Source organism: Dromiciops gliroides, chromosome 3 (genome assembly GCF_019393635.1).
Source record: "Dromiciops gliroides isolate mDroGli1 chromosome 3, mDroGli1.pri, whole genome shotgun sequence".
NCBI classification, from domain to species: Eukaryota; Metazoa; Chordata; class Mammalia; order Microbiotheria; family Microbiotheriidae; genus Dromiciops; species Dromiciops gliroides.
In genome coordinates this window covers 177612915-177873633 of record NC_057863.1, presented here as the reverse complement: position 1 = coordinate 177873633, position 260719 = coordinate 177612915, and the positions used below count along the sequence as shown (strand labels likewise).

General features: G+C 37.9%; 4 protein-coding genes and 1 non-coding gene across 13 annotated transcripts; 1 reads left to right on the top strand and 4 right to left on the bottom strand.

Moving 5' to 3' along the window:
* Nucleotides 1–5819: 5819 nt before the first annotated feature.
* On the bottom strand, nt 5820–32384 carry LAMP1 (lysosomal associated membrane protein 1). Its single transcript, XM_043994656.1, has 9 exons — nt 32001–32384; nt 22555–22673; nt 21226–21448; nt 20972–21127; nt 10257–10462; nt 9007–9129; nt 7753–7819; nt 7476–7646; nt 5820–6874 (listed from the first exon to the last, which is right to left on the bottom strand). Exons 1-9 carry the CDS (start codon nt 32053–32055, stop codon nt 6735–6737), a joined length of 1260 nt encoding a protein of 419 aa, XP_043850591.1. The 5' UTR covers nt 32056–32384; the 3' UTR covers nt 5820–6734.
* Nucleotides 32385–79466: 47082 nt separating this feature from the next.
* On the bottom strand, nt 79467–155386 carry CUL4A (cullin 4A). Of its 2 annotated transcripts, none has more exons than XM_043991762.1 (20): nt 154499–155386; nt 152507–152622; nt 135325–135428; nt 133024–133093; nt 131383–131456; nt 120264–120426; nt 113400–113489; nt 111266–111348; nt 109427–109494; nt 104370–104488; nt 100775–100967; nt 95868–95972; nt 95450–95560; nt 95255–95340; nt 95033–95140; nt 92615–92728; nt 91211–91316; nt 87562–87734; nt 83952–84104; nt 79467–80021 (listed from the first exon to the last, which is right to left on the bottom strand). In XM_043991762.1, exons 1-20 carry the CDS (start codon nt 154662–154664, stop codon nt 79926–79928), a joined length of 2298 nt encoding a protein of 765 aa, XP_043847697.1. In that variant the 5' UTR covers nt 154665–155386; the 3' UTR covers nt 79467–79925. The 2 variants fall into 2 exon arrangements, with proteins under 2 accessions (XP_043847697.1, XP_043847698.1); XM_043991763.1 differs by lacking the exon at nt 154499–155386 and adding an exon at nt 153769–153802.
* Nucleotides 155387–156417: 1031 nt separating this feature from the next.
* Nucleotides 156418–200938, top strand: PCID2 (PCI domain containing 2). 5 transcript variants are annotated; one of them, XM_043991764.1, is made up of 15 exons: nt 156418–156553; nt 167125–167214; nt 177513–177586; nt 178613–178678; nt 179844–179885; nt 181482–181536; nt 183078–183181; nt 190545–190620; nt 190864–191005; nt 195096–195140; nt 196810–196910; nt 197502–197575; nt 197726–197851; nt 199293–199416; nt 199596–200938. In XM_043991764.1, exons 1-15 carry the CDS (start codon nt 156518–156520, stop codon nt 199683–199685), a joined length of 1245 nt encoding a protein of 414 aa, XP_043847699.1. In that variant the 5' UTR covers nt 156418–156517; the 3' UTR covers nt 199686–200938. The 5 variants fall into 5 exon arrangements, with proteins under 5 accessions (XP_043847699.1, XP_043847700.1, XP_043847701.1 ...); XM_043991767.1 differs by lacking the exon at nt 156418–156553 and adding an exon at nt 161814–161830; XM_043991765.1 differs by lacking the exon at nt 195096–195140.
* Nucleotides 180850–180956, bottom strand: LOC122752075. Its single transcript, XR_006355877.1, has one exon. It is a non-coding gene; the product is annotated as a U6 spliceosomal RNA (small nuclear RNA).
* A 12291-nt stretch (nt 200939–213229) lies between the features above and the next one.
* On the bottom strand, nt 213230–241574 carry PROZ (protein Z, vitamin K dependent plasma glycoprotein). Of its 4 annotated transcripts, XM_043991770.1 has the most exons (9): nt 241482–241574; nt 239780–239869; nt 238894–238918; nt 233526–233550; nt 231680–231793; nt 223610–223741; nt 222789–222874; nt 216611–216728; nt 213230–213792 (listed from the first exon to the last, which is right to left on the bottom strand). In XM_043991770.1, the coding sequence occupies exons 3-9, from the start codon at nt 238897–238899 to the stop codon at nt 213278–213280; spliced, it is 996 nt and encodes a 331-aa protein (XP_043847705.1). In that variant the 5' UTR covers nt 238900–238918; nt 239780–239869; nt 241482–241574; the 3' UTR covers nt 213230–213277. The 4 variants fall into 4 exon arrangements, with proteins under 4 accessions (XP_043847705.1, XP_043847707.1, XP_043847706.1 ...); XM_043991772.1 differs by lacking the exon at nt 238894–238918 and having other exon boundaries at nt 241482–241567; XM_043991771.1 differs by lacking the exons at nt 238894–238918; nt 239780–239869 and having other exon boundaries at nt 241482–241561.
* Nucleotides 241575–260719: the final 19145 nt, after the last annotated feature.

Below are 260719 nucleotides of genomic sequence, written 5' to 3'. Positions count from 1 at the left end.
GTCTTGCTCAATGTTCCCTGTCATCCTTATTGATGGTAAAGAGATATAGTGAAAACACCTGAGGAACAAACCATGAACTGCAGATATAGGTGAACAGTTTGGTTAGTGGCTCAGATCTCCTACTTCACCCTAGTGTTCAAAAGATAAAAGTAGAGGGGCAGCTGGATGGCGCAGTGGATAAAGCACTGGCCTTGGATTCAGGAGGACACGAGTTCAAATCCGGCCTCAGACACTTGACACTTACTAGCTGTGTGACCCTGGGCAAGTCACTTAACCCTCATTGTCCTGCAAAAAAAAAGATAAAAGTAAGCTCTAGTAGGATGGGATGGCCCAAGCCCTCTTGCCCCTCCAAGGGCCCAAGGGTGCTGGTTCTGAGAAGAGAAGCATTCCTGATCACCTCCAAGACCAGCTACCTTACTCATACCCAATGTAAAGGGGTGTATGGGTGTTCAAGGAGGACTGGCACCGACAGCTCATCTACCTTTGGTGTCCCACTGGTCACCCAGCTCTTACATGCTCAGCAGCCACACCCCAGTAAATGTTTTGGCAGATGGCCTAAGCCAGGTTGAGGGCAACTGATAGACCACCAACACAGAGGTACATTAGGAGGGTGTCTGCCCCAAGCATGTGAAGACATTCCCCTGGAATGGGAGGATGAGAACAATTTGTTCCAAGGGCCTCAAAGGCAGCTGAAGCAGGCACTGTGGAGTGCTTAGAGCTTGGGCAGACACTGAAGATGCCAAGGTTATCTAGTGAATCCCCGGTCATCACCAGTCGTCCTCACTTTTCTTGCCACTGGACTTGGATAACTCTGGAAGAGATAATGCAACTCTGTCTCACTTAAATCCAATTCATACATGACATGATTGTTATTGGTCGGCTTCAAAAACGAAAGGGCAGCAACAATAGTTTAATTATATACTGCTCTCAACCTTTCATATGCCTTGTCCTGTTGTACTATTCACACCCACCAATCCTCAAACATGGATCAACCCTCCCACCTGCCCTCTTGGAACCCTACTAAGCTGCTTAGGAAAAGGCACCCAAAAGAGGTGACTAAATCCATTACAAATTCAGGGGACCTTATTTATATGGACCCTCACTTTGTGTGTGTGTGTCGGGGGGCAATGAGGGTTAAGTGACTTGCCCAGGGTCACACAGCTAGTGAGTGTCAAGTGTCTGAGGCCACATTTGAACTCAGGTACTCCTGAATCCAGGGCCAGTGCTTTATCCACTGCACCACCCAGCTGCCCCCAGATGCTCACTTTTGCATAGTTTTTCCCCTTCATGATTGACTGTCATAAGCAGTTGCTACAAACTTTTCAAGCCCTCAGTGCCACATTTCTGTCCCTCCACAGATTACAACACCTCCTACTTTACCAATAAAATAATGAGCTCATACAATCTCCTATTTCACACCTCACACTCTGTCTTATACCAGATTTCTCCTTAAAATTCAACATAATTATCAAGCACTTGCTACATTCTTTACCCCAGGCTTTAAGGAAGAGGTGACCAAGACTAACCGCTATAGTTATGTCTATGATTCTGTCCCATTTCCTTCAGGATCTTGCCACACTGACCACTTCCTTTTCTTCAGTCTGTGTCATATGGTTTCATTCCCAGTAGAATCTTAAGTTTCCCAAGGTCAGAGACTGATTTTTTTTCTTTATCTCTCCAGTACTTAGCACCATGCTTGTCATCTAATAAATGATTGCTGAACTGTCTACAAATATGCTAACACATATTTAGAAAAAACTCCAACTTTCACTTGACCCTGCCATACCTTCATGCCGTCTTTTATCTCTTTCCTTTCACTGCTAAATTCTTACTCCTTTTTTGGCTTCCATTTCTTCACCACTCACTTGTTTGTCTAATTAATGTCATGTGATTTTTGATTCTACCACTTTCTGGAAACTTTTCACATTATCAGTGCCTTGTCAGCTGCTAAATCTGATGACCTATTCCCAATCCTTAAGCTTTTGACTTCTGAAGTATTTAACACTGTTGACCATCCTTGTCCAGTATGCTTTCCTCCATTGGCTTCTGTGACACTGGCCCTTCCACAGTGTCCTTGTTATTCAGTAGTGTGACTACTACTGAATTTGGGTCTTCTTGGCAGATACTGGTGTGGTTTGCCATTTCCTTCTCTATTTAGTAGGCCCTTAGTATTTACTGGTTGAGCCATTCCTGTCTACCTGCTTCCTTCTCAAATTCTTTCCCAGATTCATCATCTATCATCTATCCCTCAATACCAAGTGGACATCAGTAAGATGTCCTATCAGCATCTCAAACAAGTCTAAAATGGAACTCACCTTCCTTAAATACCTCACTCCTCCCTCATGCCTACTTTTTCTGTTGATAGCACTACCATCTTCCTGATTTATAAACTGAAAATTCTAAACTCTCCTGTCCTTCACCTTCCCATATCCAATCAGTCCTCTTGCATATATCTTCATAGCATCTCTGCATAAATCACCATTAATTCAATTTAATAAACATTTATTAGGTTATTTACAATGTTTAAAGCTAGGGCTGGGGATACAAAGACCAAAAAAAAAAGCCTTCAAAGGACTTGTCTTCTACTGGGGGCATATAGCTAATTGGAAACAGATAAAGAAATACTATGTAAATCAGTGAAGGCTTTAACCAGGATAAGACACCTGTTTTGAAGGAAAATAAGGTTTTTGAGAGGCAGAGGTGGAAAATAAGTGCATCCCAAGCAAAAGACGCAACAAAGCATAAAGGCTGAAGATAGAATGTAGTCAAAAAAGGGGGAAGGGGGATGGGGAGGGGAAGGAGCAATATGAAAACCAGGGTAGAAAACTAAACTGGGAAGGGCTTTAAATTCCAGCCTGGTATGCCATTTATCACAAAAGCACTGGATTGAAAGAACTTCAGAGGCCATTCTATTCCAACCCAAGTGTGGAAAAAGGACCTGATCTGGGGCAGCTAGATGGCGCAGTGGATAAAGCACCAGCCTTGGATTCAGGAGGACCTGAGTTCAAATCTGACCTCAGACACTTGACACCTACTAGCTGTGTGACCCTGGGCAAGTCACTTAACCCTAATTGCCCCACAAAAAAAAAAAAAAAAAGGACCTCATCTACATCATGCCTAAAAAGGGGTCACAAAACTTAGACTTGAATGTCACCGAACAAGAGGAAGCTATTTTCCTTCAAGGCGCGAAGTCCTGCTCTTGAATAACTTTTTTTGTTTTGTTTTGGTTTTGCAGGGCAATGAGGGTTAAGTGACTTGCCCAGGGTCACACAGCTAGTTAAGTGTTAAGTGTCTTGAGGTCGGATTTGAACTCAGGTACTCCTGACTCCAGGGCCAGTGCTCTATCCACTGCGCCACCTAGCTGCCCCCTTGAATAACTCTTAATTGTCCATTTCCCCCCAAGATAACAAAGGAACTAAATATGCTTTTTCCAAAGAGGCAAACTTGAAGATAGCTGGCGTGTCCAGTTTAAATATCCCTAGTTCCTTTAACCGATCTTTATATGGTATGAGAGGCCTTTCATCTACCTCCTTATCCTTCTCTGAACACTTTCCAGCTATCCAATGGCTCTCCTAAAATAAGAACTAAACATAATACTCCATATGGAGTCTGATCAAGGCAGAATATACTTTCTCCCTTTTCAAATTACCTTGTATTTTGGACCTTGTGGTCGTAACAGCTTTCTTGGCTATATTAAGGACTTTGAAAAGCACTGGACTTAGTAAATCCTACTCTGAAGAAACTCAGGCTCTACTAAGGGATACATTTAAGCAGCTAAATCATTCCAACCTTGAGGCACAGCCTGTACAAAACCAGAGGTAAAACATGGAATGTTGGGTTTGGGGTACAGCAAGTGAGTTTGACTGGAGTGTCAAGTCTGTGGAGTTCTGAAAGGTAGATTGAACCATATTATGAAAAACTTTAAATGCCAAACTGAGCAGTTTATCTTTAGTCATTTTTCAGTGGTATCTGACTGTGACCCCTTTTGGGGTCCTTGTCAGAGATACTGGAGTGGTTCGCTATTTACTTCTCCAGCTCATCTTACAGATGAGGAAACGGAAACAGGGTTAAGTGACTTGCCATGGGTCACATAGCTAGTGTTTGGGGCCAGGTGTGAACTCAGGAAGAGGAGTTTCCATTTTATCCTAAAGGCAACTGGGAACTACTCCTTGGAATAAGGGAGTAGCTTGGTCAAAACTGGGCTTTAGGAAGATTATTTTGATAATTGGAGAAAAGAGATAGAAGAGACTAGAAATAGGGAAATGGCTTTTGCTTTAGTTTAGGTGATAGGAGATAAGATTGTCTAAACAAGGGAGGCGACCAAGTGGGATGATATGGATGTGAGTTAAAGATAGATACCCAAAGGGCCTTATCAGGAAAAAGGGTGTGATTTGGAGGAAAGGTAAAGTTCTTTTGGATAAGCTGAAAGACACCTATGGGACAGCCAGATAGAGCTGTCTTGAAGATTTGATCATGAGGTGAGGCTAGATATAATTTGGGAGACACATATGGAAAAGTAATTAGATCCATGGAAACTGATGAAAGAGGTCTAATGGGTGTAGAGACAAGGTCCAAGACAGGGCCTGAAGTACAGTTAGGGTATAAGGCACATATGACTGGCTACCAAAGGAGACAGGAGAGCAAACTAGCAGAAACAGCTGAAAACTGAAGCATGCTGGGGAAGCCATCAACAGCCAACAGCAACAGTTTATAAAGCTTAAGAAAAAAGACCATCAGATTTAGCCCTTGGAGAGGTTTAGTGGTGAGAAAGCCAGATTGCAAAGGAATAAATGGTAACAAAGAGACAGAGCTAACAGTAGGTCTAAGGGATGACAACCAATCTGGAAGATATGTTTCTAGGAAACTAAGGAACCTTGATAAGGATCCAGAAGGAAGGGATGGGATTGAGGATGAGTAGACTGGGTGATCACTAAAACCCCATTAGACACTAAAAACGCAATTAACTTTGAATTTGTATTTATTTGTGAAAATGAATCTTTGAACTCATGCGTTCGCTACTTTTTATCCCTGACAGTTTTTGGATTGAGTTATCCTTAGCTTTGAGGCAAAGAGCTTCTGAAGGTAGGAGCCTGAACATTGTGCTTCTCTTTCTTCAGGCCTAAGCTCAACTGTCTCCTCCTCCATGAAGCTCTCTCCTTGATCCTTCCCCAGCGCTGACAAACTTCCCTTTCCCCCAATTATTAGGTGTATTCTACTTCTCGAGTGATCCGTGTGTGATCCGTGTGCGAGCGCGTGCAGCACCTACAACTGGGTCTTCCAAGGGCTTAATATTCCAATAGAATTCTAAGGCTTCTTTTAATGACTGGCTTGACTGATACTTCCATCAGAGCCATTTTCATCAGGTCCTTTTTTCTCCTTTGCCTTTAGTCTATCCTCTGTAGGTTTAATTCCCCTCTCAGTTGTAAGCAAGTTGAGGACAAAGTCTGCAGTTTGTCAAGGTCAAAACTATTTTCATAACTATTTTCATTTTAATACTAAGACACTTGAATTTCCTATATGGTAAATGCATACATAAACAAAAGCTCTTTAGAGGAGAAGCTTCTGAAACCAAAAATTTTAAGAACTGCTGGCATAGACTAAGTACTAAGATGTAGCTTTGAAACTAGCTTGTTTCCACCCCACAGTACACATATACCCTCTATCACCCAGTCTTGGCTATAATCCACTTAAATTTCAGAGACCCACCCCCCCCTCCAACACTGTGCCAAATTAATTAGCCTTAATTAAAAAACCCACATAAACACATTATCCCACTGACATACCTAAATGTCAGGTGATAAGAGCACAAGGTCCAGACAAACAAAGAAAAAGAATTTTTTATTAGCATTGTTACAGGCAATGCATACATATGAACTGATCCTTAAAGTGTACAACCCCAACAACCAAGCTTTAAGCAGATAAATCAGCAGAGTGAAATCTATATTGTACACATGTGCAGAAACAGGATCACCCTGGAACTTCAAACAGAAGAATGAAATTCACTTTACAAAAAATGTAAATAAAAATAACACCCATTTTATTTTAAAAAAGTACCATCTCTTTAAGTGGCAGAGCATTAAAAATACCAAAGAAATATTTTGTCCAATTGAATTCCTATAAGGTCTGAATATTGCATTGTTCACCCTCTGCACATGCCAGGCATTTTCTGGTTTTTAAAGCTTAATTTACAGAGTTTCAGAGCCCTGCCTTCTGTAGTACTTTAAAATGTTTAGTTTTTGATTTCTCAGTTGTTATTTGAATTTCTTAAGTGTATCAGCATAACAATTTGCTAACTTACATCACAGGGCAGTTATAAGTAGTAAGACTGAAGTTTTTCCCTTTATGAGGCTTAAATCTGAAGTAAAGAATGAAATAAATGAACACCAGTCTTAAAAAGTTAAATGATAATGAAGTCAATGCCAATTTAGAAAAGCATTCTTAACCTTAGCTTACAAGTCTACTTTGGTAAATATTAATCTTTAACCAGTTAGCAAAATATTTAACCAAGTTAGCAAAATTAACACCATCATTTCAGAAGATACTCTTTTGTGCATAGTAAATGTTGCAAGATGGACTTCACATTTGATAAAGCAGACTCTGGGGGGGAGGGAAGGGGACAGCAGTTTGCAAGAAAGTGTGCCTCCCTTTCAATACCAATTTAAGCTCAGGGAAATGAACCATAGGCTTCTTGCAACTACTGTTGATCTATAGTGGTGGATAAATAAGTGCAATCATTAAATTGTCTGATATCCAGCATGACTTCTCTTTCTTCCAATAAGATAAGCAATCAAGACAATGAGGACTAGTCCAGCAAGGGCTCCACCGACAGCTATGGGGATCAGCATGTTGTTTTCATCCAGAAGACATTCCTCCACTAAAACAAAAAGGAGGCATCAAGTGATTAAATTAGAATTTTTTTCCTCCAAAATTAAGCTTTTCTTTAAAAGGGCCTTTGTAGCTTCTTATACCTGCTGCCTGACATAAATAAAGACCATGGGTTGGGGGCTCTAGCTCATACAGGACTAAATCCATTTCTTCCGTCACCAAAGAGCCATATTTCTTAAAGTAATTACATTATCCCTAAATATTTTTGGGGGGTGGGGCAATAAGGCTTAAGTGACTTGCCCAGGGTCACACAGCTAGTAAGTGTCAAGTGTCTGAGGCAGGATTTGAACTCAGGTCCTTGTGAATCCAAGGCTGGTGCTTTATCCACTGTGCCATCTAGCTGCCCCTGTCCCTAAATATTTAATACAACTTAAGAGTTACCCAAAACTCTTCAGTTAAGCAAGTTATCCCAGAAAGAGTAATTCTCCCCCAATTATAGATTTGGAAAAGGAAGACACCATTACAGAAGAGACTAAAAGAAGGAATCCGTGATTTTACTAATCCACAGAGTACCATCCTGGCAAGATTATTTCAAAGCTTTCTAGGAGACTACTGAAGACCTGTAAATATTTTAAATCGGTTTTACTTACCTGATCCAAATTTGTCACCTTCAACCTTGAAAGCCTGGACCCGAACTCTGAATATGTTGACTGAAAATGACTCTGTGACCTTAACATTTTCTTCTGCATTACACTTGTAAGAATTTCCTACAGTGGCTTGTAGCTCCTTCAGTGAATTATTGGAAGCTTCAAAAATGGGTTCTGTATAAGATACATAGTTTTTTAAAAAGTCAATTATAATCCTGCAGAATACTAAGAAAAATCTAAGTTTCTCGTGATCAAATGAAAATAAGAGTAAAACTCTTACCTTTAGCATCAGGCAAAGTTGTTTTTAAGAGGATTTCTTGCAGGAAAAATTTGCTGGTAGTTGCATTCTTTAAAAAAAGGAAATCAAATGTTATACACATTTGAAAATAAGACTAAACAACTACAACCCCATCTTTGGAACTAAGGAAAAGAATTTGGAACCAGAATGAACCCACACTTGTTTAGAGAAATCACAGCAACTATTACAATGGAGATAAACTTCCTCAGCAAGCTTTTCACAGCATAAGAATTAAGTACTAACTTATATTTTCCTAAAGCAATATAGTCTAATGGTACCTTTCAAACAGAAAAGAAATATGAACAGGGAATGAAAAAGACTCATTACCTTGGTTTTTCCCCCCATTTTTTTTAAAGACTTGTGGCTTTACTGACATTAAGGACTAGCCTCCCACCTCAAGAAACACCCTTCCTACAACGTGTAGTTAAGTGACTGGTTTAAGGTTACAAAGTGTGAGAATGTTGGCTGTGTGATTAAAGAAATGGGAGATGACTCTCATGCCAGCTCTTATCAAACTGTTCTCAGGACGTTTTTGAGGGGGGCAGCTAGGTGGTGCAGTGAATAAAGCGCTGGCCCTGGATTCAGAAGGACCCGAGTTCAAATCCAGCCTCAGACACTTGATACTAGCTGTATGACCCTGACCAAGTCACTTAACCCTCATTGCCCAGCAAAAACAAAAGAATTACTGAGGACCCCAAAGAGCTTGTGTTTATGGCAATTATATCCACCAATTTATGTTGGAAATGACATCTTTTGTATCATAATGAAGAATTTTGACCTTGCAGACCCCCCCAGGAAACCTTGGCCCATACTTTGAGAACTGCTGCTCTAGAATAAGATTCTTAAGAATTTTCAATCACTTTGCTATTCTGCCAGTATCTACAAAAAATATTTAAACTAGAGTATGCAGCCCCCAGGGATCCTTACATATAGTTTTAGTTCCCTGTTTCTGAGTTTGACACTGCTGCCTTAGAGTAACAGATCCATGAACTTCAGGGGTCAAGGTCCTCACTTAATTCCAATGTAACTATGACTGATTTGCTCCTCCTAAAATGTACCTTTTGAAGGCAAGGCCAAACCTGTCAAGCTGTTCTCTTGTGACACTTCATATGCAGTCACCCATCAAAGTGTAAAACCCATAAAGATTGACTAAACTGAAGCAAATATAGTATCCCAAAGTTCCCCATCTCCTCCCTTTCCCCCTCCCCCTCCTCTCCCTCTAATGAAAATTATTACCATTCCAAAACGGAAAACAAGAGTGGAATTTTCTGTGATCAGCTCCAAGACTGCTGCTTGAGGGCTACAGCTTCCATTTACAGTGGTCTTGTTTGGGTTGATGTTAAATATTCTTCTAACAGTCTAATGGGGAAAAAAGTTAACTATTATACCATTGATCATTTTATAGAAAAAAACGTTCACTACAGTTGATCTCAAACTGTTTCCAAATGAACTTTTTTCTTCTTGCTATGCTGTATTATGGCAAGTGCAGCCAATGGTATAGAAATTATTTTCCAAATTAATGAGAAGCCTGAGTAAAGACTAACAGGTTAAGAAATAGCATGAAGTTAAAAAAGATATTTATAGGTATTAGTTAATTTGGTTGAAGGGGGACAGCTCTGAAAACCATCATCTATACTCTGATCTAAACTGACACAGAGAGAAAAATTAGCTAAAAGATCAAATAACGCATCATCCACTTAGTTTTTCCCGAGTTTTGGCTGTGCTTCTAGTGTTCAAGTGCTCCTGTACGCTGGCCCTCCTGTGGCAGTAAGAATTTAACAAGCATCAACTGCATACGTGCATTACAATATGTATAATTGATACGGTAATACTACACACACACACACACACACACAGAGTAAATAGCAGAAACCTTAACTATGTCCTCTCCCATTCTTTCCTCCTGACAGACTGTGTGCCTCTCAATTAATTTCCTTCTTCATTTTTTACCTTTCCTTCTATATTGATACTTTTTCATTAATTCTTTAAAAACAATAAAAAACAATCCTATGCTATCATATCTTATCAAAAACAAGCAGAAAGAACGTATTAGAAAATGAACACATTACAAATGTTAAACATCTAAGAGTCTGCAAATCTCTGCTGCTGCTAGTTATTCCTAGTGGAAAAGAATGAAGCAGCCAGAGGTCTAACAAAAGAATGTCACAGCTCACATCTCTGAAACCTTGGTCACCTCTAGACCATCATAACCCAGAATTTACACAATTTACTTGACTAAGGAAGCAAAAGGATGAGTCATTTAAATGAGTTCTGGATAACTAAAGTCAATTTTTCATTTGAAGTATTCATTCAACACAGGACTGATATTGAACTAAGACAAAGCTTATGGCCCAGAAAAGAATCCAGAAAATACCTCTCACTTTTTTGCACAGGTAGGAGGAAGGGTTGGGGAGATTTTATAAAACTTTAAACTTCTATCTGTAGAAAAATATCACATTAAAGATTTCAAATGCAACAAAACATACCGTATTGTCTTTCTTCTCATAGCTGATGTTCAGTTGTAAACCCATGCTGGCAAGAAGACAGGTTCCATTTGTGCCACTCACATTATAGTTAGAAACAGAAGGAGTTTCTGGTGTAGGAGGCCTAGTAGGTGTTGGTACAGGTGCAGGTGTTGGATGTGTAGTAGGCCCTGGTGCTGGGGAAGGTGTATCTTGACTGCATTGAGTTTCTGGAGGAAAGAAGGAGAGGTCTGAATGTGGCTGAAAGAAGAAATGGAAAGTTCCTGTTTCTTCTAACCATTAGCTTCCGCAAAATCTAGTCCCTTTAAATAGGGCTAAACTTTAATCAGTTTTGTTAGATTCACAGGACTGGAAGAAACCACAAGAGATCAAGGAAAGAACATATCTAAAACCATCTTCAGACAGAATTTTAAAGAGCTCTTGGAAAGGGAATACCACAGCCTTCCTTGTTAACCAATGTTCAATATTAAATACCACTGTCTAAAAGTGTTTTCATGCAAGTGTCTTTTGCTATAGTATAAACCCATGTCCTCTTAAATCTGTTTTAGTAGAACTACATTCTCCTATGTATAAAAACTCTTGTCTAAACCTGGAGAAAATTTCTGTTTTTCTGCTTAACCAACATGCCATTAATAATGGTACCATTTGTCCCTAAAGATCTGAATAGTTCACAAAGGTGGCTTTGTCTCTTAAACTAAGGTAGTAACTTGAACCAAAACCCCCAAAGATAATTAAAACCCCAGCCAAAGAAGAACCAGAATGGTAGATACTTGGCTTTTCTGGACAGAATATTACTATTTTAAGTATTTCAAACTAGCTAAAATAAAACACATTCAACTTATAAGGTACTTATATCAACTTCATATGATCATAATGTTCTTTTTTATAACTTAATAACATTTCAGGATTGTTCAAAGAAAACACCAATGTATTACTGCTTCAAACTGTCCAATCTATTACTGAGTTGCAAATAGCATCTATTATCCAAATATCTTTTTTGCTTTATTCTCTCAATTTTTTCCTCAATTAGGCAGCAAGAATCTAGCCCACTCTAAGTAGGAAGAAGCCTGTCAGTAGCTCTGTTTCATCTCACACCTAGCAAATTGGTAAAGATGATTAACAATGGAAAATCAATGTTGAAAGGGTTACAGGAAGACATTATTAAACTTTGCATGCCCTTTCATGTAGCCATACTACTACTACTAGGTCAATACTCTAAGAGATTCAAGAAAGAAAAGGATCCATATGTACAAAAAATATAGCAGCTCTTTTATAGTGACAAAGAATTGGAAACTATGGGGATATTTTCATTTTTCTAATGAAATCTTAGGCCTCTTTTAAAAGTTGTATGTATACTATCACCATGTCATTTCAGGGAATGGGTCTTTTTCAGCCGAACTTAAGTGTTAAACACACTAAAGACAACCTCAATTCTAAATTTGTACTTGTAAGACAGTGCCAGATAGATAGATGGATGGATGGATAGATAGAGACAGACACTATTGGGTTTGGTAACAACATTAAAGATTTGTGCTTGTTAAAAAGCACTGCAAAGGCCGAGTCCTCAACTTTTCCTGGAACAAAAAAATGCACCTTCATCTCATGTGGCTCCCTTTCCAAAGAAATATTAAATGGAGTGAATGGAAAAAGGAGAAAGAAGATGCAAAGAAAGTTTTGGGAACTTTGTTCTCTATAACTATTAAGTTAGTTATTCTGGATGTGAGATCAGCAACCTGGGATCACCGAACTGACATACTATTGAAAGAGCTAAACAACTTCAATATTGGTATTTTGTGATAAATGAAACTAGAAGAAAAAAAAAGTTGCTACTAAATGGAAGTATGGCTTCATGGGCTCTCTTTGCCAAGGAAAACAAAGGAGCTGTCAGAACTAGTTTCGTGGGACACTCGGTCATATCATTTTTTTCCTCTGCCCTTGTTTAAACATAAACCAAAGATGAAGGAAAACAGAAATGATGGTTCAGGTTTGAAATTATACTTCAATGGTTTAAAGAGCACTTGGAAGCTTTATGTCAATGTGTCATGAATATTTTCTTCTAGAAAAAAGAAGGTAGGAAGACATGGTGTACACAAAACATTCATTAAAATGAATGAAACTATTTCCTGAGAGGAAACAACTGGTTAGTTACTGATGTGGGAGTCATACTGGATTTAGCTATTTGTGTACCATCAGATCACTGACTAGTTACAAAAAAGGTCAAAATCAACATCAAATTAAAAGACAATAACATGGGGCAGCTAGGTGGAGCAGTGGATAGAGCACTGGCCCTGGATTCAGGAGGACCTGAGATCAAATCCAGCCTCAGACACTTGACACTAGCTGAGTGACCCTGGGCAAGTCACTTAACCCTCGTTGCCCTACCCCCCCAACCCCCCAAAAAAGGGAGCCAGAAGACTTTACTGAGAGGATGGAAGGTGATATGGAAAGGGTGGGTCCCAAGAAGGAAACATAGTCAGACCTCAATCCTAGGAAATGCTTTTTGGTAGATGAGTGGAGGATCAGGGTGAAGAGAGACAAGGCAGACAGGCCCACCTGTATAATGAAGGTACAGAGGACTAGACGACTTCTAAGGTCCCTTCCAAACCTAAATCTAGGGTCCTCTGACCTTGCTCTCCCTTCTGTCTTAGCCTCAAGCCAACAGGGTATCTGTAGATTCAAAAGTAGGAGATAAAGAGAAAAAGTAGGAATGGTTTGAGACTCATAGAACACAACAACAGGCAAGTATGGAATGACTGGGACTTAATCCTCTTGTTAAAAATATTTCCACCAATGGCTTGATATGTGGTTCACTTCACTTCCCACCCCACCCCCCACCCCCGGGGCAATAAGCAATAAGTGACTTGCCCAGGGTCACACAGCTAGTAAGTGTCAAGTATCTGAAGTCAGATTTGAACTCAGGTCCTCCTGAATCCAAGGCCGGTGCTTTATCCACTGTGCCACCTGGCTACCCCGTTCACTTCACTTCCACTGAACCTTAGGTTTAAACAAAATTTAAGTCTTTAAAAATACAAATACTAAGGAGGCTATAAGGTATTAGTGTTACTGAGATTTAGCTTATGCTGTTTTCCATTTTCCTTTTTACATCAATTTTTCCTTACAGCAACCATAGTAATCCATCAGATGACAGAATTTAGTTATCTGGATTCTAGCTTTTGTCATCCACAAACAGCTCAGTTGGAATTCAGAATGGAAAGTCAGGAAAGCATGAAGCTTTGGGGGAATTAGGAAAGGGATAGGAGAAGCCTAAAATGAAAGTTGTAAAAAAAAAGGGCTTAGACAGATTTGGGCTCGGTTGCTCCTGACTCCAGGGCTGGTGCTCTGTCCACTGCACCACCTAGCTGCCCCCTCATTATTTTTTTAATGACTACATAAGCAAAAACATTTAAAAAAAAAAATAAAACTTTTAAAAAGGAAAAAAAAAGGGCTTAGAAGTCAAAGGACACAGGCTCGAATTTTACTTAGTTCTGCCACTTACTAGCTGTTTCATCTCCTATAAGTCCCTTCTTTTCTGGGTCTTAGAGATCTCATAGGTAAAACGAAGGGGGCTAGACTATGTAATCTTTAAGTTCCCTTCCAGTTCTATGAATCATAAGACTCGGGTTCTGGTAACAAAGTTTATCCATTTCCAAATTTCTATGTATGATTCTCATTTCCCCAAAAGAGAAGTCTTATTAATGTCTCATGATCCTTTGTTCCCAGGACTCAAAATTCAGATTAGTATGATGGTTAAGGCTAACAATATTTTTTGTAAACTGGTCAGCCTGTCAAAAAAGACAATGACTATTCCTCACTAAAGTTTCCAGACTCCTTATCTTAGTAGCTTTTCTCTGCATTCACAGAACTGACCACAATATTCCAGATGTGGGTCTCACCAGCACAGAATATATGTAAATGACTACCTCACTTTTTCTGGACATTATATATTTATGAATGAAGCTTGATATTACAATGGTTTTCTTGGCAGTCATGGACTCACATTTACTAAAAATCCAAGGAATTTCCCACTAATGATGCCTCTTCTCTTATAGTTGTTTTTGAAGACTTTACATTTATGCTTATTTTATTTCAATATGTTGGTTTCAGTATACCATTCAATTCTAGTCCACTAAGATCTCTGTGAATCTTCATTAATAACTTAGTTATATTCTATCTTCCTCATAGAAATCTTATGAGGCATATAATTGATTCATCAGATGAGAGAATTTAGTGACCTTGATTTCAGCTTATGCAATCAAAAAAAAAAAAATTGAGAAGTATGGCTTTTGTTACTTTGTCCAAATCAACAAAAACATTAAACAAAACTGGATCACAGTACTGCTGCAAAATACCAGAGACCACTCTCCAGGTTGACTGCTCCATTAATCCACATTTTTTTGGATTGTCAACCAGTTACAAATATACCACCATCACTCAGCCAAGAAATTAATATTTGGTGCCTGTGATACTCCTTTGATATGAAGCAATTTTATCAAAAAAGTAGTTTACCAAAACTGTTGTCTATGGGGAAATATATCCAAAAGCGAACTTATAAAAAAGGAAGTCTTTTAATCCTAATAGATCAGGGGCTGACTTCTGTTACACAAGCTACCAAAAGTATATTTTACAGAGCTATATGAAATAATAAAAAGGGAAATGCTAGGAAAAGATAGGAATGAGGGGCAGCTAGGTGGTGCAGTGGATAAAGGACTGGCCCTGGATTCAGGAGGACTTGAGTTCAAATACAGCCTCAGACACTTGACACTTACTAGCAGTGTGACCCTGGGCAAGTCATTTAACCCTTATTACTCCCCCCCCCCAAAAGATAGGAATGAAAGGTACCAAAATAGTATTTCCAGAACATAAATTACATTATATATAAAGGAGTAATCACCAGAACCATTTTATACCAGTTAAGAAAATGGAAAAAAAAAGGTCAATAAAACAGACTAGAAAGACATAGAAGATTCAGAATTAATTTGAACTCAACCCAATATGTGATAAACCTCAAAATATATATTATCTAGGAAAAAGCTCCTTAGTAACAAGAACTTCTGGGAAAACTAGAAAGTAGGCTGCCAGAAATTAGGTTGAGACCAATATCCAAAAGATGGAAGCAAAGGAAGGGTAACACTAAGAACAGAAAAGCATGGTACAATTTTGTATGAACAGCGTCGGGACAAGAACAGCAAATGCTGGAAAGGCTGTGGTAAGATAGGCACGTTTGGGGGGTGGCTAGGTGGCGCGGTGGATAGAGCACCGGCCCTGGAGTCAGGAGTACCTGAGTTCAAATCCGGCCTCAGACACTTGACACTTACTAGCTGTGTGACCCTGGGCAAGTCACTTAACCCCAATTGCCTCACTAAAAAAAAAAAAAAAAAAAAGATAGGGACGTTAATGGACTATTGATGATGGAGCTGTCTGTTGACTACCAGGACCAGTGCTCTATCCACTGTACCATCTAGTTGCCCCTGCAAGTCTCCTTTTGGAGACTTCTAGCTGCCCCCCTAATAACTACTTTTTACAGTGGCCAAGAATTGGAAAGGAGATGCCCATCAATTGGTACTGCCCATTGTGGCAGATGAATGTAATGGGACATTATTGTACCATAAAACTGGTAAAGTGATGGAGAGCAAAGTACACAGAAGCAGAAGAATTTAAACGATGATTGAAGCTTCCTCACCTTATGGGAAGGAAGGAAGGAAGGACCAGATAAAAGATAGGATCACCCGGGAAAATGACTCCCAAAAAAGACAAGGCAAATCTGCTCATTTTTTATTTGGCCTGATTTTTCTGCCAAGGAGAATACATTTTAGACGGAAAATGACATAACAAAAATGGCTCCTAGCAAGCTGGCATCCCACATAAATAGGAAGATGGAGAAAATTTCACTGTCCTCAGTGGAGAATTAAATCACCTCACTCAGACAAACAATATATCCTGGGGTACTGAAAGAACTGCCAGCTGTGACCAAGCCATTGTTTGTGAAAGCTGAAAGCAGAACTGGAAAAGGCAAAGGCCTCAACTTTAGGAAAAATAAAAGCACAATATTGTCAAATTCTAAGTCAGGAAGTTTGACTCAATTTCTGGTTTTTTAGGGTTTTTTTCTTGCAAGGGGCAATGAGAAGTAAGTGACTTGTCCAGGGTCACAGAGCTAGTAAGTGTTAAGTGTCTGAGGTCAAATTTGAACTCGGGTCCTCCTGAATCCAGGTATTTTACCCACTGCACCACCTAGCTGCCCCATCAATTTCTAATAAAATTCTAGAATTCATTTTTAAATGACTAGTTAATAAAGATCTCAGAAAAGAAATAAAGAACTAGCATAGCATGTTTTCATGAACAACTGGTGACTGATATTATTTCCTTTTTGACAGGATTACTAATAGATAAGGGGAATGTTGCGAACCCTTTTCACCTAGATTTCACGAAAGCATTTCACTCTTTAGCACTTACTGTATACCAGGCATTGGTTCCAAGTCTTGGACCTATAAAGACAAAAAAACTGACCTTGCCTTCAATGGGAAACAGCCTGGGACAATGGAAACACATTAGATTCTAGAACAAAAGGACTTAGGTTTGTATCTGGGCTTTGTCATTTTCTACCCCAAAATAGTTTAGCCATCAGCCACCCAATTTTTCAAGAGTGAGGTTTCCATACCTACAAAATGAAACTCATTCTATAATCCTAAGATTACATTCCTTGGCATAGAAAGGACAGGAACAATACCAAAAAAGAGAAGCAAAACCAAACTATTTAGGCTGTCTGATCTCATTAAATGCATTCTGAACTGGTTGGAGAGTTAGAGTTAAAGGATTTAAAGATTTGAGTTGTCACCAGACTTACCAAATCAGTGTAATATAGCATTCAAAAAATTGTCATGTGATAATGGGCTATAATAAAGTATAGCTAACAAGAACATAGATAGGGTAATAGTCCTACTTACTGTACTATGGCCCAGTCAGACCCTATCAGGAGCTCTGTGTTCAGTTCTGTGCCTTACATTTTAGGAAGAACAGTGATAAGCTAGATGAGGGCAATCTCAAAGAACAGTCTAAGGTTCATGCCACATCAGAATCATCTGAAGGAGCTAGAAATATATTGCCTGGAAAGAAGGATGGGGAGGAGAGGGAGAGAGAGAGAGAGAGATGGTAAAAACCTAACGACTGTGGGGCAGCTAGGTGGTACAATGGATAGAGCACTAACCCTGGAGTCAGGAGGACCTGAGTTCAAATCCAGCCTCAGACACTTAACTGTGTGATCCTGGGCAAGTCACTTAACCCCAATTGCCTCACAAAAACAAAACAAAACAAAAAACTAACGACTGTCTTCCAAGTGCTTGAAAGGCTGTCAATATGGAAGATGGATTAGACTTATTCTGTTTTGCCCCTATGAGTTATGGGTAGAAATTTCAAAAAAGGCAAAATCAGGTTTGATATCAGGATAAACTAACACTTAAGTATGACCCCAAAGTGGAAAGGGCTGCCTTAAGAAATCAGTGGTCGCTTAAGGTCTTCAAATAAACTTTTTTTTCTTTCTTTTTCTGGTCTAGGCCGACACTCTAACCACTGCACCACCTAGCCAGCCTTCTCCCCCCCCCTCCCTGTTTTCAAATAAACTTACAGGAGTACTACAGTAGATTTTTTTTCCCCCAGGCCTGGGTTGGACTAGACGGCTGTTAAGGGCCCTTAGAACTCTGACATTCTGTAACTTTATAGATCATTCAGTTCCCCTCCATTGTCTAACTCTACTACTTTAAATGTGAAAACATTTTCATATATCCTTCCCAACAATACAAGTTATCTTCTCACCCCAACACATCAATTTCATCAACCTCCCCAAGCATTTAAAATAGTTCCCTTTTGCCTACAGCATTAAGTCCACACTATTGTGTCTGGCTGTCAGGACAGCTCCTGCCCGAAACCTTTCTATTCGTCCTCAAAATGAACCTTTCATACTACAGTCACATATCCACTCTGTTCCTATACATGTCTATGATCAGGCCTTAGAATCCCTCCTTGGAAGACCCTTCCTCCATCATGATACCAAAACAACAGCAATAATCACTACTTTCTAAAAGCTTTACTTGTGGTCAGCACCACAGAGTTTAGTACTGAATTCCTATAGGGCAGTACATTAATTATACTTGTTGAATTTTATTTCCCTCTATCTTATATAGAACAGGGCTTCTTAAATGTTTTCCACTCGTGACCCCTTTTTACCCAAGAAATTTTTACATGACCTCGGGTATATAAGTATATAAAATAGGTATACATAACCTTTTACTGTTGCCAAATTTTCATGACCCTGAAACCCACAGTTTAAGAAGCTTTGATATAGAGGACAGACACTGGCCTAGCTTTGGGCTAGCCACTCAGCCCAAACGCATAACTAGTTCCCATCTATAAAGATGAAGAAATTGTCACACTGAGATAGTAACATGCCCTAAAATCATATACTGAATTATTGAAAGAAAGGGAATTCAGATGTAAAAAAAAGGCAATGGGGGCAGCTAGGTGGCACAGTGGATAGAGCACCGGCCCTGGAGTCAGGAGTTCCTGAGTTCAAATCTGGCCTCAGACACTTGACACTTACTAGCTGTGTGACCTTGGGCAAGTCACTTAACCCCAATTGCCTCACTTAAAAAAAAAAAAGGCAATGGACTTGAAAGGGAGTCAGTAGATGTAATTCTAATTCCATTTCTGCTGCTAACATGACTATGGACAAAGCAAAAATCTTTCTAAGCCTCAGTTTTCTTTTAAGAACCTCTACAAATCTAGAATCCTATAAAAATGTAGCAAGCTTCCAAGATATTTTTAGACCTACTCAGGATTATGCTATTTAGCCCACTTGCTTTCATGAAATAATGGGAGCCAAGATGAAGGAGCAGTAGGGAATAAGCACAGGCAAGGTCTACTTCCTGGCTCCTCCAAAAAGATCTAGAAAACACAGTAGATTGAATTCTGGTTGGGAAATCCAAGAAAAAAAAACTACAGTTAGCCATTTTTCTGGCACAAGTGGACTTTGGACATCAGAACCATCTGCAGACATTGGGGATCAGATCTATCTAGCAGGAAAGCCATGTAGCAGGTAAGAAGAGGTCCCAAATCCAGAACAAAGAATAAATTTATGCTGGGTACGGAAAGAGTGCCAACTGACAGTTCAGTTGCACAATACCCAGTCCTGAGTCACAGATCCAGAGAAGAATGACGAAGTAACCTGTGCCCAGGGGTGGCATTCCAGGGTGAGAAGTAGTTTCATGCCCTTATGCTCCAAGCAAGGAGTTAGTTCAGAAGCAAGCAGCAGTTGTGTGGTTTTAACCCCAGGAGCAAAGTGAGGTTCCAGATTCCAGGACTGCTTGAAGCCTGAATTGGCATAACCAGGGCAGGAAAACTAAACCAAAGGGGAACCTGCAATTCTCTCACTCTGCACCAGCAGAAGTCTACTTGTAATGGAATGTACTAAATTTGATCATTGACAACGCTATGCTAAGGTTTAGTAAAAAATCCAGCAATTTAGTTAAAGAAGAAGAATCCAGCTTTCCAGACCAGAATCCAGCTTCCTCCTGATGACATCTTACCACTCTAAGAAGACAAGAGAACTGAGAAAAGACTTAATTATTTTTTTTACTGTTTCATCTAGGAACACCTGTTCCTAGAAGAAACAAAGGGGGGAATGTGATGAAATATTGGGATTTAGCAGATACTCAAAGACCCACCTGGAGATTAATCAAGACGGATTGAATCAAGTGAGAGTGATTGACTGCTGATTAAGCCTACTTCAAGTTAATTGGATTGTATCAAGTTAATTGGATTGTGATCACACCTGGCTATCCCTTAAGAAGGTATAATTCTCAGAAACTAGACTATGAACTCAACTTGAGAACACCTTCAAAGACAATGGATTTGGATGACGCCAACCAATCACCTTGAAGCAGGGTGTAAGGACCGCCTCTGTTCCAGATGTATAAAAAAGCTTCCACAAACAGCTTGAGGAGGATTGCTGATTAAAACAGGCTGGAAAAGGGTGTTCCTGATTAAAGCAGGCTCGTGGAGGAGGACTTCAGGAAGAACCCAACCAGGCTGGAACTCTAGGCTAGGTAGGACTTCTTTTTCATAACCTTCTGAACTCTTTGTAAATATCTGTATGCTCTAATAAATGTTTAATGCCCAAAGACTGGTACTGAAGCCTTTTAAATTTTGGTGACCACAATTAAGATTTTAAACATCACATACTGAAACTCTAAGGGGCGAGCTCCCCTGACTGCTGCTGCTCACAACTAACCCCAAGTCAGGAATTTGGAGAGCTCAGGCTAGATTTTAAAAAATCAAATAAGAGTGCTAAATAAAGAGAAAAACTAGAAATGTAAGAGCTATTTAAAGAACTGGAAAGGAAATCAACAGCTTGGAACAAGAGGTACAAAATGTTACCCAAGAAACAAACTTGGAATGGTCCAAACAGAAGCTAATGAGATGGCAGAAGTTCCTAGCTCTTTACTGCTTTTAATTAGCACTCACCAACCCCAATCTGAAAGTCCAATTTAGCTGAAAGAAATGGGTGGTCTGGTTGATTGCTCTCCTTAAACAGTGCAGTTAACCAACTTATTATCTGCTAATATGGATACTTATCCACAAATTATTTCCCCCAGACATAGGGCAATATGAACAGATAATGTTTAGTCATTACAAACAAGACAAATGACTGAGTAATTAAAAGCACTTACCTTCCTTGCTAAAGTTGTTATTTGAAATGTATGCCTGAATGGTGACATTACTGAAGGTAACTGTTACATTATTCATAGTTATTTGGTTCCCGTTGATACATCTATATTTTTTATCTATTTCTGCCAGAATATCAGTTTTGGATTCCACACTCACTTCTGTATAATGACAAAAAATTTTACAAATATTGCAGAATCTCATAACAGTTCCCTCCCCCAATTCTTCATAAACAGGTCAAATATACATTTCTCTTTACCTTTGGAACTTGCACTTGCATTAGGGAAAAGATTTCCATCTGACAAGTTATAAGTGAAACTTAATAGTTGAACTTGGTAATTCTTTGTAGTCCTCGAGAAATTCAAAGTCAAAGTATGTCCTTCTTCAAAACCAATCACTAGGATGGGATTAGAAGCATTCTCTTTACCACAACTGCTGCTATTCAATACCACTGCACTTTGTGGAAGTTTGAAAGTTGTACTCTACAAGACAATTACATTGAAACCTTGTTAGAATAAAGTTTATTCAGTAAATTCACAGGTATTGTCTGTACCTGTGATTTGTTGGGGAGAGCTGACTCATTCAATACACCAATACAGATCAGCACTTGTCCCACAACAGGTAATCTTAGGTAAGCTGTCTTTGAGAGGTTAAGTGATTTGACCATACACAATCGGTGTGACCGAAAGATGAGCAATGACCCCAGGATTCTCTGTTATCTGAAGTTGACTCTTTACTGGCTACATTACCTTTAAGTCAAAAACAGTCCAAATGAAATACAGTAACAAAACATGAGGTTTTAAACAGCATACCTTGATATGTTCCCAAAAAATGGCATTCCACTGAATGTAAATAAAAAAATGAAAAAAAAATCCTGGTGTTACTTGCCAATAACATTATGTATCTGCTTTCAATTACTAATACTTATGGTGAGAAAAGTATATGATTTAAAATGTGGTAGATAAGCTGCCAATTTATTTTTGACAACCTATTTTACTCACTGAAATGAGAATACCCACAAAGTGCAGAGTAGACATTCATGCAAAGCAGCCTAAAGAAGAACTACTGGGGCAGCTAGGTGGCGCAGTGGATAGAGCACCGGCCCTGAAGTCAAGAGTACCTGAGTTCAAATCTGGCCTCAGACACTTAACACTTTATTAGCTGTGTGACCTTGGGCAAGTCACTTAACCCCAATTGCCTCACTTAAAAAAAAAAAAAAGAACTACTTGGGGGGGGCGGGGAATCTCCCAATTAAAGTGCTCCCACTTTTCAAAGAAAGCCTAAGACAATTCTCCCTTTCAGCAATAGGTTAAAAATTGCTGTAAGGAGGGCAGCTAGGTGGCACAGTGGGTAGAGCATCAGCCCTGGAGTCAGGAGGACCTGAGTTCAAATCCAGCCTCAGACACTTGACACTTACTAGCTGTGTGGCCCTGGGCAAGTCACTTAACCCCAACTACCTCACCCCCCAAAAAAAAATTTGCTGTAAGAGTAAGATGACAAAGTGTCAGTATAGAAGCTGCTAAGATAGAGAAGAAAGAAATGAAAGTAAAATGTGGCTCTGGTGTTAAGATCTTGAGCCATTACTTACCACAAAACCACTTGTAGTGCTGTAGTTCACAGAAAAGGCAGCTGAGAAGTCAGCCATTATGCATGTAGATTCAGTGCCATTTTTCACCACAAATATTGAAGATGCAACATGGACGAGGCCTGTTGACAATAGGGGGAAAAAGTTAAGAACTCAAATGAAAATAACCTTTTGGAAAACAAGTTTTTTCAAAGTGAGTTTTGTTTTTGTTTTTTTTGGGGGGGTTGAGAGCTACAAGAAACTTCATAGCAGTCAATCTATCTACTAGTTCAATCCATATGTTAAGGAATATCCTCTTGAACCTCTGTTTTGTTTGTTTTGGGTGTGGGGAATGGGTGAAGAGAAGGACCCAGTACCTCAGAGGCAGCCCATTCCACTTTTGGCCAGCTCTAATTGTTAAGTTTCTCCTGACATTAAGCCTAAATTTACCTCTTTTCAACTTTTACCCATTATTCTGAAACAGGTTTTATCCTTCCCTCACTTGACAGCCCCTCAAATACTGAACACCACAATCATGCGTCCCTCCTGCATTTTCTCAAGTCCAATTCCTATCCTATCATGTCTTCTAGGCCTTCGCCATCCTAACTGCCTTCCCTTTGGACACTGAACTCCAGAAGAGGTGTGGCAAGGGTGGAATACAGTGAGACTATCACCTCCCTTTTCTAGGAAGTCTGCATTCACTTTTTTGGCTTTACTGGCTCATATTGAGGTTGCAGTTCACCAAAATCTTTATATCTTTTCAGAACTGCTGTCAACCCACGCCTCTCCCATCTTTTATTTGTGGTTTTGATTTTTTATAACTGCCTATGTACTAGATTCAGACCTATGGCTCTAGCCTGTCAAGATCCTTTTGGATCCTGATTCTGTCATGCAGCATGTTAACCATCCCTCCACCTTTTGTGTCTTCAGAAAATTTGTTAAGTAAGCATAATATCGATGTCTTTCTCCCAATCACCAATAAAACTGTTAAACTGGACTATCTTTCCAATTCCAGATACTCTACTAGATACCGCCTTGCCATGATGACACTGAACCATTATTCTAAGTCTAAAATGCCAATTAGTTTTGAATCTATATAAGGTCATGCAATTCATATCTTCTCCACAAGACCAGTGTGAAATATTCTTATGAAAAGTTTTACACTAAAATCAACAGCAATGTTATACAATGATCAACAAGTGAATGACTTAGCTATTTCTCAGCAATACAATGATATGACACAATTCTGAAGGACTTATGATGAAAAATACTTTCTACCTCCAGAGCAAGAAATGGAGTATTTTTCACTTTCCTTATTTTTCTCTTTTGTTTGGGTTTTTTCCTGGTACGTTCTTTTCTTTTGTAACACGACTAATAAGGAAATAGGTTTTGTATGACTTCACAGTGCATTAGCTTTGTCAAGGAAAGGGAAGAGTGAGAAAGGGAGGGATGAAGGGAATTTGGAACTAAAAAATGAATATTAAAAATGGTTTTTACATGTAATTGAGAAAAAAACTTAAATTAAACCATTCTTATGAGCAGAACCAGAAGAATGTTATACACAGTATCATCAACATTGTGTGTTGATCAACTGTGATAGACTAGATTCTTCTCACCAATCCAATGGTACAAGAAAGTTCCAACGGGCTCATGATGGAAAAGGCTTTCCAAATACAGAAGAAAAAAGGAACTGTGGAATATGGATGCTGATTGGACCATACTATTTCTTTTGTTTTTGGTGCTGTTGGTTTTCTGTTTTGAGGTTTTTCCTTTTTGCTCTGATTCTTCTCTTATAACATGACTAATGCAGAAATGTTTAATGTTATTATATCTATATAACCTATATCAGACTACTTGCTGTCAGGGAGGGAGAAAAATTTGAAATTTGAAACATTATATAAACAAATGTTGAAAACTAAAAATTAAACCATTCTTAATTTTTTTTTAACTAAAATCCACATGGAAGAGCTAGGTAGCACAGTAGATAGAAACCAGGCCTGGATTTAGGCAGACATCTCCCTGAATTCAAATCTGGCTTCAGTCACTTACTAGCTGTGTGACCCTGGACAAGACACTTCATCCTGTTTGCCTCAGTTTCCTTATTTGTAAAAATGAGCTGGAGGGGGCAGCTATGTGGCTTGGTGGATAAAGCACTGGCCCTGGATTCAGGAGGAGCTGAGTTCAAATCCAGCCTCAGACATGTAACACTAGCTGTGGGACCCTGGGCAAGTCACTTAACCCTCATTGCCCCACCCCCCAAAAAAGTTTAGAAAATTAAAAAAAAAAAAAAAAGATCTGGAAAAGGAAATGACAAATCAGTTCAGTATCTTTGCCAAGAAAAGCCCAAATGGGGACATGAAGGGCCGGACATGACAAACAACAGAACAACAAAAATCCCTATATAAACTACATCCACAGCATTCCCCACATCTACTATTTTGGTCATCCTATCCCCACCCCCAAAAAGAAATTGAGGTCAGTCTGGCAAATGTGACTTGTTCTTGACGAAGCCATTCTCACTTTTTATAGTCAATGCTCCCCTTTCTGACATTCACCAACCACCTTTTGAATGATTTCCCAGGAATTTAAGCCAAGCTCATTGGTCTAATTTGTAGGCTCCATATTCTTCCCTTTTTTGAAAACAGAAACAATATCTGCCTTTTCCTAGTTTAATTTGATCATTCAAAGAACACCACCTATAATAACACAATCCTATCTGCCAGTTCTTTCAAAACCCAATAATGTAGTTTTATCTATAGGCAATGCTCAGCTAGTTGCCAAAAGTAACCATTCATCAAGAGTAGCCCAGTCCTATATTACTATCTGCATAGTTTTTGGTAGTCATTTGCACCACAGAGTTCATTTCTTTTGAAGAAAGAACAGAAACAAGCAGCTTTGCTTTCTCTCTATTGTCAGTTATCATCCCATCTACCTCAAGTAAAGCTCCTATACCCTCCTTTTTGATCATCCTCCCCTCTTCTCCCAATATAACTTTAACAGCCTTAGTTCATTTTGAGGTTTAACATTACTTACACTATTTTACAGGTCTATGCACCTCTCGGTCCATCTTCTATTAACCTATCCTTCTTCCTTCATCTGTACCTTTTTAAAAAATTTAAGATGGCTGCTGAGTTTCTTCTGGATCCACAACAGTCTCTTGAAAAACAATCCCAGGGGGGCAACTAGGTGGCGAAGTGGATAAAGCACCAGCCCTGGATTCAAGAGTACCTGAGTTCAAATCCGGCCTCAGACACTTGACACTTACTAGCTGTGTGACCCTGGGCAAGTCACTTAACCCCCATTGCCCTGCAAAAACAACAACAACAACAAAAAGAAAAACAATACCATTTTTCTTCCTCACTGGATTTTTTTTTCCCCTTTGGGTCTTCAGAATTCCACTCCTGAGCATCTCTCATCCTTCCAGTCTTCTGCCCTCATCATCAACTCAATTTGCCCTACCCCCCACCCCAGCCATTAACGACAAATCTAATGGCCTTTTCTCAATACTCATTCTTATTGACTTCTCTGAAGCATCTGACACTGAAAACTTTATCCAACTACACATCCCCCTCCTCTCTAGGGATTTCATGACCCTGCTCTCTTGGTTCTACTCCTAGCTATCTAACCATTGCTTTAGCTCCTTAGCTGGACCATCATCATGCCTCTATCCTAGGCCCTCTTCCCTAAGTTCTCAGCTGATTGAAGCTGCTGCTCATACACCTGCAGTGTACTCCCTTCTTTACTCTCACCGTTTCCAATCCCTAGTTTCCCTTAAGATTCAGCTCAGAAGTCACTATCTAAATGAAATGTTTCTTGCTCACTTTCCCTCTCACCAATAAGTAACTTCCCTTCAAAATTACCTTATATCTATTTTTTTTAATTATTAATTGGGGGGAGGGGCAGGGCAGTGAGGGTTAAGTGACTTGCTCAGGCCCAACACAGCTAGTAAGTGTCAAGTGTCTGAGACTGCATTTGAACTCAGGTCCTCCTGAATCCAGAGCCAGTGTTTTATCTACTGCACCACCTAGCTGTCCCTAAAATGACCTTATATCTAGTTTGAAAACACCTATGTTTATGCAAGCCCCCCTGAATGTGGTAGACAGGATGTGGTAACCAAGTCAAACACCACCACATCCCCTCTTCAGACCATCCACATTCCGCCCCCCCCCCCCTTAGGAATAGGACTGTCTTAGAAATCATATCACCTCCACTTCAGGCCGTACCCACAGCTATCACTGAAGGAAGCAACCACTGTGGAGAAGGGGCCTACTTTTCTCACCATCAGCTGCACCCCTGTACCACCCCTGGCTTCACCCAGCCTCAAGCACAGGTGCTGCCAGTAACAGTTACTGAAGACCCAGAAAAGTCTCATCAAAGTCCTTGGCACTGCCAAATGGTTCAACATCAGAAATGCAGAGTTTATGATTGGTAATGACATTAAAGATATATTGTCATCTGCTGTGCACTTAATTCTTAAGAATTATCAGTTTCCATCTGACTTGCACTGAAACTTTCTGTGTGTAGTCTCCCCCATTATGTGAAATCCTTGGGAACAGAAGTGGTTACTGCTTTTCTCTTTGTATCCCAACTGCTTAGTAAGCACTTAACAAATTTATTCATTTACCCATTCACTGATTCATGTTGTTACCCTCATATAGACTATGAGGTCTTTGATAGCAATAACTTTTTCACTCTTGACTTTGAATCACCAGCAACTAGTAGAGTGACACACAGGTGATTAATAAATTTGATGGCCTATGGCCAAGAGTCCAAAAGCATGAGAAATCTCTAGCTAGTCACTCTACCTTTTAATCAGTCAAAACAGTCAAATTTCAGGCTTTAAAAAAGGGAGTGGAGCTGGAACTTGAATATATACTATATCCCATGGGTCCCTGCCTTGTGAACATGGTACTGAATTTCTTTGTGTTATAATGAGATGGTCTTTGAGCTATATATATGCTCCAAAAGTAGTTCTTAAATAGTGTTCAAGGGTGTAGAGGGGTTGTCTGTGATTGCACTACATGATCCCTGAACATTAAGCTTGAGCACTTGTGTACCTGATTTTCTAGAACCATACCTCTGATAAGCCATGAGCTGGAAAACAAGATTATCTCTAGAATTTGGAGGCAGCTGTTGGAGTGGTGAATTCAAATCCAGCCTAAAATGCTTACTACTTGTGTGACCCCCGGACAGGTCACTTAACCTGTTCACCTCAGTTTCCTACACTGTAAAGTGGGGATAATAATAATAACACCTACCTCCCAGCATTGTTGTGAGGATCAAATGAGATAGCCCTTGTTAAAGGATTATAAAAGTACAAAGTACAATAGAAATGCTTAGTTTCTTTCTTCCTCCCCCTAGAACTACCACAACCAATCTTAACCAAAATTGTACCCAAATCAAAAACAGGCTCTGAGCAACAGTGGCCTGAGGGAACCTCTATAAGCAGAAACTAATCAATCAATTAAGAGTACCTACTATATGCTGCTGTACTAGTGGCAGGGGATATCAAGTCAGAGCCAGAACATTCCCTGACCTCAAGAAGCATACACAGTATTCAGGTGGGTCTTGAATTTTTTGTAGGATACGTGTTCTTTTAAAACCGGATACCTCTATCTGAATTCAAGATCGACCATATTATGTCAATTTCCCTTCCAAAAGTTCCAAATACTAAATTTTAGCTCCAGGATAAAATAACCAATGAATGAGTCACACATTCTATTTTTCATCAATTAATACAAAACTGATTTAAAACACCACAGAAGGAACCTACAAAGATCGTTCTGGAACAGCCCCAAAATGGAAGATTTCCTGTCTTGTCCTCTGCTATTGCAAAAGTCTCATTGTGCAATTATAGTTAATCCTGTTTATCTAAAGTAGGATAGGTTGTTTTTCCTATAATTTTATCAGAACCAAGAACTTCTTGCTTAGAATACAATCAGTTTGAATGCCTAAAACCAGGAGAGATGGGAAACATTACATAAAAATCTATAAAGAACAATGGAAGCAGAAGACCTGGGCTTTGGTCAAAGTTCTAAAAGCTACCTTGTAGTGTGACCTTAGATAATTCCTCATATGTAAAATGAGAGATGGGGATTAGATTAGCTCTATCACATCCCTTGCAGCTCTCAATTCCCAATCTCTGGGATATCAAAATATTATTAGAATATATATATACACACACACATTTAACTAGTTTTAATTTTAAAATAAAGCACAAAATTACTCAGCATGGAAGAGAGGTTATCACATCTACTAGCCTTGTTCATAATCTCTCTAAAGAATAAATTTACAAGTAGATCACAACAGCCTGTGTACATTTTTTGCCAATATTGCAAATACTTTGTACAAGCATTATCCTTAACTATCTACAAATACCTTTCCCACAATACAGTTTCAATTATCTTCCAAGATGTTTCAGAAAGCTTGCTAAGGCAGTCTTAAAGAAATCACTCAAGTACCAAAATAAAAGATGCTTAAGTGCTAACACTCTCCTAACAAAATCTAATAGCTTTATTAGATTTAGGAAGGTTACTTTCTTCCTTTGAACCATAATCAATCCATAATTTCTGCGTAGAGAGGCATTTCTTCCCAACTGTTCTTTCATGTTTCTTCAGGAATGCTCCCCAGAACATCTATTTAATTTGCCCTAGGCTTTTCTGTGAACTTGTTAATATTTTTTCCATGGGTTACTGGGTCTTTTCCCCTTAAGATATAATCCATCTCTCAACCACAAACTCCTTTTCCTGTTAAGTGTGCCCCTTATGATAAACTAAGAAATTGTTTAGAAACTAAAAGGCAGGAAAACTAATCTCTTTCCCAGTCTATGAATCAACAGGAAGAGAAATTTAGACACTAAGTTAACCTAGTACTTTAATTTTTAAAATGCTGATGTGGGCGAAATTGTCTACTTCATGTTTTGTGTGGCTTTCTTAAAACCAAACACTGGAAATAAGTAAAATATACAAAATTACATAATTGCATGTTTTGTGAATGTATTTGACAGAGAAAAAGTCAGAGAACATTTAATCTGTTGTTAAGGGTGGATGTTCTAACCTTCACAAAAATATTCCTTAAATAGTCTATACGTTATAAAAAACAAAATCCACACCTAAATCCTAAGATTGCACTTTTAGTAGAAAAACTGATTCAAGTCTTCCAGCTTTTTAATTTGAATAAAACTGTCCCCTAGCAAGAAGGCAAAGCCCATTTGATTTTCCTTAGGGACAAAAAGCCCCACAACAACCAATCATTTATAAGAAAATGTATAAGAAAATTATTTGAATTGGCTAAAGCCTTCCAACTGAAAATAAATGCATACATAAGTTTGTCCAGGTACCTAACCTAGTACACCCAGTGGATGCACGATAAACATTATGCACGAAAGGAAAAATGGAAAGCCTATGATAAAGCAATGAAGACACGGTGAACCAGTGGTAGATTATGCCTTCCCTTTCATTTAAGGAAGTATCAATTTCTTCTTAGTCCACTCAAAAAATGGTCTTAGAAGTGATAACTAGTCAGTGGAGGAATATAATTTTTTCCCCTTTAATGTATTCTAAATGAGCTTTGCTTTTTGCTAGGCTCCATTTCATTTAAATCAAATTAATCTGATTTCTAGAAATTAAAGTAATTTTAAACACAAGGTGTGAAAATAAGATTGTTAGCCTTCCTACTAAAAGGATAATAAAACAAATAAGAATCAACCCATATTATCAATACAGTGTCTTAGGGTCTGTATTTGGAAATATACTATCCTCCGTTTTTGGAGGGGTGAATAAAGATGTACTTGCTGATCTCTTGCCTCATCCTCGAAACCTTTTAGGAGGCTGCCTGGCTTCTAGGTATAATGCATGATCTTACATCTGAATTCAGCAAAGGAAATAAGCTAATACTATATGAACAAGAAATGGCTTTTCCTCCCATATTCACATAGGTTAGTTTTGAAAACAAGTAGGGTATGATAATGCTAAGCGTTTCTGATCAAATACAGTAGGTACTGTATTTGTGACATGACAAAATAGCTGACTTGTTCAAACAACTCCACTTGTAACTAATTACACACGATGGCAAGGTTCACTGGTCACATGTAAAGGTTTCAAGTTTACTACTGGAACAAGGTCATCAGAAGATTCAGAATTGTAATTTTACTCAACAAGTGGTAGCATTAACATGTGTGTGCTTAGTGGTGATTTTTGATACAAACAGGGTATAGTTTAAGATGTGTGGGGTGGGGTGGGGTAGGGTGTGTGTGTGTGTGTGTGTGTGTGTGTGTGTGTGTGTGTGTGTTGGGGGCAGGGATTGGAAACGGGGCTCTTACAATTTCGCTTGGAGTATGTTTTTCAAGAAAATAGGTGCGCCATTCCATCCATTCCCCTTCCCTACTTTCCATTAAGTCCTCTGACTCTTACTGAGGCTCAGGTAAGCCTGCATGTAAGTCAATAAGACAATTCATATTTATCTATATAGTGCACCCCCACCCCTCGCCCCCGCCCCGAGAGGGAGAAGGCAGTTAAAAGTACTGCCCCAGTTTTACAGAGGAAGAATCCCGGGCTCAGCGAGACAAGAGACTAACCCAAGCATCCCACGACCCACTAGTGGGAAGTGTCAGAAGATCAAACACCCGGATCTCCTGACCGCCAGGCCCTTCCGAGGAGCCGCCTCCAGCAGAGAAGCCCGGAGGACGGAGTGCCCGGCCTAAAGGACTCTTAATCTTGGTTTTTACAGCCCCTCTTTCCGTCAAGGCCAAGTCCGACGTCTCAGAAATCCCCGCACCAACCCTCATCGGGATTCCACGGAAGGTTAAGCAGCGAAGGGCGGGAGGAGTGGGGGTGGAGCTGCGAAACCCAGTACCAACTCCGGGAGGCCTGGGAATCCCTCCCCGGCCTCTTCCCCGGGGAAGCCTCAGCCTGAACCCGTCACCAGCAGCGGGGTCCGTGTCACCGAGCGCAGGGCCCACATGTTTTCGTTTTCTCTCGCCCGGCTGACCAGGCCAGCAAAGGCAACTATCTCAAAACCACAGTGACCAATCAATAGATAAAATGCCAGACGAGAGTTTAAAAAAAAAAGTTTCGCGTTAGTTTAAAGCCTCAACTCGGAACGTTCTTCGTGGGTGGCTGGCCAAGGCCAAAAGCCGAGGCTCCAGCCCGTGCCCTCTGCTCGGGCCTCCGGGGCCTGCTGCTGATAGCCACTATTGGGGGCACTCGGGGGTCACAAAACACCCGTCTACGCTGAAAGGCCCTTTCTGGGTGTCCCCCCCCCTCCCCAACCTGCTTCTGGCCAAAATCGTCGTCATCCCCCAGCAGCTCCAGCAGACCCATCCAAGGCCAACGCCGGCCTGCCGGGCCGAGGAGAGATCGAGGCCCGGCGCAGGGGCCTCCGCTTCCACATGCCATCCCCCCCATGCCGGCCTGCGCCCGTTCTCTCTCCCTCGCCAAGGCCCGGGCCCCTCCCCGCCGCCTCCATCTTACCGAGAAGCAGCAGGAGCAGCCGCTGGGGCGTCCGGGCGCCACCGGGGCCAGCCATGGGCACAGGAAGGAGGGACGGACTGACGGAAGGGCGGACCGGGGAGGGAGGCGCGCCGAGCAGACCGGGGGCACGAGACGCGCTCGGGGAAGGAGCCAGGCGGCGGTTGGCAGTGACGACGGTGGTGGCGGCGAGGGGCACCCCGACTTGCTAACCGCCGAGGAGGGGCGCGCTGGGGCGAGGGTGGAAGGGAAGTGGTGGATGGAGGAAGCAAGCTGGGGAGGGGGGAGGTTAAGGGTAGAGGGGCAAATGACGTCCCAGCCAACGAAAGAAGAAGCCCCTGACGCTCCGGCAACCGCAGCTCAAGGAGACCCCGGCGGACAGCTTTGCCGATCATGTGATCTCCGCAGCGAGACCGCCCCCCATCCCCCCCACGCTGTCACGTGAGCCCCTGCGGAGAAAGCGGGGGGGGGGAGCGGGCTGGGTGGAGAAGTCTCGCGAGATGACGTATTATGTGGAACCGGGCGAGACTGGGCTAGTTTGCGCTTTAAAGCTCGAAGCCTCTGAGCTATCGCCGTTATTCCAGCCCAAGGCTTTTCCCCTTATCTGACGTTCCAGCTCCCCTCTTGTCCTTTCCTTCCCCCGGGACGGAGGTGGGGGGGGGGCGGGAACCGGCAGGGAGCGGGAAGAGCCGGGCCGACTTCCCGGGTCGGGGAGATTATCTCGGGGCCTGCGGAGCTTTGCATTCCGGGCGCGGGGGTGACCCCATCTGGCGCAGTGGTTCCGGGAATGGGAAGTGGGCAGGGAAGGCATCTTTTCCTGCGAGCGCCGCCAGAGGACAGCCACCTGCTTGACCTTCCCCGGAGTCACGGCCTGGTCACTGGAGCCAAAGCTGGGGGGGAGGGATACGGGGGGGGGGGTAATGTGTGAGGCAGAGCAGGAAAAGGGGCAAGTGAGGAAAAAAGGAAAAGAGGAAAGGTTGAAGAAAGGGACAGTACTTCCGGGGAGAAGAGGGAAAAGGCGGCGGCGGAATGGGGAAGTGGAAACTTTGATAAAGCTGCATTGTTTTCACTAATACGCTGCTGAGGTAGAAGACTCCTTTAATAAAGGACTGCCTTCCCTCCCTGTCATCACCGGCCAGTGAGCGGGGTGCAATTACTGATGGCATCGCTGCCCTGAAGCCTCGCCGTTTTAGGGGTCCAAGAGGTCACCTGATTGCGTGCCAATAGGCACGTTAAGCCGAGGGTTTTGAGGATTGAAAAGGTGACCGCATATTTCGTTGCTTATCAGCCGATCCATAGCAGTCCCCAACCCGAGAAAAGACATAATCACGAGCTAAGATTAGCCAGGGAGGGAGGCCCTTGTGGCCAGGTGTGGAGGAGGGGGAAATGTAAAACAAACACTTATTAAGTTCCTGCAGTATAAAGTGCTGTTTTTGGCGCAGGGGAATCCTAGAAAATGTGTGTGTATGTGTTGGGGGGAATTGGGGGGGGGGGGGGGACGTGGCACCTGCCCTCCGGGAGCTCATGTACTAACGGAGGAGACATTTTGCAAAGCAACTGTACACTCAAGATAGAAACCATTGTAAAGCGGGCGGTAATCTCCGAGGGAAGGTACTAGGGAACAGAAGGTGGATTCAAGATGTTTAGAATCCAGCGGTAGCTCTCATGGAGAAAGGAAGACCAACAGAAAGGATCCAGTAGCCAGAGAGGCAATGGAGCGAGCATTGCAGGCATGAGGGACAGCCCGCAAAAAGGCTAGTGTGGCTGGATCTTAAAGAGTATGTGCCAGGGGAGTCATATAGAGGAAGAAAGGAGCAAGGCTGTAAGGGATTTTATGTGTCAAAGAGAACATATGTTAAGTGCCTGCCAGGATTCAGTGCCCGCCTTAAGTGAAATAGCCCCTTCCCTAGAGGAACTTAAAATCTGTCTAGGCGAGACTCATACCTAATATAGTTGTATATACAAAGGAGAGAAGATCATTTGTGGATGTCTGGAAAGGCACTCTGTTCATTGAGGAGCTTGGACTGAACCTTCAAGGGGGTTTCCGAGAGTCAGAGGGGATAGATATCACGCATGCAAAGGCAAAGACAGAAGATTGGGTGTCATGCATGAAGAACATTAAGGTGGCCTGTATGGCCCACCCAAAGTGTTTGAAAAAAGGGGGGGCGGCAGCTAGGTGGCACGGTGGATAAAGCACCGGCCCTGGATTCAGAAGGACCTGAGTTCAAATCGGACCTCAGACACTTGACACTAGTTGTGTGACTCTGGACAAGTTACTTAACCCTCATTACCCCTCAAAAAAAAAGGGGGGGAGTAAAGTATGACAAAGAAGGAAATGGCCTCTGGAGCTAACTTGTAAAGGTTTTTAAATGGCAAACAGGAGTTTATATTTGATCCTAGAAGGTATAAGGTACCACAGGAGTTCATTGTGTAAAGGAGTGATGGTCAGATCTGTGACTCAGGAAAATCACTTTGGTAACTAATGGTTTGAAGGTGGAAACTTGAGACAGGAAGACCAGTTAGGAGGCTATTTTCACAGCCTATACAGGAGGTGATAAGCTGCTGAAGTAGGGTAGTGATTCTTCAAGTGGGGAAAAAAAAGGGGGACAGGTTCAAGAGAAGTGAGAGAATTTAAGCTCCTGGAGGGCAAGAGCTGTTACATTTCTGTCTTTGGATCCTTAAAACTTAACCCAGTACTGATGTGGGATGGAATTGGGGGTCAAATTGATTGTGAGTCGTCCCAAAAGAATTACAAGACTGAGTGACTCAGTTTCCCAAGTTTTATTGCAATACTGTGAGTGAGGACAGGGAGAGAACCAGAATAGTGAAAAGGTATCTCTCCAATAGTGAAAGGAAAGACACATATTTATAGTATGGATAAATTGATTATCAGTCTCATTATAATAATCTCCACCTTGGGGAGGTACAGGGGAGGGCCTGTCATTATAATATTCTCCACTTAGGGGTGTTTCAGGGGAGGGCTTATCCTAATTTGGAGTTCCTAGGGTCCTAAGCCAACCCCCGAGGCGGGTACCTTTTTCAGTGGAGGTGTGTTTTGGGGGTTTACACGTCATAAGGTGAATCTGGGGACAAATTTGGCCTTTTCTATGCATGTCTCTTTCTGGTTCCCATGACTAGTTTCAAAATATCTCCATTTTTCATTAGAATTTCTATACCAGATGCTGAATGAACCATACTATTTCTTTTGTTTTTTGGTGCTGTTGTTTTTTTTCTATTTTGAGGTTTTTCATCATTGCTCTGATTTTTGCTCTTATAACATGACTAATGCAGAAATAGGAATAATGTTATTATGTGTATATGTATATATATAAAACCTATATCAGATTACCTGCTGTCTAGGGGAGAGGGGAGGGAGAAAAATCTGAAATTGGAAAGCCTGTATAAACAAAAGTTGAGAACTATCTTTACATGTAACTGGAAAAAAATTAAATACTTTATTAATTAAAAAAAAAGACAGCTTTCTCTACATACCAACTGATGCAACTTCCTCCTATGGCCTATCATTGTGGGCTAAAATAAAGTCTTTTATTGACTTATTAAAAAAAATTTCTATACCCTTGTCGTTTAGTCTAAGGACATCATGGCCTCTCTCCCTCTGTTTCCATTATGGGCACTGATTTCTGTGGGTACAAGAACCTAGCATAAGTTATCCATTAACTGGGATCTGACTCCCTTTTAGAGCTACTATCTGAATTAGAGCTTGGGTCTTGGGTTTTTCTATTAACACTTTTTTTACCTACATCAATACCTGGCACATAGTAGATACTTCTCCCCCTCTCCATTATTTTAGAGGGCATCACATCTCCTGGTCCTTCAGGTTCAAAACCTAGAAGTAAATCATCCTCACCTCACCATCTCCCAACCCCCATATATGCAAGCTGTGACTAAAGCCTGTCAATTTCACCTTGGCAACATCTCTCCAGTAGGCCACCACTATGGTGCAACCTCTTATTACCTCACGTCTGGATTATTGCAATAGCCTGCTATTGGGTCTACCTGCCTCAAGTCTCTTCCTCACTGTAATCCATCATTGAACGGATAAAATGATTTTCCTAAAGGCAGGTCAGACCATGTCACCTGACCCTTACCCCCCAATAAACTCCACTGGCTCCCTATCATGATTCTTGCTGTTGTTCAGTCATGTTCAAATCTTCGTAACTCTGTGGACAAACCATCCGTGGGGTTTTCTAGGCAAAGATACTGGAGTGGTTTGCCTTTCCTTCTCCAGCGGATAAAGACAAAAAGAAGTTAAACGACTTTTGCAGTTACTTGCACAGCTACCAAGTGAATGAGCCCGGATTTGAGCTTCTCCAGGCCTAGTACTTTAACCACTGAGTCACCTAGCTGCCTCCATCCCTTTGCTTGGTATTCAAAGATCTTTTTTTGTTTTGTTTTGTTTTGTTTTGTTGGTGAGGCAATTGGGGTTAAGTGACTTGCTTAGGGTCACACAGCTAGTAAGTGTTAAGTGTCTGAGGCCAGATTTGAACTCAGGTCCTCCTGACTCCAGGGCCAGTGCTCTATCCACTGTGCCACCTAGCTGTCCCTCAAAGATCTTTATAACCTAGCCCCCTTCTACCTTTTCAGTCTTTTTACACCTTACTCTCAGCCACATACTCTTAGTTCAGTAATACTGGCCTCTTTGTTCTTGATGACAGTGAGGTTGCAAACTTGGGTCACTAGGATTGTGGTCTTCTCAACATTATTTACTCATTGCCTACTGTGTTTAGTATTGTGCTAGGAGAGAGATGTAGGGAGAGAGAATGCAAAGATTAAATCATATTCCCTATGGAGGCAGCGTGGAGTGGTGGATAGAGAGCTGGTTTCAAAGCCAGGAAGACCTGGTTTCAAATCCCACCTCTTAGTGTGTGACCCTTGATAGGTCACTTGATCCCTCAGAGTCTCAGCAACTAAAAGCATAAATTGTCCAAAGAAGCCATGGGTCCAGTCCCAAAAATAATGAAGAATAGGACTAATGCTAAAATTAAGATAACATTAAATGATACATAAGTATATCCTATAGCACAGAAGCAAAATGCTGTTTGAGGTGCAAATAACTGAGTGAAGGGCATTTATTAAAATACAAAATACAAAAGGAAATACAAATACAAAAAGGAGACAGTCCCTGGCCTGGAGGAGCTTATATGTCCCAAATTGAATTCATCTTAAACACACACACACACACACACACACACACACACTTTTCCTAACTTCCCTATTTACCACCATCATCCCACTTACCCAGACTCAATGTCTAGATGTCACCATGCTTCACTACTCCCCTCCCCCCTTATCCAATCACCAAGGCCTATCTATTTTTACTAGATTATCAAAATAGTCTCCTGTTGTTCAAAGCCCTTCATAACCTCCTCCACCCCAACCTTTCCAGTCTTCTTATACTTCACACAGCACAGTCAAACTGATTCTGGGAGCCAGTGACACAAGGCTGTTTGATACCTCAAATAAGAGTCCATCTATCAAATACTGGCATCTTCATTGGAATGCTTTCCCTTATCTCTGCTTCTTGACATACTTGGCTTCTTTGGAGTCAAAGCTAAAATCCCAACTTCTATAGGAAGACTTTCCTGATGACCCTTATTTCCAGTGTTTTCTTTACACTGATTATCTCCAATGTAGCCTGTATATAACTTGCTTCTATTCTACATAATTGTTTGCATGTTGTCTCCCCCATCAGACTTAGCTTCCTTTGTTAACTCAGGGCTTAGCATAACTATAGTTGGCACTTAGTAAATGTTTACTGGGTCATACTAACCCCACCCACTCCATATGTCCCCCATCTTACTTATGAAGTTGATTTTTTTTTACATAAAAGGTATTTTATTTTTTCTGTTATATGTAAAGATAGTTCTCAACTCTTGTTTATACAAGCTTTACAATTTCAGATTTTTCTCCTTCCCTCCCCTCCCTCCCCCTCCCCTAGACAGCAGATAATCTGCTATAGGTTATATCTATATATCTATATACATATACATATACATATACACACACACATATATATATACACATAATAACATTAATCCTATTTCTGCATTAATCCTGTTATAAGAGAAAAAATCAGAGCAATGATGCAAAACCTTAAAATAGAAAAAAAACACAACAGCACCCAAAACAAAAGAAATAGTATGGTTCAATCAGCATCTATACTCCACAGTTCTTTTTTTTTTCTTGGATTTGGAGATCCTCTTCTATCATGAGTTCTCTGGAACTCTTCTGTACCATTGCATTGGTGAGAAGAATATAGTCCATCACAGTAGGTCAACACTCAATGTTGATGATACTGGTTCTGCTCATCTCACTCATCATCAGCTCACGCAAGACTCTCCAGGTTTCTCTGAACTCCTCTTGCTCATCATTTCTTACAGCACAATAGTATTCCATTGTATTCATATACCACAATTTGTCTAGCCATTCCCCAGTTGATGGGCACCCCCTCAGAAGTTGATTTTTTTTTAATACTTCGCCTATACAAGTGGTCTCCTTTGTGCTGTCTATTCTGTGAGAACTACAGAATTTACTGAGAACAGATTCCCCACCCAGTCTCCACTTTCCCAGACAAATGAATTGCCTGGGGTAACCAATCTTTGTCATTTGCAGACTCTTGATGGACTTATGGACCTTCCCCCAAGCAACTTATCCCCTCCCAAATTTGACACCTTACTCCCTGGACTTTATGTTATTATGCAAAAAGGGTCCACCTACATTAAGTAGTTTCTATTCAGTCTGTAGCACCTATACTTAACTTAGGAGCAGTTCTATTGTTTCTTTTGTTAAAGGTTCATTTACATTAAGTAGTTGTACTTCACTCTGGAGCAATCTTTTGGTTCCCTTTTTGTTCTGTTACTCCATAAAAACCCTGTCCTCTATTCCCATCTTTGGGTATTCCTAGCTTCTGAGCTTTGTGATACCATGAGCTATAGTTCCTCTGCTCCGATTAAAGGCCTTATTTTCTCTTATATTGATTGTTTCCTTAATTTCTAGGTTAACACCTGTTAGAATGTAAATTTCTAGAGGTCAAGCACTACCTCCCTTCACATTAATTCATTCAGTATCTTGTACTGTGTTAGGAGGTAAAGATATTGAGGCAGAGATAAGAGAGGTCCTATCCTCAAGGATCTTGCATACTTTTGGGAGGAAACAACACATACACACCTAATGTGCACATACAAAATAAATCTAGAATAATTGGGGTAAACATTAGTTCCTGGGGTAGTCAGGCTATCCAAGCATGTAGGAAGTGGTACTTGAGTTGAGCTTTGAAGGAAGCCTGGTGTAAAAGTGAGAAAGTAGTATTGTGATAGCATCAATAACTGCTAGGGTTCCTCTCCTCTCCCTGAAACATGGATTATGCTGGATTTTCCTTTAAAGGCAACAAAACCAGTGCTTGACCTGGCTCAGGGTTAGGGGGTAAGGCTTAAACTGTGCCTCTCTTGAAGCAACTTCCCAGTGTCCTCTAGTTGCGTTGATATGATATCCTGATACTAGGGATTGGAAAGTCCCACCTTGGCAGGGTTGGTGCCCTTCAGATTTGGTAGATGCCGACGACCACAGTTATCACCTGTTAACCTGGAAATTAAGGAAACAATATAGGAGAAATAAGGTCTTTAATCGGGGCAGAGGAACTATAGCTCCTGGTATCCCAAAACTCGGAAGCTAGGAATACCCAAAGAGGACAGGGACAGAGGACAGGGTTTTAATGGGGTAACAGAACAAAAAGATTGCTCCAGAGTGACATGTAGCTAATTAATGTAAATGAACCTTTGACAAAAGAAATAATAGAACAGCTCCTAATTTAAGTATAGGGGTTACTGACTCTGAATAGAAACTACTTAATGCATAATAACATAATAACATAACGTCCAGGGAGTAAGGTGGGGAACATTGGGAGGGGATAAGTTGCTTGGAGGAAGGTCCATAAGTCCATCAAGAGTCTGGAAATGACAAAGACAGTCAGCCCCAGGCAATTCACCTGCCTGGGAAAGAGGGGACTGGGTGGGGAATCAGTTCTCAGTAAATTTTGTAGTTCTCACACCAAAGCCTGCCTTGCCAAACAGACACATTTCCATGTGGACATGAGAGGAGTTAAAATATTATTGTTGCATATCCTTGCTATGTTAGGACCAAGTAAACTGTTTGCTAACTATTCAATGATCTGTGAGTGGGTCTTTTACCCGAGCATTGAATCTGAACTAATAGGATGCCATGTGTCAGATAATAAGGATGTAGTAGGTCTGGGGGGACAGCCAGTGCAAAAAGCACAAAGGAGATAGAATGTTCATGGAGGGGGCAGCTAGGTGGCACAGTGGATAAAGCACTGGCCCTGGATTCAAGAGGACCTGAGTTCAAATTCGACCTCAGACATTTGACACTTACTAGCTTTGTGACCCTGGGCAAGTCACTTAACCCTCATTGCCCCGCAAAAAAAACCCAACCCATATATATGTATATATACTGAGAACTGATTTCCCACCCAGTCCCCTCTTTCCCAGGCAAATGAATTGCCTGGGGCTGACAGTCTTTGTTATTTCCAGACTCTTGATGGACCTTCCCCCAAGCAACTTATCCCCTCCCAAAGTTCCCCACCTTACTCCGTGGACTTTATGTTATTATGTAAAAAGGGTCTACCTACATTAAATAGTTTCTATTTAGAGTCAGTAATGCCTATACTTAAATCAGGAGCTGTTCTATTATTTCTTTTGTCAAAGGTTTATTTACATTAATTAGCTATATGTCACTCTGGAGCAATCTTCTGGTTCCTTTTTTGTTCTGTTACCCCATTAAAAACCTGTCCTCTGTTCCCATCTTTGGGTATTCCTAGCTTCGGAGCTTTGTGATACCATGAGCTATAGTTCCTTATTTCTCCTATATTGATTGTTTCCTTAATTTCCAGGTTAACAATACACATATACATATACATACATATATATGGAGGGTCAGGTGGCACAGTGGATGGAGCACTGGGCTTGGAGCAAGGAAGACTTCAAGCCTCAGTTTATTCTTTTGTTTTGTTGTTGTTTTTGGTGAGGCAATTGGGGTTAAGTGACTTGCCCAAAGTCACAAAGCTAGTAAGTGTCAAATGTCTGAGGTCAGATTTGAACTCAGGTCCTCTTGAATCCAGGGCTGGTGCTTTATCCACTGTGCCACCTAACTGCCCCTCAGTTTATTCTTCTATAAAACAAAGGTATTAGATTCAATGGCTTTTAATTTCCTTCCCAGTTTTCCTATGAACAGCAAGCAAGCCAGTTCATTGTTTTAAGTTTAAAGCTGCCCTAAGACTTTTAGGACACTGTACTTTATCTTGGAGTCAATAAGGAGCTACTAGAGTATCATGAACAAGGGCCTGGCATGGTCACACTTGTGCTTTAAGAATACTAATTTGAAAGCCTTGTGGGGGATAGAGTAAAGAAGGGACATACTAGAAATGGGAGATCAATTGGAAACTATTGGCAATAGTCTATTTCTCAATATTAAATTTAGTTCTAGAGAGTCTATGTCTTTTGCAATCCTGACTGTCATTCAACTCCCAGCTTTGTGTGGTCATCCAAGCATGTCTTTCTTCCATCTGTAGGAATTTGGATCTCTCATAGTTTAGCCACTGTATACCTTTAGGGCCAGCATTCTTAACTTTGGGCTGGTGACCTTTTAAAAATTTTTTTTCATAACTTTCTTTCAATAACATTGGTTTCTTTTGGGATCCTATATATTTTATTTAATGAATTTAAAAAATATTCTGATAGTGAGTTCCTAAACTTTGTCAGACTGCCAAAGGTATCCATGACCCAAAAAATTGTTAACCTCAACTTGAGGGAGTGTATAACATATAAGTGGTTATACAAGCACCATCCCTAAGGTTTTATCAAGTATCCTTTTTCATTCTGCTACTAAAACTGTTACACCTTTGACTTCCTCTAAATAGCCAAGTACTACAGTCTTCTCTGTACTACCTGGGCTGTGGGCCAACACTAAGCAAGTTGGATCAAAGGACTCACCAAACCAGAACTATCCAATAGGTAGTAAGGGGTGGTGTGTACAAAGGAAGAAGACAATCAAAGGAAGGTTGCAACCTGCACTTACTGGAAATTATTCATGGAGAATAATTGCGATATCCTTTCCCTAGCACTAACACTTGCATTTGGCAACATAAAGTAGGCACACCCTGGACTAATAAGTGTAGTTGTGTACCTTCAGCCTCAAAAAGCTATCACAAATCTGTTACTCCTTTCCTCTTCCAAGTTAGGAGGCAGCATATTATTTTAAATCACAGCAACAAATACAAGCCCTAATGGAAACTTATTTTTCCCTAGTCACATGTGAAACTTAAGAAGTTCCTGTATCCCTGAGGCCTTGAGATAAAAGGTGAGAAAGAGCTTGTAGCACAACAGGAATGTAAGTAGTCGTGGTCAAATGAAGGTTTGGACTGGGTGGCTGGAAACTATGGTTCTCTGTCCACACTCTCTACTTTTTGCATTTATTTCTAGAAATAGCTGCTTGTCTTTCTGCTTGCTCCTGCAAGAATGTGGAGCTACCACATCTAAGCTTACTTTAGAACAAAATTGAGCAAGGTTTTTAAACAGTTTTTTTCTCAACAGGATTTAAAATCCTTACACTGTTCATTAATTCTGTCACTATTGATGGGCAATATATCCTTCTTTGTAGCTCATACCATTCACTCTATCATCCTGTCCCCATCTTTGTTGTAGTCATCCATGAATTTTCAGGTCATTCTTCCACTTCAGTGAGTTTAGTTCTGATTCTCAGTCTTCTTCTCCACCTTGCCCTCCAGGCTTCTACACTCATTTTTGGTGACTTAAGTACTAATTTTGATGACTCTTTAAATGCACTGATCTACCAGTTCATCAGGTTGATCTTAGTTTCCACCTCAGCCCTACACAGTAGGAATCACACCTTATGTCTTATCGTCATGGAAGACTTTTCCACTTCTAAGTTCTTGAACCCTGAAGTTCTCCTGTTTGATCAGTTTATTCTCCTTCAGCCTCATCTACTGTCACTCTTCTTAAACCTGCTTCCTAATTTTCATCCAACCTCTGATCCTCACATATCCTTATTCTCGTAGTCTATCACCCCTGTTTTGGCTACAATATATTTAAAGTCCAGACCTCATGGTTAAACTATTCAGCGATTCTCCAACCTCAAGACCTTTATTCCTTCAATCTTCTGTTATTTACATACTTAAATCTGAGTAATTCCCACCTTCTCAGCTCCTAACCTAGTCACAAAATCCTGTATACTTGACATACTACAAATTTATGTTGTCTGAAGTTCAACTGGTTCCTCACTGCTGCACAGCAACGTTTGTATTGATCTCTAGTTGGCTACCATACTCCCCACAGTAGTTTTCCAAAGTTTCTGAGAGCCCACGATTCTACTCTCTTACTAGTAGTAGATTGATTCTGTTATGCCCTCAGACTTTCATCCTTCATCCCTCTGTCTTCTTACTACCAAACTCTTCTGAGTCATCTACACTCATGGTCTCCATTCTATTTTATTTTCAATTCAGCAAACCTTTATTAAAGTGCCTTCTATGTCCAATATATATATAAATATATAAATATATATATGTGTATATATATATATATATATATATATATATATATATATATATATAATTTGGGGTGGGGGTGGGCAATGAGGGTTAAGTGACTTGCCCAGGGTCACACAGCTAGTAAGTGTCAAGTGTCTGAGGCTGGATTTGAACTCAGGTCCTCCTGAATCTAGGGCTGGTGCTTTATCCACTGTACCACCTAGCTGTCCCCCAAAATGCTATGTTAATGTGCTGGGGTTACAAAGATAAAATTGAAGCATTCCCAAGTTTAAGGGACATATGGTAGGGGAGGATAAAAAGGAAATTTGAGGTAGCAAAAAACAGTAGTTACAGGGGGAATAAAAGAAGTTCAGGTGGTTCCTGAGCTGAACCTTGAGGAGGCTAGGGGTTCTAAGAGGTTTAGGTAACAATTGAATACATTCTAGGGGTAGGAAACATAGGGAAGGCATAACTTAGAGACAGAACATAAACTTTAGGAAATAGCTACTACTAGGCAGTTTAGTTAGACTGGGTGTGTGTGTATGTTGAAAAGTAACATGATATTATATGTCTGGAAAAGCACTGGACATTGTGGAGAGTGTTAAATGCCAGGTTTTGGATTTAACCTTATGCAATAGGGAGTCTCTAAGGTTGCTGAAGCAAACCAGTGCCTCAGGAAGCTTATTTGGGTAGCTGTGCTGGACTTGTGTGAGAGGTGGGAAGATTACAGATGGGAGAGGAGTGGCAGAGCAAGAATCCACAAAATCTGGTAGCTGATTGGTTAAGAAGGCTATGAAAGAGGGAAAGGTCAAGGAGGACTCTGAAGTTGTGGAGAGGCAGTAGGCAGATGACATTGTGGGACTGAAGTTCACAAGAGATTAGAGCTGTATATAGAGGTTTTGTAGTTATCTTGGGGGAGATGATAATTGAACCCATGGGTGCAAATGAGATCATCAAAGTAGAGAGACAAGAACCCGAAAGAGAAGATAATGAAGGGACAGTGCCTTGGAGGATCTCCTTCCTTCCACAGCCGGATGATGGGTGATGATTCAGGAAAGGACTGAGAAGGAATCCTTTATCAAACTGGCAGGAAGAGAAGGAGAGAGTCAGGCCACAAAAGCCAAGGCAAGAAAGAGGAGACTTTGGATATCTACTGAGAGAGGTGCAATAGTCAGAGAAGAATAAAAGGATGGCTCAGCATTAGTGGAGACTCATTACCTAACACATTTGTGGTAAACTCAGCACAGCTGTATGAGTTTCTCAAGTGAGGAGGAGCAGGGGACATGAATGGTGAGAGTGACCTAGAGTTGGGGTTTGTTGAGTCAAGAGCATTGAAAGAGAAGGTTGCAAGGAATTCAGCTCTGAGTAGGCATATACTCACAGTGTATGTAGAAGAAACCATGGAGGCTACTTTTCTACCAATCACTCGATCCTCCAGGCCTTGTAATTTACCTTTGCTCATCACCATGTTACTAGAACTATTTCCTCAAAGACTAAGTGACCTTAGCTGCTAAATCTCAATTTTCCTACTTCTGTGTCAAAGTAAATAAAGTAATATTGTACTCTGCATTTTAGGCACATATCTGCCAGAAGCAATTTTTATTAATTTCACAATTTGCTAGTCGAAGCATTGTTATAGCCAAACTGACATAGTCCCCTTTTGCTCATAGGCACCTCTCTAACAAGTCCTATTGATTTATAGGGAGGAAAAGGAAGAAGCAAGCATTTATTAAGTACCTACTTTGTGCTAAGCACTTTACAGATATGATCTCATATTATCTCACAACAAGCCTGTGAGACAGGTGCCGTCAGTCATCTTCATCTTACTTCGGAAGAAACTGATGCAGACAGAGGCTAAGTGATTTGTTCAGGATCACACAACTAGTAATTTTCTGAGGCTGAATCTGAACTCAGATCTTCCTGACTTGGGATCCAGTGCTCTATCCACTGTAAAACCTAGTTAGCTTTCTGCAGCAACCTTTATAACATCTCTCTCTACATCCACTTCTCTCCTCTGACCCTGCCACCATGCTGGTGCAACCCCTCATCACCTCACTGTTGCAGTAGTCTCCTGGCTGACCACTATGCCTCCTATCTTTTCCCCTAGTCTACTACTTCTTCCACTCAGCTTTCAAAGTGATCTCCTTAAAACCCAGGTCTGAACATGTCACTCACCTAGTCATAAACTCCAATTACCCTCCAGATCAAACATAAAATCCTCTGTTGTTTAAAGACCTTCAGAATTTGGCCCTTTCCTACCTTTCCAATCTTCCAGTACCTTGCTCCCCTCTATGTGTTCTTTGATCCAGTACTGACTGACTTCTTGTTCTTCACACAAAACAATCCATCTTCCAACTTTGGGCATTTTGTCTGGCTGTCTCCCAGCTTTGGAATTCTTTACCTCCTCACCTCTACTTTTTGTCTTCCCTAGCTTCCTTCAAATTCTGCCTTCTGAAATCATCCTTTCCTGGTCTTCTTTATAATGGTAGGATCTTTCCTCTGAAATTGTCTCCAAGTTATTTCATGTATGTATGTATGTATGTATGTATGTGCCTGTGTATATGTGTGTACATGTGTATATGTGTATACCTCTAGATATCTACATCTAGGTATCTATCGATCTTGTTTGTACATAGTCGTTTTCATGTTGCCTGCCTCTTTAGATTGTGAGCTCCACATGGGCAGAGACTGAGTTTTTTTGTTTTTGTTTTTTGCATTGCTTAGTATCTTGAGTGCTTAGCACAGTACCTGGTACATAGTAAGCACTTATTTAATAATACTCGTTCACTGGATTCAACTTACATTTTCCCTATCCAATTTGTCCTTCAAACAAATGCCAAAAGAATATTCCCAATGCACAATCTAACCATGTCACTAACCTGTTCAGTAATCTTCAATGACTCCCTAGCCAAACAAACTCCTTACCCTGGTACTATTTGCTTAGGCATTCTAGGAAAGGATTTACTGGTCACACTGTAACTAATTACAGTTTATTAATTATAAAACAGAAAACTAAATTTAGAAAAGCTAAGTAGCTGTCCACGTTCATAGTGAGTGTTAGAGGGAGAAATTAAATTCAGATCTCCTGGGTCCAAATCTAGTACTTTGAACAAAGTTCATTATCTTCTTTACCTAAATCTGTTTCCCTTTATTCTTTTCATCAGTGTCATAATCATTTATCTTGGCTTTTTTTTTTTTTTTTAGTGAGGCAATTGGGGTTAAGTGACTTGCCCAGGGTCACACAGCTAGTAAGTGTCAAGTGTCTGAGGCCGGATTTGAACTCAGGTCCTCCTGAATCCAAGGCCAGTGCTTTATCCACTGCACCACCTAGCTGCCCCCCTCTCCAGCTCATTTTACAGATGAGGAAACTGAGACAAATAGGGTTAAGTGACTTGCCAGGGTCACATAACTAGTAAGTATCTGAGGTCAGATTTGAACTCAGGAAGATGAGTCTTCCTGACTCCAAGCTGAACACTATCCACTTCACGACCTAGTTGCCTGGTAACATGGTTAGTTGTTGTCCTTTGTTCTTCAAGAAGACCAAAGTGACATCACTGTGTTGGAGTCAAGGTACAGTGTGTCAGACTGTGACTGATCAGACAAACTTGGAAGGCTCTACCACCGTTGTGCAAATAGTCCTTATGAACATTTGGAGTGGAAGTGTCTCTAAATTTGCACTTCTTACATTTCTTTTGAGCTAGAACAATTCTGCTTTGCTAGGAGTGCACCTTCTCACCTTGTGCCAATGTCTCAGTTGTCTCACAATCAGTTCCAAAGTTCTTCAGAGAAACCTTGAGAGTGTCCTTGTATCAATTCTTCTGACCTCCATGTGAGTGCTCACCTTGTGTGAGTTCTCCATAAAATAGTCTTTTAGGCAAATGTATGTTTGGCATTTGAACAATGTGGCTAGCACATTGGAGTTGCACTCTCTGCAGGAGAGTTTGAATGCAAGAAAGGACCTCAGTGTCCAGTACCTTTTCCTACAAGGTGATCTTCAGAATCTTCCTAAGACAATTCAAAGTGATTCAGTTTTCTGGCATGGCACTGGTATACCTTTCCCAGTTTCACAGGCATACAACAATGAGGTCAGCACAATGGTTCTGTAGACCTTCAGTTTGGTACATAGTCTAATACCTCTTTTCTCCCACACTTTCTTTGGAGCCTCCCAAACACTGTGCTAGCTCTGGCAATAAGTGTCAACCTCACCTTCTATGTTACATCCCTGTAAAGTACACTGCCAAGGTAAATGAACTTGTTGCTGCCACCATTGGTTCTATGTAGGGATGGGGAAGTGCTAGCTGATGGAGAACCTGTTTTCTTGGTATTGTTAGGCCAAAATTAGCACAAGCAGCAGAGAGATAATCTATATTTTGTTGCATATCAGCCTCACAGGCCTGATACCTAGTGAATACTTAAGCACCATTCATTCTTTTAAAGGTACACACCAGTACAGTTCTTTTTTTTTTTTAATTTTTTGTGGAGCAATGAGGGTTAAGTGACTTGTCCAAGGTTACACAGCTAGTGTCAAGTGTCTGAGGTTGGATTTGAACTCAGGTCCTCCTGAAACCAGGGCCAGTCCTTTATCCACTGCACTACCTAGCTGCCCCCGACCAGTACAATTCTAATAAGTTTAGAATATTTCCCTTAGGATACCTTTCTTATGTTGATGGAATTATTGTAATTTATGTGATGGAATGATTGGATGAAGATGGTATTATTGAAATTTATATGAAATTTGTGTGTGTGTGTGTGTGTGTGTGTGTGTGTGTGTGTGTGTAAATTGGGGTTAAGTGACTTACCTAGGGTCACATAGCTAGTGTTAAGTGTCTGAGGTTGGATTTGAACTCAGGTCCTCTTGAATCCAGGGCCAGTGCTTTATCCACTTCACCACCTAGCTACTCCTAATTTACTTGAAATTTTTACCTAGTCTTCCGCGCTAGTCAGCACTTAACCTTAATCAGTTCTGTTGGGAGAGGTGTCAGTCTGCACTTTGATCCCATTCCTTTTAGTCTTTTGTGTAACTAGATAGTCTAGTCCACAGACCATCCACCTTATCTCTGATGGCATTTTCCTATGGTGTGGCAGTTGGGGAGGAGCTGAATCTTAATGGCCCATCCCCCCCCTTTTTTGTAGGGCAATGAGGGTTAAGTGACTTGAGGGGTGTCAAGTGTCTGAGGTCGGATTTGAACTCAGGTCCTCCTGAACTGAAATCAGGTCCTCCTGAATCCAGGGCCAGTGCTTTATTCACTGTGCCACCTAGCTGCCCCCCCCCCTTTGTCTTTAAAAGCTTTCCAGCTCTGGCCATCCCAGTGATCATCCATCCCACCAACACTTTTGTCTTGGTGTTTTAATAAACACCTTTTCTTTTCCTGAGTTTTGCCTCTTTCATCAGGGCAAAGGCCTGAACAATTTTTTTCTTTTAACACAATACAGTTCCTAAAAACTTTTCTTTCCATATTTTGTACAATTTTTCTAGTGGATGGACTTATTATCAAAGCCAAAACTAGTAGAGCATGGTTACCAAAGCATAACTGTACCTAGCTTCTTTACTCAGCTCCTAAGCTGCCACCCCCACGGGCCCCTAGCTGTCTTGTCCTCCTTCCTGCCTTGCCTTCTCACCAAGGTGGAAACCCCTCTCCCCTAACCCTCTCACCATGTGCCAGCTGGTATGGAGACCCATGCCACATGAAACACTTCAGATTAGCTCATTATCAGCTGCCAGTACTCTTCCCGACAACCCCTATCTCCTACATCCTCACCACATACAATCCTCGTTGTAAATTCAGTCCTAGCTCCCTAGTCCCTATTCTCTTCTTCACCACTGTGCTTAGGTGGCGTAGTGGATAGAGCCCTGGATTCAGGAGGACATGAGTTCAAATCTGACCCTCTTGCATTCTTTATTGTTAATAAATTGCCCTTCATCCTAGATCTCTCCCTTTCTTACATTCTTTTCATCTTCTGGCTCTAATTGAACTCCAATTTCCTAAGATAGATACCACCAAATCTTGGCATTTTTTCTAAGGCTACCTGCTCCTTTCAAAGTTCCTGGCACTCAAAGCCAGAAAGAAGAACTGGGATAATTCTTGCTTTCCATTGCTACTTTCAGATCCTCTATCTTCCTCTTTCCCTCGAAACTCACCTGTCTCCTTTGGAGCTCATAGCATCCTGTTCAAATCCATGTTGCTGTCACCCATGGGCAATTTTCCATGCTCTCTAATAAGATTTTCAGTCTTCTCTACCCTAACTGTTGTTTTTTTAAACACCTTGGCCTCTCATTTCCTCAACTTCCACTACCATGACCTCTGTTTCTAGTATTTTCTCAACGATATTAGAAATGGTCACAATTTAGCTACCCCCTGAGGTCTTTCAAACTTAATTTACTTAAGTTGTCAGAATTATTGGCTTACATCTCTACTTATGATCCATATTCTAAAAGTTGAACTGATGGTTGATTTGTGTCATGTGCTTTTTTCATATAATCTTAACCCTATTTGCCTCAGTTTCCTCATCTGTAAAATGAAATGGAGAGGAAATGGCAAACCACTACAGTATACTTCGCCAAGAAATCCCCAAATGGGGTCAGGAAGTTGGATACAACTGAAAAAAGACTGAATAATAATAACAACAATGGAATACAGCCCGTCCAGAAAAGTTGTTCTTTAGTTGTGTGCTGGGTACAGCTTTGGTGGGTTGCTCATGGCAGCTAAAGAGTACCTTGTACAGCACAGCAGGGATTGGTGTATTCAACCTAAGCATAATAGAAGTAATTGAATCAAGTTTTGTAAATGCAGTCTATTGAAAATCGGGTTTTCATTCATAATCTGATCAAATTTATAAGCTTTTAAAATTACTTACAGTCCATCCAGTCTCTCAGTAAACACTTTTCATCAGTTGTTATGGCCAAAAATAAGTCAATTGGTGACAAGAATTTTGGTGGGGAGATTCTCTGAATTTAGATTCATCTTGTGCTCCAAAGTCACAGCTTTGGAGGACCCAGTTTGATCTGCTCTTCCTATTTTTCCCATCTCTTTATTTGCTTTCCTGTCAGTATATTTGTCTCTGGTATCCCTCTAGACCCTTCTAATTTGCTACTTCTGATCTTGGTAAATAGACTAATTGAGGGCTTAAGACACTTGACTCCAGTATCAGTAAAATACACAAGCTTGGCTGCACTGAGGCATCGAGGCCAGGGGAAGGGTCAGTGATAATGTTTGTCCCAGGGTGTGCTGGCCCAACTGGTTCCCTGCTCTGTACATGCTTACTATGGAGGTTTTTCTTTTCTTTTCTTTTTTATTATTTTCTGGTTCTTTGTGGTATTCTAGATAGAGGAAGTTATTAGTAAGCCTAGTTTCTGATACACATCAATCTATAAGCATTTATTAAGTACCCACCATGTGCCTGACATGGGTTGGGGTGTTTACAAAAAATGAAATGAAAACAGTCCCTGTCCTCAGGTACGGTGAGACAACACACACACACACACACACACACACACACACACACACACTCACTAATAAATGCAAAGTAATAGGGTTAAGGGAGTCATTAATACTTAAGGGTAAAAATCTGGAAATTCATGAATCGGGGTTCTGTTTATACATTTGTGAAGTATAATCATTTATTAGAGTAAGAGGAAACCTAATTAAAAAAAATGAATGATGATAAAGTGCTTTTTAAATTTTTATTTTGGTGGGGCAATGAGGGTTAACTGACTTGCCCAGGGTCACACAGCTAGTGTCAAGTATCTGAGGCTGGATTTGAACTCAGGTCCTCCTGAATCCAGGGCCAGTGTTTTATCCACTGCATCACCTAGCTGCCTCTTGATAAAGCATTTATTAACAGCTTGTTATATAATCAGGCATGGATTGCATGCGTGCAGGAGGAATAAAAATATAAGCAAGAAAATCCCTGCCTTCAAGGAGCCAAGAAGTCTAAAAAAATTTCAAGGAGTCTAAAAAAATTTTTATATCTTTAGTTTTCATATTTTATAATAGATTTTAAATTTCTACCATATACTTCCCTTCCGCTTCCCAGAGAGCTATCCCTTATCAAACAATTAAAAAAAAAAAGAGAGAGATAAAAGAGGGTAAAAATCAGCAAAACATATGAATACATTGAAAAAAATCTGACAATATATAATATAGTGTTCCACCTTGGCAAAGGTATGGGGAGAAATGTTCTCTTGTTTGTTTTGTTTTGTTTTTGGGGGGGGCAATGAGGGTTAAGTGACTTGCCCAGAGTCACACAGCTAGTAAGTGTCAAGTGTTTGAGGCTGGATTTGAACTTAGGTCCTCCTGAATCCAGGGCCGGTGCTTTATCCACTGAAGCCTACCTTGTTCTTTCTAATTTTGAAACATTCATTTTTTATTATTATTTTTTTAATGGGTTTAGGTCCCTTCTGTGAAATGAAGACTCATGAACTTCAGTCCTACCTAGGAAATCCAAATGCATTGTCATTTACTCCTGAATACTTAGTCAAAACAAATTATTAACCTTGATAATGGAAATATAAAAAAGACTTTACTGAATTTGCTCATTTTTCTTCTCTGCTAAATATTGCAAAGAAACAATGGAACCGTATTTTAAAACTATTCTGTTTGTTCAAATTTGTGTTTTAAAAATATTCATAAAGATTGCAGCCCATCTGTAGAGAAAGAACTGATAGTATCTGAAAACAGATGGAAACACATTTAAAAAAAAATTTTTTTCTTTTCCTCTTTGACAGCTCCTTAATCTGAAGTTTTGGGGGTTTTTTTTGACTATTTTCTCTCACAACTAGCTAATATGGGAATTTTTCCATGACTACTCATGTATAACTTATTTTGAATTGCTTGATTTCTTGTGGGTAGGGGGTGGGAATGGAGGGAGGAAGAGAAGTTGGAACACAAAGTTTTAAAAAATTGATGTTAAAATTTGTTTTTACATATATTTTGAAAATACAATTCTATTCAAAGCAAAAAAACAAACAAAAATATTCATAAGAAAAGAGATCTGACCCCTTCGAAGATTTAAAAGCAATGTTGACTAGGCAGAAAGGCATGTTATAAAATTGGGAGGGAAAATACAACATTAAGAAGATATTTAATGTTAATTTGGCAGTTACAGAGAGAAAGTAAAAGAAAAGTCCAAAAGCAACTAATTGCCTTTTTTTTTTTTAAGGGGAGGAGGGAAATAGACATGGAAAACATAAATCAAGTATGTAACACAATGGTCTTTGAATTCCTTTTAAAGCAAAGCCAAATGAATAATATATTAAATGATGCTTGGAAAAACCAACACCAGCAACAACCTTTGAAACTGAGTGCCATGTGTAAGGGAAAAAAAGGGAGGCCCTATGTTTGTAGAGACATGTAGATGATGTCACTGTCCTTATGTGACTTAAAGGGAAGCAGAACAGACATTCCTAGCCTCTTCTCTCTCCACCTTCTCTAAGTAGGAGGTTGGAGTTAGAGGCTACCTTTGCTCTCCTCAGAGAGAGGGGTTATCACTCCAGAAGTGTATTTATCTGCTTCCTGAAATATTGTCCATCTAGGGGATATGATTAGGTTCCATGTAACTTCTGATTGCTTTGTCATCTGGAAGGAGAAGAAGGACCTCAAACTCTGTATCCAAGGCTCAGCCCCTTTCCCATCTAATACCAGCTGCACAATGAACCCATATAGCAAATAGCAAAGTAACCCATTTATCCAAATCATAGAAAAACAGTAATCAGAGAATACAGAGTGGAAGAGCTCTCTCCTTGGGAGTGAGAGAACTCAGCTCAACCAAGAAAGAGTGACCTGGATCTCACCGAAGGGGAAACTCCCTGAAGTCTCTAGAGGAGCAAGCTGGGAATAGGTACATGATGGAGACTACCAGTTTTTCTTATGTTTTCCCAATCTTTTCCTTCAGCAACCCGAAGTAGCATTGGCCTCATCCATCTTCTCTCTTGAAATTAGAGGCCAGAAGCACCCAAAACAACTTGATTAAAAGCTTGATGAATCGGGGCAGCTAGATGGCGCAGTGGTAAAGTACTGGCCCTGGATTCAGGAGTACCTGAGTTCAAATCCGGCCTCAGACACTTAACACTTACTAGCTGTGTGACCCTGGGCAAGTTACTTAACCCCAATTGCCTCACCCCCCCCAAAAAAAAATTTAAAAATTAAAATTAAAAATTAAAACATAGGCAAATGAACGTAAGAGCAAAATAAAACACATATACTCAAATATGTGGTAATTTACATGTAAATAATCCTGAGAGATCCCAGATAGGGCTCCCTCCACTCTCTGGTACTATTTGGTAAACAGGCAAGTTGCCTAGTCTCTCAATTATTTTGTATGGGTTAGCTTTCCATTGGTCAGCTAACTTGTGAGTCCCTTGAATGATAAAAACAGTCTCGTCTCATCCTCATCCAGAGATAAGGATCTGGTAGTATCTACTACACAAATCCAAGACTGAAAACTAGTGGTTGCCCAGCAGACAATTCAGGGCATCTTGTACTGTTCCACGTAAGTCTTTTTGTTCAAAGTTCAACAATGAACACATCTGTATCTTTTCATTCCTCTTGGGCACCACTACTATGGATGATGCATAAAAGCTGATGGATTTTGCCATGATGCTATTAGCCAGTATTTCTTTGAGATGGTTTCTCAGGTCTTCTGTCATAGATGGAGGAATCCTCCTAGATCTTTCTCTGAATGGTCTGGAATCAGTGAGCTTGATTCTATGGGTTGTACCTTGACAGAACCCTGAACCTATAGTTTGGACATAATCTGGATGGGATTCCAGCAAAGGAGACTGAGGAGTGGTCTGAAAGGAGAAACAGGAGAGAACGGTGTCCCAAAACCTAAAGAAGAGAGTATCAAGAAGAGGGTGATCAACAGTGTCAAAGGTTGAAGAGAATGAAGACTGAAAAAAGGCCATTGGTTTTGGTATTTAGAGATTATTGGTTTGAGAAGAGTAGTTTATGTTGGAAGACAGATTGTAAGGGGGTAAAAAGAGTGTGGGAGGAAGGCTCCTATCGTAGATAGCCCTGTCAAGGGTGCCACCCAAGGCAGAAGAAAGGATCAAGGGAGAGTTTTTTGATGTAGACATATTTGTAGGAAGGAGGGAAGGAGCCATTGAACAGAGGAAGATTGCAAATAAGTGATAGAGTGGGGATGATAGCAGGAGGATGAAGGCAATCTGTTGATGGTGAAGGGATGGAATGGAATCACTTGTGCAGGCAGAAGGATTAGCTTTGGTAAAAAATAAGGCCACCTTGTCAAGTGAGTGAGAGTGGCAGAAGGCCACCCCACTCTCAGCTGGGGAAGGGAGGCAGAGCCATTGTTGGTTTGAGGAGGGATGAAAAGGTTTACAGAGAGTGGGAACATGTGCTGATAAAGGAAGTAGAGTAGGATAGTGGGATGGCACATAGGAGACATAATAAATGCTTGTTAATACTAATGTAACATACATTAGCTGGTTTCTAGCCTTCAGTTGTTACTTATGTACCTAATTATTTGTAATGTGTAACATTTAGTGATCATGTTCAATTTAACTATAGGTCATGTCCAATTAAAATAAGTACTATTTTTAAAGCCCCCAACAGAATATATAATGAAAAAATTCTATGACCTACTTATTTTGAGAAATATTTGACCCAAATAAAATTCCAGTACATTATCTTTTACTGAAAGATGGACTAAGTGCTTTGCCTCTCCCTTCTTTTTTTCTTTCTTTTTTTTACTATTTTTGTTTTCCTGCATTTGGATGTGAGATTTTTTTTTCAGGGCAATTAGGGTTAAGTGACTTTCCCAGGGTCACACAGCTAGTAAGTGTCAAGTGTCTGAGGCTGGATTTGAACTCAGGTCCTCCTGGATCTAGGGCCAGTGCTTTATCCACTGTACCACCTAGCTGCCCCTCTCCCTTCTTTCTAACCTGCTTTCAGGGGCAGCTAGGTGGTGCAGTGGATAGAGCACTGGCCCTGAAGTTGGGAGGATCTGAGTTCAAATATGACCTCAGATACTTACCAGCTGCGTGGCCCTGGGCAAGTCACTTAACCCCAATTGCCTTTAACATCCAGGGCCATCTCCACTTGTCCTGATGTATATCTTGCCACTGGACCCAGAGAGCTCTGGAGGAAAGAGTGAGGTTGGTTACTCCACATAGTCCTCCTTCACTTAAATCCAATTCGCTGAAAGTCATGGTCCTCTTTGAGAACTAAGGAGCTTCTACCTCCTCCACCCATTTGTCCTGGGCTAACACCACCACCTAGAGGTTGATTATGGGAAACTCTGATAATCTTTTCATAGCTACACCTTTTCTTCTCTTGGAAGGCCCTGTTCCTTCCTTTTCCTCCTTTACCACTTATAAATTAATTAGCATTTTCTTACACATACATACATTTTAAACTTCTTTCTTCTTTTTTCTTCCTACTCTACTTCTTTTTCATCATTCTAGGTATGAATCAAAGAAATCATGGGTGATAAGCTGTAGTAGATTTTCTGCAGTTTCCTCTTATTTCTTATGGCACACTATTATTCCATTACATTCATATATTACAATTTATTCAGTTATTCTCCAAGTAATGAGCATCCTCTCCATTAGATAATTTTTCTAAAATTTTTTAAAATTTTATTTTCAGGCAGGTTCCTTTCCTCCCCTTAGATTTTATTTCTTTGTTTTGCTTTTTTTCTCCCTATAAGTGCCCCATTCAGGATTAAGAAATTTGTTTTCCAGGCAGTTTTCAGACAAAGAAATCAAAGCTATCTATAATCATATGAAAAAATGCTCTACATCACTATTAATCATAGAAATGCAAATTAAAACAACCCTGAGGTATTACCACATACCTATCAGAGTGGCAAATATAACAAAAAAGGAAAGTGTTGGATGTTGGAAGGGATGTGGGAAAACTGGGATGCCAAATCCACTGTTGATGGAGTTGTGAACTGATCCAACCATTCTGGAGAACAATTTGCAACTATACCCAAAGGGCTATCAAACTGTGCATACCTTTTGATCCAGCAATACCACTGCTAGGTTTATATCCCAAAGACATCCCCAAAAAGAGAAAAAGACCTCTTTGCACAAAAATATTTCTTGTAGCTCTTTTTGTAGTGGCTAAGAATTGGAAATCAAAGGAATGCCCATCAACTAGGGAATGGCTAAACAAGCTTATGGTATATAATGATGATGGAATATTATTGTGTTATAAGAAATTGACAAGCAGGATGATTTCAGAAAGGCCTGGAAAGACTTGTATGAACTGATGTATAGTGAAGTAAGCAGAACCAGGAGAACATTGTGCATTGAGACAGAAATTTTTTTTTTTTTTGGTGAGACAATTGGGGTCAAATGACTTGCCCAGGGTCACACAGCTAGTAAGTGTCAAGTGTCTAAAGCCGGATTTGAACTCAGGTACTCATGACTCCAGGGCCGGTGCTCTATTCACTGTACCACCTAGCTGCCCCGAGACAGCAATATTTTTTGATGAAGAACTGTTAATGACAACTATTCTCAGCAATACAATGATCCAAAAACAATTCCAAAGGACTTGTGATGAAGCAAACTATCCACCTCCAAAGAAAACACTGATATTTCTTGAACACAGACTATTTTTCACTTTCTTTTTTTCTTTTATTCAAATTTTCTTATACAAAATGACTAATATGGTAATACTTTATTCACATAATTGCACATGTGTAACCTATATCTGATTGCTTACCACCTCAGGGAGGGGGGAGGGCAGGGAGGAAGGGAAAGAGAGAATTTGGAACTCAAAACGTTAAATAAAAATGTTTATTGTCAATTAAAAAAGCCAAAAAAAAGTATGGTATTTGACATACTCAGTGACACACGAAAAATTACTAATATGATAGAATTTGGAACTCAAAACTCTAAATAAAATAAATGACATTTATTAATTGCTTACAAAAAATTGTTTCTGTGTTAGGTTTTATGTATTTCCACAACAAACTGTTTGTATATGTGTGTGCATTTCCTTTAACCATTTCTGATCAGAGTAAGGTTCATCCACTCCCTCTACCTCATCCTCCATGTTTGTATACTCTTCTTCTCATGCTTCCTAGTTATGGGATATCCCCTTCTTCCTTTCTAAAATCCTCAGAACAGAACCAATCTGCCTCTCGGGTCCTCTGTTTTTCTTATTTACCTACCTCAATATTCTTTGGAGATATCGAAGTTCCCAAAGGGACACTTATTTCTTGCCTACCCACCCCCATTAGAATGTTAGCACTACAAAGTCATTCAGCCTATTGATACCTTTTTTTTGTGGGGAGACAGTGTGTAGTATTTATTGTATAAGTTTTCTTGAAATGAAAATTTATTGTTTTATATTCCTCTTTTTAATTTTTTAAAGTAATAAACATTTTTATTTATAGTTTTGAGTTCCAACTTTTATCCCTCCTTCCCTTTCTCCCCTCCCCCTTTCCTGAGGCACTAAGCAATCAGATATAGGTTATACATGTATGATTGTGCAAAACATTACCAAACTAGTCATTTTATACAAGAAAACTTGAATTAAAAAATGAAAGAAAGTGGAAAATAGTATGCTTCAGTCTGTTCCATCAATATCTGTTCTTTCTTTGGAGGTGGATAGTATTTTTCATCAATAGTCCTTTGGGATCATCTTGGATCACTGTATTGTTGAGAATAGTTAAGTCATTCACAGTTCTTCAGTAAACAATATTGCTGTCTCTGTGCACAGTGTTCTCTTGGTTTTGCTCACTTCACTAAACATCAGTTCACAGAAGTCTTTTCAGGCCTCTCCGAAATCATCCTGCTTGTCATTTCTTATAGCACAATAATATTCTCTTGACTCTTAAGTTTGCATTTCAAAGTTCCTTCCAGCTGTGGTCTTTTCATCAGAAATACTTGAAAATCCTCATTTAAATTAAAGAGGTCACCCTCTTTTTCTTTTTTGGCTTTTGTAGGATTATATTCAGGCTTGTAGGGTAAATAATTCTTTAGAAGAGTATAAGCTGCCAGGTCTTGTGTGATACTGATTGTGATTCCTTGCTACTTGAATTGTTTATTTCTGAATGCTTCCTATATTTTTTCCTTGGTGTGATTGATGACTTTCCTAGGCCTTTCCATTTGGGGGTTTCTTTCATAGGGTGACCAGTGTATTCTTTCTGTCTTCACTTTTTCCTTGATCTGCGTATATATTTTTTGAAATGTAGAATCTAGGGTGGGCTAATGTTTTGTGTTTTGTTTACTTGGTTATGCATTTCAGGGAGTGTAATGATTCTTAAATTATCTCTCTTTGACTTACATTTTTCCTATTTTTTTAATCTTTTGGTTTTGTTCTAATTATTTCTTGTTACCTCATAGAGACACTGATTTGTTCGGTATATTCTGATTTTCTCTGATAAGCTGCTCTCCTAGGTCTATCATCAGTTTTTATTTTTTATCTTTTGCTTCTTTTGGGTATCCATTTAGTCCTCATAGTTATGGAATTACTAGCTCCCTCGTTTGAGGGATCTATAGATTTTCTTTCTTTTTTTTTTTTTTTTTTTTTTTGGTGAAGCAATTGGGGTTAAGTGACTTGCCCAGGGTCACACAGCTACTAAGTGTTAAGTGTCTGAGGCCAGATTTGAACTCAGGTCCTTCTGACTCCAGGGCTGGTGCTCTATCCACTGTGCCACCTACCTGCCCCTTATAGATTTTCTAGGCTCTTATTTTGGTCCTGGTTTTCAGGTAGTCCAATGATTTTTAAATGATCTCTCCTGGATTTATTTTCCAGGTCAGCTGTTTTTCCCTGGAGATATTTCACATTGCCTTCTATTTTTTCATTCCATTGGATTTGGTTTACTGTGTCTTGATTTCTCATAAGGTCACTAGCTTCCATTTGTTCAATCCTAATTCTTAGGCAATTATTTTCTTCAGACAGCTTTTTTATCTCCTTTTCCATTTGAATTTTCAAGCTGTTGACTTTTTTCTCATGACTTTCCTTCATTGCTCTTATTTCTCTTTCCATTCTTTCTTCCCTTTCTCTAAATCTTCCTTCTATCTCTCCTACTTTCTCTTCAAAGTCCCTTTTGAGAGCTTCCATGGCCTGAGACCAGTTCATATTTTTCTTGGAAACTTTGGATGTAGGGGCCCTGAGGTTGTTATCTTCTTCTGAGGGTGCACCTTGATCTTCCTTGTTGCTGAAGAAACTTTCTATAGTTCTAAACTTTCTTTGCTTGATCATCTCGCCCTCTTTTACTTGACTTTTAACTCCCCACTGGGGGGCCCTGCTTCTAGGCTACACTACTGTCCCCAGCTTCAGAGGGTCCCAGGTGTTTTGGTTTGAGAGAGGGCAGGTTTTTCTCTTGTCTGGCCTGTTCTCTGGTCTGAAGATAACCTCAAGCTTACTTACTAAACAACCAACCAGTAAAACTTTCTATGGTGTGGTTCTTAGCTTGGATGAGCCTGCACCCCTCCCCCACCTGGGCCTCCTACTGCTCTGGATTTCTTCCTGGTTCCCCGCTGGGGAGGGACAGCTGAATTCCTCCCTAGGTCCCGATGACACCCCTGCACTTTCCCCCCTGGCCAGCCGTTCAGCCCTCTCACCTGACCACAGGCTCAGTTCCAGAAGATGCTGGTGCTGCATCTGATTTGGAGGCTCAAGGGTTAAGTTCCTCTGGTGAGGCATGCCTGGGGTCTCTGTTGGCACAATCGCGGGGTTGGAATTTACTTGCACCCCAGCATGGCCCCCTTTAATCTGTCTATGGCTGGAAAATAATCTCAGCTTGTATTTTTGTGGGGTTTTCTGCTCCAGGGGTTCTTTTATTGCTGTTTTTGGGGTAATTGTGTCAGGAGCTTTGCACATTTAATGTCTTTCCTCTGCCAACTTGGCGGATCTATACATTTTCAACAGTTTTTGATACTGGTTGGGGTTTTTGGTTTACTTCTTTCTTTCATGAGCTGCCCTTTTGGATGGGTTGACCTTTCTCTGAGTTCCCTGGGTTCTTGGAATGACTGCTACCTCTCAGGGTATGTCTCTCTGTATGTCTGAAATTGAGAGCACTGGATCTTCAGTGCCCTCTGTGGCATCTCAGGGTAGGATGCATGGAACCTCTGATGCTGAGGCTCAGTTATGACATAACAACTTTTAAAGTAGATCTCTTATGCCCCTGCTGCCTCAGGACAAAGCTCTGCAGGCTACAATTATCTGGTCTTGCTGGGAAGGTAGAGCTTTGCTTCTGCTGGTGCTGGCTTTACTAGTGTCTCTTTTCCTATTGCCTGTGGGCTGTTAGCTGATTTTTGAGCTGTTCTGGAGTGGATGAAGTCACTTACTATAGTTAACTCATTAGATTTCTTGGTCATTATTCAGTCTGTTGTGAATTTTAGGTTTTTGCTGGAGTAAGAGTGGAGGAACTAGACAATGTCCAAGCAACCACCTTGACTAGTTCCCCAAATTTCCACCTACCTCTTCATTCTTCTTCGATTCAAGGACCATTCCTATTTGAGTAAAAAGTCAAATTTACAAATTTCTTTCTTTTTTCCTTTTTGGATTTTTGTTTTACGTAGTGAGTGACTGTGACCATCTCTTGTTAGTGCTGTGATATCTGCCCATTTTTCTTGGCCAATATATCAGCCACATCATGGGTTAGATAGGTGACCCTGTTCCCTAACCATAATCAATAACATTATTTTAATGGGAAAATACATTTCTCTTTCCAAACATCTCCATTTGGAACACAGTCTGTTTATAGATTGGGAGCTTCCTGAAAAGATGAAAGAATTTGAACACATGGAATTCATTATAATAGGAACTGACCTCTGTATTTGAAACTTAGACCTACTACTTATGCAAGATCCAACTGAATGGTTTTATCAGTGTCACCTGAGTGCCATACTTATTGTCAAGCAACACTTGACTGGATGCCAGATAATGTCTATATGATTTTTTCGATCATTCAATACATTTGTGAATGCAAAGCCAGTCCTGTAGAGATTAATAATTCTCTCCTAGCAATTGATGATGATTGAAATTTTGGTAGTTGACACCAAGTAAATAGCAAGGACTATGATAGACCCAAATTCCTGCTGAAAGAGCAATATAGCACATAATTTAGTTTCTTGTGATTTTTTTGTCTATAAGATTTAATTACTCACGAAAACAACACCAACCACAATGTCCTATTGAACACTTAGTCTGATAGGTATATGTAACCTTTGTTATGTATATGTAACTTTGGCTGTCTTCTCCCTCATGGTTTTCAAATACCTAAAGGTTTGACGTTGTCTATTTTTGATTCGTTGCTATCAACCTTTCCCCCAACCACTATTCTCCCTATTTTAGGGCCAAAGACCCCTGCTTGCTCTTCAGGGCATAGATGTGCTGGCTGTAAAAGCCAGCCAGGATTCTGTTTTCTCCTAATTGGAGACTCCACTCCCTGTACCTAGAATTGAGGGTTGTTTTTTTTTTTTTGGGGGGGGGGTTGGGCAGTGAGGGGTAAGTAACTTGCCCAAGGTCACACAGCTAGTAAGTGTCAAGTGTCTGAGGCTGGATTTGAACTCAGGTACTCCTGAATCCAGGGTCAGTGCTCTATCTACTGTGCCACCTAGCTGCCCCCTGTACCTAGAATTGAGAAGAACAAACAAGAAGACCAAGGAGAGGTGGAATGGCCGCTGAGGGTGAAAGAAGGCTCCATGGCCCTTCCCCTTATGACATAGTACACAATCTCTGACTGGACACTGTCACATTGTCAGAGCATAGCTGGGGACAGTGCGGTAAAGAAGCAGGCAAGATAGTCACAGGAAGCATGTGGACAGTTCTGGTAACAAAGATCCTGAGAAAGGTTCCTTCACTAATCCACTTTTGGTGTTGTGAATTGATCCAACCATGCCCAACTATGCCCAAAGGGTTATCAAACTGTGTATACCCTTTGTACCCTTTGATGTAGGAATACCACTGTTAGGTTTATATCCCAAAGAGATCCCCAAAAAGAGAAAAAAGATTTGTACAAAAATATTTCTAGCAGCTCTTTCTGTGGTGGTTAAGAATTGGAAATCAAAGGGATATCCATTTATTGAACACAGACTGAAGCATGCTATTTTTTACTTTCTTTTTTTATTCAAGTTTTCTTGTACAAAATGACTAATATGGTAATGTTTTACATAATTGCTCATGTATAACGTATAACTAATCATTTACTGCTTCAGTGATGGGAAAGGAGAGGAGGTAAAGAGGGATAGAATTTGGAACTCAAAACTTTAAATAAAAATTATTATTATCCAAAAAGAAAGAAAGAGAGAGAGAAATAAAAGAAAGGAAGAAAGGAAGAAAAAGACTTCTTTCAAAATGTATCCAGCCAGCTAGAACCAGCTACAATATATCCACATATCTGCCAGGCTCTCCAAGGCACTTTTCTTTTTTTTAATTTATTTTTGTTTTAAATAAAAGTATTTTATTATTTTCCAGTTACACGTAGACATAGTTTTCATGATTTTTGTTTTTTGGTTTTTTTTTGCGGGGCAATGGGGGTTAAGTGACTTGCCCAGGGTCACACAGCTAGTAAGTGTCAAGTATTTGAGGCTGGATTTGAACTCAGGTCCTCCTGTAACCAGGGCCAGTACTTTATCCACTGTGCCACCTAGCTGCCCCATGATTTTTTTATATAAGATTTCCAATTTCAAATTTTTCTCCCTCCCTTCCCTCCCTCCCCCCTCCCCTAGACAGCAGGCAATCTGATATAGGTTATATATACATAATAACATTAAACATATTTCTGCATTAGTCATGTTATATGAGAAGGATCAGAGCACAAAGGAAAAACCTGAAATCAGAAAACCAACAGCATCAAAAACAAAAGAAATAGTATGGTCCAATCAGCATCCATATTCCACAGTTCCTTTTTTTTTTTTTTTTCCTGTATTTGGAGAGCCTTTTTCATCATGAGTCCTTTGGAACATTCTTGTTCTGTTGGATTGGTGAGAAGAATCTAATCTATCACAGTTGATCAACACATAATGTTGATGATACTGTGTATAATGTTCTTCTGGTTCTTCTCATCTCACTGATCATCAGTTCATGCAAGTCCTTCCAGGTTTCTCTAAACTCCACCTGCTCATCATTTCTTACAGCACAATAGAATTCCATTACATTCATATACCACAACTTGTTCAGCCATTCCCCAATTGATGGACATCCCCTCAATTTCCAATTCCTTGCTACCACAAAAAGAGCAGCTATAAATATTTTTGTACATGTGGGTCTTTTTCCTTTTTTTATGATCTCTTTGGGAAAAAGACCTAAGAGTGGTATTGCTGGGTCAAAGGGCATACCCTTCATAGCCCTTTGGGCATAATTTCAAATTGTTCTCCAGAATGGTTGGATCAGTTCACAGCTCCACCAACAATGCATTAGTGTTCCAATTTTCCCACAGCTTCTCTAACATTTATTATGTTCCTTTTTCAAGGCACTTTTCTTACCTGTCATCACCATTCTCTTAGACACAGCTCCCTAGCCTCTGGTAGAGAGATACCATCTGAGCAACCTTGGTGAGTATGCCCATGTCTATTGTATGTGTATAATGCTAATAAAGCTGTTCTTGCAACATCTTTGTTCTTATCAGGCTGGACTTTCTCAGAAAATTAATGTTGACTTGAATTCTTCAGTTATATAATAAGCTGTAATGGAGAAACTACCCAAAGCGCCGTAAGTACCAGAAGTTACTAAAATAGTGTTAGGTAGTGTAGCCACTTATAGCTCTGGAACAAATCAACCAATACAGAAGAGTTTGAGAGGCAACATGGGATGATAGAGAGAGAGCTGGCTTGGGTTCAGGACCAGCTCCTGCCACACATTGGTTGTATGACTCTGGGCCAGCTGCTTTTGCTGCTCCAGGCAACTCTAAAACTTAGGAGAAGATGCTGATTTGCATTGGAGGAAGTTCCCTGCTGAGGACTCCCTCTACTTAGGAAATCACAGTTCAGGTTAAACACACATGGAGAGGTCTGAGGATTTCTTAGCTACAATTGGCCAAAAGCCAGTGAAGTTAGGTATATTTGCATATAATTTTAAAAAGCAAGGCATTGTTTAACAAAATACCTCAGTCTTCATTTACAATGTTGGGCGGAGAGCTACTGGTAAGTAGTATAAATCATACTTGATGAATAATTGCTGAGAAATATGCAGTAATTATATGTTTGCTTTCACAGAATCCCAGAATTTGAGAGTTGGAAGGGACCTTACTTAGGCCATATAGTCTACTCAGTCAAATCCCCACTATATCATACCCAATGAGTGGTCATTGAAGACCTCTAAAGAGAGGGAATCCAGCAGTTCTCAAGGTAGGCTGTTAGAATTTTGGACAGTTTTAAGTTTTTCCCGACATTGAGCCTAAATTTGCTCTTTTGCAACTTTCATACATTAGTCCTGATTCCGCTTTCTGGGGCCAGAACTAATCACTAAACTAATCACTCTTCTGAACCGGAGACCTTCAAGTATTTGGAAACAGCTATGATGTCCCCTGAGTCTTTTGTTTCCAAGAAAAATATCTCTTTATTTAAAGCGAAGTTTAATTATAAAAATTTCTATATGTAATATTCTCCCAATCTTTTTTTTTGGTGAGGCAACTGGGGTTAAGTGACTTGCCCAGGGTCACACAGCTAGTAAGTGTCAAGTGTCTGAGGCCAAATTTGAACTCAGGTCCTCCTGAATCCAGGGCTGGTGCTCTATCCACTGGGCCACCTAGCTGCCCCTCCCAATCTTTTTTGAATTCAAATTCTCACTACTGTGAATTCTCTGTAGCATTATATAACTTCTTTTTTCATTGTATTTCTTCAATTTTTTCAGTTGCCAAGTATTTATTTTTTCTCCCTTCCACCTTCCCCCAGTTTAAAAGGAAAAAAAATTAAAACCTTATAACGAATATGTATAATCAAGCAAAACAAATAACAACACTTTCCACATCCAGAAAGCCACATTTCATTCTGAATCTTCTTATACAACTTCTTCATCTATGAAAGTTTAAATAAGATACTTCTCCTTCCTTGAAGCATTCAGACCACTAGACAATCCTAAAAAGGAAGATTTTAAAGAAAAAGGGGAACTAAAACCACTAGTTGGTTTTCATAACCTTCGAAGATATCAAACTTTCTCAAATGACTTCAAAGACAAGTTTGTAGATTGAAAAACTATGTTCTCTCTCAAAGTACACATACAATGTGGTCTGGTAATTTAATATTTTGAGGTTTTACTTAAAGGATTTGAATGAAAGGAGAGGTCATGGGAGTTCAAGTTTGAGGAACTTGGAGGACAGGGTGTTTCAAAGGGAACAGGGGCTGGGCTGAAGAACTAGGACAGGTTCCTGTTTATCCTTGATCAGTCAGGAGAGAAAAAGTGATTGATTGGCTACAGAGGCCCATTCATTTCTAACTCTTGATATAAGTGAAGAGAATAGTTTGATAAGGAAGTGCCGAAGTCCTTTTCTGTAGTTCACAAAACAAGACTAGGTAGTAATATACCAAAGTCATACTCAAGAAACACAGAAATTAGTGGGCAAAGCAATTTAAAAATGAGACAAAATGATAACACAAAATAGGAATTCTCCTTATGAAGTTAGTATTTTAGATATACTATTGCTAGTATTGTTATATATGTTACTATTATTATATATGGTTTATACATGTGTAATTTTATATGTGTAAGTTATACTAACATGTATACTAAGTTATACTAACATGCACTAAATCCATTCTGTTATCAGTTTGTCTGCTGATACTATTGCCTTGTTCAGATACTTGTTGAAGCCATCTGCTGACTCACAAGTCTCTCTCCTTCCTCAGTGAACTCAGCACTTAGTTAGTTGTCATTTCTCAACTCTGACCTCTGCTATCATCCTTTGTGATTTCAATATGAATTTTTGAATGTCGGGGGCCATCGTGGGTTTTTTTAAATTATAAAAGTATTTTATTTTCCAGTTACATGTAGAGATAGTTTTCAACATTTGTATTTATAAGATTTCTAGTTTCAAATTTTTCTCCCTCCTTCCCCTCCCTCCCTCCTCCCCAAGACAGCAAGTAGTCTGATATAGATTATATATGCACAATCACATTAAACAAATTTCTGCATTAGTCTTGCTATGAAAGAAGAATCAAAGCAAAAAGGAAAAACCTCAAAAAAGAAAAACAACAGCACCAAAAACAAAAGAAATAGTATGGTTCAATCTGCATCCATATTCCACAGTTCTTTTTTTTCTGGATTTGGAGAGTATTTTCCATGATGAGTCTTTTGGAACTATATTGTACTGTTGTATTGCTGAGAGGAATCAAGTCTATCACAACTGATCAACACATAATGTTGATGATACTGTGTACAATGTTCTCCTGGTTCTGCTCATCTCACTCATCATCAGTTCATGCAAGTCCTTCCAGATTTCTCTGAAATCTGCCTGTTCATGGTTTCTTACAGCACAATAGTATTCCATTACATTCATATACCACAACTTGTTCAGCCATTCCCCAATTGATAGGGAGCCCCTCAATTTTCAATTCCTTGCCACCACAAAAAAAGCAGCTATAAGTATTTTTGCACATGTGGGTCCTTTTCCCTTTGGGGGGCCATCTTTTTTTTGTTTGTTTGTTTTTTGCAGGGCAATGGGAAGTAAGTGATTTGCCCAGGGTCACACAGCTAGTAAGTGTCAAGTGTCTGATGCCGGATTTGAACTCAGGTACTCCTGAATCCAGGGCCAGTGCTTTATCCACTGTGCCACCTAGCTGCCCCCTGGGGGGGGCATCATTTTTAACTCCCATTACCTCTCTTTCCACTCTACCTCAGGAGTGGTCATACCTGAAATTTCAACATCTATTCTATCTCTAAAATCTTGTCCAATCACAATCTCCTGTCCTTTGATCTCTTCCACCTGCTTCACTTCTGATCTTGTTCTTCAGTCTCACAACAGCTTCCACGTTCCTTCATCCCTCCTTTTCCTCCCAGTTCATCACTCCTATTTTGGATTCACAGAATCACAGGATTTCGGAGTTGGAAAGAACTTCAGAGGCTATCTGGTCAGATTGCTAACTGAGCACCCCCTAAAACATATCTAACAAGTGTGATTGTTAAGATACTGCCTGATCCTGGGGAAGGCAGGGGAGGGGCGTGAAGGAGACCCACAATTTTCCAAGCAAGTTTGTTTCATTTTGGATGGCACTAATTATCACGCTTTTTTGTGATATCAAGCCTAATTTTTTTTCTTTGCAACTTCTACTCATTGTTCCAAGTTTTGTCTTCTGGGGTGAAACAGAACTAGTTAGTCAACAAGCATTTTTTTTTCATAAAAGTATTTTATTATTTTCCAGTTACATGTAGAGATGGTTTTCCACATTTGTTTTTTATAAGATTTCTAGTTTCAAATTTTTCTCCCTCACTCCTCTCCCTCCCCCTTCCCAAAGACAGCAATCGGATATAGGTTATATATGTACAACTACATTAAACATATTTCTGCATTAGTCATGCTGTGAAAGAAGAATCAGAGCAAAAGGGAAAAACCTCAAAAAAAGAAAAACAAACAAAAAAAGAAATAGCATGGTTCAATCTGCATCTAGATTTCACAGTTCTTTTTTTCTGGATTTGGAGAGCATTTTCCATCATGAATCCTTTGGAACTATCTTGGACCATTGTATTGCTGAGAAGAGTCAAGTCTATCATAGTTAATCAACACACAATGTTTCAACACGCATTTATTAAGCACTTACTATATACCACACACAGTTCTAAGTGTTGGCTGGGGATATGAAGAAAGGCAAAAACAGGATCGCTGATCTCAAGATGATCCCATTCAAATGAGGGAGACAAAAAGAAAATCACTATGTTCATACAAAATATTTAAGATATATACATTGTAAATGGAAGACAACCTCAGAGGGAAAAGACTAGGAGTGGGGGAATGGGAAAGGCCCCTAGAAAGTGGGCTTTAAGCTGCATGTTGAAGGAAGCCAGGGTAAGGGTAAGAAGACCGGTGAGGATGGAAGATGCCAGTTTGTGAAGGGCTTTAAATACTGAACAGAGGATCTCATATTTGACTGTGGAAGTAATTAGGTAATTGATTGAGCAGGGGACTGACAGGGCCAGAAGAGCTTGAGTTTGACATTGGAGTGGGGAGAGAACTGGCCAACAATTAGAAGGCTATTGTAGTACTTGAGAGAGAAGACATGAGGACTTGTATAAAGGTGGTGGCTATGGGGTTACTTAGATGAAATATTATTAAGATAAAAATGAGATTTGATTTTAAAAATTGGACATACAGAGTGAAGCCTCATCCTCTTTCACATTCAATTCTTGAAAACAGCTCCTTTTTCAGATTAAGTCTCCCCATTTCCTTCAAGGAATTCTCATATGATGAAGACTTGTCACAGACTCCTTCCTCTCCGGGGTACCCTTGGAATTCCTCTGCCATGCTCAGCTCTTCTGAAGCCTCACTTCAACCTGAGAATTCACACAGTGGAATCCACTTCTATGGCTCTTCTCTCTGATTAGATGGCTCCTCCCAGAATCTCCATGGATGGAGGGCGTCTAGGGCAGCCGTGTCTCGTTCCTTTTCAGGATTCACTCTGAACTTCTACAGTGCCCCCAGATATGGTATCTTCCCTCCTTTCAACTGCCTTTTATGTGTGTTCCCCTATTTAGAATGTAAACTCTTTGAGGGTGGGACTTCTTGGATTTGTATTCCCAGCATTTAGCCCAGGGTCTGCCACAAAATGTTGTGTTGTTTGTCCTTAGTTTTGAAAAGGACCAATTGCATGAATTGGATTTAAGTGAGGCAGAGGTCCACGAGGTCATCAGCCTCACTCTCTTCCAGAGTCATCAAAGCCCGGCGGCAAGACAAAAGTCAGGATGACTGGCAATGGCCTGGGATGCATTGGATGACCTTCATCGTCTTGCAAAGCTTTAAGTTCTCCATAGCACCTGCTTTAGACACCTTCATGGCCCTTTGAACAAATTGTTCTCATCTGTCCCTTATACCAGGGGAAGCCTTCACATGCTTGGGGTGGACCCTCCTAACTCACTGATGGGTTAGAGGCCTGGTTAAACCCATCTGCTGAGATGGTTTTATTAGGGTGTGGCTTTTGTGCATGCTACAGCTTCTTGGAGGCAGACACCAAAGGTGGATGATCAGCCCTGACAAGGGCTCAGGGAACCCTCACACTAGAGGTACTAGTCCTTCCCAAATACCCCATACCCCCGTCTGCCGCAAAATAACCACTTAAATGCTTGTTGACTGTTGACTGACTGGAGATTCTTCACTATTCTGATCATCCTTCTCTGGATATACTCCAGTTTATAATTTTTCCTCCTGAACTGTAATATCCAGAACTGAACACAATTACTTTAGATAGGGTTTGACTATGTACAGTACAGTACAGTACCGTGGGACTACGAAACTATGCCTCTCAATTCAGCCCAAGATCAAAATAGGGTGTTTTGGCTCCCATAGTCATATTGTTGACTCACACTGAACTTATAAATACACTAAAACCCTCAAGGTTTTTTTGTTTCCAACAGACTACTATCTAACCATGTCTCCCCATCTTCTTGGTAAAATCAATTTCTTGAACTCAAGCATAAGATTTTAGTTATGTTTACCTTATTTAATTTCATCTCATTAGATCTGACAGATGTTCTAGTCTGTCAATATCTTTTTGGATTTTAATCCTGTCGTCTAGTATGTTAGCTATCACTCCCAGGTTTGTGTCATTTGCAAATTTTATCAGTATATCACCTATACTTTTGCTATACTCATCCATCTAAGGGAAGCAAGGTAGTGCAGTTGATAGAGCACTGGCCCTGAAGTTGGGAGGACCTGAGTTCAAAAGTGACCTCAGGGGGCAGCTGGGTGGTTCAGTAGATAAAGCACCGGCTCTGGATTCAGGAAGACCTGAGTTCAAATCCGGCATCAGACACTTGACACTAGTTATGTGACCTTGGGCAAGTCACTTAACCCCAATTGCCTTAAACATCCGGGGCCATCTCTAGTCACCCTTATCCATGCCACTGGACCCAGATGGCTCTGGAGGACAGAGTGAGGTTAATGACTCTGCACAGCCCTCCTTCACTTAAATCCAATCCACTGCAAGTCATGACATCACCCTGATGTCATGGTCCTCTTCCAGAATGAAGGACAAACAACAATAACAACAACAACAACAATACTCATCTACCTCTCACAAAATCACTGACCAAAAAAAGTGTTGAAGAAAGAGCACAGGGGCAAGCATATTCCTGGATCTACCATAGACTGTCTTCTAGCCCATGCCTTGGTAGACTCCTCAGCCAAAGCTTCAGCCTCTTCATACCTTCTGGCTTTACAATGGTCATTTTCTTATTCCTTTCCAATCTCTCTTAGTCTTGCCTGTCCAGCAGATCAGCCCTCCAAACCTGAAGAAGTAGCCTGGAGGCTGGCAGTGCATCCTGATTGTTCCCACTGATGTCAGTGTGAGTCCAGGGTGATCCTTCCTCTACTTGCTTGCATGCTCCATGGAATCTCAAAGAAGAATCCTTGAGTGGCAAGCTCTGAACCTGAGTATTGCAATGTCTGCCCCATATGCCAGATCCATAATGATGAGAAACTAATAAAAATAAGAGCAGTACCCCTTCATCCCCCCCTTTTTTTTTGGTAAGGCAATTGGGGTTAAGTGACTTGCCCAGGGTCACACAACTAGTAATTGTTAAGTGTCTGAGGCCAGATTTGAACTCAAGTCCTCCTGAATCCAGGGCCAGTGCTTTATCCACTGCGCCACCTAGCTGCCCTGTTTCCCTTCTCTTAATGTTCAAGTTGATTTTATTGGAATAGTTAAATGTTTTAATTATAAATACATTTTTATTATCATATTATGTTTTTATGATGGACTGAACCATACCTTACTGCCAAAGCAGACTCACTTAACGGTTACCAAAACAAACAAAACAAAACACAACCAACTATTGGAGACTTTATATCAAAGTGCTATATGTAAGTCATTATATGTAGCCTAAAGCAAAGCTTCTTAAACTCTGGGGTCCCGTAACTGAATGTGGGAGCTACCAAAAATTTGGCAGTAAATATTTGATTTGTATACCTATTTTATATACCTACATACCCAAGGTCATGTAAAAATTTCTCTGGCCAAAAGGGGTCACAAGTGGAGAAAGTTTAAGAAGCCCTGGACTAAAGGATGACAAAAGATACAAAATGAGATCTTAGAATTAACATAGATTGTGCTTGAGATCAGTTGCTTACACCTGCGTGTGTGGGGCACACACAAACACAGACACACACACACATCCTTCTTTTTTGGGAGGCAGTCAGGGTTAAGTGACTTGCCCAGGGTCACACAGCTAGTAAGTGCCTGAGGCCAAATTTGAGCTCAGGTCTTCCTGACTGCAGGGTCAGTACTCTACTGCACCACTCAGCTGCCCTGACAGTCTTCTCTTGAAGAGGATGTCATTTTTCTTCCAGGTACAATTCTGCCTCTTCAGACATCATCACCATGCCTCCAGCTGCTTTCACATTCACTTTTCTTTTATTTAATCATAAAATATTTTATTATTTTCCAGTTACATGTAAAGATAGTTTTCAACATTTGTTTTTATAAGATTTCTAGTTCCAAATTTTTCTCCCTCCCCCAGCAAGCAATCTGATATAGGTTATATATGTACAATCATATTAAACATTTCTGCATTAGTCACGTGGTGAAAGAAGAATCAGAACAAAAGGGAAAAACCTAAAAAAAAAAAAGTAGAAACAGTATGGTTCAATTTTACATCCCGATTCCAGTTCTTTTTTTTTTTTCCCCCTGGATGTGGAGACTATTTTCCATCATGAGTCCTTTGGAATTATCTTGGACCATTGTATTGCTGAGAAGAGCCAAGTCTATCACACAATGTCATTGATACTGTGTCCAATGGAGAGCTCATTATCTTTCCCCTAAAACCCATTCCCCTTCCAAACTTCCTTATTTTTGTAAAAGTACCAAAATTCTTCCAATGTCCCAGATTCATAATCTCATTATTATTTTCAAGCTTCTCTCTTCTTCTTCTTCTTCTTCTTTTTTTGGGTAGGGCAATGAGGGTTAAGGGACTTGCCCGGGTCACACAGCTAGTAAGTGTCAAGTGTCTGAGGTCATATTTGAACTCAGGTCCTCCTGAATCCAGGGCTGGTGCTCTATCCACTGCGCCACCTAGCTTCCCCCAAGCTTCTCACTTGGGAATGTTTTCCATGACTACTCATGTATAACATTTTGAATTGCTAAAATGTGTTTTTACATATATTTTGGAAAATATAATTCTATTTAAAAGATTTTTTAAAAGTTTCTCATTCACTTTTGCCCTCCTGTGGCCCATTTTCTTCATTGGTGTGTTCCTCCTGGAACCTCCATTTTGAGGAAGTTCCCAGATCAGCTCCCTCTTTATTCCTCTCCCAGCTCTGCTTCTGCCTCTTCGAATTTTGTTGCCATGATGCCTTCTTGACGTGGACACTTTTTCTTGCCTCCTTCTCAACCCTGTCTTGTTTTATGCCTTTTTCCCCCCATTAGAATATAAATTATTCAAAGGCAAGGACTTTTTTTTTTTTGGCTGGTATTTATGCATCCCAGCCCTTAGCATAGTTCCTGGCAAATATTAAGTGCTTAACTGATGTGTGTTTACTGTTTCAGGAAATATCTTAATTCTCTGAAAGACAGAACCCGTAGCTTGGTTATAGGATCTTAGAGTGGGAACATGTTAGAGGCTATCAAGTGCAACCTCCTCATTTTACAAATGAAGAAACTGAGGCAGTAAAAGTTAAAAATATTTTACCCAGAGTCACAAAGGTAGCAAGTTCAGTGCCCTCTTCACAACACCATGTTCCCTTTCTTTCTTTCTTTTAGTGAGGCAATTGGGGTTAAGTGACTTGCCCAGGGTCACACAGCTAGTAAGTGTTAAGTATCTGAGGCCGGATTTGAACTCAGGTCCTCCTGACTCCAGGGCCAGTGCTCTATCCACTGCGCCATCTAGCTGCCCCACTATGTTCCCTTTCAATAGAATGAGATCAGTAGAGGGATTGATGAAAAACTAAAATTGGAAATGTCTTGTTTACCTTTAGTTTGAAGAAAACCTCTTCAAAGTGTATGCAAACATTAATATTGACCTCTTGCTTAATAATTCTAAAAACTAATTGAAACTATGTATTTTTATTTTATTCTGTGGAATTTCTTTTGTTTTCACAATTACTTTGAAATGTGAGTGGGAAACTGCTTAGGGCAGGAGGTCTTTCCTGGACTTGCTGGAGGAAAGTTGCAGGTTAGAAACCTCTCCATTCATTAACAGAAATGTAGCTGACAGATTTGGCTGAAATTTGATTGGATTATTTTTCTTCCACATCTACAGCTCTCCATCATTTTCTCAAGAAATTTCAATACTATTTCAACTTGTTTTCATCAGCTCCCATGGATTCAATTATCGCTGTGATCATGATTCTCAGAACTACTCCAGCTCTAATCCAGCTTTTGACCTGTCTTCCCATCTCCAATTGCATCCAGCCTTTCCTGACTTCTTCAAGTCCCACCTTCTATAAGAAGGCTTTCCTGATCTCTCTTAATATTCATTTGCACCTTCTTTTAATTACCCATAATTTATCCTCTGCTTCTGATTCATACATCATTCTTTGCACGTTGTCTTACCCATTAGACCGAGCAGGGACTGCCTTTTGCTTTTCTTTGTATAGTCAAGTGATTACCATGGTACTTGGCACATAGCAAGAGCTTTAATACATGCTTGATTAACTATTGGATATCTTGAACTGTCCTGTTCCCAAACTGAATTTATTAGCGTTCCCAAGCCCTCTCTTCTTCATAACTTCCCTATCACTGTCAAGGGCACTACCATCCTTCCAGCTACCCAGGTTTCATCTTCAACTCATCACTCTCTTACCACCAACCCCATATCCAATCAGTTGCCAAGTCCTATGGATTCTACCTTCTCATACACACCCACTTTTCTCTTTTGAACTGTCAGCCCCCTGGTGCAGGCCCTTATCACTTCCTGCCTGGACCACTGCAATTGACTGCTGGTGGGTCTGCCTGCCTCAAGTCTCTCCTCACTGTAGTACATCCTCTACTAACTAGGTCATCAAATTGATCTGAAGTGCTCCCTTTTAGCTCCAGGATCCAAATTCCTCTCTGGCTTTTTAAGCCCTTCATGACATGGTCCTTCCTACTTCTCCAGTCTTCTTACACCTTACTCCCATCCATGCACTCTGTGATCCAGTGACTGTGGCCTCCTTTTTATTCCTTGAACTATGATAATCCATCTCCTGACTCTAGGCATTTTCACTGGCTGTCCTCCATGCCTACAATTCTTTACCTCTTTCATGGCTTCCCTGACTTCCTCCAATCTCGGCTAAAATTCCTTCTACAAGAAGCCTTTTCTGATCCCCTCTGCTAGTGCCTTCCTTCTGTGAATTATCTCCAATTTATCCTGTAGGTAGATTGTTTATATATTATTGTACGCCTATGGATGAGCACAGTGTCTGGAACATAGTCTGACTTTCCTAAAAATCTAAACTATACCATACAGCATTTTCTTGATCAACTAATCCTGTTATTATTTTTTTGTTGTTGTTTTTTAGTGAGGCAATTGGGGTTAAGTGACTTGCCCAGGGTCACACAGCTAGTAAGTGTTAAGTGTCTGAGGCCGGATTTGAATTCAGGTACTCCTGAATCCAGGGCCAGTGCTCTATCCACTGTGCCACCTAGCTGTCCCATAACTAATCCTGTTATAAAGGGTTAGTCTGGCACCACTTCTTAATGAAACCAAGGAGCCTTGTGAGGGGTTTCCCTTTAAGAGTTGTTTACTAACCATTTCTTTAATGTTCTAGAATCTGCCCAATATAAATTTCATTAGCCTATCGTTTGCATAATCTTCCCTTTTCGGGCATAAGTGCCCTTCAGGTCTCTTGGAACTCTGCTGTTTCTCATGGTCTTTCAGAAATTCATCTGGTCCAGGTAGAATGAATCGTCTATCTCTTACTATTTCCTTATTTATACCAAGTTTTAACTCTCCCCTTCCAGCCCCTAGACCAGTGATTTTATTGACACAGGGGAAGTCCCGATGGGAAAGTTCCCTCGACCAAAGACAGCAAATTTGCACCGGCTTTGTAATTTATAGTCCCAAGTGAGCTTGCTGGGCTACTGAGGGGCCAGGTGACGTGACCGTGATCATATAGCCACTGTTTGCAAGATGGGACTGATGTCAAGGTTTTCCAGATACTGTAGCTGACTCTGTCCACTATCACAGCTACCATTTTTGTTCTGTCCTTGGGAAAATAAAAGGAAAATACAAATCACATTGCTCTGCCTTCTGTAGGCAGTTATCCATGCCCCTTCTCCTCACAGCAGTGGTCTGATCCTTTTTGTATTTTTTTTTTTTTTAATCCTGGGGAACTTAGCTTTCCTGGCTAGCTCTAGCTCTTTCTTAGATTTGAAACGAACAGTTTTTACAGGATTATCTTAACCTTTTGTGTCCACAGTGTTGGAGTACCCCAGTGAAGCCCCAGCTGCATCCCTTTGTTTTCGAACACTTTAAAGTGTTAGACTGAGACACGCTGGACTGTGGAGGAAGAGAATTTCCTTTCCTTCCTCCTTCTAACATTATTTTTACCAATTCATTCACTTTACTTACATTTTCTTACTTTTCTTTATGAATTACCTACCCCACAAGTCTTTCCTCATTTCTTTTTCTCCTTCCACTTTTCTTCAAGTTTTCTCATATTTAATCTGTCAGTTGGTGGGCCAAAAAACCATTAACAACTTGACCATTTGTGCAGAGCTTCATTTTTTCCTAAAAGCTTTTATCTTCACCTTCTTTTAACTGAAGTCTTACAGCTGTAGTGGCTTTTCCTGGGACCTCATTCTTATCAATTGTCCCTCTTTCCCAATCAATTTCTTCCTCTCTACTTGTACCTTCCTCACTGCCTATAAACATGCTCACACAGTACCAGGCAAATAGTAAATACTGACAAGGCTTAGGATTCCCTTTCCTCTCCAAAACCACCTTTCAATAATGTTGTCATCGAATCTACTTGCTTCTGACCTATATCCCTTCTCTTTCAAAGCTTAAGCTCTACACAAGAGTAGCTTATGCTTATCCACTACAAGATCTCTTGTGATTTCATTTCTGACCTCACCAGTTCCCTGACATGGCTCTCAGAGGCCACCAATGACCTTTTGTTTGTTTTTGGGAGGGCAATGAGGGTTAAGTGACTTTTTGCCCAGGGTCACACAGCTAATAAGTGTGAAGAGTCTGAGGTTGAATTTGAACTCAGGTCCTCCTGAATCCAGGGCTGGTGCTTTATCCACTGCGCCACCTAGCTGCCTCCCACCCATGACCTTTTAATCAATATGATTGCTTTTTTGGAGCACTACCACAAACATTCTGCAGTACTTTAGACTACTGACAAATCTATCCATGGATAGTCCCTTTTCCTGACTATGTGACAGTAGCCTCTTATGAGTCTCATGATGCCTGATTTCTCCTTTCTTCTTTCCTGGTTCATTCTCTTCTTGTTCCTTAAGTGTAGAGCAATTGCTCAAATGTCTATGATTACACAAAATGATTTTAGACATATTTCATTTATCAATGCTGCCTTGTAAGATAATGCCTGTATTATGCCCATTTTACAGATGAGAAGACTTCCAAAGTCCCTTCCAAGACGTATTCTCTCTGAAGCTATCAACTCACTCTTCATATTAGGTTGCTCTCAATAAAAAGATGCTCTCAATTTCTGTAATATTTTCTGAGTGCCACTGGTGATAGCATAGAAATGCTTGCTTAAGATGATGACATGATAGCATATGATACTAAAATTATTTTAAAAAATCAGCTTAATGAAGTTATAAAACAAACTACAAGACTTTTGCAGAAATTTACCTTCCTGGCATAATTATATAGAAAAAGAAAGTGACTTTTATATACAGAGCTATTTGAATTATCTTTATTATGTGACTTTTCCCTTCAAAAATGCAGATATTTATATTTAGTGTTAATCTAATTTTATTGGTGCTACATCTTGCTAAATGGACTTGACAAAAATATTAAGCAAAATTGATAAAAACAGAAATGGGGGAGTGGGGAAAGGATATATAATTTAAAGTTGAGATTGTTTTCCAGAACTTTAAGGAAATTAGCTACTCCTTTACACAATAAATGGCATTTTTTAGTATGAAATGCAACAATGTACCTCTCACTCTATATAGAATAACTTTTAAAACATTGAGGATGGTACATGTACAATGAAATTTTTTACTCTAGTATAAAATAGTGCTTCTCACAAGAATTAAACTTTGTGGATTCCACTGTCACAATTAGGTTACCTGTTGATTAATCGTATAGACAAGTTTAAAAAAATTGGGGGACAGGATTTTTAAATGACACAAACAACCTTAGAAAAAAAATAGAAGTGGAAGTGAAACTAATGCTTATAGTTCAAAAGATGGGGATTTACCAGTCATAACAGAAAATGAGGGTCATGTCTGAACACAGTAGGAATGAAAATGCCAAAATAGCAGTATTAAAAAGCTCAGGTATTTGAGGTCACAGGGGAAAATTTCAGCAACATTGCCATCATTTCCCTTCCCTCAAGGCAGCATATGGTAAGACATGATTAGGGAAGAATGGATTATTCTCTATAGTCACTGATGCTGTCTTTTTTGGAGAGGGATATTCTAAATCTATGTGGAGCTATGCAGCTTAGCCAAAAATTTTGTTTGCCTGGTGCTTGCAGCAAGCATGTAGATATGATGGCTAAAAAGTTTATGAGAAATTTGTATTTCACATATCACAAAATTTTATTTCTGTAATCTTTAGGCAAATTAGACTAATTTTATTCAAAATATAAGTCTACATTAAATTACAATATTAACAATCTCTAGACATAGTTCTTGAACTTAATATATATGCAGTAGAAATCTATTTGGCTTCTATATACTATATCCTGTAGAACCAAGAAAAGAAATAAAAGCAATGGAAATGATGATGCCTGAAGAAAGAATGAGGACTTTAATACGAAAATCCATAAGATGTCACATTTTAAACAATGCATGTTTTAAAAGGGGGATTTAATTGTGCACAAAATCAAATTACATAAATTTAGTATTTTCTGGAAAGTATTGCTTAAACACTTATGTCATGATCAAAACTCCTTTGGTAGCTTTTAATCAAAATGAAACATGCTATTATGCAAATCCTGTAAAATATACAGAGGTACTTGTAAATGTTATCACAAAAAGTATCTTGCTCATAGTTACCATACTATATAGCTACATAACTTTCATTCTTTAATTCAAACCCACTTACATATATACAATATGAAACAAGATACCAACAAAATTCTTTTAGCCTCTCTAGACAAAATAACCTCTGCTTTCACAACATCAAGACCTTAAAAAGCCTTTGATAAACTTTTTTTTTACAGTGGTAGAGAGCACATAGTATGATTACTATCCTTGTGCATGACTGTAAAAAGAGAACCAAGATTTACTGTAGCAATACTATAGTTACAGTAAATAAAATCAAATAGCAGTGACCCTAAAGCAAAAAACTGGGTCCGCTAGACTCAATCTGAAAATGTCAAACAAAAAAGAACAAACCAAAAAACACAAATCCCAAACATGAAATTCACAAATGAATACCGTAGCTAAAATAAAGAATCTGATGGTTCACTGTATTTAAACATAAGCATCCTCTTGGCACTTCAGAGATCTTACTTAGAAACCTGATTTATAAAAAACCAGTCTGCAAAGTTTAAAACTACCTGAAAATAAATCAAACAGAAAAAGATACTGGTATTCATGGTGCATAATTCAAAAGAGTCAGTGTATTTCAACACTGAATGTTTCTGCCTAAGTTTTCATCAATTAAGGTTTCTTGTTTTCGTAGATACCTAAGTAATCTTTGTAGCTAGAGAATGCAGCATTTAGGGTCTTTTTTTTGTTTTTGTTTTTTTTTTTAATGATGTGCATTCATGATCACACACAAATCCAAACCAAACTTTCGGTGTTTTGTCACAAAAAAAAGTCCACAAGAGGAAATGTCTTTTAATTGGTATCTTCCTGTCCAACTTCAAAATTACTTTGTACAGAGCAGTAGAAACAATCTTAATGGTCTAAGAGAATAAGAGGAAAATGGGGGTTGGGGGGAGAGGAGGAGACATATGCCATTTAAAAATCACTAAGCCTTGTAAAGGATGATCCAAGAAACATTTCCTTTGCTTTTCATCCACAGCAGTGCATGCAGCTGATTGAACCATTTGCATCAACCTGAAAATCTGCTGAAAGTAGGTCTGGAAACAGCATCGGTATGTTTCAGTGTCCTGAAGATACATTCTAGTGTTTTATGAAAAACAGTCTGTTGTCGTCTTCATTATGCAACATAGTGGTACTGATTAGGGTTGTCTTTGTCTCTTTCCATATAGTCTCTGTCTATTAGAGATTCAATTCTCTTTTTCAAATCTCCAGGCTATAAGAAAATATTATAGTGGTGTTAGATTTCCTAATATAGGAGATAAAGAGGAGCAATGTACTAATATCCACCTTTATATTTGCTCTTGGAAGTTGGAGAAAACAATTTGTGAATTTATGAATTTTCCTGTTTATGTATCATTAACTCCAAAATTCATAAGCTAAATGTTAGCTTAAGTCATATTATAATCAACTACTATTTCCCTTGATTAGAAGTTTTTCCATATAAAAATGATGGTTGATAATTACCTGATGTAAAATATAGAAATTGCTTATGCATAAACTGTTAGGCAAATGTTTTTTAAAAGGCAAATTTGTTAATTTTCAAGTATGTTACAGTCAACAAATGTAAATATTTCCTTCAACTATTATCCAATGTAAGTATGTGTGGTGTAACAGAAATATGACTGTATCAAGGATATTTGTGAACAGCACTAAAGAGAAGCCATGAATTCTTTTTCTTTTTTGGGGGGTGGGGCAATCGGGGTTAAGTGACTTGCCCAGGGTCACACAGCTAGGAGGTGTCAAGTGTATCAGGCCAAATTTGAACTCAGGTCCTCCTGAATCCAGGGCTGGTGCTTTATCCACTGCACCACCTAGCTGCCCCTAGTCATGAATTCTTAAGAGCTGACTCTTAATGACATGGTTCATTAAGAACTTCTGTGCCTTTTTTGACAGGGTTATCATTATATTGGTAGGACTGAAATGCTAGAGTATGTTGAAAAATCCAAGTTCAAGAGTTCAATTACTTGGATGAATATGCAGATGAAATGCTTATCAAATTTGTAGATCAAATGAATCTGGAAGGAAGCGCAAATATATCCTGGAAAACATAAGGATCACTAAAGGGCTTTTTGCCAAGTAAAAAATAAGGATAAAATTTAAGATGAAATGTAACAGTATTACACGTGGGCTGCAAATATAAAACTGATTATTAACATAAGTTATAGTATCTAGAATAAGAGAAGATAGTCCTATGAAAATACCTACTTGAATTTACAAGTATTTGAAAATAAACCAAGGCATGTGGTGTTTCTATGAGTCCAAGAAGCTATTTTATTATGTCATATTAAAAATAAAATATTTGTATTTAATTGTAATATTTAGTCTATGATAGATTCTCTTAATACTTCATATGTGGGATGATAGTGAGTCCTTCAAGTCTATGAAATCAGAGTAGGAGTCCTGATAGGTTCTACTAAACTAAAAAGTTTTCAAATTAAGAGACTGGCTAAGTTTGGTGAGACTGATTTTTTTTTTGGTCATAGCAACTCATAAAAACACCTATAAAGGTAAAAAGGGCTTGAAACATGTTTTAGAGGAAGCAACATTCGTATGTTCGAATAATGGGTTCTTGAAAATGTTACAGATGTACAAGATATCTGACTGATTAATATGACATATATACAATATTTATGATACAGAAGTTAATATAAACAGATATAGCAGAAAACAATATATTATATTTAGTTATCAGAAAACTACCTCTGGTTCTACACTATATCCTAACCCTTATCGATAGCATGTTATCAGAGAGATGCAGTAATGGAAAGTTCATACTTAAAAACAGGGATCAGAAGTTGGTAAACATAACAATGGGATATCCCCAACTCTTTAAAAAAGTTGATATCTGGCAAATGAACTGCTTAATCAAGCAATTTATTGTTGAAAATTCTTCCACTATGCATAGAAATATCATTTTAGTACAGTAATCTATTGTATGTGATACAAGAATATTGTATAGAGCCAGTATTTCCACATTTTAGGAGGGAATGTGTAAAACTTGAGAAAAGATCCAGAGAAAGGAAATAAAAGAAATGTATACACAATATGAGGAAATTTGATGAGAATTGGGGAAACTGACTAGTAACACTAAGTAACAAAACTGAAGTAAATTATGTACCCTATTTATAAGACAGAAAAGGGATAAGGAGTGGGTGGGACTGAGAACTGTTTGTTAAAAAGATTCCTCTAAGGGGCAGCTAGGTGGCAGTGGATAAAGCACTGGCCCTGGATTCAGGAGTACCTGAGTTCAAATCCAGCCTCAGGCACTTGACAACTAGCTGTGTGATCCTGGGCAAGTCACTTAGCCCTCACTGCCCTGCAAAAAACAAAACAAAAGATTCCTCTATCTGCCCTTATGCCTAGTTTTAAAATTTTTGTGTAATATAATCACGCCCCCCCCCCCCCCCATACCACCTCTTTGACTCCTAAAGTCTGGGCTCTGAGGGGACTTCGCCATCACCTTGGGATGTGGGAGAAACCTCCTACTAGCTAAGGTCCAAGGCTGAGTGTATAGGGCTATTGTATTCTAGTGAGGTATTCCCAGTACAGCTTAGAGGAAGTGCTCCCTAACATCTATCCCTGATGTCCATTTTCATGAGTCCTTGAAACAAGGCCCTAGGTTCCTCTGACTACCCCCCATCCCAATTTTCCACCCTGTGTGTCATGTCTCAGTGTTTTTATCATGCATAAGAAAAATATACTTAAGTAATCAAATATTAGAAGAGACTCCTGAAGGTAGTCATGGAATTCCCACCTCTAGAGATCAAATAAATAGAATGATTCCCAACCTGAGAGCCTTGGAACCCAGGGAGGACTGAAGAGTTACTGAAACGGACCCTTTGCAACAGATAGCTCAATAAAATAAACAATATCTTCTTTAGACCAAAAACTGTTTCATACACACACACAGAGGATTATTTTTGCTGCTGTGATAATTCAGATGAAAAATCATAAATTAATTCATAATAGCTTGGCCAACTGTTTTTCTCAAACAAAAGATAAAAATAACCTATTTATCATTAAGGTGAAGCATATATACAATTTATCCACGTTAAAAAAGACTATTCATATTCATAAGATTTGAATCATTAGGGATAGACAACTGTTATCCAGTTAAAGGATTCCGATTCTATACAATACTTCTTCCACTGGAAAGTGAGATATGAAAGAAGTGAAATGGATGGAAAGAAGAGAACATAGAAAGGTAGGGAGACAGAGGAGAATAGAGGTACTAGAAAAAGATAAGGGAGTCTGAGTAAGAAAATATTTTCAGAAGAATGCTACATTTCCTCTCAGTTTAATTGGCACTTCATTGAACATTTTTTTGTCATCAAGTATGGGTGCTTAAAAAAGGTTACCTATTAAGTAACCCAGCTTTTTTCCATCTGCAATGAGTTAGATACATCATCATTAATTACTTGCTATATAATTATGGATTAATTATTAGCTCCTTGCTGAAATCAGATCAGCCAAATATTTTATTCAATGGATGCCAGAACTTAGGTCTACTAATGTTGTGAAATAGTTAACTATAATTATATATATAACTGGTTTTGGTTTTTTTTGGGGGGGAGGGGGCAATGAAGGTTAAGTGACTTGCCCAGGGTCACATAGCTAGTAAGTGTCAAGTGTCTGAAGCCGGATTTGAACTCAGGCACTCCTGAATCCAGGGCCGGTGCTTTATCCACTGCGCCACCTAGCTGCCCTATATATATTATTACATGTATTATAATTATAAGGCTGATAAATACATTTAGAGTTTACTTGTGATGCTTTCTTGACTGTGCAGCAAAGAAAGTAAACAAAATCTGGGAGTACAGTACAAACAGAATTAATCAAAAGCCAGTCCCAAAAAATTCAGGCTAGGAGCTTGGAAACAGGATTGAGCAAAAAGAGACTTTTGTTGTACCATTTTATCTTCCTCACCTCTAATCATTTCTCATATCCTTTGAATCCTTTCCTGATGTAAAATGGAAAAATTATCAATAATAAATTGTGAAAATTCTTCCCATCCATGTGACTTTTGTTAATTTTTGACTTATGTGAAAGATTATGAACTCCTTGATAGTTAAATTAACAATTGATAAAGCATAATTTAATACCGTATTACAAGTGTAATTCAATTATAAGATGTTATATTTACCTTTACTGGAAATTTCAGCTGATTATACAATTCAGAAACTAGAAGATTATGACCAAGGGTCTTCCTCATCTTCATTATTCGTACAATAGCGGCATCGATCTGATATTGTCTATCCTGAAACACTCGTTCTGTGGTGCTAACTTGTTCTTCAACCTAAAGTTTAATAATATAGGAAACTCTTCAAAATTAATTCCTCAACAACCCTGAATTTTAGAGAAAAAAATTCTACATGGCAAGCCAAATCACAAATCAGACATAGATTATTTTATTCAGCATTTTAAGGTTTAATGAAACCAATTTTTTAATTCGTTTAACAATAATAGTAACTAGCACTTGTAAAAAACCTACTATATTCCAGACACTTTACAAATATTATCTTATTTGACCCTCACAACCCTGGGAGGTATGGTGCTATTATCCCCTCCATTTTAAAGCTGAGAAAATGGATTCAGACAGAGGTTAAATGATTTACCCAGGGTCATAAAGCTAGTAAGTGTTTGAGACTGGATTAAAACTCAGGTCTTTCTGATTCCAGGGCCAGCACTCTGAAGGCTAAGTGATGTGACCAAAAGTCTTCCTGATTAAATCTAGCACTCTGAGTTGTTGACTCTCTCACTGAGTAGATGACAGCTATCAATCTGAACATATCCCAACAAAACATTTCATAGATAAAAACTTGGGGGGCAGCTAGTTGGCACAGTGGATAGAGCACTGGCCCTGGATTCAGGAGGACCTGAGTTCAAATCCGGCCTCAGACTCTTGACACTTACTAGCTGTGTGACCCTGAGCAAGTCACTTAACCCCAAATTGCCTCACCAAACAAACGAACAAACAAACAACACCTTGGGGATTTTAAATGTATTTCTGAGGGAGTGTGGCACACTGGGAAAGAGTACAGGATTTAGAGTCACAGCATTTACCACTCCCAGTATGGTGTTGGTTAAGTCATTTCCCCCTCATCTGTGTTTCCTCATGAAAAGAGGGGGTTGAACCAGATGAGGTTGAAGGTTCCTTCTAGTTTTTAATCCATAACCCTATGTCTATGGAATTCATGTAAGAAAGTAAGAAATCATAAGATTTCTAATTAGGTGAGGTGACTTTACAATTTTTTTCTTTCAGAAAGACTTTATTACGCAAATATGTCACACAATGATGAGCCCAAGTAAATATATTTGGGGGAATTATTTTCAATTCCAAGATTGGATTAAAATAATAATAAAAAAATAAAGCCTTTAAAAAACTCATTCTTTTTTTGATTTAAAAACAAAATAAATGATATAATAAAGACCAAATTCTATTAAAAACAGACTAGAGATGCCCAAATCATTTCATTTTGGTTTTTCTTCGCATTGAGTATAATTCATTACATCTTAGAATCAATTTATATACTATATTCAATAGAAACTATCTTGCTTTACTATAATTTTCACAGGTTTGTAGACTTAGATCTGGTAAGGACTACAGAACTTAATCTAGCTTTCTTTTTCTAGATGAGGAAAACAGGTTTGAAAAAGTTATTTGCCAGATGTCACACAGGCAATAAATTACATAAAGAGTTAGGATTTGGATATAAGTCCTTATAATCCAAATCCTGTGCTTTTTAGATTGTAATTTTAATATTTACAATTATTTCATCTATCTGCCTCCCTGAATGGACACATAGTCCACATATATTTAAAAAAAATTATCAACAGTGAGCTATTCATTTCTCTATTCTATCATGTTAATATATAAAAAGTTTGCTTAGCCCCTACTTTTCATAATTTTTTTCTCATATTTATGTTTGTTATGGAAGTTATGAGAATGAAGCCTCAGGCTGAGCCTGGAAACCCACACCTAGGAAGTGGCCTGGACCCTACTTCCTTAAGAGTCCCCACCTTGGGAATGACCTTGGCCTGTGCCTGGGGCTATTCAGATCACCACAGGAGTAAGAGCAAAACCCTCTAATCAGAATAGGCAAAAATGTCCCAATTGGTCTGGGTGTCTGAACCAAGGAGGCTCTGGGGAGGAAACTAGAGTTAGAGGACACTGACAGGGCTAAGCTCAGAAACAGGAAATCCTACAACTGAGATAGAGTCACAGTCTCTAAGGTCCTAAGGAATGGAGGAGACTTTGAGGCCTCAAATTTTGGACCGTGTGTGTGTGTGTGTGTGTGTGTGTGTGTGTGTGTGTGTGTGTGTGTGTGTGTGTGTGTGTGTGGTATGTGTGTGTGTGTATGTATGTGTGTGTTTGAACAGTTAGTTGCTAAAGGAGTGAGGAGTAAACCAATTTCTGTCTGTTTATTCTGGCTTAGGGGCCAAAGGGGAAAGCCTCAGAGCCCTCAGTTCCAGGCTTAAAATGTAGGAGATTGGGGGCAGCTAGGTGGTACAGTGGATAGAGCACCGGCCCTGGAGTCAGGAGTACCTGAGTTCAAATCCAGCCTCAGACACTTAACACTTACTAGCTGTGTGACCTTGGGCAAGTCACTTAACCCCAATTGCCTCACTAAAAAAAAAAAAAAATGTAGGAGATTGGGGTCTTTATCATGGAGCTGTCATTAAGCTTGTGGTAGGATATCAACATAGCAGAAGAACATGGACCTGTTCATCATCTGCTTAGAATCTTCAGAGCTTAGAGAATGAATAAAGTTTATAAAGGAGCAACCTACAGCAAACCAGCTAGACCAATTCAATTTGAACAAAGGCTGCCACACTGAGTATCATTTCCAGCAGGTACTCTAGCATCCTGCTAGGCCCCTGGAGGTTAAGTGGGGTGGTAGTGGACACGTGAACATGGCTGAGCTGTGAGAAAGATGGGGGTCTAGCTCATACTTTTCAGTGGTGCAGTATATATATTGTTTCCAATTTATTCCTAATATAAACAGTAATGTTAGGAACATCTTAGCAAACATATTAAAATCTCCCTTTGTGGTTTATTTCCTTGGGTTTTATTCCCCAAACTAGAATTATAAGGTTAGTCAGTATGGACAAACTTTGCACTTTTTTTTTTTGGTGAGGCAGTTGGGGTTAAGTGACTTGCCCAGAGTCACACAGCTAGTAAGTGTTAATTAAGTGTCTGAGGTCAGATTTGAACTCAGGTCCTCCTGAATCCAAGGCTGGTGCCTTATCCACTGCGCCACCTAGCTGCCCCCAGCTTTGTACTTTTTACACATTGCTACCCTGACTTCTACAAAGCCGTACTAATTTATAGTGGCAACAGACATACAAATGTTCACTTACTTTTGCCACATCTCTTGCTGTTAGCAGGCTTCATCCAAACAGAGTTTTCATTAATAGTTACATAATGGTGACAAAATTATTAGTGGGGCTGTATATATTTGTATTTGATAATGTACTACTGATTATCTCCTTATGTATGAGCTGTTCATCTTCAACAATGTGAATTCCACTATTGATTATGTTTCTATCAGTTTCTTAGAAATTTTGGATAGTAAGATTCTATCAGTTATAATGAACATGAAAAAAATTGAATGCAGTCATAATATAGTATACTTTGGCAAATACTTTTTACCTGTACTAAGACAAGGAAATCTGATCATAAAATAAATGAACTGATTCCTTAATAAGTACATGATAAGGACATAAAGATAAATACAGAATTTAATACATACAGTTTCTTTCATCTGGATTTGATTTATCTTTATTCTAAACAATTTGTGCTTGAAATCTCCATTAAAGATGAATTTGTCTCCATCATCTACATCCTTGCCTTTTGGACTTTTAATCAGTACTCGTGCTTTACCACAAGCCAAAGACTGTAAGGTTCTTCGCAATTCACTATCCTCTGTATACAGGAAAAAAGGTAGTTAAAATGTGACATTTAATTGAATAATGCGTTTAAACTACTTAATGTTGTCATTCTGATAATACTGTTTAAAAAATCATCATTTGATATTTAAGAGCAGAGCAGGGACCCATTTTACATATCAATCAATCAACAAGTTTTACTACATACCTCCTACTATATGCCAAGCACTATAAGGTGTTGTGTGAACAGTGTTAGAGAGAGGGACCCATAAAGAGGAGGGGAGGAGGAGGAGTTACATTCTAGGCATGGGAGGCAGACACTGAAAAGGTATGGGAGCAGGAGATGGAGTGTGCCATGTGTAAGGAACAAAGAGAGAGAAGGACAGTTTGGCTAGATCACAGAGTACAGGAAGGGACATAGGTATAATGAAGTTAGAAAAAGGGTGGGGCCAAGTTATTAATGGTTTTCATGTCTTTTATTTTATTTGTTTTGTTTGTTTATTTTTTAGTGAGGCAATTGGGGTTAAGTGACTTGCCCAGGGTCACACAGCTAGTAAGTATTAAGTGTCTGAGGCTGGATTTGAACTCAGGTACTTCTGACTCCAGGGCTGGTGCTCTATTCACTGCGCCACCTAGCTGCCCCTATTAATGGTTTTAAAAGTCATACAGAGGAATTTTTCTTCTATCTAGAGGAAAAAGGGTGTCACTGGAGTTTACTGAGTAGGGGAGGGATAGTCAGATACATGTTGCAGGAAAACCAGTTCAGCAGCTGTAAAACTTGAAGCAGGGCTACTTATTAGAAGCCCCATACAATGCTCTAAATGAGAGTGAATACAAGCCTATACCAGGTTGGTAGCTGTGTGAAAAGAGGGTGTTTCAGCCACCCACATGTCATGTGAAAGAATAGATAGGGATAAATGCCCTGATTTGGAAACCGAATCATTATGTGGGGTGAGGGAGGAGTAGGGAGTAACTTGAAGGTCATTAACCTGCAAGACTGAGGATGTGGGTGGCAAAGAGTAACTGTACTTTGGACATGTAAGTTTGAGATATCTTCAGGACAGTCAGTTTGAAATGTCAATTAGGCAGCTGGTCATGTGGAACTGAAGCTCCCGGGAAGACCAGGGCTACACATATAAATCTGTGATTCTTCTTTAACAGAGATTGAAATAATCATACCCATTTTAAAGATGAGGAAAATGATGCTGAGGGAGATTAAGTGACTTGCCCAGGGTCACATAGCTAGAGTCTTGGGGAACATTCAGTTAAAGAGTTCTGTTAGAAATGATGGTCTGCTAAGGGAGACTGAGAAGGTAGTAAGACTGGTAGGAGGTGAACTAGGAGTAATGAAACCCTCTATTACTACATCCGGGAGGAGAGAGTAGTCAATAATGTCACATGCAGGAGAGGTCAAGGATGAGAAGTAAGAAAAGACCATCAGATTTGGCAATTAAGAAACTTTAAGAGCAGTTTCAACTGAGGGATTAGAGAAGCCAGGGTACAAAGAAATGAAGAGCAAGTGAAAGGAAGTAGAAGCTGGGTTGACACAGGTTTTTCTGGAGAGGGAGAGGTTCAAAGACTGAGAAAATTCTAGGGTCTAGTGAAAGTTTTTACCCCCATGACAACACAGCACTAAGATGCCCACACACAGACATTTAATATGGCAACTCAACACTGTTCTTGCCGGTGTGCCCTTCTCAAGTTTCTTCTGCTCTTTTCTGTGTGTTTACCTTTTCTTGGCTTCACTATCCCTACTTTTCCACTTTCCCCAACAAACTGCATCAACAAATAAAAAATTGTAACAATTATACTCAAACAAATTTTTGTTGAACTGCTTATCTGAAATTCTCCATTTTATTCTGCATCTACAGTCTATTACTTTTCCACCAAGCAGTAGAAAGCACATTTCATCACTGAACTTCTGGAATCATGTCTGGTCACTATACCAATCATCAGAGTTCTTAAGTCTATCAATATTTGTATCCCTTACACTTCCTCTGCCATCTTCTTTTCCTTTTGCCTTCAATCTTTCCCAACATCAAGGTCTTTTCCAATGAGTCCTGTCTTCTCATAATGTAGCCAAAGAATTTAAACCTTAGTACTTGACCTTCCAGTGAACAGTCTGAATTAATCTCTTCAAGTATTGACTGATTTGATCACCTTTTTGTCTAAAGGACTCTTTTTTTTTTGGGGGGGGGGGGCAATGGGGGTTACGCGACTTAGCCCAGGGTCACACAGCTATTAAGTGTCAAGTGTCTGAGGCTGGATTTGAACTCAGGTCCTCCTGAATCCAGGGCCAGTGCTTTATCCACTGTGCCACCTAGCTGCCCCTAAGGGACTCCAGTACTACAATTTGAATTAAAATGTATTAAACGTGTTGATTCTGTAATGTTCAGCTTTCCTTATAGTACAATTCTCACAGCCATACATTGCAACTAGAAAAGCCATAGCTTTGACCTTTGTTGGCAAGGTGATGACTCTGCTTTTTAATATGCTGTCTAGATCTGCCACAGCTTTTTTTCCAAAGACCAAACCTCTTAATTGTTCTCTTGGTTTTACTCAATTAACTATTATGTCTGGGGGAGATTTTTTTAATAGTGAAGGAGACTTAGACTTGTCTGAATGGTGATAACCAAGTTTAAAGATTACAAAGAGAGAGAAGGGATGAATGAAGGAAGAAATCTGCTAGAGAAGATAGAGAATCAAGGATACAGCTAGAAAGGTTAGCTCTGGCAAGAAGGAGGGCCACCTCATTATCAGAAACAGGGAAAGGAGAGAGTGGGGGATGATGTTTAGGTTTTGAGACTAAGATGGAGAGCTCATTTCAAAAAATCTTAATAAAAGAGCTTGGAACAGCTTTGGTAGAAAGCAAAAAAAATATACTAACTAGGGTTATGAAACTATTGTCTCCTGGTACAGAAGTTAAATAACAATTCATTGTGTACCTAATAAGCTTCATTCTGATGCATTTGAATAGGAGTAAAGAAAAAGAGATGATGGAAGCAATCCAGGTTGACATTTAGCAAGAGTTAAGCAACAATAGGACAAGTGAGTATAGAAGAGTACAGAACAGTATGATGGTGAATTGGTTAACTATATGGTCAAGATTAGGAAGGGAGGAAATAGAAGTCACAGAAAAGCAGTACTGATTCAGAAGGTGGAGGGATAGGGAAGAGATGGAATATCAGGAGGTTATATATTGTCAGAGAGAAGATTCTGATCAAAAAAGTGGGTAATGATAAGAGCTAGGGTGTGACTATTCCTGAGCAGCTGACATAGAATGTAATGGTACTTGAGGAAATGGAAGAGTTGGGAGGTTAGAGAGTTTGAGGTAGTATCACCATGAAAGATCAAGACAGGAGTTTGGGGAGGAGAGACAGTGAAATAGGTACTAAATTCCTCAAGAAAGTAGGGTAGAATGATACACCATCTAGAACAGCATCATCAGAAGCAAATAAGTGCTTTGAAGATATTATCAGGATACTGTGAATATACAAAAGTTGTTTTCCCTACCTACACCAGTAGCCATTTTTATTTCTTCAAAACTGAATTCATCTCCTTCATTAAACATGAGGAGCACTAATGTCTGGAAGAGTGACACCTGAAACTCCTTCTTTCCCTAAGGGAAAAAAAATTAATTAATATTTGTTTCAGAAACAATACACACACACACTCCCATGCTAATTCCCAGTCCTTGTCCTACTGAGTTCCTTTTAAAGTCAATGGGCATTTTCTTTGAAAGATAACCAATATAAGAGGAATAAAAGACAAAATGAATGACAGAAAAGAGGAGGGGGGGGCTTAGTGGCTAGATAGTTCAGAGTTAAGACCTGGGTTTAAGTAACCTAACTCCACAGTGTCTAAAAATCCCTAGACCCTTTAATATTTCTAAAACCCTGCTATAAATTAGAGGCTGTCTGCAGTGGTAAGAAGAAATTTCTTACTAGGAGCTCCAACGAAATCCCAGGTTTCATTTAAAAAAAAAAAAGGTGGGGGTGGGGTAGGGAGAGAAGGAAGAACCAAAATTACAAAGGAAGAAAAAGAATGACCTGCATTTTTGTTAAATATTCTCATTTAGGCTACAAATTAGCTGGCTGCCATCTGTATAGGTGGAAGGAATTCCCACATCAATGGAACCAAAGGTCCTTGATTACTAACTTCTTTAATATTTTTGCAAAGGCTGCTACTGAATGGTATGAGACTCTTTAAGCCCAGGTTCCCTGTATAAGTTCGATGTACACCACCAAATAAAAGCTCAGTTTGGCTCCATTCATTTGCTTCAACTTTTTTTTTCTACTAAGAAAAAAATCTCTCTCAGAGATTAGTCAATTTTGGGGGGGAGATGGTTCTTTACCAAATAAAACAGGTAAGATCATCTGAGACAGTTTTGATTCAAAATTACTTCATCATGCCTATTTACAGAGGAAATGAATTTGTCAAAAACAATGTACCAGAAGCATACTGCAAAACAGAAAATAAAGAAATTACAGGGCACATGCACACAAAAGCATCTCTTTAAAAATCCTGAGGAACATTCTAGTTATATAATACCTTAGAAACACAACATAAGTTTAAATTTTAATTGCAAGTATTATATTACAGCACCAAGTTTTAATTTATTAGAAACCAATTTATTTTTAAAGACAAGGTATTTGTATTGTTTATTCCTTTTTTGGTTACTTCCTTAATTGATAAAGTTACCTAAGGTAAAGAACATAGCCTACTGTATAGAACTAAGTGTTACTACCAATGATTTCCTTTTCTTAAGTTCCAGAGTAAAATCACTACCTTTTTTCATACTGTTATTTTCATTATGGGAGTTGGGGGGAGAGGGAGGGCAGGGAAAGAACCGTATTTGTTTAAAGTGTTTTAAAAATCCTGATAAAATGATTATGCTTATGAAACAAATTAACATACTTCTTTGAATTCTGCTTTCAAAACAGCATGTCCCAAAGTAGTTTGCCATTGAAGTTTTCGACCACTGTGTTTCCCAAGATAAAATGTCTTAAATACTTCTTGAAGTTTAACCATCTGTTAATATAAAGGGGAAAAGTTTCCTTATGCAAAATTCTATTTACCTAAAAACCAGAATACTGTATTAGACAAAAATCTATTAAATTCTTCATAGTCTAGATTTAAATGAAAAAACCAAATGCCTCAGAGTTACTTAAAAAAGAATAATTCAGAGTAGTAGTAGTAGTCCTCTTCACATAGCTTTTATGAAAATTATTTTTTAAGTTAGATGAAAGAAAATTTTTTCTTTCCTGTTTGATGGTGTTGTTGTTAGAAGTGTTATTGGCTATTTATGCGACCATTTCTGAAAATTACAATGCATGGTTCACATTTTCTTTTTAAGTCATAAAAGTATCTTATTATTTTCCAATTACATGTAAAGGTAGTTTTCAACATTTGTTTTCATAAGATTTTTAGTTCCAAATTTTTCTCCCTCTCTCTCTTCCCTCCCCCCTCTGCAAGACAGAAAGCAATCTGATATAGGTTATATATGTACAATCACATTGAACATATTTCTGCATTAGTTGTGAAAGAATCAGAACAAAAGGGAAAAACCTTAAAAAACAAAAACAAAAGTAGAAATGGTATGGTTCAATCTGCATTCAGAATCCACAGTTCTTTTTTTTGGATGTGGAGAACATTTTCCATCATGAGTTCTTTGAAACTGTCTTGGATCATCACACAGTGTTGCTGTTACTGTGTACAATGTTCTCCTGGTTCTGCTCACTTCACTCAGCATCAGTCCACTTAAGTCTTCTCAGGTTTTTCTGAAACCTGCCTGCTCATCATTTCTTACAGCATAATAGTATTCCATTCACAGTCATTTTCTAAATGGAAAATTATATGCTACAAAAAATAGATAACCAAGGGATGAATCTATTTAAACTTATTTAAACAAACTTTTGCTAGAATCCTTGCTATGTGGTAAATGATGCAAAAATCAAGAGGTTCTGTTACCCTAAATAATAGCTAATACCCCTCAGTAAATGTACAAAAGATATTCTAAGAGTCTATTCAAAGTGAACTTAGAAACAGCTCGATGCTTTAGAATACTTATAACTTCCCAACATCCTCTGGATTTAAGTTTAAATGTTTAATAATAATGATCATCAATTACCCTGAATTATCCATATCTGACCCCCATCATGATTAAAGATGAAGTGTCCAATTAATAATTATTTCTGCTGGTCTTTGACCCTAATTTGTTTAAATAAGGTATACAGACTGCCTGGTTTGGTCAGGAAGACTCATCATCTTGAGTTGAAATCTAGCCTCAGACACTTCCTACCTGTGTGACCCTGAGCAAATCACCTTCTGCCTGTTTGCCTCAGTTTCCTCATCTGTAAAATGAGCTGTAGAAGGAAATGGCAAACCGCTCCAGTATCTTTGCCAAGAAAACCCCAAATGGAGTCACAGAGTCAGACATGACTGAAATGACTGAACAACAAAACCATTTGTTCAGTATTTATTCAGTTTGTAGGTTTTGACTATAAATGTCTTAAATTAAAGCTCTCAGAAATAGCAGTAGTCATACTTGTTTAAGGCAACTTTGTATAGTGGCCAGATTTACATGCAGATTATTGTGTACATAAATTTCTAAAATAATAAAAAACAATAGTTAGCATTTATATGGTATATTAAGATTTGAAAAGTACTTTCTAAATACTATCTTATTTTATCTTCACAACAACTTTGGGAACAACTATTATCATTTTAAAGATACGGAATTTGATGAGGCAATTAGGTGGCGCGGTGGATAAAACACTGGCCCTGGATTCAGGAGGACCCGAGTTCAAATTCGGCCTCAGACACTTGACACTAGCTGCGTGACCCTGGGCAAGTCACTTAACCCTCATTGCACTGCAAACACAAAAACTTATCTGTTTTTTTTTTTTTTAATCTGGCACAGAAGGTGCCAGGTGCCCAGGATCATGTAGATAGTGTCTGAGGCAAGATCTGAATTTATATCTTCTAGACTCCTAGTTCAACATTCTATTCACTGCATTATCTACGATGATGACAACCTTCAGGTTAAGAGAAAGCCACATAGTGATAAACCATGAAGAAAAGGAAATTGGTGGAAAGAGAAAGCAATTATTTCCAAATTGCCCAAGATAATTTTTGGACAATATTACAACTAAAAGCTTGTTTGTATAGGCACATAATATATTGTGAATGAATTATCAATACAATAGTATTGATATAACAGTGTAAGTCTGGATAGAGGATTTTATGTTGAGGTGGTAGCTCTTTGACATACTGGGCTTCCAAGAAACTATCAACAGATGTCCTATAAATAATACTTATTTTTAGAGCACTTACCTCTGGAGTTAAATGCACTTCCATGGGTGTGTATGTTGGCCAGTATCCCATAGTAAGTATATTTACTGTCAGGTCTATATTACCTGGGTCACTTTGATTCTGCATGTACTAAAAACGAATACAGATGTTCAATATTTAAAAAATAATGATTTTCCCATAACTCAAACATGGACAATACATTTTAAAAATCATTTGCCCATCTACTTAGTCAACATAATGTACCTGTTTAAACTGAATCATAATGTCTTTGGAGAGTTCCATGTCCTTGAACATCCCCTCCAACTTGCTGGTGAAAGCAGCACCACATTCTGTCCCACAAGGAAAAGGATTGTAAGAATAAGAAAAGAAGTAAAATTAGTCACTGTGAAGAATCTCTAAGAATAAGAGAAAGAATATCTCATTTTTGCAATTGCTCACCATGTTTTAGTTTTGACAACATAGACTTTTCAGCATCAACAGAAGCACTTTTTCCAACAAGGAGTCTTTTTGCCAAATCTTTCTTATAAAATGCCTCAAAAACATCTTTACCTATTTATAGGTCAAAATAAGGATAAAATTACAGCATGAGTTATAAAGAGAAATTAATATTCAAAGCTATTTTTCGATCAGAAGATCCCTATATTTATTTAGGAATAAACCCAACTTTTTATTTACTATGAGTCTCAAAATCAAAGACTATGTTTCCTTCCCCAATTTCTGACTTTCACATGGTTGACCTTGTTAGCTCAATAATATAATATAAATAAAGATCAGGCCCAAATATAGAGATTTTAATCTATACAATACTAGTAACATTTCTGAAGATACGACTTTGTCCAATGTAATTATTTCTTACCATGAATAAATCTGAATATTATCATGATTTTGTCAAGAATTCGTTCTAGTTCTTCGTCCGTTGCTTCTTTATTACCAGCTCTTAGCTTGGAATCAACATGTTTTGCTAAAAGATAAGGATAATTGACAACTATTTTTACATATGCATTTAAAATATAGAATTTAAAATCAGAAAAACATAATTAGATCAAGGATCATTCTGAAACAGTTTTGTGGTTTAGATCTGTGATTTCATTGGTATGGGGAACTCCCTGTACCAATGAACCCAACTCTCCAGCAACTAAGAGTTTGAGATAAGATTTAAACTATGTTTTCCTGAGTCCAAGATCAGCTCTCTATATATTACATTGACCAAGCAATATTAATGTACTATGAAATGGAAAGTATTTTCATATTTTCTAACACTTTTTTACTTGGTGGTTATTAGTAAATATTTTCAAAGAGAAGTTTGAATAATGTGGGCTACATAAGTAATCATGCACTGGTATGGCACGATATATTGGGGTTTTTTTGGTGAGGCAATTGGGGTTAAGTGACTTGCCCAGGGTCACACAGCTAGTAAGTGTTAAGTGTCTGAGGCCAGATTTGAACTCAGGTACTCTGGACTCCAGGGCTGGTGCTCTATCCACTGCACCACCTAGCTGCCCCGATATATTGTTAATGACACTGAAATGTTGAATTTTCAAATTATATTTTCTCTAATTTATGACTTCTTCTCCCTACCAGGAAAAAGGGTTTTCTTTGGGTCTTGGGCTAGGGAAATTAAATAGAAACTGCTTGATTTCCTCCATGTGCATGTAAAGACATTACACATAAAAGATCTTTATTCTCAGGATAATGCAAGCTAACTATGGAGACCACTCCTTCATAGAGAGGGACAGAAAGTATAAAACCCAGGGGAATCCTTAGTTACTGAAATTAATGATGGTGGAGTACAAAATAAGTCAAATAATTTTCCTGAGTGATACATAAATTTAAGAAAATACTTTTATGAGCTCTTTGAATGCCCCCTAAATAATGAAACTTCTAGGTAACTCTGAATTATTCATTCTGACATCAGTGGCTAATTCTTTTATAAGCAGTGATTCTAAATTCACTTTATATTTTAAATTATTCTTCCCAACTCAACAAATATTTATTAAATACTTCCAAAGTTTAAGGTATTGTGCTCTCAAAAGTGTGTGATTTTTGGTAATTCTCAAAACAATATGGTCCTGGCTAAGAAATAGAGAGGTGAATCAGTGGACTAGAATAGGTACAAATTATGCTATAGTAATCTAGTATATGACAAACTCAAAGATCCAAGTTTTTGGAACAAAAACTCATTATTTGACAAAAAAAATTGCTGGGAAAACTGAAAAACAGTATGGCAGAAACTAGATATAGACCAACATCTCACCCCAAATATTAAAATAAGGTCAAAATGGGTACATGATTTACACATAAAGGGCGATAGCATAAGCAAACTAGGAGAACAAGGAATAGATTTATGGACAAGGAGGGGGCAGCTAGGTGGCACAGTGGATAAAGCACTGGCCCTGGATTCAGGAGGACCTGAGTTCAAATCTGGCCTCAGATACTTGACACTAGCTGTGTGACCCTGGGCAAGTCACTTAACCCTCACTGCCCTGCAAAAAACAAAAAAAACCAAAACCAAAAAAAAACCCCCAACCAAAACAAACAACAACAAAAAACAAACAAAAAAAGATTTACGCACAGGGAAAGAATTTAGAACCAAGACAGATAATTTTGATTATATAAAATTAAAATGCTTTTGCACAAGCAAAACCAACACAAACAATATAATAAAACAGAAAATTGGGAAATAATTTTTTTTAAAGTATCTCTGATAAAATATACAGAGAACTGAGTCAAATTTATAAAAATACAAGTCATTTACACAATTGATAAAAGGTCAAAGGATACGAACAGGCAATTTTCAGGCAAAGAAACCAAAGCTATCTATAATCCTATGAAAAAATGTTCTAAATCACTCTTTTTTTTTTTTTAGTGAGGCAATTGGGGTTAAGTGACTTGCCCAGGGTCACACAGCTAGTAAGTGTTAAGTGTCTGAGGCCGGATTTGAATTCAGGTACTCCTGACTCCAGGGCCGGTGCTCTATCCGCTGCGCCACCTAGCTGCCCCCTAAATCACTCTTGATCAGAGAAATGCAAATTAAAACAACTCTGAGGTACCACCTGACACCTATCTGATTGGCTAAAATTACAAAAAAGGAAAATAATAAATGTTGGAGAAGCTGTGGAAAAACTGGAACACTAATGCATTGTTGGTGGAGCTGTGAACTGATCCAACCATTCTGGAGAGCAATTTGGAATTATGCCCAAAGGGCTATAAAGCGGTGCATACCCTTTGACCCAGCAATACCACTTTTGGGTCTTTTTCCCAAAGCGATCATGGATAGGGGAGAGGGATCCACATGTACAAAAATATTTATAGCTGCTCTTTATGTGGTGGCAAGGAATTGGAAGTTATGGGGATGCCCATCAGTTGGGGAATGGCTGGACAAGTTGTGGTATATGAATACAATGGAATATTATTGTGCTGTAAGAAACAATGAGCAGGAGGAGTTCAGAGAAACCTGGAGGGTCTTGCGTGGGCTGATGATGAGTGAGATGAGCAGAACCAGAAGAACATTGTACACAGTATCATCAACACTGAGTGTTGATCTACTGTGATGGACTATATTCTTCTCACCAATGCAACGGTACAGAAGAGTTCCAGGGAACTCATGATAGAAGAGGATCTCCAAATCCAGGAAAAAAAAAAAAAAGAACTGTGGAGTATAGATGCTGAATGAACCATACTATTTCTTTTGTCTTTGGTGCTGTTGTTTTTCTGTTCTGAGGTTTTTTGTCATTGTTCTGATTTTTCTCTTATAACATGACTAATGCAGAAATGTGTTTAATGTTATGTATGTGTGTGTGTATGTATATATGTATATATATATATATATATATATATATATATATATATATATATATATATATAAATAAAACCTCTATCAGATTACCTGCTGTCTAGGGGAGGAGGGAGGGAGGGAGAAAAATCTGAAATTGGAAAGCTTGTATAAACAAAAGTTGAGAACTATCTTTACATGTAACAGGAAAAAAAAATACTTTATTACAAATTTTAAAAAAATGTTCTAAATCACTCCTGATCAGAGAAATGCAAATTAAAACAGCTCTGAGGTACCACCTCATACCTATCAGAATGGCTAATATAACAACAAAAAAAAAAGAAAATGTTGGATGTTGGAGGGGATGTGGGAAAACTGGGATGCTAATCCATTATTGGTGGAGTATGAACTGATCCAACCATTCTGGAGAGCAATTCAGAAATATACCCAAAGGGCTACAGAACTGTGCATACCCTTTGATTCAGCAATACTACTGCTAGGTTTATATCCTAAAGACATCCCAAAAAAGAGAAAAAGACCTATATGTACAAAAATATTTCTAGCAGCTCATATTGGGGTGGCCAAGAACTGGAAATCAAAGGGATGCCCATCAATTGGGGAATGGATAAACAAACTATGGTATATGATTGTAATGGAGTATTATTGTGTTATAAGAAATGACAAGCAGGATGATTTCAGAAAGGCCTGGAAAGACTTATATGAACTGATGTATAGGGAAGAGAGCAGAACCAGGAGAATATTATGCACAGAGACAGCAATATTGTTAGATGAACTTTGAATGACTTATTCTCAACAATACAATGATCCAAGATAATCCAAAAGGACTAATGGCGAAGCATACTAATCCCTTTCAAAGAAAGCACTGATATTGATTGGACACAGACTGAAGCATGCTATTTTTCACTTTCATTGTTTTATTTTTCTAATATAAAATGACTAATATGGTAATGTTTTATGTAACTGCACATGCATAATTTATATTTGATTGCTCACTTGCCTCTGGGAGGGGAAAAGGGAGTGAGAGATGGAATTTGGAACACAAAATTTAAAATAAAAATGTTTATTTTTAAAAAATAGTATGTGCTTTTTTTTTATTTAGTAAGAGTGTGATTCTCTTTAATAAGTAGAGCTGTACTAGTTTTAAAAAAATGTTAGCTCTCCTTCCTTCTGGTATAAGAGGCCAAGGGTACATTTAATAGCATCTAGTGGATAATCTTGTTAGCTTGTGCAATCTCATCTAATTTAAGCCCTCTGCAGACTGTATGATACAGAAATGGTAAAGAGAATGTGTCCCTTAAAACAGAGATGGTATATGACATTATACACTGACTCTCACAGTTGTACTCATATCTAAAGTCTAGGTAATGACATATAGCATGCCATCTCAAATTACCTAATAAAAGTTTCCTCCAAGGGGCAGCTAGGTGGCGCAGTGGATAGAGCACTGGCCCTGGAGTCAGGAGTACCTGAGTTCAAATCCGGCCTCAGACACTTAACACTTACTAGCTGTGTGACCCTGGGCAAGTCACTTAACCCCAACTGCCTCACTAAAAACAAAAAAACAGGTTTCCTCCAGTTGGTTAGGATTATATACATTCTGGCACATTCAGTCTTCATAAACGGCGGCTCTGAAGTTATTACAACTTATACAAATTAAGAAATATTTTGTGTCCAAGTTAGTCTTAAATGGGCAATAGTCATTCATCAATCCATTGAAAAGTTCTACTTTTGGAAGCCAAACTCACATTTCTTAGTGGAATATCTTTTCTCATATGATTAGTGAGTTACTTCACTACTTCACAATGGCTTTCTTTGAAAACCCAAGTCTTAATGAAAGACAATTTTATTTCTAGAATAAATCTCATACACATTTTATATTCATGTTTCAACTAATTTTTCTTTTGCCTGAGTATTCCTTTATTTTTTCTAAAATATTTAAAAGATGCTTTATAGAAATGCGTTTTTCTTACCTATTAGTTCTGCTGGCTTATTTGGTCTCTTGTTGATAAATGTTTCAAAGGATTCTTTCATCAAGTTAATGAATTTTTCATTTTTCTGAAAGCATATTTCTATGATGTGGTCCACTTTATCCTTAAAGTCTAATAGTTCTTGCACCATATCTTTGTCCTTTTCAGGATTAACTACGATTGTTGTTCCAAAAGTCTGTGAAAACAAATGAATACCAAATCACATATCTCAAATTATTTTCTTATGCTTTTATCAAATATACAATTTAAGACAGAGAAGGCTTAGAAATTAATTTTTAGTAACATTAAGTTAATTTTGTATTAAAATGCTGAAAAATTCTATAATCTGTTAACATTCATTAAAATAAATTTAAACAAAAAAGAAAAAAGACATACCAAACTAAACCATTCTTATATAGTCATGAAAATAAGGCCAAGTTTATGGTTCAATTTCTTGGGAAACTTTCACATTATTAAAGTTAACTATCTTGACAAATGTTTCTGAACAGGTTTCTTCTTTTGATAATTATTAGTCAGCTGGGGGTGGTAACAACATTATGCTGTCTTGGCTGGGGAAATTGAGACTGGAAGCTCTTAGTCACAACAAAGACTGGGTGTCTACACTGAGCCCAGACACAATATGTTGAGCCCCTGGGAGAGGATACTACTAGGATGCCAAATGAATAAACTGGACCAGGTTGGAAACAGGTCAAAACTGAGAATGGGCCTGTGATTGGTCACTATTTCCAGACTAGAAGAGGGAGGCAGAGAAAACTATTCTTATTTTTTAACTGTCTGGCAATTGAGGAAAGGCTTTTAATCTTACTATGTGTTAATTCACTGGAATTTTGTATATAAGACCTCTTTCATAGTTATTTACTGCAAAGATCACCCCCTCCCCTAATATCTAGTCTTTCTTTTGATTCTAGCTGCATTATTATACACTGGTCTTTTTGAAGAAAGGCATAAGAAGACTTTAAGTTTTAGAAGTGGAATTACAAAGTTATATGTCTTAAAAAACAAAATCAGTTTAAAACCACAAAGAATAGTCTTTATATACGACATGAGCATAACCCCTAGTTTTTTTTAAATCATTTTACCTATACAATTACTAATAATTTGCAATGTCATCTTAAGATATAACAGCAATATATGTAAGAAAAGTAAGACTTCAAATCCATCACAAGTGTACATTCATTAACATCAACACTGAAGATTAAGACACGGAACAAAAACTACTGAAAGAGAAGCAAGTTCAGAAGCAAGCATGAATATAGTGTGGTCTCATTTTCAGCTTTTAGTTAGATCTTTAGTCTGCAGAGGAAAAACCAGGGCAGGAATTTCAGACCAAAGAGGAGCCTGCAGTTCTGTCCCTTTGAATCAGCAGAGCTTCCAGTTGGCAGGTCATGACTAAGTCTAACAGCAGTCCACTGCTGCCCAGACTGAAACCTAGGTCAGGAGCTTGCAGGGCCCAGATGTGGAAGGAAGCCATCAGACTTTGCCCTAGATTATACACTTTGGGATTAATGAAAGTTTGCAGGTCTTCAGCCTGAGCTGTCCCTGAGATCCTGGATAGATACAACACTTAACAACCCCTTCAAGAAGCTGCAAGACAAGTCCAGCCCTTGAATCTAGAAGTATGCAGAGCCCAGGCCTAACATCAAGTCCAAAGTCAGAAAGTCAGCTGGATGAATGAGCACACAACAAAAGAACCCCACCATAAAAGTTGTTATGGTGAAAAATAAAATAGCTAAAAGGAAAGTCTCAAAGAAAAACACAGATTGGGCAAAAATTCAACTAGAATTATTGTAGATATAAACCTTGTCCAGGCAACAAACTCCCTGAAAATTAGAATGGATTCTTATGAGAAAACAAGAAATATGAAAACAGTCAAAAGACTGAAAACTCAGAAAACGTAAGGTGTCTCATAGCAAAAACAATATTTAAAAAAATAGATCAAGGAGAAAAACATTTAAAATCACTGGACTACTTACAAGTTTAGATATCCTATTTCAAGAAATTTTAAAAGTAAGCTATGGAGATTTCTTAGAACAAGAGGGCTAAGTAGAAAAAGTAAAGAAAGAACTCACTGGTCACCTCCTGAAAGAAATCCTCAAAAGAAAACTCCCAGGATCATCATAGACAAAATCCAGAGCTACCAGAACACAGGAAAATACTGCAAGTAGTTAGAAAGATCTAAGTCCAGAGGAGCCACAGTCAAGATTTTAGCAGCCACTACTATGGCAAAGGATATAGAGTTATAATCAAGAATACTTACCTGGCAAAACTGAGTTATCCTACTACAGAAAGGAAAAAAAATTTTTTTTTTAAAGTGAGGCAATTGGGGTTAAGTGACTTGCCCAGGGTCACACAGCTAGTAAGTGTTAAGTGTCTGAGGCCAGACTTGAACTCAGGTACTCCTGACTCCAGACCCGGTGCCCTATCCACTGTACCACCTAGCTGCCCCAGGAAAAAACTTTTAATGAAATAGAGAATGATCGAAAATTTATGATGAAAAGATTAGAGCTAAAGAGAAATTTTAAAGTTCAAACACAGGAGTTAAGAGAAACATAAAAAACCAAACACAAATAAACAATCATAAAGGACCAAACAAGGATAAACTGTTACATTCAAATATGGGGAGATGATACACATATCCCTTCTGAACCCTATCATCATCAGGTGTCATAAAAGGAGTCCAGGAAGAAAGTCTAAGAATGGTTCTGTTATATCTTGATGATCTTAAAGATTTGCATAAAGAAATATTTCATTCAACAGGAAAATAGGAGGGAAAGGTGAAAAGGAAGGAGAGGATAGATTAGGGATTCGTTCTAAGCAAAAGGAACTCTAAGGAGGTACAAAAGTGACAAAGAATGGGAACCTAGGGATGTCCATCAACTGCTGATTAAATTATGGAATATAAAAAAAATGATGAAGAAGATGGTTTCAGAGAAACCTGGGAAGACTTGTATGGACTGATGCAGAGTGAAGTGAAAAGAACCAGAAAATTTATACAATGACAACAATTGCAAAGACAAACAACCATGAAAAGCTGAGAGACTCTCCAACACCAAGTCCAACTCCAGAAACCTAAATAATAAACATGCTAGCTAGGAGCAGCTAGGTGGTGCAGGGGATAAAGCACTGGCCCTGGATTCAGGAGGACCCGAGTTAAAAATCTGGCCTCAGACACTTGGCGCTTACTAGCTGTGTGACCCTGGGCAAGTCACTTAACCCTTACTGCCCCGCGAAAAAAGAAAAATGCTAACCACCACCTATCAAAGACTCAGTAAAGAATGAGGCAAATGTGTGTGTGTGTGTGTGTGTGTGTACTTCCTGCCCCACATTTATGCATACGTGTGAATTATGTATACATGTCTTTTGGACACGGTTACTGTAGAAATTTGTTTTGCTTAACTAAATGTTTGTAATAAGGGTTTTGTTTTTCTCAACTGGCTAGGGTGGGGATGCTGATGGGGATGAGGAGAGAAGATACATTATTGATGACTGAAAAATGTATATAATTATAAAAAAAAAAAGTCCTAAATTTCAGTTTAGAATAGTGCCAAGCATTTTCCACAACATTAATCTGAAATACCTTGATGTATTCACTCCAGTGCTGCAGTAGTATCTGTTGCCCTCCTTTTACTCGACTGAACAATTGGTACATCTGTGTGAGATCAGGCACTCTGTTTTCATCAAGCAAGTTATCAAGTCCTAAAATGAAATTAAAAAATAAAATGTAATTTATGGGTATACAAAGTCACACCTGTAAGTCCTGATGCTGGGGAAGCTGAAGTTGGAAGATCTCTTCAGCTCAGAAGTTCTACACTCCATTGGGCTAAATCAATGCAGTAGCCACACTAAATTCAACCCCAATACAGTGAGCTCTCAGGAAAAGACAAACTGTTTGCCTAAGGAAGGGCAAACCTCCTCAGGTTGGAAACAAAGCAGGTCAAAGCTCTAGGGTGACCAGCAGTGGAATCAACCCTGAGTAGCTGTTGGATTTCCAGCCTGGATAAGATGTGAAAACCCAGTTTCCAAAAACAAAATGCATTATTACATATAGTAAGTCTATTTTTAAAAAATTTCTCATTTCTTTTTTTTGGGTGAGGCAATTGGGGTTAAGTGACTTGCCCAGGGTCACACAGTTAGTAAGTGTCAAGTGTCTGAGGCTGGATTTGACCTCAGGTCCTCCTGAATCCAGGGCCGGTGCTCTATCCACTACACCACCTAGCTGCCCCTTTCATTTTTTAAAAAGTGTCTATTTTAATAAAACTGAAATAATATAACATGTTATAGAAAAATGAATTAATTTAAAATATTGAAAATGTATACAATATTTCAACTATTCCCTATGTTATTATGCCAACTAATGCTCAGTTTTCATGTTTGCTCTGGCTGAAAGACAGTTGGTATCTTTGTGATGATGAAAGATAAAATACTACATGTCAATGGGATATCCATTACTTAATCAAGTAAGTAGTATTCCAGAGGTCTGAAGTTTCATAAGGTCTTCCAGTCCTATTCTTTCTTTAATAGATTAGAAAACAGGTGCAGAGACGCTGTGACCTATCCAAGATCATAGACAGCAAGTGGCAAAGCTGGGATTTAACACCTGGGGCCCTTGGGTTGCAAATCAAGTATTGCATTTAACCACCAGATGTTCTTCCTGGTCAAGTCACCAGAAGTATTATTACTATCCTTTGGAAAATATAAACATAACTTTTCTTTATTAAAAAATACAAAAGGAAAAAAATAATAGGGCATAAAAGCAACCAAGGTCAAGGACTGAGAATAGTCTGATAGATTACTAAAATGTCTTCCATGTTCCAAGTGAAAGTAGTGGGATTAACCCTTAGTCCATTTTACTGAATGACACTACTGTGCATTTAAAAGTTAAAAATTAGTTGTCATTCAACAATATAAACTAACCAATAAGGGACCTAGGGAAAAATCTGTTATCAGTATGATAATACTTAGCTTGGAGCTTTTAATACTATCAGCTATAACAAAACTCAGTATAAAAAGGTTCCAACTTCAACCCAGTCCAACTATATTCATTTAAATATCAAACATAATTTATTCCCTTGAAAAGCTGTGGCAGAACTTAAAAAAAGAATTTTATAACTTAGCTGCCAATTATTTGTCTCTTTATAATATGAATTTTTAGAAAAATAAACCAAATGTTTACAATTCTAGAAAATTAAAATTTCACAGATAATTTTAGACCCATTGCTGAGTGCTTCAGACAATTAACTGTAAATATTAAGGAACCTTTCACTTATACCACAATCTCCTCAGCCCCACCAAAAGACTTTGTTGCCTTGGTAATAAAACACATCTCATACTACCAAAAGTTATTCTCAGGCTCTCTGGTATTTTTGGCAATTTAAATACTTTTAAACCAGAAGTTACAGCTCCTGCCTCAACTGCAACTAAATTTATTTTTTTAAATTAATAAAGTATTTTATTTTTTTCCCATTACATGTAAAGATAGTTCTCAACTTTTGTTTATACAAGCTTTCCAATTTCAGATTTTTCTCCCTCCCTCCCCCCTCCCCTAGACAGCAGGCAATCTGACATAGGTTTTATGTATATACACACACACACACACACACACATACACACACACGCAGAGTAACATTAATCATATTTCTGCATTAGTCATATTATAAGAGAAAAATCAGAGCAATGATGAAAAACCTCAAAATAGAAAAAACAACAGCACCAAAAACAAAAGAAATAATATGGTTCATTCAGCATCTATACTTCACAGTTGCTTTTTTTCCTGGATTTGGAGACCCTCTTCTATCATGAGTTCCCTGGAACTCTTCTGTACCATTGCATTGGTGAGAAGAATATAGTCCATCACAGTAGATCAACACTCAATGTTGATGATACTGTGTACAATGTTCTTCTGGTTCTGCTCATCTCACTCATCATCAGCCCACACAAGACCCTCCAGGTTTCTCTGAACTCCTCTTGCTCATCGTTTCTTACAGCACAATAGTATTCCATTACATTCATATACCACAACTTGTCCAGCCATTCCCCAACTGATGGGCATCCCTATAACTTCCAATTCCTTGTCACCACATAAAGAGCAGCTATAAATATTTTTGTACATGTGGGTCCCTTTCCCCTTTTCCATGATTTCTTTGGGAAAAAGACCCAAAAGTGGTATTGCTGGGTCAAAGGGTATGCACCGCTTTATAGCCCTTTGGGCATAATTCCAAATTGCTCTCCAGAATGGCTGGATCAGTTCACAGTTCCACCAACAATGCATTAGTGTTCCAATTTTTCCACAGCTTCTCCAACATTTATTATTTTCCTTTTTTGTAATTTTAGCCAATCAGATAGGTGTCAGGTGGTACCTCAGAGTTGTTTTAATTTGCATCTCTCTAATCATTAGAGATTTAGAGCATTTTTTCATATGGGAATAGATAGCTTTGGTTTCTTCATCAGAAAACTGCCTGTTCATATCCTTTGACCATTTCTCAATTGGGGAATGACTTGGATTCTTATAAATTTGATTGAGTTCCCTATATATTTTAGAGATGAGGCCTTTATCAGAAGTACTGGCCACAAAAATTGTTTCCCAGCTTTCTGCTTCCCTTCTAATTTTGGATGCACTGCTTCTGTTTGTACAAAAAATTTTTAATTTAATGTAATCAAAATCATCCATTTTGCATTTTATAATATACTCTATCTCTTGTTTGGTCATAAACTGTTTTCCTTTCCAAAGATCTGATAGGTAGACTATTCCTCTCTCTCCTAATTTACCTATGGTATCATCTCTTATGTCTAAATTGTGTATCCATTTTGACCTTATTTTAGTATAAGGTATAAGATGTTGGTCTATGCCTAATTTCTGCCATACTATCTTCCAGTTTTCCCAGCAGTTTTTGTCAAATACTGAGTTCCTATCCCAGAAATTGGAGTCTTTGGGTTTATCAAACACGACATTACTAGTGTCATTTACTACCGCATTTCCCGTGCCTAGCCTATTCCATTGATCTACCACTCTATTTCTTAGCCAGTACCAGATAGTTTTGATGACTGCCACTTTATAGTAAAGCTCCAGGTTTGGTACCGCTAACCCACCTTCCTGTGAATTTTTTTTTATTATTTCCCTGGATATTCTTGATTTTTTGTTTTTCCAGATGAATTTTGTTGCTATTTTTTCTAGCTCTATAAAATAATTTTTAGGTAGTTTGATTGGTATGGCATAAATTCATTTTTAATCTAGGCTTTTAAAAAGGATTACATTATTTAGATTAGATATAAAACTTATAATGACATAATTTCCCCTATTAATTCTTTCTTTCAAACATGAGCATCTTGTAAGAAATTTTTTCATTTTTTGTCAATTAATAGTAATTCCATTAAAATTTTTTTTTTGTGAGGTAACTGGGGTTAAGTGACTTGCCCAGGGTCACACAGCTAGTAAGTGTTAAGTGTCTGAGGCCGGATTTGAACTCAGGTCCTCCTGAATACAGGGACGGTACTCTATCCACTGCACCACCTAGCCGCCCGTTTTTAAATGTTTTAAAAGCAAAATTAGTCTTCAGAGACTAGCAGCCATAAAAATACTTACTAAAAAACCCATCAATTAAGTACTTACCTGGGCTGATTTATTTCATTCTTCATATCCAAAATAATTATACAACTTGTAGTTTATGACATGGATAACAAATCCCAATAATCTCTACTTTTTAGTCATTTTATTTCTCTTTGATGGCTCTACTAACTTTTAATTTCTAGTTTTTTCTACACCTTAATTTTGATATAGGTATTATTAGATTCATATCTTTCCATCTTATTTCTATGAAGTAATTAGATTATGGGGCAGCTAGGTGGCACAGTGGATAGAGCACCAGCCCTGGATTCAGGAGGACCTGAGTTCAAATCCAGCCTCAGACCCTTGACACTCACTAACTGTGTGACCCTGGGCAAGTCGCTTAACCCCAATTGCCTCACCAAAAAAAAAGAAAGAAAGAAAGAAGTAATTAGATTACAGTACCAATAACTCTTTATATTCTTTTGCCTGTTAGTCACATTTCAAAGGGGTGATAAAGGCCTTTGAGACTTTTTAGTGTAGAAATTATCTGGTATAAGCTTTAGCAGTAAGTTGTATCATAGCTGTCTTCATTTTCTCCTCAAATTTTAATATCTGAAGTTCTTTTTTGCTCGGGACTTACAATTTTTACCATCTATGATGGAACCACCACCATATTCTAAATTTCAGTGTTTATAAAAAAAAAACAAACATTATGCCTACCTATGTTAATTACAGTGATCTCTTGGATAAAATATAAGCTCCCTGAAAGCAAGAACTGGGTTTTTGTTTGTTTTTGTCTTTGAATGCCAGCACCCATCACGGTGCCTGGCACAAAGGAGGAGGTGAATGAACGCTCAGATTGATTCACAGAACATCAGGATTGGAAGGGACCCAAAGATTTTGTCTTTCATATTACAGTCAAGAAGGTCCTAAGTTTTGTAGTAGTGAGTAGCAGAGCTGAAATCAGAATTAGGATCATGATTTCGCAGATCAGGGTTTCACTTCATTAAGCTGCCTCACTCATGAATGAAATATGCAGAGAATGAAGGATATAACCTAAATAAATTATATTATTATATTGAAAACTTCACCTTTTTGTAGAATTGCTGTTAAATGTTCACCTAAAAGCTGCTTCTCCACACAAGCAATTAGTGGTTTCCTATATAAAGAAAAAAAAAGATACTAAAATTATTACAAGGCTTAAAAGAATTGATACACTTGGCTGTTCCATGTGACAAGTGGAACTTTCTATCTCTGAAGCAGATACAGTAAATGTCTGTTAATTTAAAACCCCCAAAATAAGAAAACTCAAATAACCAGAAAATTTTCAACATATAATGTTGAAAATTGCTTGTTCATAAAGGTTGAAGCACTGGAAGACACTAAAGCCTCCTTTTAATCATTAAAAAAAATTAAAATGCAAAAATATAAAATGTTTTTATAAAAATTCTGTTTTAGTTCTCTGAAATGTAAGTGATCCACATATGGTATAGATAAAAACACTGTTAATCAGCACACACAGCAGAATGGATAGATCTACAAAGGCAGTAACATAAAAATGGGAAAGAAGAGGGAACTCCAGTTTGATTCCTCTGAAGTTTTACCCTCATAATGCTTACAGAAAGAAGAAATTAAAAATCTATGAATAGACTGAGGGTTAAAAGAGGGTGAGAAATAAAAAAATAAAAGAGAAATGAATAGTTTAAGTAAAATAAGAAAACTTGAGCACGTCTGTGGATTAAATAATGCAATAAAATTAAAGAATGGTACACTGGATCAAAAAGACAAAACTAAAGTCCCATGAGAATGAAAGATAAACTGAATTACTGTAGGTAACGCAGTCACATTTGTTGACTGACTAATGAAGTTCTCCTCACTGATGTGAGCTAAGACATTGACAGACAGAAGTTTACATTAATTCTATTTTCTACCTATGCACCAATATATTTAAAGGTAAAAACATTAGGTTTAAAAGAGGCAAAATCAGGCATGGGGGTGCCTACCTGTAATCTCTGCTACCTGGGTGGTTGGGGCTAGCAGAACTCTTGGGCTAGAGAGATCTAAGCTACACTGGGTTATGTTGTTGAAGGGCCCAAACTACATTCAGCATCAAGGTGGAGAGTCCCTGAAAGCAGGGAACCACCAGGTTGCCTAACAAGGGATGAACTAGCTTAGGTCAGAAAATGGAACAAAATTCCAGTGTTGGGCAGTAGTGGGATTAAGCTCATGAGTTAGCTACTGTGTTTCCAACCTGGGTGAAATGGGGAGACCAGTTTTTTTCTTTTCTAAAAGGAATGGGGAAATTATGAGTAAATATGGAACTGAAGAGTCACAATATTTGAGGTATACCTAATTAAACTCAAATATCCAACATCTGGTAAATTCCAACTGAGTCTTATCAATAATAACTTGGTCTCTTTTTATCTAGTCATTTTAAATAGCTCAGCTTGAATTAATTTCCTTGAAAACATAGAACTGTTACCATTAGGCAGAGTAGGTAGTTATCCCAAGTATATAAATTCAAAGGTGATGATGTTAAAGCCCTGTGGCTCCCCTTCATGTCACTACCACCCAATTTGCTGATTCTTTGAAAATAAATTTCACCTAGTTAGGACAGCATTTAGTGAAGATCTGTCTTGTGGATGCTTCACAAATGTGACATATAGATTTCACTACTACCACCAGCACTACTCAGAATCAATATACCAAAAAGAAAAAAGTTTTAACTATGGTAAAATTAGAGAAAGTATTGGGGGCGGCTAGGTGGCGCAGTGGATAAAGCACCGGCCCTGGATTCAGGAGTACTTGAGTTCAAATCCGGCCTCAGACACTTGACACTTATTAGCTGTGTGACCCTGGGCAAGTCACTTAATCCCCAGTGCCCCACAAAAAAAAAAAAAAGAAAAAGAGAGAAAGTATATGATACTCACTGTGTGCTGTGATCTAAATATGTTATTACTCTGTCTCCTTCTTCTTCTAAACGTTTGTTGACATGGTTAAGGTATTCTGGGACCTTTCAAACAAAAAATGCCAAGAGATCAATAATATCACAGAAATAACACTAAAAATCACCACTGATTTCTATAATCACTTTCTTCTGGGAAGTTAAAAAATCTGACAAAAATTATCATTTTCCTCAAAATTTATTTAGAGATTAGGCTAGGATCAAAATACCAGGATTTTTAAATTGTAACTTTAGAGCTGTAAGAGGCCTAGTACAACTCGATTATTTTATAGATTAAGGTGAGGCCCAGAGATGTGGAGTGTCTTGCCCAAAGTTATACAGAGTACTAAGTTATAAGTTATGATTTGAACTCAGTTTCTCTGACTCCAAATCCAACACTTTTTTTCCACTTTTATTTTTCAATTAACAAGGACTTCTTTTCTCTTCCTTTCACACAGTTCCCTTCCAACCTCCTCCTTTCCTCCCTAAACACAGTTTTTACTGCCAATACCATTTCCTTTGTTCTTGGCTTAAGCACCAAAATGCATTTTGAGGAAAAGTTTCCATTATGATGCCATGAAATAGCATGGTTTGGTTTTGTTTAGGTTTTTTGCACTGTCCTCAGCCAAACAATGGCTGAGGTGGATCAGGTACTGGGCTGGATGTTGAGAGCTGAATTTACTTGGCACTATGAGTTACATTGTTTTTTAGTGAGGTTCCATGTCTGAATAAAGAAACTCATTTGTTTATGTGCCGGTGAACAATTTACTGAATTAGAAGGCATAAGACCGTAATGTTATTATGCTTCTCATCCCATTCAACATCTGCTTTGCTGCAGAGATGATAAAAAACAGGCTCTGTAAAGCAGGATGAGGCATTTTCTCTATTCCGAAGCTTCTTACAGGGAAACCAGCTCGAGTGTCACTCTTTAAGGACACTACCTTTGTTTCCCAGCAACTAAAGAAACGGCAAAGCTCTGATCTAGAATGTCCTTGGCCAAATGAAGAGAAAGTCACATAGCCAGGGTCCATGGCAACTACATGAGTGACATTTTGGAGAAAAGTTCAAGGAACTTGCCTAAGTCATAGGCAAAGAAACACTGTCAGGGCACTAGCAGAGTCAAAGTAACAGACTGGCCAGAATTCAGAAGACCAAATTTCCAGGGCCAGCTCTGCCACGAATTAGCAAGTTGACCATGAGTAATTCACATCATTTTTCTGGGCCTCTTTCACCACCTATAAAACAGGAGGTGCTGAACGTACTTTTCAACATAAATATTCTATTATTCTAAGACTATTTTATGGGAAAATTGTTAACTTTTAGTTTGTGTTCTAATGTTTTTTAATTTCAATTCATAAGAGTATAATGGAAAGAGCACTGGCTCTGAGATCACAGGACCTGGTTTCAAATCTTACCTCTCCTATTTACTATACGCATGATGCCAACATTTTGATGCAAGTCACCTGTAAGGCGTCATTTACGAGGAGGGGGTCATGGGCTTGGAGGCCTCTACTATCCACATCTATGATCCTATGACTCTTTTCCTTCTATATCTGCAGAGGCATCTTTAAAATATTTTTATCATTGCTTAGTTCTTTCATTTGTGCCCAACCTTCCATGCCCCCATATGGGGTTTTCTTGGCAAAGATACTGGAGTGGTCTGCCATTTTCTTCTTCAGCTCATTTTATAGGTGAGGAACAGAGGCAAAGGGGATTAAGTGACTTGCCCAGGGTCACACAGCTAGGAAGTATCTGAGGCCACATTTGAACTCAGGTCTTCTTATCTCCAGGTCTAGCACTCTATTCACCTAGTTGCCCAAAGCATTTAAAAATATTTTTGCATTATTTCCTGTTTGTGTTATCTTACTGAATTTCTGTTTTGGGGAATATTAGAAAAGTTTTCAATAGATGTAGAAAATGTAGTTTATATTAATGGCAGGGATTATTAAATCTATTAGGATATTTTTGTTTTTAGCTAACGACCAAAATCCTATTCTGGCTAGATCATAGCTGTAAGAAAAGTTTCAAAAGTGTGTGTTGGCAAATGTACATATATTAAAATTAAAAGCCTAAGGACCGAAATGAAACAAAAATATTAGGGTTATATTTAATATTTTTACCTCTCTTTCTTGCATAAGTCTTTGGCCTTCTGCAGCATATAAACAGTTAGTCTCTTCCAAAAATTTCTGCTCAAACGAATCTTTATAGACCTAAGAAACAAATATTATTATTTAGTGACAAGAAATTACAGGTCTTTGTTTCTGTTTTAAATTTGAGGTTAAGAAATTTTAACATGTAATTGGCACCAAGCTTTTGGGAAAAACAATTAGTTAAAAGATAAAAGTGACTAAGAAATCAACTATGTTTACACATCTAAACTCTTTTATGTACCCCTGTAGCCCTGGCAGGTGCCACCACGTAGGTTTTGGGGTGTGTGTGTGTGTGTGTGTGTGTGTGTGTGTGTGTGTGTGTTTTGGTGTGGCAATGAGGGTTAAGTGACTTGCCCAAGGTCCCACAGCTAGTAAGTGTCAAGTGTCTGAGACCACATTTAAACTCAGGTCCATCCACTGTGCCACCCAGCTGCCCCATGTAGTTTTTAACTATCCCTGAAATGGCTACCACTTTCCAAGAATGTGCTAGACTGGATCTCTTGGTGCCACTCAAACTCCTGGAGGCACACTGGACCAACTCAGATTCCTGAGAGAGAGATAAGTATATGCCTAAATGTTGGCTTCCAAATGTCAAAACTTCTCAGCATGGGATGTTAGGCTGAATGACAAGTACATATAATCTAAGATTATTGTATCAAATAAGGTTGTGTTTTTATAGAAGCCGCTACAGAGGGCAGTTCCTCATCAATAATGCTAGAAAATTTGGTACTTGTTTCTGAGTAGCCAAAACTTGAGACAATAAAATTCTTAAAAAACCAGTCTTTACAGAGATAGGCCTGAGACTATATAAAAAACATGGGCTAGGAATCTTGATAAGGTGTTTGGATCAAGATAAAGCTAAAAAACAAATAATTACTAGCTGTGTGACCCTGGGCAAGTCACTTAACCCTCACTGCCCCGGGGGGGGGGGTAGACAAATAAAAGTTTTGTAATATTTTAGAAGAGAGAAAGGAGAAAGTGCTAATTTTCCTCCTCAAGAATTCCTTAGCTTCTAATTTAATATTTTTCTAGAGATGACAATTATTGGCTAAATTTCAACACTATTTTCTTTTTTTTTTGGTGGGGCAATGGGGTTAAGTGATTGCCCAGGCTCACACAGCTAGTATCAAGTGGCTGAGGCTGGATTTGAACTCATGTCCGCCTGACTCCAGGGCCAGTGCTCTATCCACTGCGCCACCTAGCTGCCCCATAACACTATTTTCTAATGAATGGCTATTCTATTGCTAAATAAGGAATAATCCTCTACAGAAGAATAATGGAAAAGTATGGAATTCAAAGACAAGAACTAGAAAGGGAAAGATAAGAAATGAAGCTTGGGTATTAAGAAGCCAATTTCCTCAAAACTCCCTTCTTATCAAAAGAAGTAGAACAACCAAGGAGCCAATGATCTACCCTGGCAGAAGTTGAGTTCAAAACTGAAAATCCACTCAGAATGTGGTTATTGGTTCTCTTCTTTGTTTTCAGAAGCAGATTTGATGCCTTCCTAATAATGCTAAGTGCAAGCTCCTTATCAATGAATTATTTCTATGAATTCTTAACATTACTCTGTAATATTTAAAAATTTAAGTGTAGAAAAAAACCCTCAAATTGTACTCTATCACTAAAATGCACTGCTTGGAAGGAGGGGTGGAAGACAGAAACGAAGGACAAATCTTGAATTCATGGTGAAATATGGTCATAATGTATTAAGATTACTGTAAAATTATTTGGCTGAGTAACTTTATGTGTGCATATTCCTGTGTTAACATTTTGGAGAATTAGTTCAGGTAATTAGAGAAAGGTTCAGAAGCTCAGGTTGTAGTTTTCCTCTCCTGTATGGCTTAAAAAGATTCTAATCAAACAATTCACACTGAAAAGTAACAGTGGTTGGTTTTGGAGAAAAACAAATCTCTTAAATCCTTTTTGATAAGGGATGTAATATAGAATGTTATCAATTCTGGTTAATTAGCACTTTTAATTAAATCTATTTATGTTTCTGGTTGCAAAAACTGTGTCTAGTAGGAATGCTATTGGAAGCCCACAAAATAGGTATTTACACATAAAAAAAGCACACCTTTTGAGATTTTAAAATAGAATTAGCAATACTTACTTTCCAAAGTGTTATGTTAGGATTCTGCCCCCTCCCCTGAGTTAAACTGTGGGGAAGAAGGGATTTTGATCATACTTGTTCTTAAAATCTCAAAGGAGAATTTAAACCCCACAATCCATTAACTCCACAAGGAACTTTTGTTTTGCACCGAATAATCTTCCATAGATATAAATCAGATTTCAAAGGTAGTGGATTAATTACTTATATAAGGTCTTTCCAGGTAATACTTAATCACCCAAGAATGATTGGTTCAGTACAGTTCAGAGAACTGTTGCATAGTCTTGTGTACACTATCATGTACTAATTCTTTAAAAATAGCTAATCTGTGTATGACAATTGACATCTCTATTCTTAGAAGGCTGCCTGAGGGGAAGCTAGGTGGCACAGTGGATAGAGCACTGGCCCTGGATTCAGGAGGACCTGAGTTCAAATCTGGCCTCAGACCCTTGACACTTACTAGCTGTGTGACCCTGGGCAAGTCACTTAACCCCAATTGCCTCACCAAAAAAATTAAAATAAAAAAAGAGAAGGCTGCCTGAAAGGAGGGAAGTTACCCACTTCCACATTCCTATTCCAGTAAAAAGCTAAACCTTGATGAAATGATGATCAAGATACCAATAACAAGTAACTTCTTCCAAACCAGAATTAGAGTAATAGTTAGCTGGAAGCTCCTGGGCCAGAGGAAAGAGGACCTCCAGCAACGCTTCAGAGAGAAGTATGGATAAGCAAGAGAACCCTGAAAGTAATGTGAAATTTATTATATACTTTTTAAAGAAGCAAGCAGTACAAAATGAAGACCTACCCTCCTTTTGTGTTTTGCTGTGTATACGGAAATGCTCATTTTTGTGGGGTGATCAAATTCAGAATTCAAAAACAAAGTTTTAATAAGAAAGACCACAACCAGAACTTGAAGGCAAACAACCTGGAAGCCAGACATATGTAGACTCTGTGTGTGTGTATATATGTGTGTGTGTGTGTGTATGTATTTGTCCCTTCAGGTAGCAAGAGTGAAGGGCTTCCCATAGAAAGCCCCAAGGAGGTCAGAAACACACCCTGTGGACCTGGGAAGTCACTGAGATCAGTGGCAGTGTGACTGCAACAACACCCCAGGCTCAGGAGCTCCATGCCACAGGGCACCCTGTCCTGATACATAAATAGAGAGCCTAGAAGATCCAAAGCTATGACCCTCTAAAATTGCTAGGAGTTGGAGGTTGGCACAGGAACTCAAGTTACCAGGGTTGATTTGTCTCATCCATCCAAAATGGACTACTACTTCAGGAAGGAGTAAAGCCTGGCCTTGGCACAAAGTCCCAGAGTTCAGGAACCAAGGCTGGAGATTTGAGTAATCTTTTTTTTTTTGCGGGGGGGGGGGGGGGGGGGGGGGGGGGGGGAAGCTGGGGGTGGGGCAGTGAGGGTTAAGTGACTTGCCCAGGGTCACACAGCTAGTAAATATCAAGTGTCTGAGGCCAGATTTAAATTTAGGTCCTCCTGAATCCACGGCCGGTGCTTTATCCACTGTGCCACCTAGCTGCCACAGATTTGAGTAATCTTAAGCCAATGATTACTGTAAGAAATTATTGTAGACATAGACATGCCCCAAAATTCAACCTGGAAGAGAGAATCACTTTTTTAAAAAAATTATTTTTATTTATTTGTTTGTTTGTTTATTTGATTTTAGCAGGGCAATGGGAGTTAAGTGACTTGCCCAGGGTCACACAGCTACTAAGTGTCTGAGGCCAAATTTGAACTCAGGTCCTCCTGAATCCAGGGCCGGTGCTTTATCCACTGCGCCACCTAGCTGCCCCTGAGAATCACTTCTTTTTTTTTTTAATTTTTTTTAAAAATTAAATTAAATTAAATTTTTTTTGTGGGGCAATGAGGGTTAAGTGACTTGCCGAAGGTCACACAGCTAGTGTCAAGTGTCTGAGGCTGGATTTGAACTCAGGTCCTCTTGAATCCAAGGCCAATGCTTTATCCACTGTGCCACCTAGCTGCCCCTGAGAATCACTTCTTAACAATGGCAAGCAGAGACCCAAAGAAGGGGAAAAGGATTTTCCATGACTTTTTGAAAACCTAAGAGAAATGAAGCAAGGGATAAAAAAATGAAATAAAAGCTCTTTAGGAAAAAATAACTTAGGAGAGAAAGTAGTAACCCATACCTAAGTAACAGACTCATTTTATAGAGTAGACCAAACAGAAATCAATGACTACACGAGACAAGAAAATAAGAAGATTTTTTTTTTCAATGAAAAAACAATTTAAGGTATCTTGGTATCAAAAAGGTCTGCAAAAAAGGTCAAGAGGAGTTCATTTAAGAACTTCCAGACTCTGAAAAACCATGATTTAAAACAACAACAAAAAAACCTCCCTGGATATTATAATTAGAGTTTCCATATAAAAGCAAAGAAAAAATACTTCAAGTGTTTAGAAAGTAGTTATGCTCTCAGTGATAACTGTCAGGATCACACAAGACTTAGTATGATAAGTGGAGATATTGGAATACAACATTCCAAGAAACAAAAAAGAAGATATGGGCTAACCACCAAAAATAATTTACTTCTTCAAAGGTGGGTATGATCCTGGGGGGGGGGGCGGGGGGGTAAACACCAACGAAAGAGAATTTCCCAACAGTTCTAAAGAAAAGACCAGAATTGAGTAGGAACTTTGAATTGCAAATGTCAAGAGTCAAGAGAAACCTAAAAAGGTAAATTTATTTGAGAAGTCAGGATTTAGTACTAATTTTTAACAGGGAAGAACATACAAGTATCCTTTCAGAATCTTAATGTCTTCAAAGGGTATTGAGGTATCAAGCATTTGGAAATGTATTGGTTCTGTTCTGAGGCCTGTTAAAAGTATAAAGAGAAGAGAGGATGAAAAGAAAGAAGGCAGAAGGGGATAGAATTTGCTTATTTTCCTAATGGGGCAATGAGAAGAATATATAGTATACAAATCTGGAGGAAAGGATGAGGAGACCAGGCATCAAGTAAATTTCACTCTTATCTGAACTGGATGGACAAAGTCAGGTTGAATACACATTGAATGCTCACATGCACACACAAATAGACTGTGTTATAGAAATACATAGATTCAACAGAGAAATAAGTAACGGATGGGAGAAGAGGAAGAATCACTGTGATGTTAAGAAATGACAAAAAAGATGATTTCAGAGAATTCTGGGAAGCAGGAAATGATACAGAGTGAAGTGAGCAGAACTAAGAAACCAAATTATACAAGGACAACAATGTTGTAAAGAAAACGAGAACTTTCAAAGCCTTAAGAACTGACTAAAAGCATGACCAAGCATGTCTTCAGAGGGCCATAATGAGGCAATGCTACATACCTCCTGGCAGAGAGGTGATGATGCACTAGATCTGGGCACTGTAGGCTTGGTTTTGTTTGTCTAAGCTTATTTGTTACAACCCACCCCCACCCCCACCCCACTTTTAATAGGGGAGGGGGAGTACTTCAGGGAGAAGAGGAGTTTGAAATAGTGATGTCAAGCAAAGAATGCTACTGAATCATTAAAAATGCACAAAAGAGAACAGAACTTCAGAGGGAAGTACAGATAAGCAAGATAACCCTGAAAGTAACATGAAATTTATTATATACTTTTTTTTTGTTTTGTTTTTGTTTTTGCGGGGCAATGGGGGTTAAGTGACTTGCCCAGAGTCACACAGCTAGTAAGTGTCAAGTGTCTGAAATCGGATTTGAACTCAGGTACTCCTGAATCCAGGGCCGGTGCTTTATCCACTGCGCCACCTAGCCGCCCCCTATTATATACTTTTAAAGAAGCAAGCAGTGTGAAATGAAGACCAACCTTCCTTTTGTATTTTGCTGTGTATATGGAAATGCTCATTTTTGTGGGATAATCAAATTCAGAATTCAAAAACAAAGTTTTAATAAGGGAGAGCACAACCAGAACTTGAAAGAACTGGTTGTAGAAGGTGCTAGGAAAGGTGAAAAAGGGAAGGTTAAGAAGCCTAAAACAAGACTGGTCTACTTTTATACAGCTGCTGGTTCTGCTTACTAAAAGAAAAAACAAAATTGATAATCAAAGTACTACAAATACTCAAGACAATTTTAATTGCATCCTTTTAAAATAACTTGTTCCTCAAAGATGCTATTTGATGAAAGAAAATCCTATAATGTGATATCTAGTAACAGAATTAGAAGCAAATTAAAAAGACCACAATGCTGCCACTCTAGCTTCCCAAAGCTGACATTTCAAAAAAGCAGTTCTCTTTAAGTGGTATGCATTTGGATGTATTCAGATTTGCAAACTTAAAATACTTTTAAAAAAAGCATTCTAGAGAAATCTATTTTATTACATTTTAAATGAAAAAAAAAAAAGGGGGTGGTGGTTAAGTTTTGGACCTGTGATTTCATTTTCATCGGTTTCCTGAACTTCCAAAATAGAAATTCACTCCCCTGGCACAGAAAGGGAACTCATCAATGAATTGCAGTCTAAAAGTTTTGCCTGAGCCACTGAGATGTTAAATGAGTTCCCATAGAGATGGTATGTCAGAGGCTAGAGCTAAAGCCTTGTCTTTCCAACTCCAAGGATGGCCCTTTACTCAATGTTTCTTTTTCCATTAAATAAGAAATAAAAATTAACTGAGATCATTATTGAAAGTTATCTTTAAAAGCCTTTTTTATTGTAAGGTATGAATTAGAATGTCAGATTTATCAACTGTACTGAAAGGATCATGAAATTATATACTTACTTGAAGATCAGAGAGCATGCTCAAAAGACTTCGTAATAAGCTCCTGTCTACAGCTTCACCATTTCTCTCTCGTTCAATTAACAGAAGAATTCCATCAATAGTTTTACTTTGAACCAGCTTATCACTAATAACATGGTTTCTAAATAGTTCTAGTCCCATGTCCCTGTACAAACAATAAAGAACAAAGTTAGATCTGGAGGGTCAGTTGATATGATTAGTTTTACTATTATAGAATTAACAGCAAAAAGACAGTTTTGAATGAATTCTGAATACATTGGAATGTCAAAAATATTGCTTTAGCAATTTCATACACCTGAAGTTTCTTTAAATAGTATACTTCTATTTTCAGGATGATTACATATTATTCCCCTCCACTTACTCTATACTGCAAACCATTTTACTTGCTATTCTTTGTATGTGGCATTCTATTTCCTACCTCTATGTCCGCTGTGCCTAGAATGTTCTCCCTCATCTCAGGCTCAGCTCACAGGCTACCTTATAAAAATCATTTCCTGATTTCTAATTGTTTGGTGTATTCCTTTCCCTTCAAATTTATTTTGTATTATCTGTGTTCATGTTTCCTCCCCTCTTCAACCCCCTTAAATTGTAAGCACCTTGAGGGCAGGGATTCTTTCATTTTTGTCTTTGTAAGCACCCACCCAGCACAATATCTTATACATAACTTGAGTACTTATTAATAGAATAGAAACAAGGTTGTTACTTTGATGGAACATAGCAGGTCATATTTTCCAAAGTCAGGTCATAAAGCCCCACTTCTGGTATAAGATTTGCAAATATTTAACTACCATTTAAATGTAAATCTGCATCATAAATACAGTTCACTTAAAACTCAGGGCTTCAAACTATTTTTTCGGGGTGACTGGCTATGAATCCAATACCCTTTGTTCTTGCTTTACTACCTTTCTCCACTCCCATTATTTCCTTTGCTTTGTCAGTCTTCTTTTTCTACTTCTGCTTCTTGCTATTTCCCACAAAACTTTTCTCAATCTGATTTCTTTCTGCCTCTCTTGGTCAAGACTTTCATCCTCATATGACACATACCAGTAATTGAAAATATCCTGTAATCACTTATATGCTAAAGTCCATTGCTTATGTATCTATATATATATGTATACTTACTGTGATGGAGCCATGATTTCATCAGTGTGGGTACTCCCTCCACCAATGCAGATTGCAACCCTTCCAATGCCTTCTCATCCTGTGATTCTTATCCATGTCTTTCCATAAATCTTCCACAGAAGACCTACTCAACATGTTGGAGGCCTTTTTCCTCATTCTTTCTAATAGCCCGAAGGTATCAAAATACTGAGCTTTCCATCTGTCTTTTACATTGCTTATCACATGCAATTTATCAATAACATGCTGAAGCCTAGAAGTGGCAGTGTGGTACAACAGACTGTGCCACTGGATTTGGAGTCAGAAGACCCTATTTAAATTCCAGCTCTACTCCTCACTACCTCTGTGTGATCTTAACACCTGTTTCGTCATCTTCAAGATGAAGGAGTTGGGCTTGATAATCTTTCAGGTCTTTCATAAGCTGGAAATCCAATGATCTTTGCCCACCATCCATTTCCACTGCCTTTTGTATTAATTGTAATTTTGATTCTCCCATGCATATGGTGTTCCATTAGCCATATAGAATCTGGGAGAACACAAGTTTTAAAAATTTAGCCTTTTGTGGCATTTAGCAATTTTAGATTACTGAAAGCACTATAGTTTCTCAAGTCTAATCCAATGCAGTTTCCTCAAACAATTCTACTCTCCACTATCTGTCCATTTGTATTGCTTGGTTAAGATCAACAAATTTAAGCAGCGGCCGGCCCAATCAGCAGCATATCAAGATACGGGCAATGTTAATTTTTCATCAATTTATCCACCAAGACAACAACCTGATTTCTTTTCCCTACTGCAGATCTTTGCACAAAGCAGGTACTTAATTTATTGAACTAAATCAACCAAAGGAAAATTTGCATTCCAAGGCTTGCTGCACTCTGTACAATGTCATGTGAACAGGAAAATTTGGAGAATCTTGCTATTAACAGGGAGTCCTTCAAAGGACATCTTCCATGATACTAGAAAACATCTTAGGTTAATATATATTTAATTGTTTTACATTTAATTCTGCTTATTCCTCTCATACTTTCACAAAGAAATCTCACAAAGATTTCTCAAGGTAAGGAAGTTCAGTATGTTTTCTCAATATTCTCCCTAAAAGCAGCCTCTGTGATTCTTTCTAAGTTTTCTTGAAAAAAAAAAAATCAGTCTCACAATACTTCATTTGTGTCACCTAAAGATTTCTCTTGTATATATCTGGTCAGGTCTAACCCTTCTTCCTTGCCAGCTCCTACTAGCTTTCTTGTTCACTATATATTATCCAAATACTGTGGTCCTACTATTGTGGCTGATGAGAATATATTAAAAAAAAACCTCTTATCTGTTGAGTTCTCAATTTGCTTAACTTTCTGATTTTATCTATAAATGCCCTAGGAATGATCTGATATAGCCAGATCTAATACCAAGATCTTTAAAACCTTTTCTACTCAATTGTTTTTCAGTGTTTCATGAAGTGGTATCACTTCTTGCCTTTCTTCATCCTCAGTTAAAATATGGTCTTGTAAGAGCTAATAAGCAGGTAATACCTTTGGCAGCCACATCTTTCCATTTGTCAAAGAAATGGCGTTTGTTGACCCAAGTAATTTCTGGGCTCTTTTCAACACTGGAATTATGGTAACTGTTTACTGGCTAAATCATACCCCTCCCCCAGTTGGTGAAAGAGTTCCAGTTGACAGTTTACATAAGAAAACTGGAGTTTCTCTAATGATATAGAGTGTTTTCTTCTTATCTTAAATCCTTTTCTTCTACAGTGATATTGACTTTGACGAACACTGCTGGTTCTGAAGTGACTATGTTCATAGCTACTGCATTTCTATGAAATGTTTTTCATTTTTATGTCATTAAAGTACTTGCCATCCAGGGCCTTCCAACTTTCTTCTTAATAAAATACTGAGATACAGGTACAAGGTATTTGGGGTTTTTGGGTGCATGATGAGAATAATTCTTTTATTTACTTCCTTGAAGAGAACTTCTGATCTGTCCTTCCATTTAGCAGTAACATCTTTAGTTCTTCGGGTTTCATTCATAGCAAATGCCAATAAGAATCTGGTTCAGTTCCTCCAGTAGTGTGACAATTTGATTGCTGGACAAAGATCATACATTAAGAGTACCAACACTGAATCTTTGTAGATGCTCTTAGACTGTGAATTTTAGTGCCCTCTGCCCCACTTCCTGCCACTATAGAAGTGAAAGGACACTGCACAGAAACTGAGGGTTGCACTGTGTTTTTTGTCCATTTCATGGATTGCTGTGGCCAAAAAGAAAAATCACCACCTGGTAGCCAACCTTCCGGTGATAAGCCTTTGCATACATAGCTAGGCTGGCTCTTGGAAAACAGATACAGTTTGTTACTAGGTCTGCAAATACACACATACAAACAAAACCTCATGCTATTTTGTTCGTGTGTAAAGCCAATTCAAATGTTATTCACTGAATTTGACCACCATCATCATCCTAACAAGACCAGTGAAGGATATGGAATCTGGAGACTTCTGTTTGAAGCACTTTCTTCTGCTGCCTATGTGACTTTGGAAATATCATTTACTATATCCCTGAGCCACAGCTTCCTCATCTTTAAAATGAGGAGACTGGATCAGATGATCTCTAAGGGCCCTTCTAGCTGTAAATCCCATCACCAGGAGAAGATATTACTTCAGAACAATTTACTTTCATTTAATTTTTTACTATAAAAACCTTGCTTATATCTGAATATTTACTTTCTGAGATAGCTGTACACTAAAATATTTTAATATATATTTAACACATATATTTCTAGAATCACAAATTTATTATCTTAAAGAATATCATCCTATACTTTTCTTCAGTTAAATAGAATTAATATTTTCACATTAGAAATGCTAAATTGTTGAATTTAGCTAAGGAGTTCTCGTTAATGATTTTACCATACTTCAAATCTAGTGAAATGCTATTCCCATAAACAGTTGTTCATGCAGATAATTTTTGAGCCTGGTTCTGATACTCTTCCATAAGCAAAATAAACGACATAAAAGATAAAAAAATACAAAGACATAAAAAATGTCTTCCATAAGCAAAATCACCTTACAATGTCAGAGAGTTTTTGAGCCACGCAAATATTCCTCATGCACAGCAAGAAAGTTTGCATTATTTTAAAACACTACAGAAGCAGAACAATTGTTAACAACTACTGAAAATATGTTTAAATTTTATGACTCATAAGTGTAAGAGCTGTAACTTTCTTTTTACCTCTCAGAGATTGTTTTACTCTGTCCTATTTCAATGAAAACTCATATAAAAAGCCTAACCTTACACTTTGTATTTTCTTTTATACTTTAAAAAAGCAAAATCAGGTACATGATAAGTTTCTTAGTTCTGACAGGCAATACCTGCAGAATGTAAAAGTAATTTAAACTTATCTGTAAAAAGATGATTATATCCATGGTTTCATATTTTTTCATTTGGATGATACAAGCAAAGTTATTTCCCCCCACCCTTAAGTCACATATAGAAATGCCTTATTTATCTGGCCAACTTCTGGAAAACTCAACCATCTAGAAGACAGCCACAAACTGGAAAAGAGGTGGATGTGACCGAGCATTAAGGAAAAGAACTGTCATACCAATACTGATCCTGGATAATGAAACCCAGCTTTCTCCTTGCAGAAGAGAGGGGGAGCTTATGTATGTAAAATGTGGTAGACAGTTCATGGGATCTATTAGTTTTGTTTTATTATAAAGGAAGGTTTGATTCGAGGTGGAGAGAAGCTTCAAGGGAATGACTGTTACATTAAGCCATCATACATATAGCCCATGCACTCTCCTCAGGCCAAACAAAGCTGACTGCTTAAGTTTTTTGTGTACAAGTTAGATTATTAACAAAAGAAAACTGGTCATCTTGTTGACTATGGCAACCCACAGAGCTTCTTCAGAGCTACTCTAGATCAGAAGTAATGGAGGGTGGCAGGGGAGGGGGGAAAATACATAAAAATCATTCCTACTGAGAGCAGTGAGCAATATCAGCTGGTCTAGCCAAGAAGAATGAAACACCACCCCCTAAAAAAGAGACAGTTCTTAATAAATACCTCCAATCAATCAAGGAAAATTAAATTATATTTAGTATACTGCTTAACAAAGCAGGGAATATTTTATAAATATTTTCACGATGATTAAAACAAATAAGTTTCAGTGATTTTAGAATTATGAATACTTCATTCCCCAATAAAGCTAAAGGAGGTGTTACTGTGTGTAAAATCAATTCTTTTGACCTTAAAAATAAGTCTTGAAGAAGAAACACAATAAATAAAAGTTTGTTTCTTCAATATTATTAATATATTGGTTCTATGTGCAATATATTATTATTTCTGAAAAAATGTTCTTGGTCAGGAATGTATGTAAGCCATGTATCTGCAAATATTTTGAAACTCATATAATCATCTGAAATTAACATAAAATACCGATGTGTTAGTTTTATTAGTCTAGCATCCCCATTAAAATCCTGTCTTCAAAATTTTAATTTTAACAAATAATAAATGAAGTACAGGGATTTTTCAAATACCCAGTCATTTTTTCCAAAGCTAATTCTTGACCTTGAGACTCTCTTGCTTCTTTAGTGAAGATATATGAGAGACTCTAAAGTGTTCCCAGAAAATAACCATTTTTACAGATTATTGTTAGAAAATGTACCATACAGCAATCTAAAAGTACCAGCCCAGAAAGGTGAAGTGATTTACTTGAGATCACATAAGAAATAAGTAGCAGAGTACTCTGACTCTAAATTCTGTTAAAAAATAAGTGAATGAATACATCCAGATTTAAATTAGGAGGCTAGTGTAAAATATACATCTTTATAAACCCAATCACAAACTCACTTAATTGTCCTTTACTGTTGGTGCTACTAATTTATTTGAATTTCCTGCTTTAGGATAATCATTTTTTTTCTTCATTACAGTTTTTTAACCTTGTTATAAAAGTTAACATAAGGTAGCATATAATAAATATTTATCAAATAAAGCTCTGTGGAGTTCAAGTAGTATTAAAATGACCAAGATGCTCCAATTTCAGTAGTGTAGTCCTTACTTTATGTGTGTTCTGAATTGGATCTGTGAAGTCACTGGTATAGCAAAGTCCCAATGAGGAAACCCTCTTCTACCACTTGTAGGCTGAGAGAGAGATTCCTAGTGCACTGAGAGATTCAGGGACTACACAGGGTCACACAGCCAGTGTGTATCAAAAGTAGGACGTGAACCCAAGTACTTGACTCTAACTTCAGCTTAGTATCTATTACTCCACACTGCCTCTCTATGATTTGTAGTTTGACAACCTGTTCTACATGAATGGTTCAAAGAAATGAGGCTCTCTTTATTCTATAGCTAAGTTTGGGGTATTTTTATGGTAAAGAGAAGAAAATACAATTTTCATTACCTCTCAACACAGGTTTATGGACACAGGATCAGACTTGCACAATGCTGAGGCAGCTTTCGGACTGGCTTTATGTGGGGAAAGGTAAGGGGCAGGGAGGAGGAAGATGAATCCTTGATTATGCACTCCAGGGAACTGGAAGCTGGAGAGAAGAACCTTTCTAACAAAGGGACATTTATGCAGCTCACTAAATTGATATTCTGGTCCAGAATGTCCCCCTAGTTCCCCTACAAAATCCTTGTAAATCTGCCTTTTGAATTATTGCCTATCCTTTTAAGTTTAGCTCAAATATGATTTCCTCCATGTGACCCTCTACCCTCCCTTGTCACACATCCTTGTCTTACACTTTTCTTATTTAACCATAATGCAGAAAGAACAAATGCTCACACATAACCTCACCCATGAGGTAAGCTCCATGAGGGCAAGGAGGAAGTCCTGTTTAAACTCTGTGGTGCAGGAGGATTCTGTACATAATGGTGCAGACTTATGTGTGTGTGTGTGTGTGTGTGTGTGTGTGTGTGTGTGTGTGTGTATATATATATATATATATATATATATAATGACTTAATAAAGTCAGTGTTGGAATTGCTGAAGAACACAGTAGAAGACTTCAGGGGATGTGGGGGGCATCCTTGATAAGGAATACTGATGCCATAAGGTGTTAGATCAGGCCACATGAGACTGCTCAGGGAAATGAGGTAGATCTGGCAAGTTAGAAAGCTATCTAATCATATACTGGCGAAGATAATTTGTTAGTACTCTGATTTTTTCATATTCTTTCTCCCATTTTAAAATTTATTCAATTAGATTTGTATCCAGTTACACAAAATATCCCAGATGTGGTAAAAATAAAGACGAGTAGGAACTAGAGTTAGAAGTATACAAGAGATGGAAGAAGATTTAGGGTATAGGTCTAGGAACTAGGGTTTGGCAGGGTATCAGGCCAGAGACTGATCAATATATCTGAACTGTGATGCAGAAGGGCAAAGGATTGTTGGAATGCTGATGTCCTAGGCCCAGATCTGTTCTACTAATTTGATAGGCCCTGGTCAACCACCCCAGTATAGAAATAACCCTGTTTCCAATCTGGGGTATATGTCTTCATAGTTGGTGGAAGCACTGAACTTCATAAGGGCAGAATAAAGTTACTTATAAACACATGCACAGCAACATTACTAATGAGACAAATCTAGAAATCTCATTCCAAGGCTTATATCTTATGTGGATATATTTTAAGTTACATATATTTATGTGATTCTGTCTATAAAACACACACACACACACACACACACACACACACACACACACACACACACACACACACAGTGAAGCAAAGTCAAGAGGGTCTTATGAGCTAAGGTTCTGGACAGTGTTACTATGTTAGGTGGCCTAGTAGATCCAAGCAGGCTATCATATACAGGGTTATGGTATAACGCCTTATAGTAGGGGTTCTTAACTTACAATCTATGAAGAGATTTCAAGGGCACCAGAAATTTGGATAGGAAATATATTACATCCTTATTTTCACTAACCTTTTCTTAAAATTTAGAACTGTAAAAAACATTATTCTGAGAAGGGGTTCAAAGATTTCACAAGAAATTATTTTTCTTATTTGGAAAGGAAAAATATTACATTCTTATTTTCACTAACCTTTTCTTAAAATTTAGAATTTTAAAAGAAGGGGTCCATGGGACACAAAAAAAGTTAAGAACCCTTGCTTTACAGATAAACTGTAAAATGTTTAAATACAGTATGAAGTAAACTAAGCTGGTATTCACAAATACATGAGAGTGCTGAATACTATGGCAATAGCCTGGAATTCCTTACTTTTATTGGATTACAAAATGAAGCACAGAAATGTGGATTTAAGGAACAATTCATGACAAATTTGCTAGAATAAGACTGATTGTCTATTTACCCTTAAAAAGTGTTAACTGTGGGATTTATCTCGGAGACTGGAGAGGAAAAGAATACTCCCATTCTTTGCTATTCACACTGTCTGTCCACTAGTATGAAAACCTCCACCCTAGGTCAGGTTCTTATTACAACTTCTCTAAGAGGCTCACTCCCTTCAGTCTCTCCTCTCCCCAATGCCTCCTCCTCATGACTGCCAAACTAATATTCCTACTGTGTAGGTCTAACCACGTTACTATCCCACTCAAACAGTTTCTTCATGATGCTTAAAACACAAACTCTCTAGTTGGCTAAGTCCTTTACAATTTGGCCCTGGCCTATCTTTGCAGGCTGATTATACATTATTTCTCCCATGCATGCTCTGGTCAGGAATACAAGTTCTAGGTTCCAAAGGGACCCAATGCTCTTCTCCATATACAACATTCCGTTTGTCAACCCTTTGTGCCATATCCCCCCAATCTCCCACAGCCTCTCTGCAGGCTGTTTCATATCTGAAACTCTCTCCCTTTTCATTTTAGAATCGCTGGCTCCCTTCAAGCTTCAGTTCAACTGCGACCTCCTTCAAGAAGCCTTTCCTGATTCTCCTAGTTGTTACAGCCACCTACTACTCTTTATTTTGTAGAAAGTCTGTGTTTACCCATTGACATGTTATACCCTGCCGTCCTCCCAAATGAATGCAAGCTTCTTGACGATAGGGATCATTTCATTTTTGTATTTGTGTCTCCAGGACTGAGCACAGCAGACCCTTAAAGCTTTTATCAGTAAGACACAGATATGGTTCCTGTGGTTATATGACATCTTTAACTAAACATTTTCATTTAGAGCTTTGTCCTTTCAGAACAGGTCTGCTATAATGGGTAAGATATCATGATGTGACCATGTGGAACAATTCAGAGCCAATTTGTAATGTACTTTCCCTAAGATATAAAAGAATTCAAGCAACTATGGACTGCACTTGCACTGATTAAGCTTTCTACCCTTGTCCCTTAAACGTGGTCCTCCTTTATTAAAAACAATTACACAATTCAGGTGATTTTAAATCTGTCTTCTTTACTCTCAAAGTCTCAGTGTGTGAGTGTGTATGTATTCTTAAAAGAACATCGTGGCTTCAAATAAAAGAAAGAACAACACACTGGGAGGCAGGAAGGCATAGATTCTAGTCCTGGGTTTGTCATTTAATAAATGTATGACCATTGGCAATTAACTTCTCTGAATTTACTGTCTCATCTGTAAATTAGGGATAATATTATGGAACAGAACCTGGCTCAAAAGTAGGCTGTAGACGTGTGTTTTAACTTTAAATTCTTATATAAATGTGCTATCATTACTACTTGTATTTTCAAAGGTTTTCATATTCCTCTAGTTAAGACTCATGATTTTTTGTTTCTAGTTTATATTTCAAGGTTTATTTTTTTCCAGATTTAAAAGTATAACCTGAAATCATTCTTGGAAACCCTTTTATCATAGACAGATAGTCTGCTTCCACGAGGGCATTAAGGACATTTTACTCCATCTTTATGATGAAATACAGATACTCTATTAATAGGGATATTATTTATCTTTTTTTCAAGTTACACATAGTAGTATTTAAAACATCATCTTAACTGGATGAATGTTAATTTCTGAAAAAAAGCAATTAAAATGATTTTCTACATCCTTTAGTATTTTTCTTTTGTGATTTAGATAAATAATTTTCAGCTTATGATATGACTTTGCTAACATCATGATTTTAGTATTCTACTTTTTAAGCTGCAACTGTCTTAGGTCTATTGTCATTTTACTATAGCCACATGTTCATAACATTTTCATTGACTGACTAAATAGATGTTAATATTTCTCAGTTCTGCCTTTTTATTCATCAGCCTAATTTTTTACTCCATTTTCTCTGCACTTCTATTGCTTTGAAAACATCGTGTGCCTTGTCGGTCCTTTCCCCAGTCTTCTCATAGGAAATCAACAGGCCCATATATTCTGTCACAAAGGGTGTTAACTGTGGTGTAAATGATGCGTTTACCACACCCCTGGACTACTCACTGTGCTCTGGCCAGTCCTACCTGTATTCTATTCAAGGAGGCCAGAGGCACATGCTATTCAATGTCTACACACCATGGGGTAGATCTGGGTAAGTAGAAGTGGTCACTGGCATAAAGGATTTCTCCCCCAAAGCCTGTTGAGGTAAATCCAATCCTGTTCTGGACCTCTGGTTCCTGGAAGAGGATATACATGTTTCCAGAGAAGATAGATAATGGATACATTTTAAAATTAAATATGAATTTTAAGAACAGTTCTTTATACCTTTAGTCTGGACCTGTGATTTCAATGGTAGAGGGAACTCCTGGTGTGGAAACTTCCTCCACCAATGCAGATAGGCAACTCATCTGTAACAGTGTTGCCTTGGGCAATGAAACATTAAATGACTTGCCCACAGTCACACAGTTATTACACATCAGAGACAGGACTCGAAACCAGGTTTTTCTTGACTCCAAGGCCAGTCCCCTACTCACTATGCTACACTGTCTTATGCTTTAATAGAGGTCAAAAAGTTTTTATATCAAGATACAATCAAATGACTAGATATACAAATTACCAAAAATAACTACCTGGGAAAACAAAATTCAAAAAATTATACTTTTAGTAGATTTACTTACACCATAGAAATTTAAAAAGATACCTACCATATAGAAGGAAGCATTGAATTCTGAAGTACATAAGTACGATCCAAAAACAAGAAAATACTTCTAATCATGATCTATAAATTAAAAACATAGACCAATTTTTATTTTTCTAATAGAATGATTTAATTTTAGCATAAGAACATATTAATAATTTCAAGTATATATCTTTCTTAATGATAAGATATCCTGAAAAGTTCTCATTTTGAATTTTTATCATTTTATCTAACATGGTATGGACCTGAAAGTAATTGGTATAAACCACATCTTTTTGATCTAGCCATATTCTGACAGGCATGGTAAATCTTACATAGGGAAAGTACTACAAGCTTCTTTCCCCTCCCCTCCTCCTATATGCTCTCTCTCACTCACACTCTCTCTCTCACACACACACACACACACACACACACACACACACGGTGTAGTCTTTTTCAGTAGTTAACATACTGTAGTGAATAGTGTGTAACTTATAGACAGCAAGATTTTAACTGTTACAACTCACCTCAATCAAAATTTAACACTAACAAAACCAAAAAGACCACACTATTCAGGAAGACAACACTTTCCCTTTCACCTACTACCACTCCAAAAATATATAAACACAAACCACAAAATATGTATGTACAGAGCGGCAAAGATGACCTGATATGTGTATGTAACACTCAGAACTGAATTGGATCTATGTATACTTTCAAGAGCAAAAAGTTCATTATAATGCTAAGATAATTAGGCTATTACCTCAATCTGAATTCCACCTGAATTGATTTGGGAACTAAGTTAACAGCCTAGCACTATTAAAGAATGATAGTTCAAATAGTTAACACAAGGATGATGAGAGTATATCAGAGGGTCTCTAAATAAGAGCCACTGTTTTCCTTAAAATTCCACACAATCATTTTTACATCTAAATTGTAGTTTTAAAAAATTCCTTAGATATAGTTAAAGTTGCTGATTTCATCTTTCATATACAATTAAGCCTACTCCATTTAGAACCTGATTCTTCAAATAGAGCTCTTTAAGAAGCTAACAGGTACCTGGTTTTACATTACAGTCCCTACTTTCCTAGCTAATTGAGGGAAGCAAAAGATTAAGTAACCCATACAATGGAAAAATTTTTATGTTTGGCTTTGGAATAAAACTTTTATACCTAATGTTTGAATGTTCAGTCTAACATTCTGGGGATTTATTACACTTAATGTTATTTCATTTTCTTAATTTAAAGAGCTCACTCAGGAACAAGAGAAAAACTGAGTAATTTAGGATGAAAGTTTTACAGATCATGCTCAACTCTTCACAGTCTTAATCCATGCTGAGATTCAACATCATCTCTTGGATGAATGAAAAACTGTTAAGTCTGGCTTACACCTTCTGTAAGTGGGTGGAGGGGATTGGTTGAAGTCATTGCAATTTTTTAAAAGCCTTTCTTCTTTATTGGGTTAAAAGGGAGGGGATATAATTCTACCCCAATTACTCAAATCTTGATTGTTTTCTCTTTTGTCCCATTACAACTGGAATGGGACAAAAGAAGAGCTGAATAAACAAAAGTTGAAATCCAAACAGTTCAACTCCAACAAGCTAATAACTGAATTAAAATGTGAAAGTAGACAATACATAATCAATAACAAAAAATATAATAAACCTTACCATTTGTCTGCAATGATCTTGCCAGCATTTGTTTATCTTCTTTAAAAATAAAACACTATCTAGAGAATCTGTGCAGGATCTGCTAAGGAAAACTATTACATTTACACCTTTATTTCAGCTTTTCTCTTCTTAAAATATTATCTTGATAATTACCCAAATTAAACCCAAGACCACATATTTTAAGCCTGTAGCTCCTATTCCCCTTTTCATTAATCTTCTTCAGTCAATCCCAACATCCATTGAATCCTTCAGTTATTTTCTTATCTCCATTGCTATTTGCTGAGTGCTTCACCACCCCCTAGACCAGTTTCTAGTCCCTCTTCCTATCATCCATTTCTAGAAGGCTACTTCAACCAGGCTTCCCCTCTCAGGTCCCTGTCTGCAGAAGACTAAAACCAGGGTACTTATAATTCTATAAGGCCTGGCCCAATGGTCTCACTTTAGAGACACTGAGGCCCTAGAAATAGCTAGACTGTCACAACTAGACAGGCTATTTTTAGTATGGAAAAGGTTAGAATAGGGATTGGGCTAGGAAGACCTGAAGTAAAAAAAAAAAAGCTGGCACTTTAATTCTAATTTTCTAACTCATGTTGAAAACAGATGTTTTAATCTTAAACTTACATGAAATATCATTGGTAGGACAAGTAGCTTTTGGAATTATGATACATATTATGAGGCAGGCTGAGGCACAATTTAAAAGAGAAGGAAATCACAGTTCAGGAAGAAAATAAGAACAGTACTCTCAGTAATGACAATCTCATTTGTACACGGCCAGGAAAAGCTTAAGTGAAGAGAACTTCATTTTCTATTTTTTCAAAATCAGGGATTTTTAACCTCAGCTTCTTCATATGAACTTGGATGGAAAAAAATCTTATCCTTATTTTCATTAACTTCTAAATGACATTTAGCATTTTCTTCAATTATTTAAAAATATTATTCTAAGATAAAAGGCTTTTGCCAGACTACCAAAGGTGTTCAAGACACAGAGAAAGGTTAAGAACCTCCATTCCAGATGAAATCATGCATTTAGGTTACTGGAGATTGAAATAAAATACTGTAAATTTATGTCACTAAAATCAACTGAATATGTTTAAGGAGTCAATAATTCACATAAAAAAGGATAAAGATTCGGGTTCTGGAAAAAAAATGATCATTATCAAAACTATACTGATTTTAGTCATTGGAAGGTAAACTGAGTTAAAAAGTGAAAGAGAATTTTACCTACTGACCAATTGTCCATATATTAATCAGCATTAATAAATCAAAAAGTCTAGATGAAGAACTGGGCATTCTGGGAGGCTCTCCTTCAGAACCACATTCATCAGGTATAGGAGTACAAACAGAGGTGATGGTGGCATGTTTTATGATGGGAAGGACCTAGGTTCAAAACCTGTCTTTATACACACCTCTGTATACATTGGCATTTCTAAAAGGAACTGAATTAGAAAGCACTGGTGTGTGGTAGTATATGACTTATGACTCTAGGGATAAGCAATCGATGGCTTTACATTGAAAAATCCCTCAGAAGTTATACTCCTCAGAAATATCCGTCAATATCATCTATAAAGAAGTTAAAGGAAGTCTTACTAGGGATATACTTTATATTCCACAGAAACTGCTAGAAAACCATAAAGCAGTTCAGTAGTCAACAGTTTTAGATCAGCATCTTATCCTACATACCATAACAAGCACCAAATAAATGAATAATTTAAATATAAAAGGCTACATCATTTAAAAAAGAGAGCACAGGGGGCAGCTAGGTGGGGTGGCCCAGTGGATAAAGCACCAGTCCAAGAGGACCTGAGTTCAAATCCGACCTCAGACACTTGACACTTACTAGCTGTGTGATCCTGGGCAAGTCACTTAATCCTCATTGCCCCACAAAAAATTAAAAATTTAAAAAATTAAAAAGAGTACACAAGGAAGAACTTTACAGCTTTATGATTAGTAGAAGAATGGATAATTAAATGACAGATCACAAAAATACAAACATGATCACTTTGATGCTCTACAAATCACAGTATATAGATAAAAATGTAATTCAACATAAATCACATATAATAAAATAATAAAATGTGGATAGAAGAATAAGAGAGGAAATGGGGAAAAAAAGTTAAAACTGTAAGAGCTCAATCTACAACACCAATTTTAGCAACTATTTCTATATCCCGTACTTTAGCCTGCAGAATGCCATTGCAGAAAATTGTTATCTTAAAAATCTTTACATAAACCAAATTTAAAATTATCCTCTCCTATAGGTAGAGGGTTTTGAAGATAAAACTCTAAGCAAAAAAAGGATATTCTCTGAACTGAAGGATTTGTGCTTTGACATGATCTTCACAAACCTGTCGTAGTTGCTTGTAGAGTGTTGGGGACACTTTGTAAGAACAGAGATTTTCAACAGCCTGAAAGCAAAAGGAATAGACAGATAACTTTAAAAGAAAAATATACCCATCTTTAGTTATCTATATTTACAATAGCATGGAAAAGAGTGTTCAAATATTTCCCTTTTACATAAGCAGGTAGTTAATAAATATTTAATTTTAATTAAATGTCTGTTTGTTTGTTTGGGGTTTTTTTGCGGAGCAATGGGGATTAAGTGACTTGCTCAGGGTCACACAGCTAGTAAGTGTCAAGTGTCTGAGGCCGGATTTGAACTCAGGTATGCCTGAATCCAGGGCCGGTGCTTTATCCACTGCACCATCTAGCCGCCCCATTAATAAATATTTAATGAATAAAATATCTCAAATTAATTATCTTACATTTTAACTTGGGGCAATTATTATTTAATGTTATCAACTTTGCAATCACTTAACTGCACAACTGGATGTAGATAACACAGAATTTAAAAATCAACTGTACACCTAAAATGCTTACATACCAGAAAAAGGATGGGTTTCCCTGACAGATATAGCTAGCACAACTCTTGAAATATCTCAAAATATCCTCCCTCCCCTGACTCAAATTTCCTGACAAAAGTAGGAGGAAAACAAGAATATTATTCTAGCCCTCTTTCTTGCTTTGTGCACATCCTTGGACATGCATGGATGTTAACCAGCTCTGGCTCCATTTTTTTGTGTTGGGATCTGGAGCTGAACTAGCAAAACAAATGCAGGTAGGTAGGTAAATTTTACTAAAATGTGATTTTATAAATAATTTTATTCTTGGAAATTAAAAAACAATTAAATGGGGCATCTAGGTGGCGCAGTGGATAGAGTACTGGCCCTGGATTCAGGAGGACCTGAGTTCAAATCCGGCCTCAGACACTTGACACTTACTAGCTGTGTGACCCTGGGCAAGTCACTTAACCCCAATTGCCTCACCCCCCCCCCAAAATAAATAAATAACAAAAAAAAATTAAAAACTATGAGCTGAAAAAGCACTATAGTTGAACCATAGGCTATATACATGGCTTGAATTCCATATGAAGTGTGGATACTAGTAATCTATTAATTTTAATCCATGTAAAATAAATATAAAATATTTAACAAATAGAAAACGTTAACAAGTGAGATTTTGACAAAAGTAAAGAATCCATCTAAATACACTGCAAGGAAATAATCAAAAGAACAAAAAACAATTTGTATAAAAGACTTGAGAGCATAAACACATCATAAAATATGCTGTTGAGTTTTCTGCATGAAGAGAAACTGCAGAGTTAGGCACCAACAGAATGCACTGGCTAAATACTGCTTGGTGGGGGGGGGGGGAATGCTTCTGTATTATGAGATTTCCCCTGAAGGAAATATCCGCATCTATGAGATCACAGACTCAAAGTATAAAGATATTCAAAGCAGTGGTATTCACAATATATAAGTATTTATGTGTGAACATGTACACACCTTCCTCCTCCCCAACAATGCCTCCAAATAGGGGGATGGCTGATAAAGTAAAATTAACAAACTATTAAAAGTGTTGAATGTGGGGACTATGCAGATACATGGAAATGTAAATACAGATACATCATTTTTTTTGTCTTTGTCAAATGAGAGAACTAGACTTTTATTTTTAGGGTCCCTCCCAGCTTTAAACTCACTACAAAGGATTCCTCCAAAGTACTTACACTCAGTTTTAAAATCTCAACATTTTTCTAGTTATCATCTTGTACTGGTCTAAGAGAATGCTATCAAGTTCTGTAAATATATTCCTCTTTCTAATACATTATATATAGCTCCTTTATCAAATAGTCAGCAAAAATCTTCCATCAAACTCTTCTATGAAAGGATTGAAGGTAATCTTACTGATCCTATAGATCAGTAATGAATTTTTAGAATTATTACATAATGCATCCCTAGCAAAATATATGCAGAACATTCATTATTGACATAAACTGAGGCAAACCTCAACTTAAGGGGACAGGATCTTTGCACTTCTTCAAAAAGCACTGATATAGAAGTAACGTAAATTGGTTGCTAAGAATATATCTTAAACAACTACCCATCATGTGGGTTTTAATACTTGTATCTGTTTAATTTCAAGAGATTTCCAACTCCTCCCCCCCATTCAAACTTCTATATAGAAAATATTTAATTGACTAAATTACACTGAATTTATTCTGTTTTGAGGTGAACAACTGGGAACAACCTTTGCAATAACCAGGGGGAGAAAAACCACATCAATCTGTAATGTCAAAAAATCAGACTTGGGAAATACCTTTTGAGGCTCATGAAACAAGAGACACAAGTGATTCTGGAGTATTCATGCAAGTATTTAGTTTGTATTTTAATGGCAATTATGATTTTACATTTTATTTCTTGTATCACTCATTTAGCACACTTACTTATTAGTAATCTTTTCACACACACATACTTTAAACTACTTCTTTATATGCCCAAAGAATCTGGCATAGTGTCTTGCACATAGTAAGCACACAGATTCGCTCCTAAATCTGTTTAGAAATGAATCTCCCTAGTGATGTGGGAAATAGTTAACTATATGATAATGGAATATGCTCCTTGGATAAGCAGTGATATTTATGAGTTATTCCTAAACACCTGTAATGAACAACTCATTCCAATAAAAGTATTAGACAAATTCAGAAATTGGGATGGGGCTGATTAGATAAAGGAGGAGGAGAACATAAAGGATAGCATAAGATATAGGACTGTAAAAGATGTTAGATATGGAAAAAGAGACAACTGATGCTCCATTTATAGCCACACAATGTCGAGAGAAATAGAGAAAGTGCTCTAACCAGGATGTTGGGTGGATTCCCTGTGCAGGACATGTGTACATCAGGATGAAAGGACATACATTGACTAAGCATTGTGGGAGGGAGTGCCCACATTAGAGACCACACATATATCAAAATTTCAAAGTTAATCTGCCTTTCTTACATTAATAAAATCCTTCCTAATCAGTGCTGTTAGCCCTAGTTCATGACAACTTGGCTTTTCTTGCCTTGCAAAGACTAACATGAATGCTTATTTTCCTTTTATTTTAGTCAAATTAATCTCAAAGGAATTCTTCTCTACCAAGACTGGCATTATCTCTTTGGACCACATTTTGTCACTGGACAAAAGAGAACCCTCTCAGTCTTTCAAATAAGCAGAGTATTTAAAGACACCTTGGCATTTGGAAAAAAAAAGTTGGGAACAGCTACTTGCATTCATAGATTAAGGTCCACCAGTACCTGAAGACTATGTATGTGCTATGTATTGGGTGCTTAGGGTCAAAAGACAAAGGAAGTTGACAGTGAGGAAGGATCAGGTTGCGGCAAAGGGAGGTTGTGATCTTTTCTCTGATGATGAATGAGGGGCAAAAAGGAGAAAAAAAGAACACATGTCCAGAGAACTCTGGTAACCCTAGCTATGGTCAAAAATTCTCTTCCACCCTCCCTCCTCACCCCCCCTTTAAGAACTCAAACAATTCAATATGTTATACATGTGTAGTCATGCAAAAAATGTCCACATTGGTCAGGTTGTGAAAGAAAACAGACAAAAAACTTTAGCAAAAGGAACTAAAAAATATTTTGCCTCAATCTGTATTCAGATACCATCAGTTCTTTCTCTGGAGATGAATTGCATTTTTCATAAGTCCTTCAGAATTGTCTTGGATCACTGTATTGCTGAAAATAACTAAGTCATTCACAACAGATCATCTTACAATATTGCTGTTATTTTGCATACAGTACATTTCACTTTGCATCAGCTCATGTCTTTCCTGGTTTTTCTGATAGCATCCTGCTCATCATTTCTTATAGCATATTAGTGTTCCATCATAATCTCATCCCACAATTTGTTTAACCATTCTCCAATTGATGGGCATCTCCTCAATTTCAAATTCAACTTTTTATGTTTTTTGTTTATTTTTTAAAATCTCTTTTTGGATACCAACCTAGTAGTGGTATTATTAGGTCAAAGATTATACATGGTTTTATAGCCCTTTGACCACAGTTCCAAATTGCTCTATAGAATGTTTGAATCGGTTTACAACTTTACCAAGAGTGTATCAATCTCTCATTTCCCCCATGTCCCCTACAACATTTGTCATTTTTCTCTGCTGTCCTATTATCCAATCCAATAGGTAGTACCCCAGAATTGTTTTGACCTGCATCTCTCCAATAGTGAGTTAGAGCATTTTTTTTCATATGGCTATAGGTAGCTTTGATTATTTTATCTGAAAACATATCTTTTGACCATTTATCAATTGGGGAATGGCTCTTATTTTACTCAGTTCTCTATGTGTTTGAGAACTGAAGCCTGTCAGACAAACTTACTTCAAAATTTTTTCAGTTACTATTGCTAACTGTATTTCCCTCTATTCTATTCCCTCCCCATGACATTTACTCTATTTTCTATCTTCTTTCACCCTATCCCTCCTCAAAAGTGTTTTGCTTCTGACTGCCCCCTACCCCAATCTGACCTCTCTTCTTTCACCCTTCCCCTCCTACTTTCCTTCAGGTTAAGATATATTACTATACCCAATTGAGTGTGTATGTTATTCCCTCTTTGAGTCAATTCTGATGAAAGTGAGGCTCACTCACTCCCCTGCACCCTGTCCCATCTTCCCCTTTATTCCGTAAGCTTTTTCTTGCTTCTTTTGTGAGATACTTTACCCCATTCCACCTCTCCCTTTCCTTTTCTCTCAGCACATTCCTCTCACCCCTTGATTTTATTTTTTAAAAGATATCATCCCTGGGGGCAGCTAGGTGGTACAGTGGATAGAGCACCAGACCTGGAGTCAGGACCACCCGAGTTCAAATCCAGCCTCAGCCACTTGACACTTACTAGCTGTGTGACCCTGGGCAAGTCACTTAACCCCAATTGCCTAAAAAAAAAAATTAATTAAAATATATCATCCCTTCATATTCAACTTACACCTGTGCTCTCTGTCTAAATATACTCCATCCAGCTGCCCTAATAATGGGAAAGTTCTTATGAGTTACAAGTATCATCTTCCCATGTACGAATGTAAATAGTTTAACCTTTTAATATCCCCTATGATTTCTTTTTCCTGTTTACCTTTTTATGATTCTCTAGGGTCTTGTATTTGAAAGTCAAATTTCGGGGCAGCTAGGTAGCATGGTGGATAAAGCACCAGCCCTGGAGTCAGGAGGACCTGAGTTCAAATCCGGCCTCAGACACTTCACACTTGCTAGCTTTGTGACCCTGGGCAAGTCACTTAACCCTCACTGCCCCGCAAAAAAGAAGAAAGAATAAGAAGAAAAGAAAAAAAAAAAGAAAAGAAGAAAGTCAAATTTCCTATTCAGTTCAGGTCTTTTCATCAAGAATGCCTGGAAGTCTCCTCTTTCACTGAATTATCATTTTTCCTAGCTATGGCCCTAAGGAAAATAAACTTTATATGATCCTATCCTGGCTTTTATAGATCCTACAAATTGACTAATACTTTTTTTATACTCAAGGGCCAATATTAGAAGATCACAAAGAGTTAATATGTGGGAATACATTTCTGTTACCAACCAGTTTGTATGTAACAGACAGTAACGACCCTGGGCCTAAACTATTGTGCTAAAAGAAAAGAAGTGGTTTCTGAGAAACCTGGGAAGACTTCTATGAATTAATACAGAATAAAACAAGCAGAGTCAGGAGAACAATTTATATTATAATATCAACATGATAAAAACATTTTAGAAAATACTTACCAACTCTGCAAAGCAATGCAATGATTGACCACGATTCCAAAGGATGTATGCTAAAGACTGTTACCCATCTTCTGATCAAGAGTTAATGAAATTAATATGTAGAATGAGACAGGTTTCTGAACAACTAGGGGAACTTATTTTGCTTGACTTTGCTTATCTATTATAAGGGTGGTTTTTTGTTTGTTTGTTTTTTTTGGTGGGGAGAGGTAAGAAGAGGAAAAGTTAAAACACCTGATAATTGAAAGAATATTTTAAAGTTCAAATCTAATTCTAAGAAAAGGATCTTTTTAAAAAATAATAAACATTCTGATTTAAAATTTTGAGTTCCAATTTTAGGGGCATCTAGGTGGCACAGTGGATAGAGCACTGGCCCTGGATTCAGGTAAACCTGAGTTCAAATCTGACCTCAGACGCTTGATACTTACTAGCTGTGTGACCCTGGGCAAGTCATTTAAGCAAAATTGCCTCACCAAAACAAAAAAAAACAACAAAAAGAGTTCCAATTTTATCCCTCCTTCCCTGACTCCCCTGCCCCTCAATGAGGCAGTAAGCAGTTACAGGTTATACAAGTGCAATTATGTAAAACATTACCATAGTCATGTTGTACAAGAAAACTTGAATAAAGGAAAAAAAAATGAAAGTGAAAAATAGCAAGCTTCAATCTGTTCCATCAATATCAACTCTTTCTTTGGAGGTAGATAGTGTTTCTTTAATAGTCCTTTGGGATTGTCTTGGATACTTGTATTATTGTGAATATTCAAATCATTCACAGTTCTTCACCAAACAATATTGCTGTCTCTGTGCACGATGTTCTTTAGGTTCTACTCACTTCACTATACATCAGTTCATACAGGGGCGGCTAGGTGGGGCAGTGGATAAAGCACTGGTCCTGGATTCAGGAAAACTTGAGTTCAAATCCGACCTCAGACACTTGACACTTACTTAGCTATGTGATCCTGGGCAAGTCACTTAACCCTCATTGCCCCGCAAAAACAAACACCCCCCCCTCTCCAACCCCCCCCCCCCCATCAGTTCATACAAGTCTTTCTAGGTCTTTCTGAAATATCCTGCTTGTCATTTCTTATAGCACAATAATATTCCATTACAATCATGTACCACAGCTTGTTTAGCCAATTCCCAATTGATGGGTATTCCTCTGATTTCCAATTCTTAGCCACTACAAAAAGAGCTGCTAGAAATATTTTTTGTACAAATAGGTCTTTTTCCTCTTTTGGGGGATGTCTTTGGGACATAAACCTAGCAGTGAGTATTGTTGGGTTAAAGGATATGCAGAGTTTGATAGTCCTCTGGGCATAGTTCCAAATTGCTCTCCAGATTGGTTGGATCAGTTCACAACTCCATGAAATGGATCTTGAGTGACATTATATCCCCAAACTTCATAGACTTTGTGAATACCATTGACAATTTCTTGGTCATTTTTGTAGATTTTGGTGACTTTATTTTTTTTTGTTTGTTTGTTTTTTGGAGGGGCAATGAGGGTTAAATGACTTGCCCAGGGTCCCACAGCTAGTTAGTGTCAAGTGTCTGAGCCCAGATTTGAATTCAGGTTTTCCTGAATCCAAAGCCAGTGCTTTATCCACTGTGCCACCTAGCTGCTCCGCGAAATTTATTTTTCACATTAAAAAATCCATACTATTTTAATCTAGCACTCTGAAAGTGTTCAGTAGATTACCACATTTTTCTTTCCTAAAATAAGTTCTTCAGATCCCTGCATGTATACCAAGAATATTTAACGCTTCTCAAAAAAAGTTTCATGTATCAAACATTTTATAGTACTCTCCTCCAGAAGACTCTATCTAAAAAGTCTAGAAGTTAAAAATTTGGTTTGATTTTTCTTTTCCCTCTGGTATAATGTTAGCCCCATGCCATCATATAGTCTCTTCTAATTGCTCAAATAAATTTACCATTCCATGTTTTCTTGATTTTCATGGTTTTATTTCAAAAATCTTACTGGGCTCTGGTCTTTTCATTCAAAATGTTTGAAAGGCCTCCAATCCATTTCTTCTCTAGAATTATACTCAGCTTTGAAGGAGGAAGTTATTCTTGGTTGTAAACCCCTATCTTTTGCCTTTTGGACTATCACATATTCCAAGATCTGCTCTTGTTTATAACTAGGTCTTAGGTGAGCTTGAATGTAAGTGTACTCAAAACTGCTTCGAGATGCTTTTATTTTTCTTTTTTGCTTTGATTTATGTTGAAGTTTTGGATTTTGGCAATTAAATACATGATACTTATCCCTTTGAAATTTCTTTCATGAGGTCATCAATGTATGATTTTCTTTTAATATTTACTTTGCCCTCTGGTTCTAATAGAGTTAGGCAGTTTTATGATTTTTGAAGACCTGAATTACACTTAACCTTTGTCTGCCTCAGTTTCCTCATTTGGAGAATGGAGATAATAATAGCAACTATCTTCCCAGGGTTGTTATGAGGATCAAATGAGATAATACACACAAAGCACTTAGCATAGTTCCTAGAACAGAGTAGGCATTATATAAATGCTATTATTAGGATTGAAAGAGTGTAAGATTTTTTTTTCTTTTTTAAATCATGGTTTTCAGAAAGTCCAAGTGTTCTTTACATCATTACTCTCTGACCTTTATTTATTTCAGTTTTTCTTTTAAACATTAGATACTTTATATTTTCTTCTATTTCTTTTTCATTTTTTTATGTTTCTTCTAATATTTCTTTCTATCTTATGCGGTCCCTAATTTGTTTGGTCTAAGTTTAGGTTTCAGGTAATCTTTTACTTGGATAAGGTTTACCATTTTATCTTCTAAAGCTTTTATTTCACTTCTCCCAGGGTAGTACTTGTAGTACTTGCAGGAAGTCCATCTTTTTCTTGGAGAAAGTGTCTTTGCTTGCAGCTATTAAGAGTTGCTCTTTCAAATGATAAGCAGGCAGATTTCAGAAAAAAATTGGAAATACTTAAGTGGACTGATGCTGAGTAAAGTAAGCAGAACCAAGAGAACACTGTACACAGTAACAGCAACATTATGTGATCAATTATGATAGATTTAGCTCTTCTCAACAACACAATGATCCAAGACAATTCCAAAGGACTCATGAGGAAAAATGCTCTCCACACCCAGAAAAAAGAACTGTGGAATCTGAATGCAGATTGAACCATACTGTTTCTACTTTTTTTTTGGTTTTGGATGTTTTTCCCTTTTCTCTGATTCTTCTTTCACAACATGACTAAAGCAGAAATGGGGTTGGGGGGGAGGGGCAGGGCAATAAGGGTTAAGTGACTTGCTCAAGGTCACACAGCTAGTAAGTGTCAAGTGTCTGAAGCCAGATTTGAAGTCAGGTCCTCCTGAATCCAGGGCCGGTGCTTTATCCATTGCGCCACCTAGCTGCCCCTCCCAGAAATGTTTAATGTGATTGTACACATATAACCCATAGCAGATTGCTTTCTATCTTGGGGAGGGAGAAAAAACTGGAACTCAAAATCTTATAAAAACGAATGTTGAAAACTATCTTTACATGTAACTGGAGAAAAAAAAAGTTGCTCTTTCTTTTAAGAGATCTTTATATTTACACTAATTTTGGATACCAGTTGGTATTTTCTGTGATCTACTCATTTTTCCTTTATAGTTCATGAATTGTGATTTTGTACTGGGGCCAACCTCTGCTCCCTTCACCTTTGGGTGAAGTGGTCAACTTGTGTCTCCTGGGTTCCTGTGCTGAGCTCCATCTGCTGAGAGTTATGTCCCCATGTATCTTGGAGGTTCAGAAGACTAGCTCTTCAGGCTCCTCACTAGGGAGCCTCCTAGGCCTGGGGTATCTTTCTGACACCCCTGGTGCTTCCTTAGAGAGCTCTTGGCACTTGCTTCTGCTGAATACAGCCTTGCAGAGCAAGAAAGCTTACCTTGCTTTACCAATGATTTTGGCGCCTCCTTTCTTATTGCCCTCAGGCTTCTGGTGGACCTCCTGTGCAATTCCAGGGTGGAAAAAATCACTTATTGTATTTTCTCACTGATCATTATTTGGTATGGAGAAAACTTATGGGTTTTGCTGGAGTAGGCATGTAGTCATAGTCACTTTTCATATTCATTTATTACCCCAGAAGCGATTTCCTCCATAAAGATTTCCCATGATTCCCTAGGATAATCCTGTTTGAAATTCTTTTCAAACATTCTTAGAGCATTTTGTCTGACCTTCCATTCAACCCCCTAATTCTCTATCTTATATGTATTGGTACATGCCATATTATCCCCAGAACAGTAAAATATGAATTCTGAGGGCTAGAAACATTTCATTTGTCTTTTGATCCCCATTACTTACCACAATGCCTTGAACACTGTGGGCACATAATGTTTGCTGAATGAATATATACTGTATTATAGTTAAATTATAAATTCCCTGAGTGTAATGTTTCTTTTTTATTTTTAAATCTTTGTAGCTCCAGAGTCTGGGAGAGTACCAAATTCCCCCATCCTTAAAATCCATCAACAAAGCCTACCATCTATTCGAGCTATCATTCTTTACCTACAACAGTCTACATTTGTTGCCTTCATTGCCTCCCTTCTCAATCCTGTGCAACCTAGTGTCTGATAATATCAACTCAGTCAGGTAAACTGTTATCTCTTTTACTACCAAATTTGATGGCATTCTCTCTACCCTCAGACTTTCAAGACCTCTCTATAATATGTGACACCGCTGACTATCTTCTCTCCCAGTTTTTCTACTTTCTGTCCAATCATTCCTCAGTCTCAGGTCATTACCCATATTATGTACCCTAACAGTGGGTATACCCTAAGGCTCTGTTCTAGACCCTCATTTATTTCTACATTCTCTTGCTTAATAACTTCATAAGCTTCTAACATGGTTGAATTATGATCTCTATAACTACCAAAATTAAACAACCAGCTTGTCTCTCTCCTGAGTTCCAATTTTACATCATCTATAACTCCTCACTTTCTCTTTTTTCACGTCTTTACAGTCATCAATGATCTTGTTCAACAACCCCAACAGTCAAAAGAAAATTATCATAGCTTTTTATTGTATTTAGAGATATCTCTAATGTGTATGAAAATATAGAAGTCTAAAGTTAATTCACTAGGCTTAAATTAGAGCTAGCTTGACATAGAAGCTCAAGTACTGGGCTTGAGAGTCAGAAGAGCTGGATTTGAATTCTGCCCCAGACACTGTCTAATCAAGGAAGGGCAAATGATGCGTGTCTTCATATGAAAAGTGGGGATAAAAATACTTCCACAGCGTTGTTTTGGGTCAAGCACTCTGGAAGCTTAAAGCAATATATCAACATGAATTATTTTATTAGCTTTATCTATTCTAAAATGTGTCAATGTTTTTGTCTTGGTCTTAATAAAATTGAATTTGTGCTCTAAGACTGATTTGTCCAAAATAGACCTTCTTAATACTGGGGGAGAGAAGCAAGTTTCTAGCTAATATAAATTGCTCTAATTTTTATTACCATATCTTCAAGTTTCCTTTTACAAAGCAAAAAAAAAAGCAAAACCCCATTAGGTCTGGGGCCTGGTAATTTAGAAATATTCTTTTTTCCAGATTGCCACAAAAACTTTAAGCATGAAGCTTAAGAAGCTTAGGAAGACTGAAAATAAGAGACCAAGAGTTTCAATTTTGGAAACACCAAGAAACTTAAAAAACCATTTGGTTGCTCTTTACGTGGTAGCAAGGAATTGGAAGTTGAGGGGCTGCCCATCAATTGGGGAATGGCTGGACAAGTTGTGGTATATGAATACAATGGAATACTATTGTGCTGTAAGAAATGATGAGCAGGAAGAGTTCAGAGAAACCTGGAGGGTCTTACGTGAGCTGATGATGAGTGAGATGAGCAGAACCAGAACATTGTACACAGTATCATCAACATTGAGTGTTGACCTACTGTGATGGACTATATTCTTCTCACCAATGCAATGGTACAGAAGAGTTCCAGGGAACTCATGATAGAAGAGGATCTCCAAATCCAAGAAAAAAAAAAGAAAGAAAGAACTGTGGAGTATAGATGCTGATTGAACCATATTATTTCTTTTGTTTTGGGTGCTGTTGGTTTTTTTTTTCTTTCTATTTTGAGGTTTTGCATCACTGCTCTGATTTTTTCTCTTGTAACAGGATTAATGCAGAAATAGGATTAATGTTATTATGTGTATATATATGTGTGTGTGTGTATATCTATCTATCTATCTATATGTATATGTATAGAGATATATAGATATAACCTATATCAGATTACCTGCTGTCTAGGGGAGGGGGGAGGGAGGGGTGGGAGGGAGAAAAATCTGAAATTGTAAAGCATGTATAAACAAAAGTTGAGAACTATCTTTACATGTAATGGAAAAAATAAAATACCTCATACATAAAAACAAAAACAAAAACAAAAACCATTTGGTCTCCCTTAAACCAATGCTAAAATTTTCTTGAGAACCTTTCAAACATTCTTTGAGGAAAATGGATACTAATCAACATACAATTCAGAAAATTCCCTGAATGCACTTAGTCAAACACATAACAGAGTATGGAGTATCAGTACCCACACTTTATTCTGAAACAGAGTTAAATATCTTAACTGACCTGGCTTTTGCTTTGTGTTGGTGAGATTTTAATAAAGACCAATGTTAAACAGCTACTGCTAATAATTATGTCACAAGATTTTGTACAATGGAATATTGCCTGGTGCTACACACACACACACACACACACACACACACACACACACACACACACAATTAATTACAATTGTCAATCAAGAAGCCAGTCATTTAATCTTGAAGCCTTTGAGGATCAATGGTTCTGAAAATGCCTTACTAGTCTTCAGAGAGAAGATACAGTGATTTATGTGATAGGTGTGAACATCATATTATTCAGGAGCACAAAAATAAATTATGAATTCAAAACTGAGGAGATGCCCATCAGGGGAATGGCTAAAGAAATTGTGGGATGAGATTATGACGGAACACTATTGTGCTATAAGAAATATTGAGCAGGGTGCTATCAGAAAAACCTGGAAAGACTTACACGAGCTGATGAAAAGTGAAATGTACTGTATACAAAATAACAGCAATATTGAAAGATGATCAGCTGTGAAAGACTTAATTTTTTTCAGCATACAATAACCAAAGACAACTCTAAAGGACTTATGAAAAATGTAATCCACCTCCAGATAAAGAACTGATGGTGTCTGAATACAGATTGAAGTATGATTTTTTAAAGTTCCTTTTTCTAAATTTATTTTTGGTCTGTTTTCTTTTATAGCCTGACTAGTGTGGAAATGGTTTGCATGACTACACATATATAATTTATATTGAATTGCTTGAGTTCCTAAGGGGGAAGTTGAGGAGAGAGGGAGGGAGGAAGAGAATTTGGAACACAAAGTTTTAAAAATTGAAGTTAAAAATTGTTTTTACATGCAATGTGGGAAAAATCAAAATTCTAAATAAATGGGGAAAAAATTAAAGAAAAAAATTATGGACATAACTTTCTCCATAATAGCCATGTGAATAAATTTTTCACAATCCCAACATAGCGCATGCTACTGGGAATTATTGCACAGCAAATAACAACACATAAAATGATGATTAATTTACTATTAATCTTTTTTTTTTTTTGGTCAGGGCAATGGGGGTTAAGTGACTTGCCCAGGGTCACACAACTAGTAAGTATCAAGTGTCTGAGGCCAGATTTGAACCCAGGTACTCCTGAATCCAGGGCCAGTGCTTTATCCACTGCATCACCTAGCCACCCCAATTTACTATTAATCTTTATAGAGAATGCAGAAAAATCAAATAAGCCTCATCACTTGATAACCCATAGAATTAACATGGGACTTTACTAAAAAGTTCTTTCTTGACAGCTCTCTAATCTGAACAGCCAAATCATCTTAATACAATTCAGACCTGAATATCAATTCTGATTCTGAATCAAAAAGGAGCTAAGAAGATCAAGTCACCTTGAAATTACTTCATATGCAAATTCTGCCAATAATTTAATGTCAAGAAAATAGACTTGTTAGGAAGGCCCTTTATGAAGCAAACAGTGTGACTTCTTTTTGGAATAAAACTGTCCATAACTCGCTGGAGATTTATTCAAAGGGACTTTCACTATCTGGGATTCTCCTCAGTGTTACGTAAACTAGAGTATTAGATGCCTAGTTCACTACCTTTCAAATTGTGACAAGTGATGTGAAACAAGACTCAATATTTCGTCACCACCAGTTTTGAGAGGCTTTTGACGTTAGGCAATCTGGACAGCATTAAATATCAACAATTACACTTCTCAATTAAAAGCAATTGTATTCTTATTGGTATGCTGACAATATGCAAAAATAAATATTAAAAACCTGAAAGGAGCTTCCATAGCTCCAAGAAGTTATATGAATGATTTTACATGCAACAGTGAAAGTGTAATCACAAATTACTTATGTTAAGTGAGGGAATTCCTGAGAAACAGGAGACACAAAGTTCTCAGCCAAGTTTCCCTTTTTTTCATGTGATAACTTGAACTTCTATATACATTCAAATATTTAATATAATGAACCACATTATTTTAGAATTTATATAACATATACATTTTAGTTATTTTGGAAACTAAATGACAAGATTGGTAAGAAAATGTTCCCTTTGGAAAAGATTATGTTGGGGGGTTGGGGGGCAGGTAGGTGGCACAGTGGATTCAGGAGGACCTGAGTTCAAATTTGACCTCAGACTTGACACTTACTAGCTGTGTGACCCTGGGCAAGTCACTTAACCCCCATTGCCTTGCCCCCCCCCCCAAAAGATTATGTTAGAAATTGTCAGATAGGGAAAAGTATACCACAAATCAAGCAGTGTACACCATAAATTAAACAGGAATAAAAATAGTATATTTTTAAAGTATGGTTCAAGTAATAAAGACTTAGTATACAAAAAGTTGAACAAATATGTAGTAGGTCCTGAATAGCTGCTTGTTAATGAGTTTTCAAAGCAAAAATTTACTCTTACTGGAGTACCACATACCCATGATAAACAATAACTATGTATTTTATTTTTGTGTGCTTTTAAAAATCCTCCACTAGGGGCAGCTAGATGGCACAGTGGATAGAGCATCGGCCCTGGACTCAGGAGTACCTGAGTTCAAATCCGGCCTCAGACACTTAACACTTACTAGCTGTGTGACCCTGGGCAAGTCACTTAACCCCAATTGCCTCACTAAAAAAAAAAAAAAATAATAATAATAAAAAATCCTCCACTAGGAGGCAGCTAGGTGGTGCAGTGGATAAAAGCATCAGCCCTGGATTCAGGAGGACCTGAGTTCAAATGTGACCTCAGATATGTGACACTTACTAGCTGAGTGACCCTGGGTAAGTCACTTAACCCTCACTGCCCCCCCGCCCCCCAATCCTCCACTAAAGTCCCACCTCAAAGTACCATTGTGGGTCAGGTGAACTAGGGTTTTCATAATTCAAGTTGAATACAGTCTCCATTAATTCTCTACCAAAATGGTCTGGTAAACTATCACCAGAGGGTCTCTATGTTTGGAGAGACTCATCATTGAAGACAGTTGAAGGATTAAATTTTTTAAAAAGTTTTTTGGCCACAGCAACTCTGGAAGCTTATCTACACTAAACAGAACTGAATTAGGTTAGACTGATACCAGGACTCACAGATGAAACCAGGGATCCCTAAGTACTTAAGTATATTTGGAATAACTATATTCAAGATAACCCAAGAGGTGGTGTAAACAATTCCTACAATCTAAATTTATTACTGATATGAATTGCTAGATGACAGAAAAAATTATTTTGAATATGGGTTAAAAAATGTTTTGTGTCAACTAAGACTGTGCTCATTTAATACTCTGGGATAAACAAATATACAGGGGCCCTGTATTTTACAGTCCTCAAAGTCCATATTAAGGGATTGCGTTACAGCTAAGCCCACAATATTACAAGAGAGGCACTCATGGATTTCCTCTGAGTACTTCTGTAACACCAGCCTGATTCTGCACAGATGCTCAAAAGAGACTCTCAACTGTCTCCAGACAAATTAGTCCACAGAGTCAGTATCCATAGGAAATGTGATAGGCAACTTTTTACAACCAACCAATAAACATTTATTAAACACATACTATGTGCCAGGAACTGTGCCAGGTGCTGGAGATACAAAGACAAAAGCAAAAACCATAAATTATTGCCCATGAAAGCACACTAAGGGCCTTCCTTCTCTTCATGGGACTGCAAGGGTAGTACTTTATATTATTAGTCCTAACTCCATCTCCTATTGCTCGGAGAAATTTTATGTTTAGAGGTACTCCACATCACAATGCCAAATTCAAGCAATGGTATAGAATATTCATAGGAGAGGTCCAAGGTAATTACTTCAAAGAATTTAAAATTATAGGTTGAAAGTTCAGTAAAAAGGGACATCCCACTTATCACATATCATTTATGGGAGGGGGGCAGGAGGGGGATGTTACTGTTAAGATCTAAATCTTGATATAGCCTCCAGGCTTCCTAGAATGGTACCTGCTGGTGACATTTTCATTTCCAAAGTTAGGTAGAAGTTACAGTTTGCCTACTGATCTAGGGCAATTTCCATTTATGTCTTGTATTGGTGTGGGGTTTTTTGGTTTTTTTTTACAATGTTGCATGTGTAAAAGATATTTTAAAGTATTTTAATGCTTAAATAAAGGTGAAATAAAACACAATCATGCAGCACTATAAAAAAAGTTTACCCCTACATAGGCAATCTGTAGGTTCCAAACGAGTTCTATGTCATTTGTGAGGTATCACTAGCAAGATCATGCTAGGTGTCATACTAAGCAGGAAAAGGAGCTTTGCATTAGATCTGAGCATCACAGGCCTGAAAAATAAGAACCACAGTAAAGGTAAGCTATATAAGACAGGTGTCCTTAAAATCTGCTTTCTCCCAACTACGTAAGACAGTCTGACAATGTATTATTGCCTTCTTCACAATTCAGAAAGTATAGTGAATAATCTCTTCCCCAAATTGAAATACCATCCATTGCCAATGTTCACACTTCAACAAGAAACTCCTACCAGTTTTGCACCAACATGCAATGAAAAATTTCAGACTTCTTATATTTGCTAAGAAGGCTTATTTATATTAAATCTTTGAAAAGGGAACAAGATCTTTTTGTCATGATAAAATTTACTTTTTACTATTATAGTTTGGGAGGGAAAATGAGAATTTAAGGAGTTTTGCTCACACGCCCAGCTATCAGAATAATGAAGCTTTCAAAAGTTGACATTAAAAATAGAACACCTTCTTGATCAAGCTTAGCATTCTATTCTGCAAACAGAAGCAAATCTGACATTCTCAATTTAACATACCAACATTCTACCAAAACTCTTCCCCATTGACAACATTTGGGCACTTACCTGGTAGAGTTCTTCAAGGTTGTATTTAATGGAGGTGCTACTTTGTATGGCTCTCACTGCTTCATGAAGTTTCTGCCATGTATCCTGAGTATAATTATCTGGCAATTTCGGTCTGTCTGTAAAACCAGATACAAAATAAACGGAAAAAAACTTTCTTAAAGTCAATTGTTTTAAAAATCGTACCAAACTTTGCATTCAAAGCAATGGGCATGTTAGGTTAACACAGAAAACAACTTCATAAATTAGAAACTATAAAACAGGATTCAAATTCCATTATACAAATATGGCTACTCATTTTCTATGTCCTATCTCGCAATAACATGATTCTTGGGTTAAAATAAATATATAAGCAAAATACAGGTTTATAGTTTGTCATCTTTTATTTAATAAAGCTTACTTAATAAAGATATACATATACTGGGCTCCAAATAATGACCATTTAAAATTTAAGTACTTGTTTTAAGTGTTCAGTAATGAATAAATTATCTTGGTTCCATTACTAGCATATATTACATATTAAAACTGCTTATTTCCTAACACTATGGCTAGTTTGTATAAGTTAGCAGAAAGATGAATCACTACATATCTAGTACCATCACAGAAAATGGTGTTTTTCTGTTGTAGTGATTAATACTTATTAACAATACTGGATGATACTTTTTTGGAAGAGGGGAATGGTGGGGATTTGTAGTTTTGTGGTGGTAGAGAACTTCTAGTGTGCAAATTCCCTTTCCAGGTGCAGCTTTTAAGTTTCCAGGGCACTGAGTAGCCAAGTGACATGCCCATGATCACACTGCTAGTATGCACAGGACTTGAACTAACTCCAAGGTCAACTTTCCACTACAACTTTGCCTCACATAATTAACAGGCCTTTACAGACATTTATCAAATCTATAGTGTTATCAACTCTACAATAATGAGGAAAAACTGCTAAAGATGCATTTGATAAAAACACTATCAATGAAAGCACACTACCACAGTACTTGTTTTATTACAGAAGCTTTTAGACTAGCCAAACCAATTTTTTAAAGTCAAATATTCTCTTCAGGAGTGGTAAATATTACTGGTGAAATCTAAAAAAAGTTTCGGGAGCCTTAAGACCCTACTTGGCCTCTTAGGAAACCTTAAAGATGCCTGCTCTTTTAAGTGATGTTTCATTTAATTCATCTAGCTTTTAAGATCAGGTTAAAATGACAAAATGTATTTCTCCCCACACTAGAAAATAAAAAGCATCACAATCCCTGTTGCAAAGACTTACTGACCTTTCTGAATGTTCCTCATTACAGAATCGATACAAGCAATATTACTACATATTGGGAAGTGATTTAAGGCATAACGACAAACCAAAGCATGGGTTACCAAAGGTCCACTTACAGTAACCCATTATTAACCTCCCCCCTTTCAGGGATGCCCTCTCTACGTAAGAACCTAACGAGATAACAGGGGACCCCTAGAACAAACGACTTAGGGGACGGGGACAATAAGAAAGGAAGCGGAGGATTATCTCTCCGCCACGGCACAGGAGTGGGAGGGCCCTGGCCGACTGAGGGAGGTCACCAAAGGTCACCGCCGCGCGTGCAGGCGGCGGCCCTCCTCGGCGCCCCTTCCCCATTGGCTGCCGCTGAAGTCATGCAGCTCGGGGACTCCTCGGGCAGCGCCGAGCCGGGCTAGCGGGCCGCCGCCGCCCGATGGGGGGGACGCAGGAAACCGATCCCCCCCCCCGCTTCTCTTTCGTACTCCCGAGAAAAAACACTCTGACACCCTCGCGGATCTCCGCCTCCACCGCGCCGCGGGGGGAAGGGAGATGGGACGGGTCAGTCCGAAGGAAACAAATCCTCCTCCCCCCTGGCGCCCTCCCCCGGGCCCTGGGGGTGGGGAGAAGGGGGAGCAGCCCAGACGCGACAGTGCCCTGCCCGGCCCGGCCCGGCCCGGCCCGGCCCGAGCCGGCCTCCCCGCCCGCCGCCCTCGCCTCCTTTGCACACACTTACCTACCTCTGAAATTTTTAATCACTAATTTCTTTGAGGAGCCGCCACTGCCCCCGCCCCCCCCGGGTTTCGTGGCGACTGCGGCCGCCGCCAGGGAAGCGGGTTTCGTGAGGCCATTGGTGTGTCCAACGAGAGCCGAAAAGTTCCCCTTCTTGGGGGTCTCGTCTGCCATGTCTACTGCCGAGAAAACAAACCCGCGGCGGCCGCTCCGCCCCCCCCCACCGGGGCCCGTTCCCTCCGCCTCCTCCTCCTCCTCCTCCTCCGGCCGCGGCCCCGGTCTCTCTTCCTCCTCCTCCTCCTCCTTCCCCCAATGCCCCGGTCTCTCCGCCTACTTCTCCTCCCCCCGCCCGGTGCCCCGGTCCCTCCTCCGGAGGTGAGAACTAGGCCCCGGCGGGGGACAGCTCAGGGAGTTCCAACCAATCTCCTCCGGGAGACCACTGAGGGGAGGGGGAGTAAACGGGGGTGGGGGAGGGGGCGGTTCTCTCCTGGTCCCTTCCCCCCCTCCCTAAACGATTCAAGTGATCCGTGCTACTACCGCCCGGTTACGAGGCTGAGGACCTGACGGATACACCGCTCGCCCAGTATCTACACAGCCCGACTCGGAACTCCTCGTCTCCTCCCACCGCCGCCCCCTCCCCTTCTTCCTCCTGGAGGTTCAAACCTCCGAGGCGCCTCCCTGCCCCCACCAGCTGCCTCTACTTTTAGCTGGGCCCGGCCCTTCTCACAAGGTGGCACCTCCTTCTTCTCAGAAGAGCGGAAGAAATGGGGCCCAGAGGCCGAGCGAGGAGGCCTCAGAGCGTCGAGGTGGGGGAAGCGGCCGACGGGTAGGAAGCCCGCGGCTTCCAACGGACCCCCGCGGAGGCCGGACGCCTCAGCTTCCTCCCCCTCCCCAAGACACACGCTCCCCCCCCCCCCACCAGCCCGGGTGACTTCCGCGCGACGCCCCACGAGCCGGCCTCCCACGTGCCCACCCCAACCGTCAGTCTCCCCCTCCTACACACGCGCGCACACACAGCACACACTCTTCCTATTGTTCACCTGGCCCGCCTCCCCTCCCCCTTCCCGTCCTTCCTCCCTTCCCTCCCTCAGGTGCGACCGGTCCGGGCTCCCTATTCTTCCCGGCGACCATTGTGTGTTCCAAACTCGGCCATTAGGGCAGGGACGGTGTGCTTAAAGCACGCGGGAACACGAGCCTTCTAGATTTTCCCGCTGGTGGGGGAAAGGCCAAAGATGGTTAAGGAGTCCCCCTCTAAACGACCCGCCTGGGTAGCCGTTGCGCCGGGCACGCCCAAAGGCCGGGCGGCCCCTCAGGCTGCCGCCATTCCGGTGACGTAGAGGTGGGGCGACCAGAGGGAAGAGAAGGTGGATGGAGAGGGGAAAGGGGAGGGGAGGCAGCCTTAAGTAAGGCGGCGGACTTGGTCACAAAAGCGTTACACAGTCTCAGTTGTTTTTAGGAAAATTTAATTCACCACAAGTCGAAGCTCGAAGCGGCGTCGGATGGCTGGTACCTCAGCCTTTAAGGCTGACCCAACCCTAAATCGCAGTCGCTGAGTACTTCCACAGGGGTTCCAGAAAAGGAAACTTTCGGTCCCTCTTCCTACCCGCCCCCGTAGCCGCTCTCTGTGGTTCCGGCCCCAATCTTCAGAGAACCGTGCGGAGACCTCTCCCCACCTAGGCGGTGGCATCCTTAGCCCGTCACTCCCCGCCCCACCCCCAACCCCAGTCCAGTCCAGTCCAGTCCCACAGGTTCAGACGCCTGGGTTTCAGAAGCCGGTAGAGAAACAGGAACGCGCACACGCGTCCAGCGGGTCTCCAAAAGAGAGGCAAGGGGGGGCGGGGCTCCCAGAAAGAGCCGGGTCGAAGGAAGTGACGTTTGTCCCACGCGTAACCTTTGACCCCGGGCTCTTGGAACTAAGTTCGTGCTACTAACCAGTGGTTCGGGCCGCTGCCGTTGTTCCCTCTCTCAGTTCCCCACCCACTTCCCTCCCTCTTTCGGGCTGAGAAATCTTTCCCGTAACCCCCTTCATGGCGCACATCACCATCAACCAGTATTTACAACAGGTAACTTCCCAGCTGCGGTCATCCTAACTGAATCAGGGGGGCGGGGTCGGCGCCGAGGCTGCCCTTCGGTTTGCTCCCCTTCCTCGCTCCACGAGCCTCTCTGGAGGGGTTCGGGAAGGCGGCGGCTCGGACACTGTCGCGGTGTCTCCATTTCCCTGGGTAACCCCTCACGAGGCCCTTCATCTCCTCAGGCCTCCCCTTCTCTAGGAAGTCAGAGGCAGATGACTCTTGAATTGATGAGACTCTGGAACTGTGGGCGAAGCTAGATCCGAATTTCCGACAGTTGTTGGTCTCCTTTATTGCTTTGTGTATTTTAAGTTACCGTTTGTCATCTGGCTTGGTGCAATTCATCCGAGTTCAACTGCCTCGTGTTTTCCCTTACATCTTAGTCGGCGTTCTTTATGCTCTTCTCGTTCTGTTTTCTCGGCTCTCTGGGAGTGCATGCAGGTTTTCCCGTCTTTCTTGGAATTCGTTGCTTTTTTTTTTAAGGGCACAGTAATATTCCTTTGCATTTATATGCTCCAATTTTTTTTTTCAGCCGCTCCCCACTTGATGGGCACAACATAACGTTTTCACTTAATGCCGTAAAGTAGTCAGGAATGTTTTGGTATATAACGGGATCATTACGTGGTGTGCGTGTCTGTGTCTGTGTGTCTGTCTTGGGGTATATGAACAGTGTGGCTGGGTCAAAGGGAATGAATGATTTGGTGATTTTTTCTTGCATATTCCAAATTGTTTTCCAGAACATTTTGGACTACTTCGTATCTCTATCAACAGGATGTTAGTAGGTCTGTCTTCCCACACAGTCTTTATAATATTCCTACTTTTGTCTTTTTCACAGAAGGAATATTTTCATATCATAGAGCAGGAGTTATCCGAAGTCCATGGACTTTAAAAAATACTTAATATAATTGGTTTTCTTTGCAATCCTATGTATTTTATGCATTTAAAAACATGCCAAGAAGGGGTTAGTAGTCTCCACTAGACTACTGAAGGGACCCAAAAAAGGCTGAGAAGTCCCCTTATAAAGGGTGCCTTTCTAAGCCTCTTACTATTCATTACTATTCTTCATGCACTCCGTGGTCCCACCAAACTGACCTACTTGCTGTCCCTCACACAGCATTCTTTTCACCAGCTCTCTTCAATGCCTGGAATGTACTTTTTCTTCTCCACATCTTAGAATCCTGTTTCCTTCAGAATTCAGTTCAAGTTCCTGCCATAGGCCTTTCCTGATACAACACCCCACAATGATTTTATGTTTATTTTGTATATGTTTATATCTATACATGGGGGCAGCTAGGATAGAGCAGTGGATAGCACACTGGCCCTGGAGTTATTTAGATATGAATTCAAGCTCAGCTCAAACACTAGTTGTGTGATCCTGGGCAAGTCAATTAACCCCAATTGCCTTAAAATGCCCTAATATATATCTTGTCACTGTACCCAGATGACTCTGGATGAGTGAGTGAGGTTGGTGACCTTGCACAGCCCTCCACTTCGAGTCATAGCATCACCATGATGGTCCTCCTCTTTGAGAACAAAGGACAAGACAACCACAATTGAGATTTTTTTGCACTTAAAAACTACATTACCTGTTATCCATATTTAGACTGGAATTCTATTTCTGTGGCTCTCACTTAGCTTAATTTCTTTATGGCACCTAGCTTGCTATTTTTTAGTGGGTTAGAAAACTTGGAAATCTTAATACATGCATAAGTTTTAATTTGCCAGTTAGTAATTTTCTTTTGACAGTACAGAAAAGGTATTTTTAAACTCTTTTTTATTATGAACTTAAACATGAACATTTCAGTATAAAAAAGAACAGAGTATTGTATAAGAAACTGTGAGCTTCTCTTATATGCAGTTTAAATATTTATGCATGTACACATATACGAATTGGATAATAATAAAACTACCCTGTTTGTGTCCCCTTTTGTGTTAGGATAATAAGATCATAGATGTAGGATTGTAAGGGATTTTAGAGGCATAAAGTATAATCTCATATTTTACAGATGAAAAAACTGAAATTGAGAGAGGATAAATGACTTGGGGGGGGGTCACATAGCTAGTAATTGCCTGAGGCAATATTTGAACCCAGGTCTTCCTGACTCCAAGTCCAGTGGTCCTCCCACTAAATCATGTGGACTCCTGTATTCTGCAATCTTCTGTGTATTAACATTTAATTGACACTTTTTTCCCCATCACTCACTATCTGTCTTCTTTTCCCTATGACCTTACCTCCCTCCCTTTCCCTTATAGTAAGTATAGTCTTTTTTTTTTTTTTTTTGGCGGGGGCAATGGGGGTTAAGTGACTTGCCCAGGGTCACACAGCTAGTAAGTGTCAAGTGTTTGAGGCCTGATTTGAGGCCCTGAATCCAGGGCCGGTGCTTCATCCACTGTGCCACCTAGCTGCCCCCAGTAAGTATAGTCTTGCAAATTAAATCTACACATTATCAGTATCTGAACTCAGATGTTTGATTAATACTTTTAATACTCATTTATATTTCATCACCTTTCTTTGGAGGTGATGCAGTAATACAAATTGCATTAATCAGAGTTGTTAAGTTTTTCAAAGTTGTCTTCCTTTACATTATCATAGTTAGTGTATAAATTGTTCTTCTGGTTCTCATAGTTCTTTATAAAGTCTTACCAAGACTGGGGGTGATCTGAGTGGAGATAATCTCTCTGTGTGGCCCCATTGACCACTTACTGTTTCAAGGATATAAAAACTGAGTCTCCCTGCCATGATTGGCTTTGGTCTGAGAGACATAGCCAAATGGACATCCTTTTATTAATAACCTGCCAGTTTTATTAATAAAATGATTAAATTACCCAGAAACTGCCAGCTTTTTAATCACCATAGCCTTCTTTGCTTTTGCTAATTCCTTTGCTTTCTGGAATATTCTAAGCTTTTTGCTTCTTTATAGGTATTGCTACTGGATTTATGTGTCATCCTGTTCATGGGTCCACATTACTTGAATACTTTCTTTCTGGCTGCTTGCAATATGTTTTTCTTTAACCTGGAAGCTCTGGATTTTGGCTGTGATATTGCTAAGGGCTTTCTTTTTTCTTTTCTTTTTCTTCTATTAGGTGACTGGTAGATTCTGTTTCTTTGTGGGGTAATGAGGGTTAAGTGACTTGCCCAAGGTCACACACACAGCTAGTAAGTGTCTGAGGTCAGATTTGAACTAGGGTCCTCCTGAATCCAGGGCTGGTGCTTTATCCACTTCGATACCTAGTTGCCCCAGATTCTGTTTCTATTTTGTCCTTTGTTACTAAGAGATCAAGGCAGTTTTATTTTAAGAATTCTTGAAATATTATGCCTAAGCTCTTTTTAGGGTGTCTTGGCATTCAGGTAGTCCAATAATTATTAACATTTTTTCTCTTTCATCTATTTTTGAAGACAGTTTTATTTTTTCTATGAAAAGTCCTACTTTTTTTTTTAACTTTTCTCAGTCTTCTTACTGGCTCATGGAGTCATTGGATTCTATGTGATCCATTTTAATTTCCAGAAAGTTTGTTGCTAGAGCAAGGTTGTGTACATCTTGTGCCAAGCTGTTAATTTCCGTTCTAGTTCTTTCTTACCGAGCTCTCATTTCTTTTCCAATTTTTTCCTGTAGAACTCTAATTCATAAAAAACATCTTAAATTAAAAAGAAAAATCTTTGACCTCATTTCTTTCAAAAATTCTAATTGAATTTATGCCCAAAATATGTTTTCCTTTGAGGTTTTGCTGGTAGATATTTTAGAAGCATTTTTTTTTTCATCTGTTGTGTCTTGAGCATCTTGATCATCATAATAGCTTTTTTATGATGGTACTCTTTTTTGTTTGTTTGCCCAATATTCCAGGCTATTTTCTGACTTCAAACCTGATGGCTGGACTCTGAGTACTGCTACAGGAGGACCTAAGGTGGTCTTGTTGCTCTTTTCTTGGGGTATTGAGTGCTGTTATTCTAGAATCTCAAAGACAGCTTGGTGCTTCCAAAGTGGTTTGATCCAGGACAAAATTTGATTGATATGAGGTCTGCAAATTCGTGACCTGGGTTTGGATCTTAGCAACAGTATACTACTGCTCAACTTGCCTACTGTCAGCAAACCTGGGAGCTGATTCAGGGAGACAGAACTGTAGACTCCCCTTTGGTCTGGGATTCTTGCTCTTATTCCTTTACAGGTTTCAGACTGAGTTAGAAGCTGGAACCAATAACCCAATCTGCTCTTGGGGGTCTGAGAAATGCACCTGCTGCTTATTTCTAAAGTTGTCTCTTCTCTCTCTGCGTACAGCCCAAGGTGTACAACCTCTTTCTGTCAAAGAATGCCACTCTGGGTCACCTCCTCTGTCTGCCCTGGATCTGTGACTTGGAAGTGGACAGTGGGTGACAGTTCTCAGATGTCACCCATCTGGGACCTCCTCTTGCACTTGTGCACAGCCTCTTTTCTGGGTGTTGAAGTGCTCCATGATGGAATGCTCCTGGTCAGACCCTCTCACCAGGTCTGCAAACCTCTCTGCTACTTTTCTTCAGTTGAACTGGGCTAGAAGAATGATTCACTGTGACTTTTTCTTGGATTTCACTACACTCAGGATGTTTGTTATTTTTCAGTCCTCCTGCATGACTATGCCACTTCGTTTTCTGGATAATACCGTTTATACCACTTTTTATGCACAGGTCATAATTTGGTAATACACTGTAGCCTGCTTATTGCTCTCAGTGTAGTTCTCTATTGCTCTTTGTGTCAACTGTAATTTGGCACATCATAGTTTGTTCCATGATTTTTAGCCATAGAGCATTATTCTTGACCATAATAGTCATATGACTTGATTTGTAGCTATAGAGCATGGTTTGTAACAATATAGCAAATAAAGTGGTTTTTTTAAAGTTTTTATTAATATTTTGTTTCTTAGATTATCATAGCTGTCCTAAATATCCTTCCCTTTCCTTCTTCCCAACAGCCATCCAAGATAACAAATAGTATTTTCTAGAGAGGAAAAAAATCAGCACAATTTGATCGATACTTTGAAATAGTCTGATAATATACAATGTATAATGATCAAGTCCTGCTTGAACTTTATGGGTTTTGTTAACATTCATTTTAAAGTTTTTGGTGCACTGTTCTTTCTATTTACATTGTTATAGTTACTATGTATATTGTTTTCTTGGCTCTGCTTCACTTTGCATCATTTCACATATGGTTCTTTGTATTTGTTATCATACATCATTTCTTTTCTTTTTTTTTTTCAGGGCATTGAGGGTTAAGTGACTTGTCCAGAGTCACACAGCTAGTAAGTGTCAAGTGTCTGAGGCCCTATCTGAACTCAGGTCCTCCTGAATCCAGGGCCAGGGCTTTATCCACTGTGCCACCTAGCTGCCCCCATCATATATCATTTCTAATTCTCAGTAATAATATTCCATTATATTCACGGACCACAATTTGTTTAGCCATTCCGAAGTTGATAGTCATCTACTTTGTTTCCAATTCTTTGCTATTACAAAAAGTATTGCTCTTAAGTATTTTGGTATATATGAAAATTGTTTGGGATTTAAATCCAGTAAAAGAGTCTTTGGTTCAAAAGATAGGGACATTTTAGACACTTTATTTGCAAAATTCCAGATTGCTCTTCAGAATGATTGTACCAGCTTCACCATTGTGCCTGGCATTCTACAACCTTTTCCAATATTGACTATTGCCCTTTTCCCCCCCTAATTTGCAGGGTATGATTTCGATTTGCATTTTTTCTTATTAGTGACTTGGATCATTCTTCCAAGTAGTTGTGAATACTGTATAATTCTTAAGAACTCTCTGTTCATATCCTTTGATCTTTGGGGAAATTTCTGTTAGTCATACATACATATATATATACTTTTTTAAAATGTATCTTGGATACCACACTCTTTTTTTTGTTTGGGGTTTTTTTGGCGAGGCGATTGGGGTTAAGTGACTTGCCCAGAGTCACACAGCTAGTACTTATTAAGTATCTGAGGCTGGATTTGAACTCAGGTCCTCCTGAATCCACAGCCAGTGCTCTATCCACTGTGCCACCTAGCTGCCCCAGATACCAAACTCTTTTTTTTTTTTTTTAGTGAGACAATTGGGGTTAAGTGACTTGCCCAGGGTCACACAGCTAGTAAATGCTAAGTGTCTGAGGCCAGATTTGAACTCAGGTACTCCTGACTCCAGGGCCGGTGCTCTATCCACCCAAACTCTTAACAGAGAAATTTGTTACAAAGATTTTTTCCTAGTCCACCCCTTCCCTTCATATCTTAGGTATGTTGCAAAATGTGAGAAAATAATGGGTTTTGGAACACCCAAAGGCCCCAGCTCAAGGGGATTGATTGGATTGACTGACTTTGCTGATTAACCCACTCGAAGTTAATTCAATTAAAACCACACCTGCCTGTCCCTCAAGAGGGTATGTTCTCAGAGGATGTCAACTCTGACCTCAACATAGAACCACCCTCAAGTCCAGTGAACCAGTGGATTTGGCTGATGCTAGCCAATTAGCTTTAAGCAGTGTTAAGGATAAGCCTTTCCTCAGGAGGCAGAGAGAGAGCTTCCACTGTCAGTTTGTCTCTTGGACAGGCTCCTGGTGGAGGACTTGGAGGAAGAAGCAGGCTAGGTTGGAGCTCTTTTCTTAACTTTCTGAGCCAGGTGTTCTCTTTTTAGTAATACTTGGTATGCTTTTATAAATGCTTAATGCCCCCAAAACTGGTGCTAAAGCTTCTAATTTATAAGTAACAAATATATTAGAAACCCCAGCTAATTTTCCCCAAATTTGGTACAGAAATAAGGCGACCACACATTTAATTTTACTTGTCACAAAAGTATTACATTTTTTTTAAAGTTAATTGATAACTCATTTAAAGCAAAGCAAAGCAGCTTCTTCCTTTTTTTTTTTTACAATGAGGGTTAAGTGACTTGTCCAGGGTCACATAGCTAGTAAGTGTCAAGTGTCTGAAGTCGCATTTGAACTCAGGTCCTCCTGAATCCAGGGCCAGTGCTTTATCCACTTCGATACTTAGCTGTCCCTTAAAGCAAAGCTTCTTAAACTGTAGGTCGAGACATCATGGGGTCATGTAACTGAATGTGGGGGTCGAGAAAAATTTGGCAACAGTAAAAGATTATGGGGGCAGCTAAGTGGTGTAGTGGATAGAGCACCGGCCCTGGATTCAAGAGTACCTGAGTTCAAATGCGGCTTCAGACACTTAACACCTTACTAGCTGTGTGACCCTGGGCAAGTCACTTAACCCCAATTGCCTCACTTAAAAAAAAAAGATTATGCATACCTATTTTGTATACTTATGTACTCATGGGTGGAAAAAGTTTAAGAAGCCTTGTGCTAAAGTCTCACCCTCTACAAGAACCTTTTCCTGGTTCTGCCTCCAGAGGCAGCTGGTTAGAGCACTGGTAAGCTTGCTGGAGTCAAGAGAGCCTCAGTTCACATCCAGCTACTTACTTCACAAGTCACTTAACCTCTCTCAACCTGTTTTCTCATCTTCAAAGTGGTAATAATAATAGCATCTACCTCCCAGGTGGGCAGGTGGGGCTTGTCAGCCTTGGCAGGCAACCTGCCTAGGGGAAGGAACCCTGATTTTAAACCTCCGCTGCCTTGCAGCTATACCTATATATGGGAAAGGCTTCGGGAGTTGACCCTGAGGAAAAATCAGGAGTTGGAGTCCCTTAGGCAGTTGGATGTTGGACATCACACATCCCTCTGGCAACTCCTGCAGTGGCACTGGTGTCAAATTGTATTGGCTCTGCCTCTCCTTTCGATCCACCAATGTCACAGAGAGGGAAAACCTGCTGCATGGGCAACAGCTTGTTTTCCATATTGATCCACCCAGGCCAGCGCCCTGGAGAGGACACTCCAGCTACTCCTCATGGGGTAGATACAACATACAGCCACACTGTGGTCTGTGGCTCTTCAAGGCGCTGATCCATGGTTGTCAGTGACTGGTGGAGGCCTACTACCTCCCAGGGTTGTTGTGAGGATCAAATGCTTAGCAAAGTAAAGCGCTTAGCATAGTACCTGGCACATAGTAGGCACTATATAAATGCTTGTTACATTCCCTTTCTCTACCTCCCCACCCCCAGATGATTTCTTTCTTTCAGGTCTGAACCTTCTCAAAGAAGCTTTTCCTGGTTCTCCCTAACCTTAATACCTCCTCACTGAGCTTATCTGGAGTTTACCCTGCCTATGTCTTGTTTGTACGGAATCATTTTCATTGTGAGTGCCACAGAGAACATGAAGTTTTTTTGCTCTTTTTTTTGGGGGGGGGGGGATGATATCTCCAGTACTTAGCACAGTGCCTGGCACATAGTACTTAAAATGCTTGTTACTTGACTATCACAGTGGCATTATCCTTGATGTAGGATGGAATTTGGGGTCAAATTGATTGTGAGTTGTCCCAAAAGAATTACAAGACACAGTGACTCAGTTTACCAAGTTTTATTGCAATACTGTGAGTGAACACAGGGAGAGAACCAGAAAAGTGGAAAGCTGTCTCTCAAATAAGGAAAAGAAAGTTATATTTATAGTATGGATAAATTGATTATCAGTCTCATTATTATAATAATCTCCACTTTAGGGAGGGCTTATCCTAATTTGGAGTTCCTGGGGTCCTAAGCCAACCTCTGAGGTGGGTACCTTTGTCTGTGGAGGTGTGTTTTGGGGGTTCACACTTCATAAGGTGAATCTGGGGACAAATTTGGCCTTTTCTGCGCGTGTCTTTTTCTGGTTCCCATGCTTAGATTCAAAACATCTTCATTTAACATTTATTTCTAGTCTAAATTTCTATAGCCTCTCATTTTATCATTGTTATATGACCTGCCCCTGTTATGGGTACTGATTTATGTGGGTAAGAGAACTTAGCATCTTGACTTGTGAGTTATCCATTAACTGGGGTCTGAATCCCTCTTAGAGCTCATATCTGAATTAGAACTTGGGTCTTAGGTTTTTCTGTTAACCCCTTTTTTTGCCTCCCACATCAATCCCTAAATAATTGGGTGCTGTTAGTGGTTGGGAGTAATTCCTAGGTCAATAAACACCTCCAGACTACCATAAAGACTTAATTGAGAATATTTTTTTATTTAATATTTTCCAATTAGAAGATTGTATGCAGTCACAGTAACATTGGGTGATGATCAACTGTGATAGACTTAGCTCTTCTCAGCAGTGATCCAAGACAGTTACAAAAGAGTCATGATGGAAAATGTTCTCCACATCCAGAAAAAAAGAACTATGGAGTTTGAATGCTGATCCCAGTATACTATTTTCACTTTCTTTTTGTTTTTTCTTTCCTGTGGTTTTTTCCCTTTTGTTCTGATTCTTTTTTGACAACATGACAAATGTGGAAATATGTTTAACATGATTGTATGTATATAACCTATGTCAGATTTTCTTGCTGTCTTGGGGAGAGGGAAGGGAAGGGAGGGAGGGAGAAAAATTTGGAACTCAAAAATAAATGTTGAAAACCACCTTTACATGTAATCAAAAAAAACCTATTAAGTAAAAAAGAAGTAAAAATTAAAGTTTTTTCCAATGATCAAAAATCTATTTTCTCCCCTCATTGAAAAAAGAAAGAAAAACAAAAACTTATAAAAATATATAAACATAGTCAAACAATACAAATTCCCACATTAGTCATGTCAGAAAATTTATTCCCCCCCTCCCCAGCACACATGCACACATACATCTGAATCTATAGCCTGAGTCTACCATTTGTCTTGAGGTAGTAGCATGTTTCATCATGTGTCCTCTGGTCATTGTGTTGATCAGATTTAAGTCTTTCAGAGTGGTCTTTATGGTGTTATGTAATTTGGTCTCCTGGTTCTGCCAATTTTTCTTTGCATTAGTTAAAACAAGTCTTTTTAGGATTTTCTGCTTTCATCTTTTATAACAATAATATTCCATTGCAGGAATGAGGGTATTTAAATCAGTTTGGATTGACATTCAAGGTTTTCTACACTTTGAAACCATCCTCTCTTTACAGCTTTATTTTATACAATTACTTTCCATTCATCCTAAACTCCAGCCAAACTGTGCTACTGCCCCTGAATATGCCCTTTGATCTCCTGCCTTTGCTTTTTGCTGTCCCTATACTTCGACTCCCCTCCCTCCCTCTCAATGTCCTTGAATTCCTATTCATCCTAAAAAGTGCAACTGAAACCAACATCTCCCATGAAGCCTCCCTCCTAATCCCCCCAATAATTCTTCTTTGAACCTCACACAGCACTGTTTTCTCAAATGTACTTATTTTCTCAATTTTCAAATGTACTTATGCATTGCTATCTATGATTATAATTATTTCTGTATATTCCTTATCCCACTGCTAGTCTGTTACTTGTGAGGGAAAATAAAATGTCATATCTCTTCCAGCTTCTAGCATACCCCTCTGTACATAGTAGCTGCTTAGTAAAACTTATTTTAAAGTAATTCTTGCTAATTTGAATAGTAGTTAATTAGGGATATATAAGTCTGGTGTAAAAGTTAATAGCTTGCAGATATATAATACTCAATTGTATTAATATAGAGTTTGAGTCTTCTTTCATTTGTATTTTTTCCTTTAATTTTTGTAGGTGTATGAAGCAATTGATACCAGAGATGGATTATCTTGTGCAGAGTTGGTATCTTTTAAGCATCCTCATGTTGCAAATCCCCGGCTTCAGGTAGGTGAAATATGTTTAGAGGGAAAAAAATAAACTGTAACCTTAAGGGAAGATCAGAGTTTGAATAAAAGCAAAAATGTTACTATTCTGATGTGGAAATATCAGGAGTTTGTTGACTACATGATTTCAGAGTCCTTTTTTCATACCATTATAGATTTAGAGCTGACCATTTAGTCTCACCTCTTGATTTCATAGATGAGAGAGATTAAACAGCATACTCAGTATCACACAGTAAATAGCATAACTAGTCTATTTAAACCTCTATTTCTGAACTTTAAATTCAGTGCTCTTCCCATTGTACTGAGTCACCTCTCTGGCTTCTCAATCTGAAGTATCTTTAAATTTACAGAGTGGTGATGTGAATATAATTTTTCAAAAATCCTTATTCCTCAGTTATTTCAGTAGAACAAATACAAAAGAGTTGAATAAAAGCCAGTTTATCAAAAAAATAAACCTTATTTCCCCAATTCTTTCAATTTGTAGCACTAGAGGAAGGCGGGGGGTGGGATAAGGGGCTTGGAGGAAATCTCCAAATGCCTAAACTAAACTAAAAATTTCATTTGGAAGGGATTAAGATGATGTGGCCTTATATGAGACAATGTGAAGAGCCCTTGACTGGGAGTCAGAAGACCTCAGTTGAATCCTGTTTTGTTTTGGTTTGTGGGGCAATGAGGGTTCAGTGATTTGCCCAGGGTCACACAGCTAGTAAGTGTCAAGTGTCTGACAGGTCCTCCTGAATCCAGGGCTGGTGCTTTATCCACTGCACCACCTAGCTGTCCCTAGTTTGCTTTTTTTTTTTTTTTTTTTTGGTGAGGCAATTGGGGTTAAGTGACTTGCCCAGGGTCGTACAGCTAGTAAGTATCAAGTGTCTGAAGCCAGATTTGAATGAACTCAGGTACTCCTGAATCCAGGGCCGTTGCTTTATCCACTGCACCATCTAGCTGCCCCCCTGGTTTGTTTTTAACTTGTTCCTTGGCTAGTTTAAGACATTTTGTGTCAGTCTATCAATTGCCCTATTCAGAAGTGAAAATATTTGCCATATACCCTTCATGTAAATGTTGTTTGATCACATAATTATGTAAAAATATAAAACACAGTCTGTATGTTAGTAGTTATCAGTGGATATGTGCATGATAGATTTGTAATCATCATCTTGTAGTTAATATTTATTTTGTAGGAGTTTTAGTACTCAGGAGTACTTTCTTACATTTGAGATCTCACCCTGTCCTTTATACACTTCACCTCCATTCTTTTTTTTTTTTAGTTTTCAACTTTTTTTTAAAATTAATAAAGTATTTTATTTTTTTCCGTTACATGTAAAGATAGTTCTCAACTTTTGTTTATACAAGCTTTCCAATTTCAGATTTTTCTCCTTCCCTCCCCTCCCTCCCCCCTCCCCTAGACAGCAGGTAATCTGATATAGGTTATATATATATATATACACACATAATAACATTAAACATATTTCTGCATTAGTCATGTTATAAGAGAAAAAAACAGAGCAATGATGAAAAACCTCAAAATGGAAAAAAACAACAGCATCAAAAACAAAAGAAATAGTATGGTTCATTCAGCATCTATAATCCACAGTTCTTTTTTTTTTTTCCTGGATTTGGAGATCCTCTTCTATCATGAGTTCCCTGGAACTCTTCTGTGCCATTGCATTGGTGAGAAGAATAAAGTCCATCACAGTAGATCAACACTCAATGTTGATGATACTGTGTACAATGTTCTTCTGGTTCTGCTCATCTCACTCATCATCAGCTCACGCAAGACCCTCCAGGTTTCTCTGAACTCCTCTTGCTCATCATTTCTTACAGCACAATAGTATTCCATTGTATTCATATACCACAACTTGTCCAGCCATTCCCCAATTGATGGGCACCCTCTCAACTTCCAATTCCTTGTCACCACGTAAAGAGCAGCTATAAATATTTTTGTACATGTGGGTCCCTTTCCCCTTTCCATGATTTCTTTGGGAAAAAGACCCAAAAGTACTTCACCTCCATTCTTGACCATCAGAATAGCTTTCATCAGGGGAACCTGAAAACACCCAGAATTTTGCCTCTCAACATTCAATTCCTTTTCTTATCTATGTTTGGGTATTCCAGCATCTGGAGCCCTGTTCCAAAGAAGACATTCATAGCTTCCCTGAAACACTGGAATAAGATGTTGAGATGAATTTGAATACTCCAAGGTATTGGGGGAAAAAAGTTTAAAATACCTCCTTCAGGTTCAGGTTAAAATTTTTCTTTTGTTGTTTAGTTGGGGAATGGTTAGTTGGGCTTGTGAAATATATAGTTTGTTGACATCTTCTGGAAAGTTGGCTGGAAACTACATCTCTTGAATATTCTGATCAGGGTGTGACTTCATCTTCTACTTACCAGTGAATAAATAAGCAGTTCTTTTCAAGGGCAGCAGTTGCTTTTTTCTAGGTCTGCCATTTTCCACCCCTTTGTTCCATCCTTTCCTATGTGTGATGGAACTTTCTAATGTTTTTTAAAGAAAAATCCACATTATAAACTTTTTTCCACATTATTAAACTCTTAACAGCATAATGAAATGGTGAATTGAATTATCTCTATGCATTCTTTTAATGCATTGAAGAAGTAGTTTTTCTAATTACATTTCTTCTCTTCTCTATTTTCCCTGCAGTATACCATATTGCTCCTTTTACTTTTGTTGTAGGATTTCTTCTTATTTGTAGGATTATCCCTATTCCATTATCTACCTTGCCACCATTCTCAGCATTATATGAGAATATCCTGTACCCCGAGTACTTTTAAAATTTATTTTTAATTAAAATTTGTTTTGCCCCTTTTACAACAACTGAGGCACAAAGACATTCAACAACTTGTTCTCATCACATATTAAGGAAGTGGAAGAGTAAGTATTTGACTTCAGGTTCCCTACGAGTCAAGACCAGTGCTTTTCCCCTTTTACCAACCCTGCTTCCCATGCGGTTCTACTTTAAAATCTGTATGACTCTGCTAGGAATGAGTTTATTCTCTGACTTTAAAGAAAATGAAGTCAAATTTAAATCTGTTAATTCGGAATCTTTGTTTTTACATATAGTTTCAAGTTTTTAGTACCTGTAGATACAGTTCAGGTAAATTATTAGCAGCATAAATATCATTATTGTTTTCTGTTATTCTCAGTGGTAAATTGGACTTAAAGTTTTGAAACCTATCTGCTGAGATTAAAGTAATAGTATAATTATGTTTTAAGTTACTTCACTATTTTTAAAAAGTGCTCAATAAGTCAAGGTCTCTCATACTTGCTTAAAGTGAAATAATCCATTTTTGCCATTTTCTAGCTTTAACTTTTTTTTTAAATATTAAGGGACATTAAAGTAATAATATCATAATTTCCACACCAGTACTCCAAGTCAGAAATTTATCATTTGGACACTTCATTTTAGTTTGTAGTATTATATAACATTTATTTAGCATTTTATATTTTAAGGATCCTTTATAGTTAAAATTTTAATTATTTCCTAATTAGGAATAAAGTATTGTTTATTTTATATTACAGTAGTGCCTTTCTCTTTCCACAAAAATTTATCCTGATGCCTCACTGTGGTGTGGAAGTGATCTTGGTTTCTTGAAGGTTATTCTAATGGAATGTAAAGTCTGACAGGTTCTACCATGTTGGCCAAACACTCACTACTCTCTTAGCAGCAGACTTTGTTTTTCAGGAACTAGTTTGTTTAAGTACATAGAGGTTCATGACTAGTAGACTGACCAATTGGTGACCTGTTTCTTGGCCACAAAACCTTTTTGAAACCCCTTCTATTTCTGCAGTGAAGGTAACAGTGTGACACAAAATGGGGGAGAAGGCACTTAAAAAATCATATCATCTATAAAGACTAGTGCAGCTGTTGTTACTTGAAATGTAAGATTGTGCAAAGATCAATAAGTGGTCATTCCTAATGGAGAAAATTAATCTTATTAATCTTGCATTTTTGGTGTACATGAAAAAGATAGAATTTGTTCCTAAATGGAAGGATGACCCCCAGGGACTGGGTTTTATTGTGCATCTCAAGGGAGTAAGACACTTTTCATGGAAAGTTTGCTCATTTTGTGTTGTGGTGCTTATACTGTTTGTAAAAAAAGAATACCTTGAAAATAAGGGAAGCTTTTATGAACTTAGATTTTTTTTGTCATTGTTATTATTTTTTTTTTTTAGTGAGGCAATTGGGGTTAAGTGAATTGCCCAGGGTCACACAGCTAGTAAGTGTCAAGTGTCTGAGGCTGGATTTGAACTCAGGTCCTCCTGACTCCAGGGCCAGTGCTCTATCCACTGCGCCACCTAGCTGTCCCAAGACAAAGAGATACAACCTTCCAACTTGAGATAATTTAGAAGACCTCAGGAAAGGTCTGTCTCACTCGAACAAAAGGGGAGCTCAGCACAGCACAGCACAGTGTGGAGGGGATCTGGGCAAGTTAGCAGGAGGCTCTTGGCCATAGCACAGCAACTGAGGCCCCTTGGTCCTGGCTCAGCAAGCTAGTGCTACAGCAGGCCAGTTGTGAGATCTGCCAGCACCAGCTGAGAGGGCAAACTCCCCGCTAGAGAACCACCCACAGGACAGCTGCACCTTGGCCAAGCCATCCCAGCACAGGGAGCAGGTCTAGGGCTGAGGAATCCACAAGCCACAGAGGCCTCAGAGCAGAAAGCTAGTGACCAGGCCTCTATCCCCCAGCACAAGAAGCTTGCAACAGTGGCCCCTGTGCCCCAGGAACAGAAGGTGGAAGATGAATTGGTCTCAAGACCAAAAAGCCTTCTTGGAAGAGCTCAAAAAGGATTTTAAAAATCAAATGAGAGAAAAGAAAAAAATGGGAAAAAAAATCAAAGTTACACAAGAAAATTATGAAAAAAAGAATCAATAGCTTGGAAAAGGAAGCAGAAAAAAATGACTGAAGAAAACAATTCCTTTAAAAATACAATTGGCCAAATGGGGAAAACAGTTGGTCAAATGGAAAAGGAGGTGCAAAAGCTTACTGAAGAAAACAATGCCTTGAAAACTAGAATTGGGCAGATAGAAGCTGATATGACTCAGTGAGACACCAGGAATCAGTTAAACAGAATCAAGAGAATAAGGAAATGTGAAATATCTCATTGGAAAGACAACTGACCAGGAAAATAGATCCAGGAGACATAATTAGAGAATTATTAGACTACCTGAAAGCCATGATAAGAAAAAAAGTCTAGACACCATATTCCAGGAAATTATCAAGGTGAACTGCCCTGATATTGTAGAATCAGAAGATTAAATAGTCATTGAAAGAGTCTACCAATCACCTCCTGAAAGAGACCCCAAAAGAAAAATTCCAAGGAATATTGTAGCCAAATTCCAGAATTATCAAGGAGAAAATACTGCAAGCAGCCAGAAAGAAATAATTTAAATATCATGGAGCCACAGTTAGGATTGCACAGGACCTGGCAGCTTCAACATTAAGGGATCATAAGGCTTGGAATATGATATTCTGGAAGGCAAAGGAGCTTGGATTACAACCAGAAATCACCTACCTAGCAAAACTGAGCATTATCTTTCAGGGGAAAAGATGGACATCCAATGAAATAGGGGACTTCCAAGGTTTCCTGAAGAAAAGACCAGAACTAAATAGAAATACAAGACTCAAGAGAAGAATAAAAAGGTAAACGGGGGAAAAAAAGTTATTCAGTAATGTTAAACTACTTACGTCCTTATGAGGGAAGATAATACTTTTAACTCTTGAGACATGTATCTCTATTAGGGTATAGTTATTAAATAGACTTTGATGTGATGATATAAAGAATCCTAAGGGGGCAGAATAAAAGGAGAATAGGGGGAGGAGAGGGAAGGGGAGGGGGAATGGGATTAATTACATCATATGAAGAGGCACAAAAAAGCCTATTACAATAGAGGGAAAGAAGGGAGGAGTGAGCATTGTTTCAACTTGCTCTCATCAGGTTTGGTTTAAAGAGGGAATAACATATACACCCATTTGGATAAAGAAACTTAGCTTACTCTTTAAGGAAGTAAAAGGGTAAGGGGAAAAGGGTGGTACTGATAGAAAGGAGGGAAGAAGCAGGGGAGGAAAGAGGAAAGAAAAGGGAGGGAGAGCAGATCAAGGGATGCAGTGGTCAGAAGCAAAACACTGGTTAGGAGGAATAGGATGAAAGAAGAAAAAAAAGAGTGCAAAGGGGAAAAGAGGATGGAGGGAAGTGCACAGTTAGTAGTCATAACTGTGAATGTAAATGGGATGTACTCTCCCATAAAATGAAAGCAAATAGCAGCGTTGATTAAAAACCAGAATCCTACAAATATGTTGTTTATAACAAACACATTTGAAGCAGAGAGATACATATAGAGTAAAAATAAAAGGTTGGAGCAGAATATATTATGCTTCAGCTGAAATAAAAAAAGCACGGGTTGCAGTCCTTATCTGGGACAAAGTAAAAGGAAAGATAGATCTAATTAAAAGAGATAAAAAAGGAAACTATGTCTTGCTAAAAGGTAATATCAATACTAAACATATATGCACCAAGTGGTATATAGCAACTAGATTCTTAGAGAAGTTAAGTGAGTTACAAGAGGAAATAGACAACAAAACTATACTAGTGGGGGATCTTGTCAGAACCAGATAAATCTAACCACAAAATAAATAAGAAAGAAGTTAAAAGAGTTGAATAGAATTTTAGAAAAGTTAGATATGATAGACCTCTGGAGAAAACTGAATGGGGATAGAAAGCAATATACCTTTTTCTTGGCGGTACATGGCACATACCCAAAAATTGACCACGTGTTAGGACACAAAAACCTCATAGTCAAATGTAGAAAGGCAGAAATAGTAAATGCATCCTTTTCAGATCATGATGCAATAAAAATTATGCGTAATAAAAAGTTGTGGAAAAGTAGACTGAAAATTAATTGGAAACTAAATAATCATCCTAAAGAATGAGTGGGTCAAACAACAAATCGTAGAAACAATAATTTCATCCAAGAGAATGACAATAATGAGACAACATACCAAAACATATGGGATGCAGTTGAAGCATTTCTTAGGGGAAATTTTATATCTCTAAATGCTTATGTGAATAAAATAGAAAAGGAGATCAATGAATTGGGCATGCAACTAAAAAAGCTAGAACAAGAACAAATTTAAAATCCCCAATTAAATACTAAATTAGAAATCCTGAAAAATCAAAGGGGAGATTAATAAAATTGAAAGTAAGAAAACTATGAGCTGGTTTTATGAAAAAATAAAATAAATAAACCTTTAGTTAATTTGATTTTAAAAAGAAGAAAACCAACTTACTAGGATCAAAAATGAAAGGGATGAATTCACCACCAATGAAGTGGAAATTAAAGCAATAATTAGGAGCTGTTTTACTCAACTGTATACCAATAAATTTGACAATCTAAATGAAATGGATGAATATTTACAAAAATATAAACTGCCCAGATTAACAGAAGAGGAAATAAAATCCTTAAATAAGCCCATTTTAGAAAAAGAAATTGAACAAGCCATCAATGAACTCCCTAAGAAAAAATCTCCAGGCCAGATGGGTTTACAAGTGAATTGTACCAAATATTTCAAGAACAATTAATTCCAATACTATACAGATTATTTGGAAAAATAGGTAAAGAAGGCATTCTACCAACTTCCTTTTATGATGCAAATATGGTGTTGATACCTAAACCAGTCAGAGCCAAAACAGAGAGAAAATTATAGACCAATTTCCCTAATGAATATTGATGCAAAAATCTTAAATAAAATATTAGCAAAGAGATTACAGCAATTCATCACCAGGATAATATGCTTTGAACAGATGGGATTTATACCAGGAATGCAGGGCTGGTTCAACATTAGGTAAACTATCAACATAACCACATCAATAACAAAATTAACCAACATCATATGATTATCTGAATAGATGCAGAGAAAGCTTTTGACAAAATACAGCACTCAGCACTCTATTTCTTAGCCAGTACCAGTTTGTTATTACTGCTTTGTAATACAGTTTGAGATAATGGTACAGTTAAGACACTGTTCTTCACATTTTTTATCAATTCCCTTGATATTCTTGATCTTTTGTTCTTATGAATTTGTTATTTTTTCATAGCTCTATAAAATGTTTTTTGTTAATTTGATTGGTATAGTAATGAATAAGTAAATTAATTTAGGTAGAATTGTCGTTTTTTTTTAATATTGGCTCAGCCTACTTGTGAGCAGTTGATATTTTTCCAATTGTTTAGATCTGTCTTTATATGGGTTTAAAAGTGTTTTATAATTTTGTTCATATAGTCCTAGGTTTGTCAAGACAAATTCATTTCTTGTTTATTTTGCGGTTAGAGTTACCTAATTCTGAGAGGGAAAAGTTCAGGTCCCCCACTAGTAAAGTTTTACTATTTCCTCTTATAACTCTTTTAACTTCTCCTTTAAAAATTTGGATGCTATACCATTTGGCACATATATGTTTAGGATTGATATTACTTCATTTTCTATGGTACCTTTTAGTAAGATGTAGTTTTCTTTCCTTATCTCTTTTAATTAGATCTGTTTTTGCTTTTGCTCCGTCTAAGATCATGATTGCTACTCCTGGTTTTGTTTGTTTTGTTTTGTTTTTTACTTCAGTTGAAGTATAATAGATTCTGCTTCAGCCCTTTATCTTTTACTCTGTGTTTCTGCATCAAGTGTGTTTTATTTGTTTTTTTTTATGTTATCCCTTAATAATCAAGTTACGCTCCTGCCCTCTATCTATGCATATACCTTCTAACTGCCCTAATAGTGATAAAGTTCTTAAGTGTTAAAAGCATCATCTTCCCTTGTAGGAATGTAAACAGTTTAACCTTTTTGAATCCCTTGTGTTTTCTCTTTCCTGTTTGCCTTTTTATGCTTTTTTTTTTTTTATCTTTGAAAATCAGATCTTCTGTTCAGTTCTGGTTATTTCATCAGGAATGCTTAGAAGTCCTCTATTTCATTGAAGATCTATTTTTTTCCCCTGTAAGGATTATACTTAGTTTCTTTGGATAAGTGATTCTTGGTTGTAATCTTTATTTCTTTGCTTTCCCAAATATCATATTCCAAGTCTTCTGAACCTTTAGTGTAGAAGCTTCTAAGTCCTGTGTAATCCCGACTGTGATTCCACAGTATTTGAATTATTTCTTTCTGGCTGTTTGTAGTTTTTTCTCCTTGACCTGGGAGCTCTGGAATTTGATTATTACTGTACAATCACAGTCTTAGTTTAAGCGTTATACTACTTAGTATGACAAGGTAAAAAAATTTTACATGGTTTCTTTTAAGGATTTTCAAAATTAGATTAAATCAAGTTACCTTTAGTAATACTTAAAATATGTTTTGCAGCTGTGACTCAGTTACTTTTTATTATTGTTTATGTCACCTTTGTGTGTTTGAAGGCTGAGAACTTTTGCATTTTGTTTCCAGCCTGTTCATCAACTTCCTATGTTAACCCCAGGCATTACTTAACTGATCTTTGTGCCTATAACTTCACTTGAAAGTGATTTAGCTCTAAAAGGTACGCACACCATTCAACCAAAGTGTGAAGCTGTTTAGCAAAAGTTTTTTGATAGTATTTGGGCTGAGCTTTGAAAAGTAGGAGTTAGGCAGGAAAAGAACAGGGTAGACATTTTAGAGTGAGAGGGTAACATGAACAAAGCTGGAGAAAAGGGAATTACCATATTAAATGAAGAGCATATTATGGATACTGACTTGACAAGACAAGAAAACTCATACTGAGGAACAGTGGAAATTGACATTGGTAAGATTTAGAAATCCTTGAAAATAAAGCAGATAGATGCACTTAGATATGATGCAGTAGGGAGCCAGTGTAGATTCTTGAACAAGGGGGAAAAAAATTGCATATTTCTTTGTAAGTTTGCAATGGCACATGTCCAAAATAAAAACATTTTGATGGAAAAATCACAGTTCTTGGTGAACACACCTGAGATTTAGGAGAAAGATAAAAATTAAAGGTGACACCAAATATTCCAGTTTGGAATATCAAGATGAGAGTGATGTTAACAGAATTGGGGATATTGAGAAGTTTAGGTGAGAAAAATGTACAGCATTGTGGATTTTTTCATGGTATATGTTTGGATTTCTATTGATTTGATACTCTGTAGTGTTTTTTGTACATCTAAATTAAATATAGTTATTGTGGTGAAGTTTAAGATTTTTGCTATTATGACTTCTTTTGTTGTAAAAGGTCTGTTTAAATTTTGTTTTCTATACATCCTATACTTTTGGTAGAGATTTTAAAATTGAAAAATCTATTCCTTTTCTATAAATTAGCTTCCCTCTCCAGAAGATAAGTGTCAACAAGTTTTAGAACCTCCATATGATGAAATGTTTGCAGCTCATTTAAGGTAGAGTAAATTGTTGGTGGGTGGAAGGGAGGCACTTAAATATTCTTAAATTTACTAGGTGATTTTATCTTGAATTTTTAAAAATTGAAACTATTAGTAGAGAACTATCATGATATTTTTATTATGACATAACCTATACAAAGTTTATAAGGTTAACATTTATAAGTGCTTTGAAAATTTTTTTTCCCATTTCAAGAAACTTGAGGCTTCCTAAAGGAAGTTAAATTTGTGGTAATTATATTTCTGTATGTATATCTATTGTAAAGTAAAATATACTAAATCTTTTTGAAGGCACCATATTTAGTGTTTTCATTTGAGTATGAGGAAGATGCATTCATGATTCTATTTTTAGCTTCACTGTTAACTTGTCTAGAAATGTTTTCTTGCCTTACTCCTGAAGAAATAGGCATGGAAGCAAAGTAAATATCATTTTGAATATAACTTCTTATAACTATTGTTGTTAACTTTTTAAATATCCATTTGGACAAACTATTCTAAAGCTAGGATGTGTTTAATTGGGCAGCCTAAATATAGTTACTGAATAAATGAGAGAGGGGCCTAATAAGCTATTGGAAGATCCATCCTGGAAGTGAGATACCCAGCACTTCCTACTGGTTCTCAACTCACTGTTCAGGTTTTGGTGTAGTTCTATGCTTTCAAATAGCATGATGAAACTTGATAAGGCTTACTTGTCCCAGACATGAATCTATTTAAAGCTCCTTAACCCTATTAACATAGCTGAGGGTCACTCATCACACCAGAGGAGCCATCAGGAAGAACTGACTACCCCTCTTCTGGGCTTTCACAAAGTAGTTCCAAACCTGTGTGAGGGGCAGGACCATATTCTATTACTATCTCACTTTGCCTCTAATTCGATTATTTTTCTCATTCCCAACCATTCTTTAAATGATCAGTTTGGAGCATTTCATTCAGAAACCAGTACAGGGTATTTTGTGGTAGAAGTGGGAGATATGTTAAAACAATTTTTTTCCAATGATAATATTGTAAGCCTTCTTTTTTTAATAGGTGTACCTATGCAGTGGGAAACCATGATTTCATTGAAGCATACAAATGCCAGACTGTGATAGTTCAATATCTTTTTTTTCCAATATCTTTTTTTCCATGAGTTGATTATGTAATAATGAGTGCTTAATTACAGATTCAAGAATGTGGAGCTTGGGAGGAGTTTTCTATTCTTTTCATTGGAAAGGAATTGAAAAATATTAGAAAGTAAAATTTATTTTAGCTTTTCAATTCAACATTTATTAAACAGCAGCATAGTCCAAGGCACTGTGCCAGCTATTGTAAAATATAAATGTGAAAATGGCATAGTTCTTCATTAATTCATTCAACAGCCATTGTATACTTACCATATGCAAGGCATTATATGACATAGTAGGAAAAATAAGATGTACATCACTTAAACATATAAATGCACAGATAAAGCTCAAAGTGCTGTCTGGATCAAGTATTTAAATTCATATAAAAATTATATAATTGGGATAACATCAAGGACGGTGGAACATTCAGCCATTTAGTGATCAAGGATTTTGTAATGGTTCCATGGTAAAGGACAATTATTTATTTAATTTAAAGCTTTATGCCTTAATTGTATCAGTTGATTAGGCTGGAATTATGAATTTAAAACACATTATTTTTTCAAGGCTACAGATAACCTTAAGGCAAATTTAGTTTTTCAAACCAGCAGGTAATTAGCTTTGCTAATAGGCATGTAGCCAGAATTCTGATGATTGATTGTGCTATTTTTTATTTCCTTTCCTAGAGAGATAGTGTGTTCAATCTTCTGCTGATATGCAACCATAAGAAATTAGAAGTTTATTATCTCTAGGTTTTAGATCTTCTAGTTCTAAAATTCTGTGCTCTATTAAATAAACTTTTATATCACAGGCTTCTGATCTATTGCCATTATAAATGTAATGATATGATTGTCTAAGCTGGGGAAAACCAAATATAATTTTTGAAATTATACTTCATGCTTTGCAGTGTTGTTATAGCAGCATCTTCCTGAACTTTTGGGTTGAGAAGAAAAAATATTTTAGATTATTTATGCTTGTTGAAATTCAGCAACTTGGAATATTGGTTTATGAAAATGAATTCTAAGATATTAGTAACAATTGGAAAATGGCAAAGATGAATATGACTTTTTCTTATACTATTTCTATATAGTCTTATACTATCTGTAAATGTGGTATATTTAGTCTATATAGTCTATATCATATCTTCCTTAATATAACACATCTTTCCTGCGAGCATTTCAAGCCCATAAAGAAGAAAATTGGTAAGTACTAAAACAGTTAAAAACTTTTAAGTGGCGAATACTTTTTTGATCCTAAGCTTCTCTAAGTTATAAATATTTTCTGAGATTTGAGTTAAAAAAAATTGAACTCCATTATTCCATGTAGTTTCATTAGCATGTCATGAATACTTTATATACCATGTAAAATTTTGGACATATTATTAAGCAGCCTTTTATTTTCAGCTATAACCCCCTTTAAGTCCTTGAACTGTTTTGAATCTTGACATTACTTAAAATTTTTAATGATCCCTTATGTTTTGCCAAACCTTCATTTTTATGCCCCTCACCCATATTTTTGTGACAAAAAATGAGAAAGAGATAAACAAAGCAGTTCATCAAAATTAACCAACACATTAGCTCCTGACAGAATGCTGTGCTGTTCAACACCTCTGTTTCCTCACCTCTGCAAAGAAGAGAATGCATTTACTCATCTCTTTTTTGTGGACAAACATGTTTGACTCTTAACTTTGATTTTAGACTTTGTGTAGATGAAACAGGTTGAAAAGATTTACTTTTAGGGATGAAGCGTGTGCAGGTCATTCAATAAACCTCTGCTCTGGTCAAAGCATTGTGCTGGGCCCTGGAAAAGATGCAAATCTTAGATCCCTACCTCTCTTAGAGCCATAGTGTAGTAGGTGGATGAAACACAAACATACACATGCAAAAATGAAATATTAAATGAGTACCTTAAGCAGGTACAATATATTAAATGAGATCATGTAAGTAAAACCCTTCACAAACTTAAAAGAGTAGATATATTATTATGATGATGGGAGGGGGAATACATTCACATATGAGGTGGCATTTGAGTTGACCTTAAAGCATAGGTAGGAATTGAGAAGATGAAGAAAGGGATGGGAGGATATTTTAGGCGTAAGGAATGTAGTAAACAAAAGGCAAAGGGCAGGGGTTCTTAACCTAGAGTCTATGAACCCTTTTTTTTTTTTTTAATATGGAATGCTTCACGAATTTGTGTGTCATCCTTGCGCAGGGGCCATGCTAATCTTCTCTGTATCGTTCCAATTTTAGTATATGTGCTGCCGAAGCGAGCACCTATGAACCCTTTTTAAGGGTGTAATGGTTTTTTTTAAAAAAAAAACATTTTGGTAGCTATATTTTAATGTAATTGATTTCCTTTGTAATTCTATGTATTTTATTATGTATTATGTACATTACTCTGAGAAAGGGCCCATAGACTTCACCAGACTGTCAGTGGGATCTGTTCACAATACCAAAAAAGTTAAGAAGCCCTGGCATAGGGGACACAGGGAATGTTGGGAAATAGAGATTAAATTCAGTTTGGCCAAAGCAAAAAGTAAGCGAAATGGTAATATTGGAAAAGTAGGGTGGCATCATATTGTGGAGAACCTTGATCCCCAGTAGTTTAAACTTTTTGTGGTAGACCACTAGAAAATTTTTCAGCAGAAGAGTACATGCCAAAGTCATATGTACTTAAGTAACTTAAGGCTGATGATAGTTTGGTGGAGCTCAGGCAGACCTATTGGGAAATTTTAGAGAAAATTACTTAATGGAAAATTACTTTATATACTTAAAATTTTTTTATTGTTATTTCTCTAGGGCTTTGCCCATTATGTATGCTGTAGCACTTGACCTTCGAATTTTTGCTAATAATGTAAGTAGCAGTAAAACATAGAATGTCATGATTACTTAATATGCCTCTAACTATGAACTCAGTATTAAAAATCTATTACTAGCTCCTGCATACTTTTATTCCCCCCCCCCATTTTCAAGAATTGGGATTATTTGGCATGGAGAAGAAAACTTTGGGAAGTGATTTGACTGATTCTACACTTTATGAAGGGCAGCCTTGTGTAAATAAGTGCTGGGATTCTGAGAGGATATTTATGTGTAGATAATTTGAATAGTTGTGTATGTAGCCAGCCACAAATGTGTGCTTCTTGGCATGTAGAGTCCAAAGAGGCTTCATTCATTTTAGAGTGATTATTTTCCTAGTGATTCTTTAGGAAGTACTCATTTTTCTTTAGTTACAGGAGATAAGCCTTTTTTTAAGCAACTGTACCATGGGAGAGTGTAGATTCAAGTAGCAAGTAAAGCATTCTCTAGTACAGGGCTTCTTAAACTTTTTCCACTCTCCACCCCTTTTCACCTGAGGTATATAGGTGACCCCAGGTATATAGGGTATATAAAATAGGCATACATAACTGTTAATGTTGCCAAATTTTTTGTAATCCCAACACTCAATTATGTGACCCCATATGGAATTGTGACCCACAGTTTAAGAAGTTTTGCTCTAGTATGGATATAGCCAAGCATTAACTAATGCTGGGCTATGCAGATATATCTTCTCTGATGGCTGGGTATGTGACAGGATAGGAAAGGAAAGAAGCAATAACTTTTTCCTTTACTTCCCAATTAATGACCTTTAAGCATATGAAAAACTTTTATTCCATGGTAGTGACTCAGTCATCCTTTATCTTTACTGAGAACTAAGTCATAAATGCAATGCAGGAGTATTAAATTCTTTTCTTAGTATCCCCATCATTTAGCAGAGTGCCTTTTGCATAGTAAATGGTAAACAAATGCTTATTCACTGAAGGGAACTTAAATAACTTAAATAACTCATAAGTTAAATTTTGAATAACTTCTTTTTCTATTTGGACTTGTGATTTCATCAATGTGAAGAATTCTTTGGTGTGGAAAATTCTCTCTTTTTTTTTTCTTAAAAAAATTTTTTTTTTTTGGTGTGGAAACTTCTTCTGGGAATGTAGGTCAGCAGCTTATGTGCAGCTGATTGCCTAAGATTCATTCTGAGATGTTATGTACCTGACTTGCCCCTGCTTTGATTTGATCCAAAGTCTTCTTGGCTTCAAGACCGGCTCTCTATTCACTGCACATTGCTACCTTTTACATGATTTATTATGAAAGTAAAACTGGTTAAATTGGAATTTGTTATTGAGGGGAGTCAGGATACTATTGGGTCTTATGTAGAATTTTAAAAAAATGATAATTATCTATTGTTCAATGCTTGCACTATATATATATATATGCTACTATAGTAGCATAGATTATCTAACTTCTCAGAATTTATATTTTAGCTTTAAAGCCAAATATTTTGTATTTTAAACTTATTTTGAAGATTTATTGAATTTATAAAGTAATTCAGAAAAAACACAGCACTTTGTCTTCTGTTAGGCTGACCAACAGTTGGTGAAGAAAGGGAGAAGTAAAGTTGGGGATATGTTGGAAAAAGCAGCTGAATTGTTGATGAGCTGTTTTCGAGTCTGTGCCAGTGATACGTAAGTAGAGTTGAAGTTTATATTTAAATCAGTTCATTTAAATCTCCATTGAATGTGTTCCATGTGCAAAATACTGTGCTAGGATTGAAGGGGCATAAAAGATGAATAGAACAAAATACACTCAGGCGTTTACTATTTAGTGGGAGTCTAATTACTAAGGATTCTTTGTCATAGTTGTTATTTGTGAGTTGTTTAATCACATTATTGTGTGGTGCTGAGAAATAGCCAGTGGGTTGGATGTTATTCTGCACAATTTTTTCATTCACTTTAATCAACCTAATTGCTGTGCAAATCCCTAAAATTTTCTAAGAAAAATTAAAGATTAGCAGGTAAAATAGATCAATTTCTACTTTAAAGCACTAGAAGTTCTACAAACACTAGAACACAGCTGTAACATATCCTCATTTTTAATCCCTTTTTATAATCTACTTTGCATACTCAGGAAGCAAAGCAACATCTGTGCTAAAGGTTAAAAAAAAATCTTAAAACTATTGCCCATACTGGTTTTACACAATATACAAATTATTTGTTAGGAATTCTATTTCTGTATTCTGAACCTAACAGCAAAGAAAATGAGCGTTTCTATATACAGAGCAGAATAGAGAGCATTGCCCATTAAACTATGACTGCCGGGGACAACTTACTTTTCCTTTTAAAGTATATAATAAATACAGCATGTAATTTTCAAAAACTGTCCTGCTTTTTTTGTTTTCTTTTAGCCCTATATTCTCTTTGCATTTTAGAAAACTGCTTTGCTAGCTCTCTCATCCCTCCCTCCTCCTTCCTTCTCTCTTTCACCCTTCCCCTCTTCCCCTTTTTTCATCACTACAGACCTTTTTCCTTCTGTTGCCCTCTCCACAATTGAAAAAAAATTGGGTTTTTTTACCCTTTTAATAAAAGAATTCCCATATTGGCCATATATGAAAATGTGTCTCATTTTACACCTTAAGTCCATTGCCTTTCTGTTAGGAAGGTAGATAGCATGCTTCATCATTAGTATTCTGGAATCAAGGTTGATCACTACACACAATGTTACAAATGATCATGAGAGTAAACTGAAGCACGTGAAGGCATTGTGATCATTCCTATAGAGCTAGAGTGTGTGCCTTTGTGTCAAAGGGGCATGAAGAGTCCTTGTTATCTTTTGGTCAAGGTCATGCTTCTATTTTGAACCCCCAAGACAGTCCATCCTGCCCAATAGCCCAACACTTTCCCCATTTTAGAATATGGTGGTTACAACATAAAATAAATGTTTATTACCAACAGACATCCCTGTCAGCACTCATAAGTTTACTTTCTCATTGTTTTGCTCTTACCTCCAAGATTAGTAGTGTTGCAGTCTTTGGCTAACATCTTTCTGTACTAAAGTCCACTGCCTGTTCTCTTTGCCTGGCTACTTTGTTGGCATGGGCAGCTCCTTCTACTGCCCTTTGCCAAGTGGTTGCTGCATTGTAGGTTGATTTCCACCCTCTATTAGAATGGCCATTTCCAAGTAGTTTTCTCACAGCACCTCTTCCAGATACCAGTTCTGTATAATCACTTGGTCCTCTGCTTGCTCTGAATTAGCTCTTCATAGCTCTTCTTAGCTACTTGAGGCATTAATAATAAGAAATCTGTAAGTTTCCCCTCTTGACATATAGTGACTAAAGGTCCTTCAGGAAAGTTTCTTCTATTGTGGTGAATTGCTGAAAGAGGACTCTTCTGTTCTATATACCACTCCATTGGATTTTTTTTTCCTGTTTTACTGCTCTTGGGGAATCATTTCTACCAACTCCGTACTATTTTACATCTTCAAGGAGAAAGTTGGGTGATGTTTTCTGAAGGAACCACGCCTTCATTGTTCAGTGGTCCCTAGATCATAGCAGCTGTTCTTTAGCTTACTTTCATAATGTACAGCCAGCACATTTTATAAAGTAGTTTTGCAGATAGGAGTGCATGGGAGCTGGTCATGACAGACTTGATATCTAGCTTCTCTGAATTTGCAAATTAAAAGAAATGCTCTGAGGGGCAGCTACGTGGCGCAGTGGGTAGAGCACCAGCTCTGGAGTCAGGAGGACCTGAGTTCAAATGCGGCCTCAGACACTTGACAATTTACTAGTTGTGTTACCTTGGGCAAGTCATTTAACCCCAATTGCTTCACCAAAAAAAAAAAAAAGAAATGCTCTAAATACAACATGGGGATATAGGAAGCTGATCCTGAATCTCTCTGTAGTGATCTTGTTTTGCTTGAAGTTTGGGTGGGCAAGTGGATGGATGGATGGAGGGAGGGCAGGAGGATGGAGTAATGGGCAGCTAGGTATTGTGGTGCATAGAGTGCTGCACCTGGAGTCAGGAAGACTCATCTTTCTGAGTTCAAATGTGGCCTCATTTAACCCTGTTTGCCTTCATTTCCTCAATGAACTAGAGAAGGAAATGGCAAACTACTCTATTATTTTTGCATGAAAATCCCAAATGGGGTCATGAAGGGTCCAACATGACAGAAAATGACTGAACAACAATGAAAGCTGAATGGGGCAGCTAGGTGGCGCAGTGGATAGAGCACTGGCCCTGGAGTCAGGAGTACCTGAGTTCAAAGTTGAAGATGGACATTCACCTACATTGTGACCTCAGCAGGAAGGGTTATCTTGTTTTCAGATTCCCTAATGTCCTTAGCACAGTGTAGGACATAGATTTTTTAATATAATGGCAGAACCAGAGCTATAGAGCCTCAGGCATAGCTCACTTCTGCTGGTTCATCCCACAATCATGCATTCATATTATAAAAAGTCACTTTTTATGAGACAGGCAACAGAAAAACATCTCTTACATAGGAAGTTATTTCTAGAAAACTTAGAAGCACATCAGTAAGTCCTTTGCACTTTTGGTTCATGATTTTATTCTGCAAATGAAAAAGTGGGGAAGTAGGCTTAGGGAAAGGTGAGGAAGTCAAAACCAGTTAAAAATCATTAAATGATTGAAAGAAAAAAAGTGAAGTCCATCTTTATTGTTGGGGTTAAGCCCTTACCTGTCCCAAACCTTTTCAAGTAAGAAATTTGTCTTCCATGTAGAAAGAGACTCCTGGGATTCACCTGTTTCAGATACTTAATTGACAGTGGGATGCTGAACAAGAGAAAAGAACAATGACATGGCTTTGCTTTTTAAAGAGCTTTCCAGGTTCTGCAAAACAATGTTCTTATGAAGGACATTTTATTACCTTTTTTAAAATTTTGTATTTATTTATTTTTGTTTGTTGTTGCTTTTTGCGGGGCAGTGAAGGTTAAGGGACTTGCCCAGGGTCACACAGCTACTAAGTGTCAGGTGTCTGAGGCCGCATTTGAACTCAGGTCCTCCTGAATCCAGGGCTGGTGCTTTATCCATTGTGCCATCTAACTGCCCCCCATTTTGTTATCTTTTGAAAGACAAAATGAGGAAGTGTTTTTTAAAAATTTCTTCAGTTGTGAGTGGCAAAGGAGTGGGAAGATACAGAGATAACATAAGGGTTTTACCTACATTGGAGATTGAGAAGATCGTAGGCCAATAACAGAAATAGTAAAACTGGTACCTGTCTTATCCCTACAGAATAACTTACATCTGAGAGAAGCTAATGGGCAGCTAGGGTGGGGTGGTGGATAGTGTATCAGGCTTGGAGTCAGTAAGACCTGAATTCAAATCCAGACTCGTTCACCTTACTAGCTGTGTGACCCAGGACAAATCACTTAGCCCTGTTTGCCTCATTTCCTCATCTATAAAATGAGCTGGAGAAGGAAATGGCAATCTTTGCCAGGAAAAACCCCACATGGGATCACGAAGAGTCAGACGTGACTGAAATGACTGAACAACAAAGAGAAACTATCTGAATGTCTACCAAAAAAATCTCCCTTATCAATTATGTTTCCTAGATTCAAGGGAGGCTCTCACTAATTCCTTAAGTTGAAATTTTGATATCTTTCCTATCTGCCTGCTCCTAGCAGGTAAAGCAGATGTCTAACCTGTGCCTACCCAAGCATGAGTGTGCATATACTTTTCTGCAAATGAATTTGTGCTCTCAAAGGTACCAGACAATGGTTTATTATGGGGGAGAAATATACAGATCATATTTGTATTTCTGTGTCTCTTATTTTGTAATGACAAACTTTCCTAGTCTAAAACAGTGATTTTTCAAATATTTAACATTTGGGGGAAAGTTTATACAAAATCAGTTAAAGTTTTTACTATCTTAAATAGAGTATGTCACTTCCTTTCCAACACTCACTAAAATATTGAAGGAAAAGAATCTGGGTTTGATACAATACTAAGTAACAACATTATCCCAAGAATTGAGAAGCCTGAGTCCTAGTTAGGGCACTACCACAGCTCAGTAGATAAGTGTTGGGCCTGGAGTCAGAAAGACCTGGGTTCAAATCCAGTCTCAGATTCTTCCTAGTTGAATGAGCCTGGGGAAGTCACTTAACTTCTATTGGCCTCACTTTCTTCAGCTGTAAAAATAGATATAATCATAGGATTTGCTTCACAGGGTTGTTGTGAGGATCAAATAAGGTAATGCTTGTGAAGTGCTTCGAACAGCATGTGGCACATAGTAGGCACTTATTTCCTTCCTTTTCCCTGTGTGATCTTGGCAAAGTCAACTGATTTCTCTGGAATGGAGGGAGTTTCCTTATCTATCAAATGAGTGGGGTTTAGTATGGCTCCTACTAGTTCTAAAGTCCTGTAATCTTAGAAAGCTTTTTTACAGGCATTTCTAAAACACAGCGTTTTCCTTTGTGAAAATAAAGGATAAAGGCAGTCACAGAAATATTCTTAATCTCTACTCAAATTACAATTACACAGACAGTTTAAGTTAATTTTTAAAATTTTTCTGAAAATAGTTGTTTGGGGGTTTTTTGCATTGTTTATAGATACTAGATAGGATTAATAATGAAGGCATTATGCTCTTTACGTGGTAGCAAGGAATTGGAAGTTGAGGGGGTGCCCATCAATTGGGGAATGGCTGGACAAGTTGTGGTATATGAATACAATGGAATACTATTGTGCTGTACGAAATGATGAGCAGGAAGAGTTCAGAGAAACCTGGAGGGTCTTACATGAGCTGATGATGAGTGAGATGAGCAGAACCAGAAGAACATTGTACACAGTATCATCAACATTGAGTGTTGACCTACTGTGATGGACTATATTCTTCTCACCAATGCAATGGTACAGAAGAGTTCCAGGGAACTCATGATAGAAGAGGATCTCCAAATCCAAGAAAAAAAAAGAAAGAAAGAACTGTGGAGTATAGATGCTGATTGAACCATATTATTTCTTTTGTTTTGGGTGCTGTTGGTTTTTTTTTTCTTTCTATTTTGAGGTTTTGCATCACTGCTCTGATTCTTTCTCTTGTAACAGGATTAATGCAGAAATAGGATTAATGTTATTATGTGTATATATATGTGTGTATATATATATATATATGTATATGTATATGTATAGAGATATATAGATATAACCTATATCAGATTACCTGCTGTCTAGGGGAGGGGGGAGGGAGGGGTGGGAGGGAGAAAAATCTGAAATAGTAAAGCATGTATAAACAAAAGTTGAGAACTATCTTTACATGTAATGGAAAAAATAAAATACCTCATACATTAAAAAAAAATAATGAAGGCATTAAGGGATCAGAAGGGAAGTGTGTACTCCTCCATATGAATTTCCAGTACAATATAAGAAAGAAAGATTAAGTGCTTCCTATATGCAGAGTACTGTGCTATGATCTATAAGAAGATCTATCCAGTAAGACATGTCTTTGGCCTCAAGGAACCTACAGTTCCAAAAGCTTATAATCTCGATCATTATATCTAATATAAGATTTATTATAAAATCACAAAACAAAGTGCTGTGTGAAGTCCCAGGATACAGATTGTTATCAATTGAAGGAATTATGGAAGACTTTCTAATGAAGTTGGCTTTTGAATTGTGCCCTAAAGAATGGATAGGTATCCAGTAGCTGTAGAGAAAGGAAGACATGTTAGACATAGAAAACTGTAAGCAAAGGTGTGGTACAGTACACGGATGGGGATTTTTCAGGTCAGAAATAGCTGAAAGTTCAGGGGAAAAGGAGATTCTGGAGCAGTAGGTTATGAAACATTAAAGTTGTTGACCATGAAGTACCAGAGTGGGACAGAATAAAGATATGTCAGGAGACTGAAGATCATACCAAGGGCGTTGTGAGTGATAAAGATAGGAAGTTGTAGTCAGAAGAATTGTAAAATCCTGGTTCTTGGAGGTGACTCATTTCAGAGAGATGTTGTCTGTGGCTGAGGTGGGGAAGGGAAGGTCACTGGAGTTGAAGAGGTTGAGAAATTGTGTGTTCTGGCTAGTGAAGGAGTTTTTAACATTAACAATGAAATCCTTGAATATGGTAGTTGTTGTTTGTCCTTGGTTCTCAAAGAGGACCATGACTTGCAGTGAACTGGATTTAACTGAGAGAGGGCTGTGCAAGGTCACCAACCTCACTCTCTCCTCTAGAGCCATCTGGGTCCAATGGCAAGATATATATCAGAATGACTGGAGATGGCCTAGGATGACTTAAGGGAGTTGGGGTTGTGACATGCCCAGAGTCACTCAGTAAGTAAGTACCTGAGGTGAGATTTAAATTTAGGTCCTCCCAACTCCAGGGCCAGTGCTTTAATCCACTTTACCACCCCGCTGATGGAGGAGAGCTAAGAATGAAATGGAGCAAGTATGAAATTCACTTAAAACAAAAATGGAAGAAAAATCTGGAAGTTGGGAAATAACAAAAGTATTGGGTAGAACATGATACAGATGGATGACATGGAACTTGAAAGAGAGAGGTCATAGCTTCTAGTCATGAAGAGTGACTTCCAGTGAATAGTCTCAAGGGATATGAAGTTTACAGATGAGAAAAGGATTTTGCTTAGAGTGAAGGAAGAGGTGGAGGTTGAATGGGTTGAAGATGAAAGGGTATTTATTAATAGTTGAGTTAAGGGATGTGAAGGGCATAGTGGAACAGGCATCTTAGTTTTAATTGAAATTTAAAGTATTCAATCTTAGCCTCATTTTATGTTCATGTAATAAGAACATATCTTAACCTTTTCTGTTTTTCCAAACTGCTTTTCACCATTAGGATTTTCCATAGTATTTCTGTTAATGTTTATAGTATATGTTAGACAGCTTGGTCTAAGAGATATTATCAGGATCACAATCCCTGAGTCCCAACTTTTTTAGTTTCATGTATTGGATAAGACATTTTTTTCCTGCTTCCACTCTAGTAGTGACATGTGAAGGGCCCTCAGCACTTACTTCTTTCTAGAAGCTTATTTGTTTGTTTTTCCTGTTTTAACGAGTTACAGAAATTTTACTTCTTTTTCTTAATCTCTTCCAACAGTCGTGCTGGTATAGATGATTCTAAGAAGTGGGGAATGTTATTTCTGGTCAATCAACTATTTAAAATTTATTTTAAGGTAGGCTTCTGGCTTAATACTTGATAATAATGTGTATTTTTATAAAGTGCATTTCTTCCTAGGAAGATTACCTCATGAATACTATGTTTATCTTAACCCTGGCTGATGGAAGTAGCAAGTTTTATGACTTCCATTTTACAGAATGGTTTTAATATTCTTACTGAGATAGTATAGTGCTATTTTATCTAACTTATTTATTTTATTTTTGTATATTATGTGCTAATGTGAATCTCCTCTTTACAGATCAACAAACTTCATCTTTGTAAGCCCTTAATTAGAGCAATTGATAGCTCAAATCTGAAAGATGACTACAGCACAGCACAGAGAGTTACATACAAGTACTATGTTGGTCGCAAGGCGATGTTTGACAGTGATTTTAAGCAAGGTATCCTAATAGAATAAGTTATTGATATTGATAGAGGGATTGAAAACAACATGCTTCATAATAAAACCTTCAGCTCATAATACAGTTATTGTATTTCAATTCCACTTAGGACAACAGGTAACAGGTGTTGGATTGTGTTCTTTGTTGGAGCCAAAATTGCTTTAAAATCAGTGAAAATTAAACATTTGAAAATTCACTGTTCCTGCCAAGAGAAGTCTCCACTCTCTCCTCCAACAGAGAAAATTCATAGCCAGTATCACAGACTGAAAGTTGTTGCCTCAACTGTTCTTTTCTTTCTCTTTTTTTGATGCATTAATGAACCGACCTCAAAATATATATATATTTCTAAAATCCTTATTCAGTTCACTAAATACTCAGTGAGTGATAACTTTGTGCAGTATACTCTGCTACACTCTGTGGATACAAAAATGAAACAACACAATCCCTGCTTGTATTCTTGGTGGGAGACTAAGACAAGTGCTCAAGTAGCTATAATACCATTTATAAATACCATAAGAAAGGGGCAAAGAGAAGTTACTGCTCTTTTGGGGGACCTTAGCAAATGTTTGGAGGTGGTGACACCTAAGATGAACATTGCAGGAAGGAAAGGTTTCCAACAAGTAGAGATGGGCTGAGTCTGTTTCAGGGCTAGGAGACAGCAAACACAAGATTGGGAAATGGGGTACTGCTGAATAGAACTTGTGAGGCTTGAAAGGTAAAGTGGTATTCCAGACCCTTTTTAGTCTCTAGGCTGAGGAGCTTGTACATTATTCATTTTTTAGTCATGAGCCAGTAGGGCTTTTGAGCAGGCCATTTATTTTTTTTTTTTTTTTTTTTTTTTTTTTTTTTTTAGTGAGGCAATTGGGGTTAAGTGACTTGCCTAGGGTCACACAGCTAGTAAGTGTTAAGTGTCTAAGGCCGGATTTGAACTCAGGTACTCCTGAATCCAGGGCCGGTGCTCTATCCACTGAGCCACCTAGCTGCCCCTTGAGCAGGCCATTTAAATGATCGTATCTGTTCATCAAAAAGATGATCATAACATCTGTGTGAGGGACAGCTTGGAGAAGAGAGACTGGAGGTGGCTCTGTTAGGAAACTTGTATGATAATCCAGATAAGAGATAATAAATAAATACCTTAATTAGTGTGGTCATGATAGGGGTAGAAAGGAAAGAGAAGTAGGAGTGATTTCACACATAGAATTGGTAGGACTTGCCCATTGATTGGCTTTATTGTGGGGGGCAATGGAAAAGGAAGAATAAAAAATCATTGCTAAATTATGAGCCTGAGTGTGAGGGCCAAAATTTGATATACGGAGTGTTATTTGGGTGACTGGCCTTAATATTGGGGTCCTGGAAATATGAGGGACTCTTTTAGGTTTAATCTCCCCTTTGAACTTTCCTTTTTATATATTCCTCCCAGGCCAATAAGAAAAGGAGCCTCTGAGCTTTAGTTCATAAAGGATCAGGTTTTATTACTTGGGAATTAATTAAACCACAAAAGTGAAACCAATTAAGGAAATAAGGAAGTAGAAATACAAATACATAATCTTAACTCTAAGCTTAGCCTATGAAATCCCAGAGCATTCTTAATTAAGCTAGTTCGAGGGAATTTAGGGTTCAATTCACCAACCCTGGTCAGTCTACAGTTACTTGTTAGAACAGCAGTTGCCCGAAACAGAGCAAAACACCAGTGCCACCACCAGGTCCAGGACGCCACCAGACTGCTTGCCAGGCTGAAAAAGCGAGAGCTTTTGAACATGCCCCACCTACCGGAAGTTGCCTCCCTTCCAGTGGCGTTCAGTTTTTTCCTCCCCCAAAAGGGGAGGTCCTTCTCAGTAGCATACCTAATCTCAGGGTGGGCCAGGTGTGGCCCCTTCCAAATGATTCAGCTAAAACTTTCGATATTAATCTTTACCACAAATAATTTTTACCACATGAGTGACAAGTAGAAAAGTGATACCATCAACAGAAATAAAGAAGTAAGGAGTGGGATTGGGGTAAGAGCATTATGACAGGTTTGGACTTCTTGAGTTTGATGTAATGAGCCATCCAATTTGAGGTATCCAGGTAGGTAGTTAAAAATTCATAACTAGGGCTCAGAGGAAATAGAGACTTGGGAGTCATCTGCAGAGAAGGGATTCGACTAAGGTCAGCATCATCATAGTACCACAGAAAGGGTGTGCTGTATCAGAGGACTTTGTTTCAAATTCTACCTTTGGCATTTAGTAACATGCCACCTTGGGTAAATCACTTAAGCTCTTTGTCCTCAGTTTCCTCAACTATTAAAGATGAAAGGTTGGCCTCTGTGGTCCCTTACATCTTTAGATCCATGATTATTGAAGTCCTAGAATGAGAGCATAGAAAGAGAAGAGAAAGAATAGATTGTGGCCCGCATTTAGCAGGTAGAAAAAGAGGAGGAAGTTAAAAAGATAAATGGAAAGACTAGAAAGAGAAGAGGACCAAGATAACACAGTGATACAGAATCCTTGGGATTTTGGAAGGCAGGAGGAAGAGAGAGAGGGTGGCCATTAGTGTCAGGTTCCTTAGCTGGAAAATAGTGGGATAGACCAGATAGACTTCAGGGTTTCTTCCCATTCTAAATCTATAATTCCAGGATTTCTAAGGTCCCTTTTAACTCTTAAGTTCCTATAGACTTGTCAATAGCGAGGTCCTAGCATCTGTAGAGAAAGCACTTTTTAGTAGAATGTGAGGTGGAAGTCAGATTTCAAGTAGAAGAGGAGCAAGAACAAACAAATAAATAAATGAAGAATTATAGACAGCAAGGGTAGACCACTTTTTCTACAAGTTTGGCAGTGAAGGGGAAGAGAGATAGGATGATAGTTGGAAGGGGTAACAGGGTCAAAGGAAGGCTTTTGTAGAATAGGGGAGACCTAAACAGATTTGTAGATCTAGGAGGAGAAATGGAAGATAAATAAGATGTCAATGATTATGAGATCCTGAAGGAAATAGGAGAGGATAGGATCAGAGGCACAGATGGAGCTTTGGCAAAGTGAAGGACCCCCTCACTCCCTAAAGCCATAGACATGACAAGACTGGGCAGAAGTTCTGCAAGGGTGTTGAGGATACTCAGATTAAATGGTCTTGACCTTTCCTAGACTAATCTGGACCTGAACAAGAAATTCTTGGCAAAGGGTTGTCTAACCTCCACTTGAGCAATGGGCACTCCACCTTGTCCGGAGGCAGCCCATTCCATCTTCTGCTAGTTCTGCAGGTTAGGAAGTTTTTCTTCTATCAAGCAGTAATGTGCATCTTAGCAATATCCACCATTGTTCTTCATTCTGCTCTTTGAAAACACACAAAACAAATTTAATCCCTCTTCAATATGACTGATCTTCAGTTTCATGAAGAAGACAGCCCCTAATGAATCTTGGCTCCTCTAAGTTAAACAACAGAGTTTCTTTAATTGAGCCCCAGATTGCATGATCTCTCTACTTTATATGAGTATGTGTGTTTATACAGATATATACATATATGTATAGATAGCCTTAACATGCTAGTTATTAACAGGCTTTAGTATGGTTTCTGATATATAATAAGCACTGTATAATGCTAGTTGACTCTCTCTGATTATATTTACTTTCAGTTTTCCACCTCTTCAGCTTTGGAGGAAGTAAACATGCTTAAAATAAGCTATAACTTTTATGCTTGGAAAACATTTTATTTGTAAACCTATGGTTATCTTTTTATTTTAGTTGATAAAATTTACATATTAAGTTAAGTGATTTTATAGTCATGTTGTCAGTTGATTTGAACAACTTGAAAGTTTAATTCAAAGCCACTAAATTCATAGGTACTTGGTTACCAAGCTTTCTGCCCTTTTCCCCCAATGGTTCCCTTTCTCTTAGTTACTTTTAGTGGTTAATGTATATGCAGAGTTTTCTAGTGTTTTTAGTTTCAAAGACACCATTCAGCTAACATTGAGAAAATTGTTATTAAATTTTTTATACTCCCTTAGTTAAAATCATCAATTTTCTCAGCATTATTTATTTGTTTGTTTTGGGATTTTTGTCCAAGTGTTTTTCAACAATAATGAGATTGTTCTATATACCACTTCTCTTAAATCACTTAGATCATATTCCAATCATCTATGGAATGAGCCTGCTACAAATACTTGGTAATAGTGCAAAAATTCTTTCATTTTACTAGCAATTGTACTATCTCTGTCAGCCAAGCCTGCAACTTTAAAAAAATGACTAGAATGTTTTTCTTTTCTAAAATGCTATGAATTTACATAGCAGCTTGTTTTGAGCTTATTCTGGTTAACATTTAGTGTACTAATATTTTTCCTTTGAGCAGCTGCTCAGTTTTAAGAAAGATATCCAATGGGGTGACTAGGTAGCACAGTGGATAAAGCACCGGCCTGGATTCAGGAGGACCTGAGTTCAAATCCGGCCTCAGACACTTGACACTTACTAGCTGTGTGACCCTGGGCAAGTCACTTAACCCTCATTGCCCCACCAAAAAAAAAAGATATCTAATTTCCCAGAAGTTAATATCATCCCAGTAATAATTCCTATAACTGTGGTTTCAGTTGAATCTGAAGCCATCATAACTTTAATATGTGATTTAAATTAAAATTATAATCTTAAAATATACAGGTATATCTTGCATAGTAAAATATTTGTTCCTAAGTTGTAAAAACAAATTTTTGTCAAGTAAGCAAAATGTTTCATTAGGTTATAATTTAAGACTTTTGAGCTGAGAGAAAAAGAATGTGTTTCAAGCCACATATATTGCTTGCTACAATTGTTAGAAATCAACAGAAAAGCTCATACTTAATAGACAAAAAGAAAATATTTACTGTATTCAAAAGCACAGGGTTTAAGAAGTGTCAACCCAGGTGCTAACTATAGTACTACCCAGTTTTTGTGCTTCAGAATTTTCCCAATATCTTGTAGGAAGTGGAATGATTTATGGTTTGTCCAACATCAAAGCCAGGCCAGATAAAGAGATCACCCAATCCTGACTTTATTTCCAGTAATTTGAAGAATATAGAAACATTCAAGTTAATCATAAAATCACTCCAAGTCATTAAATTTAAATAATCTTCTTAAAGTAGACCTTTGCATTTATCAGGACTTATTTCAAATTTTAATTTAAAAATGATATTAAATCATAAAGCAGAATCAAACATTTTTTAATATTGGTATCCAATAAGGTAAAGAAGATGTTAATGGACCCTTCATTATATTAAGACTTTGTAGTTATGCTGAGTTTAGTTGCTCATCATATTTGCAAATCTATAATGATGAGAGTCTGCTTATAAATCATCATGTAGTTTAAAGGAAATAGTATGATCCAGTAAATTTTGTAATCATTCCGAGGGTAATGGGTACTACTCTCTATGCCATTTTTATCCTACGTGACTATATGTTCATTTCGAGAAGTCTCTACTGAGACTACATTTTTTATCATACATTTTTTCCAAGTATGTACCATTTGTGTAGACTAGTTATGTTGCTGCTTCCTTGCCAAATAGCCTTCGACAATTCTTGTCAGTGTTTTAGTGAGGCATAACCTCCCCACCTTTTCTCATTCATATGCCATCTTAGGCAATCTGTGTTGAATCTTGGTGAGCCCTACCCTTAGGAAAAATCATCGCTTATAGAAATTGAATTATGCTGCATCTTTGTATGAGGAAAAGAAACTACTTTTTGTCCTAGGCATAGGAGGGATAAAATGTAATATATGTTGCTCTAATGTTGATGAAAAGGCACTGAAAAATGTTTAGGATGACCTATGATTTAAATATTTTTGGGGGGGTGGGTATTATCTTCCTACAGCTGAAGAATATCTCTCATTTGCCTTTGAGCATTGTCACCGTTCAAGTCAGAAAAATAAAAGAATGATTCTGATATACCTGCTGCCAGTAAAAATGCTGTTGGTAAGTGATTGTGCATCTTTATTTTTTTAGATCTATTGACTTTGAAGTAGAAAAAATGGTGCCTTGACTGCTAATTTTATATTCATAGTTCATCATTATCTCAAGTGTATCGTGTCCTTGGAATAGTAGAGGAAATGGAGATTTGGGAGGTGGGGGTAGAACTAATTTATATGATGACTGTTTTGGGGACATCTTAGCAGCCTTACATTTTAAAAATAGGACCCCCTTTATCATGATCATTTATTATTTTTACAAAACATGTAAATTAGCTAACCTTAACTGAGAGAGACTGAGTCCCAAAGCAAGGAAAATATAACATCTCTTATTTCATCTGAGTTATATTTAATTTCTGCCCATTAAAGTTATTTTTGTTATTTAAGAAGAAATGGATAGTATTTGTTAGTTTAATTGAATTCCTTTTCTTTTATTAAAAACATCCTTGTACAGCTGTCTTTAAGGGCAATAAATTCTAAGAAAGCAGTTGATAATTTTTTTTTTGTTTTATTATTTCCTAGACAGGAGTTTATAGAGGTTTGTTCAACTTATAAATACCAAAATTTTTATTCTGCAAAATATAAACATTTTTCATAGGGTCATATGCCAACAGTTGAACTTTTGAAAAAGTATCATCTTATGCAATTTGCGGAAGTAACCAAAGCTGTGAGGTACAGTGTGTTCTCTTATTTATTAATTTTTAAAATACCATAAAATTAGTTCAGGTGCATTTGTCATATGTAAAAAATTATTTTCTTTGGTAATTTTTCTCACTGGGATAATAAATTACACTTGTCTATCTCTTCCATCAATCACCATAGTGAAGGAAATCTTCTGCTCCTGAATGAAGCTCTGACAAAACATGAAACCTTCTTTATTCGCTGTGGTATTTTCCTTATTCTTGAGAAGCTGAAGATCATCACCTATAGAAATCTCTTTAAGAAAGTGTAAGCATGTCTCTCCTTTTTGTTAAATAACATAAGGTAAAGGTTTAGTAGAGGTGAGATGTTTGTGGAGAAATATCTTTTTTTTTTTAATGTATAAATTCACTTTTTAAATATAAGCAGAGTATATTTGTAGGGTTTGTTTGGGTGTTTCTGGAACAATATCTGCTAAATAAAACTATTAATAATTTTTTTTTAAGCATATCAGGGGGACAGCTAGGTAATGCAGTGAATAAAGCACTAGCCCTGAATTCAGGAGGACCTGAGTTCAAATCTGGCCTGAGACACTTAACACTTACTAGCTTTGTGACCCATAGCAAGTTAGTTAACCCTCATTGCCCCACCAAAAAAAAATCAAAAAGGGGATTATCAGCAAGATTAATCCTGAACTACTATAATTTATCATATAGTATATAAGTAAGTTATATATGCAAATAAGTTATGAAAAAGAGAAGGTGTTCACTTTCTTAAGACATGGAGAAATTGTTCTGTCAGGTTTTTCTCTGACTATATAGCCCCACAATTTTTTGTTCAGCCATGGCAAAAGAAATTAAACTGGACAGTTTTCCCCAGTTGTTCCCTAATCTATATCCTATGGCTCATCAGTGGCTTCTTGTTGTTGTTGTTGTTTTGGTAATAGGTTAAAAAAAATTTAACTTTTTTATGATTTGAAAATTCTTACATGTATATTTACAAATATAAGAAGACTTAAAATTTTGACAGCATGAATCACATGCTTTAGGCATAATATGTTCAATTAGTTGCTCTTTTTATTAAAAATTAACCAGGGGGCAGCTAGTTGGCGCAGTGGATAGAGCACCGGCCCTGGATTCAGGAGTACCTGAGTTCAAATCCGGCCTCAGACACTTGACACTTCCTAGCTGTGTGACCCTGGGCAAGTCACTTAACCCCAATTGCCTCACTAAAAAAAAAAAATTAACCGGGCATTGCTTTCCCCTCCATATATCGGAAAACTAAATCTTTTACTAATATGGCTTTCCCTACAATTAGTACTTCAAATAGGCTTTTTCTCTGAGTGTTTTCCAGTAAGAGTGGAGTGTTTGAATGTCAGCAGGCAAAATAAAATTTTGTAATCTTTTAAATCAAGCTTTTGGTTAGAATGGTAAGTTTCTGGATGCCATATAAATTTATTAAGTTAATTCATACTAAAGGAATAAAAGCCTTAAATAACTGATAACTTTATAAATTAAACCTACATCATCCCTAAAAAACAGAAATTGGGGGGCAGCTAGGTGACGCAGTAGATAGAGCATCAGCCCTGGATTCAGGAGGACCTGAGATCCAATCCGGCCTCAGACACTTGACACTTACAAGCTGTGTGACCCTGGGCAAGTCACTTAACCCCCATTGCCCTGCAAAAAAAAAAAAAAATTAAATGGTACCGTATGCTAAAATGTAACTAAAATGTATTTTCTCATTTCAGATACTTATTACTCAAAACACATCAGCTTTCTCTTGATGCTTTTCTGGTTGCCTTAAAATTCATGCAAGTTGAAGATGTTGATATTGATGAAGTTCAGTGCATTTTAGCCAATCTCATATACATGGTATGTATTCAGTTTTATTTAATTTCAGTGACCAAGTTACAGTGAAGTAACTTGGGGGAGCATTGTGAATTTGGAATCATCCCAAAGACTGTATTCTATTGTTTGCATCTTTAATGTGATTTCAAGAAGTATGAAGCCAATTCTAAATACCCTCCTTTTACTTTTTTCTCTTCTTTCAGGGTCACATTAAAGGATACATATCTCATCAGCATCAAAAGCTAGTGGTTAGCAAGCAAAATCCTTTTCCTCCACTTTCAACTGTGTGTTGATTCTACAATATTGAGTCTAAAGAGTTTTTGCAGAAAATTGAACTTGCAAAACTTTTTTTAAAAAATAAGTCATACAGTTGAAACTCAAAAGTAATCCTGTTAAACTTGGAACTGGACTGTTGGAAACTTCTCATGGCTCCTTTCCCAGGGACACAGAGGCTAGGGACTTGGCACAGTACCTAGAGGACATGAATTGCTCCTTTAGAAAATACAGCTTCTGTTAATTTTAGTATGATCTGAAGTTTTTCTATAGGAAAAAAGAAAACATTCCTAGTCTACCATGAAGCTTTTATAAAACTTCTGAAAAGCTGGTGTTCTGAATATTTTGAAGGCAGCTACACATTTTACTTTTCATAGCGTTATTCATAAAATGACCTTTGTACTTTTTCATAACTGTTTTTAAAAAAATTCAGTATGTATGGAAATGGTGTATTCTCTATCATCTTTCAGAATATTAGGGTTTCAGTATTCCATTTGAATATTTTTTTTTCATAATAGCTTGGGAACCTTAGATTCCTTTGAGTCAAATTATATTTGATTTTGAATACTACTTTTCCTTGTAATTGCTCATTATAGTGAACATTTCCAGATTTAACAGGATAAGCATTTTTTTTTTTCTGATTCTGAAAAATGCTTTGGAAAATCATTATGTCCCTAGATTCCCAAATCATTGTAGTCTTGTAAGTTTGCTCCACAGAAATTCTCTGTGTAGATATAATAAATATCTGTCCTCCTTGTCCCAAAGGAAAAACCCTTCTAGAGTTCAGATTCCTCCCATTCTACTAGGAATACAAAGGTAGAGCCCTAGTCCATGTTCTTTCTCATTTTCCAGGTTTATCTGAACTCTGGGAAAACTGCCTTCCCCAATCCCTCAATATTGTGAATGCAGTGCGAATGATTGGAACAGCTGTAGACCAGCTCTTTGCTTTTCCATGCCATATCCCCCAGTAGTCTTGGAATTCTTAGTAGCAATCTGGTTTCAAACCTACATAAACCATACTCTCCAGTTCTCAGTATGGTAGAGATCCCCACAGAATTATTCAGAAGCTACTCAAAAAAGGATGTAATCTCACTGCAAGAAGTCTTCCCTGCTCTAAATATTTTGATAATGAAATTTTTGCTGTACCAAAATAAATTTTCCAGCACCCATAAGTACCCTCATTTGGAGGGCTTTGGTTTTATGTATGTGTTAAACTATGAACCACTAGACACATGTAAAGTATTACTTTTAAAAAAATAAAATGTTATTAATATTTTTCATTTTTATATTATCTAAATTTCTCCCTTCATCCCTGTTCCTTCTAATTGCCAGAGAGCTGTCCCATGTAACAAACAAAAAAGAAAAAATTAAGACGAAAAAATCAGGAAACCTACTAGTACATTTTTTTTAAAAAGACTTTAGGGGCAGCTAGGTGGTGCAGTGGATAGAGCACCGGTCCTGGAATCAGGAGTACCTGGATTCAAATCCGGCCTCAGACACTTAACACTTACTAGCTGTGTGACACTGGGCAAGTCACTTAACCCCAATTGCTTCACTAAAAAAAAAAAAGACTTTATATGCAATGTTCTACACTGCTAGATCCTCCACTTCTGCAAAGGGGTGGCGTTGTCTTCCCTTATTTCTTCTCTGGGTGAATGTTTATTATTTATGGTTTTGTAGCATTCATTTTCAAATTTTTTGTGATTCTTTCAGTCTGTATTGTAGTCATGTATATTTTCTTGATTCTGCTTTTTTCATTTTCTATACTTTTATAGAAATCTTTCTGTGCTTCTCTGTATTCATCATTTATTTCTATCACTTCTTACATTCTTCAATTGATGGACATCTGCCTTGTTTCCAGTTCTTTGATATGAAGTATTATTTTGCAGACAGTACAGTATTGTAAATAAGCACTGGAGTCTGAGGACTTGAATTGGAATCACCACCCCTGCCATGACCATTTTCTAGTTTTTTGACCACAGGCAGATCCTTAACCCTCTCCAGGACTGTTTCTCCATCTGAATTATGTCGTAATTGTGAGGGGACTAAAGAAAATGAAAACTTTTTTCCCCTAGATATTTTTCTCCTTGTCCACTTTCTTTTTTTAAACAGTAAGTTTCACTTTTGAAGCATACATTTTTTTTTAATGTATAAGGTATTTTATTTTTTCCGTTACATGTAAAGATAGTTCTCAACTTTTGTTTATACAAGCTTTACAATTTCAGATTTTTCTCCCTCCCTCCCCTCCCTCCTCCCTCCCCTAGACAGCAGGTAATCTGATATAGGTTATATCTATATATCTCTATACATATAGATATAGATATAGATATATACACACATATATATACACATAATAACATTAATCCTATTTCTGCATTAATCCTGTTACAAGAGAAAAAATCAGAGCAGTGATGCAAAACCTCAAAATAGAAAAAAGAAACAACAGCACCCAAAACAAAAGAAATAATATGGTTCAATCAGCATCTATACTCCATAGTTCTTTCTTTCTTTTTTTTTCTTGGATTTGGAGATCCTCTTCTATCATGAGTTCCCTGGAACTCTTCTGTACCATTGCATTGGTGAGAAGAATATAGTCCATCACAGTAGGTCAACACTCAATGTTGATGATACTGTGTACAATGTTCTTCTGGTTCTGCTCATCTCACTCATCATCAGCTCATGTAAGACCCTCCAGGTTTCTCTGAACTCTTCCTGCTCATCATTTCTTACAGCACAATAGTATTCCATTGTATTCATATACCACAACTTGTCCAGCCATTCCCCAACTGATGGGCATCCCTATAACTTCCAATTCCTTGTCACCACATAAAGAGCAGCTATAAATATTTTTGTACACGTGGGTCCCTTTCCCCCTTCCATGATTTCTTTGGGCCAAAGACCTAAAAGTGGAATTGCTGGGTCAAAGGGTATGCACAGCTTTATTGCCCTTTGGGCATAATTCCAAATGAAGCATACATTTTCTTAAGAATTAACAAATAAAATATTTAAATAGTTGGAAGATCGAGTTTAGTATTTTATGCATTCTAAACAATCTTGAAATAACATTCTAGGGCCCCATAACTCAATGCTTCCAGCTAGGAATAATTTACCAGAGCTTTCCCTCCCCGGGTATAGCCTTCAAGATGCCGTGGTCACCTCTTTATCACAAGCAAGACCTTAGAATCAAGCTTTTGCTTTTCAGTGCTCATCGTGACTGACTCACAGATGATTATTATAGCTTATATACTGATATCTGTTGCAGAGGATGAAGTAGAACTTGAAAAGAACTTGAAAAAATCCTTCAAACCAAGTTTGATACTTTGATAATTTGTGGGCACAAGGGAGGATGATGAATAATATTCAGAATTAAGAAATATAAGAAAAGGTAATGGCTTGTACACATTTCAAAAGCATCCATATTGTCTACTCTGCTTATTTTTTTTTACCTTTTTAGTCTTAATTAGTTGTGTGACCTTGGACATGTCACTTACCCCATCTCAACTTAGTTTTCTTAATTGAAAAATGAAGACATTTTAATATATAACCTCTAAAATCTCTTCCAGTTGTCAGTATCGCTGAGAAGATGTGCTTTGACATTACTGTTACTTTGAGGATGTGGAGGAATTTTTCAAGGAGCTATTTTTTCCTTTGCCCTCCTAGTTGCTGCTACCAGCCATTTATAGGATCCATGCTTTTTTCAGTCACAACCTATGTGGATTAGATGTAATTTAAAACCACTTATGTAAAAATAATCAGTTTAAACACAAACATATTTGTTCATAGTGTATTATATGCAGCATAGATTGGGAAGAAAAGTATATACAGATGATCAGAGAGCCAAAATAGTTATTCATAGAATGGAAGGGGCCAATCCTTTTTTCACATTTTTATAGATGAGGAATAACTCACAGATAGATAAAGGCATAACTGGAATAGGAACCCAAGTGTATTGACTCCAGGTGTGCTCTCTCCTCATCATACATAGTCACCCTAGTCACTAGACCATTCTATTTGCTGAGTTAGGTCTTCACAGCCTCTTTATTTTTTAATGAATAGTTCAAAATATCAAATGTTCTATCATCCATTGTAAGTGGAATATTTCAAAATGAAATGTTTTGTTTTTAAATGTTGCTTTTATTTTATCATGTTTAATTATCTCTTATTGATCCCAGAGGGGCTATATTTTCCAGTACCTTTGCCTCGGCCCTGTCAATTCATCCCTTAGCTCCATAGTCTTCTTTTTCTGACCTCCCAGACACAAACCATGCCTGCCTATTTCAACAGTACTTTTCGGTCTGTAGTCATTGTCCAGTGCCCCTAAGAGGCAAAATGAGGCTTTTTTTTAATCAGACTATTCACCTTAACTATACTGCCCTACCTATCCATGATGTACTCCCCAATTTCCATTTGACCATTTGTTTTATCAACCCTGAACTCCAAATTGTTCTCTTTGGACCTGGCATTTTTTTCCTTATAAAATACCCCACGTATATTCTGTATACCACCCACTCCCCAATTGCTTCCTTTATATCTTTTCAGCCTGGTCTAGATGCTTATTGCAGGGTCCAGTGTGTTTACCTTGGTTTTGTGACAGGTCCATTCTCTCCGGTCTTTTGGGCACTAATGTCTTCTGATTCTTTTTGTATCTATCCTTTCCTAGGGGTAGAACTTCTGTGTTTGTTGGCTAATTCAAGACTCATCATGAGTTTCCAACTTTTTGCAACTGAAAGGCCTGATCCTTGAAAATAGGCCAAGAAGCAAATACTTCTACTGACTTTAGTTAAAAAACAGCCTCTTTACCATTCCCATATTAAGGTATTCTTTAAATACACTTAAAAGTAATGTTCATTAGCTTAATACCGTTTGCATTTCATAGCAAAAACTCCTGCTCAGTGAACATTTTCACCTGCCAAGTGTACCTACTGCTGCCAGGCACCTATTATACAAGTTTGAGGGTTTTATGCAACATGCTTTATTTTGTTTTTCTCTCCTGCTAAAATGTAAGCTCCTTAAGGGTAGGTACTGTTTTTACCTTTGCATAGTACATGCATGTTGTTGCTTCTTGCTTGTTAGTCTTGAAAACAGAGGTAGAAACAGAATCTTGATTTACTAAGTGTCAGTAAAGATCCATGTATCATTTACAATAACATGTAAACATGTATCATTTACAAAACAGTTAGCCTTGTTAACCTTTGCTCAAAATAATCAGAATAAACTGCTTTCATTCTCTGCTCTTCTAAATTATCTATGCCAAGCTCTTAAAACCTGAGTGTCTCCAAAAAAGGGGGGTTTCAATGTTCAAACTGAAGGTAATTGGAAATTTTCATTATAAGCATCTTTAAAATGTTTGTTGATGTTTCACTTGCTTTTGAATGGGGCTTAATATTTCTTAAAGTTTGTAAGACTGTGTGGCAAAATAAATGAAGAGTTGGTCCAGAATCAGGAAGATCTGGGCTCAGGCCTTGCCTCTTACACATTGGCCAGTGTAACTTGGTGCAGTGGATAGACTACTAAACTACTAATTCAGGTCTGGAAGACCTGAATTAAAATTCTGCATCAGATACTTATTATCTCTGTGATCCTGGGCAAATCATTTAATCTCTCTTAACTTCTTTTCTCATCTGTAAAATGGGGATAATTATATCTCCTACTCCCTAGAGTTATTTTGAGGACCAAGGTAGCTCACTTAAGTAAAATCTTTTAAGGCATTATATAAATAGGCCAATAAAAATTATTGGTAATCCTTCTCCTACTAATGAAAATATCCATTGGTTGCTGATTCATATGAGGAGAGGAATTTAGGTTTTTTATTAAAAGTACCCTACACTAGTGAAATCACAGGTTTAGCCTCTCCCCTCTGAGTTGAATAAAGTTAAGTCTTTGAGTCATAGAATGACTTTAATAAGGCAGTGGGCCTGGGAGTGGTCTTGTTATTTTTCAGTGATCTTAAAAGAAAGAAAGTGTGTAGAAAAGTGAATACTTGGAAAGAAAAGGGGAGGAAAGCTAGGGAACTTAACTATTGTATAATCAGGGTGTGCAGGTAAAAGACTACAAACAAGTAGAAAGGAAGGGGCCCAGCAGCATTAGGTCTCAAATTGTCCTACAAAACAGAACAGGTTGATCAGTGGAACAGATTAGGTACACAATATACAGAAGCAAACAAACAGTAGTCCAGTGTTAGATAAACCCCAAAGCCCTAGCTTCTACAGTAAGGATTAACTAATCAACAGAAACCACTGGGAAAACTGGAAAAAAGTCTGACAATCAGTATTCAGGGATGAAGGATGAGATGGCACAAGGGAAAAGAATACAGCAAAAAGGAAGAAAATAGAGCTAGTGCACCTTTGGTGGGGGAGGGGCAATGAGGGTTAAGTGACTTGCCCAGGGTCACACAGCTAGTAAGTGTCAAGTGTCTGAGGCTGGATTTGAACTCAGGTCCTCCTGAATCCAGGGCTGGTGCTTTATCCACTGTGCCACCTAGCTGCCCCTTCTTTTTTTCTTTTTTAAAGAAACAGAAGAGAACAAAAGGAAGGTCAGCAGGAAACACAGAAAAGCAGGACAGCTTTGAAAGCTTCTGTTTGAATTTATTATATTTAAAAGGAAAAGCAAGCTGTACATAGAAGAAATCTGTAGTTTACATATAAATTTTTTCCATTCTACTATATTCATAGAAGCGCCCATTTCATTTGGTGCTTAAATATGTTGCTAATTAACAATATATCCATCTTCTCCAAGCCATACACTCCTCTGATGTGTATATATTTGGGGGGGGGGGGGAACGGTGTAAGGGTGTTAAGGGAAGACCAGTACTTCTGGTATGAGGGCTGCTGAGCCCTTTTCAGGTTTGCTTTTCACTTTTGGTATCCACCTGCCACCCAACTCTCAACTGTGGCTTCAAGAACCTATAGCATATGCAGTAGCCAAACTCCAATAAACTTTTGGCAAATGGGCTAAATCAAGCCTTCAAGCCCATCTACCCCCAAGCATGTGAAGACTTCCCCTGTTGGAATGAGTGGATGAGAACAATTTGTTTCAATGGTCATGATGGCATCTGAAGTAGGTGCTATGGAGTGCTTACAACTTGGTTAGTCATCGAAGATGCTAAGATCGTAAACTGTATCCTGAGGCATTGCCCGTCTTCTCTACTTTTGTCTTGCCATTGGACTCCAAAGACTGGAAGAGTGAGGTAGATAACTGCACAACTCTGGCTTAAATCCAGTTTATGTGCGAGGTGAAGACATCATCCATACCATTTTACCATTTTTTATCTACCCTTGTCATGTGGTGACAGGTAAGTGATAAAGCATCAGGTGTATGGATACATTGGGAACCATGGTCACAACCCTGAACACAGGTGGCCTAGGCCATTGTGTCATCTTCTAACTAGACTGAAACAGCCGTGAGATTCAGCAGTTCTGGATGTCTGAGCAGCCTTTTAAGGACCACACTCTTCACCTCCTTGCAGGAAGAAGAAGCTAGAAAAGGAGCCCTAAAAATTGTCTGCTTTACTCAACTGTGGTCTGCTTACCATGGCAAGCAAAGATCCCACCCTGTGGTCAAAACACACACACACACACACACACACACACACACACACACACACACACACAGTACCAAAACTTTTGCAAAGATGATTCCATTGACTGTTGGTATATGGAATTTGCACATACATATTGACAAGAAATCCAATAGACCCAAAAGATGAATAGTTACCTCTTGTTGCTAGAGGACTCAGTGGGTATCACATCCAAACAGCAACTCTGAGTGATACAAGGCTGGCAAATGAAGGCCAGCTTGCTGAAGTCAGAGCTGGATATGGGTTTTTTTTGTTTGTTTTTTTGAGTGGCTGCAGTAATGGGGAGCACTATGAAGCTAGCGAAGATTTCACAATCAAAATTAATCTAGTCAGCAAACTTCTATGCCTCCCAAAAGGAGTGAATGACAGGCTCATGGCAATGTGATTTCCACTTAGAGATAAGCACCGTACCACCATCATCAGTGTGCCAAAAGAGGACAAGCTTGTAATTCTGAGTAACTTTAAGGCCAGAGGAGGCACAGACCATCAGATGTGGCATGCAGCCCATGGAAGGAATTGAGTCAGAAATGGCAACAGCAGTGGTCTCTCCTGAAGACTTGTGCATCTCCTGACCATCTAATCACCAACACTGTCTTCCATTTACCTAAGTAAATAAAACTTTGTGGATGTACCCTCCCAGCAAACATTGGTATTTAATAGACTATGTCATTATAAGGAGAAGAGACAGGATATGAGAGTGATGAAAACGAAGTGTGGCACAGAGTGCTGGACTAAACATAGACTTATCTTTTTTTTCTTTTCTTTTTTTTTTTTTTTGGTGAGGTAGTTGGGGTTAAGTGACTTGCCCAGGGTCACACAGCTAGTAAGTGTCAAGTGTCTGATGCTGGATTTGAATTTAGGTCCTGACTTCAGGGCTGGTGCTCTATTTGCTGTGCCATCTAGCTGCCCCATAACATTTGCATTCAACAAAAGCAGCATCCTTAGGGCACAATGACCATCAGGAGATTTGATGTCAACCAATTAGAGCACTTCTCCATACACGAAGAGTTTGTTGCTAACTTAGAGGGAAAACTGAGCCAACACACATTTGGCAACAGTGGAGTTAAAAAAAAAAAAAGTGTGCAGCTTTCAGGGATTTGGTGTACAGCACTGCATTACTCATCTGGCCCAGAACGCTTGTGGAAATCATGATTGGTTTGATGAAAATAATGAGGAAATTCAGAAGCTGCTAAACAAGTGAGACATGGGAGACACCGTTACAGGACTGTCCAGCATGGAGTACCTGAATCAAAGCAACCACTGTGCTCTAGGAACAAAGCTGACTTGCAGTAGCTCAAATGAAATGTGAGATGCATAAATTTAGAGACATCTATCTCCACTCCAAATGTTCATATGTACTATTTGTGCCCCAACCGTGGTAGTCTTCTGAGCTCACATTGGTCTGATCAGCCAGTCAGACACACTGTACCTGACCCTACATAGTGACGTTGTCGAGCACAAAGGACAACCAACCAACCATATATTAGGCACATCCCTCTAAAACTGGGCAGATAGGACCTGCCCAAATTGGGGAGAAGAGAAGTGATTCAGAGGTTAAAATATAAAAAGTGAGTTAAAAAAGATATCTAGTATATTCTTTAGAAAATGCTTTTATTAACTCACTACTTTTAAAGTCAGTTTTTTTTAAATTGTGAAAAAAGTTGTTCTCTGCCCTTCTGTAGCTCTCATCTTAACTACTTTGTACCTGGGCCTATTTGTACCTATCAACCATAACTGATAATGGAAACTAAAGACTAATTTGTAAAAATAAGGAATAAATATTAGCATATCAATCCTTGGTATTTTGATTACACTTCTGTTGTCAACTAAAAACGTGTGTTTAAATGGTTTAAAGGCACAAAACACTTCCATCCTTTTAGTCTCCTTTTTTCTTTTAGCCAATATTGCCTCTCAGAAAAGAAATATTTTATGTTTTGTATATGTGTGTGTTATATGAGTTTAATTATACAAGTTTATTGTGAAAATATTTATTTAGATAAACTCAAATAAATATTTTCACAATAAAATGAGCCACAGAAAATAGAAGGTAATGCTTTTACAGCTGTTTCATCAGTCATCCTTAAGTTATTACCAGATAATTTCACTGATAAATAATTCAGTGATATTCATTTATATGCCTCTCCTTTTTTTTCCCTTGAAGCCTGAGGACTTAAGAAGGAAACTACTTTTCTACCCTTAAAGTACTGCTGCAAGCATACAGAATAATTTCTCCTTCATATTGCTATTTTATAAATATACTTTTGTTAGCCCTACATCCTCACCCTCCAGAAGTAGCTTCCCTCTCCCCCTCTTTACCATCTCCTCCCATAAAGGTTTGGGGCCACAGGGTAATGAAGAAAAAGATCTTTGTGCATCTCAGGAAGATTAATTGCCCATATTAACCTGCCAAAGCCAAGGGAAGCCAGCTGCCCAGTGGTATACAATCTACCTCCTAAACTAAGTTCTAGCAAGATCTTTCTCCTTTTCACCTTGATATAATCCTTCCAAATCCTCCCCTCACAAACCTTTTCTCAACCCCTTTTTCCTCACCCGCCCCCCCCCCCCACATTAGAAAAGGGCTTACATCCTGTTCAGGCTTGATTTGGGGGATGAAATAAAGCACTCATAAGTCACTAAATAATTAACAAAAGGATACTGACTTAGCTCTTGCATAGCAAAGACATACAAGGATACAATGGCACTTCACTTTTATAGACACTTCCCCTGACCTCCGTATGAAAAGCCATAACAGTTCTCAAATGTTTTTTGTTTTTGTTTTTTTGCGGGGCAGCAAGGGTTAAGTGACTTGCTCAGGGTCACACAGCTAGTAAGTGTCAAAGTGTTTGAGGCCAGATGTGAACTCAGGTCCTCCTGAATCCAGGGCTGGTGCTTTATCTACTGTGCCACCTAGCTGCCCTCTTAAACATCTTAAAGTAAAGCCAGAGGTAGTTCCATAGAAACATTTTGGCTAGTTTCACTGCAATTTGGATAACTTTCCCCCTACTATTGGATCAGAATTTTTCCTCCAAAGATTATAATCCTAAAATTACAGCCTTTCTGCTTTGCTGTGGTATATGACCTAGGCAGAATGGGGAGCTAGGTGGTGTAGTGAATGAAGCGCTGAACCTGCTGTATGAAAACCTGATTTCAAATCTAGCCTCTGGCACTTACTAATTGTGTGACTCTGGGCAAGTCACTTAACCTGTCTGACTCAGTTTCCTTATCTATAAAAAGGGAATAGAACAGCACCTACCTCCCAAAGTTGTGAGGAAAAGATATTTGATAATTGCTTTGCAAACTTAAAGCACTTTTAAAATGCTAGTTGTTACTATTATTAGAATACGTTACTACTTAGAATGCAAAAACTGCTTTGGTGTGTGGAGAATTGTTTGTACAAACTACATAAAATTAGGTAGTTAGAAGTATAGTTGTATTGGTTAGTTTGGCCCAAGTGAGGCTCTCTACTCTTAGACTGTCACACGTTAAGTGGCAGAACTAGAAAATGAGTCCAGGATCTTTGATTCCATGCCCAGGGTTCCTTCTGCTATACTGAAGATAAGCCTCATAAGGTCTTTCATGTTTGGGTTGTACATTCATTCCTCTGTTCTCTGTTGAAAATAGTATAATGGCAAAAAGGATTTTACTTCCATACTTCATCCAGCTATTCAAACTTTACTTAGTGGCTTCCTTCTCAGAAAAGGAAATAAAATAGAAAAGGAGGATGTGGATGGTGAGAAACAGAGGAGAGGAGAGGGGAGAGAGAAGACATGAGAATAAGGAGGAGGAGAAAAAAAGGGAAGAAAAGGGAAAAGATGGAAGGATGAATGAAAGGACAAAATTCTTAGAGATGCTTCAATATTCTCTTTTTGCTCCATTGCCATCCCCTCCCCATACTTTCTAGCCCGAGTTTTTCTAAAAAGAACTTCTTTATTCCCATTCTATATGAATCTTTCACTTAGAATCACTTTTCAGAGCTCCAGTCTCATCCAGGCTTTCTGGATGAACATACTTCTTCAAGGTGTAAAAATTATGTTACTGCCTCTTCTCATTTCCAAATGTCAAACTCAGTTCCATTTTGATTATATCACTCCCAGAGAGACTAAATCAGTTCTTAGTTCCTGTGATTTATTTCTGTTATTTTCTGCTGTGAGGCAATTAGATGGCATAGTGCAGTGGTATCAAACTAATAGAACTTGAGGCAATTAAAGTATACATTAGGATCCCCATGGATGCATATTGACTTAGAAAAAACACATTTTAGCATTGTCTATGTTCTATTGTATTTTTATTTTGTTAAGTATTTCCCAATTACATTTTTTTAAGATAACTTTTTTTTTAAGTGAGGCAATTGGGGTTAAGTGACTTGCCCAGGGTCACACAGCTAGTAAGTGTTAAGTGTCTGAGGCTGGATTTGAACTCAGGTCCTCCTGTCTCAGCCGGTACTCTATCCACTGCACCACTTAGCTGCCCCCTTCCCAATTACATTTTAATCTGTGTGCACTTGGGAATATTACAGGCTTCATGTTTGACACCTCTGGTGCAGTGGATTGAGCAGAAGACCTTGCATCAAGAACACCTAAGAATGAAAGCTGCCTCACTTACTAGCCGCATGTTTGTTGGCAAGTCACTTAGCCTCTCTAATATTCAGTTTTTCATTTACAAAATGGGTCTGATAAGCAACCACTTCACTGGCAATCAAGTGAGATAATATATGTAAAGTCCTTTGCAAACCGTAACATGCTAGGTACATTATTATTATTGTTATTAGTAGTAGTAGTTTTTTTATAATTAGATTTATCTGTACTTCCCATTGATTGACTTTGTTATCTACAGGCATGGAATAGGATTAGGACTTTACTGGTATAGAGGAACTTTGGATGAGGAAATTCTTATATCAATGGTGATCTGTACCTTCTCTGCCACAGTCTTAGAGAGTTTTCTAAGACATTGAGAGGTGCAGTGACTTAGGGTCACAGAACCAATCTGTGTCAAAGGCAGAACTTAAACCCAAGCCTTCTTGGCTTTGAGGCAGGCTCCATATCTAATACTCTGTGTTACTTCTCACATCATCTACATGCATACTTGCTTTGAAGCTTCACAGATCCATGATTTTACTGGTAGGGGTAGTCTTCCACCAAACAGATCATTAATCATGATCTTTTTCTAAACTTTAGTTTTAAAAATTGTGGCAGTTTGGGGGAAAAATCATAACTTATTGGGCAACTTTTGGTAAGGAATCAATCCTACTTAAAATTTAACTAGCATGTTCCTCAGATAACAGACATGTAATCTATTGCCAGGCCCCCACCCTTAAAGATTTTCTGGTTTGGTGGGAACCAATAAGCTTTTGGTCTACTGACATGGCTTTTGAGAACCTAGGATCACCTCCATGCTACACAGTGAGGCATCAATGTCAGACTTTAGTGGAGGATAAAAACTATGCTTTATTCTTCTTTTTACAGATTTGAAACATGGTACTTTTTTAAAAAGTACTTTCATTAATACTGTTATATACTGTTAAGTATGTGTAGTTACTAGTCAACATTTCACTTTAGGTGATGCCTGAATTTTACTAGTTTTAAAAGAATTTAATTTCGTCTCATGAATTATAAAGCAAAGTAAAAAGAAATAAATATCACACAGTTTTCTACCAAATCTGTTTTACAGTATCTCTGCTAGTTCAGTTCAACAAATATTTAAGTACTAAAAAGCATTTTGTTAGGCACTGGGGGAGATAAAAACATTCTTTAGACACATTTCCTGTCCTCCTGGAGGGTGAGGTTTGAAGAAAGATAATTTCTGATTGGATGGAAGAGGTTTTTTGTTTTGGTTTGGTTTGGTTTGGTTTAAACCAGATGTGGCATGTTAATTGGGCTGTAAAGAAAGCACCAGGCAAAAATGGGGTTTGGGGATGAGAAGGGCATTCCAAGTATAAAATTCTGTAGTAATATTGCCAATTTATGATCAACTCAGGATCACAGCTATAAATTGGGCACTTTCCTTATAGTTTATTCTTTCTGTTTAGTTGCTTTTCCATTATTGCATTATTTGTTCAAACCACATTGAATATCTTGAAATCTTGGTGAAAAGATATAGTGGTCCCAGCTTTTCAGTTGGTAGAGAAACCATAATACCAATCAAAAACCAAGTCCCTTTGTGTTCAGCCATGACAACACTTCCCTCTACCAATTGCCAGTCCACTGATGCCTTGCTTTTCTCACAAAATAGCCTTGTTGTAACTGTCACATTGAGTGTTTCTTCACATAACTCATTATCAAAGTATACACTGGGAAAGTCAATCAGCGAATCACCCAGTTCTGTTCCGTTGAATGTCCAGCCGCTAACAACACTCATTTTCTCTGGAATTAAAATGTGTTCTGCAAAATCCTTTTCAGGGATACAGATGGGAAGTCCATTGCTATGACATTGAATGGGCTCATTAAGCTCTAGCAGTGCTAGGTTGTTCTGCCCCATTTCTTGGTCATACCTCATGTGCACATACTTGTTCTTTATTTTTATCACCAGTGGGACTCCTGGTACACTATCTTCACCTGTTCAGTAATGACACAATCACAAGTCACCTTAGAAAAGTATTAAAAATTTCCAAAGCTAAGGGAATTCAATCATAAGCAGTTATTTCTTTTGCAATCCTGGCTTCAATAGCACAGTACCCAAAGAGACTACAAATGGATAGTCAGTCAGTAGTCTCCTAACTGCAGCACCCATTGATACATGGTGATGGGCTAGAGATCTATTATTATTCAACAAAAACCCAAATCTGGTTTTGTTATTCTCTCCCCTCCCCTTCTCTCATCCCCAGCAGAACCAAAAGTAAATAAGACTTGACAATTTTCCTCCCTCCTTAAAACTTCACTTTTGGGGTGATGAAATGTTTAACAAGTAGTTAGGAGGAGGAAAAAATCAAAGTCTGAACAAGCCCATGAACAGGATAACCTGAACATAGATGGTTCAGAAATAACTTTTTGATGTGGCATTTAATCTTTTTTTTCTTTCTTTTTTTTTTTTTTTTAGTGAGGCAGTTGGGGTTAAGTGACTTGCCCAGGGTCACACAGCTAGTAAGTGTTAAGTGTCTGAGGCCGGATTTGAACTCAGGTACTCCTGAATCCAGGGCCGGTGCTTTATCCACTGCGCCACCTAGCTGCCCCTACATTTAATCTTTTTTAAGGGTCACAGATTTAGAGCTGAGAGAGACCTCAGAAAAGAAAAATTACAAATGTTGAAGGGCATGTGGGAAAATCAGGACACTAATGCATTGTTGGTGGTATTGTGAACTAATACAACCATTCTGGAAAGTAATTTGGAACTATGCCCAAAGAGCAATCAAATTGTATACTTTTTGAACCAGCAATACCATTACTATCCTAAAGGTCTGTATCCTAAAGAGATTTTTTTCAAAAAAGATAAAAGGTCCTATTTGTACAAAAATATTTATAGCAGCTCTTTTTGTGGTGACAAAGAATTGGGAATTGAGGGGATGACCATCAATTGGAAAACAGCTGAACAAGTTGTGGTATATGAATATAATGGAATACTATTGTACTATTGAATACTATTGAAATGATGAGCTGGATAATTTCAGAAAAACCTGGAAAGACTTACATGAACTAATGAGCAGAACCAGGAGAACATTGTATGCAGTAACAGCAACATTGTATGATAATCAATTATGAATGACAGCTATTCTCAGCAATACAATAATCCAAGACAATTCCAAAGGATTCATGATAAAAAATGCTATCCACATACAGAGAAAGAACTGATGGGGTCTGAATGCAGATCGGAGCATACCATTTTCACTTTTTGTTTTTTTCTTTTTTTTTGGCCTGTTTCTTCTTTTACAATGTGACTAATATGGAAATGTGTTTTACATAATTGCACATATATCCTATATCACATTGCTTACCATTTTAGGGAGGGGGAAAGTGAAGGAGAGAGGGAGAAAATTTGGAACTCAAATTTTTTTTTAAACGAATGTTAAAAATTTGTCTTTACATGTAATTGGAAAAAACAAAATACTATTTAAAAAAGAAAAAAGAATTCTAACCTAGCATGACTAAATCTTTATATGAAGAAATAATCATCAAAGATATTTGGTAGGCTAAAAAAATAGAATATTTGGTCAATGGAACATATTAAATAAGACCCAGAAGAAACTGAACATAGGATCAAGGTGTTTCATATAGCCCAAGATACCAACTACTGGGGTAAGGACCCCTTATTCAACAAAAATTGCTGAAAAAACTGGATAGCATCCTGGTAGAAATTAGGGTCATACCAATATCTTACACCACACATCACAATAAACTCCAAATAGATACATGACAAATATGAAAGTCATATTTCTTTTTTAATTTAGAGAAGTGGTGACAATACCTTTCACAACTGTGATTAAGTCATAATCTTAACTAAACAAGGGATAGAAGTTATTTAAAAAAGATATCATTGAAAAGCTATATACAACTAAAATCAATCCATCCCTTATTTATTTCTTTTCCTTTGACACATCTATTATGGGTTAACTCTTCTTTTATATTTATATAAATTCCCTATGTATTTTAGATAGCAGATCTTTATCATAGTTGTTGTCTGTGATATTGTTGTTCATTTAACTGTTTAGAATTAAAAGAGAAGCAGTAAAGTAGGAAAAAAAATCCCAGAAAACTCTGATTAAAGTCTGATATTCAAGATATACAGGGAATTGATGTAAATATATGAGCCATTCCTTAACAGATGTTTCAAAAGATAAGAAAAGTGAGTTCTCAAATAAACATAAGCTATCCATATCTATGTGAAAGAATATTCCAAATCCCAACAATAAAATAAATGTAAATTAAAGAATTCTGCCCCAGCCATAGTTGTGAAAGGTAATTGATTTCATTCCCTTTCTAATTTTTTTTAATGATTTATGTCATAAAGATGTTCAAGTTGTATCTCCACTTTTAGTTTATTGTGGTATGTGGTATAAGTTGTTGGTATAAACTTTGTTTCTGCCAAACAACTTCAGTTTTCCCAGTAGTTCTTGTTAAATAGGGAGTTCTTCCCCATGTAGTTTATATTCTTGAATTTATCCATCATTGGTTTCTTGAGTTCAATTATTTCTGGTTCTTGCTTATCTAATCTCTTCCATTTGTCTACTTTTCTATTTTTAAAATCACTACCAAATAGTTTTGATGACTGCTACAATATAGCATAATTTTAATTCTAGAAGCATTATTCCCCTTTCATTCCTCTAAAATTATTTGCCTTGAGATTATAGACCTTTTGTTACTCCAAATTAATTTTATTCACAAATGTTACTTTCAATGAGCACTTGTAAAAATTGATGGGGTGAGAGTAATAATTACTTACTTAGCTTCACACTGATGTTTCCATGTAGGAGTGAACATTTTGCTGTAGTCAACACAAAATTTTCCTGTACTATAACACCACCACAGAAGTCCTTTCCTTGTGAATCTGTTAATTTCACCTTTAAAAAAAAAGACATATGGTTATTTAGTTAACACTATTTACAGCATGTAATAGAGGTCTCATTTCTGCCCCCCCCCAATTTGATTTGTATCAAGCCCCCAAATTATGACTTAGGGGCCACCCTCATTACAAGATGTCAGAGCCCTATCCTTGCTTCAGACATTTGCTTGCTGTGGCCAATCATTTAATCCCTGCAGATGTCATTTCTTCATCTGTAAAATTAGGGAATGGGCCTTGATGAACTTGCTAAGGTTTCTTCCAATTCTAAATCTGATCCTATGATACATATTTTTCTTTCCCAAAATGACTTATTTTGATGATGCAGCCAATAATAATAATAATAATAATAATAATAATAATTAATAATAATAATAAAGGACGACTTGGGGAGTGTCAAAAATTTAGTCCACTCTAATTTTGTTACTTACAAGTATTCTGTAGATATTGCCTTATTTATTCTTAGTAGGTATATTCACTGAAAGTTACCAAACTCAGAATTTAGAGGGAGTCTCAGTTGAGAGGGAAAAAAAAAGCACTTAAAAGTTTAAGTGGTATTTTAATTTAAAATGACTTTTGCTTTCTGCAGTTACCTTTAAATGCAGAAAGTGCAACTGCTTAGGAAAACATAATGAAATCCAGTGACCATGCTTTTGAACCAGAATGATATAAAAAAGAAAATAGCACAGTGCCTAGCACATAGTTGGTACTTAATAAATGTTACTTGACTGACTAAACATGCCTATAACCAAAAATTTCTAAGTCTTTTATTTTTATTTATTTATTTTTTTGGTGAGGCAATTGGGGTTAAGTGACTTGCCCAGGGTCACACAGCTAGTAATTGTTAAGTGTCTTAGGTCAGATTTGAACTCAGGTCCTCCTGAATCCAGGGTTCTATCCACTGTGCCACCTACCTGCCCCTTCTAAGTCTTTTAAAAATATTGATGACATTTTACATTTTTCTTTTAAAAAGCTAAATAAGTATTTCCATATACATTTTAAATAATATTTTATTTTTTTCAATTACATGTAAAGATAGTTTTCAACATTAATTTTTGTAAGATTTTGAGTTCCAAATTTTTTTCCCTCCCCTCTCCAGAAGTCAGCAAGCAATCTGATATAGGTTATGCATTATAATCATGTTAAACATTTTCCCACATTAGTTATGTTGTGAGAGAAGAATCAGAGCAAAAGGGGAAAACCACAAGAAGGAAAAAACGAGCAAACAAAAAACCAACAACAAAAATAAAGTGAAAATACTATGTTTCAATCTGCATTCAGATTCCATAGTTCTTTTTTTTTCTGGATGCGGAAAACATTTTCCATCATGAGTCCTTTGGAATTGTCTTGAATCATTGTATTGCTGAGAAGAGCTAAGTCTATTACAGTTGCTGTTACTGTGTACAATGTTCTCCTGGTTCTGCTCACTTCACTCAGCATCAGTCCATGTAAGTCTTTCCAGGTTTTTCTGAAATCTGCTTGCTCATCATTTCTTATAACACAATAGTATTCCATTACATTCATATACCCCAACTTGTTCAGCCATTCCCTAACTGATGGGCATCCTCTCATTTTCCAATTCTTTGCCACTACAAAAAGAGCAGCTATAAATATTTTTGTACATGTGGGTCCTTTTCCCTTTTGCTGGGTCAAAAGGTATGCACAGTTTATAGCCTTTTGGGCATAGTTCCAAATTGCTCTCCAGAATGGTTGGATCGGTTCACAACTCCACCAACAGTGCATTAGTGTTCCAATTTTCCCCACATCTTCTCCAACAGTTATCATTTTCCCTTTTTTTTTTTTGGTCATATTAGCCAATCTGATAGGTGGTACTTCAGTGTAATTTTAATTTTCATTTATCTGATAAATAGTAATTGAGAACATTTTTTTTCATATGGCTATAGCTAGCTTTAATATCTTCATCTGAAAACTGCCTATTCATATCCTTTGCCCATTCTCAATTGGGGAATGATTTGTATTCTTAAAAATTTGATTCAGTACTCTATATATTTGAGAAACAAGGTCTAAAAATTGTTTCCCAGCTTTCTGCTTTCCTTCTAATTTTGGTTGCATTGGTTTCATTTGTGCAAAAACATTTTCATTTAATGTAATCACATTTCCACATACATTGTAGAAAAGGAAGAGACTATATATGAAGTCAATTTCTATTACATGGAGTTGGCTTTGCTGGGTGATTCTCAGTTACTTTAACTTTTTAGTGACAACTCCACAGTAACAGAGAGCAGTTTGAAGAGCAATGGAAGGCAAGGAAGAAATGCCCAGCAATTAGAGCAATATTTTTTTTTTTAAGAGTAATCTTAAAAGTGGCCTTGGCTGCCTCAGGAGTATATGAATGTCACATCTCTCGGAGTATTTAAGAAAAGCCTCAGTAACCTCTTGTCAGAGGTGTTTTTAGAGGCATCTCTGTTTAGATATGGGCTGGTCTAGGTATTCTCTAAAAGATGACATTTATATAGTGCTTTTAGGGTTCCAAAGAACTTTCCTCACAAAATCCTGTGAGTTAATTATTTCAAGTATTATTACCTCCATTTTACATATGAGGAAACAGGCCCAGAAAGATTTGTTCATGGTTACACAGTTGGTAAAGATCAGAATTGGGATTCATATACTGCCTACTAATTAGAATTCCAGTGTGCGTTCTCTCTCTCTCTCTCTCTCTCTCTCTCTCTCTCTCTCTCTCTCTCTCTCTCTCTCTCTCTCTCTCCCCCTCTCTCTCTCTCCCCCTCTCTCCCTCTCTCCCTCTCTCCCTCTCCTCCTCTCACATCTATATGTGTGAATATAAATATATATAGATCTATAAGTATCACTTTATATATGTACACATTAAACACATCTCTATGTGTATATCAAAATATAAGTATCACTACATATGTGTATAACACATTTCTATGTATATATAAATATATAGATTTATAAGTATCACTCCATGTATATATAGACATATGTGTAATCTTTATACATATACACAACACATTATATCATTATACTGTCATAAAATGAGGTTTGGCTAGATTCTTAAGATTTTCAACCTTTGTCATGTCATAGACCCCTTTGGCAATCTGATGAAGCATGTGGACTTTTTCTCAGAATGATGTTTTAAAATACAAAAAATAGTATTACAAAGGAAACCAATTATATTGAAACAAAGATGTAAAGGGCAGCTAGGTGATTTAGTGGATAGAGCACCAGGCCTGGAATCAGGAAGACCTGAGTTTAAATACAGCTTCAGACACTTAGGAGCTATGTGACTCTGGGCAAGTCACAACCCCAATTGCTTCCCTAAAAATAAACAAATATAGATGTAATTTTCTCATCTAAATCCAGGCTCCCTGTGATCTACTCAGGAATGCTTTGGTGTGTGTGTGTGGGGTGTCTGTGGACCCTAGTTTAAGAACCCACTGGTTTGGACGATCTCTAAGGTTCTTTTCTTAATTCTATGACCCTATTAAACACACACGTAAAATCTTCATAGATTCATTGAAGTCATAATACTGAAAAGGTGAAAAATATAAAGAGGATGAATGTCCAAAAGAAAAACAATCATGTAAGAGGAATCAGAGAGCAAGGAAGAAAACCAGGATAGAGAATCAATTTACCACTCTTGACCGGCTGGTCTTGTGGTGCACCCCTACACTGAGAAAACTGCAATCTCATTAAATAGGAAACCCTCAAAGGCCTTTAAAGACCATTTCCCCATGGCAAGCCACAATCATTTGACATTGTAGAGAAAAAGCTATTTTCACACAAAAGTAGCGGGTGAGGGATAGAGGCTTCTGCTCAGGGACAGAGCAGCAGTACAGTGAGGGCGGGCGGGAGGGAGGAGAAAAAAAGAAACAGCTAACAAAACTAACTCAAACAAAACTCCAGACAGACAGTTACACAGCGGTCATCCCTCTCGTTTCCCCGGGAGGTTTCATTTTAAAGTCCAAGTTTAAAAACTGGTGCCAGGGGGGCATGGCACAGCGGTCTTCCTTTTTCTCCGTTCTTGTTCGTTACATATACAGTACAAGAACCCCCCATTTGCCCTCTTGAAGATCCAGGGAAGGAATGTGCAGGAATCTGGGATTGGTGGGGAGGAGGATGGGGTTTGAGCACCAAGATAATAAGGCCAGAGCCTAGGGGAAGATGGAGCATTGGGAAAAGAGACACGGTGGAACAGCTGGACAAGGGCGGGGGGCAGAAATGGACACAGTGAGATGGGAACTCAGAGGAACAGTAGGGCAGAGAGCATTCTACTAAAAGCCATTGCCCAGGAAGAAGGAGGAGGGTGGCACTGAAGGTGGTAAGAAAGGGGATAAGGGGAAGATCCTATTTCCCCAAAACTGGATAAATGGAGAGCAGGACTGTTATAAATTAAAAATGAAAATAGAAAATAGAAACCAGAACCAAGTGAACAAATAGAAGAGACAGACACGCATGGCTAGGGTGGGTCCCATGGAGCAACTGAAGCACAAAAGGGAAGTCCTAGAAAATGGGGGGTGGGGATAAAGCCCATATAGAGAGTCTTGTTTTAAAAAAAACAAACAACCCTCACTCTGCCGTGTACATCCCACATCCGTACCCCAGAGGACCGGGACAGGAGTGAGGGAACAGGAACCCGTATGGGACCCCTCCACCATCATCCTCCCCAGAGACCCAATCAGTACTTCTTGTATCTGTTATTACAAAGGCCAATGGGGGGGGGCGGGGCTGGGAAAGCTCTGGCCTCCACCCCTTTCTTTCTTTTTTTTTTTAAGAATTCTTCCCCCCCCCTTATTTTCATATTTAAAAACAAAACAAAAAAGACACCCCCCAACCTTTTCTGAATAAATTAAGGAAGGGGGAGCTCTGGCTCTGGCTCCTCCCTCTCCCAGGGTGTGGGCTGTGGGCTGTGGGCTGTGGGCTGTGGGCTGTGCTATAACGGCAGAAACTGGGTTGTGATTTTTTTCTCAGCCCTAGGAAGGGGAGTTCTGCCTCATCGAGAGTTGCTGGATCCAGCCAGGATCCATTGAGGATGCAGGCGATATTAAAATCAATATAGTAATAATAAAAGGGACAATTTGGGAGGCATAGAGGCAAATTTAGTCCAGCCTCATTTTTGTCACTTACAAGTGTTCAGTAGATATTACCTTAATTTATTCTTGGGTAGATGCAGTCATTGAAAGTACCAAAATCAGAATTTAGAGGGAGTCTCAGCCAAGGGGAAAAAAAGACATTCAAACGTTTTAGTGGTATAGGATATTGCCTCAATATGTTTTTGTTTTAAGAAAGATAACATTGATATTGCTTTGAAGAAAGAAAAATCGTCCAGTGGGAGGAAGGTCTTCTGTCATTTTCTATTTTTCATGTCTTATAAAGATAATCTGGAAAAAGAGCTTTGAAAACATAGTATAAGTATTGAGACCTGACAGTTTAGTGTTGCTTAAGTATCTGTATTTTTAAAACAATGATATTTTTGTTTTTTGATAGTTTATATTAAATCGTGATACACATTTCTAACTGTCAGATTTTCATTTGGTGAAGATAGTAGAAATGTTTAATAACATGAAACACCTACCACCACATGTGTATGGGGAAAGCTAGGTGGTACAGTGGATAGAGTCCAGGGCCTGGAGTCAGAAAGACTCATCTTCCTTGAATTCCAATCCAGCCTCAGTCATTTTACTAGCTGTGTGACCCCAGGAAATCACTTAACCCTGTTTGCTTCAGTTTCTCATCTGTAAAATGAGCTGGAGAAGGAAATGGCAAACTGCTGCAGTATCTCTACCAAGAAAACCCCAAATGGTGTCATGAAGAGTTGGACATGATTTAAAAATGACTGAACAGGGGCAGCTAGGTGGTGCAGTGGATAGAGCACCAGCCCTGGATTCAGGAGGACCTGAATTCATTCAAATCTGGCTTCAGACACTTGACACTTACTAGCTATGTGACCCTGGGCAATTCACTTAACCCTTATTGCCCTGCCCCCCTCCCCCAAATGACTGAAGAAGAACAACAACACAATCACGTACGTATACACACAGAGAATCTTAAATGTTCATTAAGGTTGGTTTTCCATTACCTGCCATGGAAAATTTTGGAGAGTCAGCTTGTCATCCTTCAATGTCACATTACTTTTAGAACTGAGGAGTCCACATGCACACTTCTCTTCAATAAGAATAACATAAAGGATATGAAGGAAAGTCATTGAAATGTGGGTCAAAGATAGATTCATCTTCTGTTGATATAAAGCACTTGTTCATTAAAATCTAAAATCTAATGCTGGTTTTGATTCATTCCTTTAGAGGACCTAAAGAATATTAGTCATAAAACTTCAAGGAGTTTACAGTTTATATGGTATAATATGATACAGTATAATATAATATATCACATAATAAGTACAATAACAATCAATATACAATAATATAATAATCAATAGAGTTGGGTGGACATTACTTTTTTTTTCCATCATGAAGCTGAAGTTTGCTGATTGATGTTTGGCCATGAGGAAGGAAAATTCATTACAATGAAATGGGGTCAAGCTTCATGATTTTTAGAGCACCATTTATAAGATAGAAGGGAAGAACCTTGGCTTGTATAGATAGGAGATTGTCTAACCCAATGGTATCAAACTCAAATAAAAGCAGGAGCTACTAAATTGTACATAAGGGTCACCGTAGGTCGCATATTGACTTAGTTTTGTTTTGGTATATTGACTTAGTTTTAAAATGGAGTATTACCTTTGTTTTATTGTATTTTAATTTATTTTGTTAAATATTTCCCAATTATATTGTAATCTGGTTCAGGCCACATTCAGGGGCTGCATGTTTGACACATCTGTTCTAACCTGTAGCACTAAAGTGTGAAGGAGTCCACCATTTTCTCTCTGATTTGTGTACTTACCATTTGGACTACATGATCTGTGATCTTTTCCAAGTTTATAACCCTTTGCACAACTGCACATATAAAATTCCTGCCCTGGACGACAAAAGTGGTCACATCCTTTATTCCTCTTGGGATGACATTCATTTTTAGCTAAAAAGGAAAAATCACAAACTTTGATATGAGTGTGGAAAAACAATCTCTTTCATAATTTCCTTATGCCCATTTTCTCAGGTTTGAGGTTCTCACATTTTCTCATTGTTTCTTCTTCACAGAAACATTTTTATGACACACAGAACTATATAAAATCAGCTATAATATACTTGAAGTGAAAATTTTAATATTTTTTCCAATTACTTGTAAAAAACAATATTAACATTCTTTTAAAAGAAATTTTGATTCTCTGCCTCCCACTCTCCCTTCTCCCCTCCTTGAGAAGAAAAGGCTGATATAAATTATTATAACATACTTTTTTTTCCCGGGGCAATGAGGGTTAAGTGACATGCCCAGAGTCACACAGCTAGTAAGTGTCAAGTGTCTGAAGCTGCATTTAAACTCAGGTCCTCCTGAATCTAGGGCTGGTGCTTTATCCACTGCACCACCTAGCTACCCCTATAACATACTTTTAACAGAAATATTGGGAGAGTTAAATAATTGGGAAGATAATCAATATTTATTTTTTGGTCTAGACCACTATTCTTAGTCTAAAATAACTAGGGGAAAATTAGAATTCCTAACCCTTTCTGCTTGCCTATTTCAGTATAGAATAATATAGGTAGTGCTGTGGGGGAAAAAAAAAGTATTTTACCTGGAATCAAGAAGTCAGAAAGACCTGAGTTCAAATCTATTCTTAGATACTTCCTAACTTTTTGGCCCTGGGCAAGTTATTGAACCTCTCTAGGGCCCATTTCCTCACCTATGGAATGGGGATAATAATAGCACCTACTTCATAGGGTGACTCTGTGTAGAACACTTTGCAAACCTTAAAGGACAATATAAATGCCAGCTATCATTAAAATTCCCCAATTGTTTTTGATATAACTAACATTTATATAACACTTAGGGTTTATAAAACATATTCCTCACACTAATACTAAGGAATCTAGTGCAAGTATTATCTCCATTTTTCATATGAGAATATTGAGGTTCAGAAAGTATCAGTGACTTACCCAGGTACAAAACTACTAAGTACATGACAGGGCCAAGACTTGAGTGACCAGGGTCCATGCTCTTTCTATTCTACCACACTTCCTAATGTTATATTAAGCTAAAAGTACACAGAACAGTTTGAAATTTCTCTCTTTAATGCTATTGAAAAGCCAAGAAGGCTGAAAATAATTTTTGTTGTTATATTGTTCAGTTGTTTCTGGTTGTGTCTAACTCTTTGTGGCCCCAATTGAGGTTTTCTTGACAAAGATATTGGAGTGGTTTCCTATTTCCTTTTCTAGCTCATTTTACAGATGAGGAAACTGAGGTAAACAGGACAGTGACTTGGCCAGGGTCATACAGCTAATAAGTGTCTGGGGCCAGATTTGAACTCAGGAAGACTCATCTTCCTGATTCTAAACCTAGCACTCTATCCACTATGCTCCAGCTCATTTTACACATGAGGAAACTAAGGCAAACCGGGTTAAGTGAGCTGTCCAGGGTCACACAGCTAATAAGTGTCTGAGGCCAAATCTGAACTGTCTTCTTGGCTCTAGGCCCAGCACTCTATGCACTACACCACCTGGGTGCCTAAAAATAATTTTAGTAACAAAATAATAATGAATTAGATTATTTGTAATAATAGCTATCATAGTAACTAATGAGTAACAATAATACTAAGTTTTGGTAAATAGCCCATTTGTTCTCTCCTAAAATGTCAAAAAAAAACCCCTCATTTCTGTATTTAAACTACAAATCCCAAAGTGCAGCTGTATACAGTCTTCTGTCCTTTCAAATCTTGCTTACTCATTTCATTTAGGATTCTATAAATATCTACTAATCTGAATTCAGTTGCTCATTTTTCTCCCATCCTTTTGACCCAGTCCCCACCCAAAAGTAAAGTCATAAATGGATAAAGATCATAGACCTCCAAGGGACAAATAATCAAATAACTGACTTCTTAAAAAAATAAAGAATGACTTACTTTCAATGAGTGCACAGAAGACCTCATCAAAGTGGTGACCTACCTTTGCACAAGCCATTATTCAAATAATCTTATTTGGTGCAGACCTGTCATTTCATTGGCAGAGTGGGTTCCTAGTAAGGAAATCACCCCTGTCAATGCATATCGGCAATTGCTCTGCAACTTATGGTTTCAAATTGGCACAGGGAGCTCTAAGAGGTTATGTGGTTTGCCCATAGTCACAGAACCATTATGTGTCCAAAGCAGGACATGACACCCAGATATTCTTGACTCCAAGGCGGCTCTCTATCTCCTACAACACTCTGCCCTGAATTTAGGCCATAGACTTATTTTTCTCTTTCTTTCTTTCTTTCTTTCTTTCTTTCTTTCTTTCTTTCTTTCTTTCTTTCTTTCTTTCTTTCTTTCTTTCTTTCTTTCTTTCTTTCTTTCTTTCTTTCTTTCTTTCTTCCTTCCTTCCTTCCTTCCTTCCTTTCTTTCTTTCTTTCTTTCTTTCTTTCTTTCTTTCTTTCTTTCTTTCTTTCTTTCTTTCTTCCTTCCTTCCTTCCTTCCTTCCTTCCTTCCTTCCTTCCTTCCTTCCTTCCTTCCTTCCTTCCTTCCTTCCTTCCTTTCTTTCTTTCTTTCTTTCTTTCTTTCTTTCTTTCTTTCTTTCTTTCTTTCTTTCTTTCTTTCTTTCTTTCTTTCTTTCTTTCTTTCTTTCTTTCTTTCTTTCTTTCTTTCTTTCTTTCTTTCTTTCTTTCTTTCTTTCTTTCTTTCTGGAGCAATGGGGGTTAAGTGACTTGCCCAGGGACACACAGCTAGTAAGTGTCAAGTGTCTGAGGCCAGGTTTGAATGAACTCAGGTCCTCCTGAATCCAGGCCCAGTGCTTTATCCACTGCGCCACCTAGCTGCCCCCAGGGTTATAGACTTATAATGTTTATGCCAGGAAGAGACCTTAGGGACCATCTGTCCAATCCATCCATTTTATAACTGAGGTCAGAGTGACTCTGCAACATACTGAACAAGGTGTTTAACATTAATCTAAGTGTAGTAGAGGGGTGGGACTGACTGGCATCCTGATATTTCAGAGGGGTATGTGTTTCCTTTCAGCCTGGATTGCGATTTGGACTATCACAGTCTTTGAGCCAGACGGTGGACTTGAGTCACATCCAGGATTTTTGGAAAATTATGCATATTTTATGCAAAAGAACAGACTGAGAGGAAGGTGTGAGTATGGCATGAGCTGAGCAAGAGTAGTGGTGGGTGAGATGGCATCCTCAATCCCATCTGGGATTTAACAAAGTGAACTGAGACAGCACTACTACATGTGGCAGGGCAGGGAGAGATTGAGATGGATTGTAAAATCCCTGCTGGCCTCTTAGAACAAAACACGCCAAATAATCTCATGGAAAATTCCAAAAAGTCTACTTTTCCCAACTTTTCCTCTCCAGTAACAGGTGCTATCACATACTCTTTCACTTCTTTTCCTTGAGCATTACTTGTGTCCTGATTTTGTTTCCTATATAAAGAAACCAGGTTTGGGAATAAAGGCCTGTACTGTATACTTAGTCCATTTTGGAAAAAAAAGCAGAAGCTAGCTTGAAATATACAAATTTTAAATTAGAGAAGAGAACCAAATCTCTCTATGAACGTTAAGAATTTTCCTAACTGGGGGCTCTGAGTTATTATATTAATTTTTTTTCATTTGATATAAACTCTATAAAATAACAGGGAAAGAGACTTTGAAAATCTGAGGATCCTTAAATTTCTTTCAGACAATTTAAACTTTAAAGTTTTGATTTAAATTTTTTTCTAAAAATTTTTTTTCCCTGCACTTAAAAAAAAAACCCTAAAAATTAAAAATAAAACAAGTTTAGGCTAAAAGCAAGTTAATTGTTGTATTAGGGTGTGGCTGATTAGATCTCCTGAGACAAAGAAAGCTGAGAAGAGAGGAGAGTGACCAAAGGAAAGATCACTCCCTAAATCAATATCCTGGGAAAAGATAGCTCTACTTTTAGAAGGGAGGCAGAACAGAAAGGATCAAGTACCACCTGGCCACCTCTACCCTTCACAATGACACCCACTGGTGTTACATAAGATAATTTCTTTTTATTCTTTCACACAAAGACAAGCTGTTTACTGTGCCTTCATGCTGCATTCAGAGTGACCTTTATTTCACTGCAAACACTCCCACTGTGGTCAATGTAAATGTTACAGAGAAGAAACCTTATGCCAAAGCAGCAATCCTTTCTAAGAGGGTCAGGCTACTAAAATATATTACTCATCTGCCTACTCATCATGGAAAATAATTTACTGTATATCTTGGCAGGTTTATAATCTATGAACAGAGAATAAAATCCCAAACAGGGAAAATATGCTAAAAGATATGCTGATGAATGTTAATGTTCATATTCTTTAATTCTTTTTGCAATTCTACTGTGAAGATAATAATTTTGTCTTAATATAGCTCTTCATTACATCGTTTTCATCTTGTTCTCCAATAGAAAATGCACGGTTTTAAGCCTCCTAATGGCAGAACTGCTTCTTTTCTGCTTTTCAAGTTCCTGTGTACTTAGAACAATACCTAGGAACTTTCTCAGGAATTAATCGTCAAATCAACATTACCTTTGCTTCTATAATTTTTTTCTATTGTTCTATTGTCTGACTCTTTGTGACCCCATTTGGGTTTGTTTGAGGGTTTTTTTGGGTTTTGGGGGGTTTTTTTGGCTACTGGAATGGTTTGCCATTTCCTTCTCCAGCTCATTTTACAGATGAGGAACTGAGGCAAACAGGGTTTGCCCGAAGTGACTTGCCCACAGTCACACAGCTAGGAAGTGTCAGAGGTCAGATGTGAACTCAGATCCTTCTGACTTAAGGCCAGGCATTCTATTCACTGCACCACTTAGTGCCCTCTTGTTGCTTATAAAGGACATAACAATCTACTGGCCTATTCTTCTGCTCAGAATTTCTATGATTCTTCTGTGATTCATCTTTGTTCTGACCACCACTTCCTGTGTTCTCAAACTCATCTCTATCAGTCCCACTCCTCTTTGGGACCCTATCCCACTCTTCCCTACCCTAATATTGTGCCCTCTAGATTCCCTATTCTATTGTTAACAAACTAACCTTTCTATTAGACTTGTGCCCTCCCTCTAGGAATTAGTTTGTATCAGTTTGTATCTACTTATATTTGTACGTGCTGTCTTCCCCCCAGTAGAATGTAAGTTCTTTGAGACCAGAAACTGCTTCATTTTATCTTTGGGTCCCTAGGTACTTAATAAATATTTGTTGAACTAAGTTGAATGAAAGACTTGAAATTCAAAAATACTTGTAAATGTCAAGCATTTTTTTTTTGGTTTACTGATTTATACTAATGACCAAAATGGATGACATAGATCTTAGTTTAAAAAAAAACCAAACCCAAACATTTGATGTTCAGCATCCCTTTTTTCAGAGGTGATATTTTATCATTATCAACCCTCTGGAATATAGCCTTAGGGTGGGGAAGAGAGGAAAGGGAAGGGAATAAGCACTTATTAAGCACCTACTGTGTGCCAGGCACTGCACTAAGCACTTTACAAATATATTTGATCCTCACAACAACTCTGGGAGGTAGGTGCTATTATTAGCCTTGTTTTACAATTGAGGAAACTGAGGCAAACAGAGATTAAGTGATTTGCCCAGGGTCACACAAGTAGTAAATGTCTGAGGTCAGATTTGAACTCACCAAGATGACTCCAGGCCTGACATTCTATCTACTGTACCACCTAATTGCCCCAGCATTTATTCTTAATTAACACACAGTCCCAGGAAGTCCAACAATCTCATTTTCCTAGTCATTGGCATTATAGAGACTCTAAACCAGAAAAGAAATAGAATGAAGGGATGGACTGAATGGAATAAAGACTATGGATTATAAGAAACAGACACTTAATGGTAATGAGCAGTGAAAATCAGTGGTTTGACAGTGAAGGATGAAATAGAAATTTTTAAAAAAGACAGAACTGGGCAGCACAATTAAATATATTCATAATTACAATTTTTGGTCATCAAGAAAAGTTTAAATTGTATTTAGCATCCCTTGTTCAAGAAGGCAAAAAAAGCTTTCAACTCCTTTAGAAAAATTGCTGTAAAAGTGATTAAACAAAATTTTGGTATTTGAAGAAATAAGTTTCAGGTATCTGAAGAATCAATAATGTTGCATAAATGAGGTGTTACTACACAATCCAGTCATTATTCCTGTCTACTACTATATATATTTATTGTATCCTTAATTCATGGATTTACAAAAAATTCTTCCCTTTTTAGGTATCAGCCAAGTTCAATCTTTAGCCAAAAAAAGACAGAGGAAACTTGCTGACTGTTTGGATATTCTGGATTTTCTAAAATTTGAAATATAAACTTCTAGGCAGGAAAAATGGTTGCATTTATATTTTGGATTCCTTTTGATAAAAGACTTTTTTTAGGATGAGGCAATTGGGGTTAAGTGACTTGCCCAAGGTCACACAGCTAGTAAGTATCAAGTGTCTGAGGCTGGATTTGAACTCTTTAATAATAATAATAATAATAATAATAATAATAATAATAACAACAGCTAATATTTATATAACCTCTTTAAGATTTGCAAAGTACTCCTCCATAAGTTGTCTATTATGATCCCTATTTCATGAATAGGAGGGAGGTAGCTAGGTGGCTCAGTAGATAGAGTGCTGGGCCTGGAGTCAGGAAGTCCTGAGTCTCACATACTTACTAGTTGTGTGACCCTGGGCAAGTCACTTAACCCTGTTTGCCTCAGATTCCTCATCTGTAGAATGATCCAGAGAAAAAGATGGCAAACTACTCCAGTACCTTTGTCAAGGAAACCCCAAATGGGGTCATGAAGAAATGGACATGATTGAAATAACAGCAACAACAAAACCTGGGGTTGTTGTGAGGATCAAATGTGAGAATATTTGTAAACACTCTCCAAATTCTAAAAGGCTATTACAAAAATGCTAGCTATTACTAATATTATTAGCAGAAGTAATAATTATGAAACATATTACAGGAGATAGTTAATAGACACATTGTGTATGCACCCAATTTAGCACAGAAAGAGGAAGTTACAGCTGCTAAGGGCTTAAGTAGAAGCTTGTATTGTGACCAACCATCCAATCAGCCAAATCATGTCATTTTGGGACATTATGATGGGTTTGATCATCTATTTTTTTTTTATTTTTTTTTTCTTATGAGATATTTTATTTTGATCATCTATTAATGATGTTATTGTGAAATAACATTGGTAGAGGCAATGTTGTATGGATTATGTCTATATTTTATTGATACTTTTGGTACTAAAATTGATACTATTTTTTGTTTGTTTGGGGTGAGGCAATTGGGATTAAGTGACTTGCCCAGGGTCACACAGCTAGTAAGTGTCAAGTGTCTGAGGCCGCATTTGAACTCAGGTCCTCCTGAATCCAGGGCGGGTGCCTTATCCACTACGCCATCTAGCTGCCCCTCTAAAATTGATACTATTGATACAAAAAATAGCAATCACACTCTCCCCCCCCTTTCTACAGTATAAGTACTCTATAAATTGTACTCTATGTATTGAGTACTCAATAATCTATATATTATACTCTATAAATTATGTATATTGTCTGTAGAGTTCTGAGTACTCTATATAATAGCCACTCACTTCTGCTTATTACTAAAGGTGACACCCAATAATAATCCCCGGACGTCGCTAGAAGGGGAACCGCTCTGGTTTCGTTATAAAATAAACACAAGACCCATTTAAAAAATAAATTGCAGAGAAGTAGCCCATCAATAATGATGGACAATTTCTATACTGGGAGCTCCTCGTAAGGATCAAATTACAGCTTCTGACAAGAAAAAAAAAAAGTCCATGACAGGAAGAGAATGGAGTGAGGAAAGAAGTAGATCGGAGTTGAGCAAATTTCGTGAAAGGAACAAAATTGAGTCATCGCCTTGGCTCTTACCATATTCGCAATTTGTTCCCTCATATCCTTCGGGGCAGCTGCAAATGTAGCTTCGGATGTTATCCTGGCATATTCCATTGTTCAGACAGGGTTGGGAGTTACATGGAGTACCAGCTGTAGGAACACCTCATTAATGAAATATGACAGGATTTAAGAACTGCAAAACATTTATGGAATGCAATTATCTAAAATAAAGAGTTTTATTCCCAGCTTTATTTTAGTCTCAACCTCTGCCTTGGACAGTACTTTTACGAGGGCCTCTAAAAACTGGCAAATTTAGCAAGCTTAGGTTTTGACTCTTGGCCCCATTCTCTCTGTTCTCTGGATGAAGTTGTTTCAATTAGTAAAACAGCCAGAAGACATAAAGGCAAAGAGTGGTAGAACAAGAGGTAACCAAACACAGGATCATAGCTTTATAGATGGAAAGGACCCCATGGCTGTCTAGTTAGACACCCTGATGGGGGTGGGGGTCCTTACAGATGAGAAAACTGAAATAGTAATATCTTGAATTTTGCCCTTTTTTGCTTTTGCTTTCTTAACCCCAAATGGGATTCATTAGTATGTTTTATTTTTCTAAATTCAATTCAAGAAACATTTATTAAGAATTTACTCTGGGGGCAGCTAGATGGCGCAGTGGATAGAGCACCGGCCCTGGAGTCAGGAGTACCTGAGTTCAAATCCGACCTCAGACACTTAATACTTAACTAGCTGTGTGACCTGAGCAAGTCACTTAATCCCAATCGCCTCACTAAAAAAAAAAAAGAATTTACTCTGGACATTGCACTGTAGTAGACACTATGAATGTGAAGACAAAAAGACCCTGCCCACAAAGAGCTTACATTATATTTTTCTTTCTTTTTATTCCCCTTCTTCATTTAAAAAATTCCTCCTTTGACATATAAAATTCCTTTCTGACTCTACACTTATTTCCTAGATTGAGACTCCTAAATACAAAACTTCCTCAGGAATGGACAATGAAGGAGAGAGGAAGGGAAAACAAAAGAGTGAACCCATGAGACCAGTTGCCCTACACTTAACTCCTAGTCTATAATAAGTTCTCATTCTCTGTTTCTCTCTCTCTGTCTCTGTCTCTCTCCCTGCCTCCCTCCCTCCTCCCCCCTCTCTCTTTTGTTGATATCAGTTCAGGGGGCTCCATTACTAATAAATAACTGGGCTTCCTTAGGACTCCATCCATGGACACAAGATTCATTATGTTCTACCTCTGTGACCAGCTTTGGTGGTGAATCTATTACCATGTCACCTTACAGGTAATCCACCACCTAGATAGCTCAACTGTCTCCTCTTCAGTCTTTTTTCCAAGCTTTTAAAGGATGTAGAATAGGTGTGAATTTTTGATGACAGTTATTTTGAAGACTACATTCCAACAACTTTAGCATTACATGTGAAAATAAAAGACGTCATTAGGGAATGAAGAATTTGAGAACTAAATGCTTAGATAACCCTTTGGGTCAATTCTTCAAAGCTCAGTAATTTCACCAGCATGGGAAGAAGTTCTTTTCACTAATACAAACTGAATTGTCTATAATTTTGTAGATGATCTTCAAAAGGTACTTTAACCAGAAAACTTGTGATCAACCTGGGAATGATCTGAGGCACAATGTTCTCAAATGTAACCATAGAAGCAGTGAGTTATTAATGAAAAATCACAAGACTTGGGTTTTGCATCTTAACTCTGCTAGTTATGTGACCTAGGTTAAATCACTTCACCTGTTTGGGACTCATTTTTTTATCTCTAAAATAAGGAGGTTAGATCACCTACAGTTTCTTTCTAGTTCTAAAATTCTATGATTCAAGTAAAAGTTGACAAAACAAATCAGTCACTTACCCATATATTGGCTCCAAAACGCATGCTGTAAGACAAAAACATTCGAATGTTTAAAATGGCAGTTTCCCCCCTCAATTCTCACATCCACAATAGCAGTTATTTACTAAAATATTTATTGAAACATGCTAAAATACTAGGATAACAAAAGTGGGATTGATTTTTGGCATTCATCTGGATGTTTTGAAATGTGGCAATGAAAATGAATGTTTAACATCATAATTTTAAAAACTGGGATGATTGAATCTTTCATTGTTTATATAAGCATCTTGGATTCACGAAGACCATAAATGCTTGGCCTTTGCCTCTCCAGTTGACCACTACACAGTACATCTCTAGTCTGGAATGATTCCAGTTTCCTACATTCAACAAGGGATGGGAGTAGAGACAATATGTTATAGACAATGAGAGAACTACCTCTACACCCTCTCCAATTTTTGAAGTGGCTAGCAGTCTTATGTCTCGCTGTCTGTAAAGAATCACAGCTATTATACTCATTTTCATGAAGCAACTAAAACAATGGTAAAAACCCTCCTTTAGAGGGCTGCTTCAAGGGAATCTGGGAAGTCTTGGGCATAGTATGCTCTTTGGTTCCATCCCTACCACTTCTTTCCCCAATTTTGTTTCTTATGCCAAGCTATATAACTCAGGAGCCAGGATTCTTTGATGGGCATACACAATTACTTTGTCTCACATTCGGTTATAGGAATTTATAACAGCTCAGCCTCCGTGTTGTGACTGGGAGAACTCAACTCAAAAAATATTATCTAGCATAGTAGTTTGCAGATATTAGGTGCTTAATGAATGTTAGTTGAATGAATGTTTGTTCAGTTTGCTGCCTGGCAACATGTTAGTGCAATATTTTAAGAACTAATTCTGCAATTGTTCATCTTCCTTTGGGTTTGTTGCCTTAAGCAAGTCTGAGTTGGCTTCTCCAGCAGGATGGTTAAATTCCTATGGTAGTAGGCTACTGAGACTAGTTTGAAGGAGAGGTAATGATCATTCCTAGCAGGACCTTCTGGGGTCATGGTTTGAAGGAATCATATGTTCAAGATGCATAGGGGAGATACAAAGATAAATAAGAACTGGTGCCTATCCTCAAGCACTTTACAATCTATCGGGGGGATAAGCTAGCTACTGTACAATAGAGGAAATAATAAACGTATAACTATCTCATTGTAGCAAAGTGGATAGAGTATCAGGCCTGGAGTCAAGAAGACCTGAGTTCAAATCTGGCCTCTGATACTTACTAGCTGTGTGACCTTGGGCAAGTCACTTAACCCTGTTTGTCTCAGTTTCCTCATCTGTAAAATGAACTGGAGAAGGAAATGACAAACCACTCCAGTATCTTTACCAAGAAAACCCCAAATGGGATCACAAAGAGTCAGACATGACTGAACAACAACCATATGAAATAGTGGGGTGTGATTCAGAAGTCACTGAGCAGATTCTGAAGGTCCTCCAGGGCAAGTATAACATGGGTGTGAAATTCAGCTAAAACTATAGGACTTCAGCTTTGAAAGGCAGATGCTGTGCTCTTAAAAAAAGTAAAGGACCATTTACTGATTCTCTCCTTTAATCCATAAAGAGATTTTTGAAGGTGAGGGGCAGTTAGTGTGGAATAATATATATGTGAAGACAGTACTGCTGACCCTTTGAGATAGTCTTAAGAAATGACACTTCCTTTATTTGCCCAGGCTGAATAGTGATTTGTGCCAGATGAAGAGAGGTGGATGTTTATTTTTATTCACTTTATTACCAGCTAAGACTCATGGGAAAGAGCAAACTAATTTTTAAAAAGACTCCAGCCATGAAGCCTGGTATATAGTAAGTGCATCTGTTGGCAAGACATGGTTAAGGATCTGAAGACAGTGTAGACATTAGATTAAATCAGGCTACATACTGATTCCTTGAGTCACTACACTTAAAAGTATTTTTCTAATTAATAATAATAAAAAATAATAGCTGACATTTGCATAGTGCTTTAAGGTTTACAAAGTATTTTGAAATATAGATACAGATACACAAGTATTGTCTCATTTAATTCTCACTATATCCCTGGGAGTTGGGTACCATATGTATTATTGTCCCCATTTTACAAATGAAGGACTTGGGCTCAGAGAGGTTAAATGGTTGGGAATTAAGTCACCCATCTGAGTGCTAGAGGTGGGATTTGGACCCAGGACTCACCTAACTCCAAGTCTTGCTCTCTTTCATTAATAGCATCTGAGGCTTTCTTTTTTCCTTTGTGTCTGATGGAGAAGGGAGGCACTGGTTGGGGACATAACCAGGCTAGTATCCCTGGATAATAAACTGGAGACCCTTCCTATGAGTTACTTGGCTGTTTGGCTCAGGGCTAAGACAAAAAGGAAAATCCAACTCAAATGTCACCTCCTCTATGATGTCTTTTCTGATTTCCTCCCTGGCCAATAACTCTTTTCCTTCTAGGACCTCACATACCACTTTATATTGCACTTTTCTTATATACTTACACAGAGCACCATGTGTTATAGTTATATCTATATCAAATTCTCTCACTAGACTATAAGCTTCTTGAGGGCAGCAGCCTTGTTATAACTCAACTTTCTAATTCCCCTACTGCCAACACTATGCTCTACACACAATAGACATTTAGTATATAATTGTTGCCCTGAATTCAATTGGACTTATCTGTAGCTCTTTGAAAAAAATCCCAAGAAATGTATTGAATTTCAGAATTAATGACTAAATTTCATAGATAGACCTCTTCTATAGGGGAAGAAAGACATTATAGAAGTCTAAGACAAATACTAGGATAAAACTCTAATTCAACTCTCATAAAGGGCATTTCAAGTTAGGAAAGTCATTAAAAACCTGCCCCACCATCCCCAACCCAGCTATTGGTGGTGGCGTTAATTTGGGCACCTGATTGGCTTCAGGTCAGAACTCTTGAATTCAAGCAATCCGCCACACCAAGCCAATAAGGTAATATTTTCTACTATGGATAGTAAAAAATACCCAACCATTCATTCTCAGATATGAGATTATAAAAGTCAAAATAGACAATTTTCATAATATAAAGATAAAAGAATCTTTGCAGAAGTTAGTCAATGCACTTAGAATCAAAATAAAAGACATGTATTGGAAAGAAACGTTTGCAATAAATATCTCTAATAAAAGTCTGACCTTCAAAATCTATAAGGAATTGGTACAAATATATATGATCAAGAGATATATATAGCCAAATGTATGAACAGTTTTCAAAGTAAAAAATACAAGTTATCAACTACCAGCTGATGTTTTTTTTTTTGCACAGGGCAATGAGGGTTAAGTGACTTCCCCAGGGTCACACTGCTTGTAAGTGTCAAGTGTCTGAGTTTGAATTTGAACTCAGGTCCTCTTGAATCCAGGGCCAGTTCTTTATCCACTGCACCACCTAGCTGCCCCCTGAAAAGTTTTAAAATCACTAAAAATCAACGGGGATGTTCTCAAATCAGCTGTAAAGCAGCTGAACATAATTTGTTCCTTTTATCAGTATCCTAGCAACAACTGAGAGAGATGGGGAAAGAAGAACACTGAGACACTCCAAAGAAAGATGATAGCGGTGTTTGTTTTTTAAAGCTACTGAAGTAGAAGAGTCTGGGTGTGGAACATTGGGTATACTACATGACTTAGTTAATGTGTTGATTGGTTTTAATGAACTGTTTTATTTCCCCTCTTTCTTTTAAAAACCTTTGTTAGAAGGAATGGCTCTTGGGTGAGGGTGAAACATATATGGAAATGAAAATGCTTTAAAAACAAATTAAAAAATTAAAAAATGAAGTTGGGCAATGGACCCTTAAGTATAAAAATGAATGGCATTTAGCTTTCTGATGAGTCAATTTGAGTCACTTTACCCCACTTTAAACCTCTGGTATCCCATCTGTAAAATGAAGGGGTTAAGTCATCTATAAATTTTTTCTGTAGAAGGATGTACTGCATCCAGTTCTAACTCCTGCTAGACCATTGCTATGTTTTCAGTATGAGTAAGCACTGACACCAAATGCTATAAATCAGGGCTTGGTTTATTGTTCTGTTGATTGAATTTCAAAAAGTGTTAATAGTGCGGACTAAATGTTAAAATGTGTGGTGCATTCCCCCCCTCCCCTCCTTTGTTGTTCAGTCATTTTTCAGTCATGTCTGAATCTTCATGACCACATTTGGGTTTGAGTTCTATCTTTGTTTTTTTGGCAAAGACACTGGAGTGGTTTGCCATTTCCTTTTCCAGCTCATTTTACAGATGAGGAAACTGAGACAAACAGGGTGAAGTGACTTGACCAGGGCCACATAGCTAGCAAATGTCTGAGGCTGGATTTGAACTCAGGAGGATGGGCCTGTTGTTAAACATTTAGCACTACATTCCTCCATCTATATCTCTGATTCTACTTGGGTTCTAAAGAAGTTTGTTCCTGGCCCTTCAGTGACAACAAAACCCTTCAGAAAGTCTGACTGAGGTTTGAACATGCAATTTTTTTTTAGAGCTGAATATTGATTTCATGGTATAAAAACAACCACAAGGTTTCATCTTGCTTTGAATACTGACATAAGATTCCTTCCCCTCCTTCTTTTAGTCTACCCTTTTCCTATTTAAAAAAAAATTTTTTTAAAGGAGGCAGGGCCTAAAAACCCTGAAAAACCCATTCACATTTAAGTCCTGGAAATGGAAGATTTAAACTATTAACATAAGACAGTAGAATCAATGATCAAAGACATGCCTTTTGGCTCATTTCAAACACTATTTTACATAAAGCCTTTCTAATTCCTGTAGATGTGGATGTCCTCCCTCCCCAAATTACCTATTTCTTTCTTATATACATCTGGCATATACTTATATACATAATATAAATATATACAAACACACATGAATATGTACATATGTGTATACACACTTATACACATATATGTGTATACACACATATAGTGCTTAGCACAGTGGTCAGTACTCATCACAGTACCTGACACATAGTAAGGCACTTAATAAATCTTTATTGTTTGATGTGTATGTATGTTTATGTGTATGTGTGTATGTGCACACACACAGACACACACACACACACACACGTGCTATTTCCCTTGGCCCCTTCAGGGCAGGGACCAATTCATTTTGTCTTTGTACCTCTAGGCTTTAACACAGTGCTTAGTATATAGTGGGTGCTTAATAAATTGAGAGATGGAAGGAGCTGAGTGAAAAAAAAGGTACACTGACCACTAAGGGGTTAAATGAGGGATATTTAAAAAAAATACACATACTTTGAATGCCAGAGAATTCCACTCTCCATGGTATGTCATTTTGTTTGTTTATTTTTGCTTTTGCTTTTTGTTTGGAGGGGTCTTTTAGTAATAATAAAGTTACCTGCATTATAGTGGAGCCAGCAAGCCTGCAGAAGATAGCACAATGTATGGGACACAGTTTTAGAACACAGAGAACATGTTTTCAAACCTTCGCAGGACACACAAATGCCTTGCTCTTGCCTCTCCTTTAGGATAACTTGATAGGAAATACGAATTGCAAATATAGGGGCCCCTTCTAAGGGAAATCGGAGCAGTACACTATATATTTCTCCTAACCACAAGTGAACACAGCCCATTTCAGATGAGTTCACAGCATATGGTCATGTAAGGAAGTCAGAACTCTTGGAAACTTGGTAAAGCAAACTTTGTAGTTATAGATGGAAACCTTTATTCAGAATGAATTTTTACATAGTTTTCTCAGGACTATATAGTAGTATTAATGCAAAATGTAAACTATTTTGCCATTAACAACCAGAAATGTTCTCACCATATACCCTAATTAAACTAACCTTACTGTTACTGCCTTCCACTGAACTAGGGAGTTGTTTAAAATGGATATACCCCTGACTTGGACAGTTTCCAATGCATACCTAGTCACATGTGTCAAGGCAATATAACTAATCCAAATAGTAAATCATGATGAAATTTTTATGTAGGAGTCTAGTCCTAAGAAAGGTTATTTTGTTCTCAAAAATGGGTTGACCTTTTTGAGACAAGTAGGCCTTTCTGTTAAACATCTTAATTTGTAGCATAGTAGGGGAAAACCTATTGCTATGTATGATGTCTAATGCTAACCAATGCTGCTAGCTTGCCAAGTTTGGAAGAAATATTGCTATCCCGGAGCACACTTGGCCTTGCTCTCTCCATATGCATTTCTGTTGAGTGTGATTCTGTGGCTGACCCAATTAAAAGTTCAGGTCTCAAGCACAGATACTAGCATAATTCACCTGATAATCTGTTGGAGTAGTGGAAGAAAGTGTTGTTTCCTTCTAAAAGGTATAACTAATTACATTTTTTTCCTTTGATACATGGAATTTCTGCAAGACAGGAAAAGGTGAAATCATTACAAATGGGGAAAAAAAGTAGTACGTACAGTATTTTCATTGTTTTCAAACACTTCCCTTGCTTCTTCATAAACACATTTTTCTTCAAAGCATTCTCTTTCCAAATTTCCCTCTAAAATCTCCTCCAAAATAAAGAATCTGGCACGTTTCACTCTTACCATAACTTCATTTGCCTTAGAAGCCGGCCAAAATACTGAAAAGCAGGGCAAGAAAGTAGGTGAGGTCAATACTTAGAGATCATCCAAGAATTGTTAGATCTCTGTTTTTTCAAAAAGTCTAGGATATATGGATGTTTTGAAAATTAAAAAAAAAAATCTTATAACTAATCGATGTTTGTGCTAAAGCAAATACCCTTTTCTTTCATTTAAGTTAATTTTTCCACTAAAGAAAGGTGAATTAGTACTAAAACATGACATGAATTTAAAATATAAAGGAAATATTCCCAACTCTGACACTAACTAGCTTTGTAACCTTGGGCAAGTCTTATATAAAATTTTTCTTTGATATCATTTTCATCATTTAGTATGATTAGTATAACTTTAATTTTTAGACTTTTTTTTTCAAAGTAGGCCTCACACATCTGTAAAATGAGGGGTCTAGACTAGATCTATCATTTGAAAACTTCCCTAACAACCCTCATTGCCCTGCCAAAAAGAAAGAAAGAAAATTTCCCCCTTTTATTATGAATTCAACAAGCATTGACATTTCAATTAACAAACCTGAAAAATAGATTGTATACACGAAGCTATGCACTTCTCTTAACATAAGGTTTTTAATGTACTCATTTAATTTAACAAGATAGTAACAAAGCTTGTCTGTGTATATTTCTTTACTCCTGTATATTTTAAAGTTTTTCCTTAATCTTCTTTTTCTTAGATTATCTGATAAGATATTTTACTTCTAACATCCTATAATTCTATTTTCTGTGAAATACAAATATACTTAATTTCTTGGTAAATATGAAATGTATAATCAGAGATTTGTAATCTAGAAGATTGCTGTTATCTTATAATCAGTATAATTTCATTTCAAATGAGAAGATTCTAATCACTTGACTTGCTGCAATAATAACCATTGAAAATATTTAATCATTTTGATGAACACAAGACCTTATTTCTCCTGTTTGCTTTTCAAAGTTAAGTTGACTGTGAATATACCAGTCTCTCCTTCCCTTCTCCTTTCTTCTTTTCATTCGCTTCTCTTCTTCATTTTGTTATTGCAGAAAAGTACATTTATTTCTGACCATAAATGCTTAGATGAGAAAGTCTCTTAGACAATTTGGGAGAGAGGGGAAAATGGCATGTTGTTAAGAAAAATATGATTCTTACGTTGCTCAGGCTGCCATTAGACAGGATTCCAGATACTTTTGTTTCACAGACTTTAAAAGGGGATTTCTGTGAAATTTATATAGAAGGGGAAAGGGGGAAAAAAGGCTCATCCTAGCAATGAAAAAAGACAGTACTATGACTAATTTGCTCCCTGAAAAAATATCACTACCTCTTAGATCTGCTTCTGGGTTATCTCAAAAAGGCCATCAACACAAAGGCAAATGAAGGTAGCAATAGAGTAGAATCAAACATCCTACCTGACTGCTCTGACTGATGGAGAGAGAAGGTAAAGAAACATAAATGTAATATCCAAAAGGAACCCGCCATTCTGATTGTCCTGGCCAGTTCAGTGGAGTCCAGCTGTAGATCAGCGGGTCTTTCAGGAGAGTTAAGCAAATAAAGAATGTTAAAAGTTCAAAGTTCACTGCCATGGGGGTGGGAGGGAATAAGGGGGGAAGGAAGACTGTTTCTGCTGCAGGATGACCAGCCAGTAATCTCTTTACTATCTCCAGATAATGTGCTTCATAACATGTTGCTTATTCAGCACCTGTGGACCTTTGTTTATATGGGTTAGGAAGCCCCTTGGAACACCCTATCTTTGGCTCATTTTGTTTTCATCCAGAACTTCTGGAAAATCTTAGAATACAGCTCAAATCTAGCTCATGTCTAAGTCTTCACAGATGTGGGTAAAGGGGTCCCCAGCCTCCCTGCAAGCACTAAATGTAACAGTGTATATATTGAGAACAAGACCCTTCTTTATTCTGTCTCACAGAAAATGCTGAAAATATATAATGGGCTCACAGTAACCTGTAAACAGTCAATGCAATTCATTCTCTATGGTGAATCCCTTATGCCCCTAACGTCCTCTAGTATCCTTGTAAACTCAAAATACAATTTTGTGACTTGCACTGTTCTTAGAAGAGTAATGGACTTTTTTCTTTTTCTTTTTTTCTCTTATTTTTTTGTAAATTGAATTTTTTTCAATTACATGTAAAGATAGTTTCCAACATTCTTTTTTTTTTTTTTTTGTAAAGCAATTGGGGTTAAGTGACTTGCCCAGGGTCACAGGGCTAGTAAGTGTCAAGTGTCTGAGGCCACATTTGAACTCAGGTCCTCCTGAATCCAAGGCCAGTGCTTTATCCACTGCGCCACCTAGCTTCCCCCCAACATTCATTTTTTTATAAGATTTTGAGTTCTAAATTTTCTCCCTCCCTTCCTTCTCTGACCCCCTGAAGACAGCAAACAATCTTATATAGGTTATACATGTTCAATCATGTTAAACATATTTCCATGTTTGTCTTGTTGTGAAAGAAGCAAAACAAAAGGGGGAAATCATGAAAAAAAAAACAAAGAAAGTTAATATAGTATGCTTCAATGTACATTCAGACTCCATCAGTTTTTTCTCTAAGTGTGGATAGCACTTTCCAGTATGAGTCCTTTGGGATTGTTTTGGATTATTGTATGTATTGCTGAGAAGAGCTAAATCTATCATAGTTGATCATCATACAATGTTGATGTTACTGTGTATAATGTTCTCCTGGTTCTGTTCACTTCACTCAGTATAAATTCGTTGTCTTTCTAGTTTTTTTCTGAAATCTGCCTGCTCATCATTTCTTATAGCACAATAGTATTCCATTACATTTATATTCCACAACTTGTTCAACCATTCCCCAATTTATGGGCATTTCCTCATTTTCCAATTCTTTGCCATCACAAAAAGAGCTTCTATAAATATTTTTGTACCTGTAGGTCTTTTTCTCATTTTTATGATATCTTTGGGAAACAGACCTAGTAGTGGTATTGCTGGACCAAAGGGTATACATGGTTTGATTAGCAGAGCAATATATTTGAAGCTGTGGTGTTGCTGGATCAAAGGGTATATACACAGTTTGATTGGCAGAGCTGTGAGACCAGCAACTCCTCTGACATATTGGTGAGTCCCATTATCACCTCCAGAGACTCAAACAGACATCCAACCTTAGCATAGTACTTAGAGGGTACAGATTCTTAGCATAATACCTGGCAAGTAGGTGATTAATTAATGTTTATTGACTGACTCCCCCCAGAAGGAAAACAAACCTGAAATTGCCAGAGAGTCAACTCCTTTCCCATTAGACCTATAAGTCTGAATAACTCGGTTATGGGAGAGGGCAAAACCTAGGTCTTTGGTTCTAGTTTTAGTTCTGGTTTTAGTTACTTTCTTATCTTCTGGAGCCATGGTTTAGTCCTTCACTTCTTTCCTCTAATCCCGACCTAGAAAACCCAGGAATACTCCCTTCTTTTACACATAAATTGTAGAATCCTCTTCTTTTTCCTTGAGGGCCTCAAGTCCTTCCTTTCTTTCTCAAGGAGTTCAGTCTTCCTTTCTATTCTCAACCATACCCATGTGACAAATTTAATGTGGTCGCCTTATTTCTGTCCCAAGTTTGGGGAAAATTTGCTGGGGTTTCTAATATATTTGTTAGTTATAAATTAGAAGCTTTAGCACCAGTTTTGGGACATTAAGCATTTATTAAAGCATACCAAGTATTAGTAAAAAGAGAACACCTGGGTCAGAAAGTTAAGAAAAGGCCTATCTAGCCTAGAGCCAAACTGCCAGTGGAAGTATCCTCTCAGTCCGGAGGAGAGGGGGTCCTTACACCCTGCTTCAAGTTAATTGGCTAGTATCACCCAAATCCATTGTTCACTAGACTTGAAGGTGGTCCATGAGCAGAATGTGCTGAGGTCAGAGAACCCACCCCCTGAGAGCCAGCATCTCAGGTAGGTGTGGTTTCAATCAAGTCAACTTCAAGTAAGTCAATCAGCAAAGTCAATCCAATCAATCTTAATATAATCCCTTCGAGGGGGCGGGGCATTCTGGGCATTCCAAAACCCATTATTTTCTCGCACCCATATACATGTTGATATCTCCTAAAAAACTCTTGCTTCCCAGTTTAATCAACCCCTTCAGCTCCTATGATTTCCATCTCACCATAGCCAGAAATAGCCATAACCTTGATCATTACCACCCACCAGTATTACACCTCCACAATCCATAACTCTGAAATGTCTTTGTTTGAGAGAGAGAATTTTTTTTAAAAAGGGAAAGGTGATTAAAATCTTGGAGGATAATGGAGAGGATAGGATCAAGGGCACAAATATAAGGATTAGCATTGGCAAGAAGGATTTCCTCAATGTCTGAGGCTAGAGAAAATGAGAAGAGGTTGGGGTAAGACACTGAGGTGATTTAAAGTGTGAAATTAGGAAGAAAAGGGAGTTTGTGATAGATCATCTCAGTTCTTTGGATGAAATATGAGACAAGGTCTTCTCCTGAAAGGAAAGAGGAATATATGGCTTGAGAAGATAAAAGGATTGAAACTACTATGGGAAGTACAGTAGAGAATTGATCAAAGGATTGATGTACATCAGTCAAAGCCCTGATGAGATTACAAAACAGAAGTTTGTACTTGACAAAGTCAGTTTAGTTAAAGTATTGCTATAGTATTCATCAGTATGCAATATGGGACAGAGAAGGCAGATAGGGCAATCCAGGGTTGAAATCTGAAAAGGGATAGGTAACAAGAGAAAATGGGGACAAAGGATTCAGTGATAGAGAACAGCATAAAATTGAACTGCTTCACTAAACCATCAAAATTCTGCAGGGAAGATGAGTCCAGAGAAGTATGATAACTTGGGAAATAGGGGATTAATGGTACAACCAGAGATTGTAGTGAGGATAGCGAATGAGTTTGAAGAGTTTGGTAAAAGGGAGAGTTAGGAAAAAAAGGAAGTTATGGTCAAATAAATTGTTGTTGTTCATTTTTTTGTTCTCAAAGAGGACATCAGGAGGGTGATGTCCTGACCTGCAAGTGAATTGGATTTAAGTGAGGGAGAGCTGTGCAAAAACATCAGCCTCATTCTTTCCTTCAGAGCCATCTGGGTCCAGTGGCAAGATATACATCAGGAAGATTGGAGATAGTACCAGAAGAAATGGGTGCCCTTGGCCTTTTTAAACTAAGGTCTTTCCCAGGTCTCAGTTTGTCTGAGGCAACAGCCATTCAGGGATTAAAGTCTGGGTAAGAAGAAGCAAAAGATCAGCCTCAGACACTTACTAGCTGTGTAACACTGGGCAAATCACTTAACCCCAATTGCCCCTTCCCCACAAAAAAAGGAAAGGTGGCTACTGAGTTGGGAAGATATAGGTGTTCTCTGCCACTATCAAGTCACTTAAATGCTCAGTGACTATATCTTTGAAGAAAATGTCCCTTTGTAAAAGCAAATTGATGCTAGTTGGCTAAATGCAACTGGGAAATTAGTCAAAGTCTAATAGTGGGAGGAAACACAACCTGGAAGTGGGGTTCAAGCACACTGCATTAAATAAAGATACCCTTACTCATCAGGGGTATCCCTAGAACCTTGAAGGGGAGATGTAGCCCACTTGGCTCTCAGATAGTAAGTGAATTTGCTACATATGCCTCATCATCAATTCTTCTGAATCATAATTGTTTATTCCATTGATCAGAATCCCTAAATATTTATTTAAAAGTTCTTTCTTTTTCTGATGTTGTTATTATTGTATAAATTATTCTCCTGGTCCTATTCATTTCACTCTGTATCACTTCCTATTTTTTCCCAGGTTTCTCAAAAACCATCTCTTTCATAAAATCTTACAGTATTAGTATATCTTTATTTTTTCAATTAAAAATCTTTTTTTTGAGAACACCCATCCTCTCCAATTTTAAAGAAAAAAATTTTAAACCCTTGTAACAAATATGCACAGTCTCTTTAGAAAATGATTGTGAATGCATTTCTCTAATTATTAGTGACTTGGAGCATTTTTTTCACATGGATATTGATGGCTTGAATTTCTTCCTTAGCTTCCTATTCATAGCCTCTCTGATCTCTTATCAGTTGGAGAATGGCTCTTATAAATTTGAATCAGTTTCTTATAAATCTTGGATATGAGACCTTTATCAAAAAATTTGCTAACAAGATTTTCCCCCCAGTTAATTGTTTTCCTTTTAATTTTAGTCCAGCAAATCTTTTAAAGCTTATTACATTTTGTTCCCCATGACATACTCTATAATCCATACAAACTGGCTTACTTGCTGTTTCCTTTTCATCACTCTCTCTTGCCTCTATGGTTTTGCACAAACTTTCCCCAACTCCTAAAAGGCTTTTCCTTTTCACCTCCTACTCTTGACACCCTTAACTCCTTTCAGGGTTCAGTACAAGTGTCAATTCCTTCAAAAAGTCTTTTCTGATTCACCCAGTTGTTAATACCCATAATGGTGTATACATTTTGTACCTATTCTCATCTGTCTCTATAACTCCCAGTAGAATGTGTAAGCTCTCAGTTTTGTATTTCTATTTCTAGTGAAGTACCTTGCATTGTACTACACTTAAAAAAATGGCTGCTGATTGATAGAAGGTTATCATTGACCATATATGGCCCTTCTCTCTCTAGAAGGTACAAGTTAGATCCTAGAACTCTTACATTTTGGGATTGCTAGTGAAAGGCAACCCCTTGAGATGAGTTCTACCTAAGATACTGCTCTTATTTTGTTAGAAGGCTGAATTCTTGGATTGCACTGCCCAGGAAGTGCAACTCCATCCTCCCCCACTGTTCTCTCTCCAGGAGACTGTGATTTAGGGACTCTTACCACTTGGACCACAGTTCCACTTTCCATAACTGCTGTGTGAGAACATGTTTGCCTCAGCCACTACTTTTTCATGGTTGGGTCCAGGCACTCACAATTGAGGGTCTTGGTTGGGGATTCCCTGTCCCAGTTTCTATATCTCTTGATCCAAAGATGCTATCTCTGGGACTGAGTAGGGATTACTCATTTGTCCATGATGGTGACTGGGCTAGTAATGCACAGGGACCAAAGTCTCCTCTCAGATCTGTGGTCTCTGATTGGTGCTCAGGAAAAGGAAAAAGGCAAAAAAAAAAAAATTTTTTTTGGTGGGGCAATGAGGGTTAAGCGATTTGCCCAAGGTCACACAGCTAGTGAGTGTCAAGTGTCTGAGGTGAGATTTGAACTCAGGTCCTCCTGAATCCAGGGCCAGTGCTTTATCCACTGCGCCACCCAGCTGTCCCCTGAAAAAGGCAAAAATTTAAAAAGAAATCCACTAATACCCAGAGACAATGCCATCTTTTTATAGGTCAGCTCAAAAGAGTGGCTTCTTGCCACAACAACCTGGTCAAACAAATCATAGCCGATGCCCAGAAAATGTCCTTAATCCTTTCCAGAAAGTTTCCAATAGATAATGGCCAAAATTTCATTGTGAGCTACTATCGAGTTCCATGTGGAGGCCACATAGTATAGTGGAAAGAATCAGAAAGCTCCATTCAAATCCAGTCTGGGCAAGTCCCTTTACCTCCCTAGATTTTGTTTTTCTCATTTGTAAAATGAGGAAGTTGGAGGAGATAACCTATGAGGTCACTTCCATAAATCAATGATCCCACGACAAGAGTTCACCATGGTGTAAGCTTGTCAAGTTGATCTGGGAATTCTCCTAATCACTTTCCATACACAAAAACTAAAGACCAGAAATTTGAAATTGTTCTAAAATGACAAGGTAACATGAACCATTGATATATACACATAAAAATCACACACAAATAAAAAGCAATTTAGAGAGTGTATGGGTTTTTTTTTTTTAATCAAGGGGAAAAAAATGTTATAATTTCTTCCTCCATACATCTCCTCTTTACTTATACAGTCGTCACCCTAGTTCAGACTTCCCAGAGCCTCTCACCTGAACTGTTACAGTAATTGTATTTTTCAAATAATATTTTCTTGATTTATTTTATTTAAAAAAGATATTACTATAGTTTCTTCCAGTATTGTTCCCCCTTCCAGAGAATCATCCCATATAATAAATAATATTGTTTTAAAGACAAAAAAAGAAAAAGATGGAAAAATCAACATAGTTGATCAATACATCAAAAAAGTCTGAAAATATTTTCAATGTCCAACATTTATGGACCTCCTACCTTGGCAAAGGGGTAGGGTGGGAGTGTCTTTCATAGCTCTTCTTTTGAGCCATGTTTGTCTTTAATAAGGCATCATTCACTTTTTATTTTTTGTGTGATTTTTTTCCCTTTTCCATTTATATTGTTGTAGTCATTGTATATGTTGTTTGCTTGACTCTATTTCACTCTGCATCAGTTGCAATAGTTTTCTTTTTGTTTGTTTTTTTGTGAGGCAATTGGGGTTAAGTGACTCACCCAGGGTCACACAGCTAGTAAGTGACTGAGGCTGGATTTGAACTCAGGTCCTCCTGAATCCAGGGCCGGTGCTTTATCCACTGCGCCACCTAGCTGCCCCTGCAATAGTTTTCTAAAGAGATTCCTTGCCTCATGTCTTTCCTAACTCTAGTCTATGCTCTACATGCTGCCTGTTTTCTCCCCCATTAGACTGCTAGCTCCATGAAGGCAGGGACTGTCTTTTGCCTCTTTTTGTATCCCCAGCTATTAACACAGTGCCCAGCATAAACCAGTGCTGAATAAATATTAATTGATTGATTGCCTAATTAATTGATTTTCTGAAGGTGCAGGTCTAACCAGGCCACTTCTCTATTCAATAAATCTAATGGCTTCCCATGACCTCTAGGATCAAAGATCCTTTGATGGGAGGAAAGGCAGTAAGCTTTCAGAAATCATGACATGATCACTCAAAAGCAGCAGAGCCCACAAAAGAACAGGCTGAGATTATTTTCCAGCCAAAGATGGCTTAGAAGTTCGGCAGGAGGGGGCTGTTGTGCTGGGGAGGGAGTGGAGCCCAGCCCCTAGGTCACGCTGACACAGATCCAGTCCCAGGCAGGCTGAGCCAGAGAAAGAGACCCCCAGAGCCTCTGAATCGGCTGCAGTGCCAGTGTCATCTGGAACTAAGCTCACGGTCTGGTGAGAGGGCTGAGTGGTTGGCAGCGGGGAGATTACAGGGGTCTCTGCTGGCACTGAGGGAGAACTTGGGTGTTTCACCCCTGCTGGGAACCAGGAAGTAGGCTTGAGCAGCGGTGGTCCAGGTGGGGGAGGGTTGCAGGCTTGTTGGAGCTAAGGACCACAGCACACAAAGCTTTGCGACCTGGTTAATTGGCAAGTTGGCCTGGGGTTATTTATAGACTGGAGAATAGGCCAGGCAAGCGAATAACCTGTCCTTCCTTAAATACCACCTTAGACCCTCTGAAGCTTGGTACAGTACATCTTGGAAGTAGTGCCCCATTATAAGAAGGAGTTAAAAGTCAAGTAAAAGATGGGCAAGATGAGCAGACAGAGAAAGATGCTGACCATAGAGAGTTTCTTTAGTGACAAGGAAGATCAAGATGCACCCTCAGAAGAAGATAACAACATCAGGGCTCCAACATACAAAGCTTCCCAAAAAAAAAAGAATTGGTCTCAGGCCATAGAAGCACACAAAAAGCACTTTGAAGATAAAGTAAGAGGTAGAGGAAAAAATGGAAAGAGAAATGAGAGTGATGAAGGAGGGTCATGAAAAAAAGTCAACAGCTTGAAAAGCCAAATTGGTCAAATGGAAAAGGAGATACAAAAGCTCTCTGAAGAAAATCATTGCTTAAAAATTAAGATTGAGTGAATAGAAGCAAATGACTTTATGAGAAACTAAGATGCAATAAAGCAAATCCAAATGAATTAAAAAAATAGAGGGCAATGTGAAATATCTCCTTGGAAAAACAGCTGACCTGGAAAATAGGCAAGATAATTTGAAAATTATTGGACTACATGAAAACCATGATCAAGGAAAGAGCTTAGACATCATCTTCCAGGAAATTGTCAGGGAAAATTGCCCTGATATTCTAGAAGCAGAAGGTAAAATAGAAATTGAAAGAATTCACCCATCACCTCCTGAAAGAGATCCCCAAAGGAAAACTCCTAAGAATATTATAGCCAAATTCCAGAGCTCCCAGGTCAAGGAGAAAATATTGCAAGCAGCCAGAAAGAAACAATTCAAATACTGTGGAGCCATGGTCAGGATAGCACAGGATCTAGCACTTTCTACATTAAAGGATTGGAGGGCATGGAATATAATATTCCAGAGGGCAAAGGAATTGGGATGACAACCAAGAATTACCTACCTAGCAAAACTGATTATATTCTTCCAGGGGAAAAAATGGAACTTCAATGAAAAAGAGGACTTTCACGTATTTGTAATGAAAAGACCTGAATTGAATAGAAAATTTGACTTTCAAGTACAAGACCCTAGAGAAGCATAAAAAGGTAAACAGGAAAAATAAATTAAGAGGGATGTTAAAAGGTTAAACTGCTTACATTCCTACATGGGAAGATGATACTTGTAACTCATAAGAAATTTCTCTGTATTAGGGCAGATGATAGAAAAAAATTTAGACAGAGAATACAGGTAGGAATTGATTATGAAGGGATGATATCTGTAAAGCATATTTTTTGCTTATCTTTCTTTTTGTGGGATGGTTGGAGTTGGATGACATGCCTGGGGTCGAGCAGTGGATGAATGGCTTGTGTCTGGGGCCGGATTTGGGCTCAGGTCCTCCTGGGTCCAGGGTGAGTGTTTTGTCCACTGTGTCACTGTGCCCCATGATTACATCTTTAGGGTAAAATTGAGGAGTGAGAGAATTGCACTGGGGGAAGGGGGTAGGAGAGAGGTAGAATGGGGTGAAATCCCATATAAAAGAAACAGGAAAGAGCTTATGGAGTGGGGGGAGAGATGGGGGAGGAGTAAGGCAGTGAAGGAACCTTATACTCAGCAGAATTGGCTCAATGACCTTATTCTCATCCGAGTTGTCTCAAGGAGGGATTAGCATGCTCACTCAATTGGGTTGAGTAATCTATCTAACCATGCAGGAAAGTAGGAGGGGAAGGGGATAAGGAGGGAGGGGCAAAAGAATGGAGGGCAGATTGGGGGAGGGGGCAGTCAGAAGCAAATCCCTTTTGAGGAGAGATAGGATGAAAGAAGATAGATAATAAAGTAAATATCATGGGGAATAGGATGGAGGTAAACAGTTAACCATAGTCATTGTGAAAAAGAGAAAAGGAAAACAATTGTACAAAAATATTTATAGCAACTCTTTGTGGCAGCTAAGAATTGGAAATTGAAGGAATGTCTATCAATTGGGGAATGACTAAACAAGGTGTGATATATGATTGTAATGGAATATTATTGTGCTATAAGAAATGACAAGCAGGATGATTTCAGAAAAACCTGGAAAGACCCATATGAACTGATGAAGTGAGCAGAACCAGGAGAACATTGTGCACAGTGACTGCATTAGTGTTCTATGAGCAATTGTAAATGACTTAACTACTCTCGGTAATACAATGATCCCAGACAATCCCAAAAGACTAATGATGAAGCATACTATCCATCTCCAGAAAAAGAACTGATATTGATTGAACATAGACTGAAGCATGCTATTTTGTGGGGGGGTTGAGTCTTTTTGTATAAAATGACTAATATGGTAATGTTTTACATAATTGCATATGTATAATCTATATCTGATTGCTTACCACCTCAGGGAGGGGGGGCAGGGAGGGAATGAGAGAGGGATAGAATTTGGAACTCAAAACTTTAAACTCCTTTGGCATTTAATCTTTTCACAACTTGGCCCCTACTTTTCTTTACCCGTACATTACTTCTAACACATTACTCCTCTCTACATACTCTACAATCCAGCCAGACTTGTTATCCTCACACACATAATTCTCATGTATGAGCCTTTACAATGGCTTTCCCCATGCCTCAAATGCTCTCTCTCCTCACCTTGCCCTTTTAGAATCCTTGGCTTTCTTTAAGACAAAGTTCAAACTCCACTTTGCACTGAAGACCTTTCCTGGGTCCCCGGCTGCTATTTATTACCTTCTCTAACTTTACCTCTTATCTACTATCTATCTTGTATTTATTTGTTACTGTCTATCTTGTATTGTTCTATTTATATATACATTTTCTTCTTCATTAGAATGTAAGCAGGTTCAGGGCTTCCTTCCTTCCTTCCTTCCTTCCTTCCTTCCTTCCTTCCTTCCTTCCTTCCTTCCTTCCTTCCTTCCTTCCTTCCTTCTTTGCTTCCTTTCCTTCCTTCCTTCCTTTCCTTCCTTCTTTCCTTCCTTCCTTCCTTTCTTCCTTCCTCCCTCCCTCCTTTCTTCCTTCCTTTCCTCCTTTCTTCCTTCCTTCCCTCCCTCCCTCCTTCCTTCCTTCTTTCCTTCCTTTCCCCTCTTTTTCTCCTCTATTTCTCTATCCCTTCTTTCCCTCTTTTTCTACCTTACTTTCTTTTTCTTTCTATTTACATTATTTTTAGTCATGGTGTCCATCATTTTGCTAATCTATTTGTCTTCTAGGCTACTCATCTTACCTAGATCCTCTAAAATATAGTACAATTATCCAGCATGATTTCTTACATTTTGTACATTATTACTTCTTTCCTTTCTTCTAAATCCCCAATACTTAGCATGGTGCCTAGCACTTAGAAATGCTTTATTAAATATTTGCTCATTAGTTGATTGAAAGGGTCAGTAAAGGAGAGGATAGAGAAATTTTTAATAATTCAATTCATCACTAAAAAAATAAATTCATCCACTTAAATACAACAAATTAGAGACTATTTCAACTCCATATTGTGAATAGTTCAGGGAGAGAAGGAAGAATGGGGGGAAGAACTCCAGGACAAGGAAAAGCAGAAGCAGAGAGAGTCATCTAGGAAAAAGAAACAGAACAAGAGAGAGAGGAATATTTAAAGAGAAAAATGGAAAGAGGGAGACAGATATATGGGCATGAGAGAGATGATCAGAGGAAAAGTGGACCTTTTCAATCCACCATTCAATTTTTTTTTTCACTTTTCCAATGTCTGCTTTGTGTCTGTTATGCCATAATTTGTGGATAATCTTGTATCCCTCATTTGGGTGTTTTCGGTTTTTGAAAAATGAATTTTTCTTCTCATTGTCTTGCCTCTTTTAATTTTGCTGAGTTACTATGCCCTCCATGTGGGCTTAGTATTTTGATCCATGGCATCAATTTCTCTTTGGATTCTAATCAGAAATTTCAAAAAAATTTCCCAATCATGTGACTTATTAATATAGAAAATTTGCATTTTCCTCCCACTTCCTAGATTTTTGCTATATTTTCTTTTTCTAAAATTAGATAATTGTGTTATAATGAGTTTCTTTGGTTTTCTCATGCCTTTTTTTTTTTTTTAAACCAGGATGTGAAATTTAATTATGTGGTTGGACCACAAAGAAAAACTTCCCCTTTGCTGGAGCAGCACACCCATCTTGTGGATTTTTAGGGTATTAATGCTAGATACTTTAAAAGATGTAAAGTCAAGTCACTTAAGGGCTAAGGGCCCTAGGCAATTCACTACAACTATAAATTGCAAAGAAGACATTCACCTGAATTGTGAGAGGGAGTTTTCTCACCTGGGAATTCTCTTTAGTAGCAAAATCACAGGTCTATTTCCTATCCCTAATATCTAGGGAAAGGTCCCCAACAGAGAATTAATTTTAGAAAATTTTCCAAGAGCCAGATAAAATTAGGCGAAGCTTAATAATTTCCACATGCAGAGTTTTCCTGACTTTTCAGTGGGGATCCTAATATAAGTCAATAGATAATTAATATATTTATATTATTTCTTTTTTCCCTTCTCTTGCAACTACATTACTCTTGGATATTTTGATCTTACTAATCATTTTTAAATTTCCTAGGCCTAGTTAACATCTCAACTCTTATCTTTCTGCTTATTTTGTAAAGTCAAAACAACTAATAATTCCTCTGACCTAGTTTTCCTAATTTAATGTGACTACATATACCTGTAAGGATCCCTTCTTTCTCCAATTTCACTGCATTACCTTCCTTTTCCCCTACAAAGAGCACCACCAAAGCTTGCTTTCTTAATTTTTCTTCTTAGCTATTGTGACATTTACCCTCTATATACAAATTTTAAAATATTAGTAAAACCTATGCCTAATGCAAATGTTTACTCATTTTATTTTTATTCCACTGGGTTTCTTTGTATCCAGATAGTTATCTTTCTTATGCTAAATTACATTTCCTTAAGACTAATTGCTGACTTTTGTAGAATCTAGCCAACACCCACCAGTCTTATTTTATTTAATAAAGGGTTTGGCAGAGCCTGTATGAAAGCTCAGTAAATATACCTTTGTACCTTTTTTTGCAAGAATTTTTTGCAAGAATCTCTACTATACCGTTGATCTGAAGATAAGCTGAAAAACACCTAGATGATAGAGAAAATGACAAGACTACCTGCTAGTCAGCTCCAGTCAAATTAACTTAAGAGGGTACTAACATTAGAATGACTAATTTTATCCACATTTAAATAAACCAAATTAATGAATGGAGAAGAATGAAATTCTTACCCATTAATGAAAATAAGCAGTGTTCAAAGAAAAGCTCATGTTGGGGCAAAATTTCAGTTGGTTCTGCTACCCTTAATAAGCTACTATGAATTAGAGGATATTCAACTCTTAGTGACCAACCATGACTGGATTAAAGTTTTTCAAGTTAGAGGGCTGAAAAGAGAAAAATTGAAAGGAAGAAAGATGGAATGGAAAAACAAGTCAATTCATTGCTCTTGTGGTCCATTTAATACTACAAAGAGAAAAAAGACCAACAACTGTGAGACATTCAAATGTTTCACTCAAAGATCTGATAATGAGATGTAGGACTCAGGCAATTTTTTTTTCTTATTTGGCTCTTGTAATGAATTGTCTCTTTCTCTTAGCCTAGGGTTATATTTGACTTGGGATAAAGTTGAGGGCACTGCTTTATCTCACATGCTCCCTGGAGTGGAACAAACAAAAGTCTAAATAAACAAGTTGCATAAGTTTCCCTTCTGTATTACAAAGAAAAAAAATTTTTTTTTGTTTAGTAGCATTCCCCAGTTGATGAGTATCTAGTTTGTTTCTAATACTTTGCAACTAAAAAATGCTGTTATACATATTTTGATGTATATTTGATCTTTCTTTCTTTGAGCTCCTTGGAGTCTGCCTAGTTATGGGATCGGTGGCTCAAAGGAAATGGTTGTTTTATAGGTGGGTTTTTTTTTTTGGGTGGGGCAATGGGGGTTAAGTGACTTGCCCAGGGTTACACAGCTAGTAAGTGTCAAGTGTCTGAGGCTAGATTTGAACTCAGGTCCTCCTGAATCCAGGGCTGGTGTTTTATACACTGTGCCACCTAGCTGCCCTTTAGTTATGTTTTTAGCATAACTCTAAATTGCTTTCTAAATTGCTGGATGGATCAATATTGAGTTTCACCAACATTGTATTAGTGTGCCTGTTTTTCCATAATCCCTCCAAATACCAAAGAAGCAGATCTCAGATAAAGCCCTCCTTGCCCTGTTCTCTTTCTTGTCTTCCCCTTGCAATGCCTGCCAAAGCTGCTGGTGGCAGTATTTGTACCTATGTACAAAAATGTCAATATTTGTCATCCCCAAATTGGGCAATTCTCTTCTTGCTTTTTTTTTTTTAAATCAGGAGAGAGTCTCCTATTTCAACCTCCCTTCTAATACTAATGAAGCATTTCCTAAGAGAATATTCCTCTGAACCGGAGTAATCAAGTGAAGTTATTAGGTCCAAGCCAAGTGTTCCAAGACCCTTCTATAAATGTGGCCAAAGTTTATAGAGTGGGAGGAATAGGACTCACACTATTCTTTGGGCTCAGTGCAGTGTTAATAAGAATGTTGTGGATTATACAGCTCAGTTGTATTTTTCATCCTTGACTTAAAAGAACTTGAAATTCAAGATTTTTGTTATTTGAAAAAGGGTTGATTTTCTGATTTCTTATGGTTGCTCCCATTTCAACCCATGTTTAGGTCAGCTTTGTTATTTTTTTTTTCTACCTGGACTTGGGAACTGGATAAGCAGTTTTCAGTCAACCCAGCTCAGATTGCTTTCATTCTTTATGTCAGCCACTTGATGTCAGCATATCCACAGGACCTGATAATTAAACATAAACTGGAAAAAAATCTGTACAATTTAGGTTAATGAATGTCAGTGTATCATTGTTCAGCACGGTCTAATGTAGGGGTTCTCAGCATGTGGGCTGTGGGAGAACTAGACAGGGTTTTCAAAACCATATATAAACCAGCCGTTCCATTAAATGACTCAGTAAAACAAATAAGCTGATACCACCTAAGGTTCCTTTTAATAATAATACTAGCTAAAATCTATAAAGCATTTTAAGAGCTTTATAAATATCTCATTTCATCCTCACAACAACCCTGGGAGGTTGGTGCTATTATTATTTCCATTTTACTGATGAGGAAATTGAGGCTGAGACAGGTCAGTGACTTACTCAGGATCACTGATAAGAGTCTAAGGTAGGATTTGAACTCAGATCTTCTGGAGTTCAGCTCTAAATAGATTAATAATAATATGTCTTGAACATGTTCAATTATCTCTAGGCCCACTATTCTGGAGGCAGTTAAGGCAAAGAGAATGGCCAAGAATCTCATCATTTATTACCTTTTGAATGTACCCCTCTATTCCAGCTATGGAACTGATCCAAAAGATCCCTCTATATAATATGGTTAGCAGACTGCAACCAGTTCCAGAATGTTTTAAAGTCTTTCCAGTACAAGTCACCACAACTCTCTAGGAAGCAGGCTTCCTGACCTCTTCCACATAGGCCAATTCCATCAGTGGCACTCTGGGTATGCTCAGAAGGACTTGGCTCACTGGCCAATCCTCCCCTGCCCCTCCCTGCTCATTATATGGTCACCGTTTCATCTACATCTTTTTTAAAAAATGTACAATATAATATTGTAATATACAATCTTTTCCTTTTATATTATACCTTGTATTATAAAATCTGTACTTACATTACCTTCCCTACTGCAGTTTAAGTTCCATGACAGCAGGAATTGTGTTTTAATTCTTCTTCATATCCCCCATATGACATTAGTAGAAACTCAATAAATGCTTATCAACAAATGATCTCTGGTACTGCATTGGCAAGTATTCACAAAAATCCATTTCTAAAAATGTATTTTAGAGAGAAGAATCATTGTCTCTTTAACATGTCTTAGAAAAATCATATCCTGGAATCTTAGACTACTTTCCTGTAAAATAAAAACTATTATTTAACCCCCCCTCCAAAAAAATCACTCCCAAATTTATGAATTACTATTTTTCAAATATATGTTTTGATTCTCAAGATACAGATCCATTGGGAAGCAATGCTGCATTCATAGTAGCTTTTTACTTTTAAGAAATACCCAAACTGATGCTAAATGAAGTGAGTAGAACTAGGAGAACATTGTAACAGCAATATTGTGTGATGATCAGCTATGAGAGACAGCTTTCCTCATCAATACAATGATCCAAGACATTTCCAAAGGACTCATGATGGAAAATGTTCTCCACATCCAGAAAAAAGAACTATGGAATCTGGATGCAGATTGAACCATACTGTTTCTACTTTTTTTTGTTTTGTTCTGCTTTTTTGAGGTTTTTTCCCTCGCGTTCTGATTCTTCTTTCACAACATGACTAATGCATAAATAAGTTTAATGTGATTGTACATCTATAACCTATATCAGATTGCTTTCTGTCTTGTGGAAGGAGGGAGGGAGGGAGAAAAATTTGGAACTCAAAATCCTATAAAAACAAATGTTGAAAACTATCTTTACATGTAACTAGAAAATAATAAAATACTTTTATGATTAAAAAAAGAAATACCCAGAAAGTTCCAATGACTCCTTTATCCTGAGGACAAAATTAAAACTCCCCTCTTTGGTCCCTTTACAACCTAGGCTTCAAACTTACCTTTCCAAGCTTATTGCGTATTACTCTTTCACCTACTCTATTTTTCAGTTAAACTGGACTACATATTGCTTGCTGTACATAACATTTTATCTCCCATCTCTGTGCCTTTGTCAGTGCCCCCTTCCTGAAATGCACCCCTCCCCATCTCATCTACACCTTATTGTGGTTTCCTTCAAAACTCAGCCTAAGTGGAAGCTTCTATAGGAAGTCTTTTCCTAGTTCCCACAGTTGCTGGAGTTTTCTTCTCTAAGACTACCTCCCCATTGTGCTGTAGGTATTTGGTTATTTACGTGTGTTCTTCTTCGCTAGAATGTGAACTCCTTGAGGACAGAATTGTTTCATTTTTGTCTTTGTTTCCCAAGGACAGAGTATGGTGCCTAACATTATGTTAATATTATCAAATGCTTATTGGATTGAATTAATCATCTATTTATGCAGCAAGCAGATATTAATTTTGTGGGATCCTCATTCTTAAAGGTTGGGCAGCTTGGTGGTGAAGTGGATAGAGTGCCAGGAAGACTTATCTTCTTGAATTCAAATCTGGCTTCAGATACTTACTAGCTATGTGACTCTTGACAAGTCACCTAACCCTATTTACCTCAGTTTCCTCATCTGTAAAATGAAGTGGAAAAGGAAATGGCAAACCACTCCAGTATCTTTCCCAAGAAAACCCCAAATGGGCTCACAAAGAGTCAGACATGACTGAAAATGACTGAATGACAACAGCAACATACTTGAAGAGATTCCATTGGCCTAATAGAAAGAACGATGGATTGGAGGGTCAAGAGACCCAAGAACTACCCCAGGCTCTGATACTGACTGTGGCCAAGTCATTTCACTCACCTCATTGGGCCTCCATTTCTTCATCTGTAAGATGAGTTGGGCTAAATTACCTCAAAGGTCCTTTGCAACTCTAAAATTATATTATTGCTAAGCATATTTCCACCTCTAAGATAGTATAATTTTTATATCACCATCAATTTATGTGTAAATCAGTCTTCTTGACTCCAAGTCTACTGCACAATCTGTGCCATAATCTGCAAAACAAATGTTTGTTGTTAAGCTATAAATCTTATTTCATGGATAAATAGTCCTATTTCCTAAGATATTTCCATGTGGATCTTATTCTCTAACCCTTTAATCATCATAATCACTCCCCTCTAAACTCTTCTAAGGTTTTCTTTCTTAAAATCTGTCCAAGGGGAATAGCTCAACAAGTTGTGGTATATGATTATGATGAAATACTATTGTTCTGTAAGAAATGATGAGCAAGAGGCTTTCAGAAAAACCTGAGAAGAGTTATATGAACTGATGCGAAATGAAGTGAGCAGAAGCAGGAGAACATTGTGCATAGTAACAACAATATTGTAATGATAATTAACTGTGAAAGGTTTAACTACTCTGATCAAGACAATGATCCAAGATGATTCTGGAGGACCCATGATGAAAAATGCTATCCATCTCCAGAGAGAGAACTGATGAACTCTAAAGGCAGATTGAATCATATGTTTTCCACTTTATTTTTGTGGTGTATGTGTGTGTGTTTTCTTTGGCAACATAGCTAATATGGAAATATGTTCTGCATGACTTCACATGCGTGATCAATATCATATTGCTTGCCTTCTCAAAGAGTGTGGGGGAACAGATGGGAGGAAGAGAATTTGTAATTCAAAATTTTTAAAAATTAATGTTAAAATTAAAAAATATATAATTGTAAATACTTAATTAAATAAATAAAATGTATTAAAATAAAAGGAGTAGATTGGGTAAAAAATATGCCTAAAATACTCCAGTGAAAATTTGAATAGATTTGAGTATATCAGAAAGACCATTTCAAAATTTCCCTAATGCATCACTATAACACTTTGATTTTTTTTTGTTGTTGTTGTTGCGGGGAAATGGGGGTTAAGTGACTTGCCCAGGGTCACACAGCTAGTAAGCATCAAGTGACTGAGGTCAGATTTGAACTCAGGTACTCCTGAATCCAGGGCCAGTGCTTTATCCACTGTGCCACCTAGCTGCCCCCAACACTTTGATTTTTAAAACTATATGCTGTAGCCACCCCTTTGACTGTGAACAAAACACTGCAGGGAGAACAAACAAATATCAAAATCCTCCATTCAAGTTGTATCCTAAGCTGCATACCCCTTTCCTCTAGCATATCCAACTCTTGGACATATACATGATGTTCCCTCAAATTCTGAGTATATTAAGTAGGTTTTCTTGTCCTTATCTACCAAAGACCTTCCTGTGTTTCTCTTCACTATGCTTCAGTTTCTTGTATATGACATTCAGTCCCAAAATAGAGATGAACATTATGACCATCATATAATGTTAACAAGAAGGTACCTTATTATATTATATTTGCACAGAATTGACTATGGGCCAGGCATTGTGCTAAGTGCTTTACAATTATTATCTCATTTGATCCTCACAATAACCCTTGGGAGGTAGGTACTATTAGTATCTCCATTTTACAGAAAAGGAAACTGAAGCAAGCAGAGATCAGTTATTTGCCCAAATTCACATGGCTAATAAGTGTGTGAGGCTGGATTTGAACTTTTGTCTTCCCGACTCCAGGCCCAGCATTCTATCTACTGTGCCACTTAGCAGCAAATGAGGATTGCTTTTTTATTCTTTTATACATTGGTTGCTGAGGACTGCCAAGGGACTGACTCTTTGGGTGCTGGAACACTCAGTTTGTTTCATAAGCACCAACTCTTTATGGTTGCCATTCATATCTCTCAGGA

What these genes read in the sequence shown, in the direction of transcription:
- CUL4A (XM_043991762.1), bottom strand. Translation starts at nt 154,664, where the DNA reads ATGGCAGACGAGACCCCCAAGAAGGGGAACTTTTCGGCTCTCGTTGGA. An exon ending in GACTTATGCAAGAAAGAGAG is followed by an intron (nt 111,349 to 113,399) that starts GTAAAAATATTA and finishes TTTGTTTGAAAG; the next exon opens with GTCCCAGAATACCTTAACCA. An exon ending in AAATCCAGATGAAAGAAACT is followed by an intron (nt 84,105 to 87,561) that starts GTATGTATTAAA and finishes ATTAAACTTTAG; the next exon opens with GTTGAAGAACAAGTTAGCAC.
- PCID2 (XM_043991764.1), top strand. Translation starts at nt 156,518, where the DNA reads ATGGCGCACATCACCATCAACCAGTATTTACAACAG. An exon ending in CGAGTCTGTGCCAGTGATAC is followed by an intron (nt 183,182 to 190,544) that starts GTAAGTAGAGTT and finishes CTCTTCCAACAG; the next exon opens with TCGTGCTGGTATAGATGATT. An exon ending in TATTTAAAATTTATTTTAAG is followed by an intron (nt 190,621 to 190,863) that starts GTAGGCTTCTGG and finishes TCCTCTTTACAG; the next exon opens with ATCAACAAACTTCATCTTTG.
- LAMP1 (XM_043994656.1), bottom strand. Translation starts at nt 32,055, where the DNA reads ATGGCTGGCCCCGGTGGCGCCCGGACGCCCCAGCGGCTGCTCCTGCTG. An exon ending in TGCAAGTGCAAGTTCCAAAG is followed by an intron (nt 21,128 to 21,225) that starts GTAAAGAGAAAT and finishes GTCATTATACAG; the next exon opens with AAGTGAGTGTGGAATCCAAA. An exon ending in TTGTTTTCCGTTTTGGAATG is followed by an intron (nt 7,820 to 9,006) that starts GTAATAATTTTC and finishes CTTTTTTTAAAG; the next exon opens with AATGCAACTACCAGCAAATT.
- PROZ (XM_043991769.1), bottom strand. An exon ending in GGGAACAAATTGCGAATATG is followed by an intron (nt 223,742 to 231,679) that starts GTAAGAGCCAAG and finishes TTTCCTTTTTAG; the next exon opens with CTAAAAATGAATGTCATCCC. An exon ending in CAGATCATGTAGTCCAAATG is followed by an intron (nt 222,875 to 223,609) that starts GTAAGTACACAA and finishes TTCTTATTGAAG; the next exon opens with AGAAGTGTGCATGTGGACTC.